Source organism: Borostomias antarcticus, assembly GCF_949987555.1.
Source record: "Borostomias antarcticus genome assembly, chromosome: 1".
NCBI lineage: Eukaryota > Metazoa > Chordata > Actinopteri > Stomiiformes > Stomiidae > Borostomias > Borostomias antarcticus.
This window is the reverse complement of record NC_140234.1, coordinates 19,482,723-19,746,473: the sequence shown is the minus strand read 5'-3', so window position 1 is coordinate 19,746,473 and position 263,751 is coordinate 19,482,723. Positions and strand designations below refer to the sequence as shown.

Below are 263,751 nucleotides of genomic sequence, written 5' to 3'. Positions count from 1 at the left end.
GGAAAGTTCTTCACCTCCACCAGTCAACCGTTTACCTGTGGGATCCACAGACAACGAGGTGGACACAGCCCAACCCACCCCTATAGGCCCCCCTTCGTACTTGCAGCCAGGTAAACCTTACTCAAATCACATCAAACTGTGTACTCATTAAGTGCACTCACTCCAAGGTGTCAAGAAACAGGTTTAAGGAAATAAAAAGTAGGAAAAGAACAAGTTAATAGAATTTCTCTTCAGTGGATTGATTAATTGACATGTCATATGTCACATCACATGTATTACCTATGAGGAGAGCACCTCTGATGCATGATGGCACCTGATGATGAACCTGTGTTTGGGCCTGTGTTTTTGGAGAAACAGGGGGCAGGGGCCCTCTAGGACCAGTTGGACCACCAGGAATCCCTGGGTTGCCTGGACTTACAGGCCCAGTAGGAGAGGCAGGTACCCCAGGACAGCCCGGACCCACAGGTGAGAGATCCTGCTAGTTCCAACCACTGACATGAAGCTAATAACACACTATCACACCGTTACAGGATACACCATCAATAATAGGAGGGGCTATTTTTGATGTCCTCTTTGATCTGCAGGTCCAAAGGGAGCGAGAGGGTTTCCAGGAGAGGCGGGACTTCAAGGCCCCCCCGGACCACCAGGACCCCCCGGACCCCTATCCTCCTCTATCCCGCTGAGGGGAGATATGTTTCAGCTAGAAGAGCAGGGTGAGGGCCCCTATTCATCCAGACCATACCCCTCGGCTAGCATCACAGACATAGAGTGATGAGGTGCTGTCGTAATTTTGTAGGCTAAAAAGTTAGCATCGCCGGCATTATGTTCCGAGTCCAAAACCCCTATGGGAATAATGAATGGGATTCACGAAAAATGCCAAAAATAAGATCTGTGAGACTCCCAAAAAAGAGTACAGTATGTTTTGTTGTAAAAGTTAAAACACATAATTGAAGATGGGTTTCTGTGAAGTCCTCAGTTGGTTCTGAGGTCAATCTTGTTGAGATATGCTAACCATTAACCTGAGCTGGCACTAGAGGACATGAGATTATCCAAACTGAATAAATATCACTTACGGTACCTCTTTCTAGACTAAATAGAAATGAGTCCCATGAGCGCTTAATAGAAAGGTAGAACAAAGGTCCAAAACCCCCACTCATGCGTTCAGTGCTATGGCATCTGACCCAAACATGGGTTATTCTTTCATGTATTCTGATGGTTTCTAATGATGCCAGAACCACAGGTCTGTTTGCTCTGTTATAGGGATGACTCAGCCTGTTTCACCAGGTCAACCATGTCCACCATCATTACCATCCCAGTCCCAGTCCCATGTTTGCTTTAACCTTTACAAAAGGATTTACATTAGCAGTTGAGAAGGCATTGGGTTACTTTGTACTGTAGCACTGCAGGAAATGCTGGGCTAGATTAAGTTGATTGTTTCCTGGTGTTCAGCCATAGCCAGAAGTCACCATTTACAAGCTCTTTCACAGCCATTACAAGGCATCCCACAGCCATGCATATGAAGGGAAAGACATGGGTTGAAGGGAACAACTCCAGACTGTTAAGATGCACCCTTGGGTGCCTGGCTGTACTGTATATTGGCCCAGACATGACTCGCAGGTCCAGGATTCTCATTTCACCACAGGGGGGCGGTAGACCTCCACTCATGTCAGGGTCAGAGGCATATGTTGAGGCAACTGGCTCAGTACGCCCTTTCTGTGTGTGGATTTGGCTCTGTGGGTCTGGGGCGATGAAGCTGCGGGTCTGCTGGGGCGATGTTAGCTGTTGGATCCAGCTGGCTGTATATCAGGTCTAATTTGTAAGCTGTCAGCACAACAGTCTGCTTTTGGAAACGGAGAGGCGGCCCAGAGCCAAGGTACAGGCCCACATGAGGAGAGGAGGCCAGACTATGCCACTCAGAGCCGGTGCAGGGAGGGGGACAGGAGAGGAAGGGAGAGGGGAGGAGGGGAGGGGGGAAACACAGGAGTGGCAGAAATTGGTTGCCTCAGCTAGACTGAACTAGCTCAAGCTAGGCTCAAGGTAAGGACCTGAAGGTAAGGGATGAATCCCCTCCCCCTTCCAATACAGACAATTTCACAAACAAAACACACAAACATGAAACACACACACACACACACACACACAAAGATGCTTCTTCAGATGTTCGGTCTCATTCACACACCAGAATTAATCCCAACATACACTATATAGACACTAGCCTGACCCCTGACCTAGTGTTTGACCTATGTCCAAGGTACTGTAGGTGGGTTGCCTTAACCCCCAGATCTAGGATCATCCAGAAAAAATCTGACCCTCAGTCTTTGTTTAAGGTGACTTTCACCTACCTGTGCACCGTAAAGCTTGGGCACAGATGACGTAGAAAGTCTCTTATTCACCCAGTCTATTGATTGCTATAGTGCATGTTTCTTTTAGACTTGCTTGGTTTTCCTCCTTAATAAGCGCTGGGAAATTTTGTCACGGTTCCTTTCAGTGGTAACATGGGGTTGTTCAGTATAATGACTGAGGAAGAGAACAAAAGAGAGGGAGATGCGAATAGGAAAGGACTGAGAGGGAGAGGAGAAGGAGAGAGAGAGAGAGAGAGAGAGAGAGAGAGAAAGAGAGAGAGAGCAAGCAAGAGAGAGACAGACAGAGATAAAATACAATTATGTTTCAGCACTTCTAGACAGCATGTCAAATAATTCTATTGTGTTCTGTTCTTTTAGTTGAGTTATTCCAATGCAACACGTCACAACTGCTTACTGAAATGGTTGTTTGTGTTTTCTCCTGACCTGAAGAGATCCCTCTTCCTCCAACTCTGCCTGAACATGGCATCATTCTAGGCCCCCCCGGTCCATCGGGCCCAGCTGGCCCACCAGGTAAGATACCGTACATCTCTGTCCAGCTGGTGGCAAGTAACTGGTTTAATATCATAGCCTCCGTCTTGCTAAAAATAGAATTCAATATCAAAACCTAACAGCACTCAAATCATAGAGAACCGCTTTCCAGATTGATCTGTATGTTTCTGTAACATCACAGGTCCTCCAGGGCCAGTCGGACAACCTGGGTTTCCTGGTATTCCAGGACACAGCGTGAGTTCCAGCGCCTGTCTTGCTGTTTGACCCTTGCATGGCTTTCCTGCCAGACACAACTGTAATCTACAGAGTGCATTACATGATTATTAACAAAACAGAAATAAGCAGGCAACAGGTGAGGCCCACCAAACATTGTTCCCTGTGTATCTGTTGCAGGCAGAGGGTGGCGTCCAAGGAAAGCCTGGGGATTTGGGGCCTAAAGGAGACAAAGGAGAGAGGGTGAGGCCCGCTTTCCTCAGTTAATTCACCAACAACTATTAACTAATCACATTATTACAGTATTACTCATCTTTGAGCTGCTAAATATATTTGTTTCGATTATGTCAACATACAGTACTTTGTTTCATGCAAGCCAGCATAATCAGCGTAACTGAAACACACTCAAAGTTTAAACCAGACAGCTCTCTTCAGAGACTCTGCTAATACTAAAAACCAACTAACATATCTCTCTGACATATTCTGAGCAGGCCTCGTGACCCCATCAGATTATGCCAGGTCTTCTCTCTATCTGGCTCATCTGTGCCTCAGACCAGAACCTCAGCCCTGCCACACCGATCAGGCACCCTCAGCTGTCATCATTTCCTTCACAGACTCCACTGTCAGAACAGATTTCTTATGCACAGACATATGTACGTGTGTGTGTGTGTGTGTGTGTGTGTGTGTGTGTGTGTGTGTGTCCTGACTTCAAATCAAATCAACAGACATTTAAAAAGAACTCACGTTGACCAAAGTGCTGTGCAAGTCAAAGCAGTATGTACAAAATGAGAGCATATAGACATAGGCACATATAACATTTTAAAATAAAATCTTCTAAAACCACACCGGGGGGGATCCAAACACTAGAGAATAAAAGTATGTTTTGAGCCTTGACTTAAAGGAATCAATGGAGGGGGCAATTCTGATAGAGAGGGGGGTGCTATTCCACAGTCCAGGGGAGGCGCGGTCGCCCCTCAGCTTATGTTTAGACTGTGGGACAAACAGGAGCCCCAAGTTGACATGAGGGGCCTGGAGGTGGGATAGGGGGTTAAGAGAACTGAGATGTAATGGGGGGCCTGCCCATTCTGCGCTTTAAAGACAAACATGAGAACCTTAAAATCAATTCTGAATCGCACTGGAAGCCAAAGGAGAGAGACCAGAACAAGGTTAATATGGTCTCTCTTCCAGGTACCCATTAGGAGCCTGGCAGCAGTATTTTGGACCAGCTGCAGGCGGGACAGGGATGACTGACTAATCCCAGTATACAGGGAATTACAGAAGTCTAAGCGGTCCTTGGATGAGAGGAAAGACTTGATTTATTACGGAGTTGGAAAAAAAAAAATCTACTGCATTGACCTGCTTGTCAAACTTAAAGGCGGAGGCGAATTGCCTAGACTGTTGGAGATCAATTTGGTGGAGTCTGGGGGGCTGAATAGGACAACTTCTGTCTCGCTTTCATTTAGCTGCAAGACGTTTTGTGCCATCCAGCACTTGATGTCCTCAAGGCAGTCCAGAATACTGATGAGATAAGCTCGGCTGTTGGGTTTCAGGGGGAGATAAAGCTGTGTCATCTGCATAGCAATGGAAGGGAATGTTGTACTTTTGAATAATTTAAGGGGAAGCGTGTAAATGGAGAACATAATGGGGCCTAGGATAGAACCCTGTGGTACCCCGCAGGAGAGACTAGCTGGAGGAGAGGATAAATTGACTATGTTAACAGAGACACTTCTATTTCTGAATAAGAATGTGAGCCAGGTCAAGGCAGTGCCACCAATACCAACCCCGTGCTGGGGTTGTCATGATCTGCTGTGTCAAAAGCTGCGCCGAGGTCCAGTAGAATCAGGACGGCATGGTCACCAGAGAGGAGCAGGTCATTGGACACTTTCAAAAAGACAGATGGTGGGCCCTCAAACCTGACTGAAAAATGTCCAGTATGTTGTTTTGGTGTAGGTAGGGCAGCAGTTGACAGAGAATAACATTTTCAAGAACCTTTGACAAGAATGAAAGCTTAGAAATTGGTCTGTAGTTACTAGGCAAGGTGGGGTCTAAATTCATTTTTTCTGGAGTTGGACCACTGCATGTTTGAAGCAGGTTGGAACCAGGTACCAGTAGCCAGAGAGCTGTTGATTATAGAGAGGATGCTGGGCCCTGCTATGTCCATGTTCAATGTGTGTTCTTTTACCAGGGCCTCCCAGGGTTAACAGGAGAGCAAGGCCAGCCTGGCCAGCCTGTGAGTATAGCACTGATAACTGAGTTACCTACTTTCCTGACACCGTATTTCCCAGCAAAAAGAAACCGTTTCAAATTAAACATAATAGACATGTCGTTGTGTTGACAGGGACCCCCTGGACAGAAGGGAGAAGCAGGAGAGGGCTTGCCTGAGGTAAGAAAAGGCAGGTAGATTTGGCTTGGCTTGCTGATAGTTCTACAAGTGTTTCTAAGCATGTTCCTCTCTGTGTCTCAGGGTGAGGGAGTACAGCAGCTCAGAGAGGCCTTGAAGATCCTGGCCGAGAGGGTTCTGATCCTGGAGCACATGATCGGCATTCACGGTAATGGGAGAAAGGTTCTGGAACAAGTGTTTCCGAATGTTTAATTAGACAGACCTCTTATAGTGTCTCTCTTTGTCCTTCCGTGTGTGTGTGTTTGCGTGTGTGTGTTTGTGTGTGTGTGTGTGTGTGTGCGCGTGTGTGTTTACAGAGAGCCCAGTGGAGTCAGGTTCTGGACTGGGAGGCTTACCGGACCCGCTCCCCTTCCCTGCTAGCAAGACCAAGCGACTCCAGCCCATCCGGCGCCCGTTAGAAGTGACAGCCAGACAGAGAAGGGGTCTCTATTAAAATAGTGCTGTAGCCAGGTGTTTGTATCTGTCAGATGTGTGTGTGTGTGCGTGTGTGTGTGTGTGTGTGTGTGTGTGCGCGCGCGTGTGTGTGTGTGTGTGTGTGTGTGTGTGCGCGCGCGTGTGCGTGTGTGTGTGTGTGTGTGTGTGTGTGTGTGCGTGAGAGAGAGAGAGAGATGGAGGAATAACACTCATGCATACTGGCAGAGAGTGTTATCCTAACTGTCAAAAGCAGCATAATTTGCATTTTACATGACTAGTTGTGCAATTTATACAATTCCACTTGTATGGTTCTCCCTTTAGTCAGCGCTGGCTGTATGCGTTTACATGTATTCATCTTGTTTTTGGCTATATCCCTGATCCCTCTGCAGTGCACAGTACTGTAGTTACTTAACACTGACACCTTCATATTTGGTGCTGAGCACTTCAATTCACTTCATCAGCTGAGACCAGACCACAGTCTCTGGTTTAAGACACGGTCTTGGAACCTTATGGTGGTTAACCTCATGTCTTCCTGTCAGGTGGGCACCCCACTCTCTCTTCTCTGCATTGATCAAAATGACGGAGCTGCCGAGCAGCACTGCCTTAGATAACTGGGGTGAAATGTAAATGTATAGCGTCTGGTTAGTCATTTTTGAAAAATCGTCTGGTGTTTTGGCCCAGTTCAACCCGCTGGCGTATCAAAGAGCATTCTGTCCGATGTTATTCATGTGTCTCTTAGTTTGGTTTGTTAAAGCCCAGCTGAACTCTCTGTCTGATACAGTCGGCCCTCTGCTCACCATCGCCAGAGATGCAGCTCCACAATGAGAGGTGGATTCCTCCCCTTGATGCCCGGTATAGATACTGTATCAAAGATCTGAAATACTGTATCAAAGATCTGGCTACAGCAGGTGAAAGCCTTGGCTTGGCATTAAAAGAGACGCTCCAAGATTTTCCACATTCAGCTCATTTTGCACTTAATGGGAGTGTAGCAGAAGATTGTGGATGTGTCTGACTCTGTTCCAGGCAGTTTGGAGACGCTGTGTTCAAGGATTAGTCGTCTTACTAGTGGAAAGTAGTCCTGGATTCTCGCATCGAAACCTCCCCAAAACTCAAAACGACATATTGCTGGCATTTATTTTCGGTGTATTTAGGTGAGGTCAGTAAAACTGGACTGAGCAAGGCTTCTGTCTGAGACTGTTGAGATATTCCACCACAAACTCTCCCCATTTATTTCCTGGTTCAGGATGGCCCCATGTTAACCCCATCCAGGGCCCCATTAATTAACTACAAATGGGAGCTAGCTAGGCTACATTGACAGAGTATGTTTCACTTCAGTAGCAGCAGCAGGACTGTATCTGTGATCAGTGCTGCCTGTGAGAGTCATTACTGTACAACGGGTCTCTGACACACTGAAATGTACTCAGAAAATATACTGCCTCTCTCTGCTGAGTTTATTCCCAAGTGGCCCTAAAGCAGTACTTTACCATCGAGGCCAACCCAATGTGTGATACAGACTGGAGGGAATTACAGGTTGTGTGGTGATAGTGTGATGTGTCATCTGCATGTTTATTTTTACTTTTTTTAATATGGTATGTGCAGTGAAATTAAGTGTTGTGCATTCTTGTTTTCTCCTTTTTCATGCTGTGCTCAGTGGAAGTGCTCTCTATTGCTCAATTAAACTTCAATTAAACAGTGCCAACCGCTGGCAGCCATTTCTCTTGTCCTATTCTTGTCCATCACTAAGGCTTGGGCAGAAAACAACTGTGGTTTGATTTGGTCTCGCATGATACAAGCATAATAAACTACTAAGTTATAAACTATTAGAATGGAGAGTTACTGTACTTTCTTCAGCAGCACTGACATTTTATTTATTGTCAGTGAAAAGACACAAAAGTTACAAACACACAATACAGGATATTAGATTTAATTAACACCCACTTTGTATAATTCCATACTGTTTCATAACGAATTGCATCTACAATATACCACAACCTCACTGTGCGGCTGGATACTATTTACAAGCAGAAGCTTCTCAGCTCTCCCTCTCTCCCTCCCCGTGTGTTCCTCCTGGCCCCGTCACTCCTCCGAGCCCTCCTTGTCCTCTCCGTGGGTGATGACATAACACAGGTTCTTATAGTCAAGGTTACCAGCAGCATCCAGGGGGAAGTTCGTTAGCATCTGGTCCACCTGTAGAGGGACGGAAACAGTTGTGTCATCCTCAGTGCCACCACCACAAGGCGCTGTCAGCCTTTGGAAAAGGACGCCGTAAACTTAGCACAGAGATTCTGAGAATGACAGCACATTTGTTGTCATCCCTCCCAGCCTGCTCTGTACATCCCTTCATCTGTACTTCTTTATGGCTGCAATGAAGCCTGATTTCCCTCGATGGCCCCCCGCTCTCTTTCTCTCTGTTCCCATCGTTCTTTCTATTCCAATCCAGTGAACAGAGACATGTTGATAGGATCTCTGCATGCGTGGCCACAGGGGGAAACGCTCCAGTCCTTTTGATCATGTGCAAGATCAGACATGTCTATAGATCTCTCCTGTGTACACTCCAATGACTGATCATGCGGTGTAATGTGCACACAGAGACAGACAGACAGACACACACACACACAAAGACACGCACACAAAGACACGCACACACACACGGATAAACACACGCACACACACACACATACACAGCCGTATCAATTCCCAGTGGGCCTATGATCCATGTGTTGGTTCTGTTAACAGCAGGGTGGCTTGCTTGGCAGACACGTGGGAATGGGAAGGCTGGTGTGTGTGCTTTTCTCTTTTTTTCCCCCTTTGACAGTAAGATGGATGATTGCAATCACAGGAGCCATCAGTGAGACGGAGTGGGGTTCTATGGGGCAGTGAGAGACAGCCATGGGAAGCCAGCCATATTACTACTCTTCGCTGCCATGGGAACAGAAGTCTGTTTGTTTGTCTGGGGGTGTTGTTTCATAGGAATTCTTTTCTCAGAGCTTTGATGTGCAGAACACAAAATCTGCGGAATAAAATGTGTCTAGGGCTTTGTGTGTGTGCGTCTCTCTGTGTATGTGTGTGTAAGAGGGAGGAAAGGGGGAGGGGGGAAAAAAAAGACGCCAGGTTACTGTAAACACTATTCTAGCCCCACTGTAAGTCAATATGTCTCATGGCGAATATGTGACAACTTTAATACGGATTAAGTTACTAAATTACCCTCTTTGATCTTGCGAATGAATTCAAGACCGGCTTTCAACCCCCTCTCAGTGGATGTTTATGGAGAAACATCTGTTCTTGCACAAAATGAGATTATACTGTGTACATAGCCATCGGCTATCTAGGTCAGGAATGACACCATTACAAACTTACACTGCTCTGAGAAAATAGAGAACACGTACCAGTTGGAGGGCCAAATCGAATCAGATCACAGCTAGCCTTGTAGCACTATTGTGTGATCTGAACCATACTGTGCAGGTCCTGGTAATTTATTTTCAGATTGCTCTTTGCAGCACAGTAGGCCAGCACAGTAGGCCTCAGATTGGCTTGGCATGCCTTGGTTTGATTATTCACCCTCATCCCACCTCACCCAGTCCAACCAAAAGCCAGGGATCAATATTGCCAAGAAACAACTCTGAATTCATACAGTTAATGGTACTGACTCACCTCAGCCTCTGTGAACTTGTCTGCCTGGGACGTGAGGTGGTATTTCATCCTGGAGGATAGCAGAAGAAGGACAAGAACTGTTAAGCTGCTTCATTTTACACTTTGATCAAATCTCAGTACTGTATTCATTCCTCTCTAAAAAGAAATTCAAGTTCAAAACCATACTTACTCTTCTCCCTTCAGGATCCCTTTTCCTTCCGGGTCAAAAATCTTGAAAGCGTTGAGAATGCTCTCCTCTGGGTCCGTTCCTGAGAAGTGAAAAAAGGATGTATTTCCGGACCTGACTCAAATCAGCCCACCTGCATTCCATCAAAGCTAGTTAGGAGGGATGTCAGGAGTCAGGACGATCAAATCAAATCAAACTTTATTTGTATAGCGCATTTCATACACAGAGCCAACACAATGCGCTTTACAGAGAGCAATTGGGTGGGGGTGGTGGTGTGGGTGGGGGTGGGGGGCTTAGGTCTCACCCCTACATATTCCAGAGGGAAGCAAAAAAACAGTTTCACCCAGGAGCCAGAAAAGTGAGGTGTAAAAATTCTTCCCTGACCCCTCTCAACCAGACGATCGAGCAAGCTCATGGAAAATGTTTGTCTATTGGCTAAGAACATTTACAGAGCAATAAACATGGGCTAAATACTTCATAGGAGAGACTTGACTATCAACAGACTATACACATACTTACAGAAATGTTGCCTACATGATAGGCCATTATATGTTAGCTATCCCTGTATTCTATAATATGATATTTAAATGAATCACATCATAATCTTAATCAAGATCATACTGAGTTAAACGCTCCATAGTTGTGTTCAAGTAAACAGGAGGAGGGAATTAGGAGACGGACAGACCTTTGAGCTTCTCCCCGAACATGGTGAGGAACACGGTGAAGTTGATGGGTCCTGAGGACTCTTTCAGCATCTCATCCAGCTCATCATTCCCCACGTTCAGACGGCCTGAAAAATCATATCTTGTCATCCTAGTACATTGCCATTGTTAGTTTATTACTAGTTCATGAACCTTATATTACTGTATGTCTTTTGGTTTTATAGCTGATAATGCAACTGTTGATAATACAACTAATGCAACATGCGTGGTCTTACCGAGAGCAGCAAAGGTATCTCTCAGGTCATTCTTACAGATGACGCCATCTCTGTTCTGGTCCATGATGGTGAAGGCCTGGAGGTAAGATACAGGTCAGCAGGGGAGGCAACACATGCACGCACACACAGGGCCGGCCCTAGCATTTCAGCAGCTCTAGGCGAGGGGGGGGGTGCTGCTGCGCGATTTGTTGACGGGGGGGGGGGGGGGGGGTGCTGCTGCGCGATTTGTTAACGGGGGAGGCGCCCGGCGCTGGGCGGAGGCGCCGCACCGCATTGCGAAGCGTAATAGAGACAGTAGGGATTACGATTAATTAAAATAAATTTTTTTTTTTTTTTTGGTGCTCCTTGGCCAGGCGCCCCTTGGCCATTTGGCGCCCTAGGCGACCGCCTATTTCGCCTATGCCTCGGGCCGGCCCTGCGCACACACACACACACACACACACACACACACATACAGTGCACACACTGTAGCCTACACACGTACATACAACACACTGTCTTTCTGTCTTTTGCACACCCATTTTGTACAAACATGTCATCTCCACCCTTAACCACTCTCTCACCTCTTTGAACTCCTGAATCTGGCTCTGTTCAAACATGCTAAACACATTGGAGCTCGCTCCCTCCTTCTTCTTTGCCTTCTTTGGTGCCTAAAATCACATCAGCCATGTCACATAAAAGGCGAAACCTGTCCGACAGAATGGTTCCTCAGGCCCGGTTTGACCTACAACAGCAGCCAAGGACAGACCCCTCTCAGCAGGGGGCAGGACCCAGCCTCACTCAACCACACATCAAACAACTCCACTAGGACATGACACACAACAAGGAACAGTAAAGAGTCAATTAGGATTTAGAATAACTGAGTTGTACAGTCCAGGGTATTCAACATTATAAACTGGTCACCAGGAAGTTAAAAAAGTTAGATGAAATGTGGCCTAGATCTTATTTACGGTGAAAGGATGGCAAATCCTATTCAGAGACTGGAAGTTAGGTAAACCTGATATGACATTAGTAATCACACCACTACCCTTACTCAGGGCTTCCTCGGGGCAGACAAAGTCCAACCTATTGGCTTAATTACATGTTAAACACAAACATACAGATACTGATAAGACCACAAAGAAACAAACAAAGAAACATGAATGGAATCCTACCATTGTCTGTGAATCTTTGTCAACTGAAACCTGGAGGAACAATCAGAGGAGTGTCCATCCTTTTATACAGCAGGAGGCCAACTGCTGAACAGCTGTTCTGGGCGGACAATGGAGGCCAAACCAGGCCATGTTGAAGAGGTATGCCAGACATGTGGAGAGCTGAAGAGAACATTTTAGAGAGGCTTGAAGGAGACGATGTATATTTAGACTGTCAGTTTTGAATTTGAACATGTATGAAGTGAAGAGTTTTTGAATTTTACATGGCATTAACAAATGGTACAATATTGCCTCACTCCAGTCTTACTACTGTATATACAGAATGTGGATGGGATTATAGCAGCAAGCAGCTCTGGGAGAGGCTTGAATGTTATAAAAAATGTTGAGGCATCAGATGATATGAAAGCAATACTCTTCTAACGCTCTAAAGGCACAAACTTGGCAATTTGACAGGACGAGGTGTGAAATATCAGTCAGGCGGCTACAGAGGCGTTAATTTGAGTGATCCCAACCATGACTCCTATCAGATGACTGACCACCCTTTCCTCTCAGCCATTAAACGTTGCGTGTGACCACTGTACTATGCTGCTGCCCCAAGTCTGTCATAAGCACAATGCTCAGTGTAGACAAGACTTTTGCTGTAATTATAAATTGAACTGAAGTGGCCATTTTAAGCCTTAATGCAGCTGCTTGTGAGTGATTGTGTGTGTGTGTGTGTATGTGTGTGTGTGTGTGTGTGTGTGTGTGTGTGTATGTGCGTGTATGTGTGTGTGTGTGTGTGTGTGTGTTAGCCCATAATCAGCTGTTACTCTTTTAAGCCAGCTATGCAGTTGTGTGCCGGTATTCTGTATTCCGAGATGGCCTAAAGAGAGTTGACATTGTTTTTTTTGAAGGGTATGGCCATAAAGTGTACTTCCTCTGAGTAAAGAAGTCATTTGGAGGAGATGGTTGGTTTAATACTGGAGCCATGGGTTTGGCAGAGGAATCTGAGAGATGCGGGGTGTGTTTAGAGGGTCAAGGGGCACCTGTGTGGGATTTTTGTGTCCATGTATGGTGTGATACTCACAGCAGATGGTCAAGACTGGTCAAGGCCAGTGTCAAGGCTACTAGAATTAACATCCAGCTCACCTTCGACCTACTGTGGGGTAGCTCTCCTAGAGCTGCTGATGAACCAGACTTGTTCATGGTCCAGGTTGGTATACAATTCGGGGCTAATACCCCGGGCTACAGTTGCTAGTTACAGTACAGTTGCAACTAGAAATGGTGCTCAGAGAGCACACACCTCCGTCCCTGAATGCATTTTGTGGCTCTCGGCGCCAAAATTCAATGGGTTCTAAATTGGCCCATGCTACACCCCTCCACCAAGTTTCATGAAAATCAGTCTGATAAATTTGGGTAATCCTAGTCCAAAAGATGAATAGAGGTGAATGGCCGTCCAGGCCGTGTTTAGGCGGATTGTGGACCCGCCCCGTGATTCACTGGGGTGGAGGTAAAAATGACTGTAGGTGAATGGGTGTATTTGGCCAGCTCTGTGGCGCACCCCTCGGGTCAAAGCCAGCGGGGGCAATGCGGTGCACTCCACTCTCTCCTCCCGCACACCCAAGTCCAAACCCTGTGTCTCTAGCACCCCCACACAGGGAGCTGGCTTCGTTCTAAGTTTTGTTTTCATTCGTGGATCTGGCCCGTGTTTCGGATCTGCTCCAAAATGTAAGGGGTTCTAAGGTGGCCCATGTTACACCCCTCCACCGAATTTCATGAAAATCAGTCAGGTAGATTTTGCGTAATCCTGTACATGTACAGTAAGTAGAAAAAGTGTATTTTATATAAAAGGTAGGGGGCTGTAACTGTAGCCACCTGGGAGAAAAAGCTTTCATCTTTCGAAAACTGTCTTCACTTCGGAGAGTAACAAAATAATATTGTCTGTACATGTGGTTCTGCAGACCGAGTGAAAAAAGTAAATGGCGCAATGAATGGTTCCTGGCAGGGCGGTACCGGGGTATAGCCCCGAGTAGTATACCGACCTGGACCAGGGCTACTGAGGAACACACAATCATTCACATAGACATAGTGGACATACTGTATACTAAATGTATGCGCTGGAATGATTATCTTTATTAAATCTCAACCTGAGTTACAGTAGAAGAAAACCTGCACATATATGCACATACATGTACACATATACACACATTTGAGACCAATAATTCTTTCCAGACAGAACCTTGACAAAATAAGCTCTTTTGAAATAATGCCTAACAAGTAGCCTACTGTACAATATTATCACAAGAGTTCAGTTGAATATATTAGATCTAGCCTTTTTCTTAACGCTGTGCCCTAGCGAGCAACAGTAGCCTACAGCCAGGCGTGACACACTCATTCAGATTCAGCATCAGAAAGCTCAACCGACCCACATCCATCATCTTGTCCAGTGTCTTCTCTTGAGGCCAGGGCTCCTGATCAGGACTGGAACCATCCCGCCAGGTCTGTGACCTTATCAGTCCTGTCTCTGGCTTTCCTCACCACACGGCAGGCTGTGCAGTAGTGCTCCGCCCAGAAGGCCGGCTTGTGCACGCTGTAGCTTCTCCTCCAAGCCAGGTGGCGCTGGAGGTAGACTGGGTTCCGGCGCAGCAGCAGCAGGTACTGGGCAAGTCTGCGGACCGAGGGGAAGTCATCCACGTGGATGAAGGCTTCGGGTGGAAGGAAGCGTTCGTAGTTTTCCCGCGTCGGGCCGAGCACCACGGGAACGGCGCCGGCCAGCAGCGCGTTCCACACCTTCTCTGTGATGTAGTCAGTGTGCTGCGAGTTCTCCAGCGCCAGATAGAACTGGTACCGCTTCACAGCCTGCACCACGCCGTCACCACCGTCTTCAGGCAGCGGAAGACCCGCTTGTCCAAACACGTCAACGTGCACATAACGGCTCAGCTGCCGGTAGAATGCCACACGTGCCTGAGACTCGGACCAGTTACTGATAACCCAGGCCAAAAGGTAGGGCCTGAGGTGTGGGTGGGAATATACAGGAAGAGGAAGTCCATAAGCACTGTCATGACGCGGCACCAGGTAACCATAGGGCAGGAAGATGTCCGAGTCTGTTCGGTAGCTCATGGTGAGGTTGAACAGGCCTTCTAACTGACTCAAGCCATGCGTGTGTGTGGGAGACTCGAAGTTCATCCAGATCCATTTTTGTCCAGGACGCCGAGAGTCTAGGGGGGGCAAGCTCAAGTTGGTCGAAATCTCGCGATGGTGAATGATCACAGCGTCGACGTTTGGAAAAGCGCGTCGGTCATCGGTGAGAGTGCATCCGCGAAACCGATAGCGCACCTTGCAGTCCGGCAGTTTGCGATAATGTCCGAATGGATGCGTCCAAATGAGCACAGTAGTAACAGCGCCGGTATCGCCGCCAGTGGCAGAGATGGGTTTGGTATTAAGGTCCAGTAGGTTTAACAGACACACTCCTAGAAGAAAGAGCACACAGACGGCTACGTACGTCAGGGAGCAAGAAGTTCTCAAAATAACGCTGCATCCTTTGCGCCGGTGGAGAACGGGGCGTCTCCCGAATCTACGGGCTGTAAAACGACCCGCTGTTGCCCAACTAGTTATTATTTCCATTAATGGCAGTGACAGTGGTCTTGTTGACAGTGGTCCTTCCCATTAGTTAGGCAGCAGATACGTTTGCCTCGTCTCACCGTCTTCGTTCGCGTTACTCAAATGAAAGCCTAGGCATTCTCCGGTGACAATAAGAAAAAGCAGTTTCCCCATTCCAGTCTTAGATTTCGTTGCTATTGTCATCCTCTTATGCCACGGGCCTGGACCTTTTAACATGTAGGCCAGTACCCCTATACACTGATAACATCGTGTTGTAAAGATACATTCGCAGTGGTGAATGCACCGAGCACGAAAACACGCACTGTGCTGCATGCTCAAACATTTGACGTGGCATCTCTCGAGCTCCAGTTACCGGTGAATGGGGTCTTTGTGATGCTGACCGTCGGCGGCTGGCTTGGACTGGGAGGCTCTTTCTGAATAAGTAAACTCAGGGCTTTCGGTCCGGCATAACAGAGAAAAGAGCAAGATGCATAACTGGCCTCAGGCCTCTAAACAACTATCGTCCATCAGGGGAGGGTGATTTGAGCCTGTGGGGAAGTTGATCCATCCCTTGTTTCTAGACAGCCATAGACAAAATTGGTCATGAATACACATTTTTTTATCCACTCATCCATTTTACTCACCCTGTGAAGGAAAGAGGCAGGGCTACATGGAACAAGTGGTAAGCACATTTAAGAAGAAAAAAAAAGTGTGATTCTTTGATTTTCAAGAACTCATGATTCTTGTGTCTTGAAACAGACAAGATACAAGTTAACATGGCAGGGGTGGGGCAGTTTGAGACAGTCCTACCCGTCCTCTCCCAGACCTACAATCCTACCCACACCTGCCCCAGTCCTGCCACAGTCCTACCACAGACCTGCCCCAGTCCTATCACAGACCTGCCCCAGTCCTACCACAGACCTACCCCAGTCCTACCACAGACCTGCCCCAGTCCTACCACAGACCTACCCCAGTCCTACCACAGACCTGCCCCAGTCCTGCCACAGACCTGCCCCAGTCCTACCACAGACCTGCCACAGTCCTACCACAGACCTACCCCAGTCCTACCACAGACCTACCCCAGTCCTACCCTACTCTCCAGCTTATGTTCTCCCTATAGGTTCAACTTACCCCTCATCAGGGGCGAGTTGAGCGAAGACCATATATATGTGTGTGTATATATATATATATATGTGTGTGTGTGTGTGTGTGTGTGTGTGTGTGTGTGTGTGTGTGTGTGTGTGTGTGTGTGTGTGTGTGTGGACCAACAACAAGCTGGTGAGTTCTGTCGTGGGGTAACTGGACAGCCTGGAGGTTGTGGTGGAGAGTAGGATTAGCTCTATGAGGAGCTGTGGCAGATGGGGAGCACCTTCAGCCACAGGCTCATCCCCCCCAACAGTCCCTGAGTATTGTGGAGGTGTGCATGTATGTAGGGATATGAGTATTATTATACATAATCTATACAGACTGTATGTAGGCCTATGTATGTATGTATGTATGTATGTATGTATGTATGTATGTATGTATGTATGTATGTATGTATTCTGCATTTCCAACCTTTAATTTCCCACTTCGGAAACGCCCAAATTTCCTCCTATGGAGATGATTAAAGTTCAAATCTACGTATCTATCTATACTTTTATTCACACCTTTTTATGAGCTCTGTGGATGTCTTTTTTTAATGATGAGTCTACATCACAATCTTAACTATTACCTTTAAAGACGCCTCAAGTAAAAATAGGCTCAACTCACCCCCCCCCCCCCTCTCCACTATTACCATTAGAGATAAATTCAGGCACTATTTCAGTTCACTTGGTTGATTTTTTTTTTTTTTTGCTGGATTTCGTGTAGAATCCTGAGTTGAGAGATATAAACATCGACAATGATTGTTGGGTTAAAAATCATATTTTGTAGATAGTACCCGCACACCGGCAGTACTTTAAAAGCTCTCATATAATAGGGCCTACAATACATTCCTTCTCATAGCATTTAACGTTGTCACTGTACAATCCATCTGGTGTTCACTTTGTCACTCGCTACATTTGGAACAATTTCCTTGTGACTCCTCATCGTTCATGGTGCTGCTCCTGGCCCACTAGATGTCTCCCTACACAAGCACAAAGATGTCTCCCTACACAAGCACAAAGGTGCCGCTTAAAGCACTGCTGGTAGTTCATACACAGAATTAGAAATTACAACTCACCCTCAAGACATAGCCTAGCTTACCAACACAGTAATTCTTGGAGTCTTAAGAAATCGTACTTAAAATGTGCCGGCCTTCCTCCCATTGCATACTCAGACACTTACTGCAAGACAAAACATCAAACTGTCCTTGACTTAGAACGACCTTCTGTTGTTAGAGAGGGAGAGAGGCGGGCTGATAAGTGTGAAGGATGGTAGCTCTGTGCTGCTCGGCGGCAGAAGGGCTGTGATGAGCTCTGGTGGGCTGGAAAAACAAAGAAGCAGCAGGGCCATGTCTCTCCACAGACCCGGCCTGTAACGAGCGGCAGTCCCACTGCTCCCACGCATGTGGGGGGAGGGGCTTGATCTCAAGTGGGATCCCCATACCACAGGAGCAATTCTGTCCCAGTTTTAAGAATGACTAATACTACCTCCAACCCAAAATACAGTCTCTCTCTCTCCCTTTGTGTGTTCGGTTAGTAGAATGAGTCTAGAATGTAAGCAGTTATTCCCAAAAGAAGTCTTGTGCTCTATATGCATTATTTATCCATTCCTTCATCGGAACTCTATTTTTATCACCCTTTTCTGTCTAGCCAGGGGGAGACTCGCATGAATGAATTATCATTTTCGTCTTCTTTGTCGGAGCTTAATGATATATTCGCTATGTGACAGTTTTTCATCAAACTCACTCAGCCATGTGGCAGATCTTGAGTCCACATACAGTACTCTGATCAGAGTAGGCTACTGCTCCTCATTCACCGTTGCTGAGACAGTCGCCCATTTTGGCCTGGATTTGTTTCCCTTTTCCTCCTGCCCTACCCATGACAGAAGAGGACCCATCATGTCTGTGTGTGTGTGTGTGAGAGTGTGTGTGTGTGTGTGTGTCAGTGTTATGAAGACTCAAGCCCTCACACTTTTCTTGGGTCTTCCAGACCTTTATCCATCTCTCTCAGTGACTTTTTCCTCCACCTCCCAGGGGATGTCTCAGCTCTTTCAAGGGGCCCCTTTCAGGGATGGAAAGAGAGAGAGGGAGAGAGAGCGAGAAAGGGAAGGCTGGTCCTGATCAGAGGCCCCCGCTGACCCCTGACCTTGATCTTGACATTAGAGGTGACCCTTGGGGTCAAAGGTTGTGTGAAAGTGCCGTTGCAGGGATTCTCCCCACTGGCGGGCAATGATGTTATCCAGCCTGTCCGACATGATCAGCGTTGCTCTCATCCCCAGGCTCTTCAGGGCCACTCATCTATCTATCTAGCCCTCCCTGCCTCACACCCATGGCCACACAAGCCAGCAAGCCGCTGCACGTTCCTCCCACAAAGCTCATGGCTGTTGCAATGGCAAGGGATTCTGTTCTGACGCTCAACAGCTTTTCCTGGGTAAGAAGCACCGGAGACACTATTGTTCACACAAAGTGAGAGATATTTTTTCCCAAGCCTTCAAGCCCTTATAAAGAAACTGGCCAAACCAGGTCCAGAAGCGTTACATTATTAGGTCAAGAAGATCAAATGGCTAAAGAATAAATTCCTGCAGGCTTTTGTTACACCCGTAAGTTAACACATTCCCCTCACACTGCTCCTATGAAACAAGTTGGGCTACAACAAGAACAACACAGAGCCTGGATAGTGGGTGTTCCAGACAACTACAATACAGGTGTTGTCTCAGATTAGCCTGTCCCTCAACCGGACCAAGCCATGAAACAACAATACTGTACACATATAGGTTAGGGATTGCAGATCGGACACTTAATGTAGTTACAATGGATTAAATGGAAAGAGGCACTCTTCTTTTCAAGAGTCACTGATACTGGTGATGTTGATCATTTCTTTTAATTCTATTATGAATTCTAAATTGTAATGTATATCTCATTAAAAGAATGCAGTTTAATTTTATAAACGAATCAAACATTTCCTTCCAACTATGGAACATGTTTGTTGTTTGGACACTAGCCTCATAAGACTATCCTGATGTCTTGACAAAGGTCGTTGTGACGGAAGCATCAAATTTTTAAACAAACCAATGCAGAGGTGAAATTGTGTGCAGGAATCCACTTTTTTTCATTGAAACCACCCTGATCCTGACCATTGAAAAATTATATTAAAGTGCCCTTATTTTGGTTGATTCTAAACCCTGGTTTTAGTTGTAGTATTTGTAGGCTATAGCCTACATTTGAGGTTTATTGGCTGTGAAAGAATGAAAAGTCAAGTGAACAATCAACAATTAGCCTATGCTAAAAGGCTATGCAGACCAATTTAAGGTGATCTGGGCCCATTGAAGAGGGCAGGTGTGATCTATCAAGGGCCTCCGTACTGTACTACGCCTACTCGAATGTGGTGTCCAGATAGTGTTCTGTGTGTTTGTGTTATCCTGGCGTCGCCAGCCTGATCTCACAATCTAGCATTCGATTTCACTCTGCAGATCAGTCTGGACATCCAGCCGTTCTAACGGAATTCGCTCAACAGAAATGTGTTCGTGCCAATCACAACCGTTTATCTAATATGGGGCGGGCTTATTAAGACGAGGGAACAGAGGAGAGCAGTAGAGGCATTGTCGCTGATTGGTTGTAGGTCTATCCATTTGTGTCCAGGCTTTTCGTCCGTAACGCCCCTAGAGAATTGGAAAGCAACTGAGTTTCCAGACCCTTTGCATTTTTGCGAATTGGATCTGGCGAAGCCAGGCTATTTGTGTGTGTGTGCTCCATTATCGCCCTGGTGTGTTTGTCTAGCCCAATATATAATGTTTTAGACAATTTAGTTGGTGCATTAGGTTGTTAGTTCATATTCATATTATTGTATCAACCATTTAAAATTGGTCGTATTACCACTGTGGGGAAAAGAATGACGGATACTGTAGTAGCCTATTGCACTGCATTTTAATGAAACCCGAATAATTCAAGGAGAGAGTAGCCTAAAATTATATCGCGAGCGTAGTATAAATCCATTCCACGTTTTACCTATTCGAAAACGGACAGCTCGCGTTCAATAAACTCCGCTCCCAGCTACTAGCCTATTCAATAACTCCATTCCGTATGCTGTTCAATGACCAAGCCCCCTGTTCGATAGCCCAGCTCCGTTCCACGTTTTGAACACTTCCCAGTCCTTCGCAGTGAACTCCAACCCTCGCGCTCTCTCTGCTATCAGCTTCTCATTCCACCGTTTCATTCCAGCCCCGATATGTCTCAAGATGGCCGCCAATGCAGGATCGATGTCTCAATATTGGAAGCGCTTTGACTTGCAACAACTGCAGGTCAGTCTATTTGCTTCTACGTGGCTTAGTTCTGTTCGTGTTTCTATTGCGGTTTAACCTATACCGGGTTCTGGGCTTCAGTTCTCCTTATTATGCGTATGTTTTGGGCTGGTTTTCGAAACCAGTTCTCGAATTGATGAAAGTCTCTCTCTCGCTGATCAGAAATTGATGCTCTTTGTTCGATTCCCATCGATTGGACACTCCGGCTGGAGCCCGATGATGCCGCGGAAAGCGCTGTCGAGTCACAGGGAATGCGCAGTCTAAAACAAGCAGAACGTGTTAAATTCTCCGATCTTGTGTCTATGTATGTCCTACTCAACTTTACAGAGAGAAGTGGCTACAGTAACGTTACGAGCCTCTGCGTTTCATAGTATTTTCGGTGCGTCTTTACGGCGGCGCTGTGCTGGCGCCGTGTCTATGAGCTGGCTAACGTTACGTGTCCGTGCCAAGCGTAGTGTCGGAATCCCAACAGTAGCTAGCACTGGCTAGCCGTAGCCAGTGAGCTGTCATACGCATACAAGTTTCAAACATCAACTCGTTTGTTATTTTTTAGTCAATACGCATGAGCTATAATGTTCATGTAAAACGCTTACTGATACGATTGTATGTATTTCGTCAGTTCGATAGTTTAATTATCTTACTAGCTTGCTGTCATTTACCGCTTTAGCTTTAGTCGGAGTTTCAGAAAACGCTGCCACGTTTGCCAGATAGACAACGCAGTGGTGACGCTGTAAGCAAGGGGCTTTACGAGATGTTGAAGAATTCATCTAGCCGTGCACTTTGGAAAGATTTCCAGGCCCTATAGACTCGGTTAACAAAACCATACAGTATATAGGCCTACATTGGTATCCTATATAAGAATGTAAACAATTTAGCAAGGCAATGCACCCCATGTTGACATATCTTAAAATGTATCATTGCAGAAGAAATACAGTAGCACTACCAAGCCACTGTTAAATAGGCGTATTCTGCAAACTGTCAGGTGATCAAGTAGACAGTGTGGTGGTTATATATCAGCCAACTCTGGATGGTATTCTGTGTGTTCATTCACCTGCTGTTTTGCTTTGTTTAAAAAAAAAAAAAAAAACTATCTCTGTAACTTGCATGGTCGATACAGATCTCTCTCTCTCTCTCTCTCTCTCTCTCTCTCTCTCCCTCTCACTCACATACACACACACACACACACCTTCCTGGTTCGTCCATCAAGTTGCTGATGACCATGGCACATCTCATTTCTTTGTGTTTTGAGACTTTGGAGCTCTGAGACACTGCAACCGGTCCTTCCTTGGCAGATTTCAGCTATTCAGCATAGCACTGGAGCTTGTCCTGCTTTTACAGAGGACTTAACCTTTCTGGATTTTTCTTCTCCAGGCAGTTTGGTCCTGAGCTAGGGGTTCCCAGCTTTTCCGATCCAGACCGCTCTTCAAGGAGGCTTTCAGGATTTCGTTGTAGCGCTTTTTAGGGCTGCCTTGCGCTCGCTTGCCATTTTTCAGTTCGCCAAAGAAGACTTGTTTTGGCAGCCTCGTGCAGGGCATTCTGATCACATGACCAGTCCATCTGAACTGTGCCTTTGCAAGCAAGGTGAGGATGTGGTGGCAATTTGTGTTGCTGAGGACCTCAGTGTCAGGGATTCTGTCCTGCCACTTGATCTTTTGTAGTTTCCTCAGACCGATCAGGTGGACATGGTTTAGTTTCCTGGCATGGCACTGGTAGACTGTCCAGGTTGCGCACCCACATGTTGAAGTGTTGGCAATACGACAGCCTGGTAGACTTTTTAAATTTAGTCTCTTGCTTGATGCCACTCCTTTCCCATACCGACTCCGTAGATGCCCAAAGGCTGCACTAGCCTTGGCAATCCTGATGCTGACTTCATCCATGTGCATAGCATGAGACAGAGGTAAACTTGTTTTTGGTCATTCACAGTGATGGTGGGCTCGGTATAAGGTTTCCCGGGAGCAGGTTGGTACAGGACTTCCGTCTTCTTTGTGCTGATTGTTAGGCCGAAGTTGTTGCAAGCTGTGGAGAAGTGGTACATACATACTGGGCTGTAGTTCTATGTTCCAGCCAGCAACCAGAGCACCGTTACCGGCAAGCAAAGTTCACAAACAGTGACTTCCTCCACTTTGGTTTTGGCTTGCATCCTCTCCTCTGCAGATTGAATAGTCCACCATCAAAACAGTAGATGAGGCTGATGCCCGTGTTGTTGTTCTGGGCTGGGTCTTGCAGCATGGCAGAGAACGCCATGCCGAAGAGCATTGGCGCTAAAACGCAGCCTTGCTTCACTCCGTTTATGATTGGGAACAGATCTGAGAATTCTTATTGGTCTCTTTGTTAAGTCGACAAACGACATGTATAGATCAGCATTTTGTTCTTGACATTTCTCCTGTAAAAACCATGTCAGCAGTTCCACGTTTCTTTCTGAAACCGCACTGACTGGTCTAAGATGGTATTCTGGGTGATCATGGTCTGCTGTTTCGCTTTGTTTGAAAAAAAGAAGAAGCCTATATCTGTAACGTGCATGGCCGTTACAGATCTCTCTCACACTCTCATTTGAGACACAGACACACACACACACACACACACACACACACACACACACACACACACACACACGACTACTCGCTCTCTCCCCCCACTCACTCATCTCTCCCTCTCTGAGGTGAAGTAGCCTATATTCTTCTCTGCAATCAGTCGTTTTCATAGATTGGCTGCCAGCACAGCAGCCTGGCAGCAAACATGAAATATGTATCAGATAAGTTCGTGATAAGCCTTGGGTAATCATGAAAAAGGACCCATCACAAGCTGCTAGACAGGAGTCAGGACAGTGAATCTGAGCGTGCGTAAGGCTGGCCTATTGGGAGGATAGAACCAGTCCGGGCTGTGTGTTAGAGAAAGGGAGAGAGATAGAGATAATGTTTGTGTGTCTGTGTGTGTGTGTGTGTGTGTGTGTGTGTTGTATGAGAGGAAAACCGATTGTGTATGGTGTGTGCGGATTGCACAACCTTCACTGCCTATTGTTGATGACATCTTATTTACTCACCCTCCCACTGAGAAGGTCCTAGAGGGCTGCCTTCCGGTATTCGAAGAGAGTCTTGTCTGATCACAATCTGTAGCCAACACAGGCTTGTCAGCTTTTTCCTCCCAGTCTCGTTAGCGTGCTCCGTTTGACCAAAGAGATACGTGTAGCGTATCTTTGAAGCAGTTGGTTGTGTTTCTCATCATAAAAGTCCTGCGTTAAAGCTGCAGTAATTTTTTTTGGTTCACATTTTGTCAAAACGAATTAAAACCACCTGATATCAGATTGTTTCATTGAGTCATAGCGTCCTAATAGCATCCTACTTAAATGACTCACCCCCACCAGGTGCCACGTCTTGTTATTCCAGCATCTCTACCTGTGTTGTGAAATTACGGCCTGTAACTTTGCTCTGCCCCGTGCCTCAAACGTACATGTTATACCTTTCGTTTGTAAACAAGTCTCTTACGGCCTTCTAGCGGTAGGAAATCGATTAGTTTTATACTGTAAGCATCTTTATAGCATGTGTTCGTCAGGGCTTAAACAAGCTTGCCAGTTTGTGCTTGCTCTGAAAAAGCATTTTGTCAGTTTGTATCAGTTTTTTTTCCGGATATCCCAAGTGTTGCTGTGATGCTTTGACAGCAGTGAAACCATGATCATACAGATCGAGAGAATTTTAACCTCCTCAATCCATCTTTGCCAAAGCTAAAGTTGTCTTTCTTAAGCTGAGTGGGCAGATGGCTCAGGAGGTAGAGTAGCCTCCTGTGGATCGGAGGGTCTCCAGTCCGATTCCAGCTCCACCCGGCAGCATGGAGTGTCCTTGAGCAAGACACTGAACCCCAAATTGCTCCCCGGGGCACTGCAACGCGGCAGCCCACCATGGGTCAATGCAGAGGTGAGTTTCCTCAAGGGGATTAATGAAGTGTAATTATTATATTTATTATTATAAATCATACCCATCCCTTCTGAAGTTGGTAGTTTTAATGGCCCTTATTTACTAAGCGATCGTAAGACAGAAAACTGGGCATACGGTCTTTTCCAAGCCACGTTCGGCATTTCTTAATTTGGACGTGGGTGGGGGAATGCGACCGTATCTCACGCCAAGTCTCATGTATGCAAGTTTGAGAATTGTCATGAGACTGATTCTGACTGGCATCTAAGCGCAGCCATATACAGTAGGCCTATTCATCACTCAAATATATTTTGTAGGCCTCTTCTATGTGTCATATCCCTAACATAAATGGGCATTTTCCAATTATTTGCAATAAATGGGGTAAACAGGTTTTTGTTGTAAGAGTAATTTCGCTTTCATTGAGCTTTCTTAGACTATGCAGCCTTACAAGTCTTAATATGAAAGCAAAATTAATGTTACACCAATCAATCAATGTACTGGTGACATAATTACTAGCAATTAAATTGAATTATAAACAAATGAAAAGCAATGGTTAGGCTTCAGTCACTTATTTAAATACCTTTGACAGTCATATCGGTAATGCCATGCTCTGTAGAAGACCTATGCATGTGCAATTGTTCAGCCGAGGTGAGAGGAGTGGGCGAGAGAGGTAGGCTATTTGCGAGAGATAGGCTAGTGTTAGCTTTAATTTGAGATTTTGTTACCTTGTAATTTATTGTCACAACAATACATTGTTCTGTATGGTAGGTAAAATAAACGTATTTTATTTAATAATAATATGTATTATTATTATTATTATTATTATTATTATTATAAATCCTCAAATTGACAGCAATGTACAATGATTTTTGGATAGGCTACACAATTAAACAAACCATCTCACTGGCCTTGCGGTTAGAGTGTCTGCCCTGTGACTGGGAGGTTGTTAGTTCGATCTCCGGCCGAGCCTTACCAAAGACTATAAAATTGGTACCCCTGCGACATACTAGCGTCATGTCCAGGGGGTGTACTTGTACATCAAGCTGCCTCACGCTACAGAAACAGGAGATAGACCACTAGGCCCGGGAACCATTGGTTCTCAAGGCAACAACACAATTAAACAAGGAAGCTTCCCAGCTTGCACGCTGTCTGATTGTGTGACTATATGTGTGAACTACCCCTTAAAATAAAATTGTAAAAAGCAAGATGGATTTCTGGGATCTGTCCATGAAGAGTGAAGAGTTGTTATTGACGAGAGCCAGAGAAACTTCTAGTTTAGTTTAGCCATAGTTTAGCCATATTTCGTATATCCATGCCGTAAACTATAGGGGCGAGGCCAGAATATGTCGGAGCATGATATTTAAATGAATGATTGTTTTCATCCGCCACATCCACATTTATCAATGCCCGATCATTCATACGAGGGGATTGGCAGCATACGAATGTTTGATAGATCGTACGTGGATGCTGTTGTACCATCATTTCTGCGATCGGATCTGCGCTTGGATCTGCGTTCCTTTGATAAATGAGGGCCAATCAGAGACATCACGTCTTCATCATCGAGTGCGATGATAAGGATAATGACTTTTTTGTGTGTGGATGTTTCAGGAACCCACCACACAGGAAAGGCCACATGCTTCATCCTGACAATTTAAGCATCTGGTTTAAATAGCCTAATGATTGGAATGAAAACACCATCCAGGCTCAGCTCTTATTTTCAGCCTCTTAATGGTGACAGTTGGGATAGGGAGGGAGGGAAGCTGATCCCAAGCCTGCGGTTAGATGAGTGTAGGGTCTTAATTTATGAGGCGGAGGTCTGGGATGGCAGGCGGAGGGAGATATTTTTACCCCCCTTGTTGCTGCTGTGGTTGAGTGAGACTAGACTAGACCAGAGGAAGGGGCATTGCGTCACGCCTTTTGCTGTTGCTCACTCTGCCCAGTGACTGAACCTGGCACAGTTGGCCTACTATAGTTTCAATGTTTGTGTGCGGTTGGGGTTCTGTTTAGGTTTAGAATTCTCAGGCTTTCAGTGTTGCTACTATTATGCAGCTGGTTTAAATGCTGGCACAAGCCTATTTGGGCTGTTCAAGTACTAGTGTGCTCAGATTGAATAAGCGTACTATTGAAACGTGTCTATACAGCCTAAAGGTACCTAGCTAGGCATTTTACCACATGGTGTCTGGTACAGAATGTAGTTTCTGTTTCTCTCCCCTTGACCAAGAGGTCTAAATAAGGCTAAACATTAGGCTAAGTCTCCAGTCCAGACCTTATCCTATGTCCCCAGTGACTCCGTCTGGTATCACTGTCTCGCCTTATGACTATAGCTATTGAATTATGATATTGGTGCACGGTAATAGGCTATTGACTATGGATTGAATCATGATAGGGCTGTCAGCTGCAGTTCACACTTAATCACTTATGATGTCAATCACGGCTTGAGTGGATCTGACTCTGCCAATAGACATTAAAGCCTTCCCTCTTTCTCCCCTGGAGCCCTAGCAGTCATGTTACTGAGGGCCTTTTCACATTGCAGATGTTTGGCAAAGTTAGTTTTTTGTGAGCCTAGGGCTATATTGCATTTTTTAAGTTATTTTTTTCTCGATTTCTATCCACGAAAAAAAGTAGTTGTAGATCTCTGGCTGGCCTTGTATAGGCTATATAGCCTTGATGGGTACACACTCACACACCGCTCGGTTCACATTGCAGTTTATTGATTGAATTGAGATTTTCAGCTGATTGGCCAAGATCAGTGAGCGGACAATCTGTGTCATACTATACGATTCATTATTGGAAATGTATTTTCCGTTTCTAACTTGCAATAAGATGTCTACGAAGCATTTTCTCTATCAGCAGACTCTCTCTCCCTCACTCCCGGTGCCTCTCTCTCTCTCTCTCTCTCACTCACTCACTCACTCACTCACTCACTCACTCACTCACTCACTCACTCACTCACTCACTCACTCACTCACTCACTCACTCACTCACGCATACAAGGAGACTGAATGACACCCTCAAAAGTTTATCTGCTTGTTCAGACTACATATTGTTTGATGTAGTTGAGAGTCTCATTAGGTAACCTGCCTGATTCGCCTATGGAATATTACCTTGCATGCATGCTGCCATTATCCATTGATGGACAGCTTTCACTTTCTGTCTTTTGAGGTTTTTTCAAAATAAGTCACCTGCTTCTTTCATGTTTTTATTGGGGGAAACAAATGCAGTGTAAATATTGAGGGACTGGGGACCTATCCCCTGCATCCTGCAATCGTCAATCAACAGTGACTGGGTCAAGGAGAGGCAGGTCACATCAGTTTGCGTCGCAGTTTTGGAGAAAATGTAAGTTATTTAATAGTCAATGTTTTATTAGGAACATACAAATCAATTTCAGTTTTCCATTAAAGAAAAGTTACATTTTTGTGCTGTCAATTATAGTTCTTAGAAAAAACCTCGGAATCAGCAGGTCAGGCTCTTAAAGAAACCGGAAATCAAATTTTCAGTGTTATAGAAACACTGTTAGGGGTGAGACTTCTCGCCGAAATCCATTTTCACAACATTGTGTAAGAGGCCCTTAGCCCAGATCCAGTGTTCTCTCTCTCTCTCTCTCTCTCTCTCTCTCTCTCTCTCTCTCTCAACCCACTGCACTCCCTTTCTCATCAACAGGACCTAATGCAGCAGTGCCCAGTCTTATGTTCAACAGTGTAGCCTTATTGATTTCCCTCTGAAAGGTGATGCTCTCTTTCTGTGCCTGAGGGCTGCATCACCGGCTAGACTTGTTTGTGTGTCCATTCAGTGGATCATTCACATATCATGTTCCATTTGGGCTAGAAAGCTCGTACTGTAAGACACAGGTCTATTTGTTTCTCAGTCTGTAGCAATGTATTCTGTCACCCTGCATATTGGTTTTATGTTGGTATTTGTCCAGGTGCTGTAGTAGGTGCTTCCAATGTCAAACGCACCCTTTTTCGTTACTTGGTTGGAAGTGTTACATTAGCCTGCCATCCCTCACTTTCACAATGTTGGCTTTGGACACGGGCCCATTTTGACAGAGTTGAAAGGGGTCACTAGTTTGGTCCTGCCAACTCAGAGACTGTTACTGGCTGCCTCTCTGTCAGGGCTCTAAAAATAACACAGTCCGCTGGGCTCAGCAGAAACACTTCTGATTATGATGATTCAACTGACTGTATGCACAGGTGTGTGTGTGTGTGTGTGTGTGTGTGTGTCTGGGCTTTTCCGTTGGGGACAGCGATGCAATCGGAATACTATAGGGTGCGTCCTACACTTTTTTTAACTCTCAGATTTGCATGGACAAACGGGTTTTGTGCCAATGCAAAGTGCACAGGATTTGAGTTTAAACTGCTCAGACCTCTATCTGCCTCCGAGCTGCTTTATCAACACTGTCCACACACAGCCCAGCCAGCCATGTTCTGTTCTTGCACCGGTGATGCATGGTGGTGTGAAAACAGCCAATCATGCTGCTTGCTGGGGGCTTCTCACTTTTAGATGTCCTGTTTCCCAGACAATACACTGGCAGCCTCTGCTTGACCTTAGACCTAAGCAGCTGTCACACTCCAGTCTGGGTTCAGAGGTCATCCAAGCTGTCGGGCCTAGGTGTGACCCTGTGGCTCGCTGTTAAGACTTAACAGTTGATGACCTGGGCCATCTGTCCTGTGGTCTCCTCTATTGGTCCGTGCCTTGAACTTGAACTAGACGATAGTGGATTGAAGTCAGACAGTGTCAGTGTAGCCTGATGGCAGACAGATCTCTGCTGGACGGAGATTAGAATCAGTCGATAACCAAGGGGTGCTTTGTGCCTGCATAGAGAATTACGAGGTGGCCACCTCTGTCAAATTTCGTGCCGCCTCCAGCTTTCTACATAAAAAACACTAAGACCTGCCAACCTACACACATTTTGCGTTGTAGGTTAAAAAAAAAAGCAAGTTTTCCAATGATAATTGTAATTTATTTTTTTATTTTTTTATCTGTGCAACCTCAATACAATTGGGAGCATTTGTGCGAGTGCACATAATTGTTATGGTGCAACCTTTTTTCCACACACGATTCACTAGTTACACACTCATGCAGTTCTGTTCGCGGTAGAGGTGAAAATGAAAGTTTTCCTACCATGACTTGAACGCTTGATCTTGAAGTTATCAAGCTCCAGTTATCGAACGGACAATGCTTTCTCTATGGGAATGTGGAGCCTCTTCTCCAGCCATTGACATAAAACCGCTGGTCTACTGAGTAGCTACCCTAGTACAGGTTTGACCTGACAACCTACAGTACATTGTAGTCACAGTGATATGCCCTCACAAATATTATAGGCTGTTTAAATTTAAAAATAAATAAACAGTGAATTTGGATAATGTAGGCTAATATAGTTAAGCAGACAAGCTAATAAAGCACACATTAGTGCATAGAAAATTCCCCAGAATGCAGGAAAGGAAGCTTTTGATGCCCACAATTTCCTGGGGGGAAAGACCCTTCACTTACAGTACCTCACAGAGCCTCATTCTGAGCCAGGTAAAACCCTGATGATGGTTCCAGTGGTTCACAGCGGTCTACGCCGGAGGGAGGGCTCATCTTCAGAGGGCTGATGTCATGCACGGTCAGACGCCGCCCACCCAAACATTTGTTTTGCTCATCTAATTGATTACATTTGAGTCATGTGAACTTGTCATTTAATAACAAACAAAAGCCCTAAATACATCTGTCTGCCCAGTCACGCTATATAAATATCTTGTTTATCTGTGGTGGCAGAAGCCCCACTACCTGGCTCCCGGCAGACCCGGAGTGTGCAGTAGGGATGTGCGCAGCGGCCATTTTCGCTGACGACTTGCCTACATGGTGGTTTTATAACCCGACTGTACGACTAGTCCACAACAGCGATTCCCAAGTTTCTACAAGTGCTAGTTAGAAAAATGGAGGGGGTTTCTCAAACTCTGCAAGCTAAGATGCATGGCTATTCTTGGTTTCCCAACCACTCAGCGGCAGCCAATTTGCATGTGTTGCGCAGGGCTTCTGACGTCACTCGTTCTCTTTTGTCAGCCAGTGCAAAACCTTCAGCCTTTCTTGTCTTCACAGCTTATTACTTCGCAAAGATCTCAATTCAATTAGTTTTGTTTAATTGAAGAAGACTGTAGCCTGTAGCCTGTAATGTTTTTGAGACCGCAAATGTCAGGGGATATGTTCAAACTAGCCTCAGATCGTTATTAATAGAGCCACGAACTTCCAGGAGCCCCTCCGATCAACCCCAGATGTGGCCAGTCGGGAAAGATAGCACCAGTTTAAGAACTTTGGTGGTTCCCTGAGACGAGATCGAAAGACTCTGGAGAATCAAGAGGCCTGGGAATGAGAAACTGCTTGGGAGGAGGTAAATCTTTCCTTGTGAGCTCAAGTGTGTGTGTGTGTGTGTGTGTGTATTGTTTACCCCTCTCAGTCTCACAACCCTCTTGTGAAAAGGCTGTAAAAAGCCAGGCACCGCCATGGAGACTAATAACCGTCCATAAAACAGTGTGTAAACTTAAGAATAAGACAAACAGGACAGCCTGGTGTTTGAGGGCCAGACTGAAGGAATGCCATTTGGCTGTGTTGGCAGTCACAACAACACATGAAGGGATTAGACTGGTGTTTCATCTCTGTTAATGTCTGAGCTGAACATATTGTGTGGCAGTTGGACTGGTTTGGAACGCTCAGGAGACGGTTTGTTGGGTTGGGCGTTTAGTTCCATAGATTCTGAAGGACTGCCCGGCGGGTACCTAGATGTGCAGAGCGGGTCAAGTGTCGGCTATCGTCAGGGCTGAAAATTAACTTTTTGGCTCACCTGCCAAGGGGACTGGTAGATGAAAAAATCCACCGGCCAAGTATATTTTTTACCGACCAAAATAATAAATGGCCTTTTTTGTCACATTATACATCTGTTTCAGTACTTTTCATTCAGATAATAGTATTATGTTGAATACATGCTTAAGGAAGAGGCCAAAGTAAAATTTCAAATAAATTAGTTTAATTCGATGCCTAGAAACATTGCAATTCATAGAAATTCAGTTATTCATTTCCATTCACTTCCACGGTGTAGAATTATCCATAACTACCTAACCCTACACAAATATGAGATATAAATGATCCAAGCCTTAACCTCATGGTCTTTGTGTTTATGAACAAAATACGTATACTGTAACATATTCACAGCCTATCATGTAAAGTTAAACTTGAGCTGGATGACCAGTGAAGTCAGTCAAGGAGGAACCAGTACCGTCTTCAGAGCTTATAAGCTACATGACAAGCGATCAAAGACATCCCTTCTGAGAAACAGTGGCTTGGTATGCTATGGAAGCCCAGAGAGGCTCCGCAACAGTCATGTGACCGAAAACTTTATTTGCTGCAGCGGGGGAGCTATTTAAGTGCAACACACAACAAACAGAACGCCGGTCTATGGCATGGATGTGGCGACATCGCACGCATAATTTATTACATGACTCTATTGGTACAAACATTTCCCTGACTGCGTGGTGGATAGCCTCCGAAATTTAGTCGCCAAATGGAAATTTTACCCGCCTGTGGCGGGTGGCGGGTGTTAATTTTCAACCCTGGCTATCGTGCAGTGAACAGTCAGTTTCTTCAGGCTTTTTGCTTTCTTCTTCACTCCCTAGTCCCTACTTAGTTTTTGTGTGTTTTTTTTAAAGTAGGGATCATTGAATAAAGACAGTGCAAAATAGATTTTAACCGAATTGGAAGTGGTTTTCAAGAGTTTTTGGAACGCGAAAGTGAAACCTAAATTTGTCAGAACAAGTTGTTGGTTTATTGTTTTTACTATTTATTTATTTATTGAGTTTGTACTTATTTTCCCACAGAAAGGGCACAAGACAGTACAAACTGCATCAGGTATTAACCCCCCCACACCCTCACTCAAGTTATTTAATATTAGCGGTGGGACAAAATATCCATATGGCAATTATCGTATAGTGGCCTCTTGCAATACAATTATTGATACACGTTGTGAAATATTGATATATTTATTTATTTATTTTTGTGAGGCATAGTTGTAAAGTCCTTCCTTTAAACATTTTAACTGCTTTCTGGGCAGTTCAGCCTTTTGGCACTTTATTTCATTATTTGAATATGTATTTGTTTCATTACAACCAGCGACAACAATGCTGTAGTGAATGAATAAAAAACATAATTCCTGCTTTTTGCCTTTATAGTGGTATTTCTTCTTAAGTAAACACAGATATCGTGATTTATACCTTGGCCTGGGTTAATACTCTTTTCTGTTTGGCCAGCAGACGTGCGTTAAAACCGTGTGTACGCACACGTAGTTCGGCTGAAGTTTAATTACCGATCTAAATTAATGCGCCGGCTTTGACAGCAACCCAAATGAGCTAATCCCATAGCCTGCTGTACCATTGCTAGCTAGCCATGAACAAAGTTTTGGATACGGCATATTTGCTGTGCAACACATCCATTGTTCAGTTGTCAAATCTATTTGCCAACAAACTCTTTATGATAGCCAGACACCTCACTGTCCCCAAATCAAAAACTGTGTTTTCACTTTGTGTTATAACGTTAGCCTATCACTGTCAGTTGTAGTGTAGTAGTGTAGTAGCCAGTTATGATTTTGTAACGTCAGTCTGAGTTGCAGTTGAAGAAGCCAGACGTATGGAAAACGGTCTCCGCCTCGTTTATTAATTTACAGTTCAGTAGGACCCCACTTATCCGAACCCAACGGGACCGAAGGTCGTTTGTATCTCTGAAATGTCCGGATGACTGAAACATATGTTAAAATGCACCAAATTCAATAAGTGATATACTTGTTTCATATAGACTCATAATAGACCGATAAATACCGTTAATTTCTTGTGAAAATGCATCAAAATTGCAATCAAATAGCCAACTAAACTCATACAGCCTAGCCTATAATAGGCCTACAGTAGCCTAGAATAAAATAAACGAATTTCCACTTGAGTGCATGCTTTGATCAAATACAGTACTTTATTCTCAAATTAGGCCTACGCTGCATCGATAGGCTATTGTATTCGCAGAACAAAATGGTATAGCCTAAAAACAACCCAACATTAGAACAATTAGAGCAAATGATAATAAATAAATAAATAAATGAAATGACAGACAAGTTGTCGTGTCTTAGGCTATTGCAGCCTAAACAACCGATGTAGGCTAACGTGGCCTAGGCTGTAGGCTATTATTTAACAAATACAGTAGGCCAAGTAGGCTAATCTACATGCTTACAACACGTTTGTGTTCCTGAACTCCATTAACTGGGAACGAAAAATGACTCGATACTCCTCTGCTTCAGGTTGCTGACGCGCTTTCTGGCTACCTAGGAATGCAGCTCTCGTGCAGCAGACTCGTTTGCGTTTTGCGCTCGACATTAGAGTAACAAAGAAATGAAACGTGACAGTAGGCTACAGCCTACAGGCAACATGTAGGTCTACATACAGTTCTGTTTTTATTCACAGTAGGATACAGTATGTGTTTATTATGACAGATTTAAATGCAAGTAGGCCTACAGTACTGTAATGAAAATCCCACCAGTAACCAGATAGCAGGCTAAAAAAAAAAAGTTTTTTAAGCCTGTCCGGTAGACCAGGAGGTTCGGATCTCTGAAGTTCGGAGGAGTGGGGTCCTACTGTATATAAGGCATCCAAATAGTGAAGAGGCAATTGCTGTATTCTAATATCCTGTTGCTTCACATAATGATATGACACATCCCGTCCTCGCAAGTCAACTCACAATGAACATAAGATATGACTGACAGTGATATACCACGACATGAAACCAATACTTTTGGAGTTAAGGACAATCAGATGTCTGGCTATCATACATAGTTTGTTGGCAACTAGGTTTGACAGCTGGACGATTTATATGTTGCACAGCAAATATGCAGTAGCCTACACTTCGCTCATTGCTATCTAGCAATATCAGGTAGCTACAGTCATAGATATATACAGTACAGTAGGCTATGGAATTAGCTAGTTTGGGTTTCTAGGCTCATTGTTTGGTTGCTAGGTCATATCCAAGGTTTGGGAGACATTGCTGAAAGAAAAGGTAACGGACACTTTCCATTTCACTTACGGTTCCAAACCCATGTTAACTATTGGATGTCATCGCTGTTCCTCCAAGAAATATGATATTCAATTTGTAATTCCATAGCAACATGATTTAGCAGTGAGGGACTATAATGAAACTCAGCAATGAGCAACACATAAATAACATTTCTTTATATTTTAATGTAGAAAATGCGAGTAAATGGCACGTATTTATTTGTCTTTGGCATGTGGGGCCATGGTATAAGCGGGATAATCAACTCATAGATGTGCATTAAACGGTTTTAAGGCACTTCGCGGAGGCAACCACCCCCCGCTGCGCGTCGGGTGGTTCTTCGCCTCCACGTCGTGCCTTAAAACCGTTTAACGCACACCTACTCGTTGATAATGCCTTACGCATCGTTGATGTCTTAGAATGTGTTGATTATTGCAGAATCGCTGTATTGTGATACCAGTATCGGTATCGGGGGCAAAATATGGTAAGGTTATCATATCGTGAGTTACCCTGTGATTTCCACCCCTATTGAATATATTAGACTGCCATTTGCTCACACAGCACCAAACTCTGTGAACTGAATCCTAACCGAATTTACCTAATTTTCTAACTTGATTAGATCAAATAAAATCCTAATTGAATTAGAACGCCATTGAACAGTTCTCCATTGAAGAGGTAGCATCTAAGTTATCAAGGTGGCTTAGGAGTCTGAGCTAAAATATGCAGTGTTGTGGAAACGGCCGAAGACAACTCGGGCTGTCCTAATTGCTTTGCATCCATGTGATTAAATAGTGTTGTGTGTGTGTGTGTTTTGTGCTTAGTGGGTTCTTGGGTATTGTCCTTGATGGTGAGTTGTTACCTACTGTTCCCTGACCTGTGTTGGGCCCCGTGTTCCTGTAGAGCGCCTCTCCTCATCTGGACTAGATTAATCCCCGCTGGCCTCTCTCCCGCTGATCACAGTTTCCATTTTTTAGCCCCAAATCAGTTCACGTCACATATCCGCCCCAATCTCCTCTCACTGCCACAGAATGGCTCGCCGGTAGAATCGAGGCATTAATTCAGAGATGAGAGGTATGATGTCTCTCTCTTTCTTTATCTCTCTGTCTCTCTCTCTCACTCTCTCCTTCTCTTTTGCTCTTCTCCCACATTGTCTCTCTCTCCCGCCCCCCTCTTGCTGCTGCGCTCCTCTGAAGCCGCTGTGCTCTGTATGTAAGGCGCTGGCCTTTATCGTAGCTGAACCAGCTCACGACCCTCTGATCCTATCTCCCATCTCAATATCCCAGCCGTTCCACCCTGTAAACGCAGCGATGAAAAATGCCCTTTTGCCAATGGATTACCCCCCCAACCGCTCCCCCGTCATATTCCCCCACCTCCTCTCCCTACACAGCCCTCCACATCCCACACCACTCAACCCCTCTGACCGAAAATCACAGCCCATGAAACGCTGCAGAGTTGCCTACACTTCCTCCGCACTGAAATAATAGGCTGCTTATGTCGTCTCTTGGTCCCCTTCTGCAGCTGGTAAGCTGTAATAATGACTGAAGGCCCGGGCTAGTGAGAGTAGTAGAGGCTAGTAGTGGGCTTAGGACAGGAATACATTGATTCAGTAGGTTTAAAAAAAAAAAAAAAAAAAGGGGGAAAAAAGAAACAGCCACCAATCTCTCACCTGAGCAGCATGGATCAATATTGGACGTGTAATATTGTAATATTGGATCAATAGTGCGCGCTGTAATATTGTAATATTGGGTCTGTCCCAATTCAAGGGTTGCATCCTACCTAGGCCGGATTTGAAGGCTGCTACGTCACAGCGGGGCGACAAGTGCTGTCCCAATTCATTCAGCCTACGAAGAGTCCTCCGAATACAGCCCACAAATGCAGCCTACTTTTGACGAATTTGAAGGATACAACTGATGGATCCTTCGCGGCCTCCCTCCTAGAATGCGTTTCGGTCCAGATGAATTCCTGTACCAGCCGCCATTGCCCGGATTTTAAAACGTTTTTAAACCGCTTTGATGTTAATATTATTACGTTTTAATAAAATTTCAGGCCTGATAGTACCACCATAGAATCCCAATATGTGGAAACTTTATCCAAATTACGCCTGTATCTACGAGTTTAGATAGACGATTTTGATAGGCATTTTCTGTGGTGTTTCCATAACAACCTGCCATCAGCATTGGGCATCCACTTTTTTGTTACCTCGGGACAGGTCGCGCTACCGGCACGCGGCAGGCTTGGCACGCGCTTGGGGATGCCTAGGCAACAAAATGACGAGTTGGGAATCCTCCGTAGGCTAGACCGTCCCATTTCACAAAACGTTTACATCCGGCCTACCTGGCCTGAAGGACGCGACCTACGTAGACCACGTAGGCTGCGACCTAGGTAGGATGCAACCCTTGAATTGGGACAGACCCATTGGCTCAATATTGGACGTGCGCACTGTAATATTGTAATATTGGATCAATATTGGACGTGCGCGCTGTAATATTGTAATATTGGATCAATATTGGACGTGCGCGCTGCGAAAAGGCGGTTTTGATCCCGGGTTGGGCTCAGCGAGGAAAAGCAGATCCAGATACGGATCTGTGTTGAAGAAGGAACAAACGAAAGCGCAGACTAATGGCTGAGGGACCCCGTTCTGCTGAACGCACAAACGAGCACGTACACAGATCCGCTTCTCCTCCAGGAATAGCGGTCGTCTCTGACGGACACGCACACGCGTGCAGAGGGTCGGCCCGTCCCATACCTCTCCACCTCTGTTGTGCTCTGTGTTCACTCGGCGTGTCATGGCAGCCGTGCAGCGACCGCGTCACTCTGGGGTCTGTCTGTGTGACCCCCCCCTCCACTGGTTTGGTCTGAGAAACAATGGGATGGGTGGTCATAGTTTCAGCCATATTGATGAAAAAAGTCTGATTATCACTTTAGCCTATCCTCCCCTTAGGAGGTTTGTGTGTGTGTGTGTGACTGCATACATTACATGCCAGTTTGTGCATAGATCAGCCGTGGTGGTGTTGGGCAGGAGATTGGGCTCCCGAGGCCGTCGTGTGTGTGTTAAGTGATTAGTAGCTCCGTAGCGTAGCGGCACAGCAGCATCTAGCTAATCACTCTCTGGGGTCCACACTCTCCCTGTAGGGAGGGGGAGGGAGGGAACTTATACACAACCTCCAGTAGAGGAGAGAGAGAGCGATAGTGGGGCGGGGGGGAGTGATGGTCAGGGGGGGGGGGGGAGAGAGGGAGTGGTAGTGGTGGGAGAGTGAGAGTGGGGGGGGGGGGGGAGAGTGGGGGGGGGGGGGGGGAGAGTGGTAGTGGTGGGAGAGAGAGAGAGTGGGGGGAGAGAGAGAGGTAGTGGGGGGGAGAGAGAGTGATAGTGGGGGGGGAGAGAGAGAGAGTGGGGGGAGAGAGAGAGGTAGTGGGGGGGAGAGAGAGTGATAGTGGGGGGGGAGAGAGAGAGAGAGGTAGTGGGGGGGAGAGAGAGTGATAGTGGGGGGGGAGAGAGAGAGAGTGATAGTGGGGGGGGGTGAGTGATAGTGGGGGGGGGGGAGAGAGAGAGTGATAGTGGGGGGGAGGGGAGAGAGTGATAGTGGGGGGGGTTGAGAGTGATAGTGGGGGGGAGAGAGAGAGTGGTAGTGGTGGGCGAGAGAGAGTGATAGTGGTGGGGGAGAGAGAGAGTGATAGTGGGAGGGGAGAGAGAGAGTGATAGTGGGGGGAGAGAGAGAGTCGTAGTGGGGGGAGAGAGAGAGTCGTAGTGGGGAAGGAGAGAGAGTGTGGTAGTGTGGGGAAGAGAGAGAGAGAGTGCGTGTTAGTGGGGAAGGAGAGAGAGAGAGTGGTAGTGGCCGAGAGAGAGAGAGAGTGTGTGTGGTAGTGGGGAAGAGAGAGGGAGAGTGTGTGTGGTAGTGGGGAAGAGAGAGAGGGAGAGTGTGTGTTTGTGGTAGTGGGGAAGGAGAGAGCGTGAGAGTGCGTGTGTGTGGGGAAGGGGAGAGATAGGCAGAGGTAGAGACTGGGAAGACATGGCAGAACTCTTTACGAGACCTGATTCTCTTGTTAGTGTCAGCGCTTGGCCCAGCATCTGGAAAATCTCCCATAAAGAGCTATTTATGTGCACAGTAAAAACTACATTATAAAAGACTAAGGGATGACGCCAGCGCCGTGCCCCGGCCTACCAGTCACGGCTAGCGCTGTTGTTGTTGATTTCATTGTTGTTTAAACCCCCGATTCCCCGTGGAGGCTGACCTGCCCCGTGTGTTTGCAGAGAGAACTCGACGCCACCGCCACAGAGCTCGCCAACAGACAAGATGAGAGCGAACAGTCCAGGAAGAAACTCATCGACCAGAGCCGCGAGTTCAAGAAGAACACACCGGAGGTGAGAGAGACGCACGCGCATGCGCGCACACAAACACACACACACACACACACACACACACGTACACACACACACACACACACACACACGCATTTCACAGACTCAAGACGGTCCCTGACTATGAATATTCACGGGTAGGGAGCAAGGCGACTGGAAAACACAGACATGCGTTCTTTGTTCCTAAAATAGCCTGTCTCTCTCCAACCCTGCAGACACACACTAACTCCCTCCCGGGTGAGGATGGGCTGACCTAGTTATTTATCTGTTTGGAATGTGTGACATCAACGCTCAGTGGGATCTGGAGGGAATTCTGTCCTGTTTCCCTCCTGGGGATCTTTGTTTTGTGCCCGTCTGTTACGAAGAGATGTCCTCGTTCTGATAGAAACTAAAGAAACATTTTTATTTTTGTTGTTAGGGGTAGTGTCGTCCTTGTAATAATTGATGGTCATTTAAATCATGTATGAGTAATTATTGTACCTTATGAGGTCTGGAGAGGACACAGAAGACAGGAAACACACACACACAGTCATGTATCGTATGTGATGATGACTGATTTGGGGTGCGTTTTCTGGCATCCCTGTGGTTCCTGTTATGTGTCAGACTGAGGAGGGAGGCGAGGAACCTGACCATGGCTAGGGGGGGGGGGGCAGCAGGGGGCAGCAGCTCACTTCTACTAAGGACCAGTCTGGAAATCAGTCTGGAAATCAGCCCAAGGCCTTTAACCCAGAGCAGAATAGAGTAGACGCAGGCCAGACTACTGTAAGCTCTGACATCTACAACATTCAGGAGGCCCAACAGTGTTCACAATGACATCAATGTCTACTTTACTGAGCTCTGCTACACGATCTACCTGCACGCACACACACGCGCACACACACACACACACACACACACACACACACACACACACACACACACACACACACACACACAACACACACTTAATGATTAAATGAATAAGATACAGTCTAGGGAAGGGGTAATCAAGTAAATTTCGAAGAGGTCCAGTTTGACAAAATGGCCTCAAGCCAGAGTCCGGTGGTGATGCGTGCGTTTTTTATGCCCTCAACACATTTGTTTCCTTGCAGATTCCTATCAAATTGTTGTATAGCAGCAGGTATGTTACTGTGAAATACGCATGGAAGTTAAAATATTGTTCACTTCAGTTGTATGGTCCCCAACTTACTTTAAACTCAAATAAAGTAGGCTACATTTCTCGGAACATATGAGACAAACAGGTTTAGAGCTACCCGCGGGGAGAATGAATATATACAACTCGGTCCACTTGATGGAACGCCCTATTTTCTATCTATTTTTCTTATTTTAGAGCACGGCATGTAAAGGCTGACGTTACTTCTGTCTTATATTATCTCACTTCCCTCTTTGTTTGTCGTTACGTTTCTCCGGTCATGCAGTGTCCAACTCCAACTGATATTAGCAAGGAATCGCTCTGATTACAGTAACGTTAACGATGGCTAGGCTGTCACATGTAGACGGGGTGACATCAGGCAATGAACAATCTATTGGCTAGTGACGCGTGAGATAGTAAACAAATGCTGTAAAATACTACAAAGGCTGTGCAGTCTCAAACTAGTTCCCTACGCTCCGTCAAAAGGGAGAAATTCTCACTGATTTATCAGGTTATAGACGCGGTCCGGATTGGATGGCTTCTGGGTCCAGATCAGGACCGCGGTCCGCCTGTTGGCGATGGCTGGTCTAGGGGATGTTCTTCCGTATGGTATAATGCTTTTTGTATACTTAAAACCTGGATGCATAATTCACACACTTCATTTCTCCTAAGTAAGGGGTCTGAAACCATCTGGGGGGGGGGGGGGTTAGATGCCACAGAGCAGACGGACCAGGAATGGGAATTCCATATTCCCTTAGGATTCCTCAGTCTGGCCAGCTGATCCTCCCACTATCCATCTTCTTCAATCTGTCCTGTCCATAGAGGACATGCACACACGCACACACACACTTTCGCTCTCTCTTTCTCTCGCTCTCTTTTTGTTTTGGGCGGACTCGGTAATGTTTCACGGAGGAGCGTTGATGCTGAGTTGACCAGACCAGGATTTCTCTGGGGTACTGAGGGGAGGGGGAGGGGGAGTGGGGGGGGGGGGGGGGTCACGGTGACCAGCGGGGCCATTGATCCCGACCAGACAAACCGCCAAGCTGACCCTTAACGAGGTAACAATGGGGGAGCAGGTCAAGCCCCTGTTCCTAGACAAGCGTCTGGGACCCCCTCAACCCCCCCCCAGACACTGATCTGAGGTCAGCCCAGGACACACGCCCTTAACGATTTAGAGTTAGGAGTTTCGCTAGGCTGAGCTGATCTCGGATCTCTAATTAAGGAAATAAACATCTGCGCGGTCTGGTCGGAGCCTGGCCCCTCGCTCACACGGCCGCACGCAGACTCCCCTGTGGTCAGTGGCCGTTTTAATTGGCCCTTGTAAACCCGGTGTGTGTGTGTGCGCGTGCGTGTGTGCTTGCTTGCGTGCGTGCGTGCTCGCGGTTCGCCCGTGTGTGTGCGTGCCCCCGGTAGGTAGGTAGCCATCCAGAATGGCGTGGGGGTACAGAACGTCCTGTCCTCCCCGGCCGGGCTGCTCTTCCCGTCTGTGCCGTACGCTCCACTGGCTCGTCGGGCGCCGGCTAGCGCGCCAACAGACAGCCACGCGGATTTGCATGTTCCCCCAGATACATACTTGACTGACGATCTAATCCCAAACCACCCATTCACAGTCTACAGTCAGTCAACGGGAGTTTTTTTTTGTTGTTTGGGGGGGGGGGGGGTGTGTGTTAGGAAATACGCACGCATACACACACACACACACACACACCCAGGGCTATGCTCCTTGGTAGCCAGGTGGCGCAGCACCTGTTCAAGTGATGAACGCACACACGGTTAGCTCTCAAACCTCAACAGCCAGTTATTGAACGACAGCCTGCTGGAATTTAGCGTTTATTTTTGTGTTTGATGCCTATGTAGTAGGTGCACCTGGGAGCACATGCACACACACACACACACACACATACACCCACACACACACTCTTGTAAATCACTGGCACACATGAGCTGATTTGCGTGCAGTCTAATGTGTTAATGTGCGTGTGTTTTATGTGTTAATGTGCGTGTGTTTTATGTGCACACGTACGTGTCTTGTGAGGCGGTACGTTGACACGAAATGCGCTGTGGTAAGTGTGAGGATGAGGGCAGTGATGTGATGTTCAGTATTGATTGTGGTTGAATGATGTTGAGTCGCTTTCTGACTCTCCTTGTAACGGTTTGTTTTTCAGGATGTACGGAAACAGGTGGCTCCCCTGCTGAAGAGCTTCCAAGGAGAGGTGAGTGAGTGTGTATGTGTGTGTGTGTGTGTGCGTGTGCGTGTGCGTGTGCGTGTGCGTGTGCGTGTGTGTGTGTGAGACTCCGAGAGAGAGCGAGTTTATTGCTCTCTACCTGGTCCTGGCTCTCTCCCCTCTCCTGTTGTCATCTCTTCAAACCTCTCCTTTTTCCACTCTTCAAACTCTGCTCATCTCCTCTCTCTCTCTCTCTCTCTCTCTCTCTCTCTCTCTCTCTCTCTCTCTCCACTCAGCCCCTCTCACCCCCTCCTCCATTTTGTTCTTCTCTCCTCCTGATCCCCTGTCCTGTCCATGTCGTGATGTCCTGTAGCCCCCGGCCATGTTTAAATTGGATCCTGGGAAAAGAGACCCAGCCCTGGCCTCGGCCTAACACGGCTGACAGAAGCATTAGAGCTCAAATCCTGCTTAGGATCATTCATTTCCAGCGTTGACACTTTGGTTGAGGTTGAAATGAAAACAGTAGCCAGTAGAGTTTTTTTTTTAATGCCCCTTTGAAAGGCGATTTGGAATAAAGTTGACTTCTGTTTGTGGGTTTAAATTATACTTTGCTCTTTCTCATGGGGTTTATTTCAGCCGATTTTCACCAGGGCGATCTGGCAGCTACATATTCCCTCCCCTGGAAGCTGTTGTTTTAGAGGGGCGTTCTGGGGGGGTTAACTGGGCGGACTTTTGAACAGTTTCACCTCCTCAAGATGCAGACAGACCCCCACACGCGGCCTCTGCCCAATAGAGTGTGACAGGGCTGCTTAGCCACAGGGTAGAGAAGTTTACAGTTTAACGTGATCTTGTTTTTCTGGGGGTCTGTCTGTGTAAGAGCAGTAGCAGAAGTAATCTTCAAGGGGGTTTCAATACCAGTGGTGAACCAAGCATAAGAGCAGTTTTCATGTGGCGTGCCACTAGACTTGCTAGCCTGTAATGTCAGCTGTTTCTTCCAGACAGTCACACCCACGCGACAAACAGTGGGTGGTCAGTGTGAGAGAGACTCACACACAGTACACTTAAATGATTCATCTCGGCTTTTGATCTAGCTTATCATCTATCTGAACTGTAATGGGGATGATTAATGCTGACTATCACGCTAATGACAAAATCATTATAATTTCCTTGCAGGACCTGCGGTGGGAAAGATACATGTCCTGTGTTGCCTGTTTTGTGTTCCTTTTAGGTCTATTGATCAGATAAGCTTTTCCATTATCCTAGCCCTCCATAACCAGTCCTTATCAGGCTCCGTGTGGTCTACAGACACACACACACACACACACACACACACACGGGTCAGCCAGACGTCCTTCGCAGTACACACACCATAGGCCGATAGACGAGATAGGCGGGTGCTGAGTGATGATATCAGAAGGGGGTAGCGTGTGTGTGCGCGTGCGCGCGTGTGCGCGCGCCCGCTGATGTGTACATGCTTCCCTCATGCCTGCGTGTGTATCTGTGCGCCTCCAGGACACGAACAAGTCTTGTGTCCCGTAATGATCTCTCAGCTTGCATGCATATGATGAGAAGTTCTCCGAGGACTTCATGCCAGCGGCCGGCCCTGTAGACTCACTGTCACGTGGGGTTAGTTTCTCCTGGTTGTGTGGGCGGGCGGGCGGAGGCAGGGCATGCAGTCTAATGATAGTTGTATCTTGGGTCCTGTTGAAAGGCTTGTGGTCGGAGACCGGCTCAGATAGATTAGTCTAGATAGATGATTCTGGGTGGTCTTGTTATGTCTGCTCATCGAGCCGCTAACCTGTCTCTAACCATAGGGTGCGCCAAGCACCAATGTCAGGCTCCCGTTTGTTATGCAGGGATATTTAGAGCTGAACTAACATCGGCGGCCAAGACTAGATCCAGACTAAAGACAGCTGGGTTACTACGCTGAGACTGAGGATCACACGTGCGTGCGAGTGTGCACGTGTGCGAGCGTGCACGCGTGAGAGTGTGCACCGTGTGTCGGTGTGTTTGAGATCACGCAAGTGTGTGTGTGTGTGTGTGTGTGTGTGTGTTTCGAGTCTGAAGTGCATCCCATCTGCTTGCGAACATTACTCGTCACGTATCTTTCAATTCACACGAACGCACACACACACACATACACACACACACACACAAACATACGGGGGCACAGATCAGATGTGTGTGACAGGGGTATTAGCAGTAATCCCTACCATTGGGCCTCTGTGGGTGGTCTGGTGTTCCTGTATCATACAGAGGATGGATGTGGTCACCATGGTAGGTGGGGCTGCGCAATCAAATCAATACATTGCGAATGCAATCTTTTTTCTGCGATACTGTATCGATACATAAGATACATTATTCATGAATGTAAAATGTCCTTACATTCCCTCACATTACATGCCCTCAGGATTAGCCTGGTAAAGCAGACTCATCCCCCCAAAAATGGACGTGGTCTTGATAAGTCTGGACTTCCAGCCTTCCAGAACGACGGGGGCGGGCATACTTGCCTTACCAGACGAACTCCTTCAGCCAATCAGCGTAACAAAACATAGATCAAACGTTTGCCAAATCCAGTTGGAAGAACAGCGAAAACGTCTTTTCCACTGAGAAACTCTTATTCTTCTATAATTGTTGTTATTGAGTCTATTTCTGCAATAACTTGACTTATGGCTGTTTATTCCTCCAACGTTAACGTTCCCGCTCATTGCTTTGGGAGCTGCCATTACTGTTCTACTACTAGCGGACTCCTGTATTTCCCATCATCTACGGGAACCAACCTGGGACTGGAGGCGGAACAGCAGTTAAATGTCATCTGATTGGTGCCCCATTTTCTGGGAAGCTCAAATCGTTCTGGGCGGCTAGAAGTCCAATTTTTTTTATTTTTTTTTCTCTCTTGCTGAAACTGGTTTCCAGGCTACTTCAGGATCACCTCCAGGGAGCGAAGGGATGGAGTTGTATTTTCAGCTGTAAAAATTGTATGTTTCTTGCTTTAAATTTATTGCAAAAAAGTATCACAATGTATCGCAATACGTATTGTATCGAATCATATCGCAAGGTATCGCGATATAATCGCACCGTGACCTATGTACCCCGATACATACCGTATCGTGAGGTCCTTGTCAATACCCAGCGCTAATGGTGGGCCAGTCGGTCAGATTGTGGGATATGCTATGGTACGTCTATCACGGCCTGCCTGGACTGGCTGCGTCGTGATGCCTCACTAAAGTATTTTATCAGTAGGCTGTACAGCTCAACTGGACTTCAAAGAGTGATTTAGCCTTTTGCAAAGAAGACATGGGCTGCTTTATCAGCCCCTCCAGCTCAGCACTCTCCCCAGCTGCATGAAGGGTGGGGGGGGGGGTAGAGAGACCTGGCATCACCCCGCCCCGAGCCAGATGTTTTCTGGCAAGGAAACCGAAGATAAATAAAAACCATCTGAAATGATTTAATCTTGTTTTGTTCCCAGAGGAGTGGAGACGGTATTACCCCCTAGCCTATTTACAGTGGCGAGTGCCCCAGAACCACGAATCCGTCACAGGGCAGACTCTGCTGACAATGTGAGGACTTTATATTAGGAACTTTTATAGGCTTTCCTCTGTCTCCACCAGTAAATGTGCTGAGGGGGTTTAGGTTGGAGGAGAAACAGAGGGCTTGCTTCCTTTAAAGACCCGACCGTAGCCAGACGCTGAGCATCCAGACCATACACACACACACACACACAGTAGCCGCCTCTCATTCCCTTCGTTGGGCATCTGGTTCCATTTTCCTTCTCACTATGACACACCTTCCATCGATTTATTTGGGTCCGCCGCTCGCATTTTTGGCGGCGTGTCGTGCGTGCGACCGAGTGCGTGCCGGATGTTCCTGGATGGGAGGCAGCCCACCAGGCAGCCCACCAGGCAGCCCACCAGGCAGCCCACCAGGCTGGTCAGTGTCCACGGGACGCGTCAGGATTAGTGGCTCGTCGCTGATGTCTTTACTTTAGCGCTGCGATGCATTTCAGCCACATCATCACCGATCATGACTTACATTAATGGCTGCATGTCTGCATACAGAAACGGATGCGGTGTTTCGCTGTCCACGCTGAGAGCGGGCCCACCCAGGGTAATCTGGCGTGTGTGCGTGTGTGTGCGCGTGTGCGTGTGTGTGTGTGTGTGCATGCAGCCTAATGCCCGGGCCAGCTGTTTGATGAGTTCAGTACAGTGCAGTCAGAGACGGCCAAGCAGACCTCCTTGGCTCGAACGCACAGGTCATCAGCACAACAGCTGGACTGGCCATGCGCGTGATACAATCGTGCATGTCAACACAACCAAGTGCCAGGACGAGAGCGTGAGTGTGTAAGTGTGTGTGTAAGTGTGTGTGTGTTTGTGTGTGTGTATGTGTGTGTGTGAGAGAGAGAGAGAGAGAATCTCTCCCCCATCTGTTGTTGTTGACCCAGAGACAGACAAACAGAACAGAGTTTTCAAACCAATTTTTATTGTATAGCTCTCAGTTCAAGTAGGTGGACAGTGCATTCTACTAGACAGAGCTATTATCATTAGGTTAGAATTTAACACACTTTTCTTCCTCTCTCCTCCCCTCTCGTCTCTCCTTCTTTCCTCTCTCCTCCCTCCTCTCTTCTCTCCTCTCTCCTCTCAGATCGATGCCTTGAGCAAAAGGAGTAAAGAAGCAGAGGCTGCCTTCTTGAACGTCTATAAAAGATTAATCGATGTACCAGGTGAGTGTGTGTGTTCACATGCCCAGGTGCGTGTGTGCGTGTGTGTGTATGCGCGCATGTGTGCGTGTGTTTGTGTGTGCGCCGGGCCCAGGCTTTTCACACACACAGAGTACTGCATCACCCGTGGAACAAGGCTCGTCCCCCCCCCATCAGGGGAAGGGAGAGAGCGTGACACCATCACCCCCCCCCCCCCCCCCCCCCGTTGCGCAGCAGTGCAGTCAGGGGTGTGCACCGCCTCTTTATGTCCCCGCACGACTTCCTCCCTCCCCCGCAGCGCCCTCTTTAAAGGGTCTCTGCAGAAGGTGTCTGCTGACATGAATGACAAGTACGCCCACACAGCCTGGCGCATAACAGGGAGCAAACGGGCGCTGCTGGAAAGATGCTGTGCGCGCGCACACACACACACCCACACACACACGCGCACGCGCGGCGGAGGCCCGAACGGCGTTCGTAGGCCGCGTGTACGGCATTTCAGATTCACCTTGACGACGCACAACACGATCGTCGTGACACCCCCCCACCCCCGGCGGTGTCGCTCCGCCCTCTCATCATCCGTCTCGCGGATAACACGTCGTGCGCCGTCGGACGGGTCGGACACGCGCACGCCCCCTCTCTCAGCGGACGGCCCTTCACCCCGAGCGCCCAGCTGTCTCCTCCTGTTAACTGCACACGACGACACACACACACACGCACACACACACTGCTCATTTCACTGGCCCGCTGACGAGCGGCGCCTGCTTCCGGACCGTCTTGTCACCCGTCCACGTTCTAACGGATCCAACGGATTGACAGGCAGAGTGACAGACCCGCCCCCCCCCCCTCTCTCCGTCTCTCGGTCGTAGACCTGCGCTGAAGTCAGTGCCCCCGAGCTGATCCCAGACCTGCGCTGAAGTCAGTGCCCCCGAGCTGATCCCAGACCTGCGCTCTCCCTCTTCAATAGCAGCAAATTAGTCTCAGTTTGCTTCTCCTCTCTCCCTGGCTGCCACCCTACCCCTCTGGCTCATGAAGTATATGTCTGGGTGTCTGCATACAAGCTGTTGCATTCCATCGTGTGTATTAATATAGATATAATATGAATATAGATAATATATTGATGCTAAATTAAATTAATAATAATAATATTACATTAATCTATAATATATTAATATAGATGGATTAATAGATGGATTAATGTAGGTGTGTGTGTCTGTGTGTCTGTGTGTCTGTGTGTGTGTGTGTGTGTGTGTGTGTCAGACCCGACCCCAGCGTTGGAGCTGGGTCAGCAGGTGCAGCTGAAGCTCCAGAGGATGCACGACATCGAGACGGAGAACCTCAAACTCCGAGAGACTCTGGAGGACTACAACAAGGAGTTCGCTGATGTCAAGAACCAAGGTGAGACACACGGCGTGCGCACACACACACACACACACACACACACACACACGCATGAGGAGAGAGAAAAAGAGAGAGACGGGGGAAGACGGGATGTAGGGCAAAGGCTTTGTACAGGGGGAGGGGTGATGGGTGGAGGAGGGGGAGAGAGGGGGAGAGAGAGAGGGAGGAGGAGTGGATGCCAGGGCAGAGGGGAACCTGGGAACCCCCCTCTCGGTGAGAGTTAATTGGAACAGCTCAATAGCGGCAGGGTTCTATTCTGACATTGATTTTTCTCTCTGCTCCCCCCATCCATTATCCCTCCTCCCAGCCTGAACAGACAGGGCTGCTTCAACCCCAAAACACACAGCAACTCCCTTCTGCAGCACACATACACACACACACACACATAAGGTACACACACACATACACACACACACACAAACAAGCTACACATACACACACACACACACACACACAAGCTACACATGCGCACACACATACACATTAGGTACACACATACACACACATAAACAGGCTACACGCACACACACACACACACACACACACAAGCAACACACACACACGGGCAGCACAATTGCTAAATGCACACACACACAAACAACACACACACACACACAGTGTAGAGGCCATTGATCCCAGCAGCCTAAATGTTTGAAGTTCAGTTAAGCAGTTAAGGGGTATGAGGGCTCTGAAGGGACGCCCGTCTATTGATTATGTGTCAGAGCAGTGAGACTGGAGTTTAAATCACTTGCGAGTGCTTTCCCACACACACACGCACGCACACACACACACGCACACACACGCACACACTACCTACACAGTCAGTGCTTAAAGCTTTCAGTCAAAGGCAACGAGCACCAGTCCACTCTGTCTTTGTCTCACTCACCGAAAAACATCTTTTCATCTCAGACAAACAAACACACACTCACATAGACACACAAACACACACTCACATAGACACACACAAACACACACTCGCATAGACATCCGCTTATCCTTCAACTCACTGCTTATTGAGCTGTGCAGCAGTATTCAGGCCATTCTTTCATAGATACCATATTGGCCTCTAGCTATTAGGGGGAACAGAGCCACAAATATAAACCTACGCACACACACACAGTCACACACACACACGCACACACACACACACACACAGCCTATTTCACCCAAATTATACCACCAATTCAAAGTCTGCAGAGAAGGAGACGGCGTCCCTCAGCAGGCGATGGGGTTTCAGGTTTAATGTGCTCTTAATGAACAGCGCAGATGAAATGCCTTCCTGGTTCAATAGACCCCCGGGACTGCAGCCAATCAGATAGGAGACCCGGAGACCCCGGCCTCCCGGCGCTGACAGAGGAGGAAGTAGGGATATGATGAGGGAATGTTACGCAGGAGAAGTTGGGATATGATGAGGCAACGTTACGCAGGAGGCAGAGATCCAATGAAGTTAGTCCGATATGGTTCACCTGGGCTGTTCGTTCAAGTCTCGTGGCGGTTACACACACACACACACACACACACTGCAGTACATATATCATGATTATCATCGGTACAATTATCATCATCCTCATATCATTGATTGTTAATCTAGAGAGCGTGTTCTGCCCTTCCTCTCATCCCAAATCACGTTCTCACTTTGTCATCTCTCCCTCTCTTCCTCCCTCCCCCTCTCACTCCTCCCCCTCCCCTCTGTCTCTCCTCTGTTCAGAGGTGACTATTAAAGCACTTAAGGAGAAGATCCGGGAGTATGAGCAGTCCCTGAAGAACCAGGCCCAGAACTTGGCCCAGGAGAAGCAGCTGCAGCTGCACAACGACTATGCAGAGAAGGAGAGGTGCGTGACGTACCAGCGCAGCTGTTTCTGGAGGCCTGTGTTCCGCAGACGTCTTGTGTTTTTTTTTTTATCCTATTCCGGGCCGCGACCGTCCAAACATTTCGATGTGTATATATAGTCTCCCCTTCCCCCGTCCAGGTTAGCCCCGCCCCCCAGCCAGGGCAGCGCTACACCTCTCCGCACATTCATCCCACCGTGTTTCCCGTGCGTCAGCGTGCACCCCCCCTCTTAAAGGCCCCCCTTTCCTGTCTGCAGAGAAGTGACTTCCTGTGTCTGAGCCGGGCAATAAATGGACGGCACCTCTGACATCCTCTACCCGAACGTAGAGGACGGGGGGACGGGGGGGGGGGGGTGACGGAACGAGAGAGAGAGAGGAAGGGAGGGAGGAGGGCACAGAGGGTTTGACGGATAGCGGAGGAGAAGAGACAGGGAGGAGATGAAGAGGCGTCTTTGTATTTGCGCGGCTATTAATATGGCTGAGCCAACTTCGTTGTCCAACAAGAAATCTATTTCCCCCCCCTCTCCATCTCTCTCCTTCCAGCCTCTGCATTGGGCTGGAAGGGCAGGGTGCCACAACGGGCAGACGTTCCTGCCAAAACAGGGCCCTTTAACGAGGAGCCGTACGGTGTTTGAGGTTGCAGAGGGAGAACACACTTGCAAATGGTGGGAAAGTAGGGGATTGTTTCACCCCATAAAATGTCAATCTCTCTCTCGCCCGCTCCCTCCAGAAAGCTGCAGGAGAACCAGGACTCCATGTCCGCCCGGCTGGAAGAGGCAGACCACAAGGCCCAGACCCTGCAGACAGGTAAGACCTCTCCGTCCGCTACAGACCAGTACAGACTGCTCTGTCCCACTGTGGCGTGCTGATTGGCCCTTTTTCCCGCCTCTTTTTCAGCACTTGAAACCACTCAGGCAGAGCTCTTCGATCTGAAGGCCAAGTACGACGAGGAGTCCACAGCAAAGTATGTTTCAGTTGGTGTGTGTGTGTGTGTGTGTGTGTGTGTGTGTGTGTGTGTGTGTGTGTGTGTGTGTGTGTGTGTGTGTGTCCTTTTATGTGCTTCTTGCGCGCTCGTGCAAGCGCGTGTACCTGGTCGCACGCACATTTGACTTTAGTGAGAGCAGCAGACGCATTGCGGAACATCACTCCATCCCAGCGGTCACTGGCTGCTCTGGCTCTCCCTCCTGTCTCTCTCACACCCTGATATGAACCCAGGCGTCATCTCTACCCCCTCACTGGGGGAAACTCCAGTTCTCCCGCAGTCTAGACCCACAGCCTCATTGCTGGAAACACAGAGCCATTATAGGTAGTGGGTGTTCAGGACCACCCACTCTTACCACTGCAGCGTTTTCCCTAGAACTGTACAAGGACCCCTGGCAAGGCCAATTGCATTAATTTCATAAAAGCCTCAAGAGAGCAGACTTTTAGATCTGTAAAGTTTTTAGCATAAGTCAATGGAGTATAACATTGAGACAACTAGCATCCCGGCTCGTGGACATTTTCTGAACGGGAGAGAGAGATGTTGAAATGAAAATATTTTCAAGTAATGCAACCACAGGTTTTAGTCTGTCTTCTGCTGTTAGTAACTATGTAGCTACTGTGTTGCGGACAGGCTTCTAAATGGTGCTCGCATTCAAGGTAGCTAACTTGCTAAGATAGCAGCAGACAAGTTAATCCAGCACTAATAGGTGTATACACCAAATTCACCAGAATGTAGGAAATTAAGTGTTTGACCCTCAAAAGAGTTGAGAATGACTTTCATAGCCCTCTCACACTACTGCGCCAGGCCAACCCAAGCTGTGGTACCGCTGGCCTGCCGATGTGTCGGCCATGTGGGAGTGGGCTGGAAAGGCCGGAGTTAAAACAGTAGAGTGATCTGGGCACTCGTCCCACTGTGGTCCAGGTTGGCGCGATGACGCTGTTGAAAAAGGGCTCTCTCAGTGAACAAGGACAGCATTGATCTCCGCCGGTCTGGGAGCGTGTCCTCAGAAGCTTTTCCATGTCAGCACCCCTCAGTGGAAAGTGGCTCTTAGCGAGGACTCACTCCCCTGCTCCCAGCTGCCCCAGTACTCCCAGTCCAACCTGGCGTCCACACCGATGCCGTTATTCTGCCAGACCCAGTACCGGATAACAGGATGTGCCTGAACGCTGTCCTCTGCCCCCAGCAGTGCTGGGCTACGGCGCTGGGCTACATCCATGCCCCCCCCCCCCCCGGGTTCCGACCCACTGTGGAGGGTAGAGAGGATGGACGAGCCCAAACTTGGCTTTCAGAGGTTTCCCAAAGCTATTCCATGTGCCCTGAACTCGCTGTGTCGCTCCATTAACAGACTTGTCAGATTGATCGCCCGCTAAAACAGATCGATCGCTCTCTCCCTTGGAACCCCTGTTCTCTCCTCTGCCCTCCTACCCCACTCCATCTTTACCTCCACCCTGCTGGCTCTCTGCCCCTCCTGAGTTGTCATGGGGTTTACTGTGCTGTAGTGTGTGTGTGTGTGTGTGTGTGTGTGTGTGTGTGTGTGTGTGTGTGTGTGTGTGTGTGTGTGTGTGTGTGTGTGTGTGTGTGTGTGTGTGTGTGTGTGTGTGTGTGTGTGTGTGTGTGTGTGTGTGTGTGTGTGTGTGTGTGTGTGTGTGTGTGTGTGTGTGCATAAAGGGCACAGGGCCTTAGAAAGACCTTGCATGCTGTGTAATGGCACTAATCAATCGGTTTCATGGTTTGTTTGAGACCACCAGCCTCTCCCCTTTGTTTCTCTCCCAGTCTGTCCTCTCTCCCTCTCTCTCTCCCTCCCTCCCTCCTTCCTCTCCCTCCTCTCTCTCCCTCCTCTCTCCCTCCCTCCTTCCCCCCTCTCTCCCTCCTCTCTCCCTCCCTCCCTCCTCTCTCTCCCTCCTCTCTCTCTCCCTCTCTCCCTCCCTCCCTCATCTCTCTCTCCCTCCCTCCTCTCTCTCTCCCACCCTCGTCTCTCTCCCTCTCTCTTCCTCTCTCCCGCACTCCTTTCTTTCCTTTACACTCATACTGAGCACCTTGACCCTAACACATGCGTGCATGCCACACACACACACACACACACACACACACACACACACACACACAAAAACACTTGACTGTCCACACACGTATTATACACGCATACACGCATACACTGGAGCTGTAGGCAGACAGGGCTGCTGACTATGTGACGTGGTGTGATCTGAAATTTTAATACAGCGCTTTACAGCACACACACACACACACACACACACACACACACGTACACACACACACTTAACCTCCTTTCCCTTTCCATCCTGGCGGTCCCCCCCCCCACCCCATTCACTGCTTGGTTGAGCAAAACGCCAGCAATGTTTTTGTGCTACAAACACACTTACACACACTCATGCCCACGCACATGCCTGCAGACTGACACACACACACACACACACACACACATGCGTGTGCACTGCCTTCCCTGCCGCTCGCATACCTGCGGATCAACACGCATGCTGACTGTACATGCTTCGCTTCAGTTTCCCGAAAAGGCCCTTTAGGAGAACGGCAGCGTGACGATATCTTCCTCTCCTTTGGGAAATCCTCCTCTTAAGCTCATGCGCACACACGCACACACACATGCACGCACACACACACGCACGCACACACACACACACACAGGGTTTTGCGGTTGATGCTAGAGGGCCCGGGGTGTGTGAGGCGGGGGGGGGGCAGCAGGCCCCCCTCTCTGTGCCAGAGCTGTGAGGGTTAGACTGGGCACGTGTTTTGCGTTTAGTCTCCGTTAAAGATTAATGATGTATCGATCCACAGGCCCCGAGGATGATAGCTGTGTGTGTGAGAGAGAGAGAGAGAGGTTAACTGGAATACTATTTAGCCGAGCAAAGCCATTAATTCACTGATGAATGGGCACAAGGCGAGGAGTAGATTTAGCCCTAGTCTTTCTCTGCGGGTCTCGTACCCACGCCACACACACAGACAGAGGCCCTGGTTCGGTGTCTCCGAGGGACAGAGACTTTGAAGGAGAGATGGAGGGATGGAGGGAGGGAGGGAAGGAGGGAGGGATGAACAAGGGGAGGAATTCAGAGTGAAAAAGGAGAGAGGGCAGCCCGGGGGCCGTGTGGAGGAAGGCGGGATGAGCGAGAGTTAGAGGGGGGGAAATTAAAGTTTCCGAGCCTGAAGAATAAACTGCTGGCACCAGAGGACCGGGGTATGAACGAGAGAGGTGGGGTGGGGGCTGTTATGTTAGGGGGGTGGTTAAGTTTGGAAACAGGAAATGACGATTGTGGTATGTTTGTCTGAGGACTGATGTCACCATGACCCAGAAAGCTATCTTCTCTTTTTTTTTTTTAAATACATTTTTTTTTTTTTTTTTTTAAAGGAGATGGAAAGAGTGTGTGTGCGTGTGTGTATATTTACATACCAAGCACGCTTGCCCTCACGTGTGTGAGAGTGAGAGAGAGAGAGTGAGAGAGAGAGAGAGAGAGAGAGTGAGAGAGAGAGAGCGAGAGAGAGAGAGAGAGAGCGTGAGACAGAGAGAGCGAGAGAGAGAGCGAGAGAGAGAGAGAGCGAGCGAGAGAGAGAACTATTGATCCAGCACCATGTGCAGGTCACTCTCACTGCCCTCCCTGTATTTGTAGGTACACACCTACAGTGTGTGTTAGGTGTGCGTATGTCTCCTCCCCCGAGTTCTGATTAATCATTCCCAATCAATCCCAGCAGTCTGGTTAATTGGGATTTTAATGACCTGCTGATTGCTCTGTTAGAACCCTGTCGCGTGGTGCTGAGCACGGACACTGTTGCTAGGGCCACCATCACGGCCCCACATCCCGTCTCCCCCGCTGTTCAGAGCGAACGGGGACTAGTCTCGCCACACGGGCCCAGAGATGCGCCACGAGTTTGTGACAGACATCCCCAGGCTAGGAATAGCGTTGAGACTACTGTATATTGACTGATGGACAGTAGGGCGTCACTAGCTGACAGACTAGCTTTGGTTGGAGGGTAAAACGACGAAGTGTCAAAATACCGACATATCATGTTGTCCTCAGAATCTATTATATTTGGATTGATTGATTGAGTGTCCGTGTGTGTCTGTGTGTCTTTTCCTTGCGCGCACGCTTGTGTGTGTGACAAAGTCTGCTCTATGCCAGTCGCACAGTAGCCCGAGTGACCGCATCGGGATGCCAAAATCCCTTTCTCTCATCTGCTTCGCCCCCCGTTTAGCGTTTGCGACACCCAAATCCCGGCAAATCCAAAGGTCGTTTAAGACGACTTTTTGCTGGGATTTAGCGATCACATTTTGGCGCCATTAGCCCTGGGTTCGGCGCACCGTCAGACCCTCTCCGTGCTTCATGGTTATCGCTCGCGCCCTGTCCCCATAGGAGGCTTGGGACAGGCTTGCATGATGCATACGGCTGCTTCTACGTGACCAGGGAGCGAAAGCAGTGTATAAAAGCACATTTCTGCTCCTCTGCCTCTGCGCTGCCCCCAGCACAGTGGTGACCCAGTATCAGCTGTGTGTGTTGTGCTGTATTCAGATCAGACAATACTTGCCTGTGGGACATGGAACCCTCTTGTCTTACACACAAGGACACGCGCGTGCGCGCAAACACACACACACACACAAGCGCGCACGCGCACACACATACACACAACACAACATAGCACACAGCGGCTAGGATTATCCAGTTCAAGATCAAAGTACTGAGGTGAAATTGAGAGGGTTTAGATGGAAGACACACACACGCACATCCATACACACGCACACACTCTCTCTCTCTCTCTCTCTCTCTCTCTCTCTCTCTCTCTCTCTCTCTCTCTCTCTCAACAACACCTTTGTAGTTTTACTAGCATCTTTTACTGAAGCCCTCATAACAGCCTTTCAAACACTGGCACAACCACGTACAGTACAAACATGGGAACAAACACACACACACACCTACCATGTACTGTATCTCTCTCATCTCTTTCTCTCTCAAATGCGCGCACACACACACACACACATATACTGTATATGTAGTCAATAAAGGTAATTAATCACTCCATGCAGAATCACTCATCATTAGATGCCAGGTTGTTAGAATGATTAAGGAATTCTGCTGTTCATCATGTCCGCCCGTCTGCGTGCACACAAGGAGGTTTGTGGACAGGGAGAGCGACGCCCTCTGGCCTCCACTGTGGAGAGGACATACGACACTCATCTCTCTCCCCCTCTCCCTCTCTCCCTCTCTTATCTGTGGCCTCAACCAGACCATTAGTGACACGATGCCTCATATCAGATTAGTCTGCGCTAAGACTGAGCGTTCTATTAGTGTAATCCTTCTGTTTGAGTATGGGCCTGGTTTAGGGGCTTACGAACACACACACACACACACACACACACACACACACACACACAAGCACACACACACACACTCAAGCTGCTAGGGTCAGTCGGTACACAATCAAAGGATTAAGGTGAAATTGAGAGTGCTTAATGGGCACGTCATGCACAATCCATGTCATGATGAATGCCCCATTCATGCTCACGCACAAGAAGCTATATCACCTGTTCAGATTCCATTGTGTGTTTTGAGTGCGCGTGTGTGTGTTTGCGTTTGGTGTGTGGTGGCGATCTCTTGTCCTGCATGTTCACATGATAACCTTTTCCCCTGTTCTCCATCTTCAGGGCCGATGAGATTGAGATGGTGATGACAGACCTGGAGAGAGCCAATCAGGTGAGGCCCCAGCCCCTTAGCTGGTAGCGAGGGATACCATGAGGTGTACATTGTAACGTAACACCCCCCTCCAGTGTGGGTAGGCTAGGCCCCTCCCCCCCTTTGATCAGGCGCTCAGGGCAGCGGTGCTGATGTCACTGTTGTTAACATTCATTAAAGCCCCGTAACCATGACCTGTGGCCAGAGGGATGGGATAGACTCATGATGCTAATGCTAGCCTAGAGGAGAAGGCTGGGGCATGAAACACACACACACACACACACACACACACACACACACACACACACACACTGAGATGCCCTATTCACACCTCTCATGGGAGGGTTCAAAATGATGATATATGCCTTTTGGCTCAGATACATCATCATACACACACACACACACACACACACACACACACACACACTGAAACAAGCTTGCATATACGTTTCATGTGCCAGGCCGAGGATCATGTGAACGTTATCGTGTGTCTCTCTCCCTCCAGAGAGCGGAAGCAGCACAGAGGGAGGTCGAGGGTCTGAGGGAGCAGCTGGTCTCTTCTAACCAATCACTGCAGCTGGCCTCGCACACCCAGGCCGCTCTGGACACGGTACGAACCATGGAGTCCACACACCAGATATGCTGCCTTGAACATTTCTTTCCACCTCAAGATTTTAAGATTTCAAGATCCGTTTTATTTACAGACGACATAGGAGGAGGACAGGGCCGTGCAAATGCACTACAAACAAAATACAGTACAAACAAATTACAGAGCAAACAAAATACAGTGCGAATACAAATTATGATGTACTGTAAAAAAAAAAAAAAAAAAAAAAAGGGAGGCACAAATGAAATCTAGAGCCTTATTTCCACTGTTGTGCCGAACCGTTCTGAGCACGCAGGGTAACCGTTCCGACGGTGTTTCCACATGGGACCGGCTGTGCCCAGAACCGTTCGCAGAACCGTTCCCATGGCACGGTTATCTAACCGTACTGGGGGAAGCAGAACCGTTCTTTAGTAGAAATGTGAAGAGCACGAGCGAGACGTTGCATGGCAACCGACAATATTAGTTCTGCACACAACATTCCGTGGAACGCAACAGCCCGAGAGGTGGAAACAGACACTGTAACCGTTCCCACGGGTCTGGAGCGGCGCGGTTTGAGCACGGTATCGGTTCGGCACGACAGTGGAAATGAGGCTTATGTACTGTATACAGAATGGAGTGTGGTGAGTGTATGTGCAGTGTGTGCGTATAGTCTAGTGAGATATATGAGCGATGTTATATACAGTGTGTGCATTGTGTGTGCCGTTGAGGTATGTGGAACAATCAGAGGACACAAGCCTTGTTAATGAGTCTGATGGCCGTGGGGAAGAAGCTGTTTTTGTGGTGTGTGGACCCAGTCCCGATGGACCGCAGTCTCCTGCCAGAGGGGAACGGGGGTCAAAGAGACCGTGACGGGAGGGGTCGGCCGCGGATCTTTCTGGGCGTGACGTTTCAGGCGCAAACCTTTTTAACGAAAGATTTACCGATCACGCATTGATCGGTCGGCTGGTTGATTGATTTACTGTTTAATTTGCACGTTAACATTAGCAGCCGGACTTTAGAGGCGATGATTGGTTAGTGATTGATCGGTCGCCGGCAAAGAACATTCCAGCCGCAACCGGCTGATTGATTGACGGCCTCGGCGGCGTATCGGTCCGCAGGAGCAGGCGGTGGAGGTGGCGTCCCGCCCCAGCCTGGAGGCGGAGCTGGGGGCCAAGGAGAGGGAGATGGTGCAGCTGGTGGAGGACGTCCAGAGACTGCAGGCCAGCCTGTCCAAACTCCGCGAGGCCTCCACCTCGCAGATCACACAGCTGGAGCTGCAGCTGAGCAACAAGACGGCCACGCTGAAGGTATGAGCTGTGTGGTTAATATGTAGACACACACACACACACTCACTCACTCACACACATACACATACATGCTCACTGGTGCAGATGAAAATTGATTATCATTACTGTATAGCGTGACTGAGACGCTCTCGTCTGGTGTTTCGATCCTCTCTCTCGCTATCCCTCCTCTCATCCCTCCTCCCATCCCTCCTCCCATCCCTCCTCCCATCCATCCTCTCTCCCTCCTCTCATCTATCCTCTCATCTATCCTCTCATCCCTCCTCTCTCCCTCCTCTCATCTATCCTCTCATCCCTCCTCTCTCCCTCCTCTCATCTATCCTCTCATCCCTCCTCTCATCCCTCCTCTCATCCATCCTCTCATCCATCCTCTCATCCCTCCTCTCATCTATCCTCTCATCCCTCCTCTCATCCCTCCTTTCATCCCTCTTCTCTTTTCTGTTCAGCAACTGGAGGAGAAGCTGCAGGAGCAGGCTGACTATGATGAGGTGAAGAAGGAGCTGAGGTGAGGAACATGGGCTGATGTGTGTGTGTGTGTGTGTGTGTGTGTGTGTGTGTGTGTGTGCGTGCGCGCGCAGGCACAGCGTCCCGTGCTGCTCTGTTTATTCCTGGCCTCCGAGATCTGCTAACAGCATTAAATGAGAAGCGTGCCTTCCCATTAGATTTCTAACCCAATTTAGCGTCTTTTACAAGTGTGTGTGTGTGTGTGTGTGTGTGAGAGAGAGAGAGATAATGCAGATGATGTGATCAGACTGTGTCCCTCCGCAGCATCCTCAAGTCCATGGAGTTCGGTCCGTCAGACAGCACAGCGCAGGTAAGACGCCCGCCTCACTGCTACCTCACTTCGTACGCGGCCACTGCGTACAGCCGAGTATCGCCGTTCTTCCCGTCTCAGTCTCTGTCCTCGCCTCCTCTTTTTGTCACGGCTCCCTCTAACCCCCCCCCCCCACACACCCGCCCCCCAGGACTCGTCTAAGCCCCTGGAGGTGCTGCTGCTGGAGAAGAACCGGAGTCTCCAGTCTGAGAGCGCCTCCCTGCGCATCGCCAACACGGAGCTGAGCGGTGAGTCGGGGGGCGTTTCTGGGGGGGGCGGGGGGGGCTGCTATGACCTGGAGCTGGGACCTCAGGGTAACTCACCTCAACCAGGCCCACATACGTCTCGGTCTGGGAAGCGTAAGCCTTTTATACCTAATGGTTCTACTTTGGGGGATCGGGCTGTGGCTGTGCTCCAGATCTCCTGTTTCGTGTAGGTACGGCCATGTTAGGATAGGACGTATGATGAGGATGAGGATGATGATGACACACGCGCACACACACCCTGTCTCTTTCCTTTGAGAGTCCTTTGTCCTGTCTGTATGGTGTTCTCTGCTATGAAACTGTGAATGAAGAGTGATGGGTTGTACTAAGGCAGAAACTGATAAAGACAGCCTTCATATGTGTTTTTTTTCCATTTGTGTCCCATAACACCAGGGAACATGGTTAGTGAAATATTCTGAAAGCGTTTGTACTGTCAACAGCTGTGCAATCTTGAAATAATCACAATGTAGCTTTTTTTCCTGAAATTTTCAAACTGTTAGTTACGTTTTTTGGACCTAATGTTTTCAAAATTAAAGACAACCTGGTCGTTCAGTGCAACTGGAACGCAACGACGCCGGTGCCTAGAAAGACTGCAAACCGACGGCAAACTTGAATGAAGGAGGACACGTTAGCTAACTATGGACTCCCACTTTTCACTCTCCACATCCCCACCTGGGTCCTGATCTAGGAAGGACTGGTGTAAAAGTGTATGTGCTTCCTTTTTTCTTCCAGGCTGGCACTTACAAGAAAGGTACAAATCACAAATGCATGGGCACCTTGTCTGGGGGGTTGAGCAAAAAAGAGAGAAAAAAAAGGCGTTCGTTAAATTTTTTGGAGGAAAAAAAAACCCAACTTTAGTTAACAGTAACTTTTTTTTTTCTTCCCCGGAACCCTTTTTTGTTGACTCCCCCATAATGCATTGTGTTTGACCTTTCTTGTAGGGTCAGCCAGGCGGAAAGGGAAACAAGCGCTCGTACCCAAGGAGGAGCCCGTGCACAACGACCCCTCCCCCTCTCCCCCTCCGCCCCCTCCCCCTCCGCCCCGTACCCCTACGGACCTCCCCAAAGCCCCTGCCACCGCTAACGGGACGCACCCCTTTGCCCCCACGGGCATCGGCCAGGACTTCTACCCCCCCGCCTTCCCCCTGGTGGGGAGCAAGATGGCGCTCAACTCCCTCCTGCAGCGCCAGCTGCTGCAGACCTTCTACTCCAAAGCCCTGCAGGAGTCCTCCTCCATGCCCGCCGGCGCCCTGCTGTTCGCGCCCTACAGCCCCGCCGCCGCCCCGACCTCCGGCCCCGCGTCCACCAGCCCCCAGCAGCAGCCCCCCGCCAGCCCCGACCTCACGGCGAACGGCAGTCCCAGCGGGGCCCCGCCCGGCCAGTCGGAAGGCGGGGCCGGCGCGTCCGAGTGGGAGGACATGGAGACGGCGGAGATCGCCCGGCAGGTGAAGGAGCAGCTGATCAAGCACAACGTGGGCCAGCGCGTGTTCGGCCACTACGTACTGGGCCTGTCCCAGGGCTCGGTCAGCGAGATCCTGGCCCGGCCCAAACCCTGGAGCAAGCTGACCATTCGGGGGAAGGAGCCCTTCCACAAGATGAGGCAGTTCCTGTCCGACACGCGCAACATCTTGGCTCTGCGCAGCATCCAGGGACGACAGAGAGGTGAGGACGCTCCTGGTTAAGCTGTCTGTGTGTGCGTGTGTGTGCGTGTGTGTGTGTGTGTGTGTCTGTGTGTGTGTGTGTGTGTGTGTGTGTGTGTGTGACTAGACTTGTCCATATCACTTCCTCGTCACTGCTAAAAGTTATCTTCCCTCACCTGGCGTAACTCCAGTTCTGCGTCACACCTGTGTGTGAGTCAGTTTCTGAGTCACACAAACAGGCCTCCGGAGCCCCTCCTAACTATCGGTAATCAATACAGAAACCTTTCACAGATCAATAGTATGGACTGTGAGGAGGGCGAGGGTACGCTTCGACGCGGTGAGGTTCGATTGGCCTGGGCCGGCTTTTCTCTCCACCTCAGAGCACAGCGCGCTGGTTTCAGAGTAGAGCAGAGCACAAGGGGCTGCAGTAGGCAGGCTCCCTCTCTCTCTCTCTCTCTCTCTCCTTCTGTCTCTGTCTGCCTCTGTCTCTTTCTCTGTCTCTCTTTTTGTGTCTCTCTGACTCTGTCTCTCTCTCTTTGTCTCTCTCTCTCTCTGTCTGTTCCTCTTTATTATCCGGAGTGGTATGCTAGAGAGAGAAGCTAGGGAGAGAGAACCCCCCCCCCCCCCCCAAAAAAAGCACCAGTTCAGTTCCACTGTTGTACAGCAGAGACGTTCTGAGGTGAAGTGACAGCAACGTGTGTTGTTGTTGTTGTTGTTTTGACAGAAGGCCCAGGCCAGCCCGTTAGCCGCGTGTTACAGGATGTACCAAAGCGGAGAACAACCTCCGAAGCTGCCTCACGGACAGGTCTGTCCCACACACACACACACACACACACACGCAGACGCACACACACGGCTTCTGTCTCTGTCACGGTGGCGTGTGTGTGATTGGGTTATGTGTATGGTCCTATCGTTGTTGTGAAGTCCTCACACACACACACGGACGCAAGCCTGTAAATGGGTGGGAAATATCGAGTGTATTTGTCTGGCTAAAGGAGCTACGCTCGCTACAAAGACCGATGTTAGCAGGAAGCCTGCAGGTGTCATTAAGCGGTCAGGATGACACAAGAGGGGAGAGTGTGTGTGCCTGTGCGAGTATAAATGAGACGGAGAGATGATGTTGTGGTCAGCGCGTCGTCGATCCATTTGCTTGTTAGACATTTCCGGTACTGTTCACTGGCCGAGTTGTGTAACCTCTCTCCCTCTCTCTCTCTCTCTCTCTCTCTCTCTGCGTGTCTCTCCAGGCACCATCACCACGCGTGTCCGCACCCCAGAGAGTAGCTCTGACGAGGCCATCAAGTCCATTCTGGAAGAGGCCAAGAAAGAGCTGCAGGGCCAGAAACCAGGTGAGCCCCCCCCCCACCTTAGTGGGAGTGTGTGTGTGTCATCCAGCCCCCCCCCCCCCCTTCTCAACCCTGAATCATCATCGATCTCCTCAGGGGATCCACAGACCTCTATGTAATAACCTTAGCAGGAGTATGTGTGTGTGTGTGTGTGTGTGTGTGTGTGTGTGTGTCATCTGCCTCTGACCATCTACTCTCCTCGCTCTCCCTCCAGCAGACTCCTCCCACAGCCCTTCCTCCGGCGGAGGTCTGAAGGGCGGAGGAGGAGGAGGAGGAGGGGGAGGAGAGAGGGGAGGCGGCTGTTCCGACGAGGCCATCCGCTCCATCCTGGAGCAGGCCCGCCGCGAGATGGAGGCCCAGCATGCCGCCCTGGAGCCCATCCTCAAAGCCTCCTCCTCCTCCTCCCTGCTCTCCCAGAGGGACCTGCTGGGCTCCTCCCCCCTACCCCTCCCCCTCTACGGCCCGCTGGCCCTCTCCCTGAAGAAGCCCGCCCACGCCGCCCTCCCCTCCTCCCCCCGCTCCACCTCCTCCTCCTCGCCCTCCCCCGTCCTGGACTTCAGCGCCGGCGTCAAGCGCGAGGCCAGGGGCGCGTCGTCCGGGCAGGACGGCCCCGCCGACGGGGCCCCGTGGCTGGGCAGGGGCGGCTCCGAGGGCCCGGCACGGCCCGGTGGCGGGGGCCACTGGAGGGAGCAGTGGTGGGGCAGCGTGCACCAGGAGCCCCGCAGGGCCACGGCCGCCATGCCGGGAGGAGGAGGAGGAGCAGAGGAGAACCACGCTCAGGAGGACTCCAAAGAGGTGAGACATCCGCGAGGGTATTGTGGATGGGGGACGTGGGGTGCTCGCTCGAGGTCAGAGGTCAGGAGAGAATGTGACAGGGTTACGTATTGTATGTGCTCACAGTCATTTAATATACTTACAATTTAGTACCAAAAGAAAGACATTTCTCTGATGTGCTTTGTTATAACATGATTATATTATTATTATATATGCCTGTAGTCGACTGTCATCGAAGGCGCGTTTAACAGAATGTGGAATGTGTTACGTCACCTTGTTGACTGCATGAAAGCCGGTGGCTGACCGGTGCGGTGCCCTGTGTGCTCCAGGCTCTGGGGCTGTCTCAGGGGGTCGCGGCCGACGGTTCGTCTCGACCAAAATGCTTGACCAAGGTCAAACAGAGAGGCCTGCGCATGCAGCTGTGGCTCAACGGAGACCACGGACACAGCACATACACCGCCCTGCCCGCCCACCAAGGTAAGAGTCTCTCGCACACGCACACGCACACACCAACTGGGTGAGATGACTCTCTTAACCCGTTAATATCTGGGGGGGTTAATTCCACTCCCTTCTCTCCTCTCTCCCCTCCCCCTCCTCCCCTCCCCCTCGTAACCAAGTGTCAGTCAGTCAGGCTGCTGGTAGGTGCTGTGACAGCCAAGCTAGTGTTAAAGGGCCAGATGGCGTGTTGTGTGTGTGTGTGTGTGTGTGTGTGTGTGTGTGTGTGTGTGTGTGTGTGTGTGTGTGTGTGTGTGTGTGTGTGTGTGTGTGTGTGTGTGTGTGTCTGTGTGTGTGTGTGTGTGTCTGTGTCTGTGTGTGTGTGTGTGTCTGTGTCTGTGTCTGTGTGTGTGTGTGTGTGTGTGTGCGTGTGTGTGTGTGTGTGTATGTGTGTGCGTGCGCGCGTGCGTGTGTGTGCGTCTGGAGGCGTGAGGACACGTTAATCCACTCTGACAGCTCCTCATGACTGCTCCGCTCCAGCCGGCTGCTCAACATATCAGCACTGCGCACTCTGTGATAGGGAGCGAGAACGGCTTCACATTCAAGGGATAGTCTGGGATTTTGGGCGTCGGGCCTCATTTCCGACTTTATGTTATTGACTGATGGAGGTGATTTCCAGCTAACTCCACGCCGTCTCTCAGTTTGGCTCGATTGCGCTAGCATTAATGTGCCGTGAACGAAAGACAGCATGGAATCAGCTGGAAATGATCTCGATTAGTCAACAGCATTATGGCTAAGTCGAAAATTAGGCCCAGTGTCCAAAATTCCAGACTATCCCTTTAACATGCGCACTATGTAGGTGTCCCTGACTCTTCGGTGTTTAAAGGTTGGAATGATCTTTTTAAACAACACGGTCCTTTTGAGGGTGAGATGAGGGTGCCATCTTATAGATTCCATCTGATCCTCCAATGCATTCAGTTTAGTATAGTGAGAAGAGCAGATGAATCGTAACGTTGTTGCGACACACGCAAGGGCTTTCTAACCTGGCGTCTGTCCGCCCGTGTTTCCTCTCCCCTCCACCAGAGGGCACTCCCAGGACCTCGGCCAGCTGCAGCCCTGCCCCAGAGTCCCCCCTCAGCTCGGCTGAGGAGTCTGTGAACGGTTTAGGGGGCGACCCTCTGGCCCACCTGGGCTCCTCTTCCCTGGAGCCCCCGTCTGGGGAGCCCTCAGGGGGGGAGTCCCAGCCCGGCACCCCCCTGCCCCTGCCCGGACCCCCCACTGGACTCAGCATCCAGGAGGTGGTGGCCATGTCGGCCGAGCTGGACACCTATGTCATCACCAAGAAGGTCAAAGAGGTCCTGACGGACAACAACCTGGGTCAGCCTCAGCCCCTTCCACTCTGCTCAGGATCTGGGCACCGTGTCACACCTTCCCCTTTCTCCCTCTCCCTCTCTCTCTCTCTCTCTCTACTCTCTCTCTCCCTCTCTCCCTCTCTCCCTCTCTCCCTCTCCCTCTCCCTCTCCCTCTCCCTCTCCCTCTCCCTCCCTCCCTCTCTCTCTCTCTCTCTCTCTCTCTCTCTCTCCCTCTCTCCCTCTCTCCCTCTCTCTCCCTCTCTCTCCCTCTCACTCCCTCTCTCTCCCTCTCTCTTTCTCCCTCTCTCTCTCTCTCTCTCCCTCTCTCCCTCCCTCTCTCTCTCCCTCTCTCTCTCTCTGTTTCTGTCTCTCTCCCTCCCTCTCCCTCTCTCTCTCTCCCTTCCTCTCTCCTTCCCTCTTTCTCTCTCTCCCTCTCTCTCTCTCATTTCTTTCCTCCTCCCTCCCAATCTGCACTGGATTTAGTTTGAGATCTTGATTCCTCGTATTGAATCAAATGTGGTTCTAGGGCCCCGTCCTGACCTCCCTCTCTTCCCCCCCTCAGGTCAGCGTTTGTTCGGGGAGACCATCCTGGGACTGACCCAGGGGTCGGTGTCTGACCTGCTGGCCCGGCCCAAGCCCTGGCACAAGCTCAGCCTGAAGGGCCGCGAGCCCTTCGTCCGCATGCAGCTCTGGCTCCAGGACCCGCGCTGCGTGGAGAAGCTCATGGACATGAAACGCCTGGAGAAGAAAGGTACATGCCGCGTGCCGCACGCACGCACGCACACACACACACACACACACACACACACACACACACACTGCGCTGCATGAAGAAACTCACGGACTAGAAATTCCTAAACAATGGATGCAGTTCAATGGAAACAATCTCCCAACACACACACACACACTGTATTTTTGGTCCTGAACACACAAACATGCAGCTCACCCCCCTGGTGGGGCTGTCAGTACTGATCACGACCACAGAGCTCAGAGTCTGTATTGGATGTGACGGCAAGAGGAGCGCCAGGGGCCTGCTTATCCCCACTCAACATCATTTCTCTTCATCATCATCATCCATTTTTTATCATCATCATTTAGCATCGGCAGCAGTCGGACGAAATCCTGCCCCCCTTCCCCCCCTGTTATCCCAGGTCCCCTCCCCAGCCTCCTCTGCAGGCTTCGCCTTGACCTCCGACCCTTCACTCTGAGCATGCCCGGAGGTGACGAAGCAATAGGCACCGGCCCGGAATTGGTTTACCCCCCCCCCCCACATTCTAACCTTACCCAGCGATGACACATAACAAGCCTAGATCGGGGTTAGCCCAGGAGCAATTTCACCTGACACTATTTGAGTCCAGTGCCCTCTGCCAATTGTCCCCGGAGTGCAGTGGGAAGGGGCCTGGCTAGTGGCAGAGCTAGGAGGAAAGGCAAGAGTTGGACTCCTGTGAGGCAGCAGCCAACACTACAGTGTTCCCGCCCCCGCCCTCCTGCGTTCGCTCTAAGAGGGCTACTCTCTGTAACATTAGCCCTGTGTAACAACCATACTCATGGAGATCAGAGAGGTGTCAGATGTGTGCTCTGGTTTGCCCATTTTCAACTTGAGCCCTCTGAATCGTGTTTAAGGAAGCGGCACCTAGCAGAGTGATACAATAGCACCCCCTAGTGGCTGGCATACTCAACACTCGGTGATGATGTATAGGCCAGATCATTTCACTTACCGTACCCTCCGGAGACGATGTACATGCACATGCCCTTGTGTGTTTACCCTCTGTGTGTGCTTGTGTCTCCTCAGCTTACATGAAGAGGCGCTTCAGCTCCCTGAGTGACAGCGGCCCCTCTGTGGACGGTGGCCCCGCGGGTCCAGACTTCCTCCAGTGCTCCAGCCCCCAGCGGCAGCAGCATCAGAAGAAGATCCGGGTGGTGCTGGGACCCGAGGAGAAGGAGGCTCTGAAGAGGGCCTACCAGCAGAAGCCCTACCCCTCCCCCAAGACCATCGAAGAGCTGGCGTCCCAGCTCAACCTCAAAACCAGCACCGTCATCAACTGGTTCCACAACTACAGGTCAGCAGCACTGGAGTTAAGAGTCTGGCATAGGGTCGCGAACAAGCCGTGTTATAGATTGTGTCGGTGTTTGTTGTATTATAAAAAGATGATTCCAGTCCAGGGGTGTTTTCCATACTGTAGGGAGGTTGAGTATTCTATTGGCCTTAAAGGTAGGATAGGTGATATGAGAGACCAGGCCAGATTTACTTTACATATTCATGTAATTTTTGACAAGAAATAAATCAGTAAATTTCGAACACTCCTGGTCACTTCTATTGTATGGGTATTTCTTGCTGCCCTGGCTGCGCCCTGGATGAAGTAGCATGGCTGTGCGCAGGGCGCCTATAGATTTTCATATATGATTGACTTAGCTTGGTCAAATCGAATGGGTGAGTCATGCAAGCAGCATGGCTCAGAAGTACCAGTGTGAAATGCGCTTCTCATTCGTGTTGTAATCAAAGTCAGAATCAAATTGTTTCGTCCTGCTGCTTCTCAGTGGAAATCAGACTGGCCTCGCTCATTCTATTCAACTACCAGAAAGATTAAGGTAGATTTTGAAAATCCAACCGATCCAAAAATCGGTAGGTTGACAGGCAGGTACCACCTTGAAGTGATTGGACGAAAAATGACCTATACCTTAGCTTAAAAAAAAGAGAAAAAAAAGGCCTACCATAATGTGGATTTATGGTGAGATTTCTCATGAGTCTAACCCCTGCTTTGTGTCCCTCCCCAGGTCCCGTATTCGAAGGGAACTCTTCATAGAGGAGATCCAGGCCGCCGCAGGAGCTGCGCGGGACGGGGGCTCCAGAGCGGGTGAGGGGGACAGCTGTGACGGGACCGAGTCCGACGGCACGGTGGAGGGGCGCCAGGGGGGCGTGACCGGGCCCGAGGGGCACACAGGAACCCCCGGGGACGTGGAGGCAGAGGCCGAAGCAGGGGCCTCAGCTCATTCCCCCGCCCAGAGAGACTGCAGTACCTCGGGCTCGGCCGGGCCGGGCCCAAGCAGCAGCGGTCAGGGAGAAGGCCTCTTCACCCTCCCGGAGGCCTCGGCCCCCAGTGGGAAGGCCCTGGCCCCGTCCCCAGCCCCAGTCAAGAACCCCAGGGACAACAACCTGCGCAAGAAGAAAGCAGCCAACCTCAATAACATTATCCACAGACTGGAGAAGGCTGCCGTGAAAGAGGAGCACTCCGAGTGGGAGTTCTGAACCCACCCTCACCCTCCTCTCATGATGACCTCACAAACTCTGACCTTCGACCCTCCGGCTCTGCTCCCGTCGGACAGAGAGAGAGAGAGAGAGGGCACAGCCAAAGTGAAGCTCAGCGGCCATTTTGTTATACAGACTCTCCAGAGAGACGGAAGACAGACACAAAAGGGAACCCAGATGAAAGAAGACACAAAGAACACTTAAAGAGTGCACAAAAGAGAGAACAAGACGTCTCCGTTTTTACTGCAATCTTTTTTTCTTTTCTTTTTTTACACCAAGAAAAGCACTTAGCCGTCCTGGTAGCCATAGGCCCTGCTGTACCCCATCCACATCACCAGCTACTGGTGGCAGCTACCACAGACCCCGGCCAGGGTCAGACCCACAGCTGGGCTTCAGACTGGGACTCGGTCTCAGGCCAGCCGTGCAATAGCAGCTTTCTGAAGGATACGCGTCAGCCTCCCGGCAGGAGAATCTGTCATTATGTTGAGAGACAAAAAAAACTTGTTTCTTAATGGGTAGTTTAATTTCCCCCTCTTACCACTCAAGTGTCCCCACACCTCCCCTCACACAGTGAGATGCCTCATTTTCCACACTGTAGAGTGACTGTTACAAACCCTTTGCCTTTTTCACTCTGTGTGTGTGTGTGTGTGTGTGTGTGTGTGTGTGTTCTTTTTCAAGGGCAGCATAACCTTGTTTTTTTCATCCCACTCCTACACTTCCTACAGTTACTGTAGGGAGTGAGCGTCGAATGAGATGATTCAAACCCGAAGGCCACGTTGCCATAGTTACTAAGTGAAGGATAATGAACTTTGACCTTCCGGTCTCCTGTGTCCTGCTGACCGCCATCTAATGGCCTGGAAGGATCTTTGATGTCCCGCCCCCTCACCAGTCTGAAGAGCAAGGAAGTCACCTCTTGTCTCTTAGATAAACCCTTCAGGATGAAGGAAGATTTCATTTTTTCTATATACAGCAATTCGGTTGCCACTAAGAGATTGCACAGTCTATTGACTCTAAAGAGTACAAGTTAGGGAATTTAGGGAGTTTTTTGCTCCACAACATAAAAAGAGAAGAGTTACTGTTTGGAAAAGAAGAAAAAAGTTGCGTTGTTGAAACATGAAATGATGAAACTACATTGTACTGTAGCTGATGTATTAGTTTGGGTAATGAACTACATCACAGCTTTAACTCCTTGGACCTACCAGGCCTGTGTGTGCGTGCGTGCGTGCGTGTGCGTGCGTGTGCGTGCGTGTGTGTGCGCGCGCGCCCTTGTGTGAGGGTGTTGGGGTGTATGTGCGTGCGTGTATGTGCGTCCGTGTGCGTCACCACCAAATGTTCTCACCGAACCCCTTTTCACAGGCCAAATCAGGAACCCTATAGAGTTATTATACAGAGATGTCAACATCGCTTTCAAGTTGAAGACTGGGCTTTAAGCATCTCACCTCCAGTCTGTCTCATGGCCAGGGATACAGGTCCTGTTACAGCACCTCCAGTCTGTCCCATGGCCAGGGATACAGGTCCTGTTACAGCACCTCCAGTCTGTCCCATGGCCAGGGATACAGGTCCTGTTACAGCATTAACTAGAGGTGAACCCACAGCTGCACTCCCTTTTATCTACACTCCTGTCACACACTAATCCTCAGTGCCTGTCAGCACACTGCCTCCCCATTTGTGTGTGTGTGTGTGTGTGTGTGTGTGTGTGTGTGTGTGTGTGTGTGTGTGTGTGTGTGTGTGTGTGTGTGTGTGTGTGTGTGTGTGTGTGTGTGTGTGTGTGTGTGTGTGTGTGTGTGTGTGTGTGTGTGTGTGTGTGAGTGTGAGAGAGAGAGAGAGAGAGAGAGAGAAGTGAGGGAGAGTATGAGAGAGTTGTATGGTTCAGAGTGAGCAGCCGTCTCGTACTTTTAGTGCACAACTGCCACCCTTTCCTCGTCACTGTATGGGCTATCATTGTCATTAGGCTTCCTGTTATGATGTAGTGAATTATTCTGATTTTACCTAGGTTCGTTTTATGACCATATATTGCATATAGAGTTTGGTTTTTATTCTTATTTATAGGTGCTGTATTTTTTTCATTGTATGTCTTATCATTTGAGTTGATGATTTTATTGTGTACGGGATTAAGTAACATTTTCTAGTGATAGACTGCCGGCAGTATTGGGTAATATTAACAAGATGTTGCAGTTAAGTTTTGTTTATTCATGAATTCTGAAGTTTACTTTTAATCGAAGTGTCATTCATATTGCTTTGAAAAATGTTTGCTACATGATCACATACTAATGTTCTTAAATCGCTGGACATATCAAGAAGACAAAGTCACAGGATGTCTAATAGCCGTCTTCTCAGACCGATCAGTTTAGATGTCGCCCCTCCTCTCCCCTGTGTGATATTGTAATCCTGGGGAGGTTTGCAGGCTTGATCAACTGTACACTGGTGTTGGAAAAACACATAAGGAAAACCTATTTATCATGTATATGTAGAGCTTCCTCAGAGGACCAGTTGAGTTGAGCTTTGATTGGAACCATGCTATTCAGTCATGTCTTTAACAGCGTCATGCACCATTAAGTCCATGTCAAATGGGGGTCATGTTCAATGATATGAACCCATTATAATCAGACTCAGTTGACCTAAAGGGAATCATAAGATTGCCAGATTGAGATTAGTGAAGAATATATTTAAGCATAGCAGGACTGCGGGTAACGCCCAACTCCAGTGGAACCATGTTTCCATGACTACATTACTGACTAAGAGCAAGATGATGATTATACATGTATTGGTACAAGCACTTAACACGGCTTCCCAGGACTCAGCCAGGATAGGGACTGCTAAGCAGTTCCCTCTTCTTCACTCCCTAGGAACTCTGCGAAATGTATGCCTTTCACAAGTGGTTTCAAACCAAGCACAGGCTCCACCCCCTAACCTGCACCCCGGCACACAATGTTAGATCACAGATCTAGTCGCACCAATCTGTTTCATAGCGTACGTCTCCAGACCTCCAGACCTGACCTGCAACTAGGACTCCTGGTAACTCCACAGAGAGCCTTCTGTACGACTGAAGGCCTTTCTGCCTGGTTCCACACTTGAGTCAAGTTTTCTGTCTCGCTGCCTTCCTCTCTCTCCGTGTAAATAATCCATAGGTTCTAAACCGAAACCGTTCCCAGAGCCCCAAGGCCCCGACCCCTTGTTCCTGGTCTAAGATCAGGCATGAGCGCTCCCCTGCACGGTCCTGGTTCTGATCCCAGCTGGTACGCCATCTCGCGGCAGAGCCTGAAGCACAACAGATGGGACTGGCCAAGCCTCCCTTCAGCGGCTCCGTCCCCTCACAAGTGAGTCATATTAAGACACGCAGGCCCAGCGATGACGGCTGTAAAACGCCTGTCCTCTGTTGAAGGTGTGGGGTGTGTCGTCCTCCGAGTGTTTTATCACGGCCGTTACCAGGCTGAGTTTTATAGTCGCACTTAAAACAAGTCGGCCAGCCTGAGAGCTTCATCTCCTGGTCTGGACAGTATGAGGTCATCAGAGAGTGCCTTTTTAACATCCATCAGGAAGGACACAACAGCAATGATGTCATCAGTAATGGACTGCTGTTTTAACTGGTGAGGTACAGTGGGTTTGGCCCGGGTTTATTCGAGACCCTGAGACGGAGGAGGCCTATGTGCCGCCGTGCGTTATTGTGACACGTAAATAATCATCAACATCTTAAGCAACACTGTAGAGACACTGAATTTACAGACAGGGCATTTGGGTTTCAGTTCTTGTAATGTGTCTGATTTCTCGTGTCGTGTTTTTTTTTTGGCATTGCAAAAATACAAACAGTTTCACTCCAATGATAACCTGTGTAAGATATTCACAGCTGGTCAGATATCTATTGAGCTGGTTGGGCTTAGGTGTGTGTGGGTTTTGGGGGAAGATTCAGGACTTTTCCATCCACAGATATTTTTCTATAAAGCTAAATCAGATGATTCTATACACTGTTGAATACCATTGTACAGATCTAACAGAAGCTGTATACCATATCTTGATTTCAGAAGTCGTAGCTCAAGCTTTACTGTATGTTCTGTTGATGTAGTGATTTTTTGTGTCATATTAGTGGAAGAGAGAGCAGCATCACTGGTCACCATGTCAGGAAGAAGGCAAAACCTGCTGTTTTTTATAACTCTTTGAAGATGAGATATACGGATTTGTGGGGACATCACTGGTAGTAAAAACACACGCACACAATATACTCCCAACAGTTTGGTATTATGCTTATTGACCTGTGTGTGTTCATTGTGGATAATAGTAGTTCTCTCACACCTATTTTCTATTTTTAGTTTGTGTGTAGAAGCCAAATACTGAGAATTTTGTGTAGAACCGATAAAAAGATTTTCCAGCAGTTGTGTTGAGGCTGTTTGGGACTGCAGTCTAGAGAACCTGGTTGTGCAGAGGTGCTGGGCCAGCTTGTAAGTTTGTTTATCACAGGAGTGCCGGCTGCCTGCAAACAGCGGAGGGTTCCATCCGGTTCAGATGCACTCCCAACGTTCTCCTCAACCATCTGCACGAGTAGTTTGTAACCAAATGACGGAAGAGGGGTTGGTGGTCTCCCCCTGCGACAGCTTTAAAATGCTTTTCATGACATGAGTCAGTTCAGGGTGAAGTGTTTTGATTGGTCTATTTTGGAGATGTCCTCGTACCCCTATCCCACCGACCCTGTGTGTGTTTGTGTGTGTGTGCGCGTGTGTATCAGGCGTTCTGTAGTACATATGGCTGCATGGGTGTTAAAGGATGCACTCCTACTGCTCCCGAATCTCCCTTCAAGCCTGTTCACCCGGGGTTCTCCTCATTTCTCTCTCTGTGTTGGTTTTCCCTGTTTCTTCTGATCGTGTCATGCTGTTTGTTCTCAGCACTGTAAGACAGACCCCTTTTTACAACATTCAAAAGCAATATCACTGTAAGAAACGTTCACTATGTATTTGTTATGATTATCATCATTATCATTATTCACTTGCACCCTTGGTGTGATCATTGAAGTAAATCTCTTTTATACAAACACTAATAGTGAGTTGTTGTACATTCTTTATTCTGTTGATTTGGAAATTGCATTTTTTGGGGGGACAGTCCCTTATCAGCGCACATTTTCGACATGGGAAATAAAGACAGGTTGTGTGTGTGTGTGTGTGTCAGTCCCACAATTAGCAGAGCCCAGCTGGAGTGGTATGGGTTACAAAACAGTCTCGTATCACATCAGCCAGTAAAAACAACTTGCGCACCCTTGTGTGTAGTGTCCTTTATAGAAATGGATTGAAATGTTAGCGTCTCTTCGGGATTGTCTCACACCCTTGGACGCTGATGTAAAGGTACGTATCATCCTAACTGGGGAATGGAAGAGGGCAAGAACGTTTGGCTGCGGTGGCCAATGTCTCAGTGTGTGATATATTTTTTGTGTGTGTGCGTGTTCTAGGCCGCTACGCCGGGCTGCAGCTGGAGTTTGCGTCCGCCGTGCAGACCAGCGCAGAGCAGAAGGAGCTGATCCTGAAGCTGGAGCAGGACCTGAGTACCATCCGCTCCATGTCCTCCCTGCCACGCCCCGACGCCGAGGGCTCCGAACTCAGCAACATGGACGGCATCCCTGAGCCCATCAAAGAGGCTACTGCCATGTTCACAGGTACGCCGTGGAATTGTGTGTGTGTGTGTGTGTGCACGCGTGTGCACGCGTGTAATAACGGTCCTGTGTGTGTGGTGTTGGTGTGTATTAGAGAGAGAGAGAGAGAGAGAAACTGTGAGAGTGTGTGTACATGAAGAAGTGTGCGTGTGCGTGTGCGCGTGTGTGTGTGTGTGTGTGTGTGTGTGTGAGTGAGAGAGAAATGATGGTATCCTGGTTATGTTTATAATGGTGTTCTACCCCCCAAAGGTCCTGGCGTGGCCCCCCAGACTGAGCTGCCCCAGGGGCAGATGGACTCTCTGCTCTCCATCATCTCCAGCCAGAGGGAGCGGTTTCGCTCCCGCAACCAAGAGCTAGAGGCTGTGAGTCCCCCCCCCACACACACACACACACACTCTCTCACACACACACACACACACACTGTAATAAATATAAATGTATACTTCATAAATGTATATTATACATTAACTTGCGCTGTCCCTCAGCAAATAAATAAATCAAATCAAATAAATATGAATATCACTTCGCACATCTCGTGGCTCCGCGCCGTCCTCCCCTCCCTCCGTCCTCCAGGAGAGTCGGAGTGCCCAGCAGACCTTGCAGGCCCTGCAGAGGGAGCTGGACAGCCTGAGAGCAGACAACATCAAGCTCTACGAGAAGATCAAGTTCCTCCAGAGCTACCCTGGCAGGGTGAGTCCCCCCGGCCCCCCGCAGCGCACGTACATAGCTCCTGAGGGGCGGCGGAAGGTCTGATGCTGTTTTTAGAACATGTTTGACCCTCGTCTTGTGACCGACGGTCACCTGACTGGCGTTCCCTCTGTCGCCCTGCAGGCGGGCGGCAGTGATGACACCGTGATGCGTTACTCCTCCCAGTACGAGGAGAGGCTGGACCCCTTCGCTTCCTTCAGCAAGAGGGTGAGGAGGACCAAATGTGGAGAGCGCACACACACACACATTGTGACACACAGTTGTGGTAAATTTAGTCCTTGATCCCTGATCACCAATAATAATTATTATTGATGCTGTAAGTGATTATAACCATTTTACTCTGTGTGATTTTCAGACAGGGATAATTGTTTAAGGTCAACCATTGACTTATCTACTCCTAGGGGCCTTGTGCCCAAGCCATCTTGTCTGTGTTTTGAGTTTAGTTAAGCACCAGCTCGATAGAGAGGTATGAATAACACCCATTTATCTGCTTGACCCTGGCTCATTTGACCTAGCTTAGAGGACCATATTTGGGCCTTCCTTCCTAGCCTAGAGTGTGGCTAGTCAGTATCATATTGTTATGATAAACATGTATGAGAATGACTGTTCAGCTCTGAATGTTCAGAGACATTTGTTGTTGTACTTGGGATGAGCACAATTGTCATCTCTGGTTGCAGCCTTCTACTGCATAAAAATATTTGAGTGTGTCGCAAAATTCAGATGCATGCAGCAGTAAACAGCCACAACAGTGTCACTCACGTCTTTGTTTGGATATTTGTGTTTTCAACAGGAGCGTCAGCGCAGATATCTGAGCCTCAGCCCCTGGGATAAAGCTACTCTCAGCCTGGTGAGTAACACACACACACAAACACTATTCATGAGTACAGTACTTAGGCCTGAACCCTAACTGAACCTTGCGTATCGCTTCAGGGTCGTGGGATCCTCTCTAATAAGATGGCCAGAACCATAGTGTTCTTCTACACTCTCTTCCTGCACTGCCTGGTCTTCCTGGTGCGTATGATGTCATCAGCGATGTCATTATGATGTCAAAATCACGTCTGCTTTTTGTTTTGTTACTGTGTCATTTCCGTATGGCTAATGTGTGTGTGTGGTCAGGTGCTGTATAAGACTGCTTGGAGTGAGAGCATTGGCCGAGACTGCAATGCCTTCTGTGCAAAGAAGTGAGTATGAGTTTTACGTTTTACCTTTGTGTAAATCACTGTAGGGCATACTTCTAGGTCGTCCTTCCTCTCACCCCCCCCCCTCTTTTCATCCTTCCTCCTCTTCTCTGCCAGGTACTCGGACCACCTGCACCGTTTCCATGAGAACGGGGACAACGGGGACATGTGGCAGTGATGTCGTCACATCCCGATGAGGCTGGAGACGGACTGGCTCTGAAGTGGCCAGCAGGCACGGATCTGGGATCAGTTCTAGCCTTCCCCAGTACTCATCTTAACTATCAGGGGGTTAATGCGCCGCTGTTTCCAGAGCAGTCTGGGCGCTCCAGTCCAGATGGGCTTCGTGTTTTGCAGTAGCTTTTTACACCCACAAGGCGGCGTGCTTGCCCTGGTTTAGTAGGGATACTTCACTCTAAAATCTGTTCTTATAACTCAAACATGGTCTACAGTAGGTGACAAGACTATTGAACACCATGCGTAAAGCCTGTTTATGAAGATGTTGCAAACTAAGATTATGCTGTAAACTCTCTCTAAAAGCTATTTAGCATATTTTCTCTGCTCTGACATTGCTAAAATGTTTTAGCAATCATGATTAATAGTTCAAATAACTTAAAATATTATAACATCTTTTTCTTGTACCAAAGGGATCCATATTTAGGTCTAAACTTCTGTGCTTATATATTTGCATTACTTAATTTAAATGAATGGAGTCCTAATGATGATAATGGTGGATGTTATGGGTTATGCTTTCACTGTACGATTAGTTGGCGGGTATACTGATTTTTTGGTTTGAGGGTTTATTGTAATAGAATGATCTGTAGAGGCATTGTAAAATGGAACTAGACCTGTTTTTCTGCCTCAGATTTTCTGCTAAATTTAGTCCTGATTGTGATAGAAGATATATGTCCGAAGCACCTGTCGTGAGATTATTTAAATCTGTGCATTGGAGGATGCCAGCTGAGGATGATGGGATGTCTGGTGGGGAAGGCCCATTGTCCCAGCGACCGATTAATGCGATACTGAGGATCTATGTCATCTATGGGTGACATCATCATCCAGCATCATCACCATTATTATCATCATTAGCGCTTTGATCATCTGGAAAGCAGCTATATAAATAATGTATTATTACTGGATTAGTAATTGTATTATGGATGACATCAGATTTAGGACTATGCTGCAGTAATTCACTCCAATGATTATGTATCTCATATTTGACAATGATTTTTATATCTTAACCTCACCCAGTTACTCGTACGACATTACGCTTAAACTACTTGTACTCTTTCCTTTCTCTGTGCTTCCTTTCAAGTATTCTAAATAAAGCCTATTCACTACAGTTACACTTGTGTCAGAAGATGACGGTGGGGCGGAGGGGCTGACAAGGTTATGGATGAGAGGAGTGGGAGGAGACGATGGATGGATGAGAGGAGTGGGAGGAGACTGGATGGATGAGAGGAGTGGGAGGAGACTGGATGGATGAGCAGTGGGAGGACTGGATGGATGAGAGCAGTGGGAGGAGACTGGATGGATGAGAGCAGTGGGAGGAGACTGGATGGATGAGAGCAGCGGGAGGAGACTGGATGGATGAGAGCAGTGGGAGGAGACTGGATGGATGAGAGGAGTGGGAGGAGACTGGATGGATGAGAGCAGTGGGAGGAGACTGGATGGATGAGAGCAGTGGGAGGAGACTGGATGGATGGATGAGAGCAGTGGGAGGAGACTGGATGGATGGATGGGAGGAGACTGGATGGATGGATGAGACTGGGAATGCACAGGGAGAGTTTCAACAGTGGAACAGATTCTGCCCACCCGCACTGGTCTAGGTTCATCTAATGTGTCTTTGGGAGAGTGGGTTAGTGTGAGGGTGTGAGAGAGAGAGGGGGCCGAGAGGCTTGTCCAGGGATGAGCCGGAGAGGAGGAGGCTGATTATCGGAGGGCTGGGCAGAAGAGGTCCCAGTGCTGACTGGCTCTGACTGAATTAGGCTGTATAATTAATGAGAGGACTCCCCTTAAAGAGGTCCACTACCCAGAGCCTCTCGCTCAGCCATTAAAGAGTAACGAGTTATCCTCACCGCAAACAAGACCCATTCTCTCTCTCTCTCACACACACACACACACACACACACACACACACACACTCTCACAAACACACACACACAGTCACTCACCCTCCCCTAGTTAGCTTAGTTCACAATTCATCCTTCATCCACTTCATCCAAACAGAAGCCAGCGGATTAAAGACAGAGCTAACAGCCCCCAGAATTCCATTCACCTACCACCCCAAAGCTCACTCAATTAGCCCGTTCACAAGCCCCCACCTGCCTACCAAGTCAACCTCAGCACCCTCGGATTGACTTCATTCATCCTTCCTCCTCCAGCCTGGGCATCCTACCCAGCCCAGCCTCCCTCTACTGCACCCCTCCCCCCATCTCCAGCCCATCAGGAACAAATGCATCCACATCCACATAAATACTAACAACCTCCATATGTGGGATAACAGCTTTTAAGTGAGTCTGATGGGCTGATGTTATTTTTACTGCATTGGACCGGAGGGGGGAGGGAAGGGGGCGGGAGTCATCTTATATGGACAGGGACTGGGACGGATCAGGTCAGGGACTGCGACGGATCAGGTCAGGAGGTGGGACGGATCAGGTCAGGAGGTGGGACGGATCAGGTCAGGAGGTGGGACGGATCAGGTCAGGAGGTGGGAGGCCATGCAGTCCATACACTTTAGATAACAGAAAAAACCATGCTCAGACTCAGTTGTGTGGGTTTGAGAATTCCAGGGAGTAGCTTGACTAAATGCATCATGCAGACACCAGAGGGCAATAGAGTTATGTTTTCACTGAATTATTTATTGGCCTCATGCTAGCACTCCTCATCCTTTACATGCAGGGTCTGTCTCTATCTATCCGTCTCTCTGTCCGTCTGGCTCTGTTCATCCCTTTCTCTTTTTTGTGCAGGAACCAGTCAGCGTGGAGTACAAGCACATTTTCACCAGTGTGCTGAATTAACAAAACGACAAACTGCTCAAATCAAGTAAAAAAAAAAAAAAAATCAGCTAGAACGTTCAGCCGTTTTAGAGGTCCGGCTTCCCCAGGGCTCCCATTCAGAAGGAAACCTTATTCATTTTTCAGTGGCGGTGGAAAAACTCATTCACTGCTTCAGCGCCATTCAAGATTTCTTCCTTTGTGTTGCTAAGTACCTCAACTCGTAAGCTGTGGAGCCAAGATTGTTGCATGGATACAGAGGATGGGTGGGTGTCTGGGAGGGAGAGGAGTTGGGGGGGGGGGGGGGGGCATGGCCTTTCATTTCTTTTGGGATATACCATACACACAGCACACCCCCCCCCCCCTTCATCTACCATGGAACTGTCTGTACTGTCTCCTCGGTTGTCTCTCCTATGCAGTCTCTTGCCCAACCCCCCTCCCCCCCGCCGCCCCCCACCCCACCCCCGTGGGCGTTGCTATGGAAACAGACCTCCTCTGTCAGGTGGCTTCCCACTGAATGCTCCCCTGCGCTCTGATTCGCTCTGACAGCGTCTGGCTGAGTCACCCACCCATGTGACCCCAGACCAGCCAGTAAGAGGCTTAAAAACACTCCCCCCCGCCAACATTTCCACCACCCCTTCAAGCACCCCCCTGTCGTGGTGCCCCTTACCCCCTGTGGTGAGCTGGAGACCCGCCCCACCCCCCCCCTACACACCTATGTGAATATTATGGTGCGTTTGTTAACTTTTATCCAGCTAAATGTATGTTTAATCTGTATGTCAAACATGTCTGTTTAACTTGTTGTTTACTGTGTTGTTTTAGGTGACCTCAGGGGCTACGGATGACATCATCAGACGTGTCACATGCTGTCCTCACTTGCTCTGCGCAAGGGGCTTCTTCAGGTGATGGCAAATGCACAAACACACACAGGAGGGGGTTGTTATGTTTGGAGCTCAGACCTAAGTGCTCTCGCTCTCTCTCTCCCGACTATGAGCCCACCTATCATGTCTAGAGAGTGGTGGGAGAGTGTGTTATATCCAGGGTATACCCATCATGTCTAGAGAGTGTGTTATATCCAGGGTATACCCATCATGTCTAGAGAGTGGTGGGAGAGTGTGTTATATCCAGGGTATACCCATCATGTCTAGAGAGTGGTGGGAGAGTGTGTTATATCCAGGGTATACCCATCATGTCTAGAGAGTGGTGGGAGAGTGTGTTATATCCAGGGTATACCCATCATGTCTAGAGAGTGGTGGGAGAGTGCGTTATATCCAGGGTATACCCATCATGTCTAGAGAGTGTGTTATATCCAGGGTATACCCATCATGTCTAGAGAGTGTGTTATATCCAGGGTATACCCATCATGTCTAGAGAGTGTGTTATATCCAGGGTATACCCATCATGTCTAGAGAGTGTGTTATATCCAGTGTATATTTACGGTGGTCCAGTGAAGGGGGGGTGACTAACGCCCACACATCGATCCTCAAACACCCCCAGGAGGCCAACCACTTCAGATCCTTTCACAGGAAATCAACTTAAAAGCTTTTTCTTCTTTTTTTCCTACCTCTCCTTCTCGCTCATTGTGACAATTATTTGAGGCGCCGATCGGTGACAGACACTCGACGGTGACACTGCGTAGGATGAGCTCATATCCCCTTTGTCTTGTAACGTTCTGGGTTTACTTGTGGCCGTTAGATTACATGGACACATGAGAACGAGATCAAGCGAACAGGGAGCCGGCATTCTAGCTCCGGCAGGGCTGGCCGGCTTTATGAATCATTCACTCGTATTCAGTCTCTGGAAACGGGTGGAACCGGGGGCTTCAGATGCAGGGTAGAGGAGAGGGAGCGAGGGATGGGGGTGGGGTGATGGAGGGGGGACGGAGGAGTGTGGGGGGGTGTGTGGGGGGGTGGGGGTATGAAGGGAGGGTGGGGCAGGGAGGGGGGGGGGGTGGAGGATGGTGGTGAGGCTGCTACCCCCCCCCCCCCCCCCCCCCGCACCCCCGGAGGCTCTTGTCGATTCATCCTTCCGGCAGGAAGCGTCTGAGGATCAATATGAGGCGGAGGTCTCTGGAGGGAGAGGGAGGTGGGAGTGAGGTCTCTGGAGGGAGAGGGAGGTGGGAGTGCCCTGCCCTGTCTTGCTGAGCAAAGACCCAACTCTAAAGGTCTGAACACAATAAAAAGCACATTATAAACCCGTATTCACTGTATGTCTGGATATACAATCAATATGTCTGAATATACAATATCTGCACTCCTCTGTGCTGTGGGCATCAGGTCGGCTGTTGCTGTGGTTTTAAGGGTGTAGGATTACATTGCCCCCTGACAGTGATCGCAGGTCAGTTTTGTATTTCCCCCCCCCTAATCTTAAGGCAAGGCTGAACTGATCTGAGGCCAGTCTCGATATCCAACTTGTGTTGTGTCCAGGCTCATTGACATCCCTGCTTTGCCAAGGTCGGAACCACAACCGACCCCCCACCCCAACACTCTGGCGATTATATTTATCCTTTAGTCTCTTTGAATGGATTAGTGAATCCTCACCACGCTAACGTGTGCATACAACTACCCCGCTGGTGACCATCATGAGGTCATCTACGGCAAAGCCAGTTAGCCACAATAAACAAACAGGTGTAAGGGCATTAGTGTAATCAGGTTGTTGGCTCAGGATTCCTGGACAGCCCGTCACAGGTAAACAACAACAACAACAACACTAGGCTTGTAGTGGTGAATGAGTTGGCCCTCTGCTGTTGCTCTTGGATGAATGCTAATGGATGAGAACTCTTTGGGCCTGTCATACAACACAACCCCCTATGCACATTGAGTTTGGAAAAAGTGCTATATGAAAAAATTTGCATAAAAAATTATATATATATATTATATATTTCATATATATAGATTCCCCCCCACACATTTTTATAACAAATAAAGGACAACAAACAAACAACTTTTATTTGCCAGTCAGTTACAGAAGTGTCCACCGAAGACATTTTTCTCTGCCCTTCACCCAAAAGGGCAGCCGGGAGCAGATCTTTCTGCTGGGTTAGCGATCAGTTCTTCTGCATGTTTTTCATATTGGTTTCTTTATGGGGGAAACCCTTGAGAACATGCAAATCCTCACAGAAAGGCCCGGACACCTTCTTGCTGTGAGGCAACAGTACTAGGGACTGCACCACTGTGCTGCATGTGAGCAATTTTGGGGTTGAGTGTCTTGCTCAGGGACACTTCAGCACACTCCAGAAGCTGGGATCGAACCAGGGACCCCAGCCAGCCGCTCTATCTCCTGAGCTATGTGCTACCCAATGGATGGATACATTATAAAGCATATAAGACATACAAAATAAACTACATCAAAAACAGAAAACAAAATAAAATAAAACAAAAACATTGGCTTGGCTTCTCACAGGTACTATCAGCATTGTGGATTCTTGGTTGATAGTACAGCTATTTGGTTAATCAAGAGAACCCCTGCAGCATAGTGGCAGATACGCCAGGTTCTACACAGTTCAAATAAGATTCCCAAGTTTTATAAAACTGGTCTGTTTTTGTATGCATAACACATGGCACTAGGTCCAATAATAGGCTACTCTTTGCCACCCTTTTACAGTTGGTGCTTTTTCTCTAATCCATGCAATAGAATATTTTTCTCAGCATAAGTGAGGATGCAGCCTACACTATACCCACTGCATTACCTGGTTTTCGACTCATTAGTTGATCGCCTGACAGTCAGCTCACCCATCTGTCTTGGCCAGGAGGCATCTGATCTGGTAACCGTCTCTCCATCAGCATGTTCTCTCACGCCATAGGTGTTCAAGGTCATCTGGGAAAGCAGGCTGACACGACAGCACGTGAGCGTGTCAGTTTGCAAGTGTGTGTCTGATCATACTGTAGCCTACTGTGTGTGCGTGTATTCGAGCGTCTGTTTCTGTGTCCAGCTGGCCCGAGCCCCTCCCCTAGGAAGCCCCGAGTGTGTGGTTTTCATGAGACCTCTGACAGTCACAGAACAATATTGTGAGAAAGCGTGCGGGGGAGGCTGGTTCACTAAGAAGTCAATGACATTACTGTGTCTGCGCGTGTGTGCGCGCGCTCACGCGCCTGCCTGCCTCTCTGAATCTATGTAGGCCTTTAGTCAATGACTGGTTGGTTATATCCTAATGTTTGTGTAGCCTAACCCTTTATGCCATACTGTTCAGCTGCTCAACCACCCTCGCACATGCAACCTTGGGCACATAACAAGAGTGCATAACCTAGGCTACACCTTCAAGATTATCGGTAGGTTAATCCGTGATGTTCAATCCGTGTCATCACTCAGACTAAACCCACCCCACTAAGGCTATTTGTCGGGTCCATTTTTACAACACCCTGGGAGGAACCGGTGCGGCTCCTTTAAGGGCCGATGGCAGCTAAATAGATCAGAGCGAAACACACACAGACGCATACAGCCGCACCGCCCCCCGGTTGAGGGAGAGTGTCTGTGGATCCTGGATAGCCTACTACAAGACGCAGTGTAGACTACACCGAGCAGTGATGGAGAAATATAGCCAAGCCAGTAGAATCTGTATCGCAGGGTAACGATGAGCTGAGAAACAACGGGCGTATTGTCATTGAGTAGACGTCAACAATAACAAAACCGGGGTTGCCTCACCAACATCAGCGGTAGCGTCATGCAGTGAGTCGGACCGTGAGGTGAGCGCTTCTGCCTTTCGGGCTTTTTTCTATCTTTCCTGTTGAAAGCTATTAATCTGCGCTTACTGTAAAGTGGGCTTCGATGTGTTTTATAATTATAGCCTACATACAATTCTCTGTAGCCTAGTCTACATACCATAATTTTCATGGGAAGATTCAGCAGTCAGTCTGCATCGTGTAACGGACACAGCTGCCTCGGTGTTTCAGGTGCTGAAGGATAGCCGGTGTGTTTTGGGGTTTATCCATATTCGCTCGCCAGTGAGATCGGTGCTGAAACACAGGAGGAAAGAAAAAGCCGTCGTGCGACACAGCTGACAAGCTATAGCCTAGTTGGCCAGTGAAGCGGCGGCAAGCCGATCAACTAGCTCCTGTAGGCTAGATGCGTTCAGAGGGCTCGAGTGCCACTTTTGGGGGTCGCGGGTAAGGGGCTTTCCCGATAATCCATTTACTAGCCTGGAGGGAGTGTGTGTAGCCTATGACCAGTAATAATAAGGAGCCGCGCTCAGCTCCGCGGGTCGTTCATATCCAAACCCGGGTTTGTATCCTAATCGGCCTTAACCCTTTCATTGAGTAGCCTATTTGTCTCAGTCTGCGCTGAACCATTCAGAGGCTGTTCACACTCACCGACTGTGCACTAGCCATTGATAGTGCAGTTTCCCCATTGACACAAAATGTTTTTAGTAGCCTTAGTTAAATCTACGATCCTACATGACAAAGCCGTTACAATTAGGGAACGGTTCTGGTTCGTCTGGTCGTAGGCCTGTGTGGTGTTAATGTGTTGCGATTAATGTGGTGTTCTAATCAACCTGCACGGCGATCAGCCTGATGATGTTTAGCTTGGCAAACAAGGGTTCAGCTTGTAACAGGTCATTATAGGCCTACATTGGTTCATCGTTTCTAGACAGAACCCTCTCACATCTCTCAGCATTGTTTGGCCATCTGTAAAATTAATCTATTTAGTGGGTGAGAGACAGGAAACGGAACTGAGCCTCGGAATGTGCGTCTCCCACGCGCTCCATCCTTTATCACTGGCGGCCATATGGAGTCCTCATATGGAGTCCTTCGTTCGCTCAATATTTACATTAGGTCCGTTTGTCCCGACTCGTCCGTCTGTAGAGGACATGGTAATTAGTGTGTTTAAATTGCGCGGGGTGATGTGTGAACCCGTTATGAATGTGCGTCCTAGTTTCGTGTTCGACATCATTAGAGAAAGGCCGTAGGCTTCGACGCAATGAGAAATAGGCTACTGTAGGTGTTGGGTATTCCCGGGTTATTCTTTTGTGCTCTCTGTAGTGTTTCATTCATGTATATATTTTCATAGTGAGTGTGAGCATATAAGCTCCAAAATGATGACTCACGTCTTGGCGACAGAACTGTCAGGAATGCCCACCCCGCCCCTGCTTGTCTCTGGCTGTCTATCAGGGAGGACATCTATCTGACTCAGTAGAGACGTGATGTGCTGCCCGACAGTGTCGTCCTGGCCCGCAGACCTTCCCTGCTGTCTGGCTGCCTGTGCCCCCCACCTCCCTCGCATTCCAAAGATTCCCCAACTAGACTAGATATACTGACCCAAGGCCAGTTTAGTGTTTTCCCCTGGATATTTATCCTCAGGAGGGCCAATATTAGGACTGAGCCAGCTGAAAGCTGTTTCCGGATTTGTGTACGGCCGCTTCTCTACCTCCTGGACTGCGCTCGTCTGTCAGACGGCTCGGACGAGATCGGGGCACGGTTGTCTGGGGGGGGGGGTCAGGTCAGAGGTCAGAGTGTGTGTGTGTGTGTGTGGTGATGAGAGCAGGGCAGGTTAAGGAGGGGTGTATATAACTGCCCCCCCCCCCCCCCCCCCGGGTATCCCACTGCCCCCTGTGGATTATGTGTCTTATCTGCGTCTGCTGACTGAGTGTTCCTGACCTCCCTTTCATCCTCTCCTCCGCTGCTCCCTCTCTCCAGCGTTGGTCTGCGTGTCTGTGCTGCTCCCTCTCTCCAGCGTTGGTCTGCGTGTCTGTGCTGCTCCCTCTCTCCAGCGTTGGTCTGTGTGTCTGTGCTGCTCCCTCTCTCCAGCGTTGGTCTGCGTGTCTGTGCTGCTCCCTCTCTCCAGCGTTGGTCTGCGTGTCTGTGCTGCTCCCTCTCTCCAGCGTTGGTCTGCGTGTCTGTGCTGCTCCCTCTCTCCAGCGTTGGTCTGCGTGTGTGCTGCTCCCTCTCTTCAGCAGGGCTTCTGTCTGGCTGTCCTCCATTTTCTTTTTGTTTATCCCACTCTTTCATCTATCACTCTCTTTTCTCTCATACACCCACACGCTCGAACACCTGGCCAGACTGGCCACTCACACATCCGCTGTGTGTGTGTGTGTGTGTGTGTGTGTGCACGTGTGTGTGTGTGTGCGCGTGCGTGTGTGTGCTAGAGCAGACTGTACTGCACACATGAGTGGACCAGGCTAATCTTAGAAAGCATGACTGGGTCCAAACTCCCTGGAGTCTGGAGTGGAAAGGAGCACACCATCGTCAGTCCCCTTCCACACACAGAGAGAAAGGTGCTGGCATAGAACTGTGGTGTGTGTGTGTGCGTGTGTGCGTGCGCGTGTGTGTGTGTGTGTGTGTAAGAGAGTGTTCACATACTCTATGCGGTGTGTGAGAAGATCATACAGGAGTGTGCCAACCTCCCAAAGTTAGCCTTGTAAAACCGTTTCCTCAGCCTGGACTTAGCTTTATTTTCATGATGGCACCATTTTAGGAGCTGTATCGCTGTTGTTTTAATCAAGCGTACTGTATGTACTACTGCTGCTCAACTCTGGACTCGTGTCCTTAGAGGGCCGGATAAAATTGTATATCTCGTACGATGTGTTTTGCAGACCTGAGTTGAGAGCCTTTCCCCACAGTAATGTCTCTCTCCTCACCTCCACAACAAGCTACTGTTACTGAGCTACACACACACACACACACACACACACACACATACACACACACGCCCATCTGACTAAGACATCAGCCATATTCTCCGGCGATCTATGCATGTGTAGGTGTGTGTAGTGTGAGTCTAAGTGTGTGTTTGTGCACGGCGCTGTGTGTCTGTGTGGGAAACGGCAGAGTTTAAAACCGATAGGGAGCCTGGGAAGGAGAGAGGGGACAGTCCTGGAAGTAGGACAGGGACGTACAGCAGGGAGGCCTGGAGAGACGTCGGGAGTTGGAATACGTGTTTATACAGCGATGCTGGTGCTTTGGCTACTGCAGCTGACTCAGACAGTCCTGGGATGGTGAAGCAGTGCCGTTCACTACAGAGAGAGAAAGGACTATACACTGCATATAGAGCAGTATACTGTAGGCATTCCTATAGATTAGTGTTGTGGATGGTGGGGCTAAGGAGAGTATTATTATTTATTGATGATGATGATGATGATGATATTGGCTGCTGTTTTAGCACCTGGTGGAAAGAGAGAGTCTATGTGGGCTTTGGGAAGGAGGTGCGGTTCAGGTTTCTTTGCGTCTGCCCTCCCTCGACATGTCCACCTGGGCCCCTTCACCCACACACACCACACACACACACACACACACACACACTAACTGATTGTTTTAGCAGCTGGCCCATGGAGTACAAACATGACCCTTCTCTCTCCTCTCACAATGTCTCCCAATCCCCCTCCTCACTTTCTCCCAGGGCTCCTCAAAATTTCTCTCTCTGCCTCTCGTCGTATCATATCTCTCTCTCTCTCTCTCTCTCTCTCTCTTTCTTGCATCTTTTCTAACTGCCACTTTCATCCCTTTGTCACATGTTCATTTCAGCATTCTTCAGTCATAGGAGCCTGGTGGTCGCGCTGCTCTGGCAGCCATGAGGGCTACATTAGGTTAAAGCATCACACCCCACTGCTTCCCACTTCCTCTAGCCTCCTATGGCTTGAGTTTCATGCTGACTGTGTGTGTATGGGTGTGTGGGTGGGTGTGTGTGTGTATGTATGAGAGAGAGCGAAACTGTACCGTCAACCCAGTATCCTTGAGAAAGACACATATCCTCTTCTGTAGAGGAAGGATGTGAGTTGGACAAACGCAGCTACTGGCGCTCTTTTCGCTGAATGTGTGGAAAGTTGGCGTGCTGGAGGTTTTTAAATAGATGGAGAGGTATCGACTGTCTTGCAGCCACTAACACGTTCACTGAGGAAGCGAGCTAATTATTACATCACTTAGTGATTACCGTTTACCGGTTCAACTCAATGGCAAACCTCATGTGACGGTGGCATGAATGAATGACACGGACCTTACACACATACACACACTCGAGCCTTACCAGACGTATCTGTTCTTTGCTCCCCTACTTTTGAGACGTCTGTGTGTGTGTGTGTGGGGGGGGGGTGCTACATCTATCTATGCAAGCATGTTCGATAGATACATTCGCGAATGAAGACTAACTCAGACATTTGACGCTGTGGTCTGCTGTGTGTGAATGTTTAACAAAGCCTGTTTCTGCCCCCCCCCCCCCCCTTCCAATGAGTGCCCGGGACAGCAGAGTCAGCTCAGCGAAACGGTAGAGAGACCAACACAGCGGTGCTTGTTCACCCACCTACGCTGTTCAGTGCTGCAATGGAGTGAATCTCGGAATGTATTCCTTCCTACACACTGACGCCGAATTCCAAATAGCCTTTAGCCTTCTAGACATTTACAGCCCCAGCTGTTGGGCAAGTCGGGTCGATCTGAACAAGGAGGCACTGCGTTAAGTCATCGCAGTCCCATTCCCTGCGTTGAGACTGGCTCCAGAGTTGACCTATAGCCAGCTAGAGATGGAGGGAGAGATTTCACTCAGCATGAATCTCACTCTTGATGATTGGGGGGGGCGGGGGGGGGGGGGTTACCTCGATGCTCCCTCAAACAGCTGTGCATTCTGGATCTTTCTATCGCTTCCTCCTCCTCCCCTTGCCTCTCCCAGCCCTTGTCAGTTGACGTTTTATCAGGCTCACATTGTTCTCGATCAACGTGCCTGAGAGAGAGAGAGAGAGAGAGAGGAGAGAGAAAGAAAGAGAGAGGAGAGACAGGAGAGAGAGGAGAAGACAGCAGAGAGAGGAGAGAGAAAAAAAGATAGGAGAGACAGGAGAGAGAGAGGAGAAGACAGGAGAGAGAGAGAGGAGAGAGAAAAAAAGATAGGAGAGACAGGAGAGAGAGAGGAGAAGACAGGAGAGAGGACGGTAAAAGTTCACATTAAGTTGAGATGAGTGGAAGATGACATGGAGAGAAAAGAAGGATGTTGAGAGAGGAAAGGAAGGAATGTTAGATGAATAGAGGAGGAAAGAGAGAGAGAATGCGTCTCATAAAGAGTGAAGGAGGTGCAGACACGGTGCTGAGGCGCAGAACGGAGCCCTGTCCTTGAGCGGCTGTGCAGGAATTAGTTTCCGGCTGGAGGACAGTTGTGCGCTAAGCCTGTGTGACGAGCTGGCTTGTCCTGGTGTTGTTGGAAAAAAATGACAATAAAGCCGCGTGTGTGTGCGTGTGCGTGTGCGTGTGCGTGTGCGTGTGTGTGTGTGCGTGTTTGTGCGTGTGCGTGCAAGCTCCAAACATAAACCTTGAGCGCGTATTGATGCAGTCGTCCAGAGTAGCCTGGTCCAGCTCTTTCACTGATTTGTGAGCATGAGAGTGCTGGAATTCCCTCATCACTCAACTTGGAGAATATTCAATTGTCCAGTGGGCGACTATTCCAGTTGAAATCCCTCCACTGATTCCCAGGCTAATCTAATCTAATCTAATCTCCAGATGGACTCCCCATTCTGCCGTGCGGTGTGGAGCTTCTGGAGTTGTGAGATGGTGCTCGGAGGTGGAAAAACGATGGCCAGTGGTGCTCACGTTGAATCTTCTTCTTCTTCCATATATTCGATTTGAACCAGTGAGGTGGATACCGTTGGGCTGCTAGAGCGCCCTCATTGGCTGGATACATACTGGGGGGGTTTGTGCTCGTTGTGTTCTCCTAACCGCAAACCCACAGAGAGAAAGAGGAGAGATGCGTTTATCTGTGATGCGATGTGGCACAGCTCGGCCCAACACAGGACAGAGAGGAGACCGAAGAATGAGTCATACTGTACGCCACTGGAGTGGGGTGTGCGTGTGTGTGTGTGTGTGTGTGTGTGTGTGTGTGTGTGTGTGTGTGTGAGATGAGTGATAGAGATACTACTGTTGGCTTTATCTATGGGACTAAGGTCAGTATTCAGAGAGCTAATTGCCAGATTGAATGGATGCTCACAGCAGAAACAGTCGTACATTATAATATGCTATATTGATATTATAATAGACTATTTTGATAAAATAATAGGCTATATTGACATTATAATAGGCTACATTGATATTATAATAGGCTATATTGATATACTAATAGGCTATATTGATATTATAATAGGCTATATTGATATAATAGGCTTTTCTATTATTTGATAGCTTCTACTGTAGTTTTCATCTACTACTGTAGTTTTCATCTACAAGCTCACAGCTAGCACTATTACAGTAAACAGTAAGTCGTGCTGTCTTGCTACAAACACATTACAAGTGTGTTTACAGTGGTGTCAAACTCAATTCAAGTTTTCGCAGATTCAGCCTGCCAAAATATCAGTAATGTGTCCTCCTGAGATGTGAGTGTTAAGCACACTGTTCCAGCAGGGCTGAGGCCTGTTACAGAGATAAAGTGATGGGATCTTCTGCTTGTAGCCGTCGCCTCTATTTAGGGAAATAGCAAACACGCACTCTCTCCGCTCCCAGCAATCTGTTTCATTCACGTTGTTTGTAAGTGGCACGCCCGGGGACCGCTCCACTGTTGGCACAGCCGTCACCCCGAATGCTACACACGCATACCCTCGCACAGTCGTCTCTTTGTCCCGAGTCGACGCGTTTCTTAGGAGGCTAACATAACGTGCAACAAACACACGTACACACACAAATACATAAACAAGAATCACACACACAGAATCTACTCCGCTATGAATGTGCGATGTTATCCATGATAACACCATCACACAGACTAGCAGACTAACATCTTTCTCTCTCTCCCTCCCCCCTCTCTCTCTCTCCCTCTCTCTCCATCTCCTTCTTTCTCTCTATTTCTCTCTTTCCCTCCCTCTCCCCCCCTCTCTCTCTCTCCCTCCCCCCCCCTCTCTCTCTCCCTCCCTCTCTCCCTTCCTCTCTCTCTCTCTTTCCCTCCCTCTTTCTCTTTCCCTCCCTCTCTCTCTCTCTCTCTCTCCCTCTCTCTCTCTCTCTCTCTCTCTCTCTCCCCCCCCCCCCCCCCCAGGCGGGTTGGCATGGCCCAGTGATGAACGGAGCGGTGGCGCCCGGCAGCCCGGAGCTCTCCTCCTCGTGCCCGCTCCCGGACTGGCGAGAGTTCTGCGAGGTCCACGCCCGCGCCTCGGCCGCCGACTTCGCCCACAAGTTCCAGCGCTTCCTGGCCGAGAACCCGTGCTACGACTCGCCCGGTGCCGACGCCGGCTTCTCCCAGCACTTCGCCCGCCACTTCCTTGAGTGCTTCGCCGCCGCACTGACCCAGGCCCGGGAGCACCGGGCGTCCCCGGGGGAGGACGGCTCCGGCGCCCCGCCCAAGTACAGCATCGTCCCCTTCCTGGGCATCCAGGGCTGCCCGGCGCCGTACGGCCACGACCTCTACCAGCGCCGCAAGGACGCCGGCGCCTCCAGCGAGTCCCTGGACAGCATGGACAGCGGGGGAGGGGGGGGCGGGCCGGGGGGCGGAGGCGGCGCCACTCTCTCCGCTGCCGCCGCCGCCCGTGGCGGCCCACAGCCCGCCCACAAGGTGCCGGCGCTGGGCCAGTCGCGTAGCTCGGAAGACGTGTCGCTGGGACACCCCAAAGCCCGCTTCAAGAAGGGCTTCTCCCTGCGGAACATGAGCCTGTGCGTGGTGGACGGCGTGAAGGAGATCTGGCACCGCCGCGCCTCCCCGGAGCCCGACCCCCTGGCCCCGCCCCCGCCTGGGGGAGGGGCCGGCCGGAGGCCCAACGGGGGCTCGGGGGGCGGGGGCGAGGCGGGGGGGGAGAGGTGGTCCCAGAAGCTGCGTCTGACCCGCGGCTCCCAGAGCCACAAGGCCGAGCCGCTGGAGGTCCAGAGAGAGGGGGCGCTACGCTACATGGTGGCCGACGACACCAACTGCATGGGCGCCGCGCAGTGGCAGAAGTGTCGCCTGCTGCTCAGGAAGACCAGGAAGGACGAAGGCGCAGAGAAGTTCCTCCTGGAGTTCTACGTGCCGCCTAAGGTAGGGGTAGCGTTGTGGACTTGGAACAGACACACACGTGCGTAATGTTTGAGCGTGTGTAAATCCGCCACTGGCCGTTTGACCCCCCTAGGGGAGGAGAGTGGCGAGGGGTGGGGGGGGGGGGCTACTCTCAAGGCCTTCGGGGTGCCGTCGTCGGTCACGTTTCTTTCCCGCGCACGAAATGGGTATTAGGACGACTGTGGTTTCATTTTGGGTGGTTTCATTGAAATCGCTGACGTTTCTGCGTGTGTTCTATCTTAGCCCGTGCTAGGCTATGTGGAGACATACCGTAAATAGAGACAGCAAAGTGTACTGTTACAGACGGTATAGTACATGCCACATTACTGCAGTCATGTGGTCATAACGCACAACGCTGCAGAGTCAACAGTGTATGTGTGAGAGAGTACAGCACGCAAATGTAGGAGTCATGAAGTCTCCCTGGCTGCCTCTGTCTGCCTCTCTCTTCTGTCTGTCTGTCTGTCTGTCTGTCTGTCTGTCTGTCTGTCTGTCTGTCTGTCTGTCTGTCTGTCTGTCTGTCTGTCTCTGTCCTGTCTGCCTGCTCCTGTCTGCCTGCCTCCCTGTCCTGTCTGCCTGCTTCTCTGTTTCTTGTCTGTCTGCCATCCTCTCCTCCCTCCAGGCGGTCTGTGTCAGAGCAGCATCCATCTCCCAGCAGACTGAGGCAGCGCAGCACTCTGTCATCCGGCCTCTGCGCCAGCTCCCTGCATTTTGACAGAGCAGATAACACACACACACACACACATTGACTTGTTCAACTGTTGGGGACATTGCATTGACTTACATTCATTCCATAACCCCTTACTCTAACCCTAACTCAACCCCAACCCCAAAACACCGATTTTGTCCACATTTTGACGTCATCCCCAGTCAGTATACACACACACACACACACACACACACACACACACACACACACACACACACACACACACACACACACACACTCACACTTACTCACTAAATCCTTTTGATTTGGAACCAGGCATAAAAGCAGTATGTCAGTAAATCAGTTTTCTGTTTGTTTGTGTGTGTGTGTGTGTGTGTGTGTGTGTGTGTTTCTGTCTCCATCAGTCCTCGAAGCCCAAGGTGAGCATCCCCCTCACAGCCATAGTGGAGGTGAGGACCACAATGCCTCTGGAGATGCCAGACAAAGACAACACCTTCGTCCTCAAGGTAGGAACATACACACACACACACACACAACCCCCCCCCACACACACACACGCACACAGCCTCAAATCCTTACCCGCCACCACCCATGCACCCATTTCCAGCTGCTATTGTGCCCTGTGTCTCTGTGTGTGTGTGTGTGTGTGTGTGTGTGTGTGTGTCTGCTGATGTTCTGTGGTCTGGTCCTTCACAGGTAGAGAATGGGGGTGAATACATCCTGGAAACCATCGACTCTCTGCAGAAAAACTCCTGGGTGGCTGACATTCAGGACTGCATAGACCCCGGGTAAACCCAGGGATAAATATTTGCTTTTGGCTTGAGAGGAGGGGGGGGGGGGGGGGGTTGGAGGGAGAGAGAGAGAGAGGAGGAGGAGGAGGAGAGGGAGAGGGGACACAGTCATAGATCATCCAGTGAGAGGAGTTTTTGACAGGCGTCCCCTCACACAGCACTTCCTGCTCTGGCACTGGGAGAGCTGTTAGGAATACAGATTCCGCTCTGTTTGGACACGCGCAACACAAACGCACAGATTGTCCGTGCGGCCGTGTGGGTGTTGGCGCCTGTGTTTTGCTGTGTTTCTTATGTGTGCCCTTGCGCTTGTGTGTGTGTGTGTGTGTTTGCGTGTGCGTGCGTGTGTGCTACACAGGGACAGTGGAGATGATATCGAGCTGGCGTCATGTCCCCACGGTCAGTCCTCCAAAGAGTTTTCCATGGTGGCCTCCTGCAGCTGTGAGCTTCTCTCAGAGGGTGAGTGGCACCTCATACATATTCCGCACGCACGCACGCACACACACACACCCACACACACTCACTATTTCACTCTTCAACGCTTCAATTTACTCCAGTTGTCCAGGTTACCCCCAGTGTAGCTGCTGTGTAATGTCTATGTCTGACGTTGTGTGTGTGTGTGCGCGCGTGTGTTATGACTGTGTTCAGGTGTCCATCGTGCTTCTGAGAGATCTTGTGGCGTTGCAGCGGAGCACTATAGCGCCCCCTCTGTCCGCTGTAGGGAACTACCTTTCACCCAGCACCCTTCCCACGTCCCCTTAGAGCGCTTCCTCCAGTCTCCTGAGGCCCAGGCCTCCAGCCCCACCTCCGGTAAGACACACACACACACACACACACACACACACACACACACACACACACACACACATCTGCACCAAGCCTTTCTTAGCATAACTGCTGTCCATGGAAGTCCTCATAAGTGTGTGTGTGTGTGACATGTGTGTGTGTGTGTCCAGCGGGTCAAGGCGAGGGGGCGACGGACACGGAGGGCGTGGCCAGCCTGGCGGGCTACCCGTGGTTCCACGGGACGCTGTCGCGGGTGCGGGCGGCCCAGCTGGTCCTGGCGGGCGGAGCCAGGAGCCACGGCCTGTTCGCCATCCGCCAGAGCGAGACGCGGCCGGGGGAGTACGTCCTCACCTTCAACTTCCAGGGCAAGGCCAAGGTGAGCCAATCGGAGAGAAGGAGGACGCGGGAGGACGTCTCTGCCTCCGCCCTGTCCTCGCCTGTCCTCTCCGAATGAATGTCCTCTCTCTCTCGCCACGTACGACTGTGTTATTTCGACTGCGCTACTGGGAAGCGTGTAACACTAGTTCTCATCAGGGACCCTGCTGACGATCCCTTGCGCTGCGTCAATACCAGCCTGATATGATACACCCTGTTTAGAACAGGCTGGCTGAGAGTGGCGTGACTGGACATGGTCGCTCCCCTGCTCTGGGAAGTGTGTGTGAGTGTATATGTGTGTGTGTGCATGCGAGTGCCAGTATGTGTGTGTGTGTGTGTGTTTGGCCCTCTTCCTGTGCCCTCTGGGGCTGCAGGTATGTGGCACTCGGAGGCAGTAATGCCCGAGTGTGTGTCCCTGGCGTAATGTGATCCGCCCGCATCACATCCTGCTGGACGGCAGTCAGGAAGTCAGGAGTGCGCGCCGCTCCGGTGTCAGTCTCCGACCGAGCTGCCACCATGTCACTAATGCACGGCATGCCCCCTCTCTCTCTCCCTCTCTCTCTCTCTCTCTCTCTTCATATCCCCTCCTCTATCTCCGTCTCTCTCATATCTACACTGTACCACTCACTCTTGCTCTTCCCTAAAGCACTCTTCCACCCCCATATCTCCTTCCTCCTTCCTCCCATTTATATTAATGCCCTGACTGTATTAAACCCACTCTCTTACTCCCCCCCCCCGTTTCACTTTCTCTTCTTCTCTCTCTCTCTCTCCCTCCCCTTTCTCTCTCCTTCTCTTCCCCAGCACCTGCGTCTGTCTGTGAACGATAACGGCCAATGCCACGTACACCATCTGTGGTTCCACACGGTGTCGGACATGCTGAGACACTTCCACGCCCACCCCATCCCCCTGGAGTCGGGGGGCTCGGCTGACATCACCCTGCGCTCCTACGTACAGGCGCAGCGCACCCCCACAGGTGAGACACGCACACACACACACACACACACACACACACGCACGCGTGGTACAGCGCATGTACAGGTACAACCCAGAAAAGGCCTGTTGTACATGCGCGCATGCACTCATTACGCAACCTTACACACACAGTGTCCTCTTGAGTGTTTATGACCTTAAACCCCCCCCCCCCCCCCCCCACACACACACACACACACACACAAGGCAAGTGTTCCAGTGTGTGTGCGGGGGCTCTTCGGAGGGCAGCTGCTTAGCGTGACATGTTGACGGACCGTCGAGGTTTGTCCTCGGAGTGAGGAAGGCAACACTGGAACTCGGCGAGCCTGCCCCGAGCCACCCTGCCCCCCCTCACCCCCACCCCCCGCTGGGCGCCGCCCCTGGCGGGGTATGAATGCCCTCCTGTGCAGGAGAGCGAGGGGGCGTTCTTCTGTATTCAGGCCCAGACTCAGGCCCCAGCCCAACCTGACGCTCACAAAGAGTGCCTCTGTTTCTCCCCCGGGCCCCATGCCTACACACACACACACACCGCGCGCGCACACACACACACACACACACACACACACACACACACACACACACACTACGTAGGGTGTTGATCCAACATGTAAAGGGCTGTATTGATACACGGCGTCTGCATCAGTGGTCCCTCTACTGTTGTTTTGAATTGCCCACCAGGATAGAGGATAATGGAGGCGATCCCCACTTCACTGTGTGTTCATGTAGAAGCTCTTAATAAACCCTGTCGTACCCACTCCCTGTTACCCAAACAACAGAATCAAATGAATCACCACTTAGATCACAGTCATACTACTGTGTCAGAACTGTGCTTTCTTTCATAATGCTGTTTTAGTGCTTTTTTTCTGTGTTATATTCACAGCCTGTCTACTGTATCTCACTTTTCTCTCCCTCACACACACAAACTCTCTTTCTCTGGCTTGCGCAGACGTGACAGTGCCTCAGTTCCCCACCCTGCCCAGGGACCCTGTCTGCCGGGCCGACCCGGCCCAGCCCACCCTCCACCTCCCTGGGGCGGCGCAGCCAACCGGGCCCCCCTCCGACGCCCCGCTCTCCTCCAGCTCCTCCTCTTCGCCCACCGCCCTCCCGTCCCTCTCCCGCGGCGACCCGGGTGGCGGAGGAGGAGGAGGGGGAGGAGGAGCAGGTGCAGGAGGAGGAGGAGGAGGAGGGGGAGGGCTGACAAGCAGGAGCAACAGCTCCGAGCGCCTGTTAGAGGCTTCCAGCGGCGCCTCGGACGACTACCACGACACGGACGGAGCGCGCCGGACCAGAGCCGTGGAGAACCAGTACTCCTTCTACTGAGGCTTCGACTGAGTGTCCTCATTGGCTGAGACAAAGGGAAGTGCAAGGGATTTGCGCCCCATTAAGCGAGAGGTCAGGGATGGTCCAAATCACTGGATCACCAGGCGTTGGTTTGTTTGTGTGTTGTTGTTCTGAGGTATTTTCTGTTCCTCCAGTTTGAGAAGTTAGCATCTCAGACCGACCTCAGCTGACATTAATATGAGGGAATGGCCTATTTTATCTGGTGAGTTAGTGAGAGGACTAGAAGGGGGAGAGACAGAGGGAGAGAAAGAGGAAGTGGCCCAGCGGAGTCATATGGGTTTGATTCCCTTCATCAGACCACTTCCTGTCAGCCCTACCCACAATTCCCCTGGATACAAGACCTCTATCACCACCCCCAGCTCTGTGATCAAGAGCTGAAATGACCCGAAATGAAAGGTTCCTCCCCCCAGAGCCCCTCTGAGGCCAGACCCGATGTTTGTGAAGCCGCTTCTAGACCATCCCGGATATCCTCTCAGTCCCTAAGGAGTGTCTCAACAAAGTCTCGCTGTAGCCCTGCTAAATGGTAACATCAGTACAGTAATGGGTGTGTTTGTGTTAGTAGGAAGATTGGCATTTTTCAAAGTGCACAGCCTCAAGGTTTCAGTTCCTGCCTGGACTTCAACAGACTGTTGGCCTCAGGTTGTAGCGATAGAGCCACAGTACTACGATGGCGATATTACACAGATTCTACCCAGGACCTAGCACAGCAGAAACCAGCTCAGCTCTCCCAGTGACATATCAACATATTGTGGTTCATTAACTGCATGTGCTTTAGTCACTTTGTACACGATGTCGACACATGTCTTTGTTTCTGCTCACATTCATGGAAACAAGCCAGATACGTAGAAATAGGGGTGTTTTACAGACAATACACATACGTGAAATATAACTTAGGCCCTGGACTGAAAATACAGCTCTTAAACGTAATGCATAAAAACATCAAGGGGGTTGTCTGTATCTGGAATGCTTTGCGTGTGTGACGGACTGCTGTTGTGGTGTATTAATCCCAGTGTGTGTGATGATTGGTGTGCTACAGTAGTGTTTCTACCTGGTCCTCCAGGTTCCTCAGCTTGCTGGTTTTGCATCCAGTACCAGTACCATATGAATACTATGCTGGCCCTTAGGGCAGAATGGATGTTGCCGTTCCAAAGTGTTTGATGAGCATTGTCAGATGACAGCCAGCATGGACGAGGGGCCCAAGGACCAGAATAAATGGACGTAGTGCTACTTTAAAGCCAGGCAGTGTTGTGTGTGTGTGTGAGAGACCTGCAGGTGAACTCTAGGGGGTGTGATCTGGAACAGTCCAGACGAAGACGCACTGTAGCGGTCTTTAGTTGGCCGTGCTAGGTAGAACAGAAATAGAACTGATACTGTAAGTTCTCAAGTCTTTTGCATTTCCATAGCTGGGGAGAGGATTGAGGTGAGGGTCATATGGGTGTCAGACTCAGCATGGCCTTTTAGCTTTGACTGTGGCGCCATGTCAGACTAGCAGCAACGGGGAGAATTGAGGGCAGTTCATGATGGTACATGTGCCAATTCAAATCGTATTTTTGAAGAGTATTTATTCCTCAGCCATTGTAAATGTCATTTTCCTATCAAGTCTTATTTATGTATAATCTTATTTCTTCTTAATGAATTCCTCAGTACAACCTGTCAGTCACACAAGACTCATTCACATATCAGAGACTAGCGTCTAGCAAGTCATGTTTCCTCTTATTTTCGTAACACTTAATGCTGATTTCTGTTGTCTGGCTGAGTTTTGAAGAGTCTGTGCAATTTTGTACAAAGTGGCGTAAACTTGACATACTACTTTATATTTCTGTGAATAAAACATGTGAACAAACTGTTACTAATCTGTCTAGTGTCTCCTGTTTGAAAGTGTATTCTTCACATGAATGAGTGTACTCAGAATGAATCTGAGTATAGGCCTCAGGTATAGTAGTATGGTACAGCACAATATACAGTACCGGTGAGTAACATGATTTGATGAAGTACAGAGCCCTCTAGTGGACAAACATTCACCATCATTGCATGTATGGAATTCATATTTGCTGTAGGTATATTATTGGCACAGTTCAGCGTGGTGATCACGATGACAGAGAAATCAGAATACGGCTAAGTTATGTGGGATAATCGAGCATCAGCCTTTATTCTTGCCTTTACTGGCTTCCGGCTCCAACTCACCTTGCACTTCTTTAAATAACATGAAAGGCACGATTTATATTTACATATGACCTATACACATCTTGTGTAATAATCTAGCTGTAAACTCTGATTCTAAAAAGTTTGAAGTCCAAAAAAAGCCATATCAGATGTACATGCTGCTGCTCATAAGTAACTGCTCTACAGGTGATGATAAAATCTAGGTAATTGGTTGTTGATTTCTTCACGTTGATCTGAAATAAATAAACACAGGTTTTAAAACATAAATAAAATGCTATTTTTTTTATTATTATTACTTTGGTTCCCACCCCAAGGTGATTCTCCAGTGCTTGAGAACAGCTGTTTGATTTTTAAAATAGCTACACTAGACAGCAGCCCTCCTTTAGTCCTGATGTTCTAGCTCAGTCCAAGGTCTACTTTGAGAACAAAACAACACATCTTTAATAACTGTGTGCTTTGTGTAACCTTCGAGTACGACACGAGGGTGAGCCCAACAGCACATCCTCTGAGGGGACAGGTTTATCCCAACAGCACATCCTCTGAGGGGACAGGTTCATCCCAACAGCACATCCTCTGAGGGGACAGGTTTATCCCAACAGCACATCCTCTGAGGGGACAGGTTTATCCCAACAGCCCGTTTCAGGACCTGCTGAGGCTGACAATAAGGACCCCTCCCATGACCACCAGAATCCCCGCAGTCATCTCCAGCACCTTCCCCATCTTCCACTTCCTTAAGTCCTCCTTCTGGCTCTGTTTGAGCATCTCCTTCTTCGCCCTCATCAGCTTCTCTCTCTGCAGCTGCTCTCCGTAGTGGGCCTGGTAGAAGGCGTCAAAATCAAACACGGGCTTCCCTCCGACATTGGAGTAATGTCTGGACCTCTGCTGGGCGGAGCCGACTTTGCTGGCCGCCCCGCTCTCCCTGGCGGATGGTCTGCCGGCGCCCTGGACATCTGATTGGCTGAGGATGCCACGGTCGTACTTCCTCCTCAGACCGATGCTCCCCAGGATGCTGTAGGCCTCGCTGACCTCAGTGAAGCGCAGCGCCGCCTCCTTGCTCCCCGGGTTCTTATCCGGGTGGTAGATGAAGGACTGCTTGTAGTATGCCGTCTTTATCTGGGACGGGGTAGCGTTGGGGGTCACTTTCAGGATGTCGTAGTAGGCCGTTCTGCTCCGGTGTAGTGGAGGGGTGTCTGAACTGCCACTCTTGCTCCCCCAGCTGTAAGCCCTGCAGGAGGGTGCTGCTAGGGCTGCTGGGTAAGGTCTCAGCGGTGACACACTCGGTCCTGAACCTTGGTCTGCCAGTGTGAGGATGACAGTGCTGAACGCTCTCAGCTGCTGACCTGACCCACTGGTTTCGGGGTGTAAAGTAGCCATGAGAATGCCCCTGCTCTTCCAGCATGTCATCCTGCCGACAATCTGGTTCACCTGGGATAGAGGTCACAAACTTGGCGAGAGGTAGAAGGATGGTTGATGCTCATGTATGAGCTGGATATTCTGAATACTTGCTGAATACTAATTTGATTAAGGGCTTAGCATCAGAGTCCAATAAAAGCAAATGACAAGACGTGACACTGGGCCAACTACAACGCAAAGTCCCGTGCACGCTTTGGCTTTTCTGTCTAGATTTTCTCTTAGCCCTGTGCTCGGCCTCCTTGTCCAGCAGGAGGTGCTTTTTAAAGTTCTTGTTTCCAGGCTTACAGGTAGTTGGCAGAAGGTCCCCCACTTGCCGGCTGACATTCGCATATCCTTAGGCCTACTGCTGCTACCTTGGAACTACATGTCCGAGCTCCAATGACACAGGTTGCTGAAAACCGTTCCATGACCTTCGGCACTGGAAAGAAAACGACGTAAGGATCTTTTCAAAGCTGAGAGCCTGTACGCTCTGTTCCCGAGCGTCCAACTGACCTCCGCCATTCTACCATACCGTCTCGGTGGCCATTTAGCAGTGCGTGTGTGACAGGAAGATCAATATTAACATCCGATGAAAATGTTTAGCCAATGAGGGACTATGTAAACCGGAAGCTGTCATGAACTGGTCTCCAATCATATTCGACAAACTGGAAAGACTCGAATATTTCATAATATTCCTATGCAATTATTCCTTTTATGCAGTGGCATTTAAATTATTTTTATGCAGTGGATTTTATCTAGAAAACACTGAACATAACGAGCTCTTGAATACTGGTTTATTTTGTTCTGCCTCTTTAAAAATGGTGTCCCTTTTTGACGCTGGAGAATGACGTCACTTCAGAACATGTGGATAGTTTCTAACGGGGGCCGCAAAACAACATTTAGGTTTTAAGGTTTAAATTTCTCCCTTTTTGTCTTGTTGATATTATCTAAAAGTTAACATGGCATCAAGTTGTCGACGTCCGGAACACATGGCCCCTCCTGAAATGGTTAGAACATATCATTTTCACAGTAATGTAGTTATGTAGTCGGCTGGCTAAAATGCTAACTAGAGCTAGCTAGTAGCTGCCTGTTGCAAGACTACAGCGTTCATGATTTGCTTTTCAAATGCCATCGCATTTGAAGAGAAAGGTTAATTGCCGAGAACGTTGTGACAGTGTTTTTTATTTCCTCTTGCTTTGCAGTTCTACAATGAACAGGAGGCCAAGAAATACTCTCAGAAGTGAGTAACGTTGGTTTAGATTTACTCACTGGCTTGGAAATAACTCCCCTGTACAAGATACGGCTGTATTAAGCAAGTCAATCGTTGGCATGCTAACAATAGCTTCAGGTATTTGGTAGTATTCACGCGTTACCTCAGCACAATGTCATTTAACAGGTTTCTGTTTTCTATTGGTTCCCAGTACCCGGATGATTGAGATCCAGAGCCAGATGTCTGAGAGGGCTGTAGAGCTACTGAACCTTCCAGAAGATCAGCCGTGTTACCTGCTGGACGTTGGGTATGTTTGCAGACCAACCAGGGACTGTGGAGGGGTGGTGCTCTATCCAACAACAAGTACCATACCCCTATTGAGAACCATGATGGTCAAGGCTGATTGTTTGCAAATGGATGTGTCCTCCTGAGTCAAGGGCTTTTAATTTTAGGCTTAAGCCTATCTTGGGCATACGGAAAATCAAATCAAGCTTTACTTGTAATAGCATATTTCATACACAGAGGCAACACAATGCACTTTACAGAGAGCAATAGGGCATAGGTCCCACCTCTACATGTTCCAGAGGGTAGCAAAAAAACAGCTTCACCCGGGGGCCAGAAAAGTGAGCTGTAAAAATTCTTCCCTGACCTCTCAACGAGATGATTGAGCAAGCTCCTGGGAAATGTTTGTCTATTGGCTAAGAACATTTACAGTGCAGTCAACATGTGCTAAATACTTCATAAGAGAGACATGACTAACAGTGCACAAATAGTTACAGAGAAATTGCCTACATGGTAGGCCATTATGTGTTAGCTATCCCTGTAGTCTCTAATATGATGTTTAAGTGAATCATATAACAAAGCACAGTAAGCAGAACAGGCTCATAGAGAATGCCGCAAAGCAGAGGTGGGGAGACAGAAATCAGAGAGCCAAGGGTAAAAAGGGGTGGGGTTTGCTGGACAGGGAAATGTACTACTTGTACTGTATGTGTTGTGTGCTGTTGTTTTTATGTTTGTTTGATGTGATGAGCGAATCTGACACATCCCCATCAACTTATAGTTGACATGGCAAATAAATTATTGAAATGGGAACAATGCCATTAGTTGGTCTGTGTCCCTGCAGGTGTGGCTCTGGGCTCAGTGGAGACTACCTGTCCGAGGAGGGTCACTGCTGGGTTGGAGTGGACATCAGCACAGCCATGTTGGGTGAGTGTAACATCCCACCTGAATGTAAAATGGCTGAATGGAAAGTCTAGTGCCTTGTACTTGATGCTTGATACTTGGTGATCTATGGACTGAGTGTCGTTTCCTCCTCTCACAGATGTTGCCCTGGAAAGGGAGGTCGAGGGAGACCTGGTGTTGGGGGACATGGGTGAGGGGATGCCCTTCAGGCCAGGGACATTTGATGGCTGTATCAGGTAAGAAACATCTGTCTAGAAGGACAACCCTGTACTTTTATATGATTCACTGAGTGTGTATTAATCCCCCCCCCCCTTCTCCCCATAGTATATCTGCTCTGCAGTGGCTCTGCAACGCTGACAAGAAGACACACAGTCCTCCTAAGAGACTGTACACCTTTTTCAGCACTCTCTACTCCTCTCTAGTAAGCTGTGCTCTCAGATTGTTCCCTTGTCTGTTGTATTTTTCCCCAGTAAAGATACTCTTCAGAAACGTTGTTCTATTCTCATCTGTTTTTTCTTCAGGCCAGAGGTGCCCGAGCCGTCTTTCAGCTTTATCCCGAGAACTCAGAGCAAGTAAAGTATAATTTTTCTCTGCTATGGCTCATTCAAGAGATCCCAGTTTGAACGCAAATTTGACTCTCTGTCTGGGAGAGACTTCTCTCTGCTCCAACACCAGTGTTGCCGTTTCGTTGCGCCCTGTTAGAGTGCTGACCTGTCGTTTCTCCCCAGCTGGAGCTGATCACGGCCCAGGCTATGAAAGCAGGTTTCAGCGGAGGCATGGTGGTGGACTACCCCAACAGCACCAAGGCCAAGAAGTCAGTCCCTCTCTTACCTGTGGCTACCCAAGTATAATACTGTTTCACCAAGCAAGAATTTCCATTTTACTGGGATAATGGGAAGGTATCATGAGTATGGCTTACTCAATGTTATGGTCACTGTAAAGTTTGAAAATCAAATCCTGTCTCTGGTTCCTTCCAGGTTCTTCCTGTGTCTGTTTGCTGGAATGTCAGGAGTCCTTCCCAAGGTACAGAAAAGAAAGTGTTGTGGTGATGTTTGGGAACGTCTGTTTGTGACATTTGTGCATTAATCTCTATTATCTCCGTTTCAGGGCTTACAGTCAGAGACTTCAGACAGAGGTGTTCCTAATCAGGTCCAGTTCACAGGAGAGAGGTACAGGAAAACTTCAACCACCTTCTGCATTGATCATGTTGAATGGTTAGATGGTACAGGTCAGGTCCTGTCCTCAGGTCAGCGCAGACTCACCTCTCAACTGCCCTGATGAGGCAGAAGGACCCAGAGAGACATAGGGGGCTGTCGTTCTGCCTGTCTAGAACTACTGCCAGGCTGCTTTTCCTCCCTCTTAACAAGCATATCACATTTACCCTAGTGGTCAATGGGGAATAGATCAGAATCACATGTTAAATGTAAAAATGAATGCAGAATTGCCTTTTACTTCGAAAGATCTGAATCTTAAAGAATTCACCCTCTGTGTTTTTGCGTATTAATTGTCCCCCTCTCTCTCTGTCTCTCTCTGTCTCTCTCTCTCTCTCTCTCTCTCTCTCTCGTGAAGATCTCGCTTCAAAAACATGAAGGGTAAATCTGTAAAGAAAGGGAAGGATTGGATCCTGGAGAAGAAGGAGAGGAGGAGAAGACAGGGCAGGTATGTTCTTTACTTTAATGTGTCCATCTTCAGCCTCTCCACTTTCTCGTTCACGAGGCTCCTCTAAGACTTGAGTTGTTTAACTTCTCCCCTCTCTCCCTCTCTGTCTTTCTCTCTTTGGTGTGTTTTGGGTTTTTCAGGGAGGTCCGGGCAGACACAAAGTACACTGGACGCAAGAGGAAACCTCACTTCTAAACCCTCTTGTCGGCCATGCTACCTGCTTGTCCTGGTGTGGAGGTGCACACTCCCAACACCTGTGTCCACAGGAGCTGGGACTGCCACAGGAGCTGGGACTGCCACAGGAGCTGGGACTGCCAAGTGGTGGACACAGTGAAATGTCTGTTCAGTCACTTTGAAAAGAGGGCTGAATTGCCTTTCGATTTAACAAATGAGAATAGTAATTTCTTATTGTTTTATAATAGGATTTGTGTATTTAAGAATTGTATCAGTTCATCCCAGTGAGCTGATGGTATGTGGAGTGTGTAAATGCACATGTAGAGGCTCTCTTTCTGCTGACCCTCTGCCTCATCTTCTCTCAGTGTCTGGACTCTGACGACAGCATAACAACAATATATAGACTGCAGCCATAGCATGGAAACTGCATTGAATGGAGCTTTATTGGAATTATCTGCCCATTATATCAATTCTATTTGTTTGCATCATTCAGATTGTGTATATTCAATATTTGAACTAATAGATGTTGACGATTGTTTGACATTAGGACATGGGAATAAACTTGCACCTTCTCTGGCCTGAGTCTTGGTGCTCATAAATCCCAAATTGGTGATTGGTGTTTTTCCTCATTACATAAGGTTCTGCATCTGTTTTGGTTTCATTTTCACTGCTTGTGGTTGAGGAATTTACTGTAGGGATTGGTTATGACTCATGTAGTATTATAGCTTTCATAAGCAGGAGGCACTAACCACTTTTGGCTTTCAATCCACCTCTTGACTTTTTTACCGACAGAGGTCGCCCTCACATCAGATAATGTCCACCACCATCAGGGCGTAATCCTTTACAATCTGTTAAAACGAAAAGAATATTGCATATTATTGATTACAAATAATGGTGTGATCAGTTTAATTATTTCGAGTTCTAAACACATTACTATCCGGCGAAGGAGCTTAAATTCACAATTAAAAGGCGGCTGGCCTCGCTTCACCTTTCATGCGCGTCACCCTCTTGTAGCGGGTCCCACCTTTCCGAGCCCAGGAGGAGGAATCACGGCAGCTCGCGATCAAGCTGATAGGCGCGCCCTCGACCGTTGGACACCTTTCTTTCTCCAACCTCTCGTAGATGCTCTTCCTTTGGCAAACATCAAAAATAATCTCGGATTCTGGCAGTCAAGTGTTCTATCATAAGTGATCATGAAAGACCGCACGCAAGAACTAAGACACGTGAGTTGTATACAATTTTAAAGGCTATACAATCTAACCCACATGGTAGACTTCAAAGCTACAGAGATTCCAACTGTATTGATTTCCCTGTAGGTACTACTAGGCTAGGCTTGTCTGGTCTAATAATGATTCACGGAAAAACTGCATATCGCTGCATATTAGTTAGCCTAATTGTGCCATTCTGAGCATGTGAAACTCATTGACCTCAATATTAAGAAGATGTGTCAGAATTGATAACTTGTTAAAAACTGTTGGCTACATCAAATATTTTGGGGGTTTATGTCTGTCACAGAACAGGTTAAAAAACACTAGGATGAGTCCTGGCGTTTAGCCAATTGCGCACCCCAAACTTGAACCCCAGTCGCTCTTATTTTAGGTTCGTTTTAGGCGTTGCCTGCATTGTTAGATGAGAGGATTGGCTTTGTGTTCTCAGTAGAACAAGAGGGAACACTGTAGGCTAAAACGCGACATCCACATTGTTCGGGCAAATTATCCATCATTCCGTGTCATTTTCATGAACCCCCATTCCATGCCATAGATGCCTAGGCCATAGACTGCATTCTTGATTATTTAATGACCAATCAGTCTATTTCTTGGCCTCGAACGGCTATCTCAACTATACAGGGGTCCAAACCCTGTCGAGGTGAAAACGCACCCCGAGGCTCCATCCTACCTGGTGCTCCCTCTGGTTGTGTGTGCATAAGTATGTGTGCTGACTGCGCCTCGCTGTCTAGCAGGAGGACAAGGCCACTGTTAGACCCGTGCCTAAGTGGCGATTAGGTGGAGGCGGAAGGGAGAGGGGAAACAATTTACAGGCCCTCGCTTTTCACCGAGATGTCTGTATGAATTGGCCCCATGGGAGACATGCCGTCCTAGCCTGTCATGCTGCTAGCGCGCCGGGCTCCACAGAGAGGAGGAGGATGGACTGTTTCACAGGTGTTGCCGGCTGAGAGCGGCCAGGAAAGGAGTTGGGAGACCCATAAGCTCATGAAGCTTCATGGGCTGAACATCTGCCTGGGACTCCATGTGTTCATTATCTCTCTCTCTCTCTCTCTCTCTCTCTCTCTCTCTCTCTCTCTCTCTCTCTCTCTCTCTCTGTCCCTCGCTCTCGCCCTCTCTCACTGTCAGTCAGGTTAACAGGAATGGTCAGACCCCCCCCGAACCCTTCCCCTCTCTCTCCCTCGCTCTGTCTGTCTTTCCTTTCTTTCCCAGTGTGCCTCTCTGTTGGCCCAGCAGCGATTCACTATAGAAACAGCATCTCTGAGCTGGTCGTTCAACCACCCAGCAGCGCATGACAGGATAACGCACAGACTATCAGACTTTCCCACTTTTCTGAGGCTGTGTTCATTTTACAAATAACTATCCTTAGATATCTCATCTGATATCTCCTCGGTCTGTCTCTCCCAGTGCCCACACACACACACACACACACACACACACACACACACACACACACACACACACACACACACACACACACACACACACACACACACACACACACACACACACACACACACTTCAATTGGCGCGGCATTGCCCCTCTCCTCTTTTCCCGGTGTCCCCATAACTCTGTTTGCCGCTTTCTTTTCCCTCCTCTGTCTCTTCTCCTCCACTCGGATTAAACTCTCCACTCGTTTTTCCTCTGCTCCCTTCCTCCGCCTCCACCCCTCCTTCTCCTTTCCCCACCCATTACTGGTGAGTCACAATGAATTAGAGAGCTCTCTTCTTCTTTTTTCTCTAGCTCTTCTCCCCCCTCCCCTGTAGTAAACCCTGTTAGTCTGTGTTCCTGTTGGCCCTGGCGGGGTCTGTGACACGCTGTCACTGCCTCTGTGGGGTTAGAGTGACACATTAACTAATAGCATGGATGTGGAGCACTGACCTGGCGGCCAGGCCTCTCTCTCTCTCTCTCTCTCTCTCCCTCTCTCTCTCTCACCCTCTTTCTCTCTCTCTCCCTCTCTCAGGCACACAATCCCTTCTCTCGCTGCCTCTCAGACACTGCCCCCCTCCCACCTCCCCCATCCCCTATAGCTCTGTGCATTTCTCTGTGTCTTCTGTCCTTGCGCTGATCTTGACTAGTGAGAACGGCTCGATCGTAACACCAGGGACAAGCTCTGACCAGAGGAGAGGAGAGATGAGCCAATTGGCTGTTGCTGAACACCGAGCCTAGGAGGGGTTAGAGGTTATATTTGCCCATGTTACACACTGGCTTCTATTAATCCCCAGCGTCTGTTTATGGCTGCCGTTCTGCCCATGGTTGGCTTTACACATGGAGAGAGGGGCTGCTTCCCAGGACTGTGCTGCAGGAGAGAGCACAGAGGAGTCATAGTTAGGGATGGGGATCATTCATTTTTATTGATATTGATACCGTTATCGAGTCTGCTTAATGATCCAGGTCCTTATTGATACCACTATCGATACTTTTCTATGGGAAAAACGAGACGGACGGCAATACATGTTTAACAGAACTGGTTTTGCATTTATTGCTTACAACAAGCCAGGATAACATGCCTGTAACATCAAATGAATAGTGTCATATTTATTAATTTTTGGGTATCTGTTGACTATTACAACATGACAAAAATAAGATGCAAATATTGCTCATCTGGCTAAAACACTGCGTGGTAACTTCCCGTCCAACCGACATGACATTTATCAAGTTGATCTTTATGTAGGCATTCCTACCTACAAGACTAAAAGTGTAGCCGAGTGTGTGCAGACCAATATGTTGCTTGCTGGGAAGCTGCCCATGATGCTGAAACTGAAATACTTGTATCATTCTGAATGAAAGTGCCTGATTTTGGTGCTCGATAATTATATATGCCTACTTGTGCGCTTGCGTGAACGTGCAGTAGCCTAGCCTACACTTTTGATTGTCCCGGTTAAAATGTTCACTCGGCTGTAGGCTCGATAGCAGACCCGATAGCCTAAGCTCCGACCTTATTGATTACCGGGTCTTGAGAAATTTGAATTCGGGTCTTGATCCCCATCCCTAGTCATAGTGGAAGTGGGTTGCTCGCCACTGCTTTGCTCTGTCATTACAGACGACATAGACACAAGCCCGAATTATGAACGCACACACACATGCATGCATACAAACACATGCACGCACAGCCAAACTCTCTGTCTCACACACAGACACACACACACACACACACACACACACACACACACACACACACACACACACACACACACACACACACACACACTCCCTCATCAACACATGCACACTGCCTAATTGTGCTAATGAAGCAGAAAATGAGTGTGACCATCCTGTTATTTCATGGGACACTCATCTGTCTTTGCAAATGAGATCACAATGACATCGATATCCAACATCTGCTGTTGGCTAATGTTGAGAGAGCATTAGGGCTGGTTAATATCGATACCGCAGTGAGACTAAGATATTGTCTTAGATTTTGGATCATAATATGGCATAATTGCTGTCTTTTCCTGTTTATAAAGGCTGCATTACAGTAAAGTGATGTGTAATTTTTAATTCATTTTAAATTGTATTGTTAATTAAAGAAAGTCACCAAGATCATCTAGTCTGTAGCTGAAAACTATTAAACTATAAAATATTTGCGCACAAATTAGTGCAACAACAAAAGATCTGCGCACATTCGCATGAGAGGGGGTACTAAAATGTGATCCTTCATTTTATCATATCGATATCTTCCAGACAGATATTTTCACTTATATTGCCTACCCCTAAATGGTAAATGGACTGCACTTTTCCACCTTAGCGGCACTCAAAGCGCTTTACAATGGCCTCTCATTCACACACACGGCGGCAGCTGCCATGCAAGGTGCTAACCTGCTCATTGGGAGCAATTTTGGGGTTAGGTGTCTTGCTCAAGGACACTTCGACATGTGGACAGTCGGAGCTGGGATTCGAACCGCTGACCCTTCGATCATTGAACGACCCGCTCTACCAACTGAGCTACAGCCGCCCCTAGCATGCATCACACCTTATTGTTTATACTGTACCTCATAGCTCTTGTGCAGATCAAATAGTAACTACCCCAAAGACAAGTTGGTATCCAAAGATACAACTATTTTTAAATATCATATTCATTGATGGCCCTGAGGGGATGTTATCCTCAGTCAGACACAGTCAACACAAACACAGGCCGGCATTCTGTTTGAACTCTTTTATTAATGCAGGGTCATATACAGTGAATAATGTGAAATTTTCCCTGTGTCATTTTCTCCTTTTCTGAAATTGGATTTGTGGCATGTTGACTGCTCCTTCGCTCTCCTCCACACAGAGGCACAGATTTAGTGCCCTGGTCCAGCAGTGCAGACCTCTTATCAAATTTGTTGCACTTGCTTTGTATGGAAAGGGTTAGGCTATAGACTACATATTGGGTGAGGTGCTGAATACCAACCTAAAACAGTAGATGTCCCCCAAATCTTAAATCACACATGTACACATATTTAGACGTTCATGGATTAATGTGATGACAGGATTTTGCAATTAACTCTGACCAAGCCTGATGAGACCAAAGAGCATCAGTGGAGTGTTGTGTCTGGGGCAGGCCTGGGTGCCTGGTGTCCCTGGGTCTGAGGGAGGCTGACAACAGGCAGATCGATTGAGCTGTGAAGACCTGTTTACTCCAGATATGGATGTCAACGTTCATCCGTCTTCCTCTCTCGCTCTCTCTCTTGCTCTCTCTCTCTGTTATCTCTCTTTTTTTTATTTCTCTCTCTCCATCTCTTCTCTCTCTCTCTCTCACACACATTTTGTCCTTTTCTCATTCTCAGCCTTCTAAGGCGTTACCCCCCCCAGTCTGGCCCCCTCTGTTTCCCCCCTCTCTCCCCCTCCTCCCACTCATCCTCCCATCTCTGCGTCTTGTCATAGGTGTCACCATCCTTCCCGTCCGGAGTGACAGAGTGAGATCTCCTCAATCTCTCCCCGGGGGAGAGGGCTGCCATGCAGGCGCGGTGACAGCGCATCGCTTCTGCCTGCCTGAGATCTGTCATTAGGCTTTAATTGAGGCTTTATGACATCTTCTGTCAGACTCCGGTCTGCACTCCTCTGGTAGTGACATTCAGAGAGAGGGAGGGAGGGAGAGGGAGAGAGAGAGACCAACGTGGAGAATAAAAATGTATTAATCTCTATGAGAGCCACAGAGAGAAAGGGAGACGTCCTCTTTATACTGTGGGAGGGTTCACGCCATGGTCACGCCTTTTACTCATCTGGTCCCATGCATTTCCGAGCGTCTCAGTCTTATGTTGGAGAAACAGTGGCCTTGTCAAGTGCACCTCCAGGGATTTGGTAGGTTTTGACTAGACGTTTGAATGGCAGCCTGAATTGAATACGCCCATAGTTATTATCTCATTAGGAGTCATTATAACCTTTATGCCGGATTGTGTATTTGTAGGAGGCCTGTTTAAATGGCACCACTTTGGTGATTACACAGTTAAAAGGTCAGCTGTATCTGAGAAGAGCCGCGGAGAGATAGGGAGGGGGGGGGGGGGGAGGGAGAGAGGGAGGGAGGGAGAGAAAACAGGTAGCAGGGAGTGATAGAGGGGAGAAGGAGTGTTTGACCGTAAGGGATGTAAAAGACTGAGGGAAGATTGGATGTGCGAGACAGAGAGAGAGCGAGGGAGGCAGAGGTAGGAAGGGTGAAGGAGAAGAGAAAGACGGGAGGAAGGAGAGCTGGCTACAGGTAATTGAGTCCATGTTGTGTGGGCAGGCTGCCGTAATGAGATTGGGTAGACGCTGAATCTGGGGGCAGAGAGAGAGAGAGAGGGTGGAAAAGGATTAATAAGAAAGGAGGAGGAGAGACATATTAGCTGTGAAGAGGAGGCACACCCACGCGCACGCACGCACGCACACACGCACGCACACTCCGACAGATGATCTCACAGGTACTATAGCTGTCTCTGTGAGTCTCTGTGTCTCTCTCCCTCCCAGCTGTCACGACGCCATGCGAAAGAGAAACAGCTGTTCACCTGACAGAGACTCCTCTCACTGAGCATCCCGGCCAGAGAAATCTACAGTATCAGCTCTTTGGCTCACACAACAATTTCACACTTTCAGGCCATGATACTGTATGTGTGTCAAAAAACTAAAAGTGTTATCGCAAACCAAGTCTGAAATATTACACTCTTATCCGTTAGAGGAGCTAGTGGGCAATCAGCTCACATCTGCCAGCTATGACACCCAGTTGATATCCAAGAAAGGCTTTGCACGCTGGTTGCATCACCTCCCACCTAAAGCAGCATCACACATGCTGTGAGACTGTGGTGAGATTTCAGATGACTGGATGGCAGTGGGAGCTGTGGGTCTTGGTACTGGCTGGATGGCAGTGGGAGCTGTGGGTCTTGGTACTGGCTGGATGGCAGTGGGAGCTGTGGGTCTTGGTACTGGCTGGATGGCAGTGGGAGCTGTGGGTCTTGGTACTGGCTGGATGGCAGTGGGAGCTGTGGGTCTTGGTACTGGCTGGATGGCAGTGGGAGCTGTGGGTCTTGGTACTGGTCTTGGTACTGGCTTCCCGCTCGTTGGTTGTGAGACGGTGTGGGTGTGGCGCTGTTGACCCCCTCCTGCCTGCTGTTCTCTGGGGGTCTGACCCTGGTCACTCCCTGACCCCGGTCAATCCCTCCGTCACTGGCCAGGTTTCATCCTCCCTCCAGTCAGTCAGTCGCTCGCTGGTGCACACTGCACACACACACACACACACACACACACACACACACACACACACACACACACACATGCTCTGACTTGATTTAGATTACTTTTTTTGTTGCTTGATTTGAGTCCCCTTTTCCACAATTATTTACTAAATCAAGCAAAAAATGCTAAAATTATACTTATAATATCCCTTCAGTTCATTCACATGTAATACAAGCAAGATGGACGTGTTAGTTTGTATGTTTCTGTGCACCCATATGAAATGTGCACAGTTGAATGTTCTCTGTAGGTTTCTAGCTGTCACAGACAGACCGGTCTTATGAGTCGTTTCTATGGGGACTGGAGGAGACTGCGCTCGCATGGAAGCCAGACTTCCTCGCAAAAAAGTCCGTCTTCCAGGCTCTGTGCAGCGCTGCACTACAAAGATACAGAGAAACATTGTGCTCACTGTTAGTGGGGGAGAGCAAAGGATGATGAAGCGCTGTCCTGGTTGGCTTTAATCGTCTCTACTCCTCTCTTTATTAGTTTGGTCTGGTGAACACACACATATACACACACACACACACACACACACACACACACACACAAACACACACATACACACACACACACACACACACACACACACACACACTGGATGTTGGCCATTGTCCTCTGTCTGAACTCTGGACAGGAGGCTGGACTCTCCAGGTACAGTGAAGTATCACAGCCTTGTAAGAACGTTGTCGTTTCACTCTGTCTCTCTCTCTTTCTCTCTCTCTCTCTCTCTCTCTCTCTCTCTCTCTCTCTCTCTCTCTCAACCTACCAACATTGGAAGCTCTGCAGATTTCTCATAAGTATTCCACTCATAATGACAGATAAAAGAACAATGACTCAATGTTTATCTTTTTTTTTGTTTCCCTTTGTTTCCTTTAGATCTCTCTCACTCTCTCTCCTTTTCTCTCCCTCTCTCTCTCGGTTTGTAGTTGATTCTGTTTGTAGTTGATTCAGGAAGCTCTCTGTCTTATAGACATCTTCCCTCCTGACAGGTTGCCTTCACCTGCAGTCCTAATAAACAACATATTCAGGCTTCTGCTTGCGCCCAGGCTGTTTGACCCTAGCCAGACCCCCTATAGGGGGCGCACATTTGCGGGGTCACGGTGTACTGGGGCTCCAGGCTTGCGTAGGCCTCCCTCTCCCTGGTGTGTGTTGTCGTGCAGTGACTCTGGGGAGGGGGAGGACAGCCCAGATAGCTGAGGGCGTGACATGATTCCCGACGGGCTCCTCATCACGTGTACACAGTAGAGGCTGCGTTGGTGGAACCGGGGAGCTTTAGACACTTTCCTCACTCCACTCCCACCTCTAGCTCGTCCCCTGTCTCAGACCAGTCCTCAGCCTGAGACGCGGACTGAGGCCCCTGCAAAACATGTTACCGGAGGACGGGTCTGACCTCTGCTAAACACTGGACTATCACACCGGATAGACGAGGGACCCCAGTCTTGGGCATGTCCTCTCAAACAGGAAGCCTTTCATTGACTGAACCAGAGCCAGAGAGCCTCTGAAGTGCCTCTGAAAGCCCCCCCCCCTCCCCCCCTGCGAAGATGAGGGAGTTGGATGAGAGCACAAAGAAGCGTGGGGGCCTAATTACGAAACGTGGGTGTGAAACGTCTGTGAAATACCTACTTAGCTTAGACCGCTTGAGTCATATTTCTGCGTCATGTAACATTTCGATTCCTATGGGATTGCAATCAAGCTCTAATTGCTGCTTAGTCAGGGTAATTGCGGCTAGCACAGTCCAGCAAATGCCAAAAGGGAACCTCAAAACGTCCTCCAGTTGCGCCGCACAAGAGGCCAAACGCTCCGTAGACATGCTCCCCTGCTCCCTGGAGCTGTTTGAGAGACTCATATGCTAAGTCTCTCTCCCGCATTGATAAGCATAATAGCACTCAAACACAGCTAATGGAGAATTTAATTAGGTCAACAGTGGATTGATGAATGAGACACAGCTTATAATGTCTGCTAATGTACTATAATATGCTATGTGACTTGGCCTCTCAATGGCAAACCATTTACATAATCACACCATAACTGGCAAAGGTTAAAGGGGAACGCCGCTGTCATAGCAAGTTTAGCTCAAATGTCGCTTTGTCCTCAATGAAACCGATCCATACACACCAACATTTAACCGATCCGTGCAGTAGTAAGCTAGCTCCTTTTTCCTCTGTGCACGCACCCCCTTTATAATGGAGGTCTATGGGCCTCTGCTAAAATGATAAACATGCATTTTCAAGGCAGGAAGCGCAGGGTGTGATCTTACCGGTGTCATTATGCTGTCATGTGAAATATATTGCATTCTCAAACCTAATATTGAAACAAAATCTCCATTTGAGCCAGAAATATTTTGCCGAACGCACTACACCATACCTTTCGCACTGTAAACGTCCTCCGCGGTAAAGCTAGACGATTGTTTACATCCTCCTAGCCATGCCTGACACGTCAACACATGGGGATGGCGATTCATTTCACAAGGCAACATTCTACTGAGACCGGTAACGGGCTTCCTGGCGCTTCCTGCCTTGAAAATGCATGTTATAGTTTTTAGCAGAGGCCCATAGACCTCCATTATAAAGGGGGTGCGCGCACAGAGGAAAAAGGAGCTAGCTTACTACTGCACGGATCGGTTAAATGTTGGTGTATACGGATCAGTTTCATTGAGGACAAAGCGACATTTGAGCTAAACTTACTATGACAGCGGTGTTCCCCTGTAAGCCAATAAGGCTTCAATTTTGTGTGCGTGCATGTGTGTGCCGATACATGCGTGCGGGCGTGTGTGTGTGTCAGATTCATGACGTACGGTAACAGAGCTTTATTTCTTCTCTTTCTGATTGAATAACAACTTGCTAATCACTCGAACCACAGTGCTAATCAATAGTAAGTGCTGCTCTGATGACACCCCTCGCTTCTCCTCATCAGTGACCACTCCCAGGTACGCTCAAACTCCTCATCAAGGAGAGAGTTGGCAGAGAATGCACCCTGTGTGCTTTATTCACAATGGGCGGTGGTTTTCTGTCCTGGATACCCTTACGGCTTGCTCTGTGTTCCGTCTGCATCCTTGATACTGTATTTCATCACCGTGTGTGTGTGTGTGTGTGTGTGTGTGTGTGTGTGTGTGTGTGTGTGTGTGTCACCAGGGGAAGCCGACTGAAGAGGAGGATGAGGTCACCGTGGGCATGGATAGAGGCTTCATGGATGAGTTCTTTGAGCAGGTGAGATATCCCCCTCCCCCATCTTCCTTCTTATTTTGGGTTCTTCCCCCTGCTTCTCTCCTCATCCATGACAAGCTCTAACATCTACACGAGAGTCAGAACTCTCCAGACAGTGGTTCTCTGCTACAAACTATATTGTTGGTTTAGGGAGAGCAGTGGGATCAATCCTCCACTGATTCATCCCCCTCCCGGGAGTGTTGATTGGACTCATAGCTACTGTATTGATGTTGTTACTGGTGTTGAGTGGGATCGTTAAGTACTTTTTCTTTTCTTTTTTTCAAAACTCCAAACTCTTTTATCGACCCAAATACAAAACAATGCTCTTCAGCTCTGAGACCTTCCCTTGTTGTGTGTGCCTCTTATTGTATATCAGTTAAAGATCAGATGCAAGAATTGTATGTGTACAATTTGTCCATTTGAGGCGGGAACCTGCCATTAGTGCTCCCAAAAGGGGGGGGGGGTTCATTTCAGCGTTGCACCAGGGTAAATCAACCCACAGAGGTGGAGACGTACTGAGAATCATCACTCACACAGAGCAGATTGTCTTTACTGTGTGATGGGTGGCTCTCTTGTCTGTAAACTGGCTCCCTAATGACTTTTTAATGGCCCCGTTTCATAGATCTTTCCCACTGAGCTGCAACATACTACAGAGAAGCTCAGCATCGGAAAACGAATCAAAGTAGAGAAGGGTTCCCGAATGAATATACTGGAGGAAAATACAGTACTGGAGAGTCTGTTTCCTCCCCAAAAGGAGAGATAGAGAGAGAGAGAGAGAGAGAGAGAGGGAGGGAGGGAGAGATATTTTGGGAGATACGACACGATACGATAGCCTTAATTTGGTTGTCACACAGCACAGGCAGGAAAGAGTAAAATAAACATACAGGACATGGCATCATACTGTACTAAAAGAGACAATATAGAATCAAATAAATACAATAAGAACAAGTGTCTCAATCCTCTAAAACTATCTGTGCTATAATAATCGTAACTTATGAATCGTAAGTAGTAAAAAAAAATAAAGAGGATGAGAGAGATTGTGGGAGGGACGGAGAGAGATGGAGAAAGGAAGGGATGGGGAGAGAGAAAGAGAGAGAGATAGAGAAAGACAGAAAGAAAGAGAGAGAGAGAGAGAAAGAAAGACGGAGAGAGAGACATTGAGGGAGAGAGAGATGTGAAGAGAGGGAGTTATCAGGCTCTCACCCTGATGGGGTCTGTTAATTAAGGATCCAATAGAGACCCAGCAGGATATCAGTCAGAGGAGAGGCTGCTGAGTCCTTCTGGCGATGGGTCAGACCAAGCTCTGTGTGTGTGTGTGTGTGTGTGTGTGTGTGTGTGCGTGCGTGCGTGCGTGTGTGTGCGTGCGTGTGCATCTGTCCAACTGACCATATAAAATGGAGGAAATACAGGTAAAGCACTGTGGCAAAAGGGTACAGATAATCTACAGATTTTGTAAAAGTTTGCTTGTTAGTGTGTGTGCTTTGTGTGTGTGTGGGTGTGTGTGTGTGTGTGAGAGAGAGAGAAAGAGAGAGAGAGGGAGTGTGTGTGTGTGTGTGTGCGTGCGTGAGCGTGCGTGCGTGCGTGTGCGTGTGTGTGATGCTCTCTCTTCATTCCCTTCTCTGTGAAAGCCTCCTGCCTCATGTCTTCTCTGAGCTGCGACCTCGGGGAGACACTGATCTGTGACTCACTTCCAGAAACGCTGCTCCAGTGGGAGGAAGACTTTGTCCACCTCCCCGACTTTCCCACCTGCACCACACTTCAGTTCTAACAGGTTCTACCGGGCCTTGTCTCCCTGCAGGCCTAGAGACAATAATAGCTTTATTATAAATACAGATCCAATCAGCAGCTAATGATGGAGATAATCAGTGATCTAAGACCAGGGATGGAGAAGGGGAGGGGAGGAGGGATGTGATGGATGGGAGGATGATGGAGAGAAGAGGGAAGACATGGGTTCAGGAAGGAGATGGAGTGATGGCAGTGGTCGGGGGGTAGAGAGACGGTAGGTGGTGATGGAGGGAGGCAAGAAACAAGTGATACATTGGTAGATGAGGGACCAGAAGAGGCGGGTCTTTGACTGACAGGAATATGGGTGGAAATATGTGTTAGTAAAACACTAGGCGTACAGTATGTGTGCAGGTAGGGGGGATGCGGGTAGAGAGAGGAGAGAGCCAGATGTGACTTCAAGCTGTCGTCTGAACGCTGAGCAGCGCAGCGCCTGACAGAGGAGGGAGGAAGGTGACTGGCTAGAATATCCCATCTGGGACCAGGCGTGCTGCGGTCGCCAGCAGCTGTCACCAATGTCTGATCTAGAGGTCCTCTGCCCCTTCGTGACTACCCCCTCCTTACACTCCCCACATGAGCGCACACACACACACACACACACACACACACACACACACAAACACACACACACACACACACACACACACTCCCCTCTCCTCTCTTCTCCCCTCCTCTCCATGTCTCTCTCAGGCCGCGAGCCCCATGCTGTACACTATATATAGATAGATAGATAGATAGATAGATAGATAGATAGATAGATAGATAGATAGATAGATAGATAGATAGATAGATAGATAGATAGATAGATAGATAGATCAGTAGAAAATTCCTCAGGACGCTAATCTGCAGATTGAACAGGGCGTTTAAAGGTCCACGGTCTCTCTCTCTCCCCCCGCAGGTGGAGGAGATCCGAGGGTTCATTGAGTCCCTGGCTGAGAAGGTGGAGGAGGTGAAGAGGAAACACAGCGCCATCCTGGCCTCACCCAACCCAGACGAGAGTGAGTCTGTCTGCCAGCCTGTCTGTTCACACAGTAATACGTATTGTCCTTTTGGTCATCTATTTCTCTGACATCACAGTCATCAGTAGGGACGTTGTCAGAGCCAGGCCGGTCTCGTTTCTTCTCATAGATAACGTTTGGCACCATTACTGTGTAATGAATGATAAAGTTGACCACAGTGACTGGCTAATGAGCCCAAGTGTCAGAGAATGGCTGAGACAGACAGGCAGGGAGAACACAGTGCGGTCAGCGGAGCTGGAGGACAGAAGGAGGGATGATTCGAAGCTGAAGACTGATGGACATCCGTAAGTAGTAAGTAAGGACATCCGTTAAATAGTCCATACTATTGTTTCCCAGAAGACCTTGCTCTACAGTCAGCCACTCTTCAACAAAGGCATGTCCCTCCAGCCTTTCAAATTCCTCATTGTGTTCTGCTATTCCCTTCTTCTCACGACTTCTTCTCTTCATTCTCTCTCTCTCTCTCTCTCTCTGTCTCTCTCTCTCTCTCTATCTCTCTCGCCCCCACCCCTTGTTCCTGCCACACAGAACATTGATGCCGCCCCCCACCAGTCACACAGGGATGTAACTCACACCAGTAATCTGCCCCCTCCCCACCCACCTTCCCATCTCGAACCGCATCGATCCGCTTCCAGCAACAGCACATCTGACGAGCCCTTTTAACTAGCCAGGGTGGGATTGCAGCTTTCAGCTGTGTTTAAGATTAAGCCCTGCTCGATTGGCTGTTTCCGCCGTGCCTGTGATCAATGCTGCGAGGTGCACATGAGTCCGGCCTCATGTTAATGTCAGGGTCGTTCATTATGTGGAGGCTAGTGTGTTCCTGCAGCCCAGGTGGGCTCTGGTACAGACTAATGTCATCTGGTGTACGGCAAAGGGGCGACACGCAGAGCACTGATTAGAGTGCGTGTGTTCATATGTGTGTGTGGGGGGGGGGGGGGGGGGGGGGTGAGAGAGAGACAGAGACGCTGGGATATCGTTCTGGTAATGCTCTATTGTTCATTCAACAGAGAGGAGCCTTGAAGAGAATGAGAATGAAGATGAGATGAGAGAAGGAAGATCAGAGCTCTCAGTTGTTCTGCTGTGTCCTGGAATCTCTCTCTGTTTCCACCTACTGCCTAATAGGCACCTGAGGAGGTTTTTTTTTATGGCCTCCCTTATTCTCCTCCTCTCAAACTGGGGCTTAACCGCGTGGTTTCTTCCAGAGTGTGAGAGAGAGATGGTTGATTAGATTCATGCATTGTAGGAGACAGGTGGGGCTTAGTAACTTGACTAACTAGACACACATGCACACACACACACACACACACACACACACACACACACACACACACACACACACACACACACACACACAGATACACACATTAAGGGCCTTGTTTTACAGTGTGACACTAAGCCTGCAGTTTCTGGCATTTTGATAATCGCATCACGCTCCCATCCACCACCCACCTGCCCTCAACACCCTGTCCTCCCCCACTCTCTCTCCTTCCTCTTCCTCTCTCTCTCCACCCCCCTCTTATTCCCCTCCCTCTTGCTCTCAACCCTCTCATTCTTCTCTCCTCCCTGCATGGGCTATGTATCCACAAATGCCGTGTGTTCTGGTATTTTCCAGAGGGATTATTTAAACCCACACACAGCTGTACGTCACCTGCTCTACCGAATGCGCGCATAATAAGCACACACTCTCGCGCGCACACACACACGGACACACACACACACCCACACACACACACACACACACACACACTCTGCCTAGTGTATCACTCACCACCCCCACTAATATAATATCCCTTGTCCTCACATTTCGCACCACCTACTGTAATATCATCATCCCTTGTAGAAAGCTGCCTCCCTTTTGCATAAGGTGTGTGCGTGCGTGCGTGTGTGCAGTGTAATGAGGATAGATTCGGCAATAACGATCACACTGTAATGTGTATTGACCATGTTTGTTTTGATGGTGACATCACTCTCCATACAGAATAAGCGCTAAAAGTAATTGAAAGTCACATACAAAAATGCTATCAGATTCTTTATAATAATGGCTAGCGATGAGATATTGAATAGAATGAAGAGGAGGCCGACCGTGCAGCGGGCATGTAATGTGTCTGCTTGGCTGCCATTCCGTTCGCTAGCATAGGAGGCCATTCATTTGCTCTATGAGGTCTATGACACATCCCATAGTGGCAGGTCAAAGTTCAACAATAGCTCCTTGTCCTCCAACAGCAACATCCCTTCTTGAGCCTCGCCGGTCTTTGAGAAGACCCTTGTCTCGGTAATGGCCTGAGAGCTGCCAGAGGGATCAACGGATATCCAGATAGCCCCTCCCAAGAAACATAGGAACTACAAGTGGAAGTGCAAGTGGAGGTACAGGTTTGTAGGAGGGACAACGTGGCTGTCTGTCTTTCCTTAAAAAAGGCCCTTAAGTGGCATCCAAATTGTAAGCCATGCTTCTTGAACACTTCGTCGCTCCGTTTTTTTTCGGTGAGGTTATCTAACCAGAGCTGTGTTCAACTTGGAAGATGCGCTCTGGTCCTATTGTCTAGTTGTAGTGAATAGGGGTGAGGACTGAGCGCTCTGTGTGAGGTGTGTCATGCTGTCTGGAGTGCTCTTCACGTACAGTAAGGTGTAATGTCTCACTGCAGGGAGTCTCAGACCAGAACAAAGCTCTAAGACAGACGCTCCACTGTGGGCTCTCCCACCCCACGCACTTCAGAAGATTGGAAGCGTCATTGCGGAGATCCGTCCGTGTGATCGTCCTTGTTTTAGTCATACGTTAATTTCCCTCGCTCCTCTTCGTCGGCTTTTGTCTTTAATTTGCCACGCGTCGTTCGTTTCCCCTCCGTCGCCTCTGAGGGTGGCGTTCCTCTGACTCACAGACACCCTTTCTTTGTGAAAATGCTCCCTTTAATTGCAGGCTGGAGTGTTACTATTTCTATTGGTGTGCTCTCAGCAGGGCCGTGTCTCTGTGGGTGCACTCTCTCTCTCTCTCTCCCTCTCTCTCTCTCTCTCTCTCTCTCTCTCCCTCCCTCTCTCTCTCTCTCTCTCTCTCTCTCTCCCTCTCTCTCTCTCTCTCTCTCTCTCCCTCTCTCTCTCTCTCTCTCCCTCTCTCTCCCTCTCTCAGCCTGCCGCTCTCATCTTGAGTCCCTGACTGCTCCTCCTCACACAAGGTTTTCGAATGGTATGTGGACTTTGGCAATCCATTTTATTGTCGCTATGTTGTCAGGTGTCATTTAGTTGAGAGCCTGCTGTCTGACCCCTGCGAGGCGCTGGTCACGATCGAGGCCCTCGGCAGGAAGGCTGAATGGTTGCAGTATCTGCTTCTGGGTACATGACATCCATTCCTTTCTAGACACCCCTCTTTTTTCCCTCTCTCCCTTCCTTTTCTCTCGTCTTTTCTCTCGTAATGCCGGGGCTGAGAGGTGTCATGGCCGGTCGCGAGAGGGAACATCCTTATCGATGCAGAGCCAGTCGGGCGCCGACCAGTTAATACCCCGGGACCAATGAGGTTCTTAACTGGGGAGGTTTAGATGAAACTGTCAGAACAGGGCAGAAATGAGAGGGTGAATTAAGGATGAGCTTAGCTGATGATAGTGCACAGACTTGTCTTGAACTTGTATTTTGGGCCATGTCATCCATGTGTGTGTGTGTGTCTGTGTGTGTGTGTGTGTGTGTGTGTGTGTGTGTGTGTGTGTGTGTGTGTGTGTGTGTGTGCGTGTGTGCGAACGTTTCTGTGTGTATGTCTATGTCCTTGTGAGTTAGTCATTGGATGAGTGTATTGTTTGTATTGCGAGGTGCACAGCTTGCACTGGCCATCCCCCACAGCAGTTACCTGGACGTCAAGTCAGACAGGCAAACAGAGCACAGCCAATGGATTAGAGAGAGAGAGAGAGAGAGAGAGAGGAGTATGGAGCTAGACGGACAGTGACGTAGGACGAAGGAAGAAAGTGAGCAGAGGGATGCCAGAGGGATGCAGATAAGAGCTGGGGATGACAGTGATTGACTCTCCATAGTGGCAGAGTGGTGGAGATTGACCTCACGTCGTCCTCAGACAAACTGTCCAGCGGAGCTTCCAGGCTTACTGTAGGGTCATATTGTGACAGTGGCTCTGTGTCGCTGGATCACACACACACACACACACACACCTCCCAGACCCTTTTCATCAGTGGCAGGGGCCGGCTGCTCGTTGAACTGCGTCAGATGGAATCTTCTGGATGGAATTCATCACGCTGGAATGACACAAACTCAACCCAAAACCTGAAACCCAACGTATTCTGTTCCTATAGCGATAGCGTAAGTCTTTTATCACACACGGTTCCGGGGCAATGGCTACAGTCAGTACCTCTTAAGTTCTCTCCCCCTCCCCCCTACTGTACTTCGCTCTCTGCACTCCCCTCGTTCCACCTCCCCACACGTCCCCCTCCCCTATCTCCCTGGCGCCCCCCCCCCCCCCCCCCCCCCTCTCGCACTGGAGTAATCTGACTCTGAAGGGAAGAATAAGCAGCACACGTCTCCATAGCAACACTGTCTTAATGATGCCAACAGGCAGTGCCTGAACATTTCTCCCTCCAGAAGACAGTAGTGGAACCGCTCGGCGAAAGTCTGAATTGGTCATCGCCCAATTATTGGTCTCTCCCCATCGTTCCACCTACGAGGACGCACGGCGACGCCGGTGAATAGAGGTCATCGCTGGATACATTGTCTGTTTCTTCCTCTTTGTTTTCAGATAGAGGCGACTGGTTGGATTCCTCTCTGTTGAGCACGGTGCGTCTAGCCGGGACTGAGAAAAGTTGAGCACGCACACACACACACAAACACACACACACACACACAATGGTCAGTCATTAGCAGCTCACTCACTCTGAGCTGCTCGCCCTTGGTCTCTGGTGCCACTGATCTCATAGACCAGGAAGTAAAAGAAAGGTTGCTATGGTTACAGTGAACTTTTCTTTCACCTGACACAAAACCACAGATAGACGCACACACACACACACACACACGGACCTCTCCAACCCAGAGCCAGCTCTGCACAGCAGAATTTAATTAACTATGTATTACCAAGTTTCCATACTTCTCTCATAACCACGCAACCCTGCTTTGGTGTTTCAGTTTGGCCTCAAAGGCAAACATTATGACTCATCCTCGTCTCCTGAAGCACTCTCCATCATGCTCTCTTTTAACCATTCCTTATTTACAGTCAGCAGATCCAGTCTTTTAACCATTCCTTATTTACAGTCAGCAGATCCAGTCTTTTAACCATTCCTTATTTACAGTCAGAAGCTCCAGTTTGCTCCGACTACTCTGCATCTCCTCCGAGGGTTGTGTTGCTTCTCATTATTATTTGATTTCCCTTATCTCCGTTGAGAAGTGTGTGTGTGTGTGTTGTGTGTGTTGTGCGTGTGTGTCTATACAGTATGTCTTCCAAAATCTCTGCAAAGCAGTTTAAATCATTCCAGGGAGCTAACATAATTTGTGTTACAGTATGTGATTAGAAAGTGAATTTGTTTCAACAGTTGTTCAATAACACAATAGACCCGTCCTAGGGGAACTCACATCCTCATCCAGCCCAAATTGTGCATTATGGTACAGTCTTCAATGAACAACAGACAGTTTGCATGTTTGTAGTCATGGATAATAAATATCATTCTGGACCCATGGGGGGGGGCGGGGCTTTATTCGAGCCACACAGTGGGACACACAACACGCACGTTAGGGAGTGGTGGAACAGTAGCACACGACACACACACATCTTTTTTTAGTGGTCGCCAGTGTTCCTTGCATTTACAGTAACTCATCCAAGCCGTCGTCCTCCAGGGACAGCCTGTAGCAATGGGCAGCCAAGTCCAAGTTCTCAGTCCAAAATCCTGGTCAGGGACCGGTCTGAAGACCATCTGTTCTTCTTTTCGCATCGGGTTCTTTGGGAGGAAACCCTTGCGGACACGGGGATAACATACAAACTCCTGGAGACCTCCTTGCTGTGAAGCGACAGTGCTTGCTACTTCGCCACCATGCCGCATGTGAACGTAGTAGCTAGTACAGTACTGCGATTTGTGTGATTTTGGGGCTGCGCTACCTCCTGAGCTACGTGCCTCCAGATGTGGGATAGTGTTGCTGCTAAGCAGATTACAGGCTTACATTCTGCTGTCCTGATCTGTGTGAGATACCTCAAATAAACCAGTTAAGGCTGTAGGCTACACCCACAGTCCAGAGGATCTGAACCCCTCACTGTTGACGTTACAAGGTCTCGGCTTGTTAACATACTGTACAGTATGTAGGAAGAACGAGGATAGTACTTATAAGCAAATCCTAAAAGTACTAAATAAAAAGCCAAGGGATTATCATCACCGTAACATCCTGAAAAAATAGAATTTCAGAATTTTGATAACTTATTCTGATGCATGCCTGACATTTCAAATAATGCATTATCTCACCCCCTCCTGTAGAGGATGTCTGGCCTCTCCTGGCAGTGGTGGTACCGGTAGGACTAGAGCATCTACTAGGGGTGACTCGGTACCACAGTTCAGAAAGACAGTCAATCTGCTTTCTCGGTTAAAGTAGTGGGGAAGTGGAATTCCTTTTCCACAGACATTAGAAACTCAGGAAGCATTACAGTGTTTAAAACCAGCCTCAAGCTTTGGCTTAAGTCAGCACAAATACGGTACGTCACCACCAATGATTTTCTTGTATTTATTGTATATATGTATATATATATATATATGGTAAATGGACTGCACTTTTATCCAAAGTGCTTTACAATTAAGGCCTTTCATTCACCCATGTCCAGACATATACACACACCAATGGCGGTAGCTGCCATGCAAGGTGCTAGCCTGCTGATTGGGAGCAATTTGGTTCAGTGTCTTACCCAAGGACACTTTGACATGTCGTCAGGAGGAGCCGGGATGCAAACCGCCAACCCTACGTTCATTGGACGACCCGCTCTACCTCCTGAGCTGTAGCCGCCGCTAATATATATAATATATATATATATACACATTCTTATTTTAAATATTTCACATTGATGGACTTTTATACATTCTGCTGTTCTGTGGTTGTCATTTGTGGACCTGCCTAGTGCTGACAGATTTATATTAGCTGCTATCTAACTCTGGTGCAATTACTTTTTAATTGTAGCCCCAGGGAGAGTGTGTGTGTGTTTCTTTGGGGGGGAAAAGGGGCAAGCGCAAGTTGTGTTGATGAATTTGAATATATTAAGACTACCAACAGCAGACTAAAATTGAAACGACAGGTTTACCAAAGAATATTGTTATTTAAATGATAAAAGGTGTTCTTAACAGGACCACTGAGGGGACACAAATATATGCTCTGTCAGGCAAGGTCTGCACACACACACACACACACACACACACACACTCACACACACACACACAAGTGCAATGATACAATATACATATCTCATGGCCTCAGCACTAAGCTGAAGTCTAATGAGAGACAGTCTCTCTGCGGCTTTCTCTACAGAGTAACACTCTGACAATCAAGCCGCCTCTATTTCTGCCTTTGAAATGTCACACTGATGAGAGAGACTCTGAGTGTGTGTGTGTGTGTGTGTTTTAACTGAAGTTTCTTATTAAATTGAAGGCTATTCTCAGAGGGCCCCCTGCCTGACAGGTGCTCCAAAGCAGTGTGCTCCTGGTGCCTAGTTTATCTCTTCCTGCATGGCCTCGGTTAATTGTTGTGTTTTAAATTCATGCTATTCTCAGACTAACACATGGAGACGCATACACTCAGCTGTTATGTCTGCAGGACTCTTCTCACAGTTGACTGCGTCTCTATAGTCTACATGAGGGTACACTCAACAAAGACAGGGCAGGCACATACTGTCCACTTCACACACACACACACTGACACACACCGCTCAGCTCTCCTCACCTCTCTGACTCTCTTCTCTCCTGTCCCCCTTCCAGTAGTTCTGTGTACAGACGAAAAACGACGTCAACCTTTCGGGGGTTCCCGTTTAGCTCTGTGTTTCAGATGTGTTTCCTTTGCCGGCTAATTATTCCTGTCCTCTCTCCTCGTCTCTTCTCTTCCGCCTCAGAGACCAAGGCGGAGCTGGAGGACCTGATGGCAGACATTAAGAAGTTGGCCAACAAAGTGCGCTCCAAGCTAAAGAGTGAGTGAGTTCCTCTTCATCTCTGACTGGTGAAAAAACCTTTCTCTCCAGGTCTGTGGTTGTCAGTGAATGTGGACAAAACAGAAGCTGTTGGCGTTTTGAGTTTTGTCGGGTGGAGATTTTAAAGTACGGATACTACAGTCTGATTTCATTCCTACTGCCCAATGTGAGCAACGCTGTATGGCGTTAGGTATAACTCTTTTTCTCTGAGAGAGCGAGAGTTAGTTTGAAGGAATTACAGCACAGTGTTTGTCAGGTAACAGACAACCCAATTTACATAGGAGGATTCTCCTCTCCTGTGGGCACAGGGGATTAGTGTCACTCGCTCCAGAGGTGGTGGCTGTGAGGGATTCATACGCACACACACATTCAGGATGATACTTTAACACACACACACACACACACACTTTCATTTACATACAGTGTATGAACATGGAGGATGTGTGTGTGATGTTGAGAATGGTGGTGGATCATACAACTGTGAGATGTGTGAATTTAATTATGCTTCACTGCTCCACTGTTATTCATCATTTTGTGTGCGTGTGTGTGTGTGTGTGTGAGTGAGTGTGTGTGTGTGCAAGCTTGCACACTCCTGCTTCTGTAACAGAAAGCCCTGTAATGGTGTCACAGTCTCATTCCCCCCAAAAGGCTATTTTCTCTATTACTCTCTTGTCTCCTCTCCCCCTCTCTATCTCTGCTTCTCTCAGTAAAACATGATTTATCTCTCTTATCCTGATGCTTTCTGTGTGGATGCTTGTTGGTTCTTGACAGTGTAATAAAAAGACTCCCCTATCTATCACCTCCCTTCATCCCCTACCAGGGACATCACACACACCCTGTCCCTGGCTGCAACATGCATATTCCTTCTGAGGAGCTGGAGGCCTCAAGCCCCTATCATTGTCCCTGGCTCTCCTGCTGCTGTCCTGGCCAGGCTTCCCTTTAAAAAGAGGTATTTGTATCTCAACGGGATTTGTCCTGGTTAAATAAAGGCTAAATAAATAAATAGAAAAGCGCCACTGCAGACGCAGTAGTATGCCCGTTTTATTTTTACGTTGATAAAGACGACTTAACTCAAAAGTCTCTTCATCGCCACCCATGTCAGAACCGCCGGCAAGTCAAACCGGCGGAATATACCGACCTCCTCCTGTCGTCGCTTCAACGCTAGCTACCAGCTCTCTCCCACTCCGAGGCTGGCAGGTCGAGCGGAACAGGCCCTGCATCTCAGACCGTCGCCGCTGTCACTCCAACTCGCGTCAGCCGGCGCCGTGGGTGACCGTTGTCATGACGGCCCAGGCCCCTCGTCACGCGTGCCTCTGTAGGTTGGACGACCACGACCTCGTACCTGCACGACAGCATCGCGGGACGCAACTTTGGAACCCGTCAGATGGTCACTTGGAGACCCTTTAGACCCAATAGAGGCGTGTCCTTACAGCGCTGTTGATGGATTCGTTGCTGGAGTTGGAGGTTACAGACTCAGTCACAGAGAAGCAGATCACTTCTTTCCCCGCCTTTTCTCTCTACATATCCCCACCACCATGGTCCCGTAGCTTCATATCTACATGTCTCTGCTTCATCTAGAGTGGGTCTGTAGAGTATAGATGGAATATAAATGTAAATATGCTGCTTGATGCGTCAATGCATAATTCTTGTAACTTGCTTGAAATGGAATCCTCATTCACTCGGTGTAATTTATGCCATTAAGGTTGGGAGTGCTGCCGTTGTAATGGTGTTGGCAGGTGGGTAAGAGCCTTGAGGAAAATAGTTGGTAAAATGTTCCTTTCAGGACACAAAAAAAAAAAAGGATTTGTACCCAGTAAGAGACAGAGGCAGTGTAATCCAGACCTTCCTTGTAAGATGTTCATATCTTGTTAGTCCTCTCCTTTCTGTTGTGTGACATGGCTGGTGAGGTACTGTGCTTGATTTGTTAAGGTGTGTTTGGTTTGTTAAGGTGTGTTTGGTTTTTTAACATGTGTTTGGTTTGTTACAGTGTGTTTTGTTTGTTAAAATGTGCTTGGTTTGTTAAGGTGTGCTTGGTTTGTTAAGATGTGCTTGGTTCGTTAAAGGAGTAGTAAAGGGAAAAATCATGTTTAGCCCTGTTTTAAGGTTACTTATGATCATATACAATGGTTCAGATCAAATCGTTGACAAAACTAGCCCTTTTGAGAAAGTTGATAATTGCTCTACCACCGTTTAGGTCATACAAGGGATGTGGGTGGGCACCTTGAAAAATCATTCAAAAACATGTTAAACTCTCGATTTCAAAGACAAGAAGCTCAGTGAGGTGTTAATTGGTGTCCGTTGGTGTTCTGACAGGAAATTCGCCGCAAAGTATGAATCATGTAGGGTTTTATTGATAATTTTATGAAATCCATTGACTTGTATTGAAGCAACCGTTGTAGATGTGTAGATCAATCCGCAGAGGGGATTCAGGAAGCGGAACTACTTAGCTATTGTTATTGTTTATGTTGCTAGGCTACCTAGTTTGCGGAGGTTTACACACGTATGTGCTGCGACTAAATAGTTCTATGCTAAATATTTAAAAAAGCCTTTCCAGATGAACTAGAATCTTACTTTATTTATTATTATATGTCAGAACGCCAACTAAAGTAACACCTCGGTGAGTTTCTTGTCTTTGAAATTGAGAGTTTAACATGTTTTTTGAATTATTTTTCACGGTGCCCACCCACATCCATTGTATGACCAAAACGGTGGTAGAGCAATTATCAGACTTTCTCAAAAGTGCTAGTTTTGTCAACTTTTTGATCTGAACCATTGTATATGATCTGTAACCTTAAAACAGGGCTAAACATGATTTTTCCTTTACTACTCCTTTAAGGTGTGCTTGGTTTTATAAGGTGTGCTTGGTTTGATAAGGTGTGCTTGGTTTGTTAAGGTGTGCCTGGTTTGGTAAGGTGTGCTTGGTTTGATAAGGTGTGCTTGGTTTGATAAAGTGTGCTTGGTTCGTTAAGGTGTGCTTGGTTTGTTAAGGTGTACCTGGTTTGTTAAGGTGTGCTTGGTTTGATAAGGTGTGTTTGGTTTAATAAGGTGTGCTTGGTTTAATAAGGTGTGCTTGGTTTGTTAGATGCGCTTATAGAGAGCAGAATCTGTGGCCACCCAGGGAGGAGAGACCAGGCAGTGATGAGTGTGTTTGTATCTCCCTGCAGGTATCCAGCAGACCATCGAGCAGGAGGAGAGCCAGAACAGGTCATCCGCTGACCTGAGGATACGCAAGACACAGGTGAACAGAGAGAGAGTGTTTCAGAGGAAGAGAGACATCCCAACAGACATTTTTTGAGAGCCCCTTCCTCTTGTCTCACCTCCCCCACTCTCATCATGTCTCCCCTTAACCCTTTTAACTTCCCATATAAATAATGGATTGTATTTCTCTAAGACCAGCTACTATACCTCATCTGATTGGCTAGCAGTGGCTCGTAGAGTGAGCCTGTGGCGTCCCGTGTGTCTGTGTCCTCCCCCAGCACTCCACCCTGTCCCGTAAGTTTGTGGAAGTGATGTCAGAGTACAACGCCACGCAGTCCGACTACAGGGAGCGATGCAAGGGCCGCATCCAGAGACAGCTGGAGATCAGTGAGTACCTGCAGCACGCAACACACTTTAAACGCCTTCATCACTAGCTGGCAGCAGCTGGCATTATGGAGCAGCTGGCATTATGGATGGTGCCAGCCCAGCTAGGTACACTCTTAGAACAGATGTGTTACAAACAACACAGGTGGTGTTATATTGTCCTTAACCAAACACTCGGATGTGTTGTATTGTCCTTAACCAAACACTCGGATGTGTTATATTGTCCTTAACCAAACACACAATGTGTTATAAAAATAGAGAGTGCTCGTGCACAGCATAAAAGGTGCAGGTATAAAGCCAAAGTTAATCAGAGAAGTAGTAACATACTGCAATCTTAGGCAGGGATCTGATAATAAAATTTAATGGAGTGACGCGTTTCGCATGTTGCTTCGTCAGGCTCATACAAAGCACAGGAAATGGATGGTATATATTGGTAACATCACTCAGATAATCATTAATCAATCATCAATCAATTCAATTACATCCATTTGAGAAAATATAATGAACTTCAATAAACAGAGGATAACAGGTATACTATACGACAGACCATCGCAGTTTACTACACAACATCACACCATCGCAGTTTACAGTACTATAGGACATCACACCATCGCAGTTTACTATAGGACATCACACCATCGCAGTTTACTATAGGACATCACACCATCGCAGTTTACTATACAACATCACACCATCGCAGTTTACTATACGACATCACACCATCGCAGTTTACTATACGACATCACACCATCGCAGTTTACTATACGACATCACACCATCGCAGTTTACTATACGACATCACACCATCACAGTTTACTATACGACATCACACCATCGCAGTTTACTATACGACATCACACCATCGCAGTTTACTATACGACATCACACCATCACAGTTTACTATACGACATCACACCATCACAGTTTCAGCCCCCTACAGTCCAGGCTAAAGGAATGAACTAAGGTCCAGTGTCTCATAAGTCCATGCGGTTCCATGCTATTTAGAGTGAAAATCCAGAATGCTTCTCTTTGTAACACTTTGTAACAACGTGTTATATTGTCCTTAACCAAACACATGGATGTGTTATATTGTCCTTAACCAAACACAGGGATGTGTTATATTGTCCTTAACCAAACACACGGATGTGTTATATTGTCCTTAACCAAACACACGGATGTGTTATATTGTCCTTAACCAAACACACAGATGGGCAGAGCCTGCATCAGCAGCCTAGAGGCTGAAATAAAACCTGACAAATCATATTGAGGAGAGACGGTGTAACGGGGAAAAGAGGCCTTGACTCGTGGCTGGAGAGGCCTGGCATATACACACACACACACACACACACACACACACACACACACACACACACACACACACACACACACACACACACACTCTCACGTACTAACACTTCATGTTAGTCAAACCTCGTCCCTGGCTCTGTCAGCCTGGTGCCACAGTACCTAGCTGGGCTGGCACCATCCACAGTGCCAGCTGCTCCTGGTGGATAATGGTGATGAAGGCATTTAAGCACACTCACACTGTATACACACACACACACACACAGACACACACACACTCTCTCTCTCTCTCTTTCACACACACACAACCTGTGAAAATGCAGAGCGGCAGGTCCCACCTGGCACGCGTGCTGATGGCAGGGAGTTTTTTGGGCAGCGGGCAGGGAGTACAGCCATCTGTCTGTTCCCCAGAGTGGGCGTCGCCGGCGCTGTGTGGGGCCAGCTCTGCCAGGGTGCACGGCCGCCAGCCCCCCTGGAGAGGACTGATATGGCACAGCGTTCCCGGTCACCCCTGGACAGGTTCTGACTCAGATACCAGCCCCGCCGTGGATCTGTCAGACGCTCTGACGTACGCAGACAAGCACACGAGAGCACCGACGCATATATAAGCAGACGGCATACACACAGACCCACGCACGCACATGTCTAGACAAAGATAAACACACACACACACACACAGATACACACACACACGGCATTCAGTTTATCCAGATCTGTTTAGGTGTGAGTTGTCAGCTGGTGGACTCACAGGAGGCCCTACTCGCTACCAGGAGTCAGCAGGGAGGGGATTAGTGTGTGTGTGTGTGTGTGTGTGTGTTAGTATGAGCGGCGGTACCAGTGTTAGTGGAGAAAACCCATTAGATTGTTGTCTCTATAACAGAACCCCAGGCTTTATTCTAACACACCGGTTGGTCTGATCGGTGGTCTCTCTGGATCAATAGGTGTGTTTGGGTGCTCGGTCATGCAGTACAGAGAGTCTGGTCTATCAGACAGCCTATCGACGTGCACCCCTCTCCTACTCCAAGATCAGCCCCTCCAGCTGCTATATGGACCGCAGAGATTAACCGGAGTGTGGGTCTGTTGTCTAACAGACATCACTTGTTTGTGTATCTCTATGTCGGTCAGGCCCAACAGAATGTATGACTCCTCCACACAGTCAGTGGGTGTGTAGAGTAAAAGCAATTTGACATGGCAATCATTAGTCAACCCCCTTCCCACAGATCTTCAATGTAGTAAGATTTCATCAGCCACTCCTTACGGAAGGAATATGCTGCGCTCCTCTCCTCGCTGCCCTCGTCACTTTGCTGTGTGCTCAGCCCTCGTACAAACAAACGGGTGCTGCCGCCAGCCAGCGAGCCCCTTCGCCACGTCCTTCTGTTCCTGAGAAACGAGAGGAAAAGTTGTGCGGCAGAGCTCGGAACAACACAGATTGTTTAACATTATTAAAATTCTGCTCGTTACCCGGAATGTTCTGTTGGTATCCAGATGACATTCCAGCACCAGGGCTCATCACATCATGGATAATGCGGTCTTTGCATATACACGCAAGCCAATAATGTATCTAGGCCAGGCTGATTGACCCCTCTGGCAATCGGTATTTATGTTGTGCGTCAAATTTCTGCGGTCGTCTGTTCCGCAGCTGTTGTTCTCTTCAGGGTTCTGTGAATCTTTCTAGTCAGAATCAAGACGTGAACTGCTGTCAAGCCTCTACCTCTGTCCTTGGGTACATTTATGGGAACTGTTCCACGTTACAGAGAGAAATATAGAGCACATAAAAGGACGAAAGTGATAGTTCCTCCAACAGGCATCTTTGTATCCTTCCCCCCTACCGTCCCTCATGAGGTAGAGGAGTACAACGCCCCCCACCCTTTCCTCCAAAGCCCTGACTAGGTGGACTTAATGGAGCCAAAGTGCCAAGGCCCCTTCTCACTAGGCCTTTGGAATACATTTGCATGCGTGTGCATACTCATCAGGACGTGAACGGCGGCTCCTGCCAGCGTGTTTTCCGATTGCCAAAGTGTTGCGGTTCTAAATCCCACCCCCGTCTTAACGATGGAGCGAGATTGGCCGGTAGCTCAGACATGGGCGCGCATACATTTCCACCGGTAATGAGCAGAGGAGGGCCGGGGAGGTCGGGGCTGGAGCGGTCAAACAGGCAACATAAAAACCCGGACCGCGTGTTATCGTGTCCGTGGACACTCCCTGTACAGAGAGCAGTGACGGAGATAGGCATGGGAATACCTCACACCGACCCAACACTTTCTGCATAAAAACAACAACACACCACTGCGCAGGAGCAACGCAGACTCTCGCGGCTTCGCCGTCTGCTCTTGTCCTCCAGTCTGCGCCCATGTTACAGTGCACTCAGAATAACAGAATTACCATGTCACATACTAATGTCACGTAAACGCTGCATGCGAGACGACGCGGCCTATCGATTTCCCAGGGTCTGGGTCGCCTTGACAACCTGTCAGCGCCAGGCGGGGTTTGGAAGAGGTGAACAAAGACAAGGAGTGATGGTGTTTGTGTGTGTGTGTGCGTGTCTGTATGTGTGTGTGTGTGTGTGTGTGTGTGTGCGTGCGTGTGTGATGTGTTGAGGAATGAGAGGACAGAGCCAAGAAGAGTGGCTTTGGAGTATTCAGTTTTCAACTCCAGCTGAAATAGGCTGTAATTCCCAGACATGCGGAGGAGGGGTGTGAGAGACAGACACGGCCTCTCCAGTCCCCTGGTACATGTCGTTCATACGGTCTCTCTCCAGTCCCCTGGTACATGTCGTTCATACGGTCTCTCTCCAGTCCCCTGGTACATGTCGTTCATACGGTCTCTCTCCAGTCCCCTGGTACATGTCGTTCATACGGTCTCTCTCCAGTCCCCTGGTACATGTCGTTCATACGGTCTCTCTCCAGTCCCCTGGTACATGTCGTTCATACGGTCTCTCTCCAGTCCCCTGGTACATGTCGTTCATACGGTCTCTCTCCAGTCCCCTGGTACATGTCGTTCATACGGTCTCTCTCCAGTCCCCTGGTACATGTCGTTCATACCGTCTCTCTCCAGTCCCCTGGTACATGTCGTTCATACGGTCTCTCTCCAGTCCCCTGGTACATGTCGTTCATACCGTCTCTCTCCAGTCCCCTGGTACATGTCGTTCATACGGTCTCTCTCCAGTCCCCTGGTACATGTCGTTCATACGGTCTCTCTCCAGTCCCCTGGTACATGTCGTTCATACGGTCTCTCTCCAGTCCCCTGGTACATGTCGTTCATACGGTCTCTCTCCAGTCCCCTGGTACATGTCGTTCATACGGTCTTTCTCCAGTCCCCTGGTACATGTCATTCATACGGTCTCTCTCCAGTCCCCTGGTACATGTCATTCATACGGTCTCTCTCCAGTCCCCTGGTACATGTCGTTCATACGGTCTCTCTCCAGTCCCCTGGTACATGTCATTCATACGGTCTCTCTCCAGTCCCCTGGTACATGTCGTTCATACGGTCTCTCTCCAGTCCCCTGGTACATGTCATTCATACGGTCTCTCTCCAGTCCCCTGGTACATGTCGTTCACTGACTGACACTGACTGAGTCTCCTTGATATGAAATAAGATGACACCCCTGTAGAGTAATTCCAATACAGTCACACCAAAATATATCAATTGATATGGAATACAGATATCCCCATGAAAGGTATTGATAAGAAAACGCTGCGCGCACACACATACACACGCACACACACGCACGCCAGGGGCAGGGAAAGATATTGCACAATAGAAGAAGAGACAGGAGGCCAGGTTTCAGACAGCTTCCTGTCTGGGACTCTCACCGGGGAATGCTTGGGGCGCTGTCCTTGGTGCTGATTTGTCTGGTAGGGTAGGGCGGCCACTGACCATGGTGCTGGGAACCCTCTGTCGTCTAGACCCCTCTACATAACATTACATTACAGTCATTTAGCTAATGCTTTTATCCAAAGCAACTTACAATAATTGCATTTAACATAGCAAGTCAGTGTTCTACTACTCACCAGAAGTAGGTAAGCACCATAAGTGCATCTCCTTTCTAAACAAGTGACTAAGAGCATAATCTAGTGCTGAACGCAAAGTGCATGAATAGCTAAAATTTCAATAGATGCTTAAGATCCTGGTAGTACTTCTGGCGAGTTTTGAACCTGCAGTGAAAGTAAGGCAGTGACTCTGCTGTCCTGATGTTAGTGGACAGTTCATTCCACCACCGTTGGACCAGGACCGAAAAGAGCTGTGACCGTGTTGATCGACCTCAGGGGCCCCGGATTGACGGGGCAACCAGTTGCCCCGAGGTACAGAGTGTGTAGTGGTCAGGAGGGGTGTAGGGCTTGACCATGGCCTGTAGGTAGGAGGGGAGCTATTCCTTTCATTGCACTGTAGACTGGTACCAGAGTTTTAAACTGGATGCGAGCTGCTACTTGGAGCCAGTGTAGAGAACGGAGAAGAGAAGTTGTGTGGGAGAACTTGGGGCGGTTGAACATCAGGGAAGCGGCAGCTTTCTGGACAAGCTCTAGAGGTTTAATGGCTGACGTCAGGACCACAGCAAGGACAGAGTTGCAGTAGTCCAGGCGGGAGATGACCAGGGCCTGGATCAGCACCTGCACCATTTCATCAGTGAGGAAAGGGGCGAATCCTCCTGATGTTGTAGAGCAGGATTCTGCAAGAGCGTGTAACAGATGTGATATGTGCGGAGAATGACAGTTGGTCGTCCAGGGTGACACCCAGATTCTTTGCAGTCCGAGTCGGCGTCGACACTGTGTTTTCAATGGTGATGGCCAGGTCCCGATGCGGGCAGCCCTTCCCCTGGAGGAACAGCAGCTCAGTCTTGTGCAGATTGAGCTTGATGTGATGTGTCGGCATCCAGTCTGAGATGTCAGCCAAACACGCAGCTATCCGTGCCTCCACTTGTGTGTCAGAAGGGGGAAATGACAGGACCAGCTGGGTGTCATCGGCAAAGCAGTGATAGGAGAAGCCATGCGAGTGAATGACAGAAGCCAGAGATGTAATGTAGAGGGAAAACAGGAGAGGACCCAGGACAGACCCGTGTAGAACCCCCGTAGTCAGACTACATGGTTCCGACATCGAACCCCTCCATGTCACCTGGTAGGAGCGGCCCGTCAGGAAGGAGCCAGTGACACCTTTCTCCTTGAGGGTGGAGAGGAGGATCTGGTGGTCTACTGTGTCAAATGCTGCTGACAGGTCTAGGAGTATCAGGACAGAAGAGAGAGAGTTGGCTCTCAAGGCGTGGAATAACTCACTGCAAGGCGGGTGGTCTCTGTCGAGTGGCCAGCCTTGAACCCAGACTGGTCGGGGTCCAGGGGGTTGTTCTGGTAGAGATATGAATACAGTTGGTTATTAACCCCGACAGTTGGTTATTAACCCCGGGGTCACCACAATTCACTCACATGCACACACATACACATTCACACACACCCTGGAAAATATCAGTGTAGCCTCATTAGTATTCTGACCATGAAGCCAATCATTGGCCCTGACTCCCAACCATGATCACTCACCATCAAGCCCACAGACTCAGACCTACTCTACACAGCCACACAGCCATACATACACACACACACGCACATTCCCTCGTTTCATCTTGCTTTGTAAATCAGGATCTCTAATAGCCCCTGCCCCAGTAGTGAAGCCTCCCTCTCACTGCCCCCCCCCCCCGTCATCATTCTAGAACCCTAACAGTCATCACTCTATAACCAATCCTAACAATCAACATTCTAGAACCAACCCTAACAGTCAGCATTCTAGAATCAACCCTAACAGTCAGCATTCTAGAACCAACCCTAACAGTCAGCATTCTAGAATCAACCCTAACAGTCAGCATTCTAGAACCAACCCTAACAGTCAGCATTCTAGAACCAACCCTAACAGTCAGCATTCTAGAATCAACCCTAACAGTCAGCATTCTAGAATCAACCCTAACAGTCAGCATTCTAGAACCAATCCTAACAATCAACATTCTAGAACCGGGTGCAGACTAGAGGATTTTCAAATCTTAACCGATTTTATAAACGTGGGAGACCACAGACATAACGATCATCTTAACCGATTTTTAAATATTTTAATCGTAAGAACGCACACTCCACGATTCAGTCAAGACGCAGGACCGCACACTACACAATTTCAGAGTGGCGATTCATACAAGGGAAATGCGATCTCATTGGCTATTATGGGTTTCCGCTCAGCATTCCATCGCTGTCCCAAGGATAAATATCAAACATGTTTGATATTTACGATTCAAAATCGGAGAGACTCCGATCAGTCGGGAACGTTAAGATTAGGTCAGTAAAAACCTCACACTACAGGATAATTTGGGCAGATAATCAGTTCCGACAAGCCTTGATTCGGGAACGCCCTCCCCCCGATTGTCGGGAGGGGTGAATCAGAGCTAAAATCAGGCTTAAAATCCTCTAGTCTGCACCTGGCATTAACAGACAGCATTCTAGAACCAACCCTAACAGTCAGCATTCTAGAACCAATCCTAACAAAGTTTAAAAGAAAACTGCAGGTGTCTCAAAACAAGCTAGTTAGGGTCGTGATGGGGCTAGGCCCTTGTGACCATGTTGGAAGGAGGTACTTCCAAGAGCTCAACTGGCTACCAGTTGAGGCTAGAGTGACTAGAGTGAAGCTAGTGAACTATTAGCCAATCTGCTCCCTCTGAGGTGTAGAACCAAAATGGGCCTATTTATACTTCGTCGTATGACACTTTTGAAAGTGTCGACAGACAGAAATTAGGTCACGTAACACTTTTTTGTGTTGTATAGGGGTGTCTTGCACCTACCAAACTTTCTAATGTCGCAGACGCCGTCACTTTCGTCGCACAGCTGTGATTGGATAGCTAGATAGAAGGCACGTTCGTTGCCATGGATCAATCAGCCATGCTTCTGCAAGTTACTATGGAGGTGATCAGACACTTCCCTGAAGTATAAATGCTAATGCTTAGACATTTGTTGTACGACACTTGTCGACTGAGTATAAATTAAGCATTTAGCATTCTAGAACCAACCCTAATCAATCAATCAATCAAAGCTTTATTTGTATAGCGCATTTCATACCCAGAGGCAACACAATGCGCTTTACAGAGAACAAGGGAGGTGGGCAGACATCCCACCCCTACATATTACAGAGGGAAGCAAAAAAACAGTAATCACCCGGGGGCCAGATAAGTGAGCTGTAAAAATTCTTCCCTGACCCCTCTCAACGAGGCGATCGGACTCAGGGTGGTCTGCTGGTGACAGTGGGGCATCCACTGGACCTGGTTAGAAGATAGGAGGGAGAGAGAGAGGCACTAGGGAGAGGGGAGGCAGAACAGGGTTAGTAGCACACAGAGCCATATATAGAGCAATACATTACGTCAAACCACATTTTCAGAGCAAGAAAGGCTAAGAGCATCATGGGAGAGGTGTGGCAAACACTGATGTGTGTCTGTGTGTGTGTGCGTGCGTGCCTGGGCCCAGATAGAGGCAGGGGTTGGGGTAGGGTGGGGGTAGGAAAAGGATACGGACCTGGGTTAGGGTGAGGGGGAGGGGATCTGAGCCCAGGACTGGTGTATGTCGGTGTGTGACCCTAACAGTCAGCATTCTAGAACCAACCCTAATGGTCAGCATTCTAGAACCAACCTTAACCCTCTCACTGTCCCATCCCTCAGTCAGCATTTTAGGACTTTTCACTCTCAGCTCTGTCTCTGATGTTGACAGCTCTGCCTTCATGCACACACAGTCTCTGAGAGAAATTTGATGTGACCTTTTGGTCCACTTCTCCAGACTTGGCACACGCACTGCAGTCCAGCCTGCCTGTGGTAGTGTGGCTGTTTCTGACTGTGTGTGTCTGTGTGTTTGTAGCTGGGAGAAATACAACTAACGAGGAGCTGGAGAGCATGTTAGAGAGTGACAACCCGGCTATCTTTACCTCGGGGGTGAGTGTTACTGGATTCACTCTCACTGGTACTCACACACACACACTCTCACACACACACACACACACACTCACATACACACACATACACACACACACTCACATACACACACACACACACACGCTCACACACACACACACGCACACATACACACACACACATACACACACACACATACACACACACACACACACTTTCTTATCTATCTTTCTAAAACCTTAGATCATCATGGACTCCAACATCAATGAACAGGCCATGAATGAGATCGAGACGAGACACACTGAGATCATCAAGCTGGAGAACAGCATCCGGGAGCTGCATGACATGTTCGTGGACATGGCCATGCTGGTGGAGAGCCAGGTGAGGACCAGATAGTCACACACACACACACATACAGATACACTCACACCACACACACACACACGTACAGATACACACACGTACAGATACACACACACACACACACACACACACACTCACACACACATACACACATGCACAAATACACATGCACGCACACACACACACACACACACACACACACACACACACACACACACACACACACACACACACACACACACACACACACACACACCACACACCTCCTGGTGGAGGTCACACATTGCCAGTGGCAGTGTCCCCATTAGGGTCAAGTTCCTTACTACTGTGATCTCTCATTAGCAGAGGCTCGTGCTAACAGGTGCAGCCTGTGAGTGCTGCCTGTGTGGCCATTGGACTGTGTGAGCTGAATGCCTGGAGAGGCAGGCCTAGTCGCATCAGGAATGTTGGCTTTCAATTATTAAGGGTATATGGAGAAAGGGCTTGAATGTAAGGGAATGAATGAATACGACAGTACGTATGCTAGAGTGTGTTGTGCACTCTTTTGTACTGTATGTGAGCACAGCATACAATAATGTATACAGTAGAGTGTGTAAGTAGTCACCATATGTGGGATCATGTGAGCACGAAAATGTGTGTGTGTGTGTGTGAAACCATGATTTCAAAGAGGGGGGTTATACAGTAATTAATGAAGCTGACTGAATAATAGATCAGACTAACGCTTCCTTAATTAACCTTGGGCACCACATCGGTCTGGCATCTGCTCTCTATTGTCTATTTCTGTCTTCCTCTGCTGTGCTCTCTTTTTTCCGTCTTTGCCTCCCTCTCTCTCCCTCCTCCACACCTTTTTCTTCCCTCCTCCTCTTCTTTGCTCTGTTCGTTTCCTCGTCACCAGAACAGGCTCTCAGCCCTTCACAGAGAGGCTGGGCCTCCCTCTAAGCAGACAAGGTAATTTACCTGTGATTCACCTGTAGTTCACACACTGCATCCCATACCAGGGGGATTTGATTCATGGGGATTTGATTTTCCTAATCGAGATGAAAAATAATTTCTTTGATTGCTCAGTGTGACTTTCTTCCCTTTCCTAGAGACACTACTGATCTAAAATACGTTAACTAGATTGGTAACGACCTGTAGAAGAGCATGTTTTCACCTATCCAATGATGTTAGATCAGAGATTGCCCCGAGGATAAGAGGAAGGAAAGCAGCATTCCTGGAGAATTACATGTAAAACTAGGGGCAAAGTGTCGGTGTAACTGAAGCGAATGTACGTTGTAAACCACCTGGCAATAAAGGGACTCTGATTGGGAACTGTGTGGCACCTCGTCCTGTAGGGGGAGCTGGTGAACAACATAGAGCAGAGCGTGCTGAGGGCCCAGGACTACGTGGACCAGGCCAGGGAGAACACCAAGGCCGCCACCAGGCGGAGGAAGGGCGGTAAACGGGTGAGACGCTACACACACACAGTCTATGAACAGCAGCTCACGCCTCTCTTCCTCCTTCTCTTTCTACGCCCCCCCCCCCCCCGTCCTCGCCTCCGTCCCTCTGTACCCCCCCCCCCCCCTCTCTCAGGGAGAGATGATAGACCGTATAGAGTACAATGTGGAGCACTCTGTGGACTATGTGGAGAGGGCAGTGTCAGACACTAAGAAGGCTGTTAAATACCAGAGTAAAGCCCGGAGGGTGAGTCACACACACGTACACACACACACACACACACACACAGTTTGACCTAGTGGTGTTGATGGACGCCCGTGAAGCATGGCATGGCATGCGTGTAGTGGTCCCTACTGTATCTTGTTTGCTCTACTCATTATGCTGTGTGGGCCATTTTTAATTCTCTATTTATCAAATCGTTGCTTCTGTGTTTTTCTTTGCCACTGTCCCTGGTAACATGTAATGTAGTTGGTGCATTACTTTGTGCATTGTTGCTACCCATGTCGGTACATACTCATCTGATAAAGAGAAGCCTGCATTCAGAGGAAGGAAGGAAGGAAGTTTTCAATAGTTGATAACAGTTTTGTGAAGAAGACAGAAATGTTTAGTTGAGCCTGTAAGGACTTGATGGAGCCAGTATGCCACCTTCTGGTTGAGAACTGCATTGTCACTGACTCGTATTTGACTCCCCATTGACCTGTAACAAATTAATTTTCCCCAGACGTTTGTAACAATCTTGTCAGGAACACCCCCCCCCCCCCCTTCCCTACCCTTAACATGTTCTCCAGATCTCCTCAACCTCTCCCTCCCTCTCTCTATCTCTCTCACACACACACACACACACTCTCTCTCTCTCTTTCTCACACACACACTCTTTATCATTTTCACTCACTCACTCAATCCCCCGTTCCCTATCTCCCTCTTCATGTCCCCTATACAGAAGATGATCCTGATAGGGGTTTGCATCGCTGTCTCTCTCACCATCCTAGTTATTTCTCTGGCGGTGGGGCTGAGTTAGGACCACCAGAGACCCCCGCAGGCTCACTCCTCCACAGACCCCCACAGGCTCACTCCTCCACAGACCCCCGCAGGCTCACTCCTCCACAGACCCCCGCAGGCTCACTCCTCCACAGACCCCCGCAGGCTCACTCCTCCACAGACCCCCGCAGGCTCACTCCTCCACAGCCCTAAAAGATGGGTACCCAGCTGAGTCTGGAGAGACCCTGGTAAGAGGCTTTGCTCTGTCTCCATGCCTTCAGCACACACACACACACCTCCCCTGTTGCCCCCCCCGCCACCCAGCTTTTAAACACACATTCACAACAGCACCACTTAACTGTACACTATCTAACCTGACAGGCTAGCTGGCTACTCCATTAGTGACAGTGGACCAGCAGGGTTTGTCACTGAGAGATGGACTAGCTGCTTCCCATCTAAACCAATCCAGGAATGACGTGGATAAATTCTGGACCTCAGTGACCTAGAGATGTCCCGGTTTGGTCTGTGAGAGTCGAGTCTGTGACGACATCGTCCCGGAGACCAGCGCACTTTTGAGTGATTTTAATGCAAGCTTGCAGGTTGTCTAATCCCCAGAGAACCGGAGGATCAAAACTCAAAGACATACAGCATTTGGGGCATAAAAATCACAAAAATACATGGGGCAGTTTCCCTTTTATATTGGCTGCATTTTCTTCCTCCGTACTACCGCCTGTCAGTTTGTCACATAATTCTGAGCGTACCGACAACTTTACCTGTTCTGCTCATTCAAGCTTGTCTGTGTTCCGCTTGTCTGTGGTTTTCCTGTTTATCTCAAACGTGTTGCTTTCTGCCTGCTACATCTTGCCTAACCCTGTTCTATTTCCTGGTGTCTGTTTTGTACTTTCTCTGACTGTTTACTACTTGCACTTGCACCCACACCCCTCACAGTCTTATACGCAAGATCTTTCAATTCTTTGAACTGTTTCTTAGGCACACAGGCCTCTATGGATTCTATGTAAAAACGTAATTGCTCCAGATCCAGTTGTAACCCTGTCCTCTTCAAGCCCCCCCAGCTCTGAGGGCCTGAGTACGGAACCTTTGGTCACTACTGTAGTTAAACGACTTCCAAGTAAACTGCACTGTAACTGTGGTATTATTGTTTTGAATATGAACATTCCATGGTCAATAGCGGGGTTTATTTATGTCTGTGGCATGCTGTTATGAAGTGCTGCATGCATATTTATCTGTAAAGACAGTGGCATGATCATGTGCTGTGTGCTTTTGTCTTTTTGAAACATGTATTGCCTTTGTTATTACATTCTGTTCTTTAAAGTAATATCTGAAACCAAAATGTAAACATAGAGAATATGCTGATGTACTGTACCACTCTAACACTCATATCACTTTTAATCTGGCCCTCTCGCTACCCCAGTTGTTATGGGTAACGTGATGTGAACATTCTGATTGTGACGGTGATGTTTTTCCTCTGCTCCTCACACGCTGCCTGGGACGTTTGTTATTCTCTCGTTGGACATGCAGAAGAAAATCCTGGTCATTATTTGCTGTGTGATCCTAGGAATCGTTATAGCTTCCACAGTTGGTGGCACACTGGCGTGAAACACACTATAACATTCACATCCGCAGGCTCTCCCTCTCTCTCCCTCACCTACACACGCACACGCACACACACACACACACACACACACTCACACTGTGCACTCAAAAGAATACACACACAAGGCATATAAATGGGCCAAAATTCAACCGGCTGTGACAGCACAATGTGCATTGCATAGCTGGTACAGTATGATAACCTATAGTCACATAGTGTAACATTACAGGACCAGAGGTGTTGTTTGGCATGACAGTTCCTATTTTGTAAACGTGAGGTGCTGCAAAGTGTTTATCTGAGTGTTGAGTGTCGTCAAAGATATGAAAGTGTATCCAAAAATGTATTTTTGAATGAATAAGATGATCGCGAATAAGATGATCACGAATAAGATAAATAAGATCAGATATGCTAACCTGTACCAAGACATTCCGACTTCCAAATGTTTGTTGTAATATTATTATCAATGATGTACAGTAGCCAACCACCACACTGCCATCTTCTGGGATCAGACCTCTGCAGAAACACAAGTGTATATACAGTACAGTATATTTGATTCTGTTTTCCAGTTGAACTGAGACCCCACTCCCTGCTCTTTCATTTGTACATTACACTACAGTATCTACAGACTAGTGACAAGGTTACCTGTCAACTGACTGTAAAATGTGTTTCTGATGTCCTGCCCAGCAGAGAGAAACCAGCTGCAGCATAGTCAACCCAGCTATCCTAAGAAAATATACAGTAGAAGACAAAAACATAGGTGTTAGTTTGACTGTGGCCGGTGATGTCGCCTCCCTGCTCAGAGGAAGTCAGTATTCCTCCGATTATGACACCATGTCCTGTTGCTGTGTTTTTGAGGGAGCCATGTCTCAGCATCCCATTCTGCCTTATTACCTCCTGTACAGCATTGCTGAGTTCCATGTGTGTGTACAGTATATGTGTGTGTGTGTGTGTGTATTGTTGTTGTTGTAGTAGAATTCCTCATTCAATATGGGTTAAGAAACAAAACAGTTCAACAGAGTTACCAAAATGTACTAATCCGAGGATAGTTACAAACACTCAAGTGTGGCTTCTTATCAAGCAACCTGTAGCAAGGCTGGTTAGTTGAGAGGGCGCCCATTAAAGAGGAAGAGTGCAACTTCCCCTTTCCTGCCCACACATCTGGACTTTCAGGCGTATGTCAGGCACCCCCAGGACATAGACAGCTGGAGCCTGCCCTTTTCACCCCACTCTGATTGTAAAGATTATCAGATTACCAGAGCACTTAGGCTGCCTGTCCGAACACATTCCAAACAACCCCAACCCTTTGTCTCCTCACTGTGACATCTTGAACATTAAACATTACAATCTGGCTGAGTCCAGAACTAATTTACACCCTTGCAGTATGTGTGTGTGTGGAGTCTGTGAGAAAGAATGAGTGTCTGTAACCATCACCTGTCTTTGTTCAGTAAAAGTATAAAGGCTGACTGAAATGCTGTATCTTTCCAAGATGCCGTTTAGATGGTTGGCCTGATTGTTTTGAACTGTTTTCTGTGTCTCTGTGAAACCACATGGTTACCTTTAATATTAAGTTTATCCTTCTACTGTACTACTCAATTCTGTATGGTCTGTCTGTGAGTGAATTTCATTAATCAGTGATATTGTAAACATCAGCATGAATTCAACTGAACATACTAAAGCCTTTTGAAGGCTATATTATCAGTCAGCAAACATGGTGAGAAAACATTCACAGGCCACAACCATGTTGCCTAGCCTACTGAACGTGTTGCCTTTGTGATGTGATGATACTTTTTTGTTTGTGACTTTTAATTTTTTAGTAAAGTTTTCTGAAAATCACACTCAACTTTGCCTCCCAATTTCATGGTGTTACTCCTAGAGAAAGGCGCTGCAAGTGCAATCGTGCCAGAGTCACATTGTCTGGAAACAAGTTCAGTCGAGATCACTTTAGTCAAAATTGACCCATTTATTTTGCATGCAGCAAATACAGCATATGAATTTTGGTGGTGTGCTCTGTACGGGGACCCCCTGCCTTCCACAGATCAGCCACCATTGTGCACAATACGCCCTCCAAAAGAACACTTTTCACTAATATGAGCAAGTCAGCACAAATGTATTGAAAATAACAATGGTTTTGTGTCATTCAAACAGTATTATTGATGGTCCCTAAGTGAAACCTCTGTGGTTAAGAGCGAGTGCTAGGAGGTGAGCTAACCGTCCTCTACTGCCTACACTGGTTGAAACTAAGAAGAAGATGCCAACTGATCCGACTGTTCTCTACACCGATCTGTTATACAAAGCCGTTCCTACAGCATAAAGATAACCTGGGTCCTCTGGATGGAAGAACACTGTGTGGTTCTGCTATATTGGATATGCCAAGAAGTGTTACTTGCAGTATGTTCAAGAGTTAAAGTAGGCTAAGCTGTACAACAAAGGGGGACATTTCACTTGTAATGGAATGACCTCTCGCTGCTGATTACAGAACCTGTTGAGTCCAACTGCCAAGTTCCCTTCTCTCTCCAATGTAATTGCTCTTTGACTTTGGCTCGTTTTGCTTTAGTGCTAGAAGCGTAGATTAATTCATTGACAAACAACATCACTAACTGCAGGCGAGCCCAACTGCAGAATGTAACTGATGACTCCTATTGGCTGAACAGGTCAAACAGTCACTGCCAATGACTCTTACTGGCTAAACAGGTCAAACAGTCACCTTATTGGCTACCCCCAAGGTCTGTATCCTAATTGGCTAATGGTTTGCTGACATTGTGTAGGAACTTCCTCTCCTCACAACAAGGACCCAGACATCAGCTAGTACCCTCTCCTCTACATCCCCCTCACTCTTCCTATACAATGTAGTCTACATCCTCTCCCTTCCGCTCCATCCCACTCTCCCCTCCCCTGAGAGACACATCTTATGGCAGAGCAACAACAAACACTGACAATCCAGAGAGCCTCTACCTCTCTCCACACCCCACCTCTCCATATTCCTCCACCTCTCTCCACACCCCTCTACCTCTCACCACACCCCACCTCTCCATATGAGTGTGCATCCCCCCTTCCCCCGGTTTCTTCTTTCTTTCTCCCCTCTCCTTACTCCCTTCATCAGTGTGCATGTGAGGAGCAGTGTTGCCAACTCCTCTGTAAGGGAAGTAGCTGCTGGTTCTCACAAAAGTAGCTAGAAGTCGCTAGATGACGTAATCAACTAATTTGCATAGTATGCAATTCTGACTTCATGACACATGTCTTCTTACATGTGTCTAGTTTATATTTGGTATGATAACCCTGCCTATCTAGTACATTAACGCTGGATCAAAATACATTTTCTAAGCACCCCAGTACCCCACTTACAATACAATAGGCACTAGCACTAAATGTTAACAAACCTTAACCCCATCCATAAAACTTACTTTATGGAATACTACTCTGAATGTATTTACTTACAAATAATAATGTTTATTGCACTGGAATTAGGAGTAATGTGAACGACAGTAGCCAAAATACACTAACAGAAGCCCTCTGAGGAATGTAACAAACTGGACCAACTGGTCCAAGCAGCAGTGGGAAGAGTTGATAGGGTTAGTTATGCAGGAGTTACTCATTCCTAACATTTATTCATACCTAAAAAAGGAATGAAGCAGAGTCAATTAAGATCACAACAAGTGATCATCAGATCAAAAAGGGCTTAGGGAGGCTGGTATCTGGTTTATGTCTTCAGAAGTGTTTATTTGAATGTGAACCCACAGATGGATATCTCCAACATAATAAAGAAAAAAGAGGAATGGAGTTAAAATGATTAATCCTTCTTTTTATTGACACAGAAAGACAGACACAGACAGGCACACATCAGTGCTTTGATACTCTCACCTGTCATCTGGACGAACTCTGAGTGTTTACCCTCCCAATGTCTCTTCTGTTCATTCACAGCACAGCTGTTTACACACATACTTTAAACAACAGAACAATTGGTCAATTTAGTTTAGGATAACCCAAAGGCACTCCACCTCTGGGATACAAACGCAGGTGTCTGATTTGGGAGTCAGATTGTTGCATGGGCCAATTTAAAACCCATTAAATTCTGGAGCAGATCTGAATTAAAACAAAACTTTGAGCAAAGCCAGCTCCCCATGTGGGGGCTCTAGAGGACTGGGGGTGCGGGGGGAGAGCCCGGAGTGCATCGAACCGCCCCCCGTCGGCTCCGACCAGAGGAGGGTGAAGCTAGTAAGCTCGCTAGATCGGGATGGTCATACTAGGCTAGGTGCCACAGGGTTGCGCACACATGGCCGCCCATTTTATATGGGACTATATTTGTTTTTAAAGTGCTTTCATTAAGCTACAAGATAGGCAGGGTTGTCATACCAAAATATGAACTAGACGTAGGAAGACAAAAATTCAAATATTGTTTGGCAGTGGCGTGCACGGACATTTTGGGGGGCAAGTGCTCAGTGAAAAATAAGGGCATCTTGCGCGGCGAGATGTTGACGGGGGGTGCTGATAGATAATTTAAGTATTTTGATTGTCGCGCGAGTTGTTGACGGGGTGAGGGTGGGGGCTTTTGCCCTGTTCGATTCGTTCGATCCACCCCTGGCTACGGGCCTGTAGTATGTAGGGGTTGCTCATTTCTCCGCGTGAGAATTGTGAACTCCCTACTAACACAGTACGTAAAACTGACGGGACACATTGGTGTAATTGTGGTAACTTTGCGACGTCACCAGCAGCGGACCTAGCTGACACCTAGCTGACACTTGCCTTTTCAGTCGCAAAATAACCAAAATAGCCGTCCTCAAGTACACTGTAAGGGAACGTAGCCGCCACTGCTGCTTAAATCCGTAACTACGATGTAATTAAATAACGTGACAATGTGGTTAGATCACAGTCCCAATCTGACTTTATTGGAAATGTGTCACAGTGGGTCAGAACATTTGTAAATTACTTAGGTTTTAAAATAAATTTTGAAGTCATACAGTTACAGAATTGTAATAATGAGGAGAAATCCTGCATGTCTGTTTTGTGTGTAATTTCTCATTTACAGTTAATATTAACACTAAAGATTTGCAGTCTAGGCCTAATAAAAATAATGATAAAAAATATGCCTATAAATAAAGTCCTAATTTTGCAACCTAAATGTGAGCAATGAACGCTGAGCAGTGAACGTAGAATGCAAGGCATTGGGCTACTTTGTTAGGTGAAGTTACACACTCTGTGCCAGTAGGTGGCTGTATGCACATCCGCCACTAAACCCAGCGAAGGAGAAGAAGAACGAGAACGGGTTCCGTTCTGAACAGAAGCGATTGAGAAAGACCAACACGCCCGCGACAACACAGATCTTGTAAGTATTTCAATTTCAATGTATACATTAGTATGTATACATACTATGTATTTTGGTATCGTCCCAGATAAAACACCAACGTTATGTGCAAGCTACCCTATTGTAATGATTATCTATATGCAGATGCTTTCCAATGTTAGCTAACTAGCTAGCCAGCTAACGTGATTAGCCTTTTTCTGTACATGGCTAGCTAAGTAGCCTACGTAAAATTACTCTCGCAATTATTGTTAAAACGTTCGCTTTTGTGTAATTGTAGCTTAAATTATAATGTTGGCTTGGCAACGTGAGAATATTTCAGTTGTGTACACTATAACTTTTATGAAGTGTTGTTGTGGGCCATTGTTTCCTAATTACAGGCTCGCGCGAGCTCCTGCACGTTCGTACTGTTTCATCGCTTGGAATAAAATGTGATAATTAGCTTACTCATTGATTTCGCATTAACCCACGACACCGTTAGTATGTGTTTGTTTTTAGGCATTCATTTTTCCGATTTTAACGTTAACAGAATACAAGAAGCCCCAACAACGGAGCTAGGCTAGCTAGCAGGATTGTTATAGCAGCCATCTTGGCTTTTGGCACGTGGTCCTGTGGAGTGTGCATGTCAGCCTACGAGAGGGTCACCCACCCACTTTCTCTCTCTCTCTCCCTCCCTCTCTCCCCTCCCATGCTCTGTTGCCAACCTCCCAGTTCTTGTTTGAACTGAGCAAGAAGCAGGTGAGCGGGGCAGGAAGAGGCGCTAAGACGGGGCCAGGCGTGGCCAGGGGCAGTCCTGGGACAGCACCACAGGCTCTGTGAGTCTTGTTCAGTTGAATGCCCTCATGAGTATTAACAGAAGAGCACCATATCCATATGCACACATACACTCTAACATGTCGCTCTCTCCTCAGCTCAGCCCAATGGTCTCTGATGGTTCTGTCTGGCCAGCCCTGAGGTGGAGAAAAACCTGATCATCAATAAAGGCAGGCACACGTAAGTACAAATGCACATACGTTTCCATAGACGGGATAAACAAATGGGAATATTGATATTGAGTTAAATGTTAGCGGTAGACATGTGAGATTCATAAGACGCATCACTGACGCCAGTGACGCCACAATATCAGGGAAATTGAGCAATTGCTTCCCTGTAGTGCAAACTTGCAAGATTCGCTCAGTTATTAACCCTTCTTGCCTTTTTTGTTGTTGGTTTTCTCTCTCCTCCTTCCTCTCTGTGCAGTTCTCCTGTGTGCTGAGCCGCTATCCCATGTATTGCCACTGATGACAGGGTAGAGCTCAGCCCCATGCAGAAGTGAGTGATGAGGAGAGGGAAGATCATTTTCCCGTTTTTTTCCCCTCCAGTTTTAGGAACCGTCTCAAGAATGTGTTCCCCACTTTTATGCCTTTAAATCAGGGTTGGAGTATTCCAGGTGTTTGGCCATGGCCATGAACACCAGTAGAGGAGGGAACCAAGTGTCTCATTCTCTCTCCACAGTTGTGTGGTTGTAACCCCCCACTAGCTACATATTCATTCAATCTTTATTTAACCTCGTGAATCAATTGAGAGTAAGCTCTCATTTACAATGACGTATAATCACTCTATATTTGAACTTGTACTACAGGTGAGATAATCCTTTTTAATGGTCTCTCTCATTCGCTCTCCTAGCTGTGATGTTAGAGTTGTGCAAGACTTGGGTGTTCTCCTGCTCTGAGTGCCCATTCTCCTATACCTCCCAGATCTACCTCCACAAGCACATCAAGAGGAGCCATGACAACCTCTGTCTCTGCTGAGGAACACACAGAGCATTATGAAGTAGCCAGTGCCTTGGCGAAGGTGTTTGAGCAGCAGTCATCAATGGATTAACTCCCAAGACACAAGGGAGAGACAGCGCAACACACGCTACTACTAATATAGAGGGCACCTGTCAATGTGATTGATTTATGACCCCTAATTAGATATGCAAATGAGATTAAACGTATTTTATGACATGCACCTGGTCCGGGGTGTGTGTGCTGTTCTTCTGTGTGTCTGAGGTGTGTGCGTGTTTGGGTATTCTGTGTGTCTGAGGTGTGTGCGTGTTTGGGTAATCTGTGTGTCTGAGGTGTGTGCGTGTTTGGGTATTCTGTGTGACGGTGTGTGTGTGTGTTTGAGAGTTTGTGAGGATGGTGTTCTCTAATGAGCTTGATGTTCTTATTTAGATAACAGATTGTGTGTGCGTGGCTGTCGGTTTGTGAGGCGCGACTTGTGCCCCCCTGTCTGTCCCCCACCCAGACAAGCCCTGTGTGTGTGTGTGTGCTGTTCTTCTGTGTGTCTGAGGTGTGTGCGTGTTTGGGTATTCTGTGTGTCTGAGGTGTGTGCGTGTTTGGGTATTCTGTGTGACGGTGTGTGTGTGTGTTTGAGAGTTTGTGAGGATGGTGTTCTCTAATGAGCTTGATGTCCTTATTTAGATAACAGATTGTGTGTGCGTGGCTGTCGGTTTGTGAGGCGCGACTTGTGCCCCCCCTGTCTGTCCCCCGGTGCTGACCCCCCCACCCAGACAAGCCCTGTGTGTGTGCTGCTCTTCTGTGTGTCTGAGGTGTGTGCGTGTTTGGGTATTCTGTGTGTCTGAGGTGTGTGCGTGTTTGGGTATTCTGTGTGTGACGGTGTGTGTGTGTGTTTGAGAGTTTGTGAGGATGGTGTTCTCTAATGAGCTTGATGTCCTTATTTAGATAACAGATTGTGTGTGCGTGGCTGTCGGTTTGTGAGGCGCGACTTGTGCCCCCCCCCTGTCTGTCCCCCGGTGCTGACCCACCCACCCAGACAAGCCCTGTGTGTGTGTGTGTGTGTGCTGCTCTTCTGTGTGTCTGAGGTGTGTGCGTGGATGGGGTGAGATGATTAGGGTTGGGGCTAAGGTCAGACTGCATTAGAATATTGGCCTGCACCGGCGGTGGTGGTAGTACGGTCACTAGAGATAGGATTTTTTCTCAGTGTTTATGGTTTTAAATACACAATTATAAAACGGTAAGGATGGAGGGGCTGGTTTTAGTGTGTTTTTTTCACTGTGTCTTCTGTGTATGTATGTGACTGGGGGGTCTTCTGTGTGTGTGTGTGTGTGTGTGTGTGTGTGTGTGTGTGTGTGTGTGTGTGTGTGTGTGTGTGTGGGGTGAGATGATTAGGGAGGGGGGGTATGGCCAGACGATATTAGATTATTTTCAGCTGTAGGAGCCGGTACAGGCCTACTAAAACAATAGGGGATCGGGGTCTTTTTCATCTCTAGAGTAGATCAGAAGATTCTCTGGGTTTATCCCACCACCTGGGTGTGATAAGGTTCACTTACAAAGGTGAGAATGGAATGGGGTGGATCTATAAATATGAAGGGTCCCCGGTTCATTGTGTGTATGGCATCATTCATTCAGCAGAGCCCGCCACGTGGTCTTCAATACTTTTGAGTTCTCTCTCAGTACATCTCTTGCTATTTTCATCAAAAAACGATGGACAGCTTTTTGGACGATCATCACAATATGAATGTTATTGATGGATGTAAGTAAACATTTTGGTGGTTATATTATAGCCTATAATTTTTTGTAATATTTAAGAATGACCTAACATGGTTTTTCGTTTTGTTTTCTGATGTTTTAACAGTGTGTGATGATATAGGAAAAGCGGGGGTTGAGACTTCTTCCGAAAATACCCGACCTAAGCCATGTCTGAAACGCAGAGGGGGCGGGGTCAATAAACCACTACGGTTGAAACGTCGTCGTGGGTTGGTTTCTAAAACACGTTCCGTCGGGAAAGTATGCGTGTCACTCCCAGGACCACCAGCGGATCACGAAGCAGTATGTGTTAACGATACGCCTATTGGTAAGTAATATGCATAAACAAATAATATAAATAAGATGTATTTTTTCTTGCTAGATTTTAAAAAACAGTCATTTTACAACAGACCATTATATAACTCGCTCCCTCTCTCTCTCTCTCTCTCTCTCTTTTCCCTCTCTTGCCCCTCCCGTCCTCTTTCGCGATCTCTTGCCCCTCACCTTTTCTCCCACTCCCGTCCTCTCTCGCGATCTCTTGCCACTCCCGTCCTCTCTCGCGATCTCTCTCTCTCGCGATCTCTTGCCCCCACCTTTTCTCCCACTCCCGTCCTCTCTCGCGATCTCTTGCCACTCCCGTCCTCTCTCGCGATCTCTCTCTCTCTCTTTCCCTCTCTTGCCCCCACCTTTTCTCCCACTCCCGTCCTCTCTCGCGATCTCTTGCCACTCCCGTCCTCTCTCGCGATCTCTCTCTCTCGCGATCTCTTGCCCCCACCTTTTCTCCCACTCCCGTCCTCTCTCGCGATCTCTTGCCACTCCCGTCCTCTCTCGCGATCTCTCTCTCTCTCGCGATCTCTTGCCCCCACCTTTTCTCCCACTCCCGTCCTCTCTCGCGATCTCTTGCCACTCCCGTCCTCTCTCGCGATCTCTCTCTCTCGCGATCTCTTGCCCCCACCTTTTCTCCCACTCCCGTCCTCTCTCGCGATCTCTTGCCCCTCTCTCTCCCTCTCTCTCTCTCTCTCCCTCTCTCTCTCTCTCTCTCTCATTACAGACGGTGAACGTGATCTCATAGCAGACGGTGAACGTGATCTCATTGACCGACGCTTAATGGCCGAAATATTTGGTGAAAGTAGTACGAATTTAGAAGATATTAATCCCACAATCCCTAGTGATTGGTTTGCACAGATCGGAGGCGGGTTAGACTCATTAGAATCATTTGTAGATCCAGATGCTTTGGCCGTAAATCCTTACATTTTGTTATCTCCACTACAGCCTACTTTTGACGACAACGCAACCCCTCACGAGCCAATATGTACGGATGCCTCTAGCCTAGTTGAACCAGACGTACTGGTGAATAATATTGCATTACAATCGGCCATTGAGAAGGCTGTCCTGGCGTCTTTTACCGGAGATACACAGTCCTCAGCGCTTAAATCAATGACGCGTGATATTTGCGCATCAGTTGATCAATCTGTCACGTCTGGAATAAACACAATTGTAGCCAAGATATTGGAAAGCGTGACAGGAGCATACCAGAACGTCTTTACACAGATCATTGCGCGTCAGGATGCTATGTGTAATTCCATGGCGGAAAAATTGGCTTCGATAGAAGACGTGTTAAGGGAATTACAGTGCGTCAATGCGAGCGTCGCATCACACCATACTTTATACGATCGCAAGTTTTTAGATATTATAAAACGTCTTAAAAACCAGGGGGCAGTGACCGATAGTGTGGCTGGGGTTGATTGGAGACAGCTGGCTGACTTAATAAAGACGATCGCTAATCTTACGGCGGCGCAGCGTGAGAATATTCCCTCTTTCAGCAGATCAAGCGACCGGCTGCCGCTCATCGAGAGACCCAGCGCCAACGTCAGTCCACGACGTGTCAGTCCACACCGTCGTAAATTGTTTTAAGACTAATCAGCTATGAATGATTTGATGTGAGAATTATGTGATTGTTTTTTTTTGTTTTCTTTTCTTAAAGGTCTGATTATGTCTGCTGTTAATTGGCCTAGATATGACGAAATATCATCTGAGGAATATGATGATGATAATGATGAGGATATTGACATTCCAGAATTTTTTAATAATGCTTTGACCGAAGCCCGTCGCATATGTGATGATGGAGTTTGTGATTATTTTAACCGTGTATTGAGTGATTCTGTAACTGTTATGGATTATAATAATACAATTTGTGATATCTCTGAACCAGACGTCTCTCACTTTAATTCATGTTTGACAGAGTCACTACAAATGTTAAATGTGATACCCCCAAATGTGTCTCAACATTTTAATTCATGTTTGACTGAAGCTAGGGGAATATTACAACAGGGGGGTCATAATTACTTACCACCTATTTTAAACGATGATGATATAATTACATTGCGTCGGTCAGGTGGAAATATTGGAGAATATGTAATATTAGCCCAACCACGTTTCAATAGTGTAAACCTAAGCCGCCGTTTTAATTTCAGAGGCTTTACGGCTGGGGATATTGTGTCTTATGTAAACCATATTCATGATACGGTGAATTCGCTAATAACCTTCTCGAGAAGGATAGGGGGGGAGGGGTCTATTTTAAACATGCGTGTTACGGCGGATAGTTTTCAAGGCACAGTGCAATCAATATTATCACCCGATAACGGTTATGATCCAGAATTAATGGTAAGGGCTTTTGAGAATATATTACAAAGTGATGAGAGTATACCGAGTGATGAATCACTTCAACTGTCGTGTTCGATAGCTATGTCACAGGCGGGCGGGGGCCGGACAAAACTAGCCAGGCTAGCCCATAATGAACTACTTAAAAAAAAAAAATTATCGCTGTTTTTTCCTATGAATAGCGTAAACAAGCTATGCTTTAGTATATGTATAGCTCGTTATCTAAATAAGGAACAGACAATGAATGAATTGGAGCAAGTAGCAAGATGTTTACACCATCGTTTGGGTTTCACAGAAAATCATGAAATTTCATTTAATGAAGTGTCCTTATTTGAAAAAATGCTTAATATAAAGATTGTAATTTTCCATAGAACCTTAACTCATGAATTACTGAAATACCAAACCACCGACCAGCATAATGTTAGTACCGTTTTTCTATATCTCCATGAAAATCACTATTATTTAATAACAAAGTTAAACCGGTTTCTTGGCACCTCATATGTTTGCATCTACTGCCATAGAGGTTATAATGATGAAAGATTTCATGAATGCATTTATAAATGCGGGGTATGTAATAATTTAGATTGTTGTAAATATCCAAAAAAGACAATAAAATGTATTGATTGTAGGCGTATATGTAAATCGAAATTCTGTTTTGATAAACACAGGTTATTACAACCAATGAAAAACGGGTCATTATCTCCATCACAATGCGCTGTGGTTAAATACTGTGAAGAATGTAACAGACGATATTATAAAACATCAAAGGCACACAAATGTATTATAGGCAAGTGTCCATTTTGTTCGGAAAACCTGTCGCCCGATAATAATCATTCATGCTTTATTCAACCGGTGATTGTTAAACAACCCAATGAAAAGTTAATATTTTACGATTTTGAGACAAGATTTGAGGATGGTAGACATATTGCTAATTATGTACATGCTATCACTTTTAATGATCAAGTGTTTAGTGCCCGTGGGGATGGTTGTGTGCGTGATTTATTGAATCATTTTAGGGTATTAAAATATAGGGAATACACATGGATTGCGCATAATGCATCAGGCTTCGATAATTATTTGCTATTGTCCGAATTAACAAAAATGAATGTTACACCCTCTCTGATTTTGTCTGGTGCTAGAATAATATTTATGTACGATAATTTATTTAAACATCGCTATGTTGACAGCTATGCACATTTTCCAATGAGACTCGCAAAAACACCTGCCGCATTCAATTTGCATTGTGAAGACAAGGGTTATTTTCCTCACAAGTTTAATATAAAAGAGAATGAATATTACATAGGCCCATACCCCTCTCGTGAATATTATGGCTACGCTTTTATGTCCAATAAGGACCGAGCTGCATTTGATATTTGGTATGACAGTGTGAAGCACGACATATTTGACTTCCAAGAACAGATATCACAATATGGTGCTAATGATGTGATTTTATTGAAAGCTGCTTGTTTGAAATATAGATCTGAATTCATAGAATGTACAGGTGTAGATCCGTTCAACTACACTACGTTAGCTTCCTGTTGTATGAATGTATTTAAATCAAATTTTTTAACCCGTGATACGATTGCTTTAACTTATAATGGATGTTATACATCGCAGCATAAGAGTCATTCAAACGTCTCCATCCAATGGTTGGAATATCTAATCTATTCACGAGGCGTGCCAATACAACATGCGGTAAACACGGGCGAGGCCCAGTTTGGGCAATACTATGTCGATGGCTTTTATGAATGCAATGGCCAGAACCACGCATTTGAATTCAACGGATGTTTTTTTCACGGACATGATTGTCAATATGACTCGAACTGTATCAACCCATTATCAGGCGTTTCTTATGGGGCTTTGCACATGCGATTTAACGATAAATTAGAAATTCTTAGGAGCGTTTATAATCTAACGGTTGAAGTAATGTGGGAGTGTGAATGGAATCGAATGAAACAGACAGACCCTAACGTTATAGCATTTATGAATAACTATGAAATACCGGAACGTCTGAGACCTCGAGATGCGCTTTTTGGAGGTCGGACAAACGCGTATAAATTATATCATAAAGTCTCATGTGATGATGATGAGGAAATAAGATATTTAGATTTCACGAGCCTTTACCCGTTTTGCCAGGCTACAAAAACATTTCCTACCGGCCATCCTGAAATCATTTTTAAAGATTTTCTACCGATAGAGAACTATTTTGGTTTGATAAAAGCGCGTCTACTGCCACCTAGAGGGTTATTACATCCAGTGCTTCCTTATCGGACGGCGGGTAAATTAATGTTTCCCCTATGTGCCAAATGTGCTGACCAATTAAATCAGCTGAAACAATGTAATCATAATGACGGTGAGCGCGCCATATTAGGAACCTGGGTGAGCTTGGAAATATTGAAGGCCATAGAAAAAGGATATATATTGGTGAAAATGTATGAAGTATGGCATTTTCCCCAGCAATCTGATTCTCTATTTACTGACTATGTTAAAACATTTTTAAAATATAAGCAGGAAGCAAGCGGTTATCCTGATAATGTAGTGACCCAGGAAGATAAAGACAGATACATCGACGATTATCGTGAGAAACAGGGTATCAGTTTAAATCCCAGCAATATTACATTAAACCATGCGCGACGGTCTATTAATAAATTAATTTTAAATAATCTATGGGGCCGTTTTTCAATGAGAGAGAATTTGCCTACCACAGTACTGTTAAGAGACCCCGAAGAGTTCTCACGTTTCATTTTTGGACGGGGTGTGGATGTCAAATATTTTTCTTTCGTCTCAGAGGACGTCGTTTTATTGCAGTATGTGAATACATCCGGAACTATGACTCGTACTAACGATATTAATGTATTTTTAGGGGCCTTCACAACTGCTTATGCGAGATTAGCCCTCTATGATCTCATGGATAAATTGAACGATCGATTATTATACAGTGATACGGACAGCGTGGTATTTTTACAGAAGCCAGGTGTTTGGGCTCCAACGCTAGGACCGTATTTAGGTGATCTTACAAATGAAATTTCGGAGGGTGATTATATTATAGAGTTTTGCTCCGGGGGTCCAAAGACTTATGGATACCGCACTTCTGGTGGTGCAGTTTGTATGAAGGCCAAGGGGATCACGTTGAACGCCGTCAACTCAGAGGTGATTAAATTGGACAGCTTGAAGCAATTAGTAAGTCAGTTCATTTCTGAACGTGATGATTCAACACATCTTTTAGCCCACACCGAAAATATCATACGCGTTAAAAAGAACCTTACTTTGAAGAACCAGACTATTGTTAAAAAGTTCAGAATCGTCTACAATAAGAGGGTGTTATTATCAGATGGTACCACGTTACCCTACGGTTATTAAATATGGAAAAACAATCATCCGTCCTAAAGGATGATGTCAATTTTGATTTTAGACTAGCCCACCCATTTTCATGTATTATAAGCGGTCCGTCTAACTCTGGTAAAACGTATTTCGTGGAGGGGTTACTACGAGAGGCCGATCGTCTAATATCTCATAAAATTGATCATATCGTATACATATATGATTGCTGGCAACCGCTATATGACCGATTGTTAACAATAAGAAACATTCATTTTGTGCAAGGATTACCTCAAAAGTTAGATGATGATGATTTACTGCCCCCAACTAAAAATTGTTTATTAATATTAGATGATATGATGAATGAGGCGTCTAGTAATCTTGAGGTTGGTAAAGTCTTTACACAATTTGTCCATCATCGTAACCTGTCTGCTCTATATTTAATTCAAAACATATTTGTACAGGGCTCTGCTAGTAGAAACATAAGCCTTAATACCAATTATATGATTTTATTTAAAAATCCTAGAGATACCTCGCAAATTTCTGTATTGGCACGCCAAATGTACCCCGGTAATACACGTTATTTTATGGACTCATTCAAAGATGCAACCTCTATACCTTACGGCTATCTTTTAATCGACTATAAAACCACGACACCGGACGCCTACCGGCTCAGAACTGATTTGTTAGCCCCGTACCAAGCCGTGTATATTCAGAAAAAACGTTTGTAATATTAACCTATCCATCACTCAACATGTCGGAGCGTATTAAACGTAATTTACCTCTCTTGAGGATGTTACAAAAGGCTAGCCCGGGGGAGAGAAAGTCTATTCTACAAACCGCATCAAAGGAATTGATACTAGCACTGTGCGAGCTAGCTTTTAACATATTCAAGGGTAATATACCGTTGAATGGATCTCAGTATAAGAATCTCTCTAAAAAGAAGGCCCAAATCAAATTTATAGCAAATAAAAAAATTGGGTGGTTTAAGAAGAGACGGGCTATTAATCAAAGTGGTAGCGGATTCCTCCTTCCACTATTAAGTATAGCGCTACCGTTCATATCAAGTCTCTTTAAACGTTCTGGTTGAGTCAAAATGAGTGCTGAGAAAATGTATCTAGTTCCCCAGCGGGAGATACAGCGTTTACGAGACGATCATGGTCCAGTGCCTATAAGACAAGTTGCTGAAAACAGGCTGGATGATAATATGAGGGAAGTGTTAAATAGGAGCGATCTAAATACTCACGAAAAAGCTCTACAATATACCGCCTTATTACAGCGCTATCTGGGGTTAGTCAAGCAAGGTGAACAGGAGACGAGCATGTTATCCCTATCATTACCACCAGATGTCGCCACGACCCCAGGTCATAATGATAATACATCCGCCAATGCAACAGGTGTCGCTGTGACAACCGCGAGCACTCGTTCAGACCGACAAATCAGTGATGACGGCAGTCATTTTTTGAAAAGTATAGCCGCGCGAAACAGAGAAAATGCGCAGTATCTCTTGGAAATGATAACCCAATCTAACGGTGTTGTGGGATGGAATCTTATGGATGAATTGATACATAAGGGTAGTATTACACGAGGGTCTAATGTAGGATTATTATTAAAGAGACTCACTACACCGCAATTGCGTAGTAACTTTAAACGGCCCATAGGGTGGCATGAGTTTCTATTAGCCTGTTCCGACCTCGATATACCTCTCTCAAAAATACCCAATACCCACGTTCGGGCTAGATATCTCCTGATTAAACAAGGTAGATCAGCCAACCCCCCCGATTTAGCATCCCCCGTTAGAACTACTACCACTACTGCTACTAATGCAAAAAAACCTAGAAAACGGGCCGTGAAAGAATGGGAGGAATGGTCATAAAATCGTTTTTTTTTTGGTTTATGATTTTTTTTTTTTTTCTTTGATTTCCTTTAGTTATCAGAATGTTATCAGAATGTTCTAATGTATGTGTATTGTGTGTGTGTGTGTGTGTTGTATGTGAAAATATAAACAATGATGTAATCATTTTCAAAAATGTTTTATTGATGATAAATATGTATTGATGCATCGTTATTATACAATAAAAAACATATTGAACAATAAATAGATGTTTCACCTTGCTTTATTTTATGTATTTGAAATGTTACAACAAACTCTGAAATATATATACACAACATTGACATAACACTGACATAAGTCATCATAACACTGACATAAGTCATCATAACATGGACATAACTCAACATAACATGGACATAACTCAACATAACACTGACATAATACTGACATGAGTCAACATAATGTGATAAACATTCTATATCAAATCATAAAAGAGGGTGATTCTTTATAAATATACCCCTTGAATCTACATGCTGTAGACATTTTAACCCTGTAGATATACACACGCAGGGCAACAGTTTTCTCACAAACAATGATACTAATCTATCATTTTTATCAGTATTATCACTGTACAAATCCAAGAATTTCATATAACTTTTACCTCTAAGCATATTAGAAAGAAAGAATATGCAGTGTTCACCGCAACAGGTGGAATCATATCCCTGTATTTGTTGACTGGAATATTGAATATCGTCACAGGTCATTTTGAGAAATCTATAAATACTGTCTGGAAACATTCTATAGTCGGGGCTGTTCCCATAACTATCGAAAAAACTACCAGTCATGTCAGACGATAGATACAGAGCAATCCAATGCTCCCCGGGGAGGTGTGATGGGTGTGTGTTTACGATGGCTGTTGCTGGGAGATTAGTGACACGCCTCCGAGGAAGCTGGTCACTAGCCAACACTCCGAGAAAATGGTTTTTTGTGGATATTTTATCCATAATATTTGTCAACTGTATAGTATTCATTTTTATTTTTTCAATAACAGTCCATAAGAACCTGTCGCCTATTAGATACTTCCAACACACAGTCAAACACCGCATATACGATTAATGTAATGGTCCTGGGGAGTGGTTGACTAAACCTGACCTCCATGCGTAAGCTACCTGATTTGGCCAATGACAGATGACCTCCACACTCATCGTCCGGCGCGAGATTGAACGCATACAATGTATAGCCAGCCATAAAATCTTCCCTACTTATGGGCAAGCTACGATTCATTAAGTGTCGCCCTGTAGCCGTGATGAGTTGATAATAATCACGCGCAATACAACCGGCTTCGAAATTAGGCTGTAGCGGTTTGGTAGGGTATTGCTGGCCGTCGAGATAAACGGCTATGAATTCTAGATGATTATGTTTAAAATTAAAAGGGTTTTTATGATAAACACCCATAAATGCATCATTATCAACGAAACCCACTACTAATGATTTAGGCATGGTACCCAGAAAAAGGTTTTCTTGATTAGATATGCGTGACTGGGCCGGTAGCGAAATAGTTTTCACTACCACCCGGTCCAATGCATATCGAGCGGTCGCATTGAGCAAGGCTTCGGCATGACCAAGCCGTACCGGCGGGGAGACTGTCACCTTTTTCACAAATAACGATGCATACGTTATATTTAGCGTGTAGGGGATGTTGCCGTCCCTCATCAGACAGAATTCATCCTTTGTTCTCATAAGACGTATTTTTATATCAACCCCATTTAACATTAACTTTTCTTGAAAGAAAATATCGGCGTGTATAGGGCCAATCAATTCAGTTACATGACTTTGTTGTGTAAATGCCGCCCTCGAGTTGAGACCGGGGTTGTTACCCTGTGTGTCAACTTCGTCCATATGACCCGCTTGATCCTTGTAAAATAAACCCGCGGTGAAATTTGTTTCCAATACTTGCTGATCATAATTCAATAGACATTCGATAATACTTCTATACGGATAGGTGGACGAGCTTTGCGACACTAGGCGGTCTCCTAACGTCACATCAACTTGTGAAAAAATACTGGCTATCGGATAGTTAACCAGGGCTACATTTGCGCCGGCCGGTAGTGGTTGGCCGTCGGGTAAAGTGATTCTAACCCTTAAAAATAGTAATGTGTTATTCAAATCTATGTACTCTTCGCCACTCGAAGGGATGAAGAATTCTACAGGTGCCGTTCCGGAAAGGGCAGAGACAGGCTGGATCTCAACATATTGTGATTTCTCCACGCTCGTCTGGGTCAATGGGAGTGAAAATAAATCCAGCTCCGTTTTTAAACCTTCGTCGGATAATGGATGTAGTAGCGACATCTTTAATTAGAATATGCCTTTAAAGCCCCTCTTGACGGTGCTATTTTTACGCTGTTTACGTCTAGCGGGTCGTGCTGATAATGAACGCTTGGCCGCGCCGCGTTTACTTTTCTTGGTGACGGTCTTAGCTCGACCCCCGGGTGGCCGCTTCACACCCCTGCGTGTCATTACCATCAATCCTGACCCATCCTGATTCGAGCCTAAATTGTTAGACATAACGCGGCTCACCACATCACTGACTAAACCTTTTGCGGCCGTCTTTAAATGCGGTTTGGCTAGCGCTATACCCGATCTGAAAAACGGTGCTACCATGCGATACAGGCCCCTAAAAAGACCCCCAAATCCTCGTCCGTACTGCGTAAATGATCCTGCGTAACCCGGTAGATGCCCACCACCGGCCTGACTTTTATAATAAGAGACATACCGACGGCTGTCATTGTATGCCATCTTTACACCTTAGATATGCAACTTCTGAGGAACGGGGCGGAAGTGTAGCTTGACTACCACTTTACCATGGGTAAATAAAACTGTTTGATCCTGATCGTTTTTAATATCGATACATATATCTGTGATTACATGTCTTGCAAGCGAAACGTAGTGTGCCTTGTCATAACACACTGTGACTGAATCCTGATGCTCACCCGATATATGTACACATCTCAACAGAGGCACATAATGATCCCCCACTAATTGATATCGTATAAAATCACAGTAAATAAATAATGTGTAAAACGCTCCATAAAGATCCGCGGGGTATTTTGCATAATGTCTCACTTGCCCCGTATTCAGATCTGAAATAAATGACTTGCTCCCCACAGCTTTTATCAAGCCACGACCCTCAACTAACTCCAATCCCAAAATGGATGATAATTTCACATTGAACTTTAGAGCCATAGTATCAGCACACTGCATATAAACTTTATTTCGGACGGCATCATAAGATAACCTAGCCCGTAACCCCTCTAAAAAGATGTTGATAGCAGCGATTATGCCATCGATGCTTGTGTAGAAACCGTGAGGCACCCTCTGTGTAACAATGATCTCCGGGTCATTAAAACAAATATCAAATACACAGTCTTTTTCAGCTATAGTCTCCCATGTACGGGGGTAATTAATTTCGATGAGAGCTACTTCCCACCTACCCGGTAAGTCTAATACCGTGCGTAAATTAGTCCTGTATTTTCCAATCTCATTATCCGGATAAACAGATGCCGAAGAGTTGGAGGGGAGTGTAACGTAAAATCCTCCTGAATCACTAATTTTTGACACTATATTCATTCATGAATGAATGAACGTAGGATATGGGACTCTGCGTTTCTTATGCGTCCACCACTTCATGCTCCGGAATCCAACTGTTGAACTTTTCAGGCCATCCCAACCATTTCACTAGAACCATACGCTTCTTGCCAGTTTTCTTTCTTGATATGATTTTATCAATCTTAAATCGATATCCTTTATTCAATTTAATCTTTTGTAACTCTTGTTCATAAAAATTACCTTCAATCAGCTCTCCATCATAATCCTTTAACCGGTAGATGGGAGGGGACCGTGGAATTCGTTCAGTTATAGTGAAATATTCATGGGTGTAGGTTTGTTCATATCCCTTATCAAATATACCACGGTTTCTTGAAACCCTTACAATATCACCCACCTCATGCCTGAATCTTACAGATTGTTTTTTATTACCGTCTATACCGTATAAATTGTTAAACACCACACGCTCATTGGCAAGACAAACCTCTGACGGCCTCATCTTAATAGCCGTATGTAACGAATTATTATAGGAGCTGACCAAATCCTCCAAGACATCAATGTATCGTTTAGAATTAACCGCAGTCAAATACCTCCACATACGGCCTTTAATAGTCCGATTGAATCGCTCCACTACAGAGGCCTTTACCTCACTATTTGTTGAAAAATGGTTTATTTTATATTTCCCCATTAGTTTTTTAAACGTAGTATTGTAGAATTCGGTTCCATGGTCGGTCTGTAGTTTACAAGGTATTCTACCGCTGGACATTACATCCTCAAACGCCTTGGTGACATCACTGGCGTTTTTAGTTTTAATACATACACACCAGGCAAATTTGCTAAATACATCTATACATGTCAACATATATTTAAAGTCGTCATTATATTCGGCATACATTGACATATCGACCAAGTCTGCTTGAAATTGCTGATTTAGACCAAAGACCATGACTCTGCTACGTGGATAGTTAATCCGCTTTGCTTTATGCAATGTGTAAGTATCTTCACCGGAGAGCCAATTAGTCACAGGATTGTTTGCCACTTTCCCTTCGAGTGCTCGTTTGAGGCGTTGTTGGCCCCCGAAACACCCCTCACTAGTGGGATCATAATATAAGCGTTTCATACGTGACTCCATGGTATGATTTGTTTTGAAATAATGAGAGGTTGTTACTGATACAATGATTTTTATTTAGAATATAATCAAGAATAGTTATACATTTCACACATACGCTCAATACATTTTGTCATATTTTACATCTTATCGAGCAGTTTTAAAAATTGAATACATTTATCAACATTTTTTCTTATCAGAAATTCGGCTAAAACAGTAGCCACAATAGACACATTAACGGTCTCATTTTTTAACATTTTCATTATACAAAAATCAGTCACAAACGTACAAATAACAATGAAAGTACCCATATTTAAACAACCCCATGTAGGCTGAGACATGCAATTTAAAACCAATGACACGGTCATGTGACAAGGGGCATGCGCATCGGAGCACATCTCCAGCAGACACGTCCAGTCGCTGGCTATCTCCCTCCCACGCTTCATGAGTTTCTTTAAGTTGCATAGACGCCCGGATGTCCTAACGCTCGCATCTTGATTAGTTGTAGAATCACCGCCCGCTACATGATTATTATGTATTTGAGCAATTTCATCTACAATCACAGAATACAATAATGAGGTCAAATGCCCCTTGAGAACGACCTCATCGATGACACGAGGCTCTTCCACCACGATTGATGTGAATCGGTTGCCCATCTTCTCATTGATGATGATGATGATACGACGATGATATTTTTTATGAAGAAATAATGCCGCGCCACCGCATCAATGTGTTCTCTACAGCGTCTTTGACATCTTTATCCATCAACGTGTTCCGGATCTCTCTCAACTTGGTGCAGATTTGTTTTTCAGCTTGCAGTTCGTATATCACTGTTTCAATACATCCAATAATTTTCTGTGGCGATGGATAAAGACCCTTTTTTGCTAGCACATCAGACAAAATCTGTGGTAGCGCCGGAACCACTATTTCAAGTAATATATCAACTGCATTTGTTTCAAGGAAATGAGCAGGGGGGTCAAATAGACACGGATGCTGCATTTGGCTAGGATGCTGTATTTTACAGCCGTAACATGTCAGCTTTAACCTATCACTAATTACGTCCTCAAGTATCATACATGTCGACACCTTTACAATATGCACTCCTAATGTAGTGAGAGGTTTACCCAATATTAAATAGGGATGGCTGGTTAATTGGTCATCAGCATAATTCATGGGTGGAATAACATCGTATCCGGCTTCTGCTTCATATTGTGAGCCCCCGTAGGCATCAACCCAACTAGATACCCAACCGTCATCTGAATCATAGTCTTTAGCTGACTCATTGTCTTTAACAGACGTTTTACCCCCATTAACACTAGCCATGTCATAGTTCTGTGTGCTTGTGCTGGCAACTGCCCCGTCACGGGTCAAGAGAGGTTTTATACCGTAGGAGTTGGAGGACAACGTGGGAGGGGCTTTACTTGACCGTTTCATCATTTAGTCTTTGATGGGATGCTGAAAGGCCTAGGGGAATGAATGATTTAAGAAAGTCTCTCATTGACACACACACACACACACACACACACATGCCCCGTCACACACACACACACACACACATTCATCTATCAACCGTAAAATTAAAAATTAAAAATTCATAGAAGACATTAAAAAAAAGAAACCCATATCAAGTCATATCTGCCATATCAAGTCTTTTAGAATCAACCACTATGTCTGGTTGAAGTATTCAAGATTGTTTATGAATAAAGTACGTTTAATACCATTAAAATCCTCCAAGACATTCCTCCAACGAAAAATGTCATCTATTCTATCAAAAATATCGTACATTATGTGCACATCGCTTAAAGGAAAAACGAAAAGAGCATCAGAGTCTGCGATTACATTCGATAAATCATTAGGGTTTGCAATAATGGTATTTCTATAATTTCCACCGCATACATACACATAAGTGCCTGTTTTTTTAGAATCCCTGTCGGCAAAAACAAAATATTGTTTTTCACCACATTTAACGAGCTTATTGTATAAAACCTCGTTTTCAGGTATTTCCAATTGACGCAGATTTGATAAAACGGCCCCTTTAAACGACCACCAAGACTCTCTGTCAAAAACCACCCCGTTTTTATCTAGTTCTGCCGCTACATTAGTAGTTGAAATCTTGACAGTTGATTCCTCTTTATCATAGACATACCCCGCCAGTCTAAAATCGCTGAGCATCCAGCTGAACTCTCTGTCAATGTCATAATCATACAGATTACGGAGCAAACTACCAGGCCGTCTCGTTAATGCCAAATCTCGCGGCACCACGTTTTTAGGCGCACGGCATAAAGTCGGGCTATGATCGACTATAGGAATTCTGATACGCGGGTGGTGGTCCGGCGTGTGACACGGAGGAGAACTCGCCATCGTCTGGGTTGAGGTCGTGAGAGAGAGAATGCAGAGCGGTGGCTAGTACCGTGATGGTCTCTCGGTTATGAACAGCCTCGGCTGTAATGAGCTTATCCTTATATAACACAGCGCTAAGAATCTCCCCGTTTAACGACCCATAATCACTCAGTAGAAACACACTCACACACACGCACACACAGTGAAAAAAACACACTAAAACCAGACACCACGCCTCCAGCCCCTCCATCCTTACCGTTTTATAATTGTGTATTTAAAACCATAAACACTGAGAAAAAATCCTATCTCTAGTGACCGTACTACCACCACCGCCGGTGCAGGCCAATATTCTAATGCAGTCTGACCTTAGCCCCATGCCTAATCATCTCACCCCATCCACGCACACACCTCAGACACACAGAAGAGCAGCACACACACAGGGCTTGTCTGGGTGGGGGGGTCAGCACCGGGGGACAGACAGGGGGGGGCACAAGTCGCGCCTCACAAACCGACAGCCACGCACACACAATATGTTATCTAAATAAGGACATCAAGCTCATTAGAGAACACCATCCTCACAAACTCTCAAACACACACACACACCGTCACACACAGAATACCCAAACACGCACACACCTCAGACACACAGAATACCCAAACACGCACACACCTCAGACACACAGAAGAGCAGCACACACACAGGGCTTGTCTGGGTGGGGGGGTCAGCACCGGGGGACAGACAGGGGGGGCACAAGTCGCGCCTCACAAACCGACAGCCACGCACACACAATATGTTATCTAAATAAGGACATCAAGCTCATTAGAGAACACCATCCTCACAAACTCTCAAACACACACACACACACCGTCACACACAGAATACCCAAACACGCACACACCTCAGACACACAGAATACCCAAACACGCACACACCTCAGACACACAGAAGAGCAGCACACACACAGGGCTTGTCTGGGTGGGGGGGTCAGCACCGGGGGACAGACAGGGGGGGCACAAGTCGCGCCTCACAAACCGACAGCCACGCACACACAATATGTTATCTAAATAAGGACATCAAGCTCATTAGAGAACACCATCCTCACAAACTCTCAAACACACACACACACACCGTCACACACAGAATACCCAAACACGCACACACCTCAGACACACAGAATACCCAAACACGCACACACCTCAGACACACAGAAGAGCAGCACACACACAGGGCTTGTCTGGGTGGGGGGGTCAGCACCGGGGGACAGACAGGGGGGGCACAAGTCGCGCCTCACAAACCGACAGCCACGCACACACAATATGTTATCTAAATAAGGACATCAAGCTCATTAGAGAACACCATCCTCACAAACTCTCAAACACACACACACACCGTCACACAGAATACCCAAACACGCACACACCTCAGACACACAGAATACCCAAACACGCACACACCTCAGACACACAGAATACCCAAACACGCACACACCTCAGACACACAGAAGAACAGCACACACACCCCGGACCAGGTGCATGTCATAAAATACGTTTAATCTCATTTGCATATCTAATTAGGGGTCATAAATCAATCACATTGACAGGTGCCCTCTATATTAGTAGTCACGCTATGACTCCAGTGACGAAGGTAATATAATAAAGTGCATTCAACAGTCCCAAAAGAGTACTACTTGAGTTGACTAATCTGAGCTAATTTACCTCTACTATATGTTCCAGTGCCCAGGCAGCCGGTCGGCAGAACTCAGACCAGACCAGCTATGCCAGGTGCCAGAGCCGGAAGGCCTGCTCTGCCAGTTTTCAATGCAGGTATCCATGCATGTTTGTGTTGGTGAAATGTCTATGCATATTTGCACACTTACAGTTAACTCAGGACTTTCGGAAGACTCATGTACTCTGTTCACTAATTCGCTCATCTCACATCTCACTACTCGGCAGTAGATGTTCATCGCCCGGGTCCTTTGAGCCAAGGCGCTGTGAGCCCAGGCCCTTCAGCCCTTCAGACGTCCAGGCACGAGCAGCATGCATCAGCGATTAGCACCCAGACCAGGTCAGGGTCTGACATGTCTCATGTCGAGTTGATTCTTCCCCTTATGCCAGAATCACTACGCCGCCAGCACCATAGTTTCCTGCTCATCCCTTTATCCTCTGGTTTTCAGGTAGTTCTCTGATGCCATCGCCTGTGAGACCAACAGCTCCAGCTGTGTTGCCATCAAGCTCTGCAGATGCTGGTATGCTGAATTTTGTGAACTACTTCATGCTGCATGTAGGGATATACTTTGAGCTGAATATCCATTATGGGACCGTACAATTACTTATAGCCACATCTGTGTTTAATATCCAGACTTCCAGAGGATGATGTGTCAGCAGTTCTCCAGCGTCATGCAGAGTCTGAGGGAGATGGCACAGACAATGATGAGGCTGGAGCAGAGACTGTCCGGCGAGTCTGCAGACAGCTATGGGGGAGCAGTACTGGATGACCTGCACCCTGCTAAAACGGAGGAGGAGCTGCTGGTCTTGGAGGAGCAGCTGAAGGACAAGGATCATCAAAGGAAGATGGTGAGTAACTTCAGGGCAGAACTTTGTTCCTTATTTTTGCAGGGAAGTGTTAAGGAAATGTAAAAGTAAATGATTGTCTTTATGTTTTGCAGACACGATATCTGAGTTCCATTGGCGGCAAAGATCTGCCAGATGTGGTCCGGCGGGTGCTGTCAGCCATTGCCATACACAGAGTGTGGTGTGTCTACAGCGTCCATGGGAAGAGGGGGAAGAAGCCTCTGAAGAATATGACCCTCTACAATGTCATATTACATAAGGGATTGTTCATATTTTCGCAAAATAATACATTGTCTTTGCTTCATGCCATGTGCATTGAAACCATTCCCTTTTTGGTTAAAAGGTGCAGTTATGGCCTGTAAGCCAAGCACCACTGTGACGGAGGTGTCTGCCCAGCTGCAGGAGATGCTGAAACATGCCCCTGCTCGATGCAAAAAGGTATGTGATGTCAGGCAGTTAATTTTCTCGTATCCAGTGACATGGCACGCTTCCAATGAACGTATGCGACTTGCTTTTACAGCCATTTCATTATGTCCTTAGGCATCTGATCCAGCCCAGCTGACCTCCCCAGCCCAGCCCCTGACCGCAGCTCCAGCCCTGACCACAGTGGAGTATTCAGATGAGGATGACCTCTTCTGCCCAGACCCTCGATTCAGATGTGGGTGACCCCCAGCTCGTCTCCCTAAACCTGCCTTTCCAGCCTGCCAGGATGGATGCCTTTTTTGTAAATAGATTTTGTAAATTTTAACCTTTTTTTGTGGGATACAACGGTCTGTTCCCGGTCTGCCTGCCACAGAATGCGCACTGTTTCATTTTTGTTTTTAGAACTTTTGCAATTGTCAGATAATGGGTTGCTAGCCAGAGCTTGTACATGCTTTTTTTTGCTTTTCTGGCTATGCGTAATGTGACAGACCGTAAACCTCATCCTTGTAAATATGTATACTTTTAATTTGTAATGTACTTTGTGTAATAAAATGTTCTAAACTGTTAATGGTGTTCAGTCTTATATTGGTTTGTATCATAATGCTTGCTGCTATATCCCCATATAGCATTAATTCGTTTTTGAACTGGTAAATGCTAAATATAGCCAGTGGTACTGCAAATGCTAAATGTAGCCAGTGGTCAGTAAGTGACCATATTTGCACCGTGCGAAAAAGACGTGCAGACCAAGTCATATAAATACCTGTAAATCTAGTGTCAGCCAGGTGAGTTTATGACGGAGGTTCCTGCCCACGTTTTTTGCACGCGGCCGCACCGTATTTGCACCGTGCGAAAAAGACGTGCAGACCAAGTCATATAAATACCTGTAAATCTAGTGTCAGCCAGGTGAGTTTATGACGGAGGTTCCTGCCCACGTGATCACGTGCGTTCTTTGCACGCGGCCGCAACTTCGGAATGACGTGTCGTTCTTACGTAGCGTCTACGAAACGGCAGATCTCGCGTTTCCGTAAATGGCCGCGTAATTTCCGCACGCGGCGCACACGAATCGTCACCTATAGCGGCCGTATGTCGAACGTTCGCGCAACCTGCGTGTGTTAGTAGGGTATAGGTGACGATTCGTGTGCGCCGCGTGCGGAAATTACGCGGCCATTTACGGAAACGCGAGATCTGCCGTTTCGTAGACGCTACGTAAGAACGACACGTCATTCCGAAGTTGCGGCCGCGTGCAAAGAACGCACGTGATCACGTGGGCAGGAACCTCCGTCATAAACTCACCTGGCTGAGATTTACAGGTATTTATATGACTTGGTCTGCACGTCTTTTTCGCACGGTGCAAATACGGTGCGGCCGCGTGCAAAAAACGTGGGCAGGAACCTCCGTCATAAACTCACCTGGCTGACACTAGATTTACAGGTATTTATATGACTTGGTCTGCACGTCTTTTTCGCACGGTGCAAATATGGTCACTTACTGACCACTGGCTACATTTAGCATTTGCAGTACCACTGGCTATATTTAGCATTTACCAGTTCAAAAACGAATTAATGCTATATGGGGATATAGCAGCAAGCATTATGATACAAACCAATATAAGACTGAACACCATTAACAGTTTAGAACATTTTATTACACAAAGTACATTACAAATTAAAAGTATACATATTTACAAGGATGAGGTTTACGGTCTGTCACATTACGCATAGCCAGAAAAGCAAAAAAAAGCATGTACAAGCTCTGGCTAGCAACCCATTATCTGACAATTGCAAAAGTTCTAAAAACAAAAATGAAACAGTGCGCATTCTGTGGCAGGCAGACCGGGAACAGACCGTTGTATCCCACAAAAAAAGGTTAAAATTTACAAAATCTATTTACAAAAAAGGCATCCATCCTGGCAGGCTGGAAAGGCAGGTTTAGGGAGACGAGCTGGGGGTCACCCACATCTGAATCGAGGGTCTGGGCAGAAGAGGTCATCCTCATCTGAATACTCCACTGTGGTCAGGGCTGGAGCTGCGGTCAGGGGCTGGGCTGGGGAGGTCAGCTGGGCTGGATCAGATGCCTAAGGACATAATGAAATGGCTGTAAAAGCAAGTCGCATACGTTCATTGGAAGCGTGCCATGTCACTGGATACGAGAAAATTAACTGCCTGACATCACATACCTTTTTGCATCGAGCAGGGGCATGTTTCAGCATCTCCTGCAGCTGGGCAGACACCTCCGTCACAGTGGTGCTTGGCTTACAGGCCATAACTGCACCTTTTAACCAAAAAGGGAATGGTTTCAATGCACATGGCATGAAGCAAAGACAATGTATTATTTTGCGAAAATATGAACAATCCCTTACGTAATATGACATTGTAGAGGGTCATATTCTTCAGAGGCTTCTTCCCCCTCTTCCCATGGACGCTGTAGACACACCACACTCTGTGTATGGCAATGGCTGACAGCACCCGCCGGACCACATCTGGCAGATCTTTGCCGCCAATGGAACTCAGATATCGTGTCTGCAAAACATAAAGACAATCATTTACTTTTACATTTCCTTAACACTTCCCTGCAAAAATAAGGAACAAAGTTCTGCCCTGAAGTTACTCACCATCTTCCTTTGATGATCCTTGTCCTTCAGCTGCTCCTCCAAGACCAGCAGCTCCTCCTCCGTTTTAGCAGGGTGCAGGTCATCCAGTACTGCTCCCCCATAGCTGTCTGCAGACTCGCCGGACAGTCTCTGCTCCAGCCTCATCATTGTCTGTGCCATCTCCCTCAGACTCTGCATGACGCTGGAGAACTGCTGACACATCATCCTCTGGAAGTCTGGATATTAAACACAGATGTGGCTATAAGTAATTGTACGGTCCCATAATGGATATTCAGCTCAAAGTATATCCCTACATGCAGCATGAAGTAGTTCACAAAATTCAGCATACCAGCATCTGCAGAGCTTGATGGCAACACAGCTGGAGCTGTTGGTCTCACAGGCGATGGCATCAGAGAACTACCTGAAAACCAGAGGATAAAGGGATGAGCAGGAAACTATGGTGCTGGCGGCGTAGTGATTCTGGCATAAGGGGAAGAATCAACTCGACATGAGACATGTCAGACCCTGACCTGGTCTGGGTGCTAATCGCTGATGCATGCTGCTCGTGCCTGGACGTCTGAAGGGCTGAAGGGCCTGGGCTCACAGCGCCTTGGCTCAAAGGACCCGGGCGATGAACATCTACTGCCGAGTAGTGAGATGTGAGATGAGCGAATTAGTGAACAGAGTACATGAGTCTTCCGAAAGTCCTGAGTTAACTGTAAGTGTGCAAATATGCATAGACATTTCACCAACACAAACATGCATGGATACCTGCATTGAAAACTGGCAGAGCAGGCCTTCCGGCTCTGGCACCTGGCATAGCTGGTCTGGTCTGAGTTCTGCCGACCGGCTGCCTGGGCACTGGAACATATAGTAGAGGTAAATTAGCTCAGATTAGTCAACTCAAGTAGTACTCTTTTGGGACTGTTGAATGCACTTTATTATATTACCTTCGTCACTGGAGTCATAGCGTGTGTTGCGCTGTCTCTCCCTTGTGTCTTGGGAGTTAATCCATTGATGACTGCTGCTCAAACACCTTCGCCAAGGCACTGGCTACTTCATAATGCTCTGTGTGTTCCTCAGCAGAGACAGAGGTTGTCATGGCTCCTCTTGATGTGCTTGTGGAGGTAGATCTGGGAGGTATAGGAGAATGGGCACTCAGAGCAGGAGAACACCCAAGTCTTGCACAACTCTAACATCACAGCTAGGAGAGCGAATGAGAGAGACCATTAAAAAGGATTATCTCACCTGTAGTACAAGTTCAAATATAGAGTGATTATACGTCATTGTAAATGAGAGCTTACTCTCAATTGATTCACGAGGTTAAATAAAGATTGAATGAATATGTAGCTAGTGGGGGGTTACAACCACACAACTGTGGAGAGAGAATGAGACACTTGGTTCCCTCCTCTACTGGTGTTCATGGCCATGGCCAAACACCTGGAATACTCCAACCCTGATTTAAAGGCATAAAAGTGGGGAACACATTCTTGAGACGGTTCCTAAAACTGGAGGGAAAAAAAACGGGAAAATGATCTTCCCTCTCCTCATCACTCACTTCTGCATGGGGCTGAGCTCTACCCTGTCATCAGTGGCAATACATGGGATAGCGGCTCAGCACACAGGAGAACTGCACAGAGAGGAAGGAGGAGAGAGAAAACCAACAACAAAAAAGGCAAGAAGGGTTAATAACTGAGCGAATCTTGCAAGTTTGCACTACAGGGAAGCAATTGCTCAATTTCCCTGATATTGTGGCGTCACTGGCGTCAGTGATGCGTCTTATGAATCTCACATGTCTACCGCTAACATTTAACTCAATATCAATATTCCCATTTGTTTATCCCGTCTATGGAAACGTATGTGCATTTGTACTTACGTGTGCCTGCCTTTATTGATGATCAGGTTTTTCTCCACCTCAGGGCTGGCCAGACAGAACCATCAGAGACCATTGGGCTGAGCTGAGGAGAGAGCGACATGTTAGAGTGTATGTGTGCATATGGATATGGTGCTCTTCTGTTAATACTCATGAGGGCATTCAACTGAACAAGACTCACAGAGCCTGTGGTGCTGTCCCAGGACTGCCCCTGGCCACGCCTGGCCCCGTCTTAGCGCCTCTTCCTGCCCCGCTCACCTGCTTCTTGCTCAGTTCAAACAAGAACTGGGAGGTTGGCAACAGAGCATGGGAGGGGAGAGAGGGAGGGAGAGAGAGAGAGAAAGTGGGTGGGTGACCCTCTCGTAGGCTGACATGCACACTCCACAGGACCACGTGCCAAAAGCCAAGATGGCTGCTATAACAATCCTGCTAGCTAGCCTAGCTCCGTTGTTGGGGCTTCTTGTATTCTGTTAACGTTAAAATCGGAAAAATGAATGCCTAAAAACAAACACATACTAACGGTGTCGTGGGTTAATGCGAAATCAATGAGTAAGCTAATTATCACATTTTATTCCAAGCGATGAAACAGTACGAACGTGCAGGAGCTCGCGCGAGCCTGTAATTAGGAAACAATGGCCCACAACAACACTTCATAAAAGTTATAGTGTACACAACTGAAATATTCTCACGTTGCCAAGCCAACATTATAATTTAAGCTACAATTACACAAAAGCGAACGTTTTAACAATAATTGCGAGAGTAATTTTACGTAGGCTACTTAGCTAGCCATGTACAGAAAAAGGCTAATCACGTTAGCTGGCTAGCTAGTTAGCTAACATTGGAAAGCATCTGCATATAGATAATCATTACAATAGGGTAGCTTGCACATAACGTTGGTGTTTTATCTGGGACGATACCAAAATACATAGTATGTATACATACTAATGTATACATTGAAATTGAAATACTTACAAGATCTGTGTTGTCGCGGGCGTGTTGGTCTTTCTCAATCGCTTCTGTTCAGAACGGAACCCGTTCTCGTTCTTCTTCTCCTTCGCTGGGTTTAGTGGCGGATGTGCATACAGCCACCTACTGGCACAGAGTGTGTAACTTCACCTAACAAAGTAGCCCAATGCCTTGCATTCTACGTTCACTGCTCAGCGTTCATTGCTCACATTTAGGTTGCAAAATTAGGACTTTATTTATAGGCATATTTTTTATCATTATTTTTATTAGGCCTAGACTGCAAATCTTTAGTGTTAATATTAACTGTAAATGAGAAATTACACACAAAACAGACATGCAGGATTTCTCCTCATTATTACAATTCTGTAACTGTATGACTTCAAAATTTATTTTAAAACCTAAGTAATTTACAAATGTTCTGACCCACTGTGACACATTTCCAATAAAGTCAGATTGGGACTGTGATCTAACCACATTGTCACGTTATTTAATTACATCGTAGTTACGGATTTAAGCAGCAGTGGCGGCTACGTTCCCTTACAGTGTACTTGAGGACGGCTATTTTGGTTATTTTGCGACTGAAAAGGCAAGTGTCAGCTAGGTGTCAGCTAGGTCCGCTGCTGGTGACGTCGCAAAGTTACCACAATTACACCAATGTGTCCCGTCAGTTTTACTACTGTGTTAGTAGGGTAGCGGCCGTATGTCGAACGTTCGCGCAACCTGCGTGTGTTAGTAGGGCATCCTGTCTCTGGGCTTCCATAGCATACCAAGCCACTGTTTCTCAGAAGGGATGTCTTTGATCGCTTGTCATGTAGCTTATAAACTCTGATGACGGTACTGGTTCCTCCTTGACTGACTTCACTGGTCATCCAGCCATAGGCGTAGTTTTAGGTATGGACGCTATGGACATGTCCATACCAAAGCCACGGAAACACGAATTGTCCCTACCAAAAATAATACAGAGTGAAAACTGTAGTTTTTAATTACCATTCACAACTTGCGAAAGCAAAACGGTTGGGAATTAAGACCAGGTTGACAGCTGCGTTCAGCAAGCTTTCCAATCAACAATATACAGTAGCCTACTTTCCCGCCATCGCCTCTGTGACCCAGCGAGGGCCTCGCGAGCTCAGCAGCTCACAGCACATCGAGCATCGACTGACGTCAACAGCGGGAATTTTGATTAAGCAGAAGTAAGATTGAAGTTATTGAACAATAGGGAATACAATATGTTGACCGACAATTATTTTTCTGTACAGAGTTGTATCAATGATAATAGTTTATATTCTGTGTAGCATATGAAATGTGAACATAATTACGCTGGACTTGGACTGAATTGCATAAACAAACCAGACGTCTAGTCTCGTTTGTTTAGCCTGTTATGCAATTCAGTGGGCGAGTGAACCTAGCTAGTCATTGCTCAAACCTAGGAGTTTGCAACGGTTATACCAAAACTGATTCATTACTAGCTAAAGACAACTGTTATGACAACATTACAGCACCTTATCTCTGCCTCAGCAAACGTTTACGAGACCTAACGTTATAGCTAATACGTACAGCTCTGACTAGCTGCACCACCAGCTAGCACTAACATTACAGTTTACAGGCATTTAGTAGGACGCAAACTAAACTATTATCATTGATACAACTCTGTACAGAAAAATAATTGTCGGTCAACATATTGTATTCCCTATTGTTCAATAACTTCAATCTTACTTCTGCTTAATCAAAATTCCCGCTGTTGCCGACAGTCGATGCTCGATGTGCTGTGAGCTGCTGAGCTCGCGAGGCCCTCGCTGGGTCACAGAGGCGATGGCGGGAAAGTAGGCTACTGTATATTGTTGATTGGATAGCTTGCTGAACGCAGCTGTCAACCTGGTCTTAATTCCCAACCGTTTTGCTTTCGCAAGTTGTGAATGGTAATTAAAAACTACAGTTTTCACTCTGTATTATTTTTGGTAGTGACAATTCGTGTTTCCGTGGCTTTGGTATGGACATGTCCATAGCGTCCATACCTAAAACTACGCCTATGGCAAGATGTCACAGTGAACTGGCTACTGCTATTAATAGCAGAGCAATACAATACATCACAGTACAGTACTGCTCCTAATAGGTTATGTACCAATTTACATTACAGCAAGCATACTGTAGTTATACAGCACTTTACAACACAGAACAGTGGGCCCATACCTAGCTACTGTATACAGGTAGTTAAGGGCAAAGCGTCTGAGCATCAAGAGACTAACAAGCTGAACACATCAGCACGCAGAGTGAACAGTCATCATGTATTGCAAACATAAAGGCAGCAGCAAGAAAAGAGGAGAGAAAGGAACAGGATGAGAAGGTAGCAAAGCTGCTGGTCAAAGCTACCAGTCTGCTGGTCAGTTTTGAGTGTCTGTAGCTATCTGGTACGCTACAGGGAAAATAGAAGGCTAGATAGTTGGCTAGATAGTAGGCTAGTGCTGATGATTTCTGTCACAGCATACACTGCATGCCCTCTCCAGTCCCCTAATAGGTCTTATTTCATTTCCACTTGACTACTAACTTGATTGAGCATGCTACATTTGAGCAGTAGGATGATAATATGGCTAAAAGGTAGGCTACAAGATGCACAGTGCACAGGCTACTCCTATCATGGTACAGTACTCCTACACATACAGTAACTTCAGTTTTACAAGATGCCACAGTGCACTGGCTACTGCATGAATAGCAGGGCAATACAGTACCATGCTCCTTCAATAGGTTAATATACCACTTTATATTACAGCAATACTACAGCCTATATTTGGATATACAGGATTTTACCACACAGCACAGTAGGCCTACTGTAGCTAGATAAGACTTTACAAAACAGCAAGCAAAACAATATAAAATTATTATTATCATTATTGTTATTATTATTATTAAATCACTAATGAAGAGGAGGTTCACCCAAGAACTCATATTACCCAGACACATCACTGCTAGTCCTGTAATCAACCAGTATCGCTCTCAACCTGGAAATAATTTCTAACCTGGTTAAACAAAGTTCTGAGAGAATTATGTGCTGTATTCTGTCTTCAATTGGAGGTGTTTTTGTGAAAGACAGCAATACAGAATAATTGTAGAAAATTCCAACTCTAAATTCTATCCCTATTATGGACTTACTTGTTTTCTCTAAATTCGTGTGTCAAATCCAGAAGTCACTAGCTACTCTGATGAGGTGGAATCTGATCACTGACTATTTAAGTGTCTGCCTCGTAACGTCTACTCTGACGTCATAAAAGCAAGGGGAGATGTAAAGTGACATGGCATGGAAGCTCCAAGATGATTGCTCTGGTCTGTGTGCAAGTTACTTTTTGAAAACGATGACTTTCTCATGGCATTTTACATCCACTTTATGCTAGGTAGCTTTTCTGCTTCACTGCTGTCTTTTGTTTCTAAAGGATGGTGAAAATACCATGACTATTTTTACTTTGTATGTTGGATGACAACTACTCACTAGGGCTTGTCTAGATATCCTCAAGATACCATTACATTCCAATATTTGTGTCAGCACCTGTAGGTGTGAACACAGAATTTTTATTTTTTTAATTTTTAATTTTACAAAATCTATTGTCTTTGTAGAGTCATGTTTTAACAAAATTTTCCATGTTCTTGAACATTACAATCAATGTTTTTACAGTCGTCGTTGAACTGTTGATTGTGAAATATGAAGTGTGTAGCCTCTGCTGCTGTAACAAGTATGGCAAGTGTGGTTGACATCAGATAGGATGCAATTTGAACCATCTTTGAATGATCGATTTTACTCTATTCTTCTTATTTACACTAGTATTCAAACTATTCTTTAGTCCATGGCGCCACGTACAGTACGTCTTTAATTTGAGATTCATGGAGGGACTTGGATAATATTGAAAACACTCCTTTTTAGTTTTGAAGTTTTAATTCATTTTATTGGTTTGCTACAAACCTCGGATACCATTCAGTTCAGTATAATCGGTATTAAAACTGGATTATATCGCTCACTATTATGTTATATTGCGAACTACACCAGCAGCTTCATAGCTAGATGCTGACTAGAGCCTGTCTGTTTCTTGTTACTGCTTTATGATTATCCGAGCCGATTTTAAAACTCCCAGTGGATTCAAGATTGTCTGCGTTTGTTAACTTTGTGCCTAAGGGTTTCTTGCCAAAATGTTTTAGTGTAACGTTAATGTTTAAAGTTTTTAGTGTAACGTTAATATTAGATAAGGCCAGAGATTATTTCATTTCCTCTATGGTCATTTTACACCAATTTATACTCAGAAAATTTAATACAACTAAGGATTTGTATGGCAGTCTCAGTCTCCACCATAGGGCTCAGTGCAATTTCAATTTGAGACTACAGAGACTAGAGACTTGAGACTAAAAGCGCGTTGTGTTGCCTCTGGGTATGAAATGCGCTATACAAATAAAGCTTTGATTTGATTTGATATATGACGAAACGGTCTTCCTCTTTTCGTGTCCATATACACAGCAGCTACTTCCAGTTATCCAACGTTCAGCCAGTGGTGAACAGCTTGTTGTGTCTTGGTGTTCTAAAGGGCAGTGTCCACCTAGCAGAGGACATGGAAGGAGGAGGTCTGGGGCTCTGTGCTCCACAGTCTGGCCTTCTCTGCCACAGTCTGGCCTTCTCTGCCACAGTCTGGCCTTCTCTGCCACAGTCACGTGTTGCTGACCCCTCTGGACGCAGGTTTAGAACGCCCAAAACAAGGACAAAACGAGCCAGCACTTCTTTTGTGCCAAGAAGCATTAAATTGTTGAACAGCTGTTGATGCCTGTTGCAGTGATGATGATGTTGATGCGATGATGTTGGTGAGGATGGTGATGACGATGATGGTGGTTGGTGACATTGTGGTGATGGTGATGGGCGTACATTTTAATGTTTTCTGTATGCTTGATGTGTGCTAAACAAATTCCCCTCTGGGGCAATAAAGGTTTCAATTCAATTCAACCAGGTCGGTAGCCCCGCCTGCTCGGTGGTTCCCTGGGACGGCCCACCCTGGTGAGGACTCAGTTCAGGCGCTTCCCCTTCGCCCAGCTGGTCTCTGGAGGGAGGCTTCCAGCAGCAGGGATAGACCAGAGCACTGTGACATCAAATTGTAGTAAATGGACACATGCAGACACCCCCCTTTTTGGGTGAAAACGAGACGAGAACTTGACGCCATTCAGATTCAAAAAAGGGGCAGTAACCATACCCATGGCATGGAAGCTCCAAGATGATTGCTCTGGTCTGTGTGCATTTTGGGGCTGCGTAGATGGTAAACAAAAGTCATGTATGAAATTCAGTTCTTTCAGGACTGTATAGAGTGGTATATCTATGTTCTTTAAACTGAATTTAAGAAATGTCTGTCAAATGTTCAGGGCACCTAATAAATCAAATGGAATAATTTAATGGCTATTATAACGGGATAGACTCCACCTAAATTTGTGTACGTGGGCAAATTAACTTGTAACCGTGACTACTACTTTTTTTGAGCCTCACCTGTGAAGTAGATTAGATTCCTTGTTGTCATAAGTTACTCATCCAGACTTCTGTTAACCCAAAAAGTAACACATTGAATCTGTATATGCCCAAACCTTCCATAACTTGGCTTTTTTGTATGTGAAAGGAATGTTAGTACATATGGTCAACTTAATCACTGTGTATACTTTGAAAGATTAACATTTTTATATTTTATACTTTGCTTGGCAAATAGGCTCAGTTCCCTTACTCTATCATTGTATGGAATAAAGATTATTTTATGGCATTAAAGACTAATGTATTGTTGTGATGAAGCTTAACTGAAAGTAATCAAAATAAATTGTGTATAAATCCAATATGAGTATTAAATTACCATGAATTTTAAATATAGGTATATTTTGACATAAAGGAAATGTAATTTATCTTTAAAAGCAAGATATATGGTACTAGCCCATTTGTGAAAGGGAACATTAATACTCCTGAGATTGAACAGCAAGCTATGGCTTAGTGCTAAAACAAGATGCAAATGTACTCTGTAACTTTGCTCTCTTGTTTCTTTGATAGTCGTATTTTGTGTTTCTGTACTTGGAAATTGTTTTTAATCCTGTTTCTCCTATTAAAAGAAAGCACCTATAAATTCTATGTTATTTGATTCATTCGTCCACGTTTGTACAGTGAATTTTCATCCTGCACAACTCTTATATTTTTGAACCTCACTTGTTTTTACTAACGGGCTTTTCCAGTAATGTACATGGAAAATATCTGTCGGCCAAAGAAGATGGAAAACAACTCACAGCTCCACTCATTCTCCCCTGTCAAACATGTGAACCAATATGCAGGGCTGGCGCCTCCTATAGGCAGAATAGGCAATTACCTTGGGCCTCCAGCCAATCAAAATTACAGATTTCGGGGAGCCTCAAAAGCCTCAAGCACTGTATGCGTTATTTGTTTAATATGACACACATGCACACACACACGCCATTACTGTTATCTCAGCTGTGCAAATGTGTTTATTCATCCCACCATTCAATGTATGTTCCTATTAGTATTCTTTCTACAGCATCAAAATGACCATGCACAGCATTCACCTACCACAGCATGAGGCAAGGACATACTGAGGAATCTAGGAAGAAATGTCTATAACATCTACAGAGTCTTACTGCTATGTATTTGATTTAATGTGTTTGTTTGTTTTCACGTGGACACTGTGTAGTCGATAGAGTGAGGGAGACAGCTGATGCTGCTGCTGCTGTGGCCGTTCGGGGTAGTGGGTTGTCAAGAGGTCACACTTAGGCCACAGGGGGGGCCACTCCTCTGGGGTATCAATGACACATCTCTATGGGACACTATAAACAGACACAACCCAGACTGACAACCAATGGTGATTAAGACATCATGTTAGGGTGATAGGCGACACATCTGTATGGTCACTCCTCCACCAATCTAGCTCCACTAGGCCCTAAACGGGCAGGCCTAGGTGTGGGGGGTGGGCCGAGAGAGCACTATTTAACGTCTCAACCAAACCTTGAGACTTCGATTTGGAAACGGTACGCAACTCAGCCGGACAGATTCGCTGCTCCCAGCAGGCAGACACGCTGATAACACCATGCGGGGAGGGAAGTCTAAGGCCTTGACTAGCAGAGAAGCAGGGAGAGAGAGAGACTAGGGAAACATCCCAGTGTTCCATGTGATTGTATCTTTGTACAATAAATCTATCATCTGTCGCCGCTTCCAATCCAGTGTTGGGTGATTTCATCATTGACTATCACAACAAGAAAGGCAATTAACATCGTGGTTCATAATTAGATGGTGCTGCAACTCTTATCAAGGCTTCTAAAAAAAAATTACACAACGCAGAGCAACAGAAGAAAAGATCTCAAAGGCCAACAATACTGTGATACGTACTCACTTCACCAAGCCTGCAGATTTTCACCTGGTTAACAATATTGGTATATGAAGAAATTCTTACAATTTACACAGAAAAAACAATTACAACTTATAAAATCCTATCAACTTGGCTTGATCCTCACAAGATGTCAGTAAAGAATAGGCTCTTTGCACAAGCTCCAACACTTCCTGAAATTCTACAGGCATAATACAGGCATAATAAATAAATATTATTTATTTCCTGTCCTATACCATTGGATGGAAGTGATTAATCAGGTGTGATCAGGTGTGCCGCACACCTGATTAATCACTTCCATCCAATAGTATAGGACAGGAAATAAGGATGCCTGTAGAATTTCAGGAAGTAGTGGAGCTTGTGCAAAGAGCCTATTTGACCAGTAGAGGGCAGGAGAGTGTTACGGCTCGCATGCCCTCGCCTCCACAACCGCCTCCCTCTCTCCCCTCTGGGCCCGCTGCGCGCTCGGGGCGTCCTACGCGCTCTTCCGCACGTCGCATCGGCCCAGGCATGCAACGCTCTGACTCTCCGGAGTTTCCCCCCACTGCCGGGCGTTCCCCGTCTCCGGCCAGCTCCGCGGACTCGGCAGTCTCCTCCCTCTCCGGTGACGAAGAGTCGGATCCCGACATGCCCAGCACATCGGCCCGTGCGCAACAACAAGAACGGCGCGCTCGTCTCCGACGATGACGCGGGCGCGGCTCTACTCACCGGTTTCCTATTCATCATCACCACACCTGTCCCTCGTTCTGCAATCACCTTCAACCCCTACAAGAACCTGGTCTACACTCCACTCATCGCCAGATCTTACCATAAACTCATGTGGTAAAGTATAGCCTAGCCTACATCTCCTTACCTGTGTTTTGTAGTGTTTTTTCCCGTTCCCCGTTTGTGATTACTCTCACTCACCCTGCCTCCCCTCCTCATCTCTCCAGTTCCTGCCTGACCCACGCCTGTACGACAACCCTGCTCCTGCCTGACCCACGCCTGTACGACAACCACGCTCCTGCCTGACCATCGCCTGTACGACAACCCCGCTCCTGCCTGACCATCGCCTGTACGACTACCACGCTCCTGCCTGACCATCGGCTGTACGACTACCACGTCCCCCTTTTTGTTATCTCATTAAATCGCCCCTCCGGGCTTTACCGTCCCTTGCCTCCTCCTTTCCTGTTGCGCCTGGGTCCCTAACCAAACCCTCACAGTAAGATCTGGCCAGTTTGGACCCAGCCAACATGGAGGAGAGACCTGCACCTCCCGGACTACTCCAAGCCCTCCCACAGACCCAAGCTGTGCAATTGCAGCAGGTATCCGCCCAACAGCAAGCCCAGGACGAGCGACTGAGGGGCCCCGCTACTCTGGTCTGCACCCTGTCCGACCAGGTCACCGCGCTCAGTGCCCGCCTGGCTCCGTTCCTGAACCCCACCGCTCCACCAAACCGGGAGCCCCATCTCGCCTCCCCGGCCCCCTACGACGGGACGTTCACCCTCTGCCGGGAGTTCCTCATGCAGTGTGAGTACGTGTTTGACCTCCAGCCAAGTATGTACTCCACTGCGTCGGCTCGGGTAGCCTACATCGCCAACCTAACCACGGGACGGGCTCGCCGTTGGGTCATGGCGGGTCGCGAGGGCGCAGCTGCCTACATGCAGGACTACACTGCCTTCGTGGCTGAATTCAGGGCCGTGTTTGACCACGACGTCCACGGACAGGACGCGGACGCTGCTCTCTCCGCCCTCACCCAGGGTCCCAGTTCCGTAGCGGACTACGCCACGGAGTTCCGCATCCTCGCTGCCCGTTGCCCCTGGAACGAGTCTGCCCTGTACAGCGCTTTCCGACGGGGCCTAGGGGAGGCCATGAAGGACAGCCTGGCTGGAAGAGACAGACCAGCGACCCTGAACCAACTCGTCTCCCTCTCCATAGCCATTGACGAGCGCCACCGGGAACGCAGGCGCGAGCGGGCGCACCAACACCACAGCGCACCCAGACCGTCTCCACCTCCCTCTACCGGCCTCTCTCGGCCTGTCCCGGCCTCCCTCGCACCCCCAAACACCGCTGGAGAGGGATCCATGCACCTGGGCCGGACCCGACTGACCCCGGCGGAGCGTGAGCACCGGAGTCTGGACGGACTGTGCATACACTGCGCTAGCCCAGCGCACGCCGTCGACTCCTGTCCCTCTGCGCCTCCCAGGGCGGCAAGGGGAGTAGGTTCACTCGCCAGGGGGTACCGAGTAAGCCGGCTCATCCATCCCCTAGCCCGGACCCGTGCCGCCAGGTTCACTGTCACCCTCGCCTGGCAGGGGCACACGCTCTCCGTCCCTGTCCTCATCGACTCTGGTGCCGACGAGAACTTCGTGGACGTCCAGTTCGCCCACAAAGCGGCGCTCCCTCTCTCCCCTCTGGAGAGGCCCCTCTCGGCTTTCGCCCTGGATGGCCATCCCATGGGCCCCATCACGCACCGGACCCTGCCCCTCACTCTCACAGTCTCGGGTAACCACGTGGAGAACGTCCGCCCCTTCGTCATCCACTCTCCCGACGCTCCGTTCATCTTAGGGAGGCCCTGGCTGGAACTCCATACCCCTCATGTCTGCTGGAGCTCGGGGCGCATCCTCAGCTGGAGCACCACCTGCCACGCCCGCTGCCTCCGAGCTGCTCAGACCTCCACTCGGGTTGACCGGCCCCGTCCCGCTCCTCCTGACCTCTCCACGGTTCCTTTGATGTACCACGACCTCGGGGAGGCCTTCAGTAAGGAGCGCGCCCGCACACTCCCCCCTCATCGACCCTACGACTGCGCCATCGAGCTCCACCCTGGCGCCCCTCTCCCAGCCAGTCGTCTCTACAACCTCTCCCTCCCGGAGAAAGCTGCCATGGACACCTACATCTCTGAGTGCTTGGCCGAGGGCCTCATCCGACCATCTCGTTCCCAGGTGGCAGCGGGGTTCTTCTTTGTAAAGAAGAAGGGAGGAGACCTGAGGCCATGCATCGACTACAGGCTGCTCAACAACATCACGGTGAAGAATAAATACCCACTCCCCCTCATGAGCTCCAATTTTGAACCCCTCACCAGTGCCACCATCTTCACCAAGTTGGACCTCAGAAACGCTTATCACCTGGTGCGTATCCGTGAGGGGGACGAATGGAAGACCGCCTTCAAGACCTCCCGTGGCCACTACGAGTACCTCGTCATGCCCTTCGGCCTCACCAACGCCCCCGCCGTCTTCCAGGCCCTGATGAACGACGTGCTCAGGGACATGCTGGACGTATTTGTGGTTCTCTACCTGGACGACATCCTTGTGTTCTCCAGGAGCGCTGAGGAGCACGTCCAACACGTCCGCATGGTCATCCAGCGTCTCCGGGAGAACCGCCTGTACATCAAAGCGGAGAAGTGCACCTTTCACTCCTCGTCAGTGGAGTTCCTGGGGCTCATTGTGGAGGGAGGCCTGACGCGACCCGACCCCCGCAAAATCAAGACCGTGGTCGAATGGCCTCAACCCACTACCCGGAGGCAACTCCAGAGCTTCCTTGGCTTCGCTAACTTTTACCGCCGTTTCATACGGGACTACAGCCGGGTAGCAGCTCCCCTCACCCACCTCACCTCATCCCTGCGTCCGTTCATCTGGACACCGGCTGCCAGCGCCGCCTTCTCCGCGCTCAAGGAGCGCTTCACCACCGCTCCGGTCCTTCTCCATCCTGACCCCTCCAGGCAGTTCGTGGTCGAGGTGGACGCATCGGACACAGGCATCGGTGCTGTTCTGTCCCAGCGGTCAGTGGAGGACCAGAAGTTGCATCCCTGTGCCTTCCTCTCCCGCCGGTTCACCCCAGCTGAGGTGAATTACGACATCGGGAACAGGGAGTTGTTGGCGGTGGTGGGGGCCTTGGAGGAGTGGCGCCACTGGCTTGAGGGCGCGGAACACACCACCCTCGTCTGGTCGGACCACAAGAACCTGACCTTCATCCGGGCGGCCAAGCGCCTCAACTCCCGCCAGGCGCGGTGGTCACAGTTCCTAGGGAGGTTCGACTTTACCCTCACCTTCCGGCCCGGCTCCCGCAACGCCAAGGCCGACGCGCTGTCCCGCCTCCACGCGCCCGAGGCGCCCCTCGCGGAGCCTGAGACCATCCTGCCGGCCTCGCGTGTCGTAGGGGTGGTCACCATGAACATTGAGGCGGTGGTGAGGCAGGCCCAACGCGACCAACCCAGTCCGGCCAACGTTCCTCCTCGCCGGCTCTTCGTGCCTGACTCGGTCCGGTCCCGGGTGCTCCAGTGGGGCCATGCCAGCCGGTTTGCGTGCCATCCCGGGGTTCACCGCACCCTCTCCTTCCTGAGCCGACGGTTCTGGTGGCCCTCCATGAGGTCCGACGTCCGGGAGTTTGTGGTCGCCTGTCCCGTCTGCTCCCGCAGCAAGGCGTCCCACCAGCCCCCGGCTGGCCTCCTGCGTCCTCTCCCGGTCCCCAGCCGCCCCTGGTCCCACATCGCCCTGGACTTCATCACCGGTCTTCCCCCCTCCAGGGGCAACACGGTCATCCTCACCGTGGTGGACCGGTTCTCCAAGGCGGTCCATCTGGTGGCGCTCCCCAAGCTCCCGTCCTCTGCGGAGACAGCTGAGCTCCTCGTCCAGCATGTCTACCGGCTCCACGGTCTCCCCGGAGACATTGTCTCGGACCGTGGGCCTCAATTCACCTCCCAGGTCTGGAGGGCCTTCTGCAAGGAGATAGGCGCCACCATCAGCCTCTCCTCTGGCTACCACCCGCAGACCAACAGCCAGGCCGAACGGGCCAACCAGAGCCTGGAGTCCGCTCTCCGCTGTGTGTCGGCTCTCCACCCCACCTCCTGGAGCAAGGACCTGCCCTGGGTCGAATACTCCCTCAATGCCCTGACCAGCGCTGCCACTGGCAGGTCTCCGTTCGAGTCATCCCTCGGGTACCAGCCCCCGCTGTTCTCTCTCCAGGAGTCAGAGGCCTCCGTCCCCTCCGTCCAGGCCCACCTCAGCTGGAGGGAGGTCCGCAGGGCCCTGCTCCGCTCCAACGAGCGCTCCTGCCGCGGGGCCAACCGCCGCCGCACTCCTGCTTTGGCGTATCGGCCCGGTCAACGTGTCTACCTCTCCACTGCTGATCTTCCGCTCCAGGTCCCCTCCAGGAAGCTGGCTCCGCGCTTCGTTGGGCCCTTCGAGATCGACCGTGTCCTGAACCCGGCTGCGGTACGTCTTAAGCTCCCTGCTTCCATGCGGGTACACCCTGTATTCCATGTGTCCAAGATCAAACCTGTCTCCTCGAGTCCTCTCATGCCTTCTGCCCCAGCTCCTCCGCCTCCCCAGATGGTCGACGGGCATCCCCAGTGGACGGTTCGGCGGCTGCTGAAGGTGCGCCGCCGGGGTCGGGGGTTCCAATACCTGGTGGATTGGGAGGGGTACGGCCCCGAGGAGTGCAGCTGGATCTCCAGGCAGCTCATTATGGACCCGTCTCTCCTCCGGGACTTCTACCGGGCACATCCTGACGCCCCCGGTCGGTCGCCAGGTGGCTCCCCTCGGGGGGGGGTCCTGTTACGGCTCGCATGCCCTCGCCTCCACAACCGCCTCCCTCTCTCCCCTCTGGGCCCGCTGCGCGCTCGGGGCGTCCTACGCGCTCTTCCGCACGTCGCATCGGCCCAGGCATGCAACGCTCTGACTCTCCGGAGTTTCCCCCCACTACCGGGCGTTCCCCGTCTCCGGCCAGCTCCGCGGACTCGGCAGTCTCCTCCCACTCCGGTGGCGAAGAGTCGGATCCCGACATGCCCAGCACATCGGCCCGTGCGCAACAACAAGAACGGCGCGCTCGTCTCCGACGATGACGCGGGCGCGGCTCTACTCACCGGTTTCCTATTCATCATCACCACACCTGTCCCTCGTTCTGCAATCACCTTCAACCCCTATAAGAACCTGGTCTACACTCCACTCATCGCAAGATCTTACCATAAACTCATGTGGTAAAGTATAGCCTAGCCTACATCTCCTTACCTGTGTTTTGTAGTGTTTTTTCCCGTTCCCCGTTTGTGATTACTCTCACTCACCCTGCCTCCCCTCCTCATCTCTCCAGTTCCTGCCTGACCCACGCCTGTACGACAACCCTGCTCCTGCCTGACCCACGCCTGTACGACAACCACGCTCCTGCCTGACCATCGCCTGTACGACAACCCCGCTCCTGCCTGACCATCGCCTGTACGACTACCACGCTCCTGCCTGACCATCGGCTGTACGACTACCACGTCCCCCTTTTTGTTATCTCATTAAATCGCCCCTCCGGGCTTTACCGTCCCTTGCCTCCTCCTTTCCTGTTGCGCCTGGGTCCCTAACCAAACCCTCACAGAGAGGCTCCATCAAACATGCGCCATTCTGCTCCACTCACCACTTTACACCTGTACATGACACATGCATGTCTAGCCATGACTGATACACTGTGATGTGTCTGGATAAGTTGTCACTTCTCTCATTAAAACATGAATATATACCAGAGATCAGCAACCTATCAAAAGAAACATTTTTGGTCAAAAAAAATATTAAAAATTCTGATGGGAGCAGTGAAACATTTGAGCCTTATAATGAAGGCAGTGTTTCCCATAGATGCATTTTTTTCGTGGTAACACCCAGGAGGGACACATTAGAGGGAGAAGGGGGTTGTTGAGCATCAAACACTTAATTTCTTTCGTTCTTATGAATTTTTAGACATGGGGTTTGGACTGGCACAAAGGCAAGGCAAGTTTATTTGAACCCAAACGTCCTCCTCGCATGCACACACACAGAGCCACAAAATGCATTCATGGGCGGAGGTCTGTGCTCTCTGAGCACCATTTCTTGTTTTATTAAATTCTCTACGCTTAAATTACATTTACTACGTAGTCCAACTTCTTGAGACACTTTCCACAAGAAATATTGATGAAATTATGAGATGAAGCTATAGCACCACTAGAGGGCACCATCCTCAATCATCCATCTGTCCTCAGGTCCAGAAGGTGTTGATGATAATCTCCGTCATCATCGCACTGAAGAGTCTGCTGGAACAGAAGCGCTCGCCAGTCCTGAAGGACCTCATGATGGTAGATGGTGAATGGACTGCACTTATATTGCGCTTTTATCCTCTCATTCACCCATTCACACACCCAGGGGTGAAAATTAACTTTTTGGCTCACTGTGAGTCACCTGCCAAAGTATATATTTTTCAGATAGGCTTCCGAAATCTAGTCGCCAATTGGAAATTTTACCTGCGTTTGGCCGGTGGCAGGTGTTAATTTTCAGCCCTGCACACACCCATTCACGGCAGCTGCCATGCAAGGTGCTAGTCTGCTCATTGGGAGCAATTTGGGGTTCAGTGTCTTGCCCAAGGACACTTCGACATGTGGACAGGAGGAGGTGGGATTCGAACCACTGACCCTACGATCATTGGACAACCCGCTCTACCTTGTGAACTACAGCCGCCCCATGATCTACCTCCAGGTGTTAGACTGGGTTTTCCTCTACACCATGGTCTCTCACTATCAAGTTCACTATCCACACCATGGTCTCTCACTATCAAGTTCACTAACCACACCATGGTCTCTCACTATCAAGTTCAATATCCACACCATGGTCTCACTATCAAGCTCACTATCCACACCATGGTCTCTCACTATCAAGTTCACTATCCACACCATGGTCTCTCACTATCGAGTTCACTATCCACACCATGGTCTCTCACTATCGAGTTCACTATCCACACCATGGTCTATCACTATCAAGTTCACTATCCACACCATGGTCTCTCACTATCAAGTTCACTATACACACTATGATATTTCACTATCAAGTTCACTATCCACACCATGGTCTCTCACAATCAAGCTCACTATCCACACCATGGTCTCTCACTATCAAATTCACCAGACCATGGTCTCTCACTATCAAGTTCACTATCCACACCATGGTCTCTCACTATCAAGTTCACCATCCCATTTCCATAGATGCTAGGCGTTTTTCATTTGTGAAGTAGGCCTAGAGATTTTAAAATGAGGTCAAGGAGTTCTTTGCATGATGAGCTGCTGGCCATGGAGCTGGAATACAACCTGAAGATGTTCGAGAAGCAGATGGAGAACAAGGTGGCCGACTGCAGCCTGGCCAAGGTAAACGGTTTGTCTGTATATATAGACATACTGTAGGCTGTTTTTTTATTGATCATAATGTCCATTTGTCTATCTTTATAATGGATGAATTTTTGTCTTTGTAAACAAAGTAACAAAGTGTAACAAAAACAAATGTGATGTGCTGTATATTGTGAAAATTGTTTGATTTTTTTTTTTTGTTACATGTTATGCACTCAATGTATTGTCACATTTTCTGTTTATTTTCTTCTTTTATTAGTAAATAATAACATTAATACCTGTGGCCACCAGTAGGGGTCGTATGTGTTGTTTGTCTTGTGGACTGTTCTCATTCGTGTGCAGCCGTTGTGAAAGACAACTGAAAGCCTTGTTTTTGTGCGTGGCTGTAAGCCAGCGCACCAATGATAGCAAATGTCCAGTTGTCACTCCCTCCCTCTCTAGCTTCCTCCCTGGCTTCCTCCATTGTGTTGTTGACCTGCAGTTCTATGTTGCCACCACAAGAGGCAGTGGTCCCAGAACCTGCAGTTCTATGTTGCTACCACAAGAGGCAGATAGACTGCATAGATAGACTGTCACTGGATGTTATAAGCTACGTAAAAATGTGGTCACCTGGTGGTGCTATGTCAGTTATTGAATTTATGTGCAGTAATTGAACATCTGAAATACTCCTGTTTTTAAATTATACCTACAGTATAGGTGTCTCAGTAATTACCCATTATATATTAGGCTATACTTGCATGTATTTACCAGGTAAATGTTTAGTAATTGTGGACTATGAAAGGAAGGGTTACCAAAAAAATGTTCAGTCAGTTAATTTAGCAATAGAAATCCATAAGCCTTGGGCCAATGGGCCTAGGATATAGACAATAAACTACCGGTGGAATGGTGGTGGAGCATCCATCGGGGACCCGCTGTAGGTCCGCTAGCCTTGTGTTATCTGGGTTTATCCCTTACCTTTGTCCAGAATCAGAAGTTGAACCTATTGCAGCAAAATAGCTAACGTTACAGGAATCATCAGTGTAACTGCTTTAGCCACTGACCGCTACCATTAATGTTATGTAAGCTGCTGATAGTTGTTGTGAGCTCATGAGGTATCCCACCTTCTGAATCCCATTTATGGGATTTGATGCATGTTGGGCCACATATTTCTTGAAAACAATCTTTATTTGCAACTCATATACAATGAAAATGAACCACAATCAATTTGCAGCTAAGTCTGGTTATGTTAAAGCAAAGAAAATAATAAGGAATAAGGCAATCAAAGTAATGACATTAGTCATGAGCTCTCAGACTTGGCGAGCAGGGGCACCTTGCAGTGCTGCAGGAAGGCGTCCAGGAAGGGGGCAGGGCCCACAGTGGTGCAGCCTCTGCTGCTTGGCCCCCGGGCCCCTTGGAGACAACATCCATGTCCGGGCTGCAGACGCTGCAGACCACTATGGCGGGAACACCTCCGCGCACAGGAACTCACCCTTCTCCTCCTGTCTCCTTTCTGGGCCTCCCGGGCCCCTGGCCTCACCGCCACCCCCGTCTCCATCCAACAACAGTTTCGCTTAAGATTTTTTTGGTTTCTTCTCTGCCAGCTTGGCGGGCCCTCTGGGGACCTTCTCCACCCCTGATGACACCACCCCCGCCGCCTGGCACTGACTCTGGGCGTTGTGCAGCTTGGTGTGGGCCAGGAGGGACAGGTGGTGCAGAAAGACCTTGCCGCAGACCTGGTGGCAGACCAAAATGCATCTGGACGCAATTGGAGAAACCTACAAACAATCACGAGCAACGAAAGGTGGGTTAGTCGTCGTATCAAGTAGGTACAGTCGTATCAAACCCGACCCATGTTAGATAAACAGTTGTGATTGGCGTGCCTGACCTGGCAGGGGTACGTCTTGCCCTTTCGCCGCTTGTTGATCAGCGGCCGGGTGCCATCGCCCCGACGGATGTCCTTCTCCTGGCTGTGCTTCTTCTTGTGGTGCAGGTAGAGCTTGGCCGTGCTCGGGAAGTCCATGTCGCAGGAGCCACACGCCAGGACCTTCTGCTTGGCGTTGCCATTGTTCGTCAGAGGCGGCCTTCCTGCTCCTCTTCCTCCTCCTTGTCTGACTTCAGTGGGCCTAGTCCTCTTTTCCAGGAGCCACTCCTTGACGTGGTAGGTCCTCTGGTGGCTGTTGAGGCCCGCAGGAGAGTGGAAGTTCTTACCGTAGTACGAGCATGGGTACGGTGCAGCAGGCGGGGGCCGGGGCCGTCTGTGGTGTTGTCGGGGCTGTTGGAGGCATCCGAGGCGGGGGACCACATGGCCTCAAAGCTGGGAGTGGGCGAGTCGAGAGCAAGAGGGCTATTGTCATTGTCAGGGTTTTACAGATCACTGCAGCTGGACTGCTGGTGGCGGAGCAGCACCTGCTTCTGGCTGAATGTCCGTCGGCAGGGGGCGCAGGCGGCATCGGCGACTTGTCGCGGGGGCCCTCGGGGTCGGAGGTCACCGCTTCCATCGCCACGCCACGCTGCCGAGACACGGATCAGCACAGTTCGCAAGGGGGGCGTCGTCATCCTCATCATCGTCGTCACGGAGATCGTCGTGGAGATGGCAGTGCAGCTGCAGGGAGGAGAGCAGGGAGAAGGCATTGCAACCGGCCGCACACTGGTGGGGGGGCGAAGTGAAAAGTTTATTTTTGAATTTCAAGGGGCGTTATCAATGGTGGCAGACCAAAATGCCTCTGGATGCAATTGGATAGACCTACAAACAATCACGAGCATCGAAAAGTGGGTTAGTCGTCATATCATTGTATCAAGTAGGTACAGTTGTTGTATCAAACCCGACTCACATTAGAGTTGTGATTGGCCTGCCAATGAGTTTTCTCCAGAGGGTGGCTGGGGTCTCCCTGAGAGATCGGGTGAGAAGTTCAGTCATCCGGGAGAGACTCGGAGTAGAGCCGCTGCTCCTTTGCATCGAAAGAAGCCAGTTGAGGTGGTTCGGGCATCTAGTGAGGATGCCTCCTGGGCGCCTCCCTAGGGAGGTGTTCCAGGCGTGTCTGGCTAGGGTGAGGCCGCGGGGTAGACCCAGGATTCCCTAGACAGAGCTGGTTGATGCTGCTAGGGAAAGGGATGTCTGGGGCCCCCTGCTGGAAGTGCTGCCTCCGCGACCTGACCCCGGATAAGCGGATGACAATGGATGGTGTTGGTGGAGTTCAGCAGGTTGGAGAACAGGCCGTGGTCACAGTGGTGTGGAGAGTTCAGCAGGTTGGAGAACAGGCCATCATTGCGGCGTTGTGGAGAGATCAGCAGGTTGGAGTACAGGCCCTGGTCACGGTGGTGTGGAGAGTTTAGCAGGTTGGAGAATTTTCTGTTGTCAGGGTGGTGTAGAGAGTTCAGCAGGCTGAAGAACAGGCCGTCATTGTGGTGCCGTGGAGAGTTCAACATGTTGGAGAACAGGCTGTGGTCGGGGTGGGTGAGATCTCTGCAACCTGAATGAAAAATTTATTTTTTAGCTTGAAATGTGTATTTTATAGGAAAAGCATGACATTTCTAGTTAGTATATCCTATACCATCACTTACCAGATGTGGAGTTCAGCAGGTTGGAGAACAGGCCGTGGTCAACGTGGTGTGGAGAGTTCAGCATGTTGGAGAACAGGCTGTGGTCAGGGTGGGTGAGATCTCTGCAACCTGAATTAAAAATTTATTTTTTAGCTTCAAATTGGGTACCGGTGCAACAAATGTGTATTTTATAAGTAAAGCATGAAATTTCTAGTTAGTATATCCTATACCATCATTTACCAGATGTGGAGTTCCGCAGGTAGGAGAACAGGCCATGGTCACAGTGGTGTGGAGAGTTCAGCCGGTTGGAGAACTTGCCGTGTTTAGGGTGGTGTGGAGAGTTCAGCTCGTTGGAGAACAGGCTGTCATTGGGGAGGTGTGGAGAGTTCAGCATGATGGAGAACAGGCCATGGTTGGGATGCTGTGGAGAGTTCAGCTGGTTGGAGAACAGGCCGCCATTGCGGCATTGTGGAGAGATGAGAGGTTGGAGAACAGGCCGTGGTCGTGGTGGTGTAGATTGTTTAGCAGTTTGGAGAACAGGCCATCATTGGGATGGTGTGGGGAGCTCAGCAAGTTGGAGAACAGGCTGTAGTTTGGGTAGTGTGGAGAGTTCAGAAGGTTGGAGAACAGGCCTTGGTTGGGGTGGTGTGTAGAGTTCAGCAGGTTGGAGAAAAGTTCATCATTGGGGTGGTGTGGAGAGTTCAGCAGGTTGGAGAACTTGCCCTATTCAGGGTGGTGTGGAGAGTTCAGCAGGTTGGAGCACAGGCCGTAGTTGAGGTGGTGTGGAGAGTTCAACAGGTTGGAGAACAGGCAGTGGTTGGGGTGATGTGGAGAGTTCAGCAGGTTTGAGAACAGGTCGTATTGGGTTGGTGTGGAGAGTTCAGCAGGTTGAAGAGCTGGCCGTCATTGGGGCAGTGTGGAGAGAACAGCTGGTGACAGAACAGGCTGTGTGGAGAGAGCAGTAGGCTGGAGAGCAGGCCATGGTTGGGGTGGCATGGAGAGATCACCAGGTTGAAGAGCTGGCCGTCATTGGGGTGTTGTAGAGAGTTCAGCATCTTGGAGAACAGGCTGTCATTGGGGTGGTGTGGAGAGTTCACCAGGTTGGAGAACAGACTGTCATTGGGGTGGTGTGGAGAGTTTAGCAGGATGAAGAACTTGCTGTGGTCGGGGTTGTGTGGAGAGTTCCCCAGGTTGAGAACAGGCCATGGTTGAGGTGCTGTGGAGAGTTCAGTAGGTTGGAGAACAGGCCGTAGCCAGGATGATTTGGAGAGATCAGCAGGTTGGAGAACAGGTCATCATTGGGGTGGTGTGAAGAGTTCAGCAGATTGGCGAACAGGCTATGTTCAGGGTGGTGTGGAGAGTTCAGCAGCTTGGAGAACTTGCGGTGTTCAGGGTGGTGTGGAGAGTTCAGCAGGTTGGAGAACAGGCTGTCATTGGGGTGGTGTGGAGAATTCAGCAGGTTGGAAAACAGGCTGTGGTCAAGATGGTGTGGAGAGTTCAGCAGGTTGGAGAACTTGCCGTGGTTGGGATGCTGTGGAGAGTTCATCAGGTTGGAGGACAGGCTGTGGTCAGGTTGGTGTGGTGAATTCAGCAGGTTGGAGAACAGGCCATGGTCACGATGGTGTGCAGAGTTCAACAGGTTGGAGAACTTGCTGTGTTTAGGGTGGTGTGGAGAGTTCAGCAGGTTGGAGCACAGGCAATTATTGGGGTGATATGAAGATTTCAGCAGGTTGGAGAACAGGCCATCATTGGGGTGGTGTGGAGAGCTCAGCAAGTTGGAGAACAGGCCGTAGTTGGGGTGGTGTGGAGATTTCAGCAGGTTGGAGAACAGGCAGTGGTTGGGGTGATGTGTAGAGTTCAGCAGGTTGGAGAACAGGTCGTATTGGATTGGTGTGGATAGTTCAGCAGGTTGGAGAATAGGCTGTGGTCGGGATCTCTGCTGATGCTGAGACCATTGTGCAGGCAGTGTTTTTGAAAAATGTATTTTTTTGACTTGAAATTGGGTACCGGTGAAACAATTGTGCATGTTATAAGAAATTGCATGACATTTCTAGTTTGAATGGCCTATACCATAATTTTATCAGATGTGGAGGGAAGCCACCTGACCCCTGAGGACCGTGAGAGGTAAAATCCAAGATGGCCGCTAGTGCCTTGGGTCTAATTTCCAAACACGCTCAATTTTGGAACCAGTGTAGAAAAACATATAAGGTGTCATATCCAACAAAATTGGGGATGTACAGTATACATTCTTTTGAGCCTGCCAGAACCCAAGGATCAAGGTCAAGGTCAAATTAACGTAGCAAGTGTTTTAATGTTCTGCTCGAGTACTACCTGGGCTGGAGTAATGTTCTCTAGTTCCAGACTTCTGTGTGGATAGCTGTTTCAAGACATCATTCATGCCGTACTACTCACTTGTTGGTTTGTACATCAGCACCACAAATCTCTCCAGCAGTAACTGATTGTTCATGGACCTCGCTTGGTATGCATAGCTCATTGAAAGCATCATTCACCTCTGAGAAAGACTTCCATGTCCCCCCCCCCCCACACACACACACGCACAAACACACTAGAGATGGACAAATGAATGAGCAACAAATCTCTTAGTTAATTTGAGAACAATGTTTATTAAATAGATTGAGTGTGATGATGTTCCATCAGCATGACCAGGTAGATGATCCTAGTAGGGATATCGTGAAAAGATAAGAGACATTAGATTAGGATGATTAAATATAGGCTCACAAAGACAGTACATAGTTATACTTTAGACGTATCATCAGGCCTATTTATTAAATACATAAAGACAATGTTATCGAAATATGTAAATTATCCAGCTATCGAAATATGTCCAGTATGTCCACATCTCGAAAAATACAATTCAACAATTTACATGGCTAGAGAGCAAATTGTTTGTTAGCCTGAAACTATTAGGGCAATTTGGACATCTAAAATGTTATACTATTATGCAGTCCTACTCATATTAGCTAGCATGTAAAATGTTTCAGCTAAAATTAATTATGCATTAATTACTTTCTAGCCAGCTTGTCACATTAAAATTACAGGCTCTGTTCAGTTTAATTCAATCATAGCACAACTTTATTGTTGCAAGAAAACTGTTAGCTAGCTTACAAAATCAAAAGACATCTGTAATGTTGCAAGAAAACTGGTAACTAGCTAGCTAACAAGCAACGTCTTACAATCCTACTCAGGTTAGCTAGAATGCAAAAAAAAACAAGCATGTTCTTATGAATAAAGTTTCAGATTCAACAATCACATACCTTCATCCTGTGTTATTTTATCCATCTGCAACATTATTCCCATGAGCGCCAGTCCAGCAGGTTTTTTTTAAGAGCTAGGGCTGGCCCGGAACATTCAAAATTCGCAATTTTCAGAATGTGTTTCTCAGTTCAGAATTACGTGGATTCTTTTAGGATAGGTTAGCCTATTAAGCCTAGATAACCTCAGCATATGATAAAATAAAAAAGCACACGCAACATGCGTTGATGCACGATGACGACTGCAAAGAAATCCGTGGAAATATTGGAGCGCATATTCAAGGCTGGATATAACCAGACAAGGAATTCCCTTCTCCTTGACAGTGGAAAAACTGGTCCTCTTGGCACACAACCTGAGAGAGTATAGGCTAGGTAAGGCTTATTTCACAAGACAACCCGTGTCCATGTTCATTATTAGGCTATTTATTTGGTCGGTGGTTGTAATATCCTCATTTCATTCTTAGGTTATTCAGATGTAGCCTACCTACATTAATGGCCTTTGGATTCATTTATTTTACAATGTTTATGGTACTATATGCCTGTTTTCGATTTGATAATAAATGTTTATTTGCCAGAGAGCTTGTCCAACAGTGTCTGATTGTATCATGCTCAGCTTGACTATAATGTCGCCCTCCATTGGATCTATAGTGAACTGCATTTTTTTTTTCTCTTTGACAACAAGAGGACCATCTGGAAGCGCTCAAAGAAAAGTTCATACTGAGCTGCAGTAGAACATTCAGTTTTATGAGGCCAATATTCTTCATGAGGGCTCTGGGAATTAGTAGAGCTACTGTGCCAATACCAAGATTTGTTTATTAGTAGGGATGTAACGGTATGAACATTTCATATCACGGTTATAGTGACCAAAATTACCACGGTTATCAGTATTATCACGGTATTGTTAAAATATGCAGAAAATGCTCGAAAGGTACTGATACACAGACATCATTATCATTATTATTCTTTTTCAATCATTTACTCAATCACTCATGCACACACACACACATACACGTTTTCTCCATTGATCTTCTTTATACAAAAATGAAAGTGAAACTAAATGTGCACGACTAGCCTACAGCTGCAGAATGTGTAGTGTTTTACAAAAATAGGTTACACTGAAAGCTTCAGTTTACATTATTGACATAAGCTACTAGCAAGTTAGAGAAACCATGATATTTTCCATCCTTTCTAAAGTCCCCACATGCAAGTTAACTTCAGACGTAGCCGTCTAGGTTGAAACATCTCCACTGCTCTGCCTTCCCCCATACTTGTGAACAAATCACAACAACACAACAACAAATCCACGTTGACTGTGGACAGTATTTACCGTGGTTTATAAGTCAAACACGGTTTTAATGCTAATTTAATTTTGAGATGGTAATACTAACCGGTAACCGTTTGTTCCCTATTGGAGGAGAATGTGTACCAGGACTGCACCATATCCAGCTCTTGCTCATTGCTTCAGTTATTCATGCACCATGGAAAGTACAGTACATGTAGCACTGAAGGACAATTAAAACTGAACTGAAAAGAATGGAGGATCTTGGAGTCATTGTGAAACAGAGCGCACCGGGTTAACAGTATGGTAACAGAAGTGAAGCCCAAGAAACTCAGAATCTGCATCGATCCACAAGGTCTTAACAAAGCCATAAAGAGGAAACGCATTGGCATTGGGAGTCAGAGCAACAGAAGAGCTTAGAAATTATGAAGCTTCTTGTGAGAAGTGTCCCAGTGTTAAAGTACTGCGATGTTAACAAATAAGTAACACTGGCAGTGGACGCAATGCCTGGGAGCAGTGATACTGCAAGATGAACAGCCAGTTGCGTACGGCTCGAGGTCTCTCACTGTGAGAAAAGGTACGCTCATATAGAACAAGAGTTGTTGGCGATTGTTTATGGATGTAATAAATTCCAGCAATACATCTACTGTAAGACAGTACAAGTGAAGACGGATCACAAGTCCCTTGAAACACTGTTTAAGAAATCTCTCCAAAAAGCTCCTCCAAGAGGACAATGATGAGACTACAGTCCTACAATCTGCATGTCAGTTACAAGCCTGGTAAAGGGCTGTACACCACAGACATGCTGAGCCGAGCCTAGACGAGCCGATTTACTAGTACATCTACTATCAGCTCATCTACTAATCTCAAAAGAGAAGCTGAACACGCAACAGCCGATAAGTGCAGATGGCCATGTGAAGTGATCCAGACAGGGTGGCCAGTAGAAATATGACAAGTTTCAGCAGACACATTTACATTACACTACATTACAGTCTTTAAGCAGACGCTTTTATCCATAGCGACTAACAATAATTGCATTTAACGTAGGAAGAGCCAATGTACTACTACTTGCCAGAACTCACAAGTGCATCTTCCCTCTAAAACAAGTGACTACGAGCATAATCTAGTGCTGAAGGCAAAGTGCAAGAATAGCAATCTAAAGTACAGTGCAATATAATATAATACAATAAAATACAATAAGTGCTTAGGCGGGGGGATTGTTGTAGTACACCTGACGGAAACATCTCCAAGAGAAATCTGTGACACCTGCTGAAGACCAGATAAATTACTTTTTTACAAGCACACCCTCTAGACCTGGAGAACTGTCCTTCAGTCAACAGTGCACCTGCAGAGAGTAACAGTCCAGTGCAATCACCTGCACTGTCATCCTGTGCTCAGCGGGAATTATGTCACATGTGCGAGTCATGCCGGAGGCGTTTTGATGAATCCCAGCTGTGGACAAATGTCACTTCATGGACAGCGACGGATGTGGTGAAATTCCAAGACGCAGTGTTATGACAAGGTAGTATATCCCAATTGCATGTGTATTGCATGCAAAGTACGTACTTTCAATGGGCAGCTGTAGTACGTACTGGTAGTAAAAGGTAGAGATATGCGATTCGGAATGCAACCAACATTTACTTTATATATGCTTTGATAGAAAAAACAAACATTTCATGCAGGTAGAGGGTGCTCTCCACCAATAGAGTGCTAAGCGGAAGCAGGAAGTGAAAACCACCATGGGACCTTAAAGGACAATGCTCGTTTTTGACAACCTGGACCTTATTTACGACATATTATAAGACGTTTGACTCACCGAGATCACTTTGGTGTAGTTCGGAGGCATGTAGAAGAAATTTAAAATCCAGCGCGAGCCAGTATATCCATGTAATGGCGGTGGTCGGGGCACTTAGAATGCAGTTTCTAAAAATCGATTTTCTGCCGCGAAACAGTTGTTTTTATCAATCTGTCTTGATGAATCGCTAGTTGTGCTTACATAGAGCATAGTCCTGTTGTGTTGTTTTTCACATGCCTCTGTAATATGATCTTTAGAAACGTCTTTAGACACGAAATAGCTTCCTCACTTGCTCCAGCACGCATGCGCACAGCGTGCTGGAGCAACGATTGCGCGCTGTGCGAATTCGTGCTGGAGCAAGTGAGGAACAGGGCTTAAAAACGAAATTATTTTTCAATCGGTTCGCTCCGAGCAGAACCAGCATATTTAACGTTTCCGTTCTCGTGTTCCGCCACCAACATAGCGTTCCTGAACCGGTTAAGAACGAAAAATAACATTCCGTTCACCGTTCCGGGGGTAGCCTATTAAGACTCTATAGGCCTACAGTATTTCTTGTAAGGTAGGCTATAACCTAATCAACAAGTCTAGGGTTGTGGTGTGTGGTGGCCTTATTGCCAACAATATTAGCCTTGGTGATGTGTGCTGTAGTGTAGCCTTGTTGATTATTTTACAAGAAATACGCAACATTAGTCCTATTCCCGTATGCCCTTAATCCACACCGTAAACTATGCACAGGTCTATCTTAAATCATCATCATAGCTCATCATCCTTTTAAAAATATTTTCTTGTAGGCTACTGTTGCTGCAAGCTATTTTATTCTGCGCCTGTAGGCCTATTGTTTGTTTATTATTTCGTTTTATGTTTTATGTTATTTATAAATAATTAGTCACCTCATTCATTCATCTGCGCAATCCCTATTGTTTATGCTGCGTTCCTTTTGTATGGGAGCTCCGGATTTGGCGCCTATACACCTAATACGTAGCCTATCGTCTGGCATCCGCGGTCTTTAATATTAAAATAATTTAACTTATGCTATTCAATGATCAGGGTTGCACGGCACATTGTCACTAAAGTGTGCTCATATTAATTAATGTAGCCTAATCATTTGGTTTGTGAAAGTCAAGACGTGACGGAAACCTGTGCAACAATAGGCTATGACTAGATTCCAAGAGGCGCGCTCGCTTTCACAGCCTAATTGCCGAGTAGAACTCTGAAGGAGGTAGACCATTAAATTTGCAAAACATAGGTTTATGCATCCTGGTTTATGCATCCTAGTATAGATACTAGTATACATCCAAGCAACTGTCACAAAGTACTCCGTGTTTTAAATAGCCAAACCATACTTGGAGCGAGATGCGCTACGAGTGAAAATTGGCTTCCGCTGAATGTTGGTTATAAAGATAGAGGAACTTTATTGCAGACACGCAGGTCCATATAAAACATTATATTTGCACAGTAGGCAGGTCCATATAAAACATTATATTTGCACAGTAGGCTATTATTTCTTTCACTTTATTATTTGCATCATTCTTTGTGGACCAATGTTGGAATAAATTTGCCTTTGAACGTTATTGCCCACTCTGACATCCGCGGTCTTTATGTGAAATCTAGTTTTAGCCTACTGAAACGTTACAGGCTAGCCTACTCTTCTTCAATTAAACCAAATAAATCACATTGATATCTTTGCTAAGTAATAAGCTGTAAGGACAGGCTGAACTACTGTTTTGCACTGGCAAACAAAGGAGAGTGTGTGACAGCCCTGCGCAACGCGTGCAAATTGGCTGCCGCTGAGTGGTTGGGAAACATCAAGAATAGCCATGCATCTTAGCTTGCAGAGTTTGAAAAACATCCTAAATTTTTCTAAATAGCACTTGTTGTAGAAACTTGGGAATCCTGTTTTTAGACTAGTCATGTAATCGTTACAAAACCACCGTCTAGTCGTCAGTGAAAATAGTCGCTGCGCACATCCCTAGTCTGAACTAGGCTATGGTGTGTTGTTGTAATATCTAAATCTCATTTCGCTAAGCAAGCATTTAAGATCCTGACTGTGAAATAGCCTAACAGATTTAGTGGCCTAGGCTACATTACAAAAACGGGACAAGATGTAGGCTACAAATTTAATAAATTTAATTTAGCCTATTCGGCCATAAAAGGCTCAGCTTTCTTCTTTTTTTAAATATTTTTTAAGTTATATAGGCCTACTACAAAGAACGAAAAAATAACGTTATTAACCGGTTTTAAAGATTTCAAATTAACGTTTCTGTTCTGGAACAATTAAAGACCATTTCGTTTTCGTTCGTGTTTCTGTTCCTCGTAAAATACCGTTCGTTTTCGGTTTTCGTTTCCGTTCCTTTAACCGGTTCGGAGCCTTGGTGAGGAAGCTATTTCGTTTCGAAAGACGTTTCTAAAGATCATGGCATGTGAAAACCACAACAGGCCTATGCTCTATGTAAGCACAACTAGCGATTCATCAAGACAGATTGATGAAAACAACCGTTTCGCGGCAGAAAATAGATTTTTAGAAACTGCATTCTAAGTGCCCCGACCACCGCCATTACATGGATATACTGGCTCGCGCTGGATTTTTAATTTCTTCTACATGCCTCCGAACTACGCCAAAGTGATCTCGGTGAGTCAAACGTCTTATAATATGTCGTAAATAAGGTCCAGGTTGTCAAAAACGAGCATTGTCCTTTAAATTGGAAAAAATATGGATGGTAGTGAACGGTGGATGACAAATAATTTTTTGATCCCGTTTTAATTGTGCCATGACCACAACATGTGTTTGTCAATCTAAAACATAACTTTTACTGATCTCTGTTAACTCGCAAGTTAGCTAATATTAGCAAGCTGACATTAACCAAAACCTTGTGTGGGATATTTTGATTCTGAGATATGCCTGCTAATTAGGTGTTTGGTTGTGGCTGCATTCTTTTTAGATAATCACCGGCTGGCCAATCTTCCTGTTTCCACTTAGGCACTCTATAGGGATGAGTCCATCAATATATAATCTGTAGGTTACCAGCTACAACATGAACTAGTGTTTATGCCAGCAGTCGGCCCTGAAACCATGAAGGAATGGGAGAGTAATACACTGTGTTGGGTTCATTGTGGCAACCATTTATACCACCACAATGGATTTGAAATTAAACAAGATGTGCTTTAAGGGGAGACACTACAGTCAAAATTTTCTACATACATTTTAATTTCAGTATACGTCTGTTTAATTTGATTTATCCATACTATATGATTGGAAAGTGTGCCATAGGCTGTTAGACTAGTTATTCGTCTTAACTGAGGCTGATGCTGCAGTCTTGGATCAACACTGACTGCCTGTAACGTTAACTAGAAATAGCTGGCTAGCCTACAACTAAACAGGGCATCGTTGCTTAATCTCATGAGTGAAAACATCTTCGTAAATTGCATTATCTAACGTTAGACTAACTGTTACCCCATCTACCGGTATGTTCTGACAGAGAGGCTGCTGTCTCACTGACGTTATATAGGTTAGCTGGCTAGCAATAGAAATATATGGCTTTTCTACAACTGAACGAGAGCAATATAATGAATGAAAGCAGCATACAATGTAAAGTGAGCTAGCGCACAACAGTCGTAAACCATGTTTTGATTAGCATTTATTTATGATGCCCATGCTTGCAGCAAACAATCTTGGCTGCAGTGACGTGGTAGCTACAGTAGCACGAGCGAACGTTATGACAGCATGTTGACGCTGACTTGCTGTGTGCCTCGTGTTGACTTATATTAGATAAAGGTGACCATTAATCGATCTTGTGAGTTTTTCTGGTCATTTGGGGGGGATGATTGTGTTCACAAAAGATCTAACATAACCAGTTCCTCTGTTTACAAGCGAGATCACGAGAGCCGAGTACAGCGAGAGCCGAGTCTCAGTCTGACTTTGAAAGTCGCCCCAGCGAGGCAGTCTGCTGCTGCACGCGCTCTGTCTGGAGCTTCCACTAAATGAAACCACGCATGCGCAGGCTGCGCAGCTTACAACCAATCACAGACATGCTTGTGTTTTAGTAAATTTGGGTTTAGGTTTTCCAGACTTTTTCAGAGAACAGTTTCGCACTAAATCCCTCACACGATTCTCTCTGCCTCAGTCAGTCGCAGTACGAGTTTGTCTGAGGTAACACCAGTCAGCTGTTATTTCTCGTGTCCAGTCCACTGTCTGAGGCGAGTTATCAGGCTCATTAGTTAGTAGGGAATTGATTGATTTTTTTGGTAACAGAACTAGGACTACTGTTTTAATATTGTGGGGCATGAGTCAGACTCGGCGTATGTCCACTGCTTGAGTTAACATCGGCCAAGTTGAGCCAACACCTGCAGCTCCTTAGCTTGTAAGGTGTCACTAAGCAAATTCTTTCTCTCCTCTCTAGATGAAACTGTGCACCTTGTGTTACGGGACACTCTTCAGCCTCACCTGGACGCTAGCTAGTAGGCTAACTTGCCAGCTCATCAGCGTGTAAGGAATGGCACTGCAGTATTTTCTTTTATCTTCCATCTCTATATTTTCACTTTTTTGATAGTTAAGCTGTCTCTTGGTCATAGTCATACACATATAACGAAACTGTTGGCACGTGTCTGCTGCTTGTCTGAGGTAACGCCAGTCGGCTGCTATTCATCGTGTCCAGTCCACTGTCTGAGGCGAGCTATCAGGGTCATTAGTTAGTAGGGAATTGAAATATCCTGTTTTGATTTTTTTTGGTAACAAAACTACTAGGACTACTATGTTTTAATATATTGTGGGGCATTAGTCAGTCTCGGTGTATATCCACTGCGTTTTATTGAGAGAAATGACAGAGGGTGGACTTAAGCAATGTAGGCCTAATTGAGACATTTGCGAGGATGAAGAAAAGAAGAACACAGTTCAGATAGTCTACACATTCCAAGAATAGCCTACTTTTAAATATTTTTTGTCATTTTCATGTGTTAAACAAATTTTTTGAGTAGCCTACATTGGACTATTAGGCTTTTACCATGACCTGTTGCCTCTGAGCGAATTGAGTGAAAATACCGTATAGCCTATTGAGCCTAGTGATTTGTCTTACAGTACATTAGTATGGCTATACTATTTGTTGTGGAGTTCTAGCACATACTAGGCCTACTGGTGACTACGTAACTGCAGTTGATGCCTGGAAGTGCTGTGTCATGTTTAGTCTGGTCTCTTATAATAAAGAACACGTCTTTTGTTATCCCCGGTCCTCGTTCTTATGTAGAAATAAGTTTATATAGCTCCAGTATATCACAGCTATATGTTTCAGCTGGTACAAATTAAGATAAATTCAATAGGCTATTTTAATGAATATATTATTAGAAACATATTTTTGATTGACAGACAGGCTAGGGGCCCCTTTGAGGTGAAAAAAACCCATGGGAATAAAAGTGAATCTATGCCCCTGACAATGACCCAAAGCATACTGCGAAAGCAAGACAAGAGTTTTTCAAGGCAAAGAAGTGCAATGTTCTGCAATGGCCAAGTCAAACACCTGACCTGAATCCAACTGAGCATGCATTTCACTTCCTGAGGACAAAACTGAAGGGAAACGGCCCAAAGAACAAGCAGGAAGTGAAGACAGTTGCAGTAGAGGCCTGGCAGAGCATCACCAGGGATGAAACCCTGCGTCTGGTGATGTCTGTGGTTCCAGACTTCAGGCTGGATTTGACTACAGTAAATGATTTGCAACCAAATATTAAACATGGCAATTTGTTAGTTTGTCCAACTACTTTTGTCCTTTAAAAGGGAGGTTGGGTACATATAAAATTTGTTGTAATTCCTACACCTGATTTGGATGTAAATACCAGAATTAAAGTTGAAATTCTGCATTTAAAGCACATATTTAATGTTTCATTTAAAATCCATTGTGGTAGTGTACAGAGCCAATATGATGAAAATTGTGTCAATGTCCAAATATTTATGGACCTAACTGTATACCAATGGTTCTTGCCACAATGAACCCAACACTGTCGCATTCAGTATTGGTTGGTGGAGGACAGTAGAAGAATGCCTGGGAAACGACGAAAGACTCCCCATTGGTCAATGATGCTTTCAATGAACCGCTATGCCAAGTGAGGTCAGTGAAGAATCAGTGTTACTGCTGCAGAGATGTGTGGTGCTGATATATCACCCCAACAAGTGAGCAGCAAGGACATAAAAGATGCCAGGAAAGAGCTCTCCACACAAGTCTGGAACTAGAGAACATTCTTCCAACCCAGGTGGCACTCAAGCAGAACATAAAGAGTACATGCTACGTAATTTGACCGTGACCTTGATCCTTGGTTCTGGCATTCTTAAAAGTATCACTAAATGAGTGTGCATCTCCAATTTTGTTGGAAATTACACCTTAAATGTTTTTCTACAATGGTTCCAAAATTAAGCATGTTTGAAAATTTGAGGTTGACTCTCACTTACCCCCACATCTGAAAATAAACCTTATGGTAAGTATTATAGAACATTGCCCAATTGTTGTGATGTCTGTCTGTCTGTCTGAGGGTGTTGGTCTCTGATATTTTTGAAAATATCGAAAAATCTGCAAGAGGACAAAGACACAGACGTCTGGGTCAGTGACTGTCATTACAAATACATTCACATATCCACAGTATATTGTCAGTCACTGATTTTGCTTGTGTGTTTTCAAATACTGTGAAGAAAACAGGTGATGCTAAAGGTATACTATGTGGCTATACTCTCACCTTTGCAATGGTTGTTCTTTTTCCTCTACCAGCAGATCCTGCGTCTTATTTTACTGTTTCTCCCTTCTTTTCCTGTTTCTCCCTTTTCGTCATCTTTCTCTTTCTCCTCTTTCTGTTTCTCTTTCTCCTCCTCTCCCCTGGCCTTCTTCATCTCCTCCTCTTCTTTCCACTTTTTCATGTCCTCGGTTTCCTCCCGGTACTTTACAGCCATCTTCTCTTTCTGCTTTTCCATTTCCCTTCTATCCTTCTCCTCTTTCTCTTTGCTGTCCACCATTTCCATGTACCTTATGAAGGTCAGGAAGTTCTTGTTTTTCTTCCGGTGCTTCTCTAGAGGCTTCATCTCTTTCAGTTCCTTTTCTTTCTGCTTTCTATCTTTCTCCTCTTTCTTTTTCTGTTTCTCCTCCTCTTGCCTGGCCTTCCTCTTCTCTTTCTTTTCCTGCTGTCTCATCTTAAATTCACTCCACATCTTTTTCAGGCGAGCAAAGATGCCCCCAGATGTCTGAGATGGCCGCTGGTCACTGGTCGCCAGCTCCCTAGAGGGACACTGAACAGCAATATCAGACATCTTGGCTGTCTCCCCCCTCCACCCCTCATCTTCCTCCCTCAACTCCGTCCTCAACCTTTTCATCCTCTGGTCCAACTCCCTGATCATGACGGCCATCATGTTCTCCAGTTGCATCTGCTCCATTTTCTGGCTCTTTACCTCTCTCTCCTTCATCATCCTGGCCGTCTCAATCCTCCTCCCCTTTTCTTCCTCCCTCAACTCCACATTCAACCTGGACATCCGCTGGTCCAACTCCCTGATCAGGAGGTACTTCTCTCTCTCCTGGCTCCTTTCCCCTCTCTCCTCCAGGCATTTATTAACCATCTTGGCTATCTCGTTCCTACTCCTCTCCTCTTCCTTACTCCTCCTCCCCTCATCTTCCTCCCTCAACTCGACCCTCAACGCGGTCATCCGGTCATCCATCGATCTCGTCAGGAGGACCTGAATGCGCTCCATCTCCTCCGACTTCCCGGGTCTCCTCTTCTCCTCCTCCTGCCTCCCCCTCCCCTCATCTTCCACCCACGCCTGCCTCCTCAATCTGGGCATCTGTGAGCCGACGAGGTCCCTCTCCCTCTCCTGGCTCTGCGTCTCTCTGTCCTTCAGGTATTCCTCTACCATCCTGGCTGTCTCGCTCCTCCTCATCTCCTTCTCCTGCCTCCTCCTCCGCTCGTCTTCCTCCCTCAACTCCCTCTTCATCTTGGCCATCCGGCGGCCCATGTCTCTGGCCACGTTCTGCAGCTGCTCCTCCACCCAGACAGTCTCGCAGGGCTTTGTCATTCCTAAAGGCTATGGGGGTCAGGGGGGCACAGGGACAACCAGTCAGTCACACCGGGGTCACATTCATGCAGTCAATACACTGTAGTACAGTGATCATAAGATATCACAGTGCATTGGCTACTCCTAGCATGGCACAGTACGATTATACATAGCTTCAGTGTTGCAAGATGTCACAGTGAACTGGCTACTGCTATTAATAGCAGAGCAATACAATACATCACAGTATAGTACTGCTCCTAATAGGTTATGTACCAATTTACATTACAGCAAGCATACTGTAGTCATACAGCACTTTAATACACAGAACAGTGGGCCCATACCTAGCTACTGTATACAGGTAGTTTAGGTGCAAAGCGTCTGAGCATCAAGAGACTAACAAGCTGCACGCAGAGTGAACAGTCATCATGTATTGCAAACATAAAGGCAGCAGCAAGAAAAGAGGAGAGAAAGGAACAGGATGAGAAGGTAGCAAAGCTGCTGGTCAAAGCTACCAGTCTGCTGGTCAGTTTTGAGTGTCTGTAGCTATCTGGTACGCTACAGGGAAAATAGTAGGCTAGATAGTTGGCTAGATAGTAGGCTAGTGCTGATGATTTCTGTCACAGCATACACTGCATGCCCTCTCCAGTCCCCTAATAGGTCTTATTTCATTTCCACTTGACTACTAACTTGATTGAGCATGCTACATTTGAGCAGTAGGATGATAATATGGCTAAAAGGTAGGCTACAAGATGCACAGTGCACAGGCTACTCCTATCATGGTACAGTACTCCTACACATACAGTAACTTCAGTTTTACAAGATGCCACAGTGCACTGGCTACTGCATGAATAGCAGGGCAATACAGTACCATGCTCCTTCAAAAGGTTAATATACCACTTTATATTACAGCAATACTACAGCCTATATTTGGATATACAGGATTTTACAACACAGCACAGTAGGCCTACTGTAACTAGATAACACTTTACAAAACAGCAAGCAAAACAATCTAAAATTATTATTATCATTATTGTTATTATTATTAAATCACTAATGAAGAGGAGGCTCACCCAGGAACTCATATTACCCAGACACATCACTGTTAGTCCTGTAATCAACCAGTATCGCTCTCAACCTGGACATAATTTCTAACCTGGTTAAACAAAGTTCTGAGAGAAATGTTCTGTATTCTGTCTTCAATTGGAGGTGTTTTTGTCAAAGACAGCAATACAGAATGATTTTAGAAAATTCCAACTCTAAATTCTATCCCTATTATGGACTTACTTGTTTTCTCTAAATTCGTGTGTCAAATCCAGAAGTCACTAGCTACTCTGATGAGGTGGAATCGGATCACTGACTATTTAAGTGTCTGCCTCAGTAACGTCTACTATGACGTCATAAAAGCAAGGGGAGTGACGAAACGCCCTCTAGTGGTTCTTATTAGTAATAAATAAAATAAAAAATGTTTTGGGCTGCATTGAGTTATTATTCACATAGTTTCTGAGACACATTGAGTCACTGTTTATTGATTTTGATTATATGTTGCAGTTTAAAGACAGAATAAAAGGCTTTACAATAGGTTTTGGAACGCTGGGTGTAAACTGACTACAGTTCATATGATGCACACACCCCGTGCTTCCTCGCTATGTCAATATATTAATCTGTCTCGTTCTGTCGGTAACGCTTTATAATACAGCCTGTGTCTTACCAGTGTAATACCTGTGTCTTACACTCTCTTACCAGTGTCTTACCCATACCGAGTACTTACATGTAAGTACGGGGTACCGGGTACTAACAGGTAGTTATGGGGTAGCCTACCGGGTACTTACATGCGCTAGGACTATGAACGAAAATAACATTACAAATGTTCAATAAACAATATTCCAACAACCCAAATATTCAATTGATAAGCTACATATTCAACCAATCATGCATTTGCACAGCAAATATGACAAAGCCAAATTAAATGTAGCCTAGGCTAATAAGCCGAGGAAAATGACTAGGCCTAATTGTAGGCCTATAGTCTACTCAAGTTTCAACAGTGCTTAAACCATGGGTAAGTGGGGTATTGTAGTGAAATTAATCTTCTTTTTTTTTTAAATCTGTTTAAATAGTTTATTATTGTTATATCAGAGATAAGGACTTTGAGAATAATAGCCTATCCTAGGCCTACACTACACTACTTTTGTGCTGATAACGGATCAAACATTTGATCATTTCTGTTTCAGTTCTTAAAATATACTTTCATAATTAGGCTATTTTATATTTCAAAATCGCCGGACATTGTATAGGCTAGTGAGAGGCTGAGCATGCGTAGCTGAAATAGCGAGCGTTAGCTAGATATACTACACTGAGCTAACAGCTACCGGTCCTCCACTGCACAAACAAACGCTACAGTTCACATAGGCTATTGCAGCAGGTAAACTACGAAAAGAAAACAAAATCCAATAACTGTCTCAATAAACCAGTGAACTAAGGACAAACGCCCTCGGTGCTGCTCACGTTCGTTGCTGCCTAGTGCTACTATCAGCGCGCTCCAAGCTTTCTCTCCCTCTCCGCGGTGTCTAGACGTCTAGACAGACACTCTCTCTCTCTCTCTCTCTCTCTCTCTCTCCCTCTCTCTCTCTCTCTCTCTCTTTCTCTCTGTCTCTCTCTCTCTCTTTCTCTCTCTCTCTCTCTCCCTCTCTCTCTCTCTCTCTCTCTCTCTTTCTCTCTCTCTCTCTCTCTCTCTCTCTCTCTCCCTCCCTCTCTCTCTCTCTCTCTCTCTCTCTCTCTCTCTCTTTCTCTCTCTCTCCCTCTCTCTCTCTCTCTCTCTCTCTCTTTCTCTCTCTCTCTCTCTCTCTCTCTTTCTCTCTCTCTCTCTCTCTCTCTCTCTCTCTCTCTTTCTCTCTCTCTCTCTCCCTCGTCGTGTCATGTCAACAAGCAGACAGAACGTGCGCGCACCGCTCGCTCATACAGTATTTGACTGTTCTCCCCCTCCCGAATATTTTTTTTTTACAATATTCGTACGAATTTACTATTCGGGAAAAAGCTACTATTTGTACTCATCCGAATACCGTTCGGGCACACCCCTACTGGCTACTGCATCAATAGCAGAGCAATACAGTAGGCTACCGTGCTCCTTCAATAGGTTATATACCACTTTATATTACAGTACGCATACTGTAGCTAGACAGCACTTTACAACACAGAACATTAGGCCTATATCTAGCTGTACAGAACCTTACAACATACAGCAGTAGACATTAACCCACTGTAGCTGTATACAAGTACTTTACAACACAGCACACCTATAGCTGTAGAACACTTTACAACAACCTAGCTACTGTAGGCCAAACTTCTAGCTAGAACAGTTCGGCCTTTAGTATACCGACAGTAGCAGCACAGTTGGCCTATATTTAGATAACACTTTACAAAACAGCAAGCAAAATAATCTAAAATTATTATTAGTATCATTATTGTTAGTATTAAATCACTGATGAAGAGGAGGTTCACCCAAGAACTCATATTACCCAGACACATCACTGCTAGTCCTGTAATCAACCAGTATCGCTCTCAACCTGGAAATAATTTCTAACCTGGTTAAACAAAGTTCTGAGAGAATTATGTACTGTATTCTGTCTTCAATTTGAGGTGTTTTTGTCAAAGACAGCAATACAGAATAATTGTAGAAAATTCCAACTCTAAATTCTATCCCTATTATGGACTTACTTGTTTTCTCTAAATTCGTGTGTCAAATCCAGAAGTCACTAGCTACTCTGATGAGGTGGAATCGGATCACTGACTATTTAAGTGTCTGCCCCTCGTGACGTCTACTATGACGTCATAAAAGCAAGAGGAGATGTAAAGTGACGAAACGCCCTCTAGTGGTCTTTAATAAAAAATATATTTTGAGCTGCATTGAGTAATTATTCACATCGTTTCTAAGACACTTACATTGAGTCATCGGTTATGGATTATGATTATATGTGTGCAGTTAAAGACAGAATAATAAAACGTTTTACAGCAGGTTTTGGAAACTGCAACTGACTACAGTTCCCATGATGCACAGACCCCGTGCTTCCTCGCTATGTAGATTCATCTGTCTTGTTCTGTATGTAACATTTTATAATACAGCCCGTGTCTTACAGTGTCTTGGCGAAATGTGAGTTTTTAACTGCATAGGACATTAAAATTCACTTTTCTGAGACCCCAGAAACCGATTTTAGGAAGGTAAAAACAGCATATGCGGTGCCCTGGGTTGGTATTAATGTACAAACATGTAAACTGCGAGAATTACATCATAATGTTGATTTGAATGTGTAGGCTAAGTGTTTGAAAGTGTGTAATAAAGTAGTAGCTATGTGTTACAATATGTTTAATAGCAGTTAGATTAGCAAGCTAGTTATTCGCAGTGATAGCTAGCGGATTAGTAACGTAGCCGTCAGGCTAGTCTAGATGTTATTTTAAGATCCTACAACATTTATTTTAATAAAAAGCAAAGCTCACCTTGAGGAATGCTCCTGTATACTCGAACCCTGATTATTGAATGTTTGTATGGCACTATATTTTGTAATGTATGAACGGAATATGAGTCAGTTTACTTATAGCCTAATTAGCCTTGTTTATTGTGTCATTAAATTAGTCAGCGCGTGCATAGTTTTGGCGGTCACCCATGTAGTTCAACGGTGTTATAATTTGTGTAATCTGCTTTCCATGTAGCAGTAACAGTTTAATCTTACTTTACATTAATAAGGGGACAATACTCAACATATACAAATAGGTATACTAGTTGCATGTAAACAACATGAAAAGTGTTTGTAGGGAAATGTGAGTTTGGGGTTCTATAGAATAGGAATAGTGAGTTTATTTGTAATTATTAACTAGGCCCCAGCGACAGCCCAGGGTGAGAGGTAAATGTTTTTGGTAGCATAAGTTTATTGGTTGCTTTATTAGTTGGTTGTTAGCAGTTTTGATTGGCACAAAGCTCTCGACCTAACAAATGCAGCATTACCAAACATGTCCTGCACACATGCACCTGTGCGCACTCAGAGCCACAAAATGCATTCTAGTTTGGATATATATTTATATTTTAGAAAAAGTATGCATAAGCTATATCCATTAGAAAAAGCATTTCTATAGAGAGAAGAAAGACAGAATTAAGACAGACCCATACTGGAGTGAGCCATTTCATTGCTTAATCAAACTGATTCGTCTGAGAGCAGCTGTTGTGAAAGATACTGACAGCATCGTCTACTTTTTCTGTCCATCTTAAATAGACCTGCTACACCCAACCCTGTGCCTGGGAAGTGTAACACATGCAAAATCAATCTACTATCTGCTTGTCGTGCATGCCAGTTTCAAATAGAGCTAAATAGTCGCTTTCTAATCTAATAAACAGATGCTGGCCTGGTATTACAGCATCCCCTCCCCTTGCCCCTACTACGACAAGTTAGCACCGCTATTAGCTACTATTCCTCCCACACGTCTATTTTGACTGGGTGAGTGTAACAGAGACTGTGTGTGTCTTGTGTTCGACTGTGTGTAACGTGTTTGTTTGAAGCCAGGTGTCCATCGCTGTCCGCTAGAGGGACACAGCAGACCAGTGGCCCACACAAGCTTCACACCCCTGGAGGGATCAGGTACTGTGTTCTCTGTCTGCGCACACACACACACACACACACACACACACACACACACACACACACACACACACACACACATACACACACACACACACACACACACACACACACACATACACACACACACACACACACACACACACACACACACACACACACACACACACACACACACACACACTAACTAATCAGGTAACAAAGATTCTGAATGATAAGTCCTATTCTCATTACAGCGCCCCCTAAAGGAAAAGTGTGTTACAGAGCTATAAGCACTGCACATGTTGAACACACTCGTCAGAATCACTACTAGTTACTATTTCTACATGCTGGCAGCTGAGTCCTTGTTCTCAATGTAGATACCTCAGCACGCATGCAGGTAACGTGGCATCAGCAGTAGAAATGTGGGCTGTTTTCCTACTCAACCCTCAACTCATAGAAATGAGGAATGTATCTATCCCAACTCCCACGTCCTGGTATCTCCTTGCCTTCTGTACATGTACTGGTGTAACAGAGTTGAATTGGTTAACTCACTTCTCAGTTTAAATACCGCCCACCAGTGGCGGTCAAACCGCTAGCTTTTCGGAGGTGTGTTTAGTAGCGGTGTTTACAAGAAGTGGTCACGTGAGTGTCGTAAATGAGGACCCAAGTTTGAACCCAGTGTGGGCAAAGTGCTGGTGGAAGCTATACTGACGAGTGACACAATCTGAAATCAGCAACACTGTGAATATTCATGTACCCATTTATATTTCATCAGCACATTTGTGTCGGCCTCCGCTGCTGCTCTCTGCATGCGTTTCCAGTGCTGCTGTGCATCTGTCACCCTCAAATGTACCCAGGGATCCCATTGTCAAGTTCAAGTTCAAATCAAGTTCAGCTACAGGCTTATCCCACCCAGGTGCAATACGGAGCGGTTCAGACGTTCCTTTATGGCAGCGGCCATCAGGCTCTATAACAGTGTTGTAGAGGTGTGCATGTGTGCTATTTCCATCTATCTATCTATCTATCTATCTATCTATCTATCTATCTATCTATCTATCTATCTATCTATCTATCTATCTATCTATCTATCTATCTATCTATCTATCTATCTAATCTATCTATCTATCTATCTATCTATCTATCTACAGTATCAATCAATCTATCTATCTATCTATCTATCTATCTATCTATCTGTCTGTCTGTCTGTCTGTCTGTCTGTCTGTCTGTCTGTCTGTCTGTCTGTCTGTCGTCTGTCTGTCTGTCTGTCTGTCTATCTACTGTATCTATCTGTCTGTCTGTCTGTCTATCTATCTATCTATCTATCTATCTATCTATCTATCTATCTATCTATCTATCTATCTATCTATCTATCTATCTACAGTATCAGTCTATCTATCTATCTATCTATCTATCTATCTATCTATCTATCTATCTATCTATCTATCTATCTATCTATCTATCTACAGTATCAGTCTATCTGTCTGTCTGTCTGTCTGTCTGTCTGTCTGTCTGTCTGTCTGTCTGTCTGTCTGTCTATCTATCTATCTACAGTATCAATCTATCTAGCTACCTACCCACCCTCTCTCCCTCTGTCTGTCTGTCTGTCTATCTATCTACCTAGGTTCAATTTATTGGCCATTTACATACATACTGAGACATATATGACTGTCTAACGGCAAAATAATTCTAGAGTAGCTGAACGCTGGCACAGCGTAGTAGTAAACAGCAGGGATCCACATCCACGATTGGACAGAACAGACAGCAGCACCCACACCCACGGCCGCACAGCGCCCCCGCGTCCGCAGGGCACCGCTGACCAGCTAGGAGCGATCTGTCGGCCTCCTCAGCCGGAGAGCATGGCAGTCGTGAGTCGAAGGTCGTCCGGAGGTGGGCCGCGGTTGTGGGAGTCGCACGCCAGCGGTTGTGGATGACCTGCACTGACCACTGGGAGGGGCGAGCTCTGAGCGGGTACTGCGCTCCTGAGGGTCGACGACACGATGCAGTCCCGCGCGTCGTCGTCCTCCGAAGCCCGCCCACAGTGCGAAGCGTGCCGGCATCGGCGTGAACAAGGCCGCTGCAGAAACCGCGCAGTATTCGGGCAACTGTAGCACTGTATGTGTTATTTGTTTAATATGACACACATGCACACACACACGCCATCACTGTTATCTCAGCTGTGCAAATGTGTTTATTCATCCCACCATTCAATGTATGTTCCTATTAGTATTCTTTCTACAGCATCAAAATGACCATGCACAGCATTCACCTACCACAGCATGAGCCAAGGACATACTGAGGAATCTAGGAAGAAATGTCTATAACATCTACAGAGTCTTACTGCTATGTATTTGGTTTAATGTGTTTGTTTGTTTTCACGTGGACACTGTGTAGTCGATAGAGTGAGGGAGACAGCTGATGCTGCTGCTGCTGTGGCCGTTCGGGGTAGTGGGTATCAAGAGGTCACACTTAGGCCACAGGGGGGGGCCACTCCTCTGGGGTATCAATGACACATCTCTATGGGACACTATAAACAGACACAACCCAGACTGACAACCAATGGTGATTAAGACATCATGTTAGGGTGATAGGCGACACATCTGTATGGTCACTCCTCCACCAATCTAGCTTCACTAGGCCCTAAACGGGCAGGCCTAGGTGTGGGGGGTGGGCCGAGAGAGCACTATTTAACGTCTCAACCAAACCTTGAGACTTCGATTTGGAAACGGTACGCAACTCAGCCGGACAGATTCGCTGCTCCCAGCAGGCAGACACGCTGATAACACCATGCGGGGAGGGAAGTCTAAGGCCTTGACTAGCAGAGAAGCAGGGAGAGAGAGAGACTAGGGAAACATCCCAGTGTTCCATGTGATTGTATCTTTGTACAATAAATCTATCATCTGTCGCCGCTTCCAATCCAGTGTTGGGTGATTTCATCATTGACTATCACAACAAGAAAGGCAATTAACATCGTGGTTCATAATTAGATGGTGCTGCAACTCTTATCAAGGCTTATAAAAAAAAAAAAACACAACGCAGAGCAACAGAAGAAAAGATCTCAAAGGCCAACAATACTGTGATACGTACTCACTTCACCAAGCCTGCAGATTTTCACCTGGTTAACAATATTGGTATATGAAGAAATTCTTACAATTTACACAGAAAAAACAATTACAATTTATAAAATCCCTTCAACTTGGCTTGATCCTCACAAGATGTCAGTAAAGAATAGGCTCTTTGCACAATCTCGACCACTTCCTGAAATTCTACAGGCATATTTATTTCCTGTCCTATACCATTGGATGGAAGTGATTAATCAGGTGTGATCAGGTGTGCCGCACACCTGATAAATCACTTCCATCCAATTGTATAGGACAGGAAATAAGGATGCCTGTAGAATTTCAGGAAGTAGTGGAGCTTGTGCAAAGAGCTTATTTGACCAGTAGAGGGCAGGAGAGGCTCCATCAAACATGCGCCATTCTGCTCCACTCACCACTTTACACCTGTACATGGCACATGCATGTCTAGCCATGACTGATACACTGTGATGTGTCTGGATAAGTTGTCACTTCTCTCATTAAAACATGAATATATACCAGAGATCAGCAATCTATCAAAAGAAACATTTTTGGCCAAAAAAATAATACAAATTCTGATGGGAGCAGTGAAACATTTGAGCCTTATAATGAAGGCAGTGTTTCCCATAGATGCATTTTTTTCGTGGCAACACCCAGGAGGGACACATTAGAGGGAGAAGGAGGTTGTTGAGCATCAAACACTTAATTTCCTTCGTTCTGATGAATTTTTATTAGACATGGGGTTTGGACTGGCACAAAGGCAAGGCAAGTTTATTTGAACCCAAACGTCCTCCTCGCATGCACACACACAGAGCTACAGAATGCATTCATGGGCGGAGGTCTGTGCTCTCTGAGCACCATTTCTCGTTTTATTATTCGTCTTAAATTACATTTACTCCATAGTCCAACTTCTTGAGACACTTTCCACAAGAAATATTTATGAAATTATGAGATGAAGCTATAGCACCGCTAGAGGGCACCATCCTCAATCATCCATCTGTCCTCAGGTCCAGAAGGTGTTGATGATATCTCCATCATCATCGCCCTGAAGAGTCTGCTGGAACAGAAGCGCTCGCCAGTCCTGAAGGACCTCATGATGGTAGATGGTAAATGGACTGCACTTATATTGCGCTTTTATCCTCTCATTCACCCATTCACACACCCAGGGGTGAAAATTACCTTTTTGGCTCACGGTGAGTCACCTGCCAAGGGGACTATAGATGAAAAAATCTACTGGCCAAGTATTTATTTTTCAGATAGCCTTCCGAAATCTAGTCGCCATTTGGAAATTTTACCTGCGTTTGGCCGGTGGCAGGTGTTAATTTTCAGCCCTGCACACACCCATTCACTGCAGCTGCCATGCAAGGTGCTAGTCTGCTCATTGGGAGCAATTTGGGGTTCAGTGTCTTGCCCAAGGACACTTCGACATGTGGACAGGAGGAGGTGGGATTCGAACCACTGACCCAACGATCATTGGACAACCCGCTCTACCTTGTGAACTACAGCCGCCCCATGATCTACCTCCAGGTGTTAGACTGGGTTTTCCTCTACACCATGGTCTCTCACTATTAAGTTCACTATCCACACCATGGTCTCTCACTATCAAGTTCACTATCCACACCATTGTCTCTCACTATCAAGTTCACTATCCACACCATGGTCTCTCACTATCAAGTTCACTATCCACACCATGGTCTCTCACTATCAAGCTCACTATCCACACCATGGTCTCTCACTATCAAATTCACTATACACACAATTGTCTCTCACTATCAAGTTCACTATACACACCATGGACTCACTATCAAGTTCACTATACACACCATGGACTCTCACTGTCAAGTTCACTATACACACAATGGTCTCTCACTATCAAGCTCACTATCCACACCATGGTCTCTCACTATCAAGTTCACTATCCACACCATGGTCTCTCACTATCAAGTTCACCATTCCATTTCCATAGAGGCTAGGCGTTTTTGATATGTGAAATAGGCCTAGAGATTTTAAAATGAGGTCAAGGAGTTCTTTGCATGATGAGCTGCTGGCCATGGAGCTGGAATACAACCTGAAGATGTTCGAGAAGCAGATGGAGAACAAGGTGGCCGACTGCAGCCTGGCCAAGTTAAACGGTTTGTCTGTATATATAGACATACTGTAGGCTGTTTTTTATTGATCATAATGTCCATTTGTCTATCTTTATAATGGATGATTTTTTGTCTTTGTAAACAAAGTAACAAAGTGTAACAAAAACAAATGTGATGTGCTGTATATTGTGAAAATTGTTTGCAAATATTTTTTTTTACACATATGTTATGCACTCAATGTATTGTCAGATTTTCTGTTTATTTTCTTCTTTTATTATTAAATAATAACATTAATACCTGTGGCTACCAGTAGGGGTCGTATGTGTTGTTTGTCTTGTGGACTGTTCTCATTCGTGTGCAGCCGTTGTGAAAGACAACTGAAAGCCTTGTTTTTGTGCGTGGCTGTAAGCCAGCGCACCAATGATAGCAAATGTCCAGTTGTCACTCCCTCCCTCCCTAGCTTCCTCCCTGGGTTCCTCCGTCGTGTTGTTGACCCGCAGTTCTATGTTGCTACCACAAGAGGCAGTGGTCCCAGAACCTGCAGTTCTATGTTGCTACCACAAGAGGCAGATAGACTGCATTTACCACTTTCAGCCACGGGAGGGCAGCAACAGGCTTAGATAGACGTTCCTTGTTCAGTTTCAGCAATAGAGGCAGATAGACTGCATTTACCGTTTTCGGCCACGAGAGGGCAACAGGCTTAGATAGAGGTTACCTGGTGGTGCTATGTCAGTTATTGAATTTATGTGCAGTAATTGAACATCTGAAATACTCCTGTTTTTAAATTATACCTACAGTATAGGTGTCTCAGTAATTACCCATTATATATTAGGCTATACTTGCATGTATTTACCAGGTAAATGTTTAGTAATTGTGGACTATGAAAGGGTTACCAAAAAAATGTTCAGTCAGTAAATTTAGCAATTGAAATCCATAAGCCTAGGGCCAATGGGCCTAGGATATAGACAATAAACTACTGGTGGAATGGTGGTGGAGCATCCATCGGGGACTCGCTGTAGGTCCGCTAGCTTTGTGTTATCTGGGTTTATCCCTTACCTTTGTCCAGAAACAGAAGTTGAACCAATTGCAGCAAAATAGCTAAAGTTACAGGAATCATCAGTGTAACTGCTTTAGCCACTGACCGCTACCATTAATGTTATGTAAGCTGCTGATAGTTGTTGTGAGCTCATGAGCTATCCCACCTTCTGAATCCTATTTATGGGATTTGATGCATGTTGGGCCACATATTTCTTGAAAACAATCTTTATTTGCAACTCATATTACAATGAAAATGAACCACAATCAATTTGCAGCTAAGTGTGGTTATGTTAAAGCAAAGAAAATAATAAGGAATAAGGCAATCAAAGTGATGACATTACTCATGAGCTCTCAGACTTGGCGAGCAGGTGCACCTGGCAGTGCTGCAGGAAGGCGTCCAGGAAGGGGGCAGGGCCCACAGTGGTGCAGCCTCTGCCGCTTGGCCCCCGGGCCCCTTGGAGACAATGTCCATGTCCGGGCTGCAGACGCTGCAGACCACTACGGCGGGAACACCTCCGCGCACAGGAACTCACCCTTCTCCTCCTGTCTCCTTTCTGGGCCTCCCAGGCCCCCGGCCTCACCGCCTTCTCTGCCAGCTTGGCGGGCCCACTGGGGACCTTCTCCACCCCTGATGACACCACCCCCGCCGCCTGGCACTGACTCTGGGCGTTGTGCAGCTTGGTGTGGGCCAGGAGGGACAGGTGGTGCAGAAAGACCTTGCCGCAGACCTGGTGGCAGACCAAAATGCCTCTGGACGCAATTGGAGAAACCTACAAACAATCACGAGCAACGAAAGGTGGGTTAGTCGTCGTATCGTCGTATCAAGTAGGTACAGTCGTTGTATCAAACCCGACCCATGTTAGATAAACAGTTGTGATTGGCGTGCCTGACCTGGCAGGGGTACGTCTCGCCCTTTAGGCGCTTGTTGATCAGCGGCCGGGTGCCATCGCCCCGACGGATGTCCTTCTCCTGGCTGTGCTTCTTCTTGCGGTGCAGGTAGAGCTTGGCCGTGCTCGGGAACTCCATGTCGCAGGAGCCGTACGCCAGAACCTTCTGCTTGGTGTCGCCATTGTTCGTCAGAGGCGGCCTTCCTCCTCCTCTTCCTCCTCCTTGTCTGACTTCAGCGGGCCTAGTCCTCTTTTCCAGGAGCCACTCCTTGACGTGGTAGGTCCTCTGGTGGCTGTTGAGGCGCGCAGGAGAGTGGAAGTTCTTACCGTAGTACGAGCATGGGTACGGTGCAGCAGGCGGGGGTCGGGGCCGTCTGTGGTGGCGTCGGGGCTGTTGGAGGCATCCGAGGCGGGGGACCACACGGCCTCAAAGCCGGGAGTGGGCGAGTCGAGAGCAAGAGGGCTATTGTCATTGTCAGGGTTTTACAGATCACTGCAGCTGGACTGCTGGTGGCGGAGCAGCACCTGCTTCTGGCTGAATGTCCGTCGGCAGGGGGCACAGGCGACATCGGCGACTTGTCGCGGGGGCCCTCGGGGTTGGAAGTTGGCCACCGCTTCCGTCGCTCCCACGCTGCCGAGACACGGATCAGCACAGTTCGCAAGGGGGGCGTCGTCATCCTCATCATCGTCGTCACGGAGATCGTCGTGGAGATGGCAGTGCAGCTGCAGGGAGGAGAGCAGGGAGAAGGCATTGCAACCGGCCGCACACTGGTGGGGGGGCGAAGTGTCCAGAGCTGCTAAGTTTATTTTTGAATTTCAAGGGGCGTTATCAATGGTGGCAGACCAAAATGCCCTGGATGCAATTGGATAGACCTACAAACAATCACGAGCATCGAAAAGTGGGTTAGTCGTCATATCATTGTATCAAGTAGGTACAGTTGTTGTATCAAACCCGACTCACATTAGAGTTGTGATTGGCCTGCCAATGAGTTTTCTCCAGAGGGTGGCTGGGGTCTCCCTGAGAGATCGGGTGAGAAGTTCAGTCATCCGGGAGAGACTCGGAGTAGAGCCGCTGCTCCTTTGCATCGAAAGAAGCCAGTTGAGGTGGTTCGGGCATCTAGTGAGGATGCCTCCTGGGCGCCTCCCTAGGGAGGTGTTCCAGGCGTGTCTGGCTAGGGTGAGGCCGCGGGGTAGACCCAGGATTCCCTAGACAGAGCTGGTTGATGCTGCTAGGGAAAGGGATGTCTGGGGCCCCCTGCTGGAAGTGCTGCCTCCGCGACCTGACCCCGGATAAGCGGATGACAATGGATGGTGTTGGTGGAGTTCAGCAGGTTGGAGAACAGGCCGTGGTCACAGTGGTGTGGAGAGTTCAGCAGGTTGGAGAACAGGCCATCATTGCGGCGTTGTGGAGAGATCAGCAGGTTGGAGTACAGGCCCTGGTCACGGTGGTGTGGAGAGTTTAGCAGGTTGGAGAATTTTCTGTTGTCAGGGTGGTGTAGAGAGTTCAGCAGGCTGAAGAACAGGCCGTCATTGTGGTGCCGTGGAGAGTTCAACATGTTGGAGAACAGGCTGTGGTCGGGGTGGGTGAGATCTCTGCAACCTGAATGAAAAATTTATTTTTTAGCTTGAAATGTGTATTTTATAGGAAAAGCATGACATTTCTAGTTAGTATATCCTATACCATCACTTACCAGATGTGGAGTTCAGCAGGTTGGAGAACAGGCCGTGGTCAACGTGGTGTGGAGAGTTCAGCATGTTGGAGAACAGGCTGTGGTCAGGGTGGGTGAGATCTCTGCAACCTGAATTAAAAATTTATTTTTTAGCTTCAAATTGGGTACCGGTGCAACAAATGTGTATTTTATAAGTAAAGCATGAAATTTCTAGTTAGTATATCCTATACCATCATTTACCAGATGTGGAGTTCCGCAGGTAGGAGAACAGGCCATGGTCACAGTGGTGTGGAGAGTTCAGCCGGTTGGAGAACTTGCCGTGTTTAGGGTGGTGTGGAGAGTTCAGCTCGTTGGAGAACAGGCTGTCATTGGGGATATGTGGAGAGTTCAGCATGATGGAGAACAGGCCATGGTTGGGATGCTGTGGAGAGTTCAGCTGGTTGGAGAACAGGCCGCCATTGCGGCATTGTGGAGAGATGAGAGGTTGGAGAACAGGCCGTGGTCGTGGTGGTGTAGATTGTTTAGCAGTTTGGAGAACAGGCCATCATTGGGATGGTGTGGGGAGCTCAGCAAGTTGGAGAACAGGCTGTAGTTTGGGTAGTGTGGAGAGTTCAGAAGGTTGGAGAACAGGCCTTGGTTGGGGTGGTGTGTAGAGTTCAGCAGGTTGGAGAAAAGTTCATCATTGGGGTGGTGTGGAGAGTTCAGCAGGTTGGAGAACTTGCCCTATTCAGGGTGGTGTGGAGAGTTCAGCAGGTTGGAGCACAGGCCGTAGTTGAGGTGGTGTGGAGAGTTCAACAGGTTGGAGAACAGGCAGTGGTTGGGGTGATGTGGAGAGTTCAGCAGGTTTGAGAACAGGTCGTATTGGGTTGGTGTGGAGAGTTCAGCAGGTTGAAGAGCTGGCCGTCATTGGGGCAGTGTGGAGAGAACAGCTGGTGACAGAACAGGCTGTGTGGAGAGAGCAGTAGGCTGGAGAGCAGGCCATGGTTGGGGTGGCATGGAGAGATCACCAGGTTGAAGAGCTGGCCGTCATTGGGGTGTTGTAGAGAGTTCAGCATCTTGGAGAACAGGCTGTCATTGGGGTGGTGTGGAGAGTTCACCAGGTTGGAGAACAGACTGTCATTGGGGTGGTGTGGAGAGTTTAGCAGGATGAAGAACTTGCTGTGGTCGGGGTTGTGTGGAGAGTTCCCCAGGTTGAGAACAGGCCATGGTTGAGGTGCTGTGGAGAGTTCAGTAGGTTGGAGAACAGGCCGTAGCCAGGATGATTTGGAGAGATCAGCAGGTTGGAGAACAGGTCATCATTGGGGTGGTGTGAAGAGTTCAGCAGATTGGCGAACAGGCTATGTTCAGGGTGGTGTGGAGAGTTCAGCAGCTTGGAGAACTTGCGGTGTTCAGGGTGGTGTGGAGAGTTCAGCAGGTTGGAGAACAGGCTGTCATTGGGGTGGTGTGGAGAATTCAGCAGGTTGGAAAACAGGCTGTGGTCAAGATGGTGTGGAGAGTTCAGCAGGTTGGAGAACTTGCCGTGGTTGGGATGCTGTGGAGAGTTCATCAGGTTGGAGGACAGGCTGTGGTCAGGTTGGTGTGGTGAATTCAGCAGGTTGGAGAACAGGCCATGGTCACGATGGTGTGCAGAGTTCAACAGGTTGGAGAACTTGCTGTGTTTAGGGTGGTGTGGAGAGTTCAGCAGGTTGGAGCACAGGCAATTATTGGGGTGATATGAAGATTTCAGCAGGTTGGAGAACAGGCCATCATTGGGGTGGTGTGGAGAGCTCAGCAAGTTGGAGAACAGGCCGTAGTTGGGGTGGTGTGGAGATTTCAGCAGGTTGGAGAACAGGCAGTGGTTGGGGTGATGTGTAGAGTTCAGCAGGTTGGAGAACAGGTCGTATTGGATTGGTGTGGATAGTTCAGCAGGTTGGAGAATAGGCTGTGGTCGGGATCTCTGCTGATGCTGAGACCATTGTGCAGGCAGTGTTTTTGAAAAATGTATTTTTTTGACTTGAAATTGGGTACCGGTGAAACAATTGTGCATGTTATAAGAAATTGCATGACATTTCTAGTTTGAATGGCCTATACCATAATTTTATCAGATGTGGAGGGAAGCCACCTGACCCCTGAGGACCGTGAGAGGTAAAATCCAAGATGGCCGCTAGTGCCTTGGGTCTAATTTCCAAACACGCTCAATTTTGGAACCAGTGTAGAAAAACATATAAGGTGTCATATCCAACAAAATTGGGGATGTACAGTATACATTCTTTTGAGCCTGCCAGAACCCAAGGATCAAGGTCAAGGTCAAATTAACGTAGCAAGTGTTTTAATGTTCTGCTCGAGTACTACCTGGGCTGGAGTAATGTTCTCTAGTTCCAGACTTCTGTGTGGATAGCTGTTTCAAGACATCATTCATGCCGTACTACTCACTTGTTGGTTTGTACATCAGCACCACAAATCTCTCCAGCAGTAACTGATTGTTCATGGACCTCGCTTGGTATGCATAGCTCATTGAAAGCATCATTCACCTCTGAGAAAGACTTCCATGTCCCCCCCCCCCCACACACACACACGCACAAACACACTAGAGATGGACAAATGAATGAGCAACAAATCTCTTAGTTAATTTGAGAACAATGTTTATTAAATAGATTGAGTGTGATGATGTTCCATCAGCATGACCAGGTAGATGATCCTAGTAGGGATATCGTGAAAAGATAAGAGACATTAGATTAGGATGATTAAATATAGGCTCACAAAGACAGTACATAGTTATACTTTAGACGTATCATCAGGCCTATTTATTAAATACATAAAGACAATGTTATCGAAATATGTAAATTATCCAGCTATCGAAATATGTCCAGTATGTCCACATCTCGAAAAATACAATTCAACAATTTACATGGCTAGAGAGCAAATTGTTTGTTAGCCTGAAACTATTAGGGCAATTTGGACATCTAAAATGTTATACTATTATGCAGTCCTACTCATATTAGCTAGCATGTAAAATGTTTCAGCTAAAATTAATTATGCATTAATTACTTTCTAGCCAGCTTGTCACATTAAAATTACAGGCTCTGTTCAGTTTAATTCAATCATAGCACAACTTTATTGTTGCAAGAAAACTGTTAGCTAGCTTACAAAATCAAAAGACATCTGTAATGTTGCAAGAAAACTGGTAACTAGCTAGCTAACAAGCAACGTCTTACAATCCTACTCAGGTTAGCTAGAATGCAAAAAAAAACAAGCATGTTCTTATGAATAAAGTTTCAGATTCAACAATCACATACCTTCATCCTGTGTTATTTTATCCATCTGCAACATTATTCCCATGAGCGCCAGTCCAGCAGGTTTTTTTTAAGAGCTAGGGCTGGCCCGGAACATTCAAAATTCGCAATTTTCAGAATGTGTTTCTCAGTTCAGAATTACGTGGATTCTTTTAGGATAGGTTAGCCTATTAAGCCTAGATAACCTCAGCATATGATAAAATAAAAAAGCACACGCAACATGCGTTGATGCACGATGACGACTGCAAAGAAATCCGTGGAAATATTGGAGCGCATATTCAAGGCTGGATATAACCAGACAAGGAATTCCCTTCTCCTTGACAGTGGAAAAACTGGTCCTCTTGGCACACAACCTGAGAGAGTATAGGCTAGGTAAGGCTTATTTCACAAGACAACCCGTGTCCATGTTCATTATTAGGCTATTTATTTGGTCGGTGGTTGTAATATCCTCATTTCATTCTTAGGTTATTCAGATGTAGCCTACCTACATTAATGGCCTTTGGATTCATTTATTTTACAATGTTTATGGTACTATATGCCTGTTTTCGATTTGATAATAAATGTTTATTTGCCAGAGAGCTTGTCCAACAGTGTCTGATTGTATCATGCTCAGCTTGACTATAATGTCGCCCTCCATTGGATCTATAGTGAACTGCATTTTTTTTTTCTCTTTGACAACAAGAGGACCATCTGGAAGCGCTCAAAGAAAAGTTCATACTGAGCTGCAGTAGAACATTCAGTTTTATGAGGCCAATATTCTTCATGAGGGCTCTGGGAATTAGTAGAGCTACTGTGCCAATACCAAGATTTGTTTATTAGTAGGGATGTAACGGTATGAACATTTCATATCACGGTTATAGTGACCAAAATTACCACGGTTATCAGTATTATCACGGTATTGTTAAAATATGCAGAAAATGCTCGAAAGGTACTGATACACAGACATCATTATCATTATTATTCTTTTTCAATCATTTACTCAATCACTCATGCACACACACACACATACACGTTTTCTCCATTGATCTTCTTTATACAAAAATGAAAGTGAAACTAAATGTGCACGACTAGCCTACAGCTGCAGAATGTGTAGTGTTTTACAAAAATAGGTTACACTGAAAGCTTCAGTTTACATTATTGACATAAGCTACTAGCAAGTTAGAGAAACCATGATATTTTCCATCCTTTCTAAAGTCCCCACATGCAAGTTAACTTCAGACGTAGCCGTCTAGGTTGAAACATCTCCACTGCTCTGCCTTCCCCCATACTTGTGAACAAATCACAACAACACAACAACAAATCCACGTTGACTGTGGACAGTATTTACCGTGGTTTATAAGTCAAACACGGTTTTAATGCTAATTTAATTTTGAGATGGTAATACTAACCGGTAACCGTTTGTTCCCTATTGGAGGAGAATGTGTACCAGGACTGCACCATATCCAGCTCTTGCTCATTGCTTCAGTTATTCATGCACCATGGAAAGTACAGTACATGTAGCACTGAAGGACAATTAAAACTGAACTGAAAAGAATGGAGGATCTTGGAGTCATTGTGAAACAGAGCGCACCGGGTTAACAGTATGGTAACAGAAGTGAAGCCCAAGAAACTCAGAATCTGCATCGATCCACAAGGTCTTAACAAAGCCATAAAGAGGAAACGCATTGGCATTGGGAGTCAGAGCAACAGAAGAGCTTAGAAATTATGAAGCTTCTTGTGAGAAGTGTCCCAGTGTTAAAGTACTGCGATGTTAACAAATAAGTAACACTGGCAGTGGACGCAATGCCTGGGAGCAGTGATACTGCAAGATGAACAGCCAGTTGCGTACGGCTCGAGGTCTCTCACTGTGAGAAAAGGTACGCTCATATAGAACAAGAGTTGTTGGCGATTGTTTATGGATGTAATAAATTCCAGCAATACATCTACTGTAAGACAGTACAAGTGAAGACGGATCACAAGTCCCTTGAAACACTGTTTAAGAAATCTCTCCAAAAAGCTCCTCCAAGAGGACAATGATGAGACTACAGTCCTACAATCTGCATGTCAGTTACAAGCCTGGTAAAGGGCTGTACACCACAGACATGCTGAGCCGAGCCTAGACGAGCCGATTTACTAGTACATCTACTATCAGCTCATCTACTAATCTCAAAAGAGAAGCTGAACACGCAACAGCCGATAAGTGCAGATGGCCATGTGAAGTGATCCAGACAGGGTGGCCAGTAGAAATATGACAAGTTTCAGCAGACACATTTACATTACACTACATTACAGTCTTTAAGCAGACGCTTTTATCCATAGCGACTAACAATAATTGCATTTAACGTAGGAAGAGCCAATGTACTACTACTTGCCAGAACTCACAAGTGCATCTTCCCTCTAAAACAAGTGACTACGAGCATAATCTAGTGCTGAAGGCAAAGTGCAAGAATAGCAATCTAAAGTACAGTGCAATATAATATAATACAATAAAATACAATAAGTGCTTAGGCGGGGGGATTGTTGTAGTACACCTGACGGAAACATCTCCAAGAGAAATCTGTGACACCTGCTGAAGACCAGATAAATTACTTTTTTACAAGCACACCCTCTAGACCTGGAGAACTGTCCTTCAGTCAACAGTGCACCTGCAGAGAGTAACAGTCCAGTGCAATCACCTGCACTGTCATCCTGTGCTCAGCGGGAATTATGTCACATGTGCGAGTCATGCCGGAGGCGTTTTGATGAATCCCAGCTGTGGACAAATGTCACTTCATGGACAGCGACGGATGTGGTGAAATTCCAAGACGCAGTGTTATGACAAGGTAGTATATCCCAATTGCATGTGTATTGCATGCAAAGTACGTACTTTCAATGGGCAGCTGTAGTACGTACTGGTAGTAAAAGGTAGAGATATGCGATTCGGAATGCAACCAACATTTACTTTATATATGCTTTGATAGAAAAAACAAACATTTCATGCAGGTAGAGGGTGCTCTCCACCAATAGAGTGCTAAGCGGAAGCAGGAAGTGAAAACCACCATGGGACCTTAAAGGACAATGCTCGTTTTTGACAACCTGGACCTTATTTACGACATATTATAAGACGTTTGACTCACCGAGATCACTTTGGTGTAGTTCGGAGGCATGTAGAAGAAATTTAAAATCCAGCGCGAGCCAGTATATCCATGTAATGGCGGTGGTCGGGGCACTTAGAATGCAGTTTCTAAAAATCGATTTTCTGCCGCGAAACAGTTGTTTTTATCAATCTGTCTTGATGAATCGCTAGTTGTGCTTACATAGAGCATAGTCCTGTTGTGTTGTTTTTCACATGCCTCTGTAATATGATCTTTAGAAACGTCTTTAGACACGAAATAGCTTCCTCACTTGCTCCAGCACGCATGCGCACAGCGTGCTGGAGCAACGATTGCGCGCTGTGCGAATTCGTGCTGGAGCAAGTGAGGAACAGGGCTTAAAAACGAAATTATTTTTCAATCGGTTCGCTCCGAGCAGAACCAGCATATTTAACGTTTCCGTTCTCGTGTTCCGCCACCAACATAGCGTTCCTGAACCGGTTAAGAACGAAAAATAACATTCCGTTCACCGTTCCGGGGGTAGCCTATTAAGACTCTATAGGCCTACAGTATTTCTTGTAAGGTAGGCTATAACCTAATCAACAAGTCTAGGGTTGTGGTGTGTGGTGGCCTTATTGCCAACAATATTAGCCTTGGTGATGTGTGCTGTAGTGTAGCCTTGTTGATTATTTTACAAGAAATACGCAACATTAGTCCTATTCCCGTATGCCCTTAATCCACACCGTAAACTATGCACAGGTCTATCTTAAATCATCATCATAGCTCATCATCCTTTTAAAAATATTTTCTTGTAGGCTACTGTTGCTGCAAGCTATTTTATTCTGCGCCTGTAGGCCTATTGTTTGTTTATTATTTCGTTTTATGTTTTATGTTATTTATAAATAATTAGTCACCTCATTCATTCATCTGCGCAATCCCTATTGTTTATGCTGCGTTCCTTTTGTATGGGAGCTCCGGATTTGGCGCCTATACACCTAATACGTAGCCTATCGTCTGGCATCCGCGGTCTTTAATATTAAAATAATTTAACTTATGCTATTCAATGATCAGGGTTGCACGGCACATTGTCACTAAAGTGTGCTCATATTAATTAATGTAGCCTAATCATTTGGTTTGTGAAAGTCAAGACGTGACGGAAACCTGTGCAACAATAGGCTATGACTAGATTCCAAGAGGCGCGCTCGCTTTCACAGCCTAATTGCCGAGTAGAACTCTGAAGGAGGTAGACCATTAAATTTGCAAAACATAGGTTTATGCATCCTGGTTTATGCATCCTAGTATAGATACTAGTATACATCCAAGCAACTGTCACAAAGTACTCCGTGTTTTAAATAGCCAAACCATACTTGGAGCGAGATGCGCTACGAGTGAAAATTGGCTTCCGCTGAATGTTGGTTATAAAGATAGAGGAACTTTATTGCAGACACGCAGGTCCATATAAAACATTATATTTGCACAGTAGGCAGGTCCATATAAAACATTATATTTGCACAGTAGGCTATTATTTCTTTCACTTTATTATTTGCATCATTCTTTGTGGACCAATGTTGGAATAAATTTGCCTTTGAACGTTATTGCCCACTCTGACATCCGCGGTCTTTATGTGAAATCTAGTTTTAGCCTACTGAAACGTTACAGGCTAGCCTACTCTTCTTCAATTAAACCAAATAAATCACATTGATATCTTTGCTAAGTAATAAGCTGTAAGGACAGGCTGAACTACTGTTTTGCACTGGCAAACAAAGGAGAGTGTGTGACAGCCCTGCGCAACGCGTGCAAATTGGCTGCCGCTGAGTGGTTGGGAAACATCAAGAATAGCCATGCATCTTAGCTTGCAGAGTTTGAAAAACATCCTAAATTTTTCTAAATAGCACTTGTTGTAGAAACTTGGGAATCCTGTTTTTAGACTAGTCATGTAATCGTTACAAAACCACCGTCTAGTCGTCAGTGAAAATAGTCGCTGCGCACATCCCTAGTCTGAACTAGGCTATGGTGTGTTGTTGTAATATCTAAATCTCATTTCGCTAAGCAAGCATTTAAGATCCTGACTGTGAAATAGCCTAACAGATTTAGTGGCCTAGGCTACATTACAAAAACGGGACAAGATGTAGGCTACAAATTTAATAAATTTAATTTAGCCTATTCGGCCATAAAAGGCTCAGCTTTCTTCTTTTTTTAAATATTTTTTAAGTTATATAGGCCTACTACAAAGAACGAAAAAATAACGTTATTAACCGGTTTTAAAGATTTCAAATTAACGTTTCTGTTCTGGAACAATTAAAGACCATTTCGTTTTCGTTCGTGTTTCTGTTCCTCGTAAAATACCGTTCGTTTTCGGTTTTCGTTTCCGTTCCTTTAACCGGTTCGGAGCCTTGGTGAGGAAGCTATTTCGTTTCGAAAGACGTTTCTAAAGATCATGGCATGTGAAAACCACAACAGGCCTATGCTCTATGTAAGCACAACTAGCGATTCATCAAGACAGATTGATGAAAACAACCGTTTCGCGGCAGAAAATAGATTTTTAGAAACTGCATTCTAAGTGCCCCGACCACCGCCATTACATGGATATACTGGCTCGCGCTGGATTTTTAATTTCTTCTACATGCCTCCGAACTACGCCAAAGTGATCTCGGTGAGTCAAACGTCTTATAATATGTCGTAAATAAGGTCCAGGTTGTCAAAAACGAGCATTGTCCTTTAAATTGGAAAAAATATGGATGGTAGTGAACGGTGGATGACAAATAATTTTTTGATCCCGTTTTAATTGTGCCATGACCACAACATGTGTTTGTCAATCTAAAACATAACTTTTACTGATCTCTGTTAACTCGCAAGTTAGCTAATATTAGCAAGCTGACATTAACCAAAACCTTGTGTGGGATATTTTGATTCTGAGATATGCCTGCTAATTAGGTGTTTGGTTGTGGCTGCATTCTTTTTAGATAATCACCGGCTGGCCAATCTTCCTGTTTCCACTTAGGCACTCTATAGGGATGAGTCCATCAATATATAATCTGTAGGTTACCAGCTACAACATGAACTAGTGTTTATGCCAGCAGTCGGCCCTGAAACCATGAAGGAATGGGAGAGTAATACACTGTGTTGGGTTCATTGTGGCAACCATTTATACCACCACAATGGATTTGAAATTAAACAAGATGTGCTTTAAGGGGAGACACTACAGTCAAAATTTTCTACATACATTTTAATTTCAGTATACGTCTGTTTAATTTGATTTATCCATACTATATGATTGGAAAGTGTGCCATAGGCTGTTAGACTAGTTATTCGTCTTAACTGAGGCTGATGCTGCAGTCTTGGATCAACACTGACTGCCTGTAACGTTAACTAGAAATAGCTGGCTAGCCTACAACTAAACAGGGCATCGTTGCTTAATCTCATGAGTGAAAACATCTTCGTAAATTGCATTATCTAACGTTAGACTAACTGTTACCCCATCTACCGGTATGTTCTGACAGAGAGGCTGCTGTCTCACTGACGTTATATAGGTTAGCTGGCTAGCAATAGAAATATATGGCTTTTCTACAACTGAACGAGAGCAATATAATGAATGAAAGCAGCATACAATGTAAAGTGAGCTAGCGCACAACAGTCGTAAACCATGTTTTGATTAGCATTTATTTATGATGCCCATGCTTGCAGCAAACAATCTTGGCTGCAGTGACGTGGTAGCTACAGTAGCACGAGCGAACGTTATGACAGCATGTTGACGCTGACTTGCTGTGTGCCTCGTGTTGACTTATATTAGATAAAGGTGACCATTAATCGATCTTGTGAGTTTTTCTGGTCATTTGGGGGGGATGATTGTGTTCACAAAAGATCTAACATAACCAGTTCCTCTGTTTACAAGCGAGATCACGAGAGCCGAGTACAGCGAGAGCCGAGTCTCAGTCTGACTTTGAAAGTCGCCCCAGCGAGGCAGTCTGCTGCTGCACGCGCTCTGTCTGGAGCTTCCACTAAATGAAACCACGCATGCGCAGGCTGCGCAGCTTACAACCAATCACAGACATGCTTGTGTTTTAGTAAATTTGGGTTTAGGTTTTCCAGACTTTTTCAGAGAACAGTTTCGCACTAAATCCCTCACACGATTCTCTCTGCCTCAGTCAGTCGCAGTACGAGTTTGTCTGAGGTAACACCAGTCAGCTGTTATTTCTCGTGTCCAGTCCACTGTCTGAGGCGAGTTATCAGGCTCATTAGTTAGTAGGGAATTGATTGATTTTTTTGGTAACAGAACTAGGACTACTGTTTTAATATTGTGGGGCATGAGTCAGACTCGGCGTATGTCCACTGCTTGAGTTAACATCGGCCAAGTTGAGCCAACACCTGCAGCTCCTTAGCTTGTAAGGTGTCACTAAGCAAATTCTTTCTCTCCTCTCTAGATGAAACTGTGCACCTTGTGTTACGGGACACTCTTCAGCCTCACCTGGACGCTAGCTAGTAGGCTAACTTGCCAGCTCATCAGCGTGTAAGGAATGGCACTGCAGTATTTTCTTTTATCTTCCATCTCTATATTTTCACTTTTTTGATAGTTAAGCTGTCTCTTGGTCATAGTCATACACATATAACGAAACTGTTGGCACGTGTCTGCTGCTTGTCTGAGGTAACGCCAGTCGGCTGCTATTCATCGTGTCCAGTCCACTGTCTGAGGCGAGCTATCAGGGTCATTAGTTAGTAGGGAATTGAAATATCCTGTTTTGATTTTTTTTGGTAACAAAACTACTAGGACTACTATGTTTTAATATATTGTGGGGCATTAGTCAGTCTCGGTGTATATCCACTGCGTTTTATTGAGAGAAATGACAGAGGGTGGACTTAAGCAATGTAGGCCTAATTGAGACATTTGCGAGGATGAAGAAAAGAAGAACACAGTTCAGATAGTCTACACATTCCAAGAATAGCCTACTTTTAAATATTTTTTGTCATTTTCATGTGTTAAACAAATTTTTTGAGTAGCCTACATTGGACTATTAGGCTTTTACCATGACCTGTTGCCTCTGAGCGAATTGAGTGAAAATACCGTATAGCCTATTGAGCCTAGTGATTTGTCTTACAGTACATTAGTATGGCTATACTATTTGTTGTGGAGTTCTAGCACATACTAGGCCTACTGGTGACTACGTAACTGCAGTTGATGCCTGGAAGTGCTGTGTCATGTTTAGTCTGGTCTCTTATAATAAAGAACACGTCTTTTGTTATCCCCGGTCCTCGTTCTTATGTAGAAATAAGTTTATATAGCTCCAGTATATCACAGCTATATGTTTCAGCTGGTACAAATTAAGATAAATTCAATAGGCTATTTTAATGAATATATTATTAGAAACATATTTTTGATTGACAGACAGGCTAGGGGCCCCTTTGAGGTGAAAAAAACCCATGGGAATAAAAGTGAATCTATGCCCCTGACAATGACCCAAAGCATACTGCGAAAGCAAGACAAGAGTTTTTCAAGGCAAAGAAGTGCAATGTTCTGCAATGGCCAAGTCAAACACCTGACCTGAATCCAACTGAGCATGCATTTCACTTCCTGAGGACAAAACTGAAGGGAAACGGCCCAAAGAACAAGCAGGAAGTGAAGACAGTTGCAGTAGAGGCCTGGCAGAGCATCACCAGGGATGAAACCCTGCGTCTGGTGATGTCTGTGGTTCCAGACTTCAGGCTGGATTTGACTACAGTAAATGATTTGCAACCAAATATTAAACATGGCAATTTGTTAGTTTGTCCAACTACTTTTGTCCTTTAAAAGGGAGGTTGGGTACATATAAAATTTGTTGTAATTCCTACACCTGATTTGGATGTAAATACCAGAATTAAAGTTGAAATTCTGCATTTAAAGCACATATTTAATGTTTCATTTAAAATCCATTGTGGTAGTGTACAGAGCCAATATGATGAAAATTGTGTCAATGTCCAAATATTTATGGACCTAACTGTATACCAATGGTTCTTGCCACAATGAACCCAACACTGTCGCATTCAGTATTGGTTGGTGGAGGACAGTAGAAGAATGCCTGGGAAACGACGAAAGACTCCCCATTGGTCAATGATGCTTTCAATGAACCGCTATGCCAAGTGAGGTCAGTGAAGAATCAGTGTTACTGCTGCAGAGATGTGTGGTGCTGATATATCACCCCAACAAGTGAGCAGCAAGGACATAAAAGATGCCAGGAAAGAGCTCTCCACACAAGTCTGGAACTAGAGAACATTCTTCCAACCCAGGTGGCACTCAAGCAGAACATAAAGAGTACATGCTACGTAATTTGACCGTGACCTTGATCCTTGGTTCTGGCATTCTTAAAAGTATCACTAAATGAGTGTGCATCTCCAATTTTGTTGGAAATTACACCTTAAATGTTTTTCTACAATGGTTCCAAAATTAAGCATGTTTGAAAATTTGAGGTTGACTCTCACTTACCCCCACATCTGAAAATAAACCTTATGGTAAGTATTATAGAACATTGCCCAATTGTTGTGATGTCTGTCTGTCTGTCTGAGGGTGTTGGTCTCTGATATTTTTGAAAATATCGAAAAATCTGCAAGAGGACAAAGACACAGACGTCTGGGTCAGTGACTGTCATTACAAATACATTCACATATCCACAGTATATTGTCAGTCACTGATTTTGCTTGTGTGTTTTCAAATACTGTGAAGAAAACAGGTGATGCTAAAGGTATACTATGTGGCTATACTCTCACCTTTGCAATGGTTGTTCTTTTTCCTCTACCAGCAGATCCTGCGTCTTATTTTACTGTTTCTCCCTTCTTTTCCTGTTTCTCCCTTTTCGTCATCTTTCTCTTTCTCCTCTTTCTGTTTCTCTTTCTCCTCCTCTCCCCTGGCCTTCTTCATCTCCTCCTCTTCTTTCCACTTTTTCATGTCCTCGGTTTCCTCCCGGTACTTTACAGCCATCTTCTCTTTCTGCTTTTCCATTTCCCTTCTATCCTTCTCCTCTTTCTCTTTGCTGTCCACCATTTCCATGTACCTTATGAAGGTCAGGAAGTTCTTGTTTTTCTTCCGGTGCTTCTCTAGAGGCTTCATCTCTTTCAGTTCCTTTTCTTTCTGCTTTCTATCTTTCTCCTCTTTCTTTTTCTGTTTCTCCTCCTCTTGCCTGGCCTTCCTCTTCTCTTTCTTTTCCTGCTGTCTCATCTTAAATTCACTCCACATCTTTTTCAGGCGAGCAAAGATGCCCCCAGATGTCTGAGATGGCCGCTGGTCACTGGTCGCCAGCTCCCTAGAGGGACACTGAACAGCAATATCAGACATCTTGGCTGTCTCCCCCCTCCACCCCTCATCTTCCTCCCTCAACTCCGTCCTCAACCTTTTCATCCTCTGGTCCAACTCCCTGATCATGACGGCCATCATGTTCTCCAGTTGCATCTGCTCCATTTTCTGGCTCTTTACCTCTCTCTCCTTCATCATCCTGGCCGTCTCAATCCTCCTCCCCTTTTCTTCCTCCCTCAACTCCACATTCAACCTGGACATCCGCTGGTCCAACTCCCTGATCAGGAGGTACTTCTCTCTCTCCTGGCTCCTTTCCCCTCTCTCCTCCAGGCATTTATTAACCATCTTGGCTATCTCGTTCCTACTCCTCTCCTCTTCCTTACTCCTCCTCCCCTCATCTTCCTCCCTCAACTCGACCCTCAACGCGGTCATCCGGTCATCCATCGATCTCGTCAGGAGGACCTGAATGCGCTCCATCTCCTCCGACTTCCCGGGTCTCCTCTTCTCCTCCTCCTGCCTCCCCCTCCCCTCATCTTCCACCCACGCCTGCCTCCTCAATCTGGGCATCTGTGAGCCGACGAGGTCCCTCTCCCTCTCCTGGCTCTGCGTCTCTCTGTCCTTCAGGTATTCCTCTACCATCCTGGCTGTCTCGCTCCTCCTCATCTCCTTCTCCTGCCTCCTCCTCCGCTCGTCTTCCTCCCTCAACTCCCTCTTCATCTTGGCCATCCGGCGGCCCATGTCTCTGGCCACGTTCTGCAGCTGCTCCTCCACCCAGACAGTCTCGCAGGGCTTTGTCATTCCTAAAGGCTATGGGGGTCAGGGGGGCACAGGGACAACCAGTCAGTCACACCGGGGTCACATTCATGCAGTCAATACACTGTAGTACAGTGATCATAAGATATCACAGTGCATTGGCTACTCCTAGCATGGCACAGTACGATTATACATAGCTTCAGTGTTGCAAGATGTCACAGTGAACTGGCTACTGCTATTAATAGCAGAGCAATACAATACATCACAGTATAGTACTGCTCCTAATAGGTTATGTACCAATTTACATTACAGCAAGCATACTGTAGTCATACAGCACTTTAATACACAGAACAGTGGGCCCATACCTAGCTACTGTATACAGGTAGTTTAGGTGCAAAGCGTCTGAGCATCAAGAGACTAACAAGCTGCACGCAGAGTGAACAGTCATCATGTATTGCAAACATAAAGGCAGCAGCAAGAAAAGAGGAGAGAAAGGAACAGGATGAGAAGGTAGCAAAGCTGCTGGTCAAAGCTACCAGTCTGCTGGTCAGTTTTGAGTGTCTGTAGCTATCTGGTACGCTACAGGGAAAATAGTAGGCTAGATAGTTGGCTAGATAGTAGGCTAGTGCTGATGATTTCTGTCACAGCATACACTGCATGCCCTCTCCAGTCCCCTAATAGGTCTTATTTCATTTCCACTTGACTACTAACTTGATTGAGCATGCTACATTTGAGCAGTAGGATGATAATATGGCTAAAAGGTAGGCTACAAGATGCACAGTGCACAGGCTACTCCTATCATGGTACAGTACTCCTACACATACAGTAACTTCAGTTTTACAAGATGCCACAGTGCACTGGCTACTGCATGAATAGCAGGGCAATACAGTACCATGCTCCTTCAAAAGGTTAATATACCACTTTATATTACAGCAATACTACAGCCTATATTTGGATATACAGGATTTTACAACACAGCACAGTAGGCCTACTGTAACTAGATAACACTTTACAAAACAGCAAGCAAAACAATCTAAAATTATTATTATCATTATTGTTATTATTATTAAATCACTAATGAAGAGGAGGCTCACCCAGGAACTCATATTACCCAGACACATCACTGTTAGTCCTGTAATCAACCAGTATCGCTCTCAACCTGGACATAATTTCTAACCTGGTTAAACAAAGTTCTGAGAGAAATGTTCTGTATTCTGTCTTCAATTGGAGGTGTTTTTGTCAAAGACAGCAATACAGAATGATTTTAGAAAATTCCAACTCTAAATTCTATCCCTATTATGGACTTACTTGTTTTCTCTAAATTCGTGTGTCAAATCCAGAAGTCACTAGCTACTCTGATGAGGTGGAATCGGATCACTGACTATTTAAGTGTCTGCCTCAGTAACGTCTACTATGACGTCATAAAAGCAAGGGGAGTGACGAAACGCCCTCTAGTGGTTCTTATTAGTAATAAATAAAATAAAAAATGTTTTGGGCTGCATTGAGTTATTATTCACATAGTTTCTGAGACACATTGAGTCACTGTTTATTGATTTTGATTATATGTTGCAGTTTAAAGACAGAATAAAAGGCTTTACAATAGGTTTTGGAACGCTGGGTGTAAACTGACTACAGTTCATATGATGCACACACCCCGTGCTTCCTCGCTATGTCAATATATTAATCTGTCTCGTTCTGTCGGTAACGCTTTATAATACAGCCTGTGTCTTACCAGTGTAATACCTGTGTCTTACACTCTCTTACCAGTGTCTTACCCATACCGAGTACTTACATGTAAGTACGGGGTACCGGGTACTAACAGGTAGTTATGGGGTAGCCTACCGGGTACTTACATGCGCTAGGACTATGAACGAAAATAACATTACAAATGTTCAATAAACAATATTCCAACAACCCAAATATTCAATTGATAAGCTACATATTCAACCAATCATGCATTTGCACAGCAAATATGACAAAGCCAAATTAAATGTAGCCTAGGCTAATAAGCCGAGGAAAATGACTAGGCCTAATTGTAGGCCTATAGTCTACTCAAGTTTCAACAGTGCTTAAACCATGGGTAAGTGGGGTATTGTAGTGAAATTAATCTTCTTTTTTTTTTAAATCTGTTTAAATAGTTTATTATTGTTATATCAGAGATAAGGACTTTGAGAATAATAGCCTATCCTAGGCCTACACTACACTACTTTTGTGCTGATAACGGATCAAACATTTGATCATTTCTGTTTCAGTTCTTAAAATATACTTTCATAATTAGGCTATTTTATATTTCAAAATCGCCGGACATTGTATAGGCTAGTGAGAGGCTGAGCATGCGTAGCTGAAATAGCGAGCGTTAGCTAGATATACTACACTGAGCTAACAGCTACCGGTCCTCCACTGCACAAACAAACGCTACAGTTCACATAGGCTATTGCAGCAGGTAAACTACGAAAAGAAAACAAAATCCAATAACTGTCTCAATAAACCAGTGAACTAAGGACAAACGCCCTCGGTGCTGCTCACGTTCGTTGCTGCCTAGTGCTACTATCAGCGCGCTCCAAGCTTTCTCTCCCTCTCCGCGGTGTCTAGACGTCTAGACAGACACTCTCTCTCTCTCTCTCTCTCTCTCTCTCCCTCTCTCTCTCTCTCTCTCTCTTTCTCTCTGTCTCTCTCTTTCTCTCTCTCTCTCTCTCCCTCTCTCTCTCTCTCTCTCTCTCTCTTTCTCTCTCTCTCTCTCTCTCTCTCTCTCTCTCCCTCCCTCTCTCTCTCTCTCTCTCTCTCTCTCTCTCTCTCTTTCTCTCTCTCTCCCTCTCTCTCTCTCTCTCTCTCTCTCTTTCTCTCTCTCTCTCTCTCTCTCTCTTTCTCTCTCTCTCTCTCTCTCTCTCTCTCTCTCTCTTTCTCTCTCTCTCTCTCCCTCGTCGTGTCATGTCAACAAGCAGACAGAACGTGCGCGCACCGCTCGCTCATACAGTATTTGACTGTTCTCCCCCTCCCGAATATTTTTTTTTTACAATATTCGTACGAATTTACTATTCGGGAAAAAGCTACTATTTGTACTCATCCGAATACCGTTCGGGCACACCCCTACTGGCTACTGCATCAATAGCAGAGCAATACAGTAGGCTACCGTGCTCCTTCAATAGGTTATATACCACTTTATATTACAGTACGCATACTGTAGCTAGACAGCACTTTACAACACAGAACATTAGGCCTATATCTAGCTGTACAGAACCTTACAACATACAGCAGTAGACATTAACCCACTGTAGCTGTATACAAGTACTTTACAACACAGCACACCTATAGCTGTAGAACACTTTACAACAACCTAGCTACTGTAGGCCAAACTTCTAGCTAGAACAGTTCGGCCTTTAGTATACCGACAGTAGCAGCACAGTTGGCCTATATTTAGATAACACTTTACAAAACAGCAAGCAAAATAATCTAAAATTATTATTAGTATCATTATTGTTAGTATTAAATCACTGATGAAGAGGAGGTTCACCCAAGAACTCATATTACCCAGACACATCACTGCTAGTCCTGTAATCAACCAGTATCGCTCTCAACCTGGAAATAATTTCTAACCTGGTTAAACAAAGTTCTGAGAGAATTATGTACTGTATTCTGTCTTCAATTTGAGGTGTTTTTGTCAAAGACAGCAATACAGAATAATTGTAGAAAATTCCAACTCTAAATTCTATCCCTATTATGGACTTACTTGTTTTCTCTAAATTCGTGTGTCAAATCCAGAAGTCACTAGCTACTCTGATGAGGTGGAATCGGATCACTGACTATTTAAGTGTCTGCCCCTCGTGACGTCTACTATGACGTCATAAAAGCAAGAGGAGATGTAAAGTGACGAAACGCCCTCTAGTGGTCTTTAATAAAAAATATATTTTGAGCTGCATTGAGTAATTATTCACATCGTTTCTAAGACACTTACATTGAGTCATCGGTTATGGATTATGATTATATGTGTGCAGTTAAAGACAGAATAATAAAACGTTTTACAGCAGGTTTTGGAAACTGCAACTGACTACAGTTCCCATGATGCACAGACCCCGTGCTTCCTCGCTATGTAGATTCATCTGTCTTGTTCTGTATGTAACATTTTATAATACAGCCCGTGTCTTACAGTGTCTTGGCGAAATGTGAGTTTTTAACTGCATAGGACATTAAAATTCACTTTTCTGAGACCCCAGAAACCGATTTTAGGAAGGTAAAAACAGCATATGCGGTGCCCTGGGTTGGTATTAATGTACAAACATGTAAACTGCGAGAATTACATCATAATGTTGATTTGAATGTGTAGGCTAAGTGTTTGAAAGTGTGTAATAAAGTAGTAGCTATGTGTTACAATATGTTTAATAGCAGTTAGATTAGCAAGCTAGTTATTCGCAGTGATAGCTAGCGGATTAGTAACGTAGCCGTCAGGCTAGTCTAGATGTTATTTTAAGATCCTACAACATTTATTTTAATAAAAAGCAAAGCTCACCTTGAGGAATGCTCCTGTATACTCGAACCCTGATTATTGAATGTTTGTATGGCACTATATTTTGTAATGTATGAACGGAATATGAGTCAGTTTACTTATAGCCTAATTAGCCTTGTTTATTGTGTCATTAAATTAGTCAGCGCGTGCATAGTTTTGGCGGTCACCCATGTAGTTCAACGGTGTTATAATTTGTGTAATCTGCTTTCCATGTAGCAGTAACAGTTTAATCTTACTTTACATTAATAAGGGGACAATACTCAACATATACAAATAGGTATACTAGTTGCATGTAAACAACATGAAAAGTGTTTGTAGGGAAATGTGAGTTTGGGGTTCTATAGAATAGGAATAGTGAGTTTATTTGTAATTATTAACTAGGCCCCAGCGACAGCCCAGGGTGAGAGGTAAATGTTTTTGGTAGCATAAGTTTATTGGTTGCTTTATTAGTTGGTTGTTAGCAGTTTTGATTGGCACAAAGCTCTCGACCTAACAAATGCAGCATTACCAAACATGTCCTGCACACATGCACCTGTGCGCACTCAGAGCCACAAAATGCATTCTAGTTTGGATATATATTTATATTTTAGAAAAAGTATGCATAAGCTATATCCATTAGAAAAAGCATTTCTATAGAGAGAAGAAAGACAGAATTAAGACAGACCCATACTGGAGTGAGCCATTTCATTGCTTAATCAAACTGATTCGTCTGAGAGCAGCTGTTGTGAAAGATACTGACAGCATCGTCTACTTTTTCTGTCCATCTTAAATAGACCTGCTACACCCAACCCTGTGCCTGGGAAGTGTAACACATGCAAAATCAATCTACTATCTGCTTGTCGTGCATGCCAGTTTCAAATAGAGCTAAATAGTCGCTTTCTAATCTAATAAACAGATGCTGGCCTGGTATTACAGCATCCCCTCCCCTTGCCCCTACTACGACAAGTTAGCACCGCTATTAGCTACTATTCCTCCCACACGTCTATTTTGACTGGGTGAGTGTAACAGAGACTGTGTGTGTCTTGTGTTCGACTGTGTGTAACGTGTTTGTTTGAAGCCAGGTGTCCATCGCTGTCCGCTAGAGGGACACAGCAGACCAGTGGCCCACACAAGCTTCACACCCCTGGAGGGATCAGGTACTGTGTTCTCTGTCTGCGCACACACACACACACACACACACACACACACACACACACACACACACACACACACACATACACACACACACACACACACACACACACACACACATACACACACACACACACACACACACACACACACACACACACACACACACACACACACACTAACTAATCAGGTAACAAAGATTCTGAATGATAAGTCCTATTCTCATTACAGCGCCCCCTAAAGGAAAAGTGTGTTACAGAGCTATAAGCACTGCACATGTTGAACACACTCGTCAGAATCACTACTAGTTACTATTTCTACATGCTGGCAGCTGAGTCCTTGTTCTCAATGTAGATACCTCAGCACGCATGCAGGTAACGTGGCATCAGCAGTAGAAATGTGGGCTGTTTTCCTACTCAACCCTCAACTCATAGAAATGAGGAATGTATCTATCCCAACTCCCACGTCCTGGTATCTCCTTGCCTTCTGTACATGTACTGGTGTAACAGAGTTGAATTGGTTAACTCACTTCTCAGTTTAAATACCGCCCACCAGTGGCGGTCAAACCGCTAGCTTTTCGGAGGTGTGTTTAGTAGCGGTGTTTACAAGAAGTGGTCACGTGAGTGTCGTAAATGAGGACCCAAGTTTGAACCCAGTGTGGGCAAAGTGCTGGTGGAAGCTATACTGACGAGTGACACAATCTGAAATCAGCAACACTGTGAATATTCATGTACCCATTTATATTTCATCAGCACATTTGTGTCGGCCTCCGCTGCTGCTCTCTGCATGCGTTTCCAGTGCTGCTGTGCATCTGTCACCCTCAAATGTACCCAGGGATCCCATTGTCAAGTTCAAGTTCAAATCAAGTTCAGCTACAGGCTTATCCCACCCAGGTGCAATACGGAGCGGTTCAGACGTTCCTTTATGGCAGCGGCCATCAGGCTCTATAACAGTGTTGTAGAGGTGTGCATGTGTGCTATTTCCATCTATCTATCTATCTATCTATCTATCTATCTATCTATCTATCTATCTATCTATCTATCTATCTAATCTATCTATCTATCTATCTATCTATCTATCTACAGTATCAATCAATCTATCTATCTATCTATCTATCTATCTATCTATCTGTCTGTCTGTCTGTCTGTCTGTCTGTCTGTCTGTCTGTCTGTCTGTCTGTCTGTCTGTCTGTCTGTCTGTCGTCTGTCTGTCTGTCTGTCTGTCTATCTACTGTATCTATCTGTCTGTCTGTCTGTCTATCTATCTATCTATCTATCTATCTATCTATCTATCTATCTATCTATCTATCTATCTATCTACAGTATCAGTCTATCTATCTATCTATCTATCTATCTATCTATCTATCTATCTATCTATCTATCTATCTATCTATCTATCTATCTATCTACAGTATCAGTCTATCTGTCTGTCTGTCTGTCTGTCTGTCTGTCTGTCTGTCTGTCTGTCTGTCTGTCTGTCTATCTATCTATCTACAGTATCAATCTATCTAGCTACCTACCCACCCTCTCTCCCTCTGTCTGTCTGTCTGTCTATCTATCTACCTAGGTTCAATTTATTGGCCATTTACATACATACTGAGACATATATGACTGTCTAACGGCAAAATAATTCTAGAGTAGCTGAACGCTGGCACAGCGTAGTAGTAAACAGCAGGGATCCACATCCACGATTGGACAGAACAGACAGCAGCACCCACACCCACGGCCGCACAGCGCCCCCGCGTCCGCAGGGCACCGCTGACCAGCTAGGAGCGATCTGTCGGCCTCCTCAGCCGGAGAGCATGGCAGTCGTGAGTCGAAGGTCGTCCGGAGGTGGGCCGCGGTTGTGGGAGTCGCACGCCAGCGGTTGTGGATGACCTGCACTGACCACTGGGAGGGGCGAGCTCTGAGCGGGTACTGCGCTCCTGAGGGTCGACGACACGATGCAGTCCCGCGCGTCGTCGTCCTCCGAAGCCCGCCCACAGTGCGAAGCGTGCCGGCATCGGCGTGAACAAGGCCGCTGCAGAAACCGCGCAGTATTCGGGCAACTGTAGCACTGTATGTGTTATTTGTTTAATATGACACACATGCACACACACACGCCATCACTGTTATCTCAGCTGTGCAAATGTGTTTATTCATCCCACCATTCAATGTATGTTCCTATTAGTATTCTTTCTACAGCATCAAAATGACCATGCACAGCATTCACCTACCACAGCATGAGCCAAGGACATACTGAGGAATCTAGGAAGAAATGTCTATAACATCTACAGAGTCTTACTGCTATGTATTTGGTTTAATGTGTTTGTTTGTTTTCACGTGGACACTGTGTAGTCGATAGAGTGAGGGAGACAGCTGATGCTGCTGCTGCTGTGGCCGTTCGGGGTAGTGGGTATCAAGAGGTCACACTTAGGCCACAGGGGGGGGCCACTCCTCTGGGGTATCAATGACACATCTCTATGGGACACTATAAACAGACACAACCCAGACTGACAACCAATGGTGATTAAGACATCATGTTAGGGTGATAGGCGACACATCTGTATGGTCACTCCTCCACCAATCTAGCTTCACTAGGCCCTAAACGGGCAGGCCTAGGTGTGGGGGGTGGGCCGAGAGAGCACTATTTAACGTCTCAACCAAACCTTGAGACTTCGATTTGGAAACGGTACGCAACTCAGCCGGACAGATTCGCTGCTCCCAGCAGGCAGACACGCTGATAACACCATGCGGGGAGGGAAGTCTAAGGCCTTGACTAGCAGAGAAGCAGGGAGAGAGAGAGACTAGGGAAACATCCCAGTGTTCCATGTGATTGTATCTTTGTACAATAAATCTATCATCTGTCGCCGCTTCCAATCCAGTGTTGGGTGATTTCATCATTGACTATCACAACAAGAAAGGCAATTAACATCGTGGTTCATAATTAGATGGTGCTGCAACTCTTATCAAGGCTTATAAAAAAAAAAAAACACAACGCAGAGCAACAGAAGAAAAGATCTCAAAGGCCAACAATACTGTGATACGTACTCACTTCACCAAGCCTGCAGATTTTCACCTGGTTAACAATATTGGTATATGAAGAAATTCTTACAATTTACACAGAAAAAACAATTACAATTTATAAAATCCCTTCAACTTGGCTTGATCCTCACAAGATGTCAGTAAAGAATAGGCTCTTTGCACAATCTCGACCACTTCCTGAAATTCTACAGGCATATTTATTTCCTGTCCTATACCATTGGATGGAAGTGATTAATCAGGTGTGATCAGGTGTGCCGCACACCTGATAAATCACTTCCATCCAATTGTATAGGACAGGAAATAAGGATGCCTGTAGAATTTCAGGAAGTAGTGGAGCTTGTGCAAAGAGCTTATTTGACCAGTAGAGGGCAGGAGAGGCTCCATCAAACATGCGCCATTCTGCTCCACTCACCACTTTACACCTGTACATGGCACATGCATGTCTAGCCATGACTGATACACTGTGATGTGTCTGGATAAGTTGTCACTTCTCTCATTAAAACATGAATATATACCAGAGATCAGCAATCTATCAAAAGAAACATTTTTGGCCAAAAAAATAATACAAATTCTGATGGGAGCAGTGAAACATTTGAGCCTTATAATGAAGGCAGTGTTTCCCATAGATGCATTTTTTTCGTGGCAACACCCAGGAGGGACACATTAGAGGGAGAAGGAGGTTGTTGAGCATCAAACACTTAATTTCCTTCGTTCTGATGAATTTTTATTAGACATGGGGTTTGGACTGGCACAAAGGCAAGGCAAGTTTATTTGAACCCAAACGTCCTCCTCGCATGCACACACACAGAGCTACAGAATGCATTCATGGGCGGAGGTCTGTGCTCTCTGAGCACCATTTCTCGTTTTATTATTCGTCTTAAATTACATTTACTCCATAGTCCAACTTCTTGAGACACTTTCCACAAGAAATATTTATGAAATTATGAGATGAAGCTATAGCACCGCTAGAGGGCACCATCCTCAATCATCCATCTGTCCTCAGGTCCAGAAGGTGTTGATGATATCTCCATCATCATCGCCCTGAAGAGTCTGCTGGAACAGAAGCGCTCGCCAGTCCTGAAGGACCTCATGATGGTAGATGGTAAATGGACTGCACTTATATTGCGCTTTTATCCTCTCATTCACCCATTCACACACCCAGGGGTGAAAATTACCTTTTTGGCTCACGGTGAGTCACCTGCCAAGGGGACTATAGATGAAAAAATCTACTGGCCAAGTATTTATTTTTCAGATAGCCTTCCGAAATCTAGTCGCCATTTGGAAATTTTACCTGCGTTTGGCCGGTGGCAGGTGTTAATTTTCAGCCCTGCACACACCCATTCACTGCAGCTGCCATGCAAGGTGCTAGTCTGCTCATTGGGAGCAATTTGGGGTTCAGTGTCTTGCCCAAGGACACTTCGACATGTGGACAGGAGGAGGTGGGATTCGAACCACTGACCCAACGATCATTGGACAACCCGCTCTACCTTGTGAACTACAGCCGCCCCATGATCTACCTCCAGGTGTTAGACTGGGTTTTCCTCTACACCATGGTCTCTCACTATTAAGTTCACTATCCACACCATGGTCTCTCACTATCAAGTTCACTATCCACACCATTGTCTCTCACTATCAAGTTCACTATCCACACCATGGTCTCTCACTATCAAGTTCACTATCCACACCATGGTCTCTCACTATCAAGCTCACTATCCACACCATGGTCTCTCACTATCAAATTCACTATACACACAATTGTCTCTCACTATCAAGTTCACTATACACACCATGGACTCACTATCAAGTTCACTATACACACCATGGACTCTCACTGTCAAGTTCACTATACACACAATGGTCTCTCACTATCAAGCTCACTATCCACACCATGGTCTCTCACTATCAAGTTCACTATCCACACCATGGTCTCTCACTATCAAGTTCACCATTCCATTTCCATAGAGGCTAGGCGTTTTTGATATGTGAAATAGGCCTAGAGATTTTAAAATGAGGTCAAGGAGTTCTTTGCATGATGAGCTGCTGGCCATGGAGCTGGAATACAACCTGAAGATGTTCGAGAAGCAGATGGAGAACAAGGTGGCCGACTGCAGCCTGGCCAAGTTAAACGGTTTGTCTGTATATATAGACATACTGTAGGCTGTTTTTTATTGATCATAATGTCCATTTGTCTATCTTTATAATGGATGATTTTTTGTCTTTGTAAACAAAGTAACAAAGTGTAACAAAAACAAATGTGATGTGCTGTATATTGTGAAAATTGTTTGCAAATATTTTTTTTTACACATATGTTATGCACTCAATGTATTGTCAGATTTTCTGTTTATTTTCTTCTTTTATTATTAAATAATAACATTAATACCTGTGGCTACCAGTAGGGGTCGTATGTGTTGTTTGTCTTGTGGACTGTTCTCATTCGTGTGCAGCCGTTGTGAAAGACAACTGAAAGCCTTGTTTTTGTGCGTGGCTGTAAGCCAGCGCACCAATGATAGCAAATGTCCAGTTGTCACTCCCTCCCTCCCTAGCTTCCTCCCTGGGTTCCTCCGTCGTGTTGTTGACCCGCAGTTCTATGTTGCTACCACAAGAGGCAGTGGTCCCAGAACCTGCAGTTCTATGTTGCTACCACAAGAGGCAGATAGACTGCATTTACCACTTTCAGCCACGGGAGGGCAGCAACAGGCTTAGATAGACGTTCCTTGTTCAGTTTCAGCAATAGAGGCAGATAGACTGCATTTACCGTTTTCGGCCACGAGAGGGCAACAGGCTTAGATAGAGGTTACCTGGTGGTGCTATGTCAGTTATTGAATTTATGTGCAGTAATTGAACATCTGAAATACTCCTGTTTTTAAATTATACCTACAGTATAGGTGTCTCAGTAATTACCCATTATATATTAGGCTATACTTGCATGTATTTACCAGGTAAATGTTTAGTAATTGTGGACTATGAAAGGGTTACCAAAAAAATGTTCAGTCAGTAAATTTAGCAATTGAAATCCATAAGCCTAGGGCCAATGGGCCTAGGATATAGACAATAAACTACTGGTGGAATGGTGGTGGAGCATCCATCGGGGACTCGCTGTAGGTCCGCTAGCTTTGTGTTATCTGGGTTTATCCCTTACCTTTGTCCAGAAACAGAAGTTGAACCAATTGCAGCAAAATAGCTAAAGTTACAGGAATCATCAGTGTAACTGCTTTAGCCACTGACCGCTACCATTAATGTTATGTAAGCTGCTGATAGTTGTTGTGAGCTCATGAGCTATCCCACCTTCTGAATCCTATTTATGGGATTTGATGCATGTTGGGCCACATATTTCTTGAAAACAATCTTTATTTGCAACTCATATTACAATGAAAATGAACCACAATCAATTTGCAGCTAAGTGTGGTTATGTTAAAGCAAAGAAAATAATAAGGAATAAGGCAATCAAAGTGATGACATTACTCATGAGCTCTCAGACTTGGCGAGCAGGTGCACCTGGCAGTGCTGCAGGAAGGCGTCCAGGAAGGGGGCAGGGCCCACAGTGGTGCAGCCTCTGCCGCTTGGCCCCCGGGCCCCTTGGAGACAATGTCCATGTCCGGGCTGCAGACGCTGCAGACCACTACGGCGGGAACACCTCCGCGCACAGGAACTCACCCTTCTCCTCCTGTCTCCTTTCTGGGCCTCCCAGGCCCCCGGCCTCACCGCCTTCTCTGCCAGCTTGGCGGGCCCACTGGGGACCTTCTCCACCCCTGATGACACCACCCCCGCCGCCTGGCACTGACTCTGGGCGTTGTGCAGCTTGGTGTGGGCCAGGAGGGACAGGTGGTGCAGAAAGACCTTGCCGCAGACCTGGTGGCAGACCAAAATGCCTCTGGACGCAATTGGAGAAACCTACAAACAATCACGAGCAACGAAAGGTGGGTTAGTCGTCGTATCGTCGTATCAAGTAGGTACAGTCGTTGTATCAAACCCGACCCATGTTAGATAAACAGTTGTGATTGGCGTGCCTGACCTGGCAGGGGTACGTCTCGCCCTTTAGGCGCTTGTTGATCAGCGGCCGGGTGCCATCGCCCCGACGGATGTCCTTCTCCTGGCTGTGCTTCTTCTTGCGGTGCAGGTAGAGCTTGGCCGTGCTCGGGAACTCCATGTCGCAGGAGCCGTACGCCAGAACCTTCTGCTTGGTGTCGCCATTGTTCGTCAGAGGCGGCCTTCCTCCTCCTCTTCCTCCTCCTTGTCTGACTTCAGCGGGCCTAGTCCTCTTTTCCAGGAGCCACTCCTTGACGTGGTAGGTCCTCTGGTGGCTGTTGAGGCGCGCAGGAGAGTGGAAGTTCTTACCGTAGTACGAGCATGGGTACGGTGCAGCAGGCGGGGGTCGGGGCCGTCTGTGGTGGCGTCGGGGCTGTTGGAGGCATCCGAGGCGGGGGACCACACGGCCTCAAAGCCGGGAGTGGGCGAGTCGAGAGCAAGAGGGCTATTGTCATTGTCAGGGTTTTACAGATCACTGCAGCTGGACTGCTGGTGGCGGAGCAGCACCTGCTTCTGGCTGAATGTCCGTCGGCAGGGGGCACAGGCGACATCGGCGACTTGTCGCGGGGGCCCTCGGGGTTGGAAGTTGGCCACCGCTTCCGTCGCTCCCACGCTGCCGAGACACGGATCAGCACAGTTCGCAAGGGGGGCGTCGTCATCCTCATCATCGTCGTCACGGAGATCGTCGTGGAGATGGCAGTGCAGCTGCAGGGAGGAGAGCAGGGAGAAGGCATTGCAACCGGCCGCACACTGGTGGGGGGGCGAAGTGTCCAGAGCTGCTAAGTTTATTTTTGAATTTCAAGGGGCGTTATCAATGGTGGCAGACCAAAATGCCCTGGATGCAATTGGATAGACCTACAAACAATCACGAGCATCGAAAAGTGGGTTAGTCGTCATATCATTGTATCAAGTAGGTACAGTTGTTGTATCAAACCCGACTCACATTAGAGTTGTGATTGGCCTGCCAATGAGTTTTCTCCAGAGGGTGGCTGGGGTCTCCCTGAGAGATCGGGTGAGAAGTTCAGTCATCCGGGAGAGACTCGGAGTAGAGCCGCTGCTCCTTTGCATCGAAAGAAGCCAGTTGAGGTGGTTCGGGCATCTAGTGAGGATGCCTCCTGGGCGCCTCCCTAGGGAGGTGTTCCAGGCGTGTCTGGCTAGGGTGAGGCCGCGGGGTAGACCCAGGATTCCCTAGACAGAGCTGGTTGATGCTGCTAGGGAAAGGGATGTCTGGGGCCCCCTGCTGGAAGTGCTGCCTCCGCGACCTGACCCCGGATAAGCGGATGACAATGGATGGTGTTGGTGGAGTTCAGCAGGTTGGAGAACAGGCCGTGGTCACAGTGGTGTGGAGAGTTCAGCAGGTTGGAGAACAGGCCATCATTGCGGCGTTGTGGAGAGATCAGCAGGTTGGAGTACAGGCCCTGGTCACGGTGGTGTGGAGAGTTTAGCAGGTTGGAGAATTTTCTGTTGTCAGGGTGGTGTAGAGAGTTCAGCAGGCTGAAGAACAGGCCGTCATTGTGGTGCCGTGGAGAGTTCAACATGTTGGAGAACAGGCTGTGGTCGGGGTGGGTGAGATCTCTGCAACCTGAATGAAAAATTTATTTTTTAGCTTGAAATGTGTATTTTATAGGAAAAGCATGACATTTCTAGTTAGTATATCCTATACCATCACTTACCAGATGTGGAGTTCAGCAGGTTGGAGAACAGGCCGTGGTCAACGTGGTGTGGAGAGTTCAGCATGTTGGAGAACAGGCTGTGGTCAGGGTGGGTGAGATCTCTGCAACCTGAATTAAAAATTTATTTTTTAGCTTCAAATTGGGTACCGGTGCAACAAATGTGTATTTTATAAGTAAAGCATGAAATTTCTAGTTAGTATATCCTATACCATCATTTACCAGATGTGGAGTTCCGCAGGTAGGAGAACAGGCCATGGTCACAGTGGTGTGGAGAGTTCAGCCGGTTGGAGAACTTGCCGTGTTTAGGGTGGTGTGGAGAGTTCAGCTCGTTGGAGAACAGGCTGTCATTGGGGATATGTGGAGAGTTCAGCATGATGGAGAACAGGCCATGGTTGGGATGCTGTGGAGAGTTCAGCTGGTTGGAGAACAGGCCGCCATTGCGGCATTGTGGAGAGATGAGAGGTTGGAGAACAGGCCGTGGTCGTGGTGGTGTAGATTGTTTAGCAGTTTGGAGAACAGGCCATCATTGGGATGGTGTGGGGAGCTCAGCAAGTTGGAGAACAGGCTGTAGTTTGGGTAGTGTGGAGAGTTCAGCAGGTTGGAGAACAGGCCTTGGTTGGGGTGGTGTGTAGAGTTCAGCAGGTTGGAGATAAGGTCATCATTGGGGTGGTGTGGAGAGTTCAGCAGGTTGGAGAACTTGCCCTATTCAGGGTGGTGTGGAGAGTTCAGCAGGTTGGAGCACAGGCCGTAGTTGAGGTGGTGTGGAGAGTTCAACAGGTTGGAGAACAGGCAGTGGTTGGGGTGATGTGGAGAGTTCAGCAGGTTTGAGAACAGGTCGTATTGGGTTGGTGTGGAGAGTTCAGCAGGTTGAAGAGCTGGCCGTCATTGGGGCAGTGTGGAGAGAACAGCTGGTGACAGAACAGGCTGTGTGGAGAGAGCAGTAGGCTGGAGAGCAGGCCATGGTTGGGGTGGCATGGAGAGATCACCAGGTTGAAGAGCTGGCCGTCATTGGGGTGTTGTAGAGAGTTCAGCATCTTGGAGAACAGGCTGTCATTGGGGTGGTGTGGAGAGTTCACCAGGTTGGAGAACAGACTGTCATTGGGGTGGTGTGGAGAGTTTAGCAGGATGAAGAACTTGCTGTGGTCGGGGTCGTGTGGAGAGTTCCCCAGGTTGAGAACAGGCCATGGTTGAGGTGCTGTGGAGAGTTCAGTAGGTTGGAGAACAGGCCGTAGCCAGGATGATTTGGAGAGATCAGCAGGTTGGAGAACAGGTCATCATTGGGGTGGTGTGAAGAGTTCAGCAGATTGGCGAACAGGCTATGTTCAGGGTGGTGTGGAGAGTTCAGCAGCTTGGAGAACTTGCGGTGTTCAGGGTGGTGTGGAGAGTTCAGCAGGTTGGAGAACAGGCTGTCATTGGGGTGGTGTGGAGAATTCAGCAGGTTGGAAAACAGGCTGTGGTCAAGATGGTGTGGAGAGTTCAGCAGGTTGGAGAACTTGCCGTGGTTGGGATGCTGTGGAGAGTTCATCAGGTTGGAGGACAGGCTGTGGTCAGGTTGGTGTGGTGAATTCAGCAGGTTGGAGAACAGGCCATGGTCACGATGGTGTGCAGAGTTCAACAGGTTGGAGAACTTGCTGTGTTTAGGGTGGTGTGGAGAGTTCAGCAGGTTGGAGCACAGGCAATTATTGGGGTGATATGAAGATTTCAGCAGGTTGGAGAACAGGCCATCATTGGGGTGGTGTGGAGAGCTCAGCAAGTTGGAGAACAGGCCGTAGTTGGGGTGGTGTGGAGATTTCAGCAGGTTGGAGAACAGGCAGTGGTTGGGGTGATGTGTAGAGTTCAGCAGGTTGGAGAACAGGTCGTATTGGATTGGTGTGGATAGTTCAGCAGGTTGGAGAATAGGCTGTGGTCGGGATCTCTGCTGATGCTGAGACCATTGTGCAGGCAGTGTTTTTGAAAAATGTATTTTTTTGACTTGAAATTGGGTACCGGTGAAACAATTGTGCATGTTATAAGAAATTGCATGACATTTCTAGTTTGAATGGCCTATACCATAATTTTATCAGATGTGGAGGGAAGCCACCTGACCCCTGAGGACCGTGAGAGGTAAAATCCAAGATGGCCGCTAGTGCCTTGGGTCTAATTTCCAAACACGCTCAATTTTGGAACCAGTGTAGAAAAACATATAAGGTGTCATATCCAACAAAATTGGGGATGTACAGTATACATTCTTTTGAGCCTGCCAGAACCCAAGGATCAAGGTCAAGGTCAAATTAACGTAGCAAGTGTTTTAATGTTCTGCTCGAGTACTACCTGGGCTGGAGTAATGTTCTCTAGTTCCAGACTTCTGTGTGGATAGCTGTTTCAAGACATCATTCATGCCGTACTACTCACTTGTTGGTTTGTACATCAGCACCACAAATCTCTCCAGCAGTAACTGATTGTTCATGGACCTCGCTTGGTATGCATAGCTCATTGAAAGCATCATTCACCTCTGAGAAAGACTTCCATGTCCCCCCCCCCCCACACACACACACACACAACACACTAGAGATGGACAAATGAATGAGCAACAAATCTCTTAGTTAATTTGAGAACAATGTTTATTAAATAGATTGAGTGTGATGATGTTCCATCAGCATGACCAGGTAGATGATCCTAGTAGGGATATCGTGAAAAGATAAGAGACATTAGATTAGGATGATTAAATATAGGCTCACAAAGACAGTACATAGTTATACTTTAGACGTATCATCAGGCCTATTTATTAAATACATAAAGACAATGTTATCGAAATATGTAAATTATCCAGCTATCGAAATATGTCCAGTATGTCCACATCTCGAAAAATACAATTCAACAATTTACATGGCTAGAGAGCAAATTGTTTGTTAGCCTGAAACTATTAGGGCAATTTGGACATCTAAAATGTTATACTATTATGCAGTCCTACTCATATTAGCTAGCATGTAAAATGTTTCAGCTAAAATTAATTATGCATTAATTACTTTCTAGCCAGCTTGTCACATTAAAATTACAGGCTCTGTTCAGTTTAATTCAATCATAGCACAACTTTATTGTTGCAAGAAAACTGTTAGCTAGCTTACAAAATCAAAAGACATCTGTAATGTTGCAAGAAAACTGGTAACTAGCTAGCTAACAAGCAACGTCTTACAATCCTACTCAGGTTAGCTAGAATGCAAAAAAAAACAAGCATGTTCTTATGAATAAAGTTTCAGATTCAACAATCACATACCTTCATCCTGTGTTATTTTATCCATCTGCAACATTATTCCCATGAGCGCCAGTCCAGCAGGTTTTTTTTAAGAGCTAGGGCTGGCCCGGAACATTCAAAATTCGCAATTTTCAGAATGTGTTTCTCAGTTCAGAATTACGTGGATTCTTTTAGGATAGGTTAGCCTATTAAGCCTAGATAACCTCAGCATATGATAAAATAAAAAAGCACACGCAACATGCGTTGATGCACGATGACGACTGCAAAGAAATCCGTGGAAATATTGGAGCGCATATTCAAGGCTGGATATAACCAGACAAGGAATTCCCTTCTCCTTGACAGTGGAAAAACTGGTCCTCTTGGCACACAACCTGAGAGAGTATAGGCTAGGTAAGGCTTATTTCACAAGACAACCCGTGTCCATGTTCATTATTAGGCTATTTATTTGGTCGGTGGTTGTAATATCCTCATTTCATTCTTAGGTTATTCAGATGTAGCCTACCTACATTAATGGCCTTTGGATTCATTTATTTTACAATGTTTATGGTACTATATGCCTGTTTTCGATTTGATAATAAATGTTTATTTGCCAGAGAGCTTGTCCAACAGTGTCTGATTGTATCATGCTCAGCTTGACTATAATGTCGCCCTCCATTGGATCTATAGTGAACTGCATTTTTTTTTTCTCTTTGACAACAAGAGGACCATCTGGAAGCGCTCAAAGAAAAGTTCATACTGAGCTGCAGTAGAACATTCAGTTTTATGAGGCCAATATTCTTCATGAGGGCTCTGGGAATTAGTAGAGCTACTGTGCCAATACCAAGATTTGTTTATTAGTAGGGATGTAACGGTATGAACATTTCATATCACGGTTATAGTGACCAAAATTACCACGGTTATCAGTATTATCACGGTATTGTTAAAATATGCAGAAAATGCTCGAAAGGTACTGATACACAGACATCATTATCATTATTATTCTTTTTCAATCATTTACTCAATCACTCATGCACACACACACACATACACGTTTTCTCCATTGATCTTCTTTATACAAAAATGAAAGTGAAACTAAATGTGCACGACTAGCCTACAGCTGCAGAATGTGTAGTGTTTTACAAAAATAGGTTACACTGAAAGCTTCAGTTTACATTATTGACATAAGCTACTAGCAAGTTAGAGAAACCATGATATTTTCCATCCTTTCTAAAGTCCCCACATGCAAGTTAACTTCAGACGTAGCCGTCTAGGTTGAAACATCTCCACTGCTCTGCCTTCCCCCATACTTGTGAACAAATCACAACAACACAACAACAAATCCACGTTGACTGTGGACAGTATTTACCGTGGTTTATAAGTCAAACACGGTTTTAATGCTAATTTAATTTTGAGATGGTAATACTAACCGGTAACCGTTTGTTCCCTATTGGAGGAGAATGTGTACCAGGACTGCACCATATCCAGCTCTTGCTCATTGCTTCAGTTATTCATGCACCATGGAAAGTACAGTACATGTAGCACTGAAGGACAATTAAAACTGAACTGAAAAGAATGGAGGATCTTGGAGTCATTGTGAAACAGAGCGCACCGGGTTAACAGTATGGTAACAGAAGTGAAGCCCAAGAAACTCAGAATCTGCATCGATCCACAAGGTCTTAACAAAGCCATAAAGAGGAAACGCATTGGCATTGGGAGTCAGAGCAACAGAAGAGCTTAGAAATTATGAAGCTTCTTGTGAGAAGTGTCCCAGTGTTAAAGTACTGCGATGTTAACAAATAAGTAACACTGGCAGTGGACGCAATGCCTGGGAGCAGTGATACTGCAAGATGAACAGCCAGTTGCGTACGGCTCGAGGTCTCTCACTGTGAGAAAAGGTACGCTCATATAGAACAAGAGTTGTTGGCGATTGTTTATGGATGTAATAAATTCCAGCAATACATCTACTGTAAGACAGTACAAGTGAAGACGGATCACAAGTCCCTTGAAACACTGTTTAAGAAATCTCTCCAAAAAGCTCCTCCAAGAGGACAATGATGAGACTACAGTCCTACAATCTGCATGTCAGTTACAAGCCTGGTAAAGGGCTGTACACCACAGACATGCTGAGCCGAGCCTAGACGAGCCGATTTACTAGTACATCTACTATCAGCTCATCTACTAATCTCAAAAGAGAAGCTGAACACGCAACAGCCGATAAGTGCAGATGGCCATGTGAAGTGATCCAGACAGGGTGGCCAGTAGAAATATGACAAGTTTCAGCAGACACATTTACATTACACTACATTACAGTCTTTAAGCAGACGCTTTTATCCATAGCGACTAACAATAATTGCATTTAACGTAGGAAGAGCCAATGTACTACTACTTGCCAGAACTCACAAGTGCATCTTCCCTCTAAAACAAGTGACTACGAGCATAATCTAGTGCTGAAGGCAAAGTGCAAGAATAGCAATCTAAAGTACAGTGCAATATAATATAATACAATAAAATACAATAAGTGCTTAGGCGGGGGGATTGTTGTAGTACACCTGACGGAAACATCTCCAAGAGAAATCTGTGACACCTGCTGAAGACCAGATAAATTACTTTTTTACAAGCACACCCTCTAGACCTGGAGAACTGTCCTTCAGTCAACAGTGCACCTGCAGAGAGTAACAGTCCAGTGCAATCACCTGCACTGTCATCCTGTGCTCAGCGGGAATTATGTCACATGTGCGAGTCATGCCGGAGGCGTTTTGATGAATCCCAGCTGTGGACAAATGTCACTTCATGGACAGCGACGGATGTGGTGAAATTCCAAGACGCAGTGTTATGACAAGGTAGTATATCCCAATTGCATGTGTATTGCATGCAAAGTACGTACTTTCAATGGGCAGCTGTAGTACGTACTGGTAGTAAAAGGTAGAGATATGCGATTCGGAATGCAACCAACATTTACTTTATATATGCTTTGATAGAAAAAACAAACATTTCATGCAGGTAGAGGGTGCTCTCCACCAATAGAGTGCTAAGCGGAAGCAGGAAGTGAAAACCACCATGGGACCTTAAAGGACAATGCTCGTTTTTGACAACCTGGACCTTATTTACGACATATTATAAGACGTTTGACTCACCGAGATCACTTTGGTGTAGTTCGGAGGCATGTAGAAGAAATTTAAAATCCAGCGCGAGCCAGTATATCCATGTAATGGCGGTGGTCGGGGCACTTAGAATGCAGTTTCTAAAAATCGATTTTCTGCCGCGAAACAGTTGTTTTTATCAATCTGTCTTGATGAATCGCTAGTTGTGCTTACATAGAGCATAGTCCTGTTGTGTTGTTTTTCACATGCCTCTGTAATATGATCTTTAGAAACGTCTTTAGACACGAAATAGCTTCCTCACTTGCTCCAGCACGCATGCGCACAGCGTGCTGGAGCAACGATTGCGCGCTGTGCGAATTCGTGCTGGAGCAAGTGAGGAACAGGGCTTAAAAACGAAATTATTTTTCAATCGGTTCGCTCCGAGCAGAACCAGCATATTTAACGTTTCCGTTCTCGTGTTCCGCCACCAACATAGCGTTCCTGAACCGGTTAAGAACGAAAAATAACATTCCGTTCACCGTTCCGGGGGTAGCCTATTAAGACTCTATAGGCCTACAGTATTTCTTGTAAGGTAGGCTATAACCTAATCAACAAGTCTAGGGTTGTGGTGTGTGGTGGCCTTATTGCCAACAATATTAGCCTTGGTGATGTGTGCTGTAGTGTAGCCTTGTTGATTATTTTACAAGAAATACGCAACATTAGTCCTATTCCCGTATGCCCTTAATCCACACCGTAAACTATGCACAGGTCTATCTTAAATCATCATCATAGCTCATCATCCTTTTAAAAATATTTTCTTGTAGGCTACTGTTGCTGCAAGCTATTTTATTCTGCGCCTGTAGGCCTATTGTTTGTTTATTATTTCGTTTTATGTTTTATGTTATTTATAAATAATTAGTTACCTCATTCATTCATCTGCGCAATCCCTATTGTTTATGCTGCGTTCCTTTTGTATGGGAGCTCCGGATTTGGCGCCTATACACCTAATACGTAGCCTATCGTCTGGCATCCGCGGTCTTTAATATTAAAATAATTTAACTTATGCTATTCAATGATCAGGGTTGCACGGCACATTGTCACTAAAGTGTGCTCATATTAATTAATGTAGCCTAATCATTTGGTTTGTGAAAGTCAAGACGTGACGGAAACCTGTGCAACAATAGGCTATGACTAGATTCCAAGAGGCGCGCTCGCTTTCACAGCCTAATTGCCGAGTAGAACTCTGAAGGAGGTAGACCATTAAATTTGCAAAACATAGGTTTATGCATCCTGGTTTATGCATCCTAGTATAGATACTAGTATACATCCAAGCAACTGTCACAAAGTACTCCGTGTTTTAAATAGCCAAACCATACTTGGAGCGAGATGCGCTACGAGTGAAAATTGGCTTCCGCTGAATGTTGGTTATAAAGATAGAGGAACTTTATTGCAGACACGCAGGTCCATATAAAACATTATATTTGCACAGTAGGCAGGTCCATATAAAACATTATATTTGCACAGTAGGCTATTATTTCTTTCACTTTATTATTTGCATCATTCTTTGTGGACCAATGTTGGAATAAATTTGCCTTTGAACGTTATTGCCCACTCTGACATCCGCGGTCTTTATGTGAAATCTAGTTTTAGCCTACTGAAACATTACAGGCTAGCCTACTCTTCTTCAATTAAACCAAATAAATCACATTGATATCTTTGCTAAGTAATAAGCTGTAAGGACAGGCTGAACTACTGTTTTGCACTGGCAAACAAAGGAGAGTGTGTGACAGCCCTGCGCAACGCGTGCAAATTGGCTGCCGCTGAGTGGTTGGGAAACATCAAGAATAGCCATGCATCTTAGCTTGCAGAGTTTGAGAAACATCCTCAATTTTTCTAAATAGCACTTGTTGTAGAAACTTGGGAATCCTGTTTTTAGACTAGTCATGTAATCGTTACAAAACCACCGTCTAGTCGTCAGTGAAAATAGTCGCTGCGCACATCCCTAGTCTGAACTAGGCTATGGTGTGTTGTTGTAATATCTAAATCTCATTTCGCTAAGCAAGCATTTAAGATCCTGACTGTGAAATAGCCTAACAGATTTAGTGGCCTAGGCTACATTACAAAAACGGGACAAGATGTAGGCTACAAATTTAATAAATTTAATTTAGCCTATTCGGCCATAAAAGGCTCAGCTTTCTTCTTTTTTTAAATATTTTTTAAGTTATATAGGCCTACTACAAAGAACGAAAAAATAACGTTATTAACCGGTTTTAAAGATTTCAAATTAGCGTTTCTGTTCTTGTACAATTAAAGACCATTTCGTTTTCGTTCGTGTTTCTGTTCCTCGTAAAATACCGTTCGTTTTCGGTTTTCGTTTCCGTTCCTTTAACCGGTTCGGAGCCTTGGTGAGGAAGCTATTTCGTTTCGAAAGACGTTTCTAAAGATCATGGCATGTGAAAACCACAACAGGCCTATGCTCTATGTAAGCACAACTAGCGATTCATCAAGACAGATTGATGAAAACAACCGTTTCGCGGCAGAAAATAGATTTTTAGAAACTGCATTCTAAGTGCCCCGACCACCGCCATTACATGGATATACTGGCTCGCGCTGGATTTTTAATTTCTTCTACATGCCTCCGAACTACGCCAAAGTGATCTCGGTGAGTCAAACGTCTTATAATATGTCGTAAATAAGGTCCAGGTTGTCAAAAACGAGCATTGTCCTTTAAATTGGAAAAAATATGGATGGTAGTGAACGGTGGATGACAAATAATTTTTTGATCCCGTTTTAATTGTGCCATGACCACAACATGTGTTTGTCAATCTAAAACATAAATTTTACTGATCTCTGTTAACTCGCAAGTTAGCTAATATTAGCTAGCTGACATTAACCAAAACCTTGTGTGGGATATTTTGATTCTGAGATATGCCTGCTAATTAGGTGTTTGGTTGTGGCTGCATTCTTTTTAGATAATCACCGGCTGGCCAATCTTCCTTTTTCCACTTAGGCACTCTATAGGGATGAGTCCATCAATATATAATCTGTAGGTTACCAGCTACAACATGAACTAGTGTTTATGCCAGCAGTCGGCCCTGAAACCATGAAGGAATGGGAGAGTAATACACTGTGTTGGGTTCATTGTGGCAACCATTTATACCACCACAATGGATTTGAAATTAAACAAGATGTGCTTTAAGGGGAGACACTACAGTCAAAATTTTCTACATACATTTTAATTTCAGTATACGTCTGTTTAATTTGATTTATCCATACTATATGATTGGAAAGTGTGCCATAGGCTGTTAGACTAGTTATTCGTCTTAACTGAGGCTGATGCTGCAGTCTTGGATCAACACTGACTGCCTGTAACGTTAACTAGAAATAGCTGGCTAGCCTACAACTAAACAGGGCATCGTTGCTTAATCTCATGAGTGAAAACATCTTCGTAAATTGCATTATCTAACGTTAGACTAACTGTTACCCCATCTACCGGTATGTTCTGACAGAGAGGCTGCTGTCTCACTGACGTTATATAGGTTAGCTGGCTAGCAATAGAAATATATGGCTTTTCTACAACTGAACGAGAGCAATATAATGAATGAAAGCAGCATACAATGTAAAGTGAGCTAGCGCACAACAGTCGTAAACCATGTTTTGATTAGCATTTATTTATGATGCCCATGCTTGCAGCAAACAATCTTGGCTGCAGTGACGTGGTAGCTACAGTAGCACGAGCGAACGTTATGACAGCATGTTGACGCTGACTTGCTGTGTGCCTCGTGTTGACTTATATTAGATAAAGGTGACCATTAATCGATCTTGTGAGTTTTTCTGGTCATTTGGGGGGGATGATTGTGTTCACAAAAGATCTAACATAACCAGTTCCTCTGTTTACAAGCGAGATCACGAGAGCCGAGTACAGCGAGAGCCGAGTCTCAGTCTGACTTTGAAAGTCGCCCCAGCGAGGCAGTCTGCTGCTGCACGCGCTCTGTCTGGAGCTTCCACTAAATGAAACCACGCATGCGCAGGCTGCGCAGCTTACAACCAATCACAGACATGCTTGTGTTTTAGTAAATTTGGGTTTAGGTTTTCCAGACTTTTTCAGAGAACAGTTTCGCACTAAATCCCTCACACGATTCTCTCTGCCTCAGTCAGTCGCAGTACGAGTTTGTCTGAGGTAACACCAGTCAGCTGTTATTTCTCGTGTCCAGTCCACTGTCTGAGGCGAGTTATCAGGCTCATTAGTTAGTAGGGAATTGATTGATTTTTTTGGTAACAGAACTAGGACTACTGTTTTAATATTGTGGGGCATGAGTCAGACTCGGCGTATGTCCACTGCTTGAGTTAACATCGGCCAAGTTGAGCCAACACCTGCAGCTCCTTAGCTTGTAAGGTGTCACTAAGCAAATTCTTTCTCTCCTCTCTAGATGAAACTGTGCACCTTGTGTTACGGGACACTCTTCAGCCTCACCTGGACGCTAGCTAGTAGGCTAACTTGCCAGCTCATCAGCGTGTAAGGAATGGCACTGCAGTATTTTCTTTTATCTTCCATCTCTATATTTTCACTTTTTTGATAGTTAAGCTGTCTCTTGGTCATAGTCATACACATATAACGAAACTGTTGGCACGTGTCTGCTGCTTGTCTGAGGTAACGCCAGTCGGCTGCTATTCATCGTGTCCAGTCCACTGTCTGAGGCGAGCTATCAGGGTCATTAGTTAGTAGGGAATTGAAATATCCTGTTTTGATTTTTTTTGGTAACAAAACTACTAGGACTACTATGTTTTAATATATTGTGGGGCATTAGTCAGTCTCGGTGTATATCCACTGCGTTTTATTGAGAGA

At 46.8% G+C, this 263,751-nt stretch overlaps 9 protein-coding genes and 1 long non-coding RNA gene across 21 annotated transcripts in view; 6 read left to right on the top strand and 4 right to left on the bottom strand.

Annotated features, from left to right (window-relative positions):
* LOC311315905 (collagen alpha-1(XXVI) chain-like) overlaps positions 1–6,934 on the top strand; it is a gene marked incomplete at both ends in the record, with an annotated part of 16,886 nt that extends 9,952 nt beyond the window's left edge. The window contains 9 exons of the mRNA XM_084446625.1: positions 1–110; positions 585–713; positions 3,034–3,086; positions 3,246–3,308; positions 5,251–5,295; positions 5,413–5,448; positions 5,530–5,614; positions 5,763–5,859; positions 6,904–6,934. The exon at positions 1–110 is cut by the window's left edge and continues 17 nt beyond it. Of these exons, the coding sequence (XP_084302751.1) occupies positions 1–110; positions 585–713; positions 3,034–3,086; positions 3,246–3,308; positions 5,251–5,295; positions 5,413–5,448; positions 5,530–5,614; positions 5,763–5,859; positions 6,904–6,934 (649 nt within the window). The remainder of the gene's footprint in view (positions 111–584; positions 714–3,033; positions 3,087–3,245; positions 3,309–5,250; positions 5,296–5,412; positions 5,449–5,529; positions 5,615–5,762; positions 5,860–6,903) is intronic.
* Positions 6,935–7,956: 1,022 nt separating this feature from the next.
* Positions 7,957–11,278, bottom strand: LOC311315807 (myosin regulatory light chain 2, ventricular/cardiac muscle isoform-like; the record flags this gene model as incomplete). The annotated part of the gene is made up of 6 exons (XM_084446505.1): positions 11,198–11,278; positions 10,635–10,710; positions 10,383–10,487; positions 9,701–9,779; positions 9,532–9,580; positions 7,957–8,067 (listed from the first exon to the last, which is right to left on the bottom strand). The coding sequence occupies exons 1-6, from the start codon at positions 11,231–11,233 to the stop codon at positions 7,957–7,959; spliced, it is 456 nt and encodes a 151-aa protein (XP_084302631.1). The 5' UTR covers positions 11,234–11,278.
* A 2,961-nt stretch (positions 11,279–14,239) lies between these two features.
* Positions 14,240–15,568, bottom strand: LOC311315700 (alpha-(1,3)-fucosyltransferase 4-like; the record flags this gene model as incomplete). The annotated part of the gene is made up of 2 exons (XM_084446404.1): positions 14,240–15,234; positions 15,466–15,568. 2 exons carry the CDS (start codon positions 15,566–15,568, stop codon positions 14,240–14,242), a joined length of 1,098 nt encoding a protein of 365 aa, XP_084302530.1.
* A 5,145-nt stretch (positions 15,569–20,713) lies between these two features.
* On the top strand, positions 20,714–77,599 carry cux1b (cut-like homeobox 1b). Of its 6 annotated transcripts, none has more exons than XM_084443960.1 (23): positions 20,714–20,785; positions 38,996–39,106; positions 42,401–42,448; positions 47,042–47,120; positions 48,354–48,491; positions 50,203–50,326; positions 51,055–51,131; positions 51,222–51,288; positions 56,972–57,020; positions 57,505–57,609; positions 58,710–58,892; positions 59,336–59,394; positions 59,658–59,703; positions 59,855–59,951; positions 60,908–61,627; positions 62,330–62,410; positions 62,850–62,951; positions 63,163–63,743; positions 64,052–64,199; positions 65,241–65,534; positions 66,072–66,260; positions 67,302–67,569; positions 68,285–73,744. In XM_084443960.1, exons 1-23 carry the CDS (start codon positions 20,723–20,725, stop codon positions 68,754–68,756), a joined length of 4,101 nt encoding a protein of 1,366 aa, XP_084300086.1. In that variant the 5' UTR covers positions 20,714–20,722; the 3' UTR covers positions 68,757–73,744. The 6 variants fall into 6 exon arrangements, with proteins under 6 accessions (XP_084300086.1, XP_084300085.1, XP_084300084.1 ...); XM_084443959.1 differs by having other exon boundaries at positions 58,704–58,892; positions 63,166–63,743; XM_084443958.1 differs by having other exon boundaries at positions 58,704–58,892.
* Positions 77,600–83,850: 6,251 nt separating this feature from the next.
* sh2b2 (SH2B adaptor protein 2) lies at positions 83,851–97,084 on the top strand (the record flags this gene model as incomplete). Its single annotated transcript, XM_084448243.1, has 9 exons — positions 83,851–83,949; positions 91,193–92,161; positions 93,251–93,352; positions 93,543–93,634; positions 93,993–94,093; positions 94,283–94,444; positions 94,591–94,796; positions 95,597–95,768; positions 96,711–97,084. Exons 2-9 carry the CDS (start codon positions 91,214–91,216, stop codon positions 97,082–97,084), a joined length of 2,157 nt encoding a protein of 718 aa, XP_084304369.1. The 5' UTR covers positions 83,851–83,949; positions 91,193–91,213.
* A 2,347-nt stretch (positions 97,085–99,431) lies between these two features.
* dnajc30b (DnaJ (Hsp40) homolog, subfamily C, member 30b) lies at positions 99,432–101,174 on the bottom strand. Its single transcript, XM_084449124.1, has one exon. It carries the CDS (start codon positions 100,670–100,672, stop codon positions 99,908–99,910), a length of 765 nt encoding a protein of 254 aa, XP_084305250.1. The 5' UTR covers positions 100,673–101,174; the 3' UTR covers positions 99,432–99,907.
* A 353-nt stretch (positions 101,175–101,527) lies between these two features.
* On the top strand, positions 101,528–105,428 carry bud23 (BUD23 rRNA methyltransferase and ribosome maturation factor). Its single transcript, XM_084440261.1, has 12 exons — positions 101,528–101,667; positions 101,863–101,900; positions 102,082–102,177; positions 102,994–103,076; positions 103,192–103,288; positions 103,377–103,473; positions 103,574–103,624; positions 103,781–103,866; positions 104,030–104,075; positions 104,160–104,221; positions 104,622–104,711; positions 104,852–105,428. The coding sequence occupies exons 1-12, from the start codon at positions 101,620–101,622 to the stop codon at positions 104,904–104,906; spliced, it is 849 nt and encodes a 282-aa protein (XP_084296387.1). The 5' UTR covers positions 101,528–101,619; the 3' UTR covers positions 104,907–105,428.
* Positions 105,429–105,959: 531 nt separating this feature from the next.
* stx1a (syntaxin 1A (brain)) lies at positions 105,960–145,950 on the top strand. Of its 6 annotated transcripts, none has more exons than XR_014630623.1 (10): positions 105,960–106,108; positions 115,925–115,999; positions 118,677–118,776; positions 126,848–126,922; positions 130,087–130,160; positions 130,399–130,507; positions 139,675–139,748; positions 139,971–140,108; positions 141,425–142,753; positions 142,887–144,127. XR_014630623.1 is itself a non-coding variant. In XM_084444024.1 (10 exons), exons 1-10 carry the CDS (start codon positions 106,079–106,081, stop codon positions 144,824–144,826), a joined length of 879 nt encoding a protein of 292 aa, XP_084300150.1. In that variant the 5' UTR covers positions 105,960–106,078; the 3' UTR covers positions 144,827–145,950. The 6 variants fall into 6 exon arrangements, 5 of the variants coding, with proteins under 5 accessions (XP_084300150.1, XP_084300151.1, XP_084300149.1 ...); XM_084444024.1 differs by lacking the exon at positions 142,887–144,127 and adding an exon at positions 144,734–145,950 and having other exon boundaries at positions 141,425–141,535; XM_084444025.1 differs by having other exon boundaries at positions 141,425–141,535; positions 142,468–144,127.
* Positions 145,951–170,703: 24,753 nt separating this feature from the next.
* LOC311309082 lies at positions 170,704–171,349 on the top strand. Its single transcript, XR_014630453.1, has 2 exons — positions 170,704–170,798; positions 170,901–171,349. It is a non-coding gene; the product is annotated as an uncharacterized lncRNA (long non-coding RNA).
* A 1,059-nt stretch (positions 171,350–172,408) lies between these two features.
* Positions 172,409–175,006, bottom strand: LOC311311371 (uncharacterized protein). Of its 2 annotated transcripts, none has more exons than XM_084441069.1 (9): positions 174,932–175,006; positions 174,324–174,506; positions 174,145–174,234; positions 173,904–174,015; positions 173,723–173,794; positions 173,395–173,609; positions 173,143–173,302; positions 172,960–173,054; positions 172,409–172,857 (listed from the first exon to the last, which is right to left on the bottom strand). In XM_084441069.1, exons 4-9 carry the CDS (start codon positions 173,929–173,931, stop codon positions 172,732–172,734), a joined length of 696 nt encoding a protein of 231 aa, XP_084297195.1. In that variant the 5' UTR covers positions 173,932–174,015; positions 174,145–174,234; positions 174,324–174,506; positions 174,932–175,006; the 3' UTR covers positions 172,409–172,731. The 2 variants fall into 2 exon arrangements, with proteins under 2 accessions (XP_084297195.1, XP_084297196.1); XM_084441070.1 differs by having other exon boundaries at positions 173,904–174,012.
* Positions 175,007–263,751: the final 88,745 nt, after the last annotated feature.

Coding starts and splice junctions, on each gene's coding strand:
- cux1b (XM_084443958.1), top strand. CDS start 20,723: ATGGCCGCCAATGCAGGATCGATGTCTCAATATTGGAAGCGCTTTGAC. Junction 50,327..51,054: donor GACTATGCAGAGAAGGAGAG/GTGCGTGACGTA, acceptor CGCTCCCTCCAG/AAAGCTGCAGGAGAACCAGG. Junction 63,744..64,051: donor CTCAGGAGGACTCCAAAGAG/GTGAGACATCCG, acceptor TGTGTGCTCCAG/GCTCTGGGGCTGTCTCAGGG.
- dnajc30b (XM_084449124.1), bottom strand. CDS start 100,672: ATGACATGCTGGAAGAGCAGGGGCATTCTCATGGCTACTTTACACCCC.
- bud23 (XM_084440261.1), top strand. CDS start 101,620: ATGGCATCAAGTTGTCGACGTCCGGAACACATGGCCCCTCCTGAAATG. Junction 103,077..103,191: donor CATCAGCACAGCCATGTTGG/GTGAGTGTAACA, acceptor CTCCTCTCACAG/ATGTTGCCCTGGAAAGGGAG. Junction 104,712..104,851: donor AGGAGGAGAAGACAGGGCAG/GTATGTTCTTTA, acceptor TGGGTTTTTCAG/GGAGGTCCGGGCAGACACAA.
- stx1a (XM_084444023.1), top strand. CDS start 106,079: ATGAAAGACCGCACGCAAGAACTAAGACAC. Junction 106,109..115,924: donor GCACGCAAGAACTAAGACAC/GTGAGTTGTATA, acceptor GTGTGTCACCAG/GGGAAGCCGACTGAAGAGGA. Junction 116,000..118,676: donor TGGATGAGTTCTTTGAGCAG/GTGAGATATCCC, acceptor CTCCCCCCGCAG/GTGGAGGAGATCCGAGGGTT.
- LOC311311371 (XM_084441069.1), bottom strand. CDS start 173,931: ATGCATCAGCGATTAGCACCCAGACCAG. Junction 173,303..173,394: donor AGGATCATCAAAGGAAGATG/GTGAGTAACTTC, acceptor TATGTTTTGCAG/ACACGATATCTGAGTTCCAT. Junction 173,055..173,142: donor CCTCTACAATGTCATATTAC/GTAAGGGATTGT, acceptor TTTGGTTAAAAG/GTGCAGTTATGGCCTGTAAG.